The sequence below is a fragment of the Candoia aspera genome, chromosome 1 (genome assembly GCF_035149785.1).
Source record: "Candoia aspera isolate rCanAsp1 chromosome 1, rCanAsp1.hap2, whole genome shotgun sequence".
Taxonomy (NCBI): Eukaryota; Metazoa; Chordata; class Lepidosauria; order Squamata; family Boidae; genus Candoia; species Candoia aspera.
This window is the reverse complement of record NC_086153.1, coordinates 196,592,749-196,881,106: the sequence shown is the minus strand read 5'-3', so window position 1 is coordinate 196,881,106 and position 288,358 is coordinate 196,592,749. Positions and strand designations below refer to the sequence as shown.

The 288,358-nt window shown below is 41.2% G+C and overlaps 2 protein-coding genes across 7 annotated transcripts; both read right to left on the bottom strand.

Moving 5' to 3' along the window:
• Window positions 1–69,013: 69,013 nt before the first annotated feature.
• Window positions 69,014–133,270, bottom strand: GRB14 (growth factor receptor bound protein 14). The gene is given in 13 exon segments (XM_063306551.1): window positions 69,014–69,160; window positions 69,592–69,685; window positions 73,106–73,193; window positions 74,469–74,538; window positions 74,621–74,737; window positions 75,623–75,700; window positions 79,284–79,379; window positions 79,591–79,701; window positions 82,034–82,171; window positions 90,806–90,880; window positions 93,118–93,239; window positions 110,405–110,561; window positions 133,118–133,270. Coding segments are annotated over 13 exon segments (1,446 nt in total).
• Window positions 133,271–149,022: 15,752 nt separating this feature from the next.
• Window positions 149,023–268,507, bottom strand: COBLL1 (cordon-bleu WH2 repeat protein like 1). 6 transcript variants are annotated; one of them, XM_063318279.1, is made up of 15 exons: window positions 268,152–268,507; window positions 193,645–193,830; window positions 189,189–189,390; window positions 187,757–187,985; window positions 186,467–186,505; window positions 183,003–183,100; window positions 181,304–181,543; window positions 168,121–168,271; window positions 165,397–165,471; window positions 163,208–163,366; window positions 162,288–162,495; window positions 159,961–160,046; window positions 157,953–159,490; window positions 157,394–157,576; window positions 149,023–151,059 (listed from the first exon to the last, which is right to left on the bottom strand). In XM_063318279.1, the coding sequence occupies exons 1-15, from the start codon at window positions 268,196–268,198 to the stop codon at window positions 150,970–150,972; spliced, it is 3,531 nt and encodes a 1,176-aa protein (XP_063174349.1). In that variant the 5' UTR covers window positions 268,199–268,507; the 3' UTR covers window positions 149,023–150,969. The 6 variants fall into 6 exon arrangements, with proteins under 6 accessions (XP_063174349.1, XP_063174350.1, XP_063174351.1 ...); XM_063318280.1 differs by having other exon boundaries at window positions 157,394–157,573; XM_063318281.1 differs by having other exon boundaries at window positions 163,262–163,366.
• Between the last annotated feature and the right edge of the window lie 19,851 nt (window positions 268,508–288,358).

Here is a 288,358-nt window from a genome sequence, read left to right as displayed (position 1 = left end):
TCAGATTAGTGAAGATAGTCAGAATTTAGAAGGGGTTTTGTCACTGTCTTGGAAAGTGGTTCCACAAGGTCTCAGGTCAAAAACCAACAATGTAGCCTACTTATAAATATATTAGATATCTTTAGTTAGTTCCATTCCTTTCCCCAAACCTCCTTGCTTCTCCGGAGATTCGCAATGTTTTCTGGTGTAATCAGCATCTAAGGAAAAGCTGTGTATTTACCCTTCCTATTTTGAGCTCTAATTTTCTAACAAATTGTTCTTGCTCTTAGCTGTTCTCTAAAAGTGGCTAAGCTTCTGTTTGACCTCTCCATCCTCAGCCAAGAAAAAGACCCTTGAGGATGCCAATGAAATTTAGATAAAATATATGTTTGTCTCTCTCTGAACAGCATCGTTCTCAAGAGCGCCTGAGCGAATTGGTTTGCTCCATTTCTGAATTCATAACCAAAAGCTGGGAGGCCAGCATGTAATCACTGCCCAAAGTGCTTTCTCATGTCTCTCTAGCCAATCAGGAAGTGACATTCTTTGTACCTGCCTTACCCTGGAACAAAGTAATTATGTTTGGTTCCTTTTCCTCCATTCTCTCCAAAAGCCCACTCTTCTTATGAACTTTCATCCATGCTTTCTTTGCAGGTGTGTATCAGTCCCACCCATTTCCACAGCACCACCTTATTTGGGAAACTCTAACTGCTCCAGCCCATGCCTTTATGCTAGCACTATTAGAGGCAGTCTCCTGGGCTGTTCCTCAGGAACCCTCAGGTCAACCAAGCCCCTGTTCTATTTTATGAAGTCAAACTTAAGAGTTTGAATGGCTCCTTGAATGCATTATATATCCATTTTAGAACCAGCTCACCCCATTTGTTGATGCAAGGAGGATAAATTCATTCGGTACAAATCATATCTGTATCTGACTTTATTCCTGGATCTGGCTCATGGGAGCCATGTCTTCCTATATCTGCATGAACAGAGATCACACAGCAACACCTTTCATTTCCTCCCCGGCACCACCATGACCCTAATCACTTAATTCTCCTTCCATTCTCACCCTGCAGGCCTTCTATTTTCATCTTCCCCTCATTTAAAGGGATACCATGACTTTCCTACTCGTATTTCAGGTTGTTTTTAAAAACACTTGCTGTTTATTGATTTAGAAAGCACTGAAGAATGGAATTTTTGCCAGCTCCCCAAAGCGATAAGTTTTGTCTACAGTGAAACAAATACAAGTTACCAGATTTAATTCATCCTTTTCATATTAAGCAATTGTAAAACAGAGCAGGATGACAAGCTAACACTCAGCTTACTATAGGATGCACTTAGTGTTTTTGCAAACAGTCAAGGTGCTGCTGAATTTCTAGCTAACTTACACTAACCCTTCTGAGACTAAAAGAAATTCTCTTTCCAGATGAGTGCAACTTCTGGTGACTTCATGGACACGTGGGTGTCATTTTCATGGCAACAATACAAAAGAGGTTTGCCACTGTCTACCTCCAGGAGATTTTTAAGACTTCCCAGTCTAGCCTATACCCCTGGGATTTCCTGTTGATCATCCATCCAATTCTGCTTAATTTTTTGACATCAGCCAAGGCTGGCTAGGTACTGTCATCTAGCTGGACATGCTGGAGTTCTTCCATGTGATCACTGAATTTATATGAATGAGCCTTAAATACTTTTAAGTATGAGATACAATTGTGAAATTATTAGTGACCAAGTTTAAAAATGCTTTCCAGACATATTACTCTGATTATAATCTGCCTATAGTCTGTAGTATATTATATAGCATATAGTGTATTAAATAGATTATGCTGTTATATATGTTACATAAACAACATTCTACATGAATTCAGTACTTTTGGAATGATGAAGTTATGATGCTTCTGATTGTTACCAGTTTTGAATGTTCTGTTGCAGAAAGGAAGGATGTGATCTTATATCACATCAAACCATTTGTCCATTTTGAAATCAAAATTGAAAATAGTTTTGAAAAGTTCCTTCACAACCCACAGACATACAAACGTACAGTAATGCCTGTTTACAACTCTTTCAAGCAGCCACATCTCTTCCTAGGCATGTGTGGCTGCCCTCTCCAGCTGCCAAAGCACTGCACAGCCCTTGTATGTTTGGCATAATACTCATCACTCCTGACAGTACATCCCCAGGAGAGCGGCATTCCCTAACTATGCCACCTATCTTTTAACTCAGAGATGGGCCACATGAGGCCTTCTGATGTTCCTGGACTGAGTTCCCATTGTTCACTGTGGGCACTCTAGGCTAGGACTGATGGAAGTTCATCAACATTTATACAGCACATGTTGCCCATCCCTGTTTTAACAGGAGACATCTGGGATTAAACATAGAAACCTCCTGCAGCCAAAATTTGTGGACCAAAGTTGAACTTGTCCAGCATATGCATACATGCAGTGCCTCACTTCTACATCTTTCTTTGCCATGGGAAACATGCCCCCACCTGAAGCCTTGGTGCCCCTCTGGGAGCTACAGAGATAAAGATGTTCATACTAGTGGGCTGATGATCCTTGACCTCTCCCAGATTCCAAGGTTGAGCGTTACTTTGGCTTTGTGAGGTTAAGTAGGTTAAGTAGGAAGACACACAAAGCTCCCCAAGGACACTGTGCACTGTGCCTCTATCATGTGGCATGAAAAGCACCAATCCCACCAGCGACACAGCTCCGTGAGATCCACCCAATCTACTCCAAAGAAGGAAAGGTGAAAGAATCTCTTCTTGATCATTCCACAAACAAGCCATTTGGGCCCAAATGGTCCACAGATGTCTTTGTCTTCCCTTGAGATAAGAAGATGGACTCAACCAACCTGTGCACCTGGAGCATCTTGGCTCCGCTGTGCCAAAAGGAAGACTCTTCTTCCTTTCCTGCTTCAGGAATGGGGGCAGGGAGGCTTCTCTAGTGCTGGAGATTTGAATTCAGCATGAAGCCTTATTGGAGGATGTGCCCCTGAGTATACGTAGAGTTCTGAAAGAACACTGAGTAATTCAGTGGCATAACATCCCATTAAAAAGAATACAATGCTCAAAATATAGTTGTCTTGTATACTGAGCACAGGCTTAGCCCAGCTAATCAATGAACGATAGCAGACATTCATTACATTTGATATAAAAGTTAGATTTACTAAGAAATACACAGAATAGGAAAGCCTTACTTCTACCCAATGTGTATATCTTTATAGAATTGTATCTTGTACTGGTCAGTGACAGTAATAAAATTGAACTGAATTGAACTGAACTACCTAAGCTACATCTTGAAGAGGCAAAGAGATAGGAAGTTCTCTTTTATTGCTTAGCACAGAGACTTGTGTAACTAGGGACAGTAAACGAAGCCCCTTCTCCTAATCTATCTCTCACCATTTGCCCTGGGGTCAAAACAGCTCATAGGTGCAAAGAGATTATGCAATCTCCAACAGGGTGGTCTACAGAAATAGGGTGAAAAAGAGGCCAGGTAGCAGCTGCAATCGCACAAAGTTCTGCCTTTTCTACACGGATCACAACACTCATAAAAACGGGATGAGACTTTGGTAACATCATCACAGCTGCCATCTTGACTTTTTTGACCCCACTCCTGTAGACCTCTGTCTCCAACATCTAACCACTGCACTGTCAAATTGTCTGGAGCACCTTGGCTTAGGTAACACTGGTCAGTCCCACACTGGAAGAGGCAGATCACAGTGGTGTTCATTTATAGCTTAGTCATGAAATTAAGCCAGACTACGTGCAGCCTGTTGGTAAGAGGAGGATCAGTATTATCTCCATATTTATGATGGGAACGCTGAGAAATAACATCTTACCTAAAGCTGCCCCGTGAATCCATAGCAAAGGTGTGATTTGAACTGGAGGCATCAGAGATCTAAACTTGCTTCATTAGGAGTAAATTACAGTAGCTGTCATATAATCCTAGTTTTCACCCTTGTTAATAATGTGAGAATGATACAGGCAATAAGACAGTTCAGTGAAGTAAATATTTGGATACCTTGTAAATGTTAGGAATCTAATCATACGTTTCAAAGGTCAGTACAACAAGGTGTGCGTATCTGAATGTCTCTAGCGCAAGACAGTACTTCAGCAACTGACAGTAAGCAGTTCCATTTTCTGATTTGCTGAGGTCCCAACTAATCGGGTGGAATGAGAATAGATATAGGTGCAGATATAACATGGCATTCCTAACAAACCTACAAAAGTCTATGTATGCGTGAGTCTCCTTGATGTCAGTGAGTGAGCATAATCAACCCAGAAACTCTGTTCTCAAGATTCATAGCTATACGCATGAGAGAACATTTCCTTGTCTCATTAACAATCCTGCTAATTCGTCCTGGGTATGCATATACGCACATGCACACATATGCATGGAATCTTTGACCCCCGTTTTCCCCATCATCTGTCCCTTTCTGTCTTCTAATTAGGCCACTTTTTTACCACCACCAACACCCTTCTTCCTCCAGCGGTACATGCCACATCTGTCCCTGCTGTCACATTCCCGCCACACAATTCCTTTCTGAGCACAGTACCAATGCCATTTCTGCACCACCACTTCTAAACTGTGAAAGTCTTTCTCTTCTTTATCTCAGTCTAGATTTCTTACCCCCATCTAAGATTTTCCTTTCTCCTCGATTACAAGCCTTAGTCTCTGCTATATTTCAAGTCATCCCGGTTTACATAGCTTTGACGGCTGAGGTTGCGATGAAGAAGGGGGAGAGAATATATAGCAGAAGAAAAGGAAATTGATGAGAACTGACTATGGCAAAACAGTAAAACAAAAGCCTGTTGTAGTGCTATATATTATGGCGTCCCATGTTGCTAAAAGTATACTTATTCTAACTGCATAGTAATAACTTCTCTTTCAGTTATATCCCACCTTTCAATATAAGTCCAAGGGCAGCTTACTTTATTGTATGAAGGTATATTCCTCACTTATAACCACTCGGACTACCAGGGTAGAAAATGATTTTTAAAAATTAACCACATCATATAAACTCAATAAAATCCACAAACTCAAGCAAAGAAATCACAAAAGCTCCATAAATCCTACCTCACCGTCTAAGCGTATGAAAATCCAGAGACGAGATAACCTAAATCCTGGCAAAATAAAAATGGCTTCATCTGACATCTGAAAGAGATTGGAATGGATGTTGCATCTCTTCCAAAGCTGCTGTTCAAAAAATGGGACTACTGCAAAGTCTCTCTTCTAGAGAGTAGATGAAAGTAGAAGTAGGCTGTTATTTACAACAAAAGTTTCAGAATAAGGAATGGATTAAGGAATACACTGAGACCTAGTTTGGTGTAGTGGTGAAGGCACCAGGCTAGAAACTGGGAGACTGTGAGTTCTAGTCCCACCTTGGGCACAAAGCCAGCTTGGGCCAGTCCCTCTCTCAGCCCTAAGGAGGAGGCAGGGGCCAACCACTTCTGAAAAACCTGCCAAGAAAACTCCAGAGAGTCTGAGAACCAAACACGATTGAACAGATTTTAAAAAAGGAATACATTAAAAATCAGACAGCAATATTAATGGGTACAGGAGGAATCTCTTGATGGGTTTGATGATGACTCAACTGAATGAAAAATCCAGAGGAAATAAGCACCATCACTGTAGTGCCCTACACTACAGTCTTAGAGCAGGTCTGAAGTTTGTACCAAATGTTTTCCCAGTCTTTGGAAACTTCCACAAGTTTCCCCAGGCCGTTTCTGGAATGGGGCAGGAATGATCCCTCTTGAACTCCTGCTTGCCTTATGTCAAGCAATAGGTTGGGTCAGCTGGCCTTGGAAGATGATTTAAGGTAAAATACGGCTACAAGAAGTGTGACTGATACAGCAAGGTTTATATATATATATATACACACACACACACATATACATATATATATATAAATCCTGTTCAGCTCCAGGTGCTAGAAAAACTGAGATTCCAGTACCTTTTCCCATATCCTATTTGCTCATGCTTTTAAACCTCCACTGCTGAGGTCCTCTCTAGAGGTCTCTTTCGTTAAAGGTGCAGAGGGCTTTTTCAGCAGTGTTACCCCAGTACCCCACCGTCATTTCCTGATTTCTGTTACCTGCCTGCTCTTAATTAGGCTTCTTAATAAGTTTGGAATTTGTCACTTTTCCCCCCTGGCAGCAGGATACCCATGTCCCTAAATGCTATGGCTAACAGAAAAACTCTGGAGCTGTTACAATCCTGCTTTTCATACAGGTTTTAAAAATATAGGGACAAAAAAGAAAATGCTACCCTCAAGTAAGATAAACAGCTGCTGAGTTGTATATAAACTTCCCAAGAATATTGTCTTCTGCACTGTTTCAAAGCAACCAATTTGGTGGGGGAAATGTTAAAAATGTAAATTTTGCCTTAATGGGCAACGGGCATTAAGTTGAATAGCACTGTGGCAGTAGAAACCAAATCTTATTCAGCTGTAGCCATTTTAGCAGTTCCAGGAGTGTTGTTACAAGGATCTTTCATCTTGGAGGCCCAACAAGTTACAGCTCCTGATCCAAATCTCTTCTATGGTCTCTCTTTGCATTTATACGTTATGCCATCACTTTACGATAAATATTGCTGTGATCAGAGGAACAAAAATGCACTAGTAGTAGCATTTTGTTCTGGGGGGTAAAGTAGTACTGCCAAAATTACTCTTTGTTAGTGAGATTTAATTGTAACATAAAAATTAAACACCATTTACTCGATTTAAAATCAGGGCAGTATGCAAATTAAGTAAGTTTCAATTCATGTCTTCTTACTCACATCTGTTGGCAGTTTGAATAGTTTTAGTGTCATTAATTGTTATAAAAGTGCAAGATTTGCTGTATGCTTGCCACTTAGGACCAAAGGCACAAAAGTCTAATTGAACTAAGTAATTAGTAATTTGTCATTTCCTATTGTCAGCAATTACTTTCTATTGGAAATCCACAATGAAAATTCTAATTTGAAGTGAGGTTTGCATTTTACTGCTGTCCATCCAAATTAGTTTTAAATTGACAGCTACGTTTTCATTAAAATGTAAAGATATTAACTATACCTGTAGACAGTGAAATACCAAGCCTGCTGCACATGAGATCATTGGTGATTTGACAGTAAATAAATAAATTTGACAGTAAATAAATAAAGTGAGATATAAAATACGTCTTCTTTGTCCAACCCAGAAGTACCCATTTTTAGATTAATCAAGTTTTGTTTCTCCCCTTTCACATATAATTCTTCTCTTACTACACTGCTGGGACCATCCCTGCAATTTAAGACAAGGAAAGGGGATTTCATTTCATTTTTAAAAGCTACGTTGCAAAACTGAGATCCACGTGTCCTCCTTGGTTAGAGTACGTAATCATATGAGAAAGTAGGTGGGATCTGGCATCTTGAACAGCTGCACAGAAAAGGACATTTTAACAGATGTAGCTTGCAAGCAACACCTGCTTCATTTTCTCTCTTCCCACTATCAGAGATGCAGCATCCTGACCTTATTCTAGAGGCCAGGGAATTAGAGTGTGATGTGTCATGTGGTTTTCGATATTTCATTAAAATCACCAATGCTCACTATATTGATAGAATGGCCACATTCCCAAGTGACTTATCAATGATCTGGTATCAGATAGCTTCAGATCATGGCTGCCTGAATTATTTATTTATTTATATTATTATTTTTTATTTATCTAATTTATCCCCGCCCATCTCTTCCCGTCGGAGGCCTCTGGGCGGTTTACAACAAGTGATATTATATTAAGGAATAGCCGTATTTGATCTCAGCCACATCTGCAGTGGCTGGCAAGCCCTTTCCTTTTTATTTTGTTTCTTTATTTTTATGGTTGGCAAAAGGAAAACTGTTTTAAATTCATGATGGCTTAAACAGAGTTGAAGCCCCTATGAAGAAGCTAGAAGGCTGAAGGCTCTCTTCCCCTCAATTCCTCTTCCTCATACAACTATGGGGGATGGAAAGAACAAATCCCAAGAATATTTGGCTCTAAAAATAGAGACCATCACTAGATGGCAGCAAAGAGACACAAAGGTCATAACTCTTGCTGCCATCTAGTGGTCACACCTTTTTGCAGCCCACTCCTTCCAAAGAGACTGTGTACCTGGAAAAACCAGATTTGGCTGGCTTCTCTCGCCCCTCATCTCTCTGTCCAACATTTATGAGCCCATTTCTGCTTGTGTGTTGTCTGTCACTATTCTTCTATCTCCTAAACTCAGAATTTCTTCCAAAGGGTTCTCTGATTTTGGAAGGGCATAGAGAAAGAGAAAAGGGGAATCTGGTTCAGTCAGAAACATCACTTTTCAGTGGACTGACTCTTTTGAATATAATTCCACAGCTGCTAGCTTTCTAAAAGTTCTCTTTGCATGTGCATTTTATGACATTAGTTTAACAAGTTTTCAGCAGGCATGTATGGACAGAATGAAGGAGAAAGATTTTTAAAAAGAACAGACAAGAGAGAAAAGAGGGAGGGCAAAAGGGAGAAAAGTTGGCTGGCTGGCTGGCTGGCTGGCTGACCTCCTACGATATCCATGAGTTGTCCATGTTTACTCTGAAACAATCCCAATGAATCCAGTGGGATTTATTTATACATTTTATACTTCATCTTCCAATCCACCAGGAAGATCACAGCTGCTTACAAAAGTTAATCACCAAATTATTAACACATAATTTAAAAAGGACCCATGAAAAAGTCCTTTCTGAAGAGGCTAGTCTGACATCATCCAAGGATATTTAGGATGGCAATCTTGATATATGAAGCCAAGTCAAATTTACAGCATTCATATAAGTGTTTTGAGGATTATCATCAAAAAATCAGGAGCCTGACACAATCCCTGATCATGCATCTTTTTTCCCAAAATAATGATTAATTGCATTTTCTCCTGCAGTACAAAGCATCCTTCAAAGATAGGAAAAAGTTTAACTGGTAACTGGTCAAAAAAAATTAACAAATCTGGCAATAGAAATTACTGGATTAATAGTTTACAGAAACATCACTGAGAAGAGACAAGTTCTGAGCGAACTTACACTGTTATCCAACGTGGAAGAAAAAAATAATTCTGATTTGGAAAGAGCTGGCAAAGCAAGTTAGAGACATGCTCAGTTATTAACCCAGAAAATTAGAACTCTATTAGGGCTAAGATACTATATAAATGCACAATTGTGTTCCTGATAGTTCAATAATTGCTCAGTATGGCTTTGGATCTTAATTGCAGCAGTACAATATACTTATATACAGACACATATTGTTTCCAGTATAAGAGAAACTAGAATTACCTTCTTCAATGAAGACAATGGCTTTGGTTCAAACAGATCATCTCAAGCTATGTACACCAAAAGCATGTACAGAAAACCCATTCTGCTAACCATGATGTACCTGAACTCACTCTGTTAAGTGGATATTAATTAACACTACTTTACAATAGAATTCCTATGAAAGTGCACACATTATATATGCATTAAAAGCCAAAAGGCTCACCAAAGCGCTCTCTGTGATTAATATTGTAACAAAGAAAAGTGGAGAATCACCATGATTTATTGCCAATTAGTGACAGATGTTGTCGACTTTTCTTTAAACAGATGAAATAGCCTTAATATTATGCCATGGGCAAAAAAAGCCTGGGGGAGGGGGAGAGACCACGTGGTTCAGGCACGGCATTCAGTGTTCATTCTATGAAGGAATTTTTGTGGGATTCAAGTCCAAATGGAAAGGGATCTACTAGATTTCATGTAAGCTGATACGACCGGTACTGCTTTTTTCCCCCCGTTCTGGTTTTATTTCCTGCACCATTAATAATTAGATGTTTGATGTGTACTAAAATCTTCCACTTGAGGGAAACCCTCCTCCGCAAATCTTGGCTCCTACCCTCAAGTGGTTCCGGACAATATATTCAAAGTACCTGGAGCCTCAAAGCACATTCTTCCTTTTATGCAGTTGTGCTTAACTGCCAATAAGGCACTGTGTGAACCAGAGAATTAAATTAAAAGTTCAATAAACTCTGATCAATATTCGTGTAAATATTGAATCCATAAATCGATCTTCTCCTTAACTGTAGTTATACTGCAGGTGTTCGTCCATATCCTGCCTGCTGAAATGGAGCCGATTGTCTTCCAGCTTCCAGCCCAGCAAAATTCTTCCCTAATAAAAACACGCTGAAGGCCGGCGCGCTTCCAAGCCGCGCTCTGACTCGCAAACGGTTGCCGGGCGCCGAGCTCGCCCGCGGAGTAAAGAAGTCGTCTTCTGTCTAACATGTAAATAAATCATCAGCCTCACTTACTTGACCACTGGCTGCTTGTCATTCAGGGAAATAATGGTTAATCGATGGCTAATCGATGGAGATGTGTAACGTATTAGTTTGCAGTCCTTCATCATCCTATTTTCTTCAAATGCCTGGGGGGTTGTGTTCGGTAGTTACAGAATCGATGGCGGCGGCGGCGGCGGCGGCGGCGGCGGCGGCGGGGGGGGGGGGCGATCGTTCCATCGCGCGGAGAGCCCGTCGGCGGCGCTCTGCGGGAAGAGGGGACGGGGACGGGGTTTTGCCCTTGGGCTGAATGCGAGGCGCCCGCCTCGACTGCAGCGGACGAGAGCTGGGAAGCGGGGGACACCCAGAGCGGCGGGGAGAGGGAACACGGGACGCTGTGCGAGTCGCCGCAAGGCGCCGCGGCACTCGGGGGAAGACAACTTTTCCTGGCTCCGCAAGAACCAGGGAAAGAACGAAACCGCCGCGGGCCGGAGTCGGAGCACGCCCGGAGGGAAGTGACAATCCAGGCCAGGGAGGCAGAGGGGTCATTCTCCCCGTTTCTCACACCAGGGTCACACGGGATGCTGCCCTTGTTGTGTGTGGACGCGCAGGACAAGTCCTCCGTCCGAGTCACGCCCAGAAAGTTCCTTCTAACCGAACGCTTCGGGAAACGGCTTTGACGGCCGCCGAGATGCGCAACGGCGGAGGCAACGTTTCCGTCAGGCAAAATGCCTAGTTTTAATGTGTTCCTTTAAAAAAAATCCATTTATTTATTTTAAAGGAAATGTAAGCATGTTGTCACCAGCATCAGGCTGCGACAAGCTTGACTGGCTTCCCTTAAGCCTCTGCGGAGGGCCGCAACCAATGCATTAATCATGGCTTTTAGCATTTTCCTTGCAAATCCGCGCCGCTGACCGTCACCGAGCGCGCGGCTGAAACCTAAGACCTATTAAAGTCTTCAGAAAATAGTTGCAGCTATTCAACTATTTGTACGGATTCAAAGCGTAGCGCGCGTGTGTGCGTAGATATGTAAGAGATGCCCACGCGCGCAGGCCCAGGTCAGCCGCCGAGTTCGCGTGTTTATACGCAGCCATTGGGGTGCGTAAGTGTGAGCCGGCTCAGCCGCGGGAGTTCGAGTGTTAACAGCACCCTCTTGTGGACGAATGCCTCCAGGCAGTCTCCCGCCGGCACTTAAACTTGCTGCTTTGGCGGAACTTCGGTGTCAGTCCGTTTGAAACTTTCGAAATGAAAACTCGCCATCAAAATGTGGAATCGGACCAGAGGTGAAAAGGGCCGCAGCTTGCTCAAACCTAGGTCCGCCCTAACCAGGTCAAGGAAAGGCGGTTGACTATGAGGGGAGGCTGTTCTTCTATGCCAGCGGTTCTCAAGTGTGCTGGAAAGTCAAATTAATAAATATTTCAAACTTTCTCAGTTTTAATTCCTAATACAGTAAATATTGATAGATATTACCCACATAAACCAAAGCTCTTTGGGGTCCTCAATCATTTTTAAGAATGTAAAGGGGTCCTGAGGCCAAAATTCTAAGACCCCCTTTCCTCCAGAGTCTCCTCTGCTACAACCAGGGCCCAAACAGCTGAGGGGGCAACCTGTTGGAAAATTGGAAAAACCATGGCTCCATTCCTCCCCAAATTAGCAAGGCACTGATCAGGTGGTGATCACTTCTCTCCCCCTAACCCAGCTCATAGGTGGGGTGGAAGGACACCTTCTCAAATGTCTCTTAAGGAAAGGCTGGTTATATATGCAATAAATACGGCAGCTTACTAGGAGGGTCAATCGCATCTCTGGATTAACAGCCTTCTGGGCCCCAGAATGCTCTTACGGTATTTTTGTTAGGTATTTTCAACAGCTGCAGATAAACAAGAAAACTAAGTCTGCTTTTCAAGGAAGTGTTTGTTGCTTTTTAAAAGAAAGGATTCTTTGGGAAAGAGAGAAGAAAAGGCTAGTGTAAGGGTGAAATGATATTGAAAGTGAGTGTTTGCCTTTTCATTTATGTATTTATTTACAGGGCTTATATGCGTCCCCAAACTGTTGTTTATTGTAGCTACTTGGGTTTTTAAAAAACATTTTAATCAAACCTGCACTTTGAGATACTGTTCCTGGTCAAAAAGAAACTCTATCTTTTGGATTTGTTTTCAAGATTTTGGATTTGTTTTCGAGATTGGATTTGTTTTCAAGATTTTCTATTCATTCTGTTTCAGATACTGAAACAGAAAGCCAGGCTATTTGAAATAAAAGCAGATGAGCATCACACCTAAGTCAAATAACATAGACACCATGGGGTATGAAAACCATTTTTCTAATATTCAAATACTGCAAGTATTGTATATGACAAATCTGCCACTGTATTTTTTGAGGTAATGGAAAGGATGCCAAAATTAACGGAAAGTATAAAGAAAAGATACTTGCTGAGCTTCGGTCACTTCGCTGCAATGTCTGCAGGTGCTGGTTCCTTGTCCTCTGTTATGCACAGCTCAGGTTGATGAAAGCAGAGGAGGAATTGCATAAGGTGGTGGTGGTGACATAAGAGTCCTGAGGCCAGAAAGCGAGTGGTTTCAACCTGGGCCTAGCAGGAAAGGCCCTTGTGCCAATGCACTCAAAACTTTAAGGCGCCAGATGCAATTCTGTGTGTAAGCAGCCAGGTTGCTGCTTTTGCTATGCTCTCTTTTCATCTCCGAAAAAAAAGGCCATGTTCCACATTGTAGCATTAGGTTTAGTTCAATTTAATTTCTTTATATGTTGCACTTGTTGTTAGGACTATTATTTTCCTTTCCTTAATGTTATGCTAGGTTGTTACAACTTGCAGCCACAAGCACCTGATGATATCCTTGGAGAATGCCGGTCTTTGCACATTCTGAAACAAAATAACTCCATCGATACCTTCCACGTTCATCTGTAGATTGGAACCTGGGCATTCATTAGCTGTCCCAAAGAGGTCCAGCAGTTTCTGCATCAGTAGAAAATGCAGAGACTCTTTAAAATGCACACTCTGCTCTGAGGGAGACTATATTCTGAACTACAGATTTTGAGAAGAAAAAAATACACCCGTCTCCCGTAAGTGGTTTGTAGTCTACAAAAGCTTACACCCTAATAATTTGGTTAGACTTTAAGAACTATCTTAGATTTGGATTTTTAGAAAACCAAAGAAAAATCATGCATCATGAAACAGAACAGGCTTATGACTGAAAAATATGAAAGCCCCACATGTTGAATAGATGGTTTCCTCATAATTAAAAGGCAATTAACTCTGTTTGGTTAGAACAATATAAGAAGTGGATTGTGCAAAATCTTCAAAAGGAGGGCTTCTTGCAGCACATTGGCACAAGGAAAATACACCCCCCTGCCAAGCATTCCAAAGGCTGTGTCTTCCCCAAGGCTTGGGGCATCTGCTTGGAAAGCTGTTCCAGTTCCCTCCACACATGTGTGCCTGCAAAGATGCTTTGCTTTGCTGGCAATTCCAGCAGAAGAATTGTGTTGGGAAAAACCTATACAGCAGCCACACCCAGTCTCCCGAGGATGATGCAGCTACTTAAATGTGAGGCAGGATGCTTCACCCCCATCCATACGCTGTGTGATACTCTCTTCATGAAGACTTTGCCACCCTGATAGACATGACCCTGGACTAGTCTCCTCAAAACATGGTGCTCTCCATATGTTCATGTGCAACCTTCAAATTCAACATTTAGAGAGGATTACATTGGAAAATGACAGTTTCAGGAATTCTTCCAGAATGCCACCAAGGATATAAACCCTTAACGATGGACATTTTGAGTGATCTAGGCAAGGATATGTAGTCATCTTGGGTTACTCTCATTCCAAGGGCCCTTTGACACTTTCTACCTCCTCATATTCAACCTGTATCCTGGCACTCTAAGACTGGTGGGTTTAGAGCTGTACCCAGGGCAGAGGGAATGAATTCTGACAAAGATCCTGCACTCGGGCCTGGCTCAGTGTGCAGAAAATTCAGTTGGATCGCTTAATCATTCTTCTGAGGAATTATCCTCATAGGAGGCCGTGACAACCTTCATGTTAATCAGCTACCTAATGCTACCTTTTGCCATAAAGTGTTAATAAAATCTGCCATGAATGCACAATTATTTCTCTGAGATACAATGAAAGAGATATGTTTATCAGGTGAACATGCTATAGCACTGAACACATATCTGAAAATACCCTTTTCGCTATTTGTACACAATTCGTTTTGCACTACTTAACCTAACTTTGCAGTCAATATTTACAAGGAAACCAGAATACAATCAATAATACAACACTAGAGAGCACATTAACAAGTCACAGAAAGTTACTACTGTGTTTGCTCTGTAATATTGTAAAGAGCAGGATATGAACGTTTTGCAAAAATATGCCAAATACAGTATATCAGCAGAGTTTGCACATCAGGAGTTTATTGAACAAGCCATATTGGTCTGATTCACAGATGATACTAAGCAGTAATAGGTGGTGTTTTGCATCACACTAAGCCAAAACAATTAAACAAACTGCACTGTGACATTAATGTTATATGAGAACCACACTCCAGTGCCCAACTTTAGATCGTATCTTTAACATTCAAATTTAGTATTCTGACATCCATAAGAAGTGCTATTTAAATGCATCTCCAAGGGGACCACATTCATGTTTTCTCCTGTCCTAGCAAATACATCTTACCTAAATATAATTTGTTAACTCTGATGATGATCCCAAGGACACTGTGAAACCAGAGTTGAGTTTGTTGAATTAATGTGTATGAAGTGATAGCAACAATGAGACTTCTTCACTGGGCTACAAGGAGAAGCTTCAGGGACTGGGAAAGTCTTTAGCCATGATCTAATGGGTACATATTAAAATGTATCCAAGATTAATACAAAGAGTAGCCATGATATTACATCCTGGTTTTCAGCCAATCCTCAACCATGGTTTAAATATGTAGATATGTTAATTAGGAAACACTTAACTGCAATTGAGAAAAATCTATATGTTTGCTATGCATGCTATATATCTTAAGATAGCTAAGTGCTTTCTTCTTTACTTTTTTTCTGAAGATTCAGCAGTGGGACCAAAGCATAGGAAAACCAGGTATAGGAATATCTTACCTGCTCTATCATCACCACACATATGCAGTACATGTTAGCTTTTAAAATCGGATGTAAATGCTACAGTATCTGGAACACACACCCCAGTGACCATAAGATTTCTGCCTAAATTTTGAAACTTTGGCCTCAAACTTTTATTTCCAAAGACTCCAAGGACTCCACATAAATAGCCAAACAAAATTTAAAATTCAATTTATAAAGACAACTGACAAAATGAAAGTAAAGAGAATGATGATACATGTTTATTGACACAAATGATGTTAAATATCATATTTATATCATCAGCAAAACAATGACAAATGAAAGACTCAGCAAAGGTTATGGTTTGACAAAATAACATTTTTAAAAATGTGGACACCAATCAAATTGCTGGAAGCATCAATGATGCAACACTTTCTGACACTAAAGTCTTTACTTCTGCTTAAATATATATGGGATTGTTTGCTGCAATGGCCTAATGTCAACTTTTGTCCATAAACTCTTTCATAAAACAGAAACAGGAAAAATGATTTAAGCAGCTCAATTTGTCTGTTTATCTTAATCTTTAACTATTCCCATATGTCTTAGCTACATGATGTATGACTCCTTATAAAGCCATTTTTCACTGATATCCAAGACAAAAAAAAAAAAGTCAGGCTACTAACCTTTCACCCACACTACTTTCCAAAACAAGTGGCAAAACAGACTTTAGGCTGTCAGAAAAGTTATGGTTATTTTGGTCAATCTAGGCCCTTCTGGAAATTGTTTGCATGCAGTCTCTATACTCACCTTTAACCAACACATTCCAAAGAAAGCTGGAGGTGAGGCACAACTCTGGTGATAATGTCTCAGATTGAAGCCAAAGGTGGAAGATTCAGTTACAGTAGTCTTAGGATTGTACTGAAGTGTGATGATGATACAATATTGCACTTTTGAAGTCAGGCACTTTTCATAATAGCTGCAACCAGGTTGTAGGTTACCTTGTAGAGCCTCTATGTATTCACAGAGGAAGAACAAGCAGCAGCTCACTTGGCCCAGCCTCTGGGGTAGAATACGGTAAGAGTTCAATGTGTGCCACTTTCCCCATAAGCTGGGGAAATGAAGCTGGACAGGTTGTTACAGGGATCATAACACTTGCTGAAGAACAAAGATCCAGTTGTCTGCTCTCGCTTGTGAAATCTACTTGAAAACTCTGAGTTCAGTCCGCAGGAGCCAGAGTGGGAAACAGACACCCACCCACCCACCCACCCCCGCAAAAAAAGACTCTGGGGAGAGCACTGGCTAGCTACCCAAGAAGGAGGATGGTGTATGAACACGGGGTGTGGTGCCATGGCGGAAACAATGCCAGACTGACCTTTGACATGATACAAAATGCACTGAAAGTGGTGGCTAATGAACAGCTTGCCATCCAGGGACTTCTAGTAGCCAACCGAAAAGTTGAATACCATTTTTAATATTCACATCACCTTGGTGTGAATTTTCCAGAGGATTTTCTTGTGGACCTGTGTTTAGCTGCTGTGGGGAACATAAGTTGAGCCCTAAAGGTTCAAACTAAAGGCCTGTCTGGTTAAGTCTTCTGTTCCCACATGGATGCCAACAGAATGCCCACAAACGGACACAAAGTGAAAAGAGCCTTCTTGTTGTTCATGTTGTGGAACAGGAGAAGAGGACAACTGAGTAGATTTGGGAACACACAAACAAACAAACAAACCATGAACTGTGTGCAACTTTCAGAAATGTGGTTGACAAAATGGGGAGATGATTCTTTATAAAACTGTCTATAGCCAACGTGGACAAGCAGTGCTGAACAAATGTGGGGAAAGTGAGGAGTACAAATGCAGTAAGTTTTCACTTTCTCACATTGTTGCATATGCATACCATTCCCTTTACAAGAAACAACAAGATGGCGGAAGACTCCCTGTGGTTTTCCTGAAGCTTGTTTTCCACACAGAACAGAAGTAGACAGTACGTGGCTTCCAAATGTCCTTGAAGTTCAACTCCCATTACATGGACAATGCCGAGGGAGGTTGGTGGTTGCAGTTCAGCAACATCCGGAAGGAGAGCTGTTGCCTACTCCCGACAGCCTTCCCCAGGTTGGCACCTTCCAGGTTTTGGAGGTCCTGCCCAAAGGAATTCTGGGAGTTATGGGGTCTTAATTCCCCCTTCATATTTGGAGAATATTGAGAATACCTCTGTGAACATGGAACCATCATTTCAAAAGAGATTATGCTTTTATTTCAAGAGACATAAGTAATTAAAGTGCCAGTTCTCACTGAAACCTTATGTCTCTCAATTAATATTCCAAAATTCAGGGAGTATATGAATTTCTAGGGAAAGCAATTGTTTGATATAAATAGCATTTCTGTAAAAGATAATATAAAGCTGTAATTGTTTGCTCATTCACAAATTAATTAAGGCAAAACTGGTGGGAATGCTCCAGAAAGTGGACTAATTTTAGCCTGGGATCTCCTCCTTCAGTGTTGCTAGAACTAAAATAGTTATTTTAAAAACTTCTGGTGAGCTTGAGAAACTGATTGTGGATCATGTATACAACACAGGGTCGATGCTGTATTGAATTTTTAGACCATTTTCAGACTACCTTCTGGCAATGGAAGCATTTTGACCACTGACACTCCCTATGGGTATATCTGACTATCCTAGTACACTGCGCCATTCCCCATCATTGAATCTACAACAAACTGCTGTAGGTTATTCATTGATTGAGTGTTTAAGTGTATTCTTTGGGAGTAAATGGAAAGTGAATTCTGTAGACAGCCACACAAAATAAAATTCTAAAAAATCAGCAGAATTCCTGGCTTTGTGCAGCGGGACTAATGTGATGATGATGATGATGATGATGATGATGATGACGATGGTGGTGGTGGTGGTGGTGATGATGATGATTCCACTTTCCTGAATCACTTTCTATGGATAGGGTTGTTTTTGTTTGCTTTTGCTCTTCTGTACACAGGAGAGGGATACTTTGTCTGAACAATCAAAAATTAAGCCATCACCAAGATGACTACGAAGGGACCTAATACCAAGGCATATTCTTATGCTAACGTCTTTATCCAAATCAATTATAACACACAACACTCTTATTAAATAGCCCCAATCTGCAGGCAAGAAATGGTCTTAAAGAATGGCTGATGGAGGCCTGGGCAAATAGGCTCCATTTTTACAATGTCTGTGCCCTTCCATCTACTATCTCTTCTCCTGCCTGGAGGATTAAGGAAAAACACATCTTAAGGAAGGGGAAATTGAGAAAAAAAAAGCCAGAAGAGCCCTCCAGAGACAACAGAAGCAAATCATCTGATCACTTGTGGATAGAGAGAAAATGAGACTATCTAAACATCTTTTTCTGTGGGGTGAAGTGGGACTAATCCAGCCCAAGCTCCATCTGGAGGGACAGGCATGAGAGAATGGGGAAGGGAGTGAGCCACCTCATACAGGACCTGCTTTGTGTACATAACACTCCCCAGTCCTTTTCTCAGCCTCCCCAGGTAGGGTTGGAAAAGACCCCAGTTTGAAACCCTGGCCAGGCCCTGTCACCAATAGGAGAAAATCCTGGGTTAGATTACCAGTAGCCTGGCTTAGTAGAACACAATTCGCTGTCTTCCTATTTCCCTCTGGATATGAGCTTCTATCACTTATGCAGCCTTTCTTCATCAGCCCAGAGGCAAATTTGGAGGACTGGTGGGACAAAAAGAGACACTGCATTGAACTTGGCTATGTTCCTCTCAGTTTGGGACACAGCAGTTTAAGTAGGGCAAACATCCCATCCCTACTCTTAGTTTCAAAAGCAATTTGCATAAGAAGCTACCGTAGAGGAGGTCACATCTAACAGATACTGTGGACTCACTAAACTAGCTCCATGGTTTTCTTGAAAACCATGGCTTACTCTACAGTACTACTTTCTTTTAGATTTTTTTTAGATGTTTTATCCCGCCTTTATTATTTTTATAAATAACTCAAGGTGGTGAACATACCAAATACTCCTTCCTCCTCCTCTTTTCCCTACAACAACAACCCTGTGAGGTGAGTTGGGCTGAGAGAGAGTGACTGGCCCAAGATCACCCAGCCGGCTTTCATGCCTAAGGCAGGACTAGAACTCACAGGCTCCTAGTTCCTAGCCCATTGCCTTAACCACTAGACCAAACTACTTCTCTTTTTTTCTATTTCTCTTTTTCTATTTTCCAGAACCTAAGCTCAGTTATGAATTCATCCCTAGATGTATTTGATTGCTGGCCAATCCATGGCTAATTTTATCCCCAAGATGCACTATGGGGATGATTTTATGTAGAAAGCAATGTGGGTTTCTTTCTACATAAAGGACGTTACCATGAAGCCCTGCTGGGGAGTGACTGGCAGACCGGTGGGTTGGAGGTTGGGACGATCGATCTTGTGGCTTGATAGAAAGGAAGAGGTGTGTGAGTGTGATGAAGGCCAAAAGGCATAGGCAACAGGTCTGTATCCCGTATGAATGAACAGGAGGGAATGCTGGTTTACTATTTTGCCTAGGGCAGAAAAATGCTTCATGCATACCAGAGAAAAGAAAAGAGTAGAAGATCTAAGATGTTGCCATTAGCCTCCACACAGCAAAGCTCTCTTCCTGGATGAAGACGTGGATGTCATGCAACATTCAGGGCTTAGAGAGGATGTTTAAGTCTCTGGAGGCCAAGCAGCATTGAAGGGAGTATTTCTCAAGAATAAATCGTATGTACTTTAGGGCCCTTGCGTGAACAAGTATATTTTCACAGTAATCTGGCAGGTTTCCAGACAGGAACTGTTCAGGTTTGTTGAGTAAATAATACAGCTTTGAGGAACACTTTTCAAGTCTGTATACACCTGGCGCAATTCACAGACACTTCAGTCAAGTGGGCAAATAAGACTAATTGTAAGCACCAAAAGGAACATAGAGAGTGCATTAAAGAGATTTAAGAATTCATTTAACCTCGAGAGTGCTGCTTCACCCATCCAGGCTGAATGGATGCTAACAAGAAAAGAAATTGCTAAAATACTTTATAGAGTTTGTGTGAGTGTGGGTGTGTTGAACAGAAAAAGCCCTGCCAAAATCAGAATGTCAACCAGGAAGTGTGATGGTTGCCTTATTCTAATAAAACACAGACTCACTAGCCAGGCTAAGGATTTCTGGTTTATTAGGAAGAGAATGCATACACAGAGAAAGACGGGAATGAGCACATGGTGTGCGAGGTAGCCAGTAAATACCTGTGGTGTGGACCTGATCCTTCCCCACCCCCCATTGTCCCAAAGTCTTGCCCGACGGTGAACCCGGAGTCTCGATGGGCGATCAGGGGGATTAGCGCTGATTGCCTCTGTCTTCTTCCTGTGTCCGGAGCAGGTGTGTCCCCTGTGGTAATGCAGAGATGTCAGGGAGATAGGATGATGGCTTTCCGGGTCAGGGCAAAGGTATGCCCCTTTGTCCTTTATTTGTTTTTGTCTTTCAGTGCTTATAGGATTATCACTAATTCCTTCCTCTTTCTTTCCCTTCTCCGGAAAGGCATGTTCCCCGTTGTGATGCATGTATGCATTGCAACAGGGGACATGACATACTGCCTCCCCCCAAAAAACTTCAAGGTGCCGGTTTGGCAAGATATGCTTCATGGAAGCGTTTGACAAGCCGCTGCACTGAGACATCCCGAGTATGCACCCACTCAGGGTGGGGGAAATGTCTCCAGCGGACCAGGTACTGGAGGGTGCCCTGTAGCCTTCGGGAATCTAGAACCTCCTTTATTTCAAAATGCTGTTGTCCATCGATCATGATGGGAGGAGGCGGGGGGGGGGGGTTCGTTGTGCCACTTTGAGGAGGTAACCGGTTTCAGTAAGGCACAATGGAACACTGGGTGTATGCATTTCAAGTTGTGTGGCAATTCTAACTTGAAAGTTACCAGGTTGATTATTTCCACTATTGGAAAAGGGCTAATGAACTTGGGGGCTAACTTCTTTGAGGGCTGTGGAGACTTAATGAATTTAGTGGAGAGGTAGACCTTATCTCCCACTTTGAAGTCTGGCTGCGCAGCCCTGTGGTTGTCCGCATAATGCTTGTAGGTTGCTTGGGCTTCGGAGAGAGCCAGCTGAATGATTGGCCAAACATTGGTTAGCTGAGCAGCCCAGTCATCTGGGGAACAAGGCGGGGTAGCTGGCTGTGGCAACTCCGGGATCGGGATGAAGTCTCGCCAATAGACTACCCGAAAGGGGGTGTGGCCCGTGCTCTGGTGCACTGCATTGTTGTTTGCCACCTCAGCAAAGGGGAGTAAGTCTACTCAATTATCTTGCTGGTAGCTTATGAAGGAGCACAAAAATTGCTCAAGGGTGGAGTTAAGGATTTCCGTAGAGCCGTCCATGTGGGGGTGCCAAGCAGTGGACAATGCCTGCTTGGTGCCAATCAACTTCAAAAATGCTTTCCAGAATTGTGAAGTAAATGTGTACCCCTATCTGTGACCAAGCGGGAGGGGGTACCATGTAATTTGTAGATGTGATTTAAAAAGAGGCGTGCCAGCTGTTGAGCGGAGGGAATGGAGGCGCATGGGATAAAATGTGCCTGTTTCGAAAAGTAGTCCTTAACCACCCAGATTACCATTTTCCGCTGGCTGGGTGGCAAGTCTACTATGAAATCCATTGAGATTTCCTCCCAAGGGTGGGAGGGGCTTGCCACCGGCTGCAATAGCCCCTGGGGCTTCCCCACTTTTCGCTTGGCCATAGCACATGTAGGGCAAGCAGTGAAATAATCTTTTACATCCCTCCTAAGTGTAGGCCACCAGAATTGTCGCCTTACCAGATGTAACATTTTTACAAAGCCAAAGTGCCCTGCCGTTTTGTCATCGTGAGAACGTCTCAGAACCTCTGCTCGCAATTGCTCTGGCACGTACAGGCTAATTTGTTTCCAAGCCAAATCTTTTTCAAAAGAAACATTGTTTTTATTGGTTTGCAACCATGTATCCGTTTTTAAGGCTTGTACGAACTGCTGTTGCAATTGCGATGAAATTGACATGCGTCTCCCTCCCCTTGCAGGCGTTTGTGCCAGAGTACGCTGCGTTCCAGTTTGGCTGCGCGTGACAGCTTGGCAACCCAACTGTGTGTCAGTCCACACAGTACCTATAATGTCTGATGCCTGACTGTCATCCTGGGGCCGCCTAGAGAGAGCGTCAGCTAAGAAGTTCTTTCTTCCCAGTATGAACTTCAGCTTAAAATCAAAGCAGCTGAAAAATTGAGCCCAGCGAACCTGCTTGGGGCTGAGGCGTTTCGGGGTACTGAGCGCTTCCAGGTTTTTGTGGTCCGTCCAGACCTCAAAGGGGCAAGTGGCCCCTTCCAGGAGGTGTCGCCATGCCTCTAAGGCAGCTTTGACCGCAAAAGCCTCTTTCTCCCATACATGCCATCTCCGTTCTGTTTCGGAGAACTTGCAGGAGAGGTACACACAGGGCTTCAGCTGATCATTTGGATCCCGCTGAAGCAAGATCGCCCCAAGTGAGAAATCAGAGGCATCTACTTGGACTACAAAGGGCTTGGTGGGGTCGGGGTGTTGTAGAACCGGTTCGGCTGTGAACAGGCTTTTAAGATGATCAAAAGCCCTTTGGCAATCAGGTGTCCAGTTAAGTAGCGCTCCCGGGTTTCGTGCCTTGCGTGTGTCTCCCAAACCCTTGGTGCGGAGTAAATTAGTTAGGGGCAAAATGATTTCTGCTAGTCCCTTGATGAACCCCCTGTAAAAATTAGAAAATCCCAGAAAACTTTGTAGTTGCCTCCTAGTGCACGGGCGCTCCCATGCCAGGGTGGCCTGTACTTTCCCAGGGTCCATTTTGATGCCCCTCTCAGAGATTCTGTAACCCAGATAATCTAGCTGAGATTTATGAAACTCACACTTAGATAGCTTGGCAAATAGCTCGGCTTTGCGGAGTTTCCTGATCACCTGCTTAACCAAGCGTTCGTGCTCCTCTTCAGTCTCAGAATATATCAACACATCGTCTAAATACACCAGGACCCCCTTGAACAAGTGTTCGTGCAAGACTTCATTGATCAATTGCATAAATACCCCTGGTGCCCCTGCCAAACCAAACGGTAATACCTTATATTGGAATGATCCCAGTGGGCAATTGAAAGCCGTCTTCCACTCATCCCCCTCCCGTATGCGTATGCGGAAATAGGCTTCTCGCAAGTCCAGTTTAGAGAATATTTTCCCCTTTGCCAGATGTGCTAATATGTCTTTGATTAGGGGCAAGTGATATTTGTTTGATACGGACACCGAATTTAATCCGCGGTAGTCCATACAGAGTCTTAATGTCCCATCCTTTTTTTCTCTGAACAACACTGGGGCTCCAACTGGCGAGTTTGCGGGCTCGATGAAGCCTCGTGCTAAGTTCTTGTCCACAAACTCCCGCAATGCTGCCAGTTCTTTCTGGGTCATTGCGTAAATTTTCGGCTTTGGCAAGGGTGTGTTGGGGACCAGTTCTATTGCGCAGTCAGTCTTTCTGTGAGGTGGGAGTTTGTCTGCTTCTTTCTCCCCGAACACATCTGCAAACTCAGCGTATTTGTCTGGCAAGCCTTCCAGGGCTGTTGCAGCCAGATACGTGATTGTAGACGCCGCCCTCCCCACCGCAGCATGGGGAATTCGGTCCCCTGTAGGTGCTTGGTAGAAGCCGTCTGCAAAAGTGATCGTCCTGGTTTCCCAATTTATGTATGGGTTCCTTCGTACCAGCCACGGAATGCCTAAGATGATTAAAGGGTGGCCCACCGGTGCCACGACGAATTTCAGTCTCTCCCGGTGGCTGCCTAACTGCAGCGCCACTTCTCCGGTGAATTGGGTGACCGGGCCCCCTCCCGCTGCCGAACCGTCCAATTGTGTAAAAACTATGTGGTGCTGAAGTGGAAAGCATGGGAGATTTAAATCGGCAACCACGTCCGGGTGCATTAGGCACCTGGAACAGCCCGAGTCTATTAGGGCCCAAACTTCAATTGACTTCTCCTTGGACTTTAGCTTAACTTTTACATACAGGGTGGGACAGTTGGCACTCACCCAGGTGTCGCTGCGCCCATTCTCCTCCTCCACCTGCCCTCTGGCGCTTCTCAGGGCAGGTGGATGGCGTTTCCCGCTGGTTCTTCCTGATCGCTCTCCTCCTCTTCAATGGAGTAAGGTAGTTCTTTTGCTCCGATCTCTCCACTGGCCACTGGCATCTTTTTGGGCCCTACGGGTGGTTTGCCCGGCGTTTTTCCTGGCCTGTCAACTACCTTTGTTGTCGGGCATGCCGCCGCTTTGTGGTCCTCTTTCCCGCATCGAAGGCACTGCCCCTTGGCGAACTGTCACTCCCTCTCCTCTCTCCAGGGTTGGGATGTTGGCCTCACCGGTCCTGCAGCGGTTCGGGGTCCCTTTGCCATCGCCGCTTGTTGCGCCACCCTCCTGGCTTGTAGGAAGGTTTCCTGGGCATTTTCCGCCTTACCGGCCAGCAGTATCCACTCATGTAGAGTGTTTGGGTCATCTCTGCATAGAGCCCACCTCAGAACGTCCAAATTCAAGCCCTCTTTGAAACGTTCAATTAGGGTAGACTGCGACCAGTCCACCACCTTTCCAGCCAGGGCTTTAAATTCCATGGCATAATCTGATCGTTGCCCTTGGCTGATTCCCCTTAGGGATCTCTTCGCTCTCTCCTTTTCTAAGGGGTCTCTGAAGTGCAGATCTAGTGCCCAGAGGAACTCGTCGAATTCATCGAGCTCTGGTGCTTCTGCCTGGCATAGCTGCACATACCAGTCAGCCGCCCTTCCTTTAAGTTTGTTAGCAATGGCATTAATTTTGCCCTTTTCTGAGCGGAAATATGGCCCAAATTCTTCCATGTAGTTCTTTGCATTTGTTAGGAAGAAGGATAATGTTGCTGGGTCCCCGTCGAATTTGACCCTGAAGTCTTTCACCCCTGCTCCTGGTGGGCTCCAAAATACATCTGGTCGTCTGGGCGTACCTCAGGCTGCTGGGGTTCTCCGGTCTCGGTGTGGGGATTCCCCGAGCTGGACTCTGGGCAGTGTTGCCTCAGTTTCGTGCCGGCTCCAGCCTCTTCCCAGTGGTCGCGTCTCCAGGGTGGGAGGGGGGGAAGATGACCTCCTGGCGGATTCCACAAGGTGAACTCTGCCCGGCGCTGCCTCAGCCTCCTGCCATCTCCTTCCTCTCCCCAGCTGTCGCATCTCAGGGGTGGGAGGGGGGGTGACAGACTTCTGGTACCTGGTTCCACCTCACCCCTTCCTCAGGATTCCCACGCCACCGACCATCTCAGGAACAGCTGTTCAATTGACTCCAGCCTCGCCTCCATTATCCTCAGCCTCTCAGCTGTCTGTGAGCCTTCCTCGGTTCATCCGATCCGGCGCCTTCCCTCGGCTCCTGCGATCGTCGATGACAGCAGGTCCCGTGACTCCCCGAGCGTCTCTGGTAGGGATCCCAGTGTCTCGTCCAGGGTGACCCACTCACCCTGCGACTCTCTGGTGGCTTCAGGTGTCCTGCTCCTTCCGGCTTGATCCCGAACCCTCCTGGACTTCGTACCGTCTGGGAATAGGGTTCTCACTGATCGCCCGTGCCGTGGAGTCGGGTGCCCCGTCACTGGTCCTCTGGTAGCCACCTCTTCGTGGGTTGAGTCTTTCCATCACCAGCTTTGATCCCTCACAGATGAACTCTGGAATGGTGCTAGCGGAAATTTTTTTTTCGATTCCCGTCTTTATGTGATGGTTGCCTTATTCCAATAAAACACAGACTCACCAGCCAGGGCTAAGGATATCTGGTTTATTAGGAATAGAATGCAGACACAGAGAAAGACGGGAATGAGCACATGGCGTGCGAGGTAGCCGGTAAATACCCGCGGTGCGGATCCTTCCCCACCCCCCATTGTCCCGAAGTCTTGCCCGACGGTGAACCCGGAGTCTCGATGGGCGATCAGGGGGCGATTCTGGAGTCTCGATGGGCGATCAGGGGGATTAGTGCTGATTGCCTTTGTCCTCTTCCTGTGTCCGGAGCAGGTGTGTCCCCCGTGGTAATGCAGAGATGTCAGGGAGACAGGATGATGGCTTCCCGGGTCAGGGCAAAGGTATGCCCCTTTGTCCTTTATTTGTTTTTGTCTTTCAGTGCTTATAGGATTAGCACTGATTCTTTCCTTCCCCTTCCCCTTCCCCTTCATCGGAAAGGCATGTTCCCTGTTGTGATGTATGTATACATCGCAACAGGGGACATGACAGGAAGGAAAAGAGAACAGAGAAGAAATCGTGAAGTTAAACTAACATGACCAAACTTTATGATTTTAGGAAAAAATATACAGGAAAAGGATGAGCTTTGCCTTTTCTTCAGCATTACCTTTCAGTCCGTATCAATCTCAGTTATGGGAAAAAGCATTCTAGCCTAATGGCTTATCTAGGAATTCACTTCTTCCAGATGATTAGTAGGGGCAAAGCCTGGCTGTTTTTCACTGCGCACCAAACCTGCAATGCCTGCAGCCAGCGGGGAAAGAAAGGCGATGCAGAAAGGCCAAGTGGTCACCGTCTTGAGAGAAATCTTGACACAACCTCCTGGGTATGCAGTCCGTAGCAGGGAGGAGTAAACATTGCCCTTGTTCACAAATCAGAGGATAAACCTGAGCTAGGAGAGTGCAGTGTGATTCTGAAAGACACATTGACAGTAGGAAGCCCTTCAGGAAAGAGCTTCTTTGCACAGGAACAAGATTGCGGAGGCAGACCAAGTGGGAATGGTATCGGTGTGCGTGGGTGCATAGTAGAGGTAGAGGCAGAGAAAAAAGAGGGAACCACCTATTATGAGCCAGCTTTCCCATCTGAATTGGGCTTCAGATAATCTGGCCCATGGGTTGCTTCCTCCCCATTGGGATGAATTTGGGGCAACTTATTTTTGCTTTTATGCATTATGCCGTTAAATAATGAATGCAACGTATGTAGGCTAGCTGTGGCAACAGATCTAGGTATCCAGAAGCCATTTTAACAAATGAACATGAAACAAATGAGCAGTTTCCAGATAGCCCAACTGAGGCTCAAAAAAATCTCAACACATAAAAGAGAAAATATAAATAACATAAAGAAATAGGCCAGCCCCAGAGTGAGAAGTCAGAACTATAGGCAGTGTCAACAAAATGTGATGTAAGTGCCAAATTCCTAAACTAAGGGAAGAGAGGGAGACTGAACAGCTGCAACACGGAACCAATCAGAAGCAAGCGGTCTGGTCCTGATCCCCTCAATGGACACTGAGAGAAACAAGTTCATCAGCACAAGTTCTTCTCTCCTTTCCTCAGCCCCCATTTCCTTCTTTTCCTTTCCCTTCAATTTATTTATTGAAATTATTTGCCACCCATCTCACTATCTAAGCAACTGTATGTAATTAATGCTTCTTTTTCAGGAATCATGTGTCATACAAAGTGGATTGTGATCTAGGAAAGGCTACACAATTAATGTATAAAAAGTTGCCCAAAAAATCTTTTTTTTTCCTTTGGTGGGGATGAATATTGACACATCAGATACCACAGCTGTCTCCCTGATAAAGCCAAATAGTAGATCATTTGGAAGAGCTTCCATCTATGATATCAAAATAAGGGCAGGTACCCAGATCATAAGCCATGTAAAGCTTTTAAGCTACATTGCTAATATATTGTTCACATGTGTTACTGTAACTTTTGTTTTTCGTTTTTGTTTCTAGACAGGACTGTTCGTTAAATCTATTTTCTACAAGCATATTATCAATCCCTGAATGGTGGCTTTCTTTTGATGCACTGCCATCCAGCGTAAATGCTGAAGATGGAGCCAGGGTGGATAAGGAGGTGGCATGCAGTTGGGTCCAAGCAGTGGTTACTGCTTCTTTGTGGGAGGTTGTGGTACTGCCTGCCTTGAAGGAGGCAGTGGTGCACCCCGTTCTCAAGAAGCCATCCTTGGATCCAATTCTTGACAACTTTTGCACAGTCAACTTTCAGAGGGAAAGTTGTTGAGAGGGTGGTTGGCCTTAGCTACAAAGGGCCCTGGATGAAGCAGATTATCTGGACCCCTTTCAATCTGGGTTCAGGCCAGGGTACAGTACTGAGAAGGCATTGGTCGCATTCATTGATGACCTTTGAAGGACTGGGGATGGGGTGGTGCAACCGCCCTGGCCCTCCTGGATCTCAGCGGCTTTTGATACCATCAACCATGGTATCCTTCTGAGCTGGCTTAAGGGACTGGGAATGGGAGACACTGTTTTGCTCCTTTCTCTGCATCCAGTTTCAATCAGCACTGGTGGGAGGGGAGAGGTTGAGCCCTAGGCCCCTACAAAGTGGGGTGCCTCAGGGCTCTGGTCTCCCTCCTCTCCTCTTTAACATCTTCATGAAAACTCTAGGTGAGGTCATTTGCTGGCATGGGGTGCAATATCATCAGGATGCTGATGATACCCAGTTGTACATCTCCACCCCGGGATAGGCAGGTGATGGTGTCGGAGTCCTGACCAAGTACTATGATAAATGCAACTTTATCAAAATCCAAGATGGCAACCGGGAGCAGTTGCTAGTCACTGCTCTTGGGGGGAGGACCCTGGTCTCCTGAACCCTGATCCCCAGCCCTCTCTTTGTCAGTCAGGGGTCTTGGGGTTTTGCGGGGAGAGCTTTTTGGTTAATTTTATGGGTTCCCTGGCCTCAAACATCTTGGGCCGGTGTTGGAGACAGCTGGAGCCCCCCGGGTGGAGTGGCAGAGCAACAGAGCGCAGCTGACCTCACTGTCGTGGCAGATTCTGGTGGATCTCCTGTGGGCTTGGGCGAGCTTGGGCGAGCCTCTGGTGGATTTGGTGGACCTCCTGCAGGCCGTAGCGGACCCTGGTGGGACCCTGTAGACCCCGATGGACCCTGGTGGCCTTGACAAGACAGCGGAGAGTGACAGGCCTCGTGGGTGAGGCCTCCAAGCAGAGCAGTGTGGTGGAGGAGCTCAGCAGAGTGCGGAAGGCCTGGTGGCTGCGGCAGATTCTGGCAGACCTCCGGCAGGCCTCGGTGGACCTGGTGGCTTTGGGAGGTGCTCTGCAAACCCCTTGTCTGGAGACCAGTGGAGTGGTGGACTCCTGGTGAGGAGGTTTGGCAGGCAGCAAGTCCCCGTGTGGAGGATCAGCTTCTCTGATGTGGTGAGTCCCAGTGCTGAGGAGTGGGGCTCGGCTGCACAGGGGACTTTAGTGATGCGGGGGGACTGGCCTGATGGCACTAGGGACTCGGGCGGTGGAAAGGCTTTGGTACGACACCCCATGGATTTTAACAATACAAAGACCCAACAGGTGTGGCAGACCCCAGAAGTGAGGAGAAGCAAGTGTTGGAGTAGAGGACTGGTTGCTCCCCCCAATTTATCTAGAAATGGCAGAAAATTCTTAAGGTCCCCTTGGTGTGAATGTGGTACTCCCCCCTGGGTGTGAGAGATGCGGGGGGAACCCAGGATTGTATCTTGGTATGTAAGAGTATCCACCCCTAAGTGAGAGAGAGGAGGTGGGTAGGAGTGGGTGAGGTGCCCCCTGCGACCAGTGAGAGAGGTTGCAGGGAGCACAGTGAGTGTGTGGGTGGTGGTTAGGCCCTAATGGCACTGAGAGCAGGAGCTGGTGTTCTGGGGGGCCTGCCATCACCTGAGGCTGACTGTGTGTAGGAGGATGTGTGCGTGGGGGAGGGGACCCTTGTTTCAATCCAGGGTTTCTGGAGGTCCAGGATTGGAGGCAACTGGGCCTGAAATTCTGGGGGCCGCAGGTGGGTTACCCCATTCAGGTGGTGATGGGCCAGGGATGCTCTGATGGGAACCAGAGGGCAGGCCATCTCCAGGGAAGACGCCCCCAGTGTTTGTTACTGGTGGCATGTTCTGGCCCTCCAGGTTCAGACCCAGGCCCTGGACAGCAGATCCTTGAGGGCCCTGGTCTCTGGTTGCTGCTTCTTAATGCCAGGTCAGTTAACAACAAGGCCCCCCTCATATGTGATTTGATCACAGAAGAGGGGGCAGACCTGGCATGTATCACTGAGACCTGGCTGGCCCAGAAGGCGGGGTAGCCCTCTCGGAAATATGCCTGGCCGGGTTTCAGGTGTGGCACCAGCCAAGACACTGGGGCAGGGGAGGAGGGTGGCGGCTGTCATCTGAGAGTCTCTAGTGGTCCTCAGGGGTGCTGCTCCACAAGTGGCCGGTTGTGAGACCCTGTTTTTCAAGTTGGACTCCTGAGAATAGTTGGGAGTGTTTCTGCTGTACCAGCCTCCCTGCTGCATGGCTACCTCCCTGCCTGAGCTGCTGGAGACAGTCTCAGGGTTGGCGGTGGAGTTCCCCAGGCTTATGGTTCTGGGGGACTTAAACCTGCCATCCCTGGGGCATGCCTCAGAGGTGGCTCTGGAGTTCATGGCTACCATGGCAGCCATGGGCCTGTCCCAGATTATTTGGGACCCAACTCGAGCCTCATTCTGGACTTGGTTTCCTTGTCAGAGCAGTGGCAATGTGATCTGAGGGGAGAATTAGATCTGTCCCCATTGTCATGGGCAGACCATGCCCTGGTGGCCCTGAGATCCTCTTGTGCTACCCCACTCCTCAGGGAGGCAGGACCCATTTGATTGGTCTGCCCCCAGCAACTAATGGACCTGATGGGGTTTCAGAAGGAGCTGGGGGTTATACCCAAGGATCTACTGCACAGTCCAGCAGAGGTCCCAGCCACAGCCTGGAATAGGGAAGCGTCTGGGGCCTTGGACAGGATCTTGCTTGTGCGACCTCTCTTGCCCCATTCAACCCAATGCTCCCTGTGGTTTATGGAGGAGTTGAGGGTTTTGAAGAGGGTCAAGAGACGTCTAGAGTGTTACTGGAGGAAGACAAAGACTGAATTTGACTGAACACAAGCTAGAATCGCTATTAAGGCCTACCTTGTGGCAATAGGGGCGCGGTGGCGCTGCGGGTTAAACCGCTGAGCTGTCGATCGGAAGGTCGGCGGTTCGAAACCGCGCGGCGGGGTGAGCTCCCGTTGCTCGTCCCAGCTTCTGCACACCAAGCAGTTCGAAAACATGCAAATGTGAGTAGATTAATTGGTACCGCTTCGGCGGGAAGGTAACGGCGTTCCATGAGTCATGCTGGCCACATGACCCGGAAGTGTCCTATGGACAACGCCGGCTCCAAGGCTTTGAAACGGAGATGAGCACCGCCCCCTAGAGTCGGACACGACTGGACTTTACGTCAAGGGAAACCTTTACCTTTACCTTTACTGTGGCAATAAGAGTAGCGAAACGTCAATACTTCTCCACTCTTATTGCATCCACAGAATACTACCTTACAGCCCTATTTAAGATTACTGATCCCTCTTGGGTAAGGTGGACTCAGTGATCCACCTACAGGGCCATGCGGAGGAGTTTTCTGAGCATCTGCAGGATAAAATTGCTCAGATCCATTCCAAGTTGGACTCTAAGCATGAGGCACATTCTTAGGAGATGCCAAGGGAATGTACTTACCCTGTTATCTGGGAAGAGTTTGATCCTGTTGGACCTAAGGAAGTGGACAGGATCCTCCGGACTGTAAATGCCACCACATGTCATCTAGACCCATGCCCTTCCCAGCTGGTGAAGGCAGCCCAGGAGGTGACATGTGGTTGGGTCCAGGCAATGGTTAATATATCCTTGAGAGAGGGGGTGTTTCCAGTTGCATTCAAGGAGGCACTGGTACACCCCCTCCTCAAGAAACCATCACTGGACCCTACTGTGTAGGACAATTTTCATCCTGTCTCCCACCTCCCCTTTTTGGGGAAGGTGGTTGAGAAAGTGGTGGCGTTACAACTCCAGAGGATTCTGGATGAAACGGATTATCTAGACCCCTTCCAGTCAGGTTTCAGGCCAGGATATAGGACAGAGATTGCATTGGTTGCACTTATGGATAATCTCTGGTAGGAGCAAGATGGAGAGACTGCATATATCCTGGCTCTTCTTGACCTCTCAGTGGCTTGCAATACCATCGAACATAGTATTCTTTTGGGGTGGCTCAGGGAGTTGGGGGTGGGCAGCGTAGTTTTACGCTGGTTCACCTCCTTCCTCCAGGGCCGGTCCCAATCGGTGGTGATAGGAAACAAGAGATCTGACCCTCGACTCCTCTTATGTGGGGTGCCACAGGGTTCGGTTCTCTCCCCTCTCCTATTTAACATCTACATGAAACCACTGGATGAGATCATCCGTCACCACAGGATGAGGTATCATCAATATGCTGATGATACTCAATTATATATCTTCATCCCGGGTGAGGTAAGTGATGCGGTAGCTGCCCTTTTTCAGTACCTGGGGGCTGTGGGGGTCTGGATGGAGAACAACAGGCTTCAGCTGAACCCTGGTAAGACGGAGTGGCTGTGGGTTGATGGCTCTTCTGTATCCGGGAAGTTATTATCTTTAATTCTGGATGGGGTTGCACTGCCCCATTCAGACCTGGTGAGTAATCTGGAGGTCCTTCTGGACTCACGACTCCTGTTCAAAGAGCAGGTGGCAGTCGTGGCCAGAAGGGCCTTTGCACAACTTCATGTTGTGCACCAGTTATGCCCTTTCCTGGATCGAGATGCTCTCCGAACAGTCACTCATGCCCTGGTCATCTCCCATATAGACTATTGAAATGTGCTCTACATGGGGCTACCCTTGAAGAGTATCCAGAAGCTACAGCTGGTCCTGAATGCAACCATGCGGGCAGTTGTTGGTGCCCCAGGATAGGCACATGTGACACCACTGCTACGTGAGCTGCACTGAGTGCCAGTTTGCTTCTGGGTCCAATTCAAGGTGTTGGTTATGACCTTTAAAGCCCTACATGGCATGGGGCCAGGTTACCTGTGGGACCATCTCATCCCCATAACATCGACCCGTCCCACCCGTTCATGCAGAGAGGGCATGCTATGGACCCCGTCGGAAAGGGAATTCCACCTGGCAGGGTCCAGGAGGCGGGCCTTCTTTGCAGTGTCACCCGCCCTCTGGAACATTCTGCCCCTGGAGGTGAGGCAGGCCTCTTTGCTCCTGGCCTTCCAGAAGAATTTGAAGACCTGGTTCTGCTGCCTTGCCTGGGGTGGGAAGGGCAATAGTTCTTCCTGGGGGTGGCTGGCACCGTAGAGCCCTCCCCAGTGAATGAGATCTTCACTACTTGGAATTTATAACTATTTTATTCTCTATTTATATTGGTTGTTTTTATTGTAATTTATATCTTTTATGGTTTTAATTGCTGATTTTATTGTAAACTGCCCAGAGTCCCCATTTTGGGGGGAGATGGGCGGTGATAGAAATTTGAAAAATAAACAAATAAAGTGTCTGGAGGCTGTGAGGGTCTGGATGGGGAGGAACTGGCTTAAACGCATCCTGGCAAGATGGAGTGGCTTTGGGTTTTTGGTCCCTCAGGGTCTGGAGATATGTCATCTTTGACTCTGGATGGGGCTGCACTTCCCTGGATGGAGCTGGTGTGCAACTTGGGGGTCCTCCTGGACTCATGGCTATTACTTAATGAGTAGGTGGCGGCCATGGGTAGGGGATCCTTTGCACAGATTTGTCTTGTGCATCCTTTCCAGGAATGGGAGGCCTTGCTCACAGTCTCTCACACTTTGGTCACTTCCCATTACTGCAACACAGTCTACCTGGGGCTGTCCTTGAAAACCACTTGGAAGTTACAACTGGTCCAGAATGTAGTGATATGCTCAGGGTTGGGCATCTGTAGCTTTGCCCATATTACACTCCTGTTGTGTGAGCTGCACTGGCTCCCAGTTTCCTTCTGGGTGCAGTTTAAGGTGTTGGCTATTACCTTTATCACCCTACGTGGAATAGGACCAGGTTATCTGCAGGACCGCCTCTCCCTGAAGACGTCTGCCATCCCACCAGAGCAGATAGGGTGGCCATGCTCCAGGTCCTTTCCCTTAAATATTGCTATCTTGTGGTCCTTGGAAGCAAGCATTTTCTGTTGCAGTCCCTGCCCTATGGACTACCCTCCCCTCAGTGATCCGACAGGCCCAAACCCTTCTATCCTTCTATCCTTCCGGAGAGCACTTAAAATCTGTCTCTTCCCCCAGGGCTTGGGATAGGGCAAGGTCAGGGTGGGATGAGAATGTGGGTGCATCAGAGAAGGATGGCTATGGCGCCAGGTTTTTCTCTTTTTAGTTTAATTGCTGTTAGTTTTATACTGTTTTATATTCTTTTATTGATTGTAAGCTGCCCAGAGCTGTTCTTAAGATGGGCAGCTATATAAATGTTTTAACTAAATAAAAAAATAAATTCACTCCCTCCCTCCCTCTCTCACTCCAACCATTTGTATGACGTTGGGTTTACAATGTTAAAAATGCATCTGAGGAAATGAATTCTTTGGGGGTTCAACCAACAGAGAAGGAAACTTTTGTTGCCTGGCTGTCATCCTGGGCACCTTTCCCTTCTGTAGTTGAAGACGGGTGAATTATGTCGAAGTCCGGAGCTTTATGCTTAATCCAAAAAAATGGAGACCATACCTAATAAAACTAGGCATGGCTGGAGAAAGCAATTTCCTCCTGCATTAATCTTAAACACTAAGAGTTAACAGTTATCAGAGTTTTACTTCAGTGGCCATAGCTTGAATGGCTGATTTTAACAGAATACATCTGTCACGGGTCTTCACATGTTCTCAAATTGGAGGCCATGACAATTTAATAATACTGGTTTCACTAGAAGAATACTTGATAACAAAGCATTCTGGAAAGCTTTGGCCAGCAGTAGTTCCTTAAACTTTTTATGGAATTAAGTCTTTTTATCTACAGTGAGCCTTCTACCACAACTCATTGCAGAAAGAATTCTGACTTCTGGTGTTTGAAAAGAGCATGTCCCGACTATTAAGGAATATTACTCTGATGCAGTAAGGCAATAATCAAAAGATTCAAAGGACTTGATAGGTATTCCTGCACTACACTTATCTATGGATAGTGACCTCTAGCCAAACAGTAGCAGACTCCCTTTCACTGAGTGGTTGGCATATGATAAGTTGAGATAAGAAACTTCAATCTCTCTCTCTCTTTCGGTTGAGAGTATTCCAGGAATCTCTGGCCCTGTTTTTCTCTCCTTCACCCACATCATCCAGGGATGATCTTACTGCCAAAACCACTCCAGGACTCCTTTAATGGCAAGTCTGTTTCAACCACCCCCAATCTTTCTTCCTCTCTCTGCTCTGAGTCCTTTTCTGTGATTTCTATTTGAAACTATTCTTATAAGTTAACAGTAATTGCTTAGGAAAAAGTGTTTTCAGTGTAGTCAGTACATGCTGATTAAATCTGACTGAATTTATCCTTCATTGCAGGGTTTTTCAGAACATATGGTTGCTAATTTTGGGGAGCCAAAGCAACCAGCATCTGGCCATTTTGCACTGAAAAGCACATTGGAAAGTGGCAGCATGTTTTAAGTTGTTTTTCACATTTGGTTGTTTTTCACATTTCTGGGAGAGCAGAGTTAAAGGGGTTGGTTCTCAGAGTCTGCCCCAACACCTAAAAAATGTGAAAAGCAGGCTGGGGGAAAAAAGGAAAAAAACACTGCCTACTCTTCTGATGTTTTCACATACAGGATAACATCCAAAAGGTGAAGAAGCAGACCATCTCAAACACTGTCCAAACCTAGATTAGAAGGTGTCTGTAAGTAAGCTCAGGCATTTCCCCCAAGGTCTCTGAAAGAGAAATGTCTTTGTCCATGCTGTGGATCGTTTTAGCTGGGAAGTCTAGGTGATGACAAGAGGTGTGCTATTGTTAAATACCATAGATGTACTTGTCACACACTTCGGTTTGGTTTGGTTTTTAATACTAGCAAATGTTACTGCTTTTTAATTCTCCCAGGATTTTGGTATCTGCTGTTCTATGACTGGGGGTGCTGCATGTGTCTTGAGATGTGGTTTTTTTTTTTTATTGCCTGTATTTTCTAGATTTTATTTTCTTAATGTGTCTCATTTTATGCGATGACTGCCATTTGACTGAGAGTTAGTATAAAGACATTAAGTAAAAGAAACACAGGCAGAACTTAACACAAAATTAATCATATAGTGATATGTATTAAATCTAGGTTAATTGATGTGACAATAGAATTACATTATCAGAAGTTATGTCTCTTTGAAATGTAAGCATCCACTAAGCTATCTTTTCAACAGATCTGATTTTTTTTATTCTTAGAAAACCCATTCTTGTTTTTTTCCCCCCAAATGCAGAAAGTATATACCTGTCATTCTCTTGATTTAAAGTGACAGATGTATTGGAGTGTGTGGGGAGTATTAAATGAACTTACTTCATTCAGTATTTCCCCAACCTTAATTGTTGGAGACACAGCTTGTGCTATCACAATCAATTATAGTGCTTTCTTTAAATTCCCAAAGATGGGGTACTTTGGGGGTGCACAGTTATGGTGCTTCATGGGATAACCTTTCATGTGTGTGCTAATTGCAATCATTTATTGGCCGAAACATTATACTCCCAGATACACCAGGGAGAATTCTGAAACCTTTCTTGCCTTTGAAAGGTTAAAAAAAAAAGTTCCAAAAATCAAGCAGGGCTAAACCATCTGTCTCTTTAAAATCTGTTTTTGGACAATCCTTTCTCTTAGTTTCCCTGCTCTGTCCCACCCCACCCCACCCCACCCCACCCCCCTTATCTTCAAATCAGTGAATCAGGTCAAATCAGCGAATAAAAGAAGTGAATAACGTGGAAGAAAAGTGAAGTTGGCTGGCCCAAGAAAATGGACACTTTCCCAGAAAGAAATATAAATATAATAAATAAATAAGAAGTGCTAAACTAGGTTGGAGCAACAGAAAGCCTAGTTTTTGAAGGCTATATACTGGTTATCAGAAGTCTTGGCTATTATTTTAGAAAAAGGACTACAAGTCCCCTATAGAAGAGGGATGCGACCTCTACTGCCTGGGAGGAGCTGTAGTCCTTATATTGTCTTCTCCTTTAAACAGAATAATGGGGGATTCTAACAATAAGCAGAGAAAATTGGCAAAACCGTGGCATCCTCAGGTCCAGCTGATTTCAATGAGGCTATAGAAACAGAAGGAACCACTCTGGATTGTAGCCAATACAATATTTCAGGACAGGAAATAAGAATTTCTAGCTGAAACTATAGTGGAATGTCAGGCAGGCAGAAGATAGTTTTGAAAACTTGGGATTTGGCCTGATCCCAGGAAGGGATTCAAACTGCCTAATGGGGAAATTCTTCTAGTTAAATTTAGGGTCAAACAAGACTTAAGAGCCAACAGAAGATGATCTATGAGCCCGTCAGAAAAGGCACACAAGTATTCCTGCAAATGAGGTCAGACAACTGAAGCACAGGCCATTCTACTTCTGGAGTGGTTCTGAAAAATTAGTAAACCTAATTAAAACAAACGGGCAGACAATAGCTTTTGATGCCCATTCACTAAAGATCGCTTCCTTCTCTGAAATTAAGATACACCAATTCCAGGAACATAAAATCATTTTTCATCCCCCAATGTAGAGGGCAGGCGCACATGGCATAAGGAAATGTGCCCAAACTATGTCAGCAGCGCATGAGTTGATAAGAAAAAGAAGGGAAAGACGGATGATCAGGCTCTTGATAATTAATTTCTTTTTATACCCAGATCCATTCACAGCAGGAAAGCCAAGAGGGAAACAAAGCGATTGCCAATTGCTTTCTTCTTCAACAGCCACAAGGGTGTTTAACTGAGCATGACTCATCATCACAATGACTAGTCAGCCTATCTATCGGCAATAAAGAGACTTGCCTGGCTAACAAAGGTCAGCACAGAACACAAAGCCATGGATTTTACCATACAGAAAGATGACTGCAGGGCTACAACACTGGGTGGCTGCATCTATGAGAGGACCATAAGCATGCTCCATTATTTGTGTTGTAATGCGGCTGTAAGCGTGGCGAAAATATTATGCAACAGGTAAATTTTAGTAGTGGTGCCTTATATCCAAGGTGGGGTTTAAAGAAAGTTGTTCTGAATCCTCAGCTGTACACGGCAGGATTCCACACTGCTCCAGAATCAGCTTTCTGCCCCTGTGATCCCCCAGTATAATTTCTTTTCACAGCAGAACAGATTTATCTCCAGTTCAGCTGCCATGAACTTGAAACTGTAGAGCAGTGTTTCTCAACCTTGGCAACTTTAAGATGTGTGCACTTCAACTCCCAGAATTCCCCAGCCAACATGGCTGGCTGGGGAATTCTGGGAGTTGAAGTCCACACATTTTAAAATTGCCAAGGTTGAGAAACACTGCTGTAGAGGATCTAGTTGGCTGTGGCTGTGTGGACCATGGGGGCAAGGAGGCTGTTCCCCATTTGCAGAGCACTTAGACTGCTGCTGGCTGGCAGAGTCTTGAAAGGGAAAGGTCCATCTCCCCTCATTCTCCCCTCTTATACATCACAGGAGCTTGCCTGGTAGGAGATGGGAATGTTTTGCTGCCCTAGATCCAGGCCAAAGTTTCACTGGGGAGCTGCAAACATACGGGCTGGAGAACCCCCCATGAAGAGGCTGGGTTGGCTCTAGTTTTTGGTGCATCATATGGTCCTGGGAACTTCATCCTGTGGTGCTGAAAGGCTGAATTTCTACTCTGCACCCTGATGATTTGCTGATCGCTGCCTTTTGCTAAGAGGGGAGCAATGTGCCTACTGCTGCCCAAATGTAATTTTGATTTCAGAGATACTAAGCAAGCCAGAAATGCACACCTCCCAAGGATGACCCTTTTTCTCAGGTCAGATGGGGGGGAGTGGGGAGGGTTTGTAATTTAACAGAATTTTGAAGGTCTGTCAAAGCAATTCTCCAGCTCAACTTATGCCTGGAGTAATTAAGGTGGAGTTAACCTCAGTCTCTTTCTCATGTTTCCCTCTCCTCTGGATTAGGAATCTTTTCTGTAATGGTCCTCCTCTGTCCTCCATGTTCTCAGGTTCTGTGAGATATACCATCTCAGCAAGAAAATAACCTTGGTTCACATTTATGCTATGCCATAATTAACCATTATTTGTTGAATAAACAACAGTTAGCTGAGAACACACTATACGCTCAGGCAAAGCCAAGCCAAACTTACCATATCTGAAGGGAGGCCTTCTCCAACTTTGCAGAACCATACCCCTAAAATGATACATGAATTTGTGTGACCCGCCTCATGAATAAAACTAATGATTTTATTGGGGTTAGGGATGGGCAGGAAGTAACTATACATGTGTTAAAAGATATACGGTATAACTATCAGTATGTTTTGTTGCTATACAATAGGTTTACTTTCATTAGCACTATCAGTCAGCTGGTCATCTTTAGCTTTTCTCTGACCCCCCAGAACAGAAACTTTTCCCATTCTGAAAGGATAGGAATCTAAAATAATGGCTAAAAATACTGAACTTCACTATCACTTCTACAGACACTCCAAAAACTATGCCCATGCTACTAGTTGCCATTCCAGAAAACGCCAGCACAGGCCGGAAGCTTTGTGACCAGTGGATAGTTTTGACAGATGGCTAGCTCCACAGCTGCAGCAGCCTCTTCAGATTTACTCCTGAGCATAACTAGACCAACCATGGGCTTGTGCAGGGGTGAATTATTGTGCTTTTCTGCACAACCAGATCAGCTTTAAAGAAATTATAACTACCTTCTAAGGGGCTCTTGAGCCCACCGAGGATCACAGACTCAACTTGAGAATCCCTGCCTTAATGTCATGTAGGAATCCAGTCAATATGTGAGAACAGCCTTATGCTTAAGACATTGCCAAATGCGCCATCATTTATTATTACTGCAATGCCAGCCCACCTATTCTTCCTAGATTCTGCATGTCTCTTTCGGTATCTCCCCTGTCCTGTGAGAGTTGGGCCTTGTGACATGTCTTTAACAGAGGCAGAACGCTTAATGCCAGAGCTAAATTGTCTCTTTTCACTTCGACAGCATTAAACTGGAGGGTTTCCTGGGTCATTAATAGGCATGATTTGATTGTAAGGCTTGGCTAGAATCTCTCAAGAATGAACTATGCTGAGTACGCCTGTTGTGGCCTAACTAAAGTTTTCCCCCCAAGTCTGACTGATTGCCTGTTAGCGCTCCTTCCCTTGCAGCGTATGGCAAAGGGGAGCCTCTTGCTCATTACTCAAATTGTATCTCATAGTTCCAAAAGAAATAAGCCATGATGTTGGGAAAGTAACGTATGTTATTTTGCAATAATGTTTAATGCACAGAATTAGGAATAGGCTGATAATAATATGAGTAATTTACCCCTCCCTACCCTGGCATCTCTGTTTAAAGAAATACACTTAAATGATTTGTTTGAATATATTTCTCACCAATTAATGGAAAGGAGCAACACACAAACTGAGTGCAGGCGCACCATACATACAGTGTCTTGGAAAATGCAATGTGCAATATGTTCATTATTAAAACTTTAATTTGCAGCCTAAAAATTAATGTACTTTAGAAATTGTTCCTAGAAACAGCAACATTTACTAAGATTGCGGAAGAGAGTATAATTTCTGAGATTCATTAGTTATAATCATCTATAGCTCTGTATGAAATTAATTGTAGATATTTAACTCCATTTGTTGGATAAAATCGTATCAAATATTTAACTGTAGGGGTTTTTGTCATAATTAGAATTTATTATTTAATTACTTGTCTGTCTTCTTCCCAGGCCTCTGGTATAATAAGCATTTCTGCAGCCTCTGTTCTTTCCCCCGACAGAACCATGCCTTGCATCATTTTTCTGCTTTATAAATAGGGATGGGTTACGAGTTCTGCTTTGAAAATGTGCATGGGTATATTCCCCTTTTTTGTAGTTGCTTTTAGCATTAAAAGACAAAATAATAACACCAATTCCTTGCAAAGCAGTGTACCTAACTCTCTTTATTAACCCCGATTTCGCTCTCTTGCACTTACACACACACGGAGCCAGAATCTGTTAGCCAACGCCCTTTGCCAAGATGACCAAATTGAACTCACTGCCTATGCTAGCAAAAGATTTGAACCCAGGGCTTCTAAGGTGAAAAAGAGACTGAGAGGTCCCTCTCACCCCCATGCCTCACAGCATTGATCATATTTTAATACTAATTAGTCACTTACTTAGCTGATTATTCAGTCAAAATATGCTAGGTTGAAAAAAAATTATATTCTTAGCACATATTTCACACACTGGATCAAGCCTTGCAAGGGGTTCCTTTTATTATTTATAAGGTCATGTGACACTTCCGTGCTAAAAAACGAGGGTCTGCATGAGAAAAGAGGTAAAAGAAATGCACAGAAATGAAACAATCAGATATTCCCTAATGATATTTAAAAATAGAAAAAATTGCTACTGCTACATACAGCATGTTCCATCTTTTGAGATTTAATGGCTCTCTTGTGGTTTAATGGAGAATTAGTTTCAGTAATTGATTATTAAAATTTAAAATTGCTAACCATCTTCATTATTAGACGAGTGAACATGTTATCCTTGTAATTAAAAAAAAAAGCCTGAGATTCGCTTTCATCCTGTTGACAGACTGGGCAGACAGGCTCAGCGCTCCAGTGTGATGGTTTCAGGCTGGTCTCTTGTTTGACCGAAAAAAATAAGCAGCACATTATTTTATGATAAAAATGTAGAACATCCACAGAGGCTGAGCAGAGAATAATGAAGATAAAATTATAAGAGAAATGACAAAGACTAAGAAGCTAATTAAAGTATTTGGGGAGGGGCTAGTATTGCCCACTCTCATTCTGCACATTGCTTCCTTGTCTTAAATCATACCCTGCCTTTTATCAAGAAGAGAGATGTTTGGGGAAAAACCATCATACAAAGGGTACAACATACCCTTTGCATTTAGTCTGTCCTGAGGAACAAGCTTTGTGTCTTCAGATTGTAGGGTGCTACGCATGCCCACTCCACACATGCTTTAATGGCAGGATTGTTGAGGCAGGAGAGAAGCACCATCCTTGCACCCCATCCCTCCTCTGGCATCAATCCTGTCCCTGTTCACTACTGTGCCGAATCTTAAGCAGGATTGCACAGTAGTGGGAAGCCTGGTTCCCTTCAGTATGATCATGGAGAAGGAGCAGTGATCTTGGGCACAGTGGGATCCCCAACCCCACCTGTTTTCCTATTGCTGTTACATCAGTTGAGCAATGGGGAAGGGGGGAATTGGCCATGCTCCAGAAACCACAGAAGGAGCCACCAAGGGCCATCTCCCCCTGCAAGAGTTCCCTCAAATTGGAGGTAAGTGGAGGAAGATCTAACGGACTGATCTGCAAGCAGATGGAACACATGCCGTTGGATTTCACTGATTTTCACATTTACTTACTGGGATCAGTCTCAGCCCTATTCTTGGGAAATCTGATGTGTCCATCAGCCCAATAATATCTACTTGCCTAATAAGGTCAAAGAGAGTGGGCTCTCTCTCCACCTCCCCTCACTCAAGGAGTGCCATCAGCAGGGGCTGTGGAAGGATGCTTGCTCTATTGCTGTCCCCTCCTTCAGAAAAGCGTGCACACACACACACAGTCAAATGACTCCTTTCCTATTGGCATTTAGAATGTCTATAAAGACTGGTTGGACATGCTCTTGAGGCCTGAATGAGATGTTTTTCCCTATACGAATGGAAATGGTTTTAAGCGGGCAGAGTGGACCTCAACTATTTTCAGAGTCTTAAGTTGTGATTTATGCTTTTGATCAATTGATTGTATTTGCTTTCTTTTAATCCAAGTTATGGAGGGGAAATTGTATGCCTCTCAGAGTCAGTTGTGATTTGAGCAGCCTGTAAGCCCTGTAAAATAAGTAAACAAGTAAATCAAGAAATAAATAATCAGTTTGCCTTAACGTTTTTTGTCATCCACACATGGATTTGTATCATAAGCTTATTCAGTCTTCTTTCAGATTCTACATCATGTAAGAATTCAGGATATCTGATTCCAACTTACCGGAACCCTAGGGCACCTATACGGATCCTACTTAGACAAGAAAGTTGTTTACAATACACATCTTTGAAACAAGGCACATTTTCTACAAATTCAAAATTTACACACACACTCACAAATATTACGTGTCTAACAGATCTGTTCTTTGTGCAGAACCTAATGTCTGAAGCCCCCTTTTACTAGTATGGTAAAATAAAATACTAAAGATAAAACAGTCACTGCACAGCTTCCTAACACTGCAGGCTCTGCATTCTGTTTGTCTCCCGGCTTTCAATCATTTCACGGGAAACCATATTTAAAGCAAGTTCCTCTAGCCTGGCCCCAAATGTCATAATTTACTGCCTTAATTAATGGGACTGTGTGCATCACATCTGTTAGTAAATGGCAAGGTGTCAAAACCAACAGCCACTGCTGGGCAGTGACGTTGAGACTTTGTCTGCCTGAAGAATGAGCCAACTTGGAAGAGTTTCATTTGCCCGGCCAGCCCTTACCCTGCCTTCCTTTTTCCTTGTTCAACTTTAGCACAAAAAAAGAGAAACAAAGTTGGATCTGTTCACTGTTCTCTCTAGAGTCTGATAATGTTATTTGCTAAATCTTTTTTGTGTCAGCATGGATAGAAGCTATCTCGGTACAATGGAAATGGCAGATTGTGAATAATTAACATCAGGCATCAAGGCATTGACATGTCACTCACTGATAACACCATGGGATGGAATGCCAATAACGCTTTCTAAATATGCCATAGAGGGAATTCTGAGGTCCTTAATGTATCAACGGATGCCTTGATACATAATGTATAAGGAAGCATCTACCTTCCCCTGCAGAAACTGTGCCAAGAAGAGGAAAGGTAACTACATTAGCTTTCAAAGACTGAGGACATGGGCTCCAAGGAACAGACATTTTTATTTATTTTGTATGGTTAAAAACACACCCAGACATACAGACATGGATTTCAAAATAAACTTCAGCCTTTGGAATATACTGTTTATTATATAATGGCAACAGAATCCTTTCTTTCCCCTTCCCTTCCCTTCTCACTCTTGCTCTAGCTGACTTTGTTTAAGCTGCCTAAAAGTTTTATCTATTTACATCCAATATTGATACGCCACCTTGCCATTCTTAATGGGATGATTTTTTTTTAATCTGTTCAATCGTGTCCGATTTTCAGAGACTGCCTGGACAAGTCCCTACAGTTTTCTTGGCAAGGTTTTCAGAAGTGGTTTCCCACTGCCTCCTTCCTAGGGCTGAGAGAGGGAGAGACTGGCCCAAGGTCCCCCAGCTGGCTTCGTGCCTCAGGCGGGACTAGAACTCTCCGTCTCCAGTTTCCAACCTGGTGCTTTAACCACTGCACCAAACTGGCTCTTGTGATAAATATAAAGGACTACAAAAATCATGCTATTATCCTAAAGATAAAAAGTGAAATTTTGAAAGTGCTGGCAGTAGGGCTACCATGTCCAGGGGGAGGGGGGACAGACCTCCTGATCATCATGGATTGGCAGCAATTCTCTTTACTACCATCTAATGATCATCTAGACTTTTGCAGCCCAGATATAATCACAGCACAGTAATTCATAGAAAATGGATTTTAAAAGGAACTGTCATTATTAAAAGATAACTGAAGCCCCCCTCCAAAAAAATGGTTTAAGATTGTTTTAAAGCTAAGAAAGGTAGTCTTAAATGTCTTTATGGGTTCAGGAGCATGAGACAAGCCCCTAAAAATATCAGTTGCTGCCAAACATTTGCATCATCTTTCAGCCTAACAGCCTCTGGTACAAACTGGATTATGACTCTGTGTCCAGGAAGGAAAATGTTTGCTCACAGATTTAAGAGAATCCCATACATGGATTACCCTTTCCATATGTCCTTTCTATTCAGTCTGAAGAGTTTCAGCTCTTCACCTGGCTGAGGTCAATCTCCCCACCTTGTCAGGTTCTCATGGATTCCATCCCAACTGAAAACAAGATGCCCCACCATTAGTTTTGCAAAGGATGGAGAAAAACATCTGTTATGTTTAAGCACATCAAGGCAAATGCTTTAAGAAAAGAACACCAGATCTACTGACCCTTAAGGAATTTGTTCTTAATTCAAATATTTATAATTTGAAGAATTATTTAATGCACTAAGGGTGCCAATTGCTGTAAGCATCTCCTAGCTGCATGACTTATTTGGCCATATTTTTCAATAATGCTCAATCCACTCTATGAAGGATACATGTGAGCTATATTGCTAGTTCCAAAAACTTAGTTTTTAATAACTAATATCCATAGCAAGAAGAAAAGGAAGTCAATAACCAATTTTTTGAGATGTGCTCTTTTTTTTTAGCTGAATAGAAAAGTAACATGGTAAATTAAAAAATTAAAAGAAGATATTGTCTTTAATTTATTATTGCATGTTGGTTGCTTTCGTGTGAAATGTCTCATTTTACAACAAGATTTTTTAAAAAGTCAAGGGTATTCCCTGAGCTATAATCATTAGCATATAGATGATTCTTCTGAGTGAAATCTGATGCATGTTTACTCAGATGTAAGCCGTACTGCATTCAACAGGGAGTATTCTTTGATGTGAGGATAGCAGGTTAGATGAAATTCTGCTCTCATAGAATGAATTTACATTCAAGATAAGCCACATTCCAATCATTTTTAAGTGTGACTGTTTGAAAACAAGCCCAGCAAGAGAATTCCCTCATAAAGTGAGTTTAAAATGCTTCTAAATATCCATAATGAAGTGCTAAAGAAAATAAATTTCTCCATACCAGGACCAGCATCTCCATTCTAGGTGAGATACTGTGATTTTCTGGTAGGTTTAACCGTTCTCCTCCCCCCACATAGGTTTTTTTAAACAGCTCATTTGTGAAAAGGAGAAAGTCAAAACCCAGCTTGGAAGGGAAGGGAGCAGCAATTAGTTTCAGACCTACAGCAAAGTTCACTGAAGTTTCCCTTTCCACTTAAAGAAAGGGGGTGGGGGGGGGTGGGAAGCAGAATATTATAAGGCTTCCTCCAGTTGCCAGGGGAGTCAGTGTTGCTGCCATCAGTAGCTTCCAAGGGAACAGGATCAAGCACCTGCCCGGATTTTAGATTTAAAGTTCCTACACAGTAACACAGTTACACTACAGGATGCCTTGATCTCTTTGAAATCGAGCAGCCAAAGCATAAATCCTTTCAGAATTCTGTTCCTGGGATTGGCTGGGAATGTCCCTCAAGCTATTTGCATTAAGTGAGAAAAGGTGTTGGAACTGCCTTTAGCCACTTGAGGTTAATACTAGCTTCCCTGTCTTTGGGGGGAGTCAATTTGCCAGCAGCGCCTCTTAAACTCAGAGATCAGTTGAAGCCATTATTGATGGCATGAGTCTGAAAATTAATATCAGGAGTTACACCAACCAAAGGCTCTTCCCTTTGCGACATGGACACAAATCACCAGGAGGAGCACCATAGAAGAGGCAGGGGGATCAACACAGCCTCCTTCATTTCAGAAAGCATAGGACAGCCTTCCCCAAGATGGGCCCTTCCATGTGGGTTGGACTACAAATTCCACCATTCTCAGCCTGCAGACCAGCAGGGGATCACAGAAGGTGAAGGTTCAGCCCAAATGGATGGCATTTAAGGGGCAGGCTGAATCAAACAGTCATTGTGTAGGCTAAATGTGTAGACAGGAAGTTCTATAGAAAAGCAAACATGCTATATGATTAAACTATCTAAGAATATTTCCTTTTCCATCTCTCTCTCACACACACTTTCTGGCTGAGTTCACACCCATTAGGCCTGAGTAGTTCGTGGTTCATGGCACTGTGGAAACCCGGCCATTGCCTCAGCACTTCGCATGAAGCTGGCCACCATGTTAAACCATAGCTCGGCTTTGTGTGGGCAGAGCATGTTATCTGAACACAGCAATTGGGCGTTGTTAATCCAGGTTAACATAACTTCTGCCTTCCTTTCTAGGCTGAGCAAGATTCTTCCAGGTAATAAACTATTGTCAGTCCAACAAGGTAGGTCAGTCTGAGAAACCAGTGCCAAATAGGTCAGGACTATTTTTATTGTATGTATGTATGTATATATGTATGTATGTATTCATTCATTCACTGCAGTCAGGAAATCAGAAGATGCTTAATCCTTGGGAGAAGAGCAATGATAAATTTCGATAAAATAGTTAAGAGCAGAGACATCACACTGACAACAAAGGTCCGCATAGTTAAAGCAATGGTGTTCCCCGTAGTAACATATGGCTGCGAGAGCTGGACCATAAGGAAGGCTGAGAGAAGGAAGATAGATGCTTTTGAACTGTGGTGTTGGAGGAAAATTCTGAGAGGGCCTTGGACTGCAAAAAGATCAAACCAGTCCATCCTCCAGGAAATAAAGCCAGACTGCTCACTTGAGGGAATGATATTAAAGGCAAAACTGAAATACTTTGGCCACATAATGAGAAGACAGGACAACCTGGAGAAGATGCTGATGCTAGGGAGAGTGGAGGGCAAAAGGAAGAGGGGGCGACCAAGGGCAAGGTGGATGGATGATATTCTAGAGGTGCCGGACTCGTCCCTGGGGGAGCTGGGGGTGTTGACGACCGACAGGAAGCTCTGGTGTGGGCTGGTCCATGAAGTCACGAAGAGTCGGAAGCGACTAAACAAATAAACAACAATTCATTCATTTAATTTATATAGCCACCCATCTCAAACCAGTGACTCTAGGCAGCTAACAATAATAAAAACAGCTAAACAATTTAAAAGGTGCAAAAAAAATTAAATACAAATTAAATACAAATAGCAGCCAAGAGTCATTAAATATAAAGTGTTCAAATGTGATGCAATAATCCCATCCATCAGGATCTAATATGAAATTAATCTGATAGAAGAAAATGAAGTGAATGGGACATTATTTTGTTCAAACATCCAAGGTAGCAATTTGGAAACTTGAATTTAAAACTTCGATAATTCAGTTTTCAGAGTATATGGGCAGTGTCTTTTGAGTGCAGAAGTCAAGAGAATTAAATAAAGAATGATGAATGAATAAACTCAACAAAATTAAAATGGGGCTCTGTTCAACATTCTAAGTCTTTTAATCAAATGTGTTCTATTCTTTTTACCATATTTTTCCCCCAACACTTTGCAGTTATTTCATTCTTGTAGATCCTTTTTCTCATCTGTCTCATTTTCTACTTTTATTGCCTACTACAATTATAATAATTTACCTGGGAATAATGCAACAGCAGCTATACACATTTTAAGTTATTCATTTAATATTTAGTAATTCAATTTCATAAGATTAATGTTGGTCCCACCCGTGCCCTTTTTGGGGAGAGTAGCTGTCAGCAGTTTACTCAAAAACTAGAACGATGCTTCCCTGAACTAAAGCGAAATACAAAACTTCTGAAAACTGTGGAAGGTAGGGAGCTCACAGCATCAACTGGTTTTGCAAATGCTCCCAGTTAAGATTTAGGGAGAAATTTATGGTTGTGTAGATGAACCTTTTACTCTGTAAGACTCCCTTTCTCTCTTCCCCATTCTACACACCGGATTCTATACCAATATAGACCCATGGCAGGAGGGGAAATTGCCTGCTTCCAGCCTGTTTGATGGGTAATTGGATACAACCTATAAAATTCTAGTGGGTCAGACTAAGTATCACCCCAAGGAGATCTGACTATTCTGATTGGCTAAGATTTTTCCCTTTCCCTTAACTGATCTTTTTTCATAGAGATCCTTTCACACAGAGGCTGAATCCAAAAACTTCTGCATGTAGAAAGATATTGCAGAATATGATGACATAACAACTGAAGCGTTGTTCATGGGACCATTATTCCCAGTTAGGTTACACAAAGGAGAAAAGTGCATTTACTCTAAGAGCAACATTTGTTGTATTTCTCCTTAATTTTGTTTCCAGTTTCCAAATGATTTTTATAAGAAATCTACCCTGGTTTCTATTGCTTATTACTTTGATATTTCCAATTAAATGGCACACATTTTCAGACATTGCATCATACCTTCAGGCCATTATAACCACTTAATGTCATGCAGATTAGACAAATTTTTCTATTTTAGCAGTAATTAAAAAGGCTGTTTTCTAAAGAAGACCTAGCCAGTCTTCTCCTGTTTGTATCTTCAGTGTTTTCCAAGGTTTGAACATCCTTTCTTGCGGCACGATTTGTACTAAACCCACTAGGCAAAATAAATGGGAAAAATCATAGTGTTTATTATTTTTAAAGACTTAATTGTGCAGCAAGATGAATGGAAATGCATGCATTGAACTTTTTATTCATTTTTCAAATGTAAGAACAGCTTATTTCCCATTGCACACTGTAGTTATAGCCTGTGAAGTCTCCAGTTGCTAGTTATGCCTGGAGTTGATTAAAATTAGATGACTAGGAGAAGAGGTTTTATTTAGATAAAACTATCCATGTATTTGGTATTTGACAGAGAAAAGATACGAGGATGCCTAATCCCAGGGATAACTGGAGCTGAAGATGTTGAACTTGGGGCATGGGAAATCGGGGTTAACCTTCAGCATTATTTGTGGGCTAGATGACACTGGCAGAGGCATCCTCAGAAGGGTCAAAAAAGTACACAAAAAGGAGTGGCATTTCAATTGTGTGGCCATGCCTGCCACCTTGACTTCTTACTCCCTGCAGATGTCCCTTTTAAGCTCCCCCACCCACCCAGGTGAATTATTTCTTTGTGACAAAGGATTAAGTCTATAGGCTGGCTAAAGCAATAAGGGAGGGATCAGAAAAGCATTTTAGGGAGAAGTTAGGGAATAAGAAGGAAACACAAGGAGTCATTATATAGAGTGGGCGATTTGGGGTGACAATGGATGGCAGAGCTGAATGAGTGAGGGAAGGCCTGTGTCAAGGTATACGTGCACTGACATTAAAACGACAAAGCCATGTAGGCGGAGGCCCTTGAAGGCAAGGAGAACCAGCTTGTGCAGGCAACATATAGGAAGCCAGCAGAGAGGTTTAAGAAATGGAGTGACATGGTCAGAAGGCTGAGAGATATATATAATTTTGGCAGCAGAGTGGTAGATGGATGTCACTGGATTATAGTGCAATGACAGAAAACCAGGGAGAAAAAGACTGTAATTAAGGCAAACGTTACTAGGGTATAAACAAGGGTCTTACTGGAAAAAAATAACGCACAGGCTTACTTCCTGAATATAGTAAATTATGAGGCATCTGATAGAAGCCAATGTGTTTTTAGATAGTTCTTGATAAACCTATCCCTGCTTTATTAAATCATTTAGAGATTAAGTCTAAATTGTGGGTGTGTAATATCTTTAGGCCAGGTGCCACACAAGGCCTTTAACTAATGTACTTGTCCTAACAGTCAGGAATCACGCTGAGACGAGGAATAGGTCTCTAGTGTTTATTGCTGCTACATAAGACAGAATCCTAACAAACTGAAGAAGCGTGGGAAAACCCAGACAGATAAACCCCCAAAGTTAAGGCAGGTCTGATCTGTGTCTCTTTGAATGGCTGCTTAATTCCTCAGTACTACGCATGCGTTTTCCCCCCTGGATAGAGGCCCCCTCCTGCTCGCCATCAGTACTCATGACAGTACTAGGGGATTACACTCGAAGACAAAAGTTTGAGTTTATTTTATCACAGTTAATATGATTATCACTTCTCTTGCATTTAATCATTTTCTCATTCAAATGGAAACTTTTGTCAACAATTTCTGTTAAAGTTTCCCATTTACCAGTAACTTTTGGACTATTCTGGGGCAGCACCCAAATGTCATATAGCAAGTTGGGTGCACCCATGGTGTAATGACTCTCTTACAACCACTGAGCCAGGAAATTACAGAGTTTTTCCTTCCTTCCTTCCTTCCTTCCTTCCTTCCTTCCTTCCTCAGAATAGTATATATTTCTAAATGCTTCTTAGAATGTCCATTTTCATATCTAAGTTCACTGGCTATCTCCAAACAAGCACCAGCCAATCACTCATGTTTCCTGGTTTCTTCATCTGTGCTCAGGCAAAAGACACAGCTATCAGTCATTTTGGCCTGGATTGCTTGTACATTACTTAAGAATTGAATAGTCACTAAAAGGCATATTACACAGCTATGAAGACCTGTTCATCTTTGTTAGTTTTTTTTCCCCCCGCTGTGGAGCTATGCAAGCTGAGAGATGTAAAAGAAACTGAGATCATATTTTAATGCATGAGAAAATTGAAATGCCTTAGGATAACAGTATAACTATTGCCAGCTAATGTACTGGGTTCAGAAATAGAATCCATTTACCTTCCTTTTCCACAAGTTACAACCATGTTACAAAAGGAAATGAATATCTGATGGAGATCATTGCCACAATGATATTTCCTTCTGTTTGAAAGCATATGACCAATTATAGATGCAAAGAAGAACTGTTATATAAGTTGGGGAGGGGGGCTAATATCAAAAACATGTCCTCCCACGATCAACACATGGTGAGCCATCCACCCCTCTTTTACAGCAGATAGTATATATGTCAGATTAGAATAAAGGCACAGATGTGTATTATAAATGATATATAACGTCCTAGGTATTCATTTATGCATTTATTTTTTGGCCTCAACAGTTGTCAACCCTTAGCTTTCCTTAGCTGATCTTGGAAGTTAAGGTAGCATTTGGATGGGGACCTCTTGGGAATTCCAGGGCTGTTGGTTGGACATGGAAACTGAAAATTGAAAGCATTACAGAAATTGAAAGCATTATGGAGGAAGGGAATTTCTGTAATGTTGCCAAGAGAATTACATGGATGCAGTCCTTGTAAATATTATTATCTAAGGCTGAGGTAGATAACTAGCATCATACAGTTATTTGGAATTGCAGCTTCCAGCAACCCTTGCCATTAGCCAGTGAAGTCTGGGGCTGATGGGAAATGAGAGTTAAAAGCTGGAGGATAACATGTTCCAAACTTATCTCATGGGATAAGAAATGTGTAAGTATTGCCTGTAGATTGTTCTGCAAAAGAACAAGGTGTAGCTGAGAATTTATGCACAGATAGCATAATTGGACATTCCATTATTATTGATTTTAATTATTTTAGTTAGCTGCTTTGAGGACATCTTGGTAGAAAAATTGGGGTAAAATATCTTAAATAAATGAAATTATGAAAAGAAAATCATTCCCATAGGAATGTGGTCTGTTTAATAAAATTTATACTTGTCCAGTGAAATAGAGACTTCTGCGCTACTCCTACAGGTCATACAACATGAAAGTTATCCAAGTGATTGAGGTCTCTAATATATAGCCAGTTTTTTCAAAGAACTTAGAAGAAACTAACCACTGTGCATAACCCAGTCATAACAGCACAGTACGATGCTATTTTTAAAAAGCTATACCAGAATACCTATTTACAGCAAACAAAAAATCAGCTGCATCAATAGCGGAAATTTCATATTTTTGTACTATTGCTTTGAAGATGCCTTTGGATTGTCTGTCCTGGCAAGGCTTAGAATCAAGCTATGAAAATTATTGTGCACATAAGCCATGGAGAGAAGTAAAACAAAATAATAAAGACAGAAAGAATCATGGCACAGAAACTTGCCGGCAATCAATAAAAGACAGGCAATTGCAAACAGACATTCTGAAATAAAAATCAAGATAATCATCATTTGGAAATAAAGTGTTGGCCTCAGTTCAAGAGAAAAATAAAATGCAGATCTGAAACTGATGTTCATATGTCAAAATTTGTAATAAAGTATCATTTACTTGATAATAAAATTGGCAGCTATCACCAAAGGTTCTTTAGTAATAAATGACATTGTTGGAATGTGGAGGATAAGGTACTCTCAATTTGTTCATCATGAATGAATTCACTGTTCTTTTTTCCCTCTCTAAAGAATAGAAGCAGAGAATCCATATTATTGCTCAATGAAAAGGGTTTTTTTCCCAGTTGCATTTTGCTCCCACAGAATTCTTCAAGACTTCCAGGTCAGGATCTGGAGCCATCAGGTAGGATCATCAGATTAATATAAAGGCACAGATGCACATTATAAATCATACATAACGTCCTAGGTATTCATTTATGTATTTATTTTTTGGCTGTTCTAAGCCATGGGCTACTTTACTGAATAAATCACAAATTAGCAGTTTCATGTACAATGCAAAGCTATGAACTTTGGTTTAGAAGTGATCATAGCTGGTTTTATATTAAGCCAAAATCAAATGAGACACATTTAGGGCTTAGCAGGTGTCTCCAGTCTAAATGTCCCCCCCCCTTTTTTTTTTGGTGCCTTCAAGTCAGTGTTGACTCCTGGTGACTGTCTGGACAAGTCCTTGCAGTTTTCTTGGCAAGATTTAGGAAGTGGTTTGCCATTGCCTCCTTCCTAGGGCTGTGAGAGAGTGACTGGCCCAGGATCACCCATCTGGCTTCATTCCCCAGGCGGGACTGTAACTCATGATCTCCCTGTTTCTAGTCTGGTGCCTTCACCACTACACCAAACTAGCACTTGGGGATGTTGAAAACAACATGGACTTTCTTACAAAATAGCTGCTGAATGGGTAGTCACCAAACTAACCACTCTTTCTCCCCACCCCTCGATACCCCTTCCATCTGTCTTCTTTTTCTGGGCAGTGTGGTGCACTGCCAAGCAACAACTGGGATGTGTTGTTGTTGTTTATTCGTTTAGTCGCTTCCGACTCTTCATGACTTCATGGACCAGCCCACGCCAGAGCTTCCTGTCGGTCGTCAACACCCCCAGCTCCCCCAGGGACAAGTCCGTCACCTCTAGAATATAATCCATCCACCTTGCCCTTGGTCGGCCCCTCTTCCTTTTGCCTTCCACTCTCCCTAGCATCAGCATCTTCTCCAGGCTGTCCTGTCTTCTCATTATGTGGCCAAAGTATTTCAGTTTTGCCTTTAATATCATTCCCTCAAGTGAGCAGTCTGGCTTTATTTCCTGGAGGATGGACTGGTTTGGTCTTCTTGCAGTCCAAGGCACTCTCAGAATTTTCCTCCAAGACCACAGTTCAAAAGCATCGATCCTCCTTCTCTCAGCCTTCCTTATGGTCCAGCTCTCGCAGCCGTATGTTACTACAAGGAACACCATTGCTTTAACTATGCGGGCCTTTGTTGTCAGTGTGATGTCTCTGCTCTTAACTATTTGATCGAGATTTGTCATTGCTCTTCTCCCAAGGATTAAGCATCTTCTGATTTCCTGACTGCAGTCAGCATCTGCAGTAATCTTTGCACCTAGGAATACAAAGTCTTTCACTGCCTCTACATTTTCTCCCTCTATTTGCCAGTTATCAATCAAGCTGGTTGCCATAATCTTGGTTTTTTTGAGGTTTAGCTGCAAGCCAGCTTTTGCACTTTCTTCTTTCACCTTCATCATAAGGCTCCTCAGTTCCTCTTCACTTTCAGCCATCAAAGTGGTATCATCGGCATATCTGAGATTGTTAACGTTTCTTCCAGTGATTTTAACTCCAGCCTTGGATTCCTCAAGCCCAGCTTGTCACATGATGCGTTCTGCATACAAGTTGAATAGGTAGGGTGAGAGGATACAGCCCTGCCGTACTCCTTTCCCAATCTTAAACCAGTCCGTTGTTCCGTGGTCTGTTCTTACTGTTGCTACTTGGTCGTTATACAGATTCTTCAGGAGGTATACAAGATGACTTGGTATCCCCATACCACTAAGAACTTGCCACAATTTGTTATGGTCCACACAGTCAAAGGCTTTAGAATAGTCAATAAAACAGAAATAGATGTTTTTCTGAAACTCCCTGGCTTTTTCCATTATCCAGCGGATATTGGCAATTTGGTCTCTAGTTCCTCTGCCTTTTCTAAACCCAGCTTGTACATCTGGCAATTCTCGCTCCATGAACTGCTGAAGTCTACCTTGCAGGCTCTTGAGCATTACCTTACTGGCATGTGAAATGAGTGCCACTGTTCGATAGTTTGAACATTCTTTAGTGTTCCCCTTTTTTGGTATGGGGATATAAGTTGATTTTTTCCAATCTGATGGCCGTTCTTGTATTTTCCAAATTTGCTGGAATATAGCATGCATTACCTTGACAGCATCATCTTGCAAGATTTTGAACAGTTCAGCTGGGATGCCGTCGTCTCCTGCTGCCTTGTTATTAGCAATGCTTCTTAAGGCCCACTCAACCTCACTCTTCAGGATGTCTGGCTCTAGCTCACTGACCACACCGTCAAAGCTATCCCCGATATTGTTATCCTTCCTATACAGGTCTTCCGTATATTCTTGCCACCTTTTCTTGATCTCTTCTTCTTCTGTTAGGTCCTTGCTATCTTTGTTTTTGATTATACCCATTTTTGCCTGGAATTTACCTCCAATGTTTCTAATTTTCTGGAAGAGGTCTCTTGTCCTTCCTATTCTATTGTCTTCTTCCACTTCCGCGCATTGCTTGTTTAAAAATAATTCCTTATCTCTTCTGGCTAACCTCTGGAATTTTGCATTTAATTGGACATATCTCCCCCTATCACTGTTGCCTTTTGCTTTCCTTCTTTCTTGGGCTACTTCTAGTGTCTCAGCAGACAGCCATTTTGCCTTCTTGGTTTTCTCTTTCTTTGGGATGTATTTTGTTGCCACCTCCTGAACAATGCTGCGAACTTCTGTCCAGAGTTCTTCCAGGACCCTATCTACTAAGTCCAGTTCCTTAAATCTATTCTTCACCTCCACTGCATATTCCTTAGGAATATTAGTGAGCTCATATCTAGCTGATCTGTGGGTCTTCCCTAATCTCTTTAGTCTGATCCTAAATTGTGCAAGAAGAAGTTCATGATCTGAACTACAGTCAGCTCCAGGTCTTGTTTTTACCGACTGTATAGATGTTCGCCAGCTTTGGCTGCAAAGGATGTAGTCCATCTGATTTTGGTGTTGTCCATCTGGGGAAGTCCATGTATAAAGCCGTCTCTTAGGTTGTTGGAAGAGAGTGTTTGTGATGCAGAGTGAGTTGTCTTGGCAAAATTCTATCAGCCTATGTCCTGCTTCGTTTTGTTCTCCCAGGCCATGCTTACCTGTAATTCCAGGTGTCATCTGACTGCCCACCTTAGCATTCCAGTCTCCCGTGATGAAAATAACATCTCTTTTAGGTGTGTTGTCCAGTAGCTGCTGCAGATCCTCATAGAACTGCTCTACTTCAGCTTCTTCAGCATCTGTGGTTGGGGCGTATATTTGGATCACTGTGATGTTAGATGGCTTGCCCTGAATTCGAATTGAGATCTTTCTGTCGTTTTTTGGATTGTATCCAAGCACTGCTTTAGCCACTTGACTATTAATTATGAAGGCTACTTCATTTCTTCTGTGGTCCTCTTGTCCACAGTAGTAGATCTGGTGGTCATCTGATGTGAAGTGGCCCATTCCAGTCCATTTCAGTTCACTGACGCCCAAAATGTCTATCTTTAATCTTGACATCTTACCAATAACCACATCCAATTTGCCCTGGCTCATAGATCTTACATTCCAGGTTCCAATGGTGTGTTGATCCTTAGAACATCAGATTCGCCGTTCACCACCAGCACCGTCGGCTGCTAGCCGTTCTTTCGGCTTTGAGCTAGCTGCTTCATCACGTCTGGGGCTAGTTGAACTCATCCTCTGTTCCTCCCCAGTAGCATTTTGACCATCTTCCGACCTGGGGGTCTCATCTTCCGATGGTATACCGACATATCTCTGGTTGTACTGATCCATTTAGTTTTCACGGCAAGAATACTGGGGTGGGTTGCCATTACCTTCCCCAGGAATTGCATTTAGTCTGACCTCTCTGTCATGACCTTCCCGTCTTGGGTGGCCCTTCACGGTTTAGCTCATGGCATCATTGAGGTGCTCAAGCTCCAGCACCATGACAAGGTAACGATCCTTTGCTGAAGAACTGGGATGTAGTTTCCCTTTATTTTTATTTTCAAAGAATGCTTCTTTAGTCTATGTGGGACCCAGAGGTATTATTGAAAAGAAAGATGATACTGGAGGTTGTTGCTTAGCTTCCCTTTTAATACTTTTCAAATTAAAATAATTTTTAAAAATAATGTGAAGCAGAAAGCCAAATGGGTGCCAAGGGAGATGTTGCCTGGCACATTGGTGCTCAGGAGGGGATGCCAAGATGGCTTTTGCTTCCAGAAATGCCCCAGCAATCTTAATTTTTTTGAACCCCCTCCCCACCATACATACTGTATGTCACTGGCCATGGGTTCCACTCTGGTGACTTAGAAAAAGTGCATAAACCCCATCACTGATCAATATTTTCTAATTCAGCCACTAGGAAATAGAGTGCTTTAAGATCTTTCACATATTAGTGTAGACTTTAGTTAGATAAATATTCTGACAAGTATTACAATGTTGATGTACCTGGGCCTGTAATCTATGACCTTCCAAGGAATCTCGTTTGTAAAAACCAAATGCTCTTCTGGGCTAAAAATCTAAGAGCCCTGATATTTTGATCAGTACTCTGCAGCAATCCATTCATTTCCTCATATTATCTCTGAACATCTGTGTTTAATGTAAGACAGTTTGTTCTTAAATTGATTTTTTTACAAGCTATTATTTACTATGGTCTTAAGATTTGCTTCCTTATTTGTCACCAGCAATTTAAGCCCCAACAGTCCATATGAAGAATTGGGATTGTTTGTCCCAATATGCATCATTTTACACTTATTGGCTTTCTCCCACTTTAATCATTTTGCTACTTATTCATCCAGTATGGGGAAATCCCTTTGCAAGTCTTCATTATTTGCTCAGGTCTTCACCATTTGGCACTGGCTACAAATTAGCCACTTGGTTGTTCATTGTTGAACATTAGCACCAGCCCCAAAAACTCGTTGAAAGAAACATTCTTACTTCCATCTATCATTTAACCTTCCATTTCCTTCCTCTTGCTTATCCTATTATTAATTCATAAAATCAGTCTTAAAATATATGTATCTTCCACTTCTAAGTGGTAAGAAATTTCAAGGGTGCCAACTTTTATATAAGATTTCTTGGAAACAGTTCACTGGTTGGCATTAACTCTATTACTATTCCTTTTCAGATCTTTAGAAGAACTCATCATGCCATGGGATTTCTTTACCTCTACTCCTTCCACCACAGATTAACTACCTTCTACATACTTACTCCATACTCATCCCATCTTCCTTAACTCATATAGGAAAAGACACTTCACGTCCATATATTGCCTCCTTCTTGCACTATGGAAGCACATTTTCAGCTACCAATTGCCTTAGGACACCTATTTTGATACATCAAAATTTGCAAGAACAGGATATTCTCAGCCAAACTGCCAAATCCATCATAGTATCTTCATTTACGTTTTCCTATTTAATTCCAAATAAAAGATAGTATTGATGTAGCCCCAAAGACACAAAATGCAAAATTTAGTGGACTGTGAAAAGAAAAAATACTATGAAAAATTCTTCTGTATTTCATTAAACATAGACTCATAGATAAGAAATAATTGGCTTTTGAATCCTTTTTCAAAAGGGAAAAAATTCTGATGGGCAAGATGTAGAGTTCTTGTATTTAAGAAGTCTGCAAAATGCATATGAATGTTCTGCCTTTCAATATACAGCTGTCCACTCTCTCTCTGGCTCCCCCCATATTCTGTTTGAATTTCACAGAAAAACCCTCTCAAGAAACTCCATATATGGAGCTTTTTCAAAAAACGGAGGACAAATTTTGGCATAAGATTAGGAAATAAATCATTACTGAGCAAACATCTTTATTAGGGATAGCAAAAATAACATAGAAGTATGTACAAGCTTTTGAGTTCTCCAGAATTCTTCATCAAGCTCTGATACCAAAATCAAAGGAGGAGAGAAGAAATAATAATAGTTCAACAATTAGGTCAGAAGTACCTATAGAGTCTGCAGTTTAGACTCAGATTAAAGGCTGGGATTGCAGTCTAGAATAAATAAATCACTAATAATTGTAAGTATCAGATTACACTTAGTATCCTGGGTCAAAGAAACAATGGCTGAAGCTACAGTTCTGGGAATACAAAGGCCAGATTTATCTCAGGTCTATCTTGGGCAAATCACACAGACTCCTCACTGGAACAGAAAGGAAGAGAAACAATATTATTCTTGTTTTAGCAAAATCGGAGATTAAATGTTACCAATGAAAAATGTATTTTTATCAATTAGAATTAAACTCCAATCACCAGATTATGTGTCATGATTGGGGTTCAGCGAGCTCACGTGTACATGAATTTGCCAGTATCAACCCACAGCTTTACAGCAAATAGAGAAAAAATGGGAGCAGTTTCTGCCCCTGGTTTGGGCTCCAGTGCTGGAAGACGCTCAAGATGGCGATCAGTCTCTTCCTGGTGGGGGCATCCATTGCACAGACTTCAGAACAGAAACCGACCCGTGAAAACAGAAGTGATGCTGCTGGCTAGCAGCTCTTTAGTACATCACCTTCTTGAAAAGTTGATGGGGATACAAAGCAAATCTTGACATATAGTGCAAACTTTTAGCGTATGTGAGGAGGCCTTACTTTTCCATCTCTTTCTTCAGAGAGGGTAGATTTTTTCCCCCTTCTTAAAGGAATTATGACAGAAATGAGCAAGACTTTCAGAAAGATATGACTGACAGGACAAAAGCTATAAAATTTGGCACAGACACTGTTTTGAGCATACCAAGTGGTTTTCTCACCAAGAGCTAATAGAAATATCCCATTTCCTCATGACTGGATTTCAAGATACATTCTCTAACTCATTCGGAGGCTATAAGCTACAGCTGACAAGAGGGCAAATGCCTGAAACTTGTTACATCTATGACAGATATATACTCTGTGTGTGTGTGTGTGTGTAGTATTAGCTGAATCTTAACATGTTAAAACATTTTCCTTTAAGATTGCTATCCCTTGTATTATTCTGTTAGAGAAAGCTAGTATAACTAAAATCATGCCTTTTTTCAGCATGTTATAGAACTGTGACAATATAAGTAGATTTGCTCTGCTCCCCCCCAACCCCTGAAATATGTACTGGTGTAGAATTAAGCTAGCTGTCTTCAAAACAGCTAAATATACTGGAACAATGGCTGATTATCGTGAAAGCTTTAATTTTCTGGAAGGACTGCACTGAAGAACTCTCTGAATTAGGTATCTTTCCCTCCAAATTGGTATACATTTTACTAACTTTGGGGCTTTTGAGTGCACAAGGGCTGTTTTGATGCTTTCAATCACCGCCTCTGTCAATTTTATTTCCTTCCTTTTTAACATCCTGGGCATTGCTCCCTTCTCCCCTCCCCCAATGCTTTTATGAAAAATTTCAGTTCCCCCCCCTAAAAAATTAATTATAGAAATCATTAGTATTAAAAAGGTAATATAATGGTTCCAAGAACAAGCTTCAGAGAGTATCTGCATATTTAATCATCTGAGTTAATAAATATTTAATCATTCATTGAATTCAGGTTCTGTCTTGAAGCTTAACTTGATAACAAACCTTGCAACTGGTAGAACTAATTGGTACAGAAGAAGTGAATAATTTATCAGAATGAAAAGCACTGGGTTTTCAGAAGGTGTGCAGAAACCAGGAAGTCACAGCTGTTTCAGGAGCTAACAGGAAACAATGGTTTCATCTAGGGATTGCAAGCACACTGCTGCCCTCCCGAGGCTAACATTGATCACTTGCTTCTCACTTTTAAAAGAGAACTATAAGGCCGACTACAAAGTCAGATCCATTAAGTTTTAAATATTCATGCATTTCATTAAAGCTATCATAATTGGTCTACCGTACACATTGATTATGCATAGACCATCAAGTGTTTAACCTCTGAAAGCTTGCGTGCGTATTTAAATATATCTGTTATGTCCTGTCTTGGTGGCTTCAGAGAAATCTTGAGCCACATGGAGCTGAATTAGACAAACAGGAGCCTATCACCGAAGGAAACAGGGCCAAAGGAACAAAGCACGACAACAGTGGCGTTTCTATTTGCTTCTTCAGCATGACTGAAATATATATGGTTCTGAAACATTTGATGGGACAAAACAGAAGAAAATAAGAACTGTTTGAAGATTTTGGACAAACATTTGGGCTTTTTAAAGCAAGTTGCAGAATCTGAAATTGACAAGAAGAAAGCTCTGTATGTAATATTGAGACATGTAAATGCCTTGGTTTACTTTGAAGCGGGACAATTGTCTAAATGTGTTTATCAGGATGGATTCTTAAAGGTTTGGATAAATGGTTATGCCATTTTGAAAATTCTTACCTTGTTGGTAAATGCCTAGGTTATTGTTTAAATGTGGTTATCAGGAGGGTTTTTTAAGGGTTTAGATAAAAGCTTATGCCGTTTGGATAATTTTTATATTTTTGGTTAATGTTAGTTTAGTTGGCAGATCGGAGCAAATTATAGTGAAGAAGGGTAGTGTTTGTTACTCTATTAGGTTCCAAATTATGTTTGAAGGGTTCTATATGTTTTCCTTTAACTGGGAGAGTAATTTTGTTTTAGAAGGGAATGTATTCTATCTATAAAGCATTCTATAAATGCTTTATAGAAATAACGTTTACTGTAATATGAATTGGAGTAAGAGATTGACATTGATTATGACAATTTATTTATCAATTTATTTATGACAATTTATCAATTTATTGATTTATGATTGATTGATTGATTTACAGAAAGTCAGAAGTCACTTTGTAGCAGTTTGTTTTGTGTTTTTTCACTCCTTTTTAGTTCTGTTTCTTTTTCTTTGTAGGCTTCTTTGTTTCAGTCTGTTTAGTTTGTATGTATATTTTGAAAATGCTTTAATAAAGTTTTCTAAAAAAAAGAAAGAAAATAACAACTGTTTGGCATGGCTTATTGTCCTTTACAGCTATTTTCCACGCACGTTTAATTTGCAGAGTGCAGATCTTCAAAGGGTCTGTTTTAGATGCACTGCAAAACTGTGGTCCACTTAACTAAAAAGAAAAGGCAGAAGCCCCATCCTATCCAATAGCTGGTCAGACCCAGCAGTTAAACAGTAAAGGAACATTGGAATGTGAAGTGTGAAAGGTCCCCTGTGCAAACACCGAGTCATGTCTGACCGTTTGGGGGGACACTGCTTTCGCAATGTTTTCTTGGCAGACTATATATAGCGGGGTGGTTTGCCATTGCCTTCCCCAGTCAACACCTTCCCCAGTAAGCTGGGTGCCCATTTTACCAACCTCGGAAGGCTGGAAGGCTGAGTCGACCTGAGCCGGCTACCCAAGAATCCAGCTTCTGCTGGGATTGAACTCGGGTCACAGGGAGAGTTTCAGTTGCAATATTGCCGCCTACCACTCTGCGCCACACGAGGCACTGTAACACTGGAATACTTTGTATTAAAACCCTTTTCAAATGGTGTTTATAACCTGTGCTTTATAGTAGCAAACCTGGCCAAAACGAAATACCTAGCGATGGCCAAAAAAGGACCATTTCTTTCATGACCATCAAACCTATTTCAGTCGTATTCTGTTCAATAAAATCTTAAAGAAACTCACTTATTTTGGATGTGGGGGGGCATGGCGAACTGAAGACATCTCCGTAAAAGCCATGGCAAAGATCAGAGAACTGGTGATTAGACTGGTTCCTTGGAACCTCTCCAGATAAGGAGAGGATGGGAGGTCACCCACATGTGCTCTGGATGGCTGGTCCTTGAGAAGAGACAGCAGGACAGTGGTTTTCTGCAGGTTTGACTGCTGGAGCTGAACAGATCAGCCATCATGCTCACAACTGCAGTGGGGCCTTTTAAAAGACACTAACCCCACTTTCTAATCACTTTCGGAAATTGCCTATTAACCCTCTTAAAGCTATTAGAGACCTTCAGAATGACAAGTTTGAAAACTCACCAGGTGAGTTTAGTTTCATCTCTGAACAAAAGAAAAATTACTTACAAGCTTAAGAACTTAAAGAATTTGAAATAAACAGCAAAAAGCTAAATAAGATTTTGATCTAAGAAAGTTACAAATGGATTAAAGGTCCAGTTAAATTTGGAATATTGACTTTTACTGTAAGATTTTGGAATTAACCATAAAAAATAAATAGCTTCTCGTGGGAACGAGAATTATTTTGGCTATCTTGGTTCATAATAAAGATAAGTGACTTTATGATTTTAGGAGCTGGACACTAGGGTGGACTAAAGATTCTAAATGGAAGGAAAAAAAGTACAAGTCAACTTTTGGTGTCAGTTAACTGGGACTTATAAAATGATGCAAAACATCATAACATTGGAAATATTAAAGGAGATATTTGAAGAATGGAGCCAGAAATTAGTAGCTACAATATCAACAGTGTAATGATGTCTGATTCTATGGATAGATTATGTCCAAAAGATGTCAGTGAGGTAATGACAGATGTGGAGCAAATTTTGTCTGACAAGACAGAGAAAGTACCAAAAGTGGAACTACATGTCAGAACCAAGCTTACCTCTGACTCATAAAGTGAAACTATTTCTGAGTCAGAGGAGGAATTGGAAACTTACCAGGCTGGAATCAGAGAAACAAAACTCCAGCATGACTCAGCAGAGCAGGAAGAAGTTGCAACGCTGACTGGGCGAGATCTGGAGGACGATTTGAACACGCCAATCAGTGCGCACCAGAGTTGGGCGGAAAAGCATGTGAAGGAGAAGGCAGACCGATTGGTTGCAGGAGACTCCAAGTGTGCCAAAAATAAATGCACAGATTATCAGACAGCTTTCACACTACTGTGTGCTTCCCTCATTGCTGCTTTAAAGGAAGGCATTAAGACAATGGCTTGGATCACTGACATAAGTTAGCTACAATTAAGCCTAATGAATGGGATTTTCCACTCATTTCAGTAGAAGTAAAGTTTAGCTCCTACCCAGTGCGGCTTTACGTGTTGTGTTGTTGCCTCTGGTGCTCTTTCTTGTTTCCTTGCTCTTTTGTTGCACACCACTTTCTATACAATTTGCAGAGAATATTGGCATGTAAATGTTAGAAGTCAATGTAAGTAAGTAGAAGTGTATCAAACAGATAGGTATAAATTAGAGCAACCTTTCCCAATCTGATGCTTTATAGTTGTGTTTAGGACTACAATTCTCAGAAATTAATGTTAATTTCGTTAGCTGCTTTGAGTATTCTTTGGAACAGAAAACTGGGTAGACAGGGTATAAATGAAATAGTATTTTTTTAAAAATAGATTCCCATAGCTGGTTTCCTTGTATTTTTAAGGTAAGTAGAAGTTGAAGTATTTGGACCATTTTCATAACTACTGCAACATCACTCTCAATTGCTTTGAAATGTATTATGATTGTTTCTTTACACATTAGGGACATAGGAGCAGTGCAATTAAAACTAAAGATTGATTTTACAGCTAGTTCACTTAGAACATAGGCATCTCAAGGAATTTCTATGCTGCAGTCACTTTTGAAAGTGTAAAAAAATGCAAGTTGGGAATCTCTTCTTAGATATTTTGTCTTGCTTGACAAATACTTTTCTCAGAAATACTCACTTTTTTCCTAATATCCTTTGCTCGTCAGCTGAAGATTTTGCATTTTCATGGAAAACAATCTATTATATCTATCTATCTATCAATCAATCATCTTCTAATAGTAAGAACGATATAAAAGAAGGATAGAATCAAGAAACTCACTTAAGACATCTGACTTTGGTCATCCATCTGCTGCACATCATCTTCCCCAAGATCCCAGATCAGAGCCAGCCAGCCAGCCTAGTTGTGGGATGCGTGTAAGTTTGTATGTGTGAAGGGAGGGAGGGATAACTGATTATAGAAATTACTTAAAACAAAATTCTGTTGCTGCTTGATTTTCTATGGTCTCAGGTCTACTGTGGTACAGGAGCTGCATAGAGTGATTTGATGTCAGGCGGCATCAAATCAAATCAAATAATAAACCTAAACCTCTCTGCATTGGGTCCTGAGTGCAGCTGCCCCTCCATTTTGGTATAGAAGGCAAAGGCACTCAGGGAGACTCCTAAAATTGTGTAACAGTGCCCCAAATGTCTAAGTTTTAGTTTCTTATTAGTTCTTCCAGTGAAGAGTTTTTTTTTCCTTCATCAAGTAATGAATGATTTATTCTTCTTATGGTCCACAGTGTTCTCAACAGTCTTTTCCAGCATGAGAATTCAAAGGCATCCACTGTTCTTGATTCAATCTTTCTGATGGTCCAGCTTTCATAGCCCCATGTTACAACTCAAAAAGCTATGGCCTTGTCCTGTTCAGATTATGAGACGGCCATGCAGAGTTACTAATAGAATTCTTTATTGAGTAAACTATCTACAATAGCAAGTTCTTGCAATAGAGCATGCAATTCAATCAAGTCCACCCAGGTGGCAAAGGACACCCAGGTGACACTGCAGGGTCAGACTGTGGCAAGGCAGCAAGGAAGAACTTGGCCAATTCTCAGATCGAAGCTGCAAGGCTGGAAGGAGCTAGGGTGCATGGCAAAGGAGAGGCTGAATCCTTGGATTGGTGTCCTGGCACACAGGCTGGATCAGGCTGGCACACAGAGGCTAGACAAGGCTGGGCTGGAGTATCTGGGCAGGGCTTGATTCTGGAGACAAGGCTGGACTTGGCTGGAGCATCTAGGCAAGGCTGGGTTCTGCAGGCAGGACTGGACTTGGCTGGGACACCTAGGCAAGGCTCGAAGCTGGAGACAAGGCTTGAACCTGGAGACAAGCCTAGACTGGGCTGGAGCACTTAGACAAGACTGGGATCTGGAGGCAAGGCTGGACTGGAGCGTTCAGGCAAGGCTGGGATCTGCAGGCAAGGCTGGACTTGACTGGAATGTTTAGGCAAGGCACCCCCAGATCGCATTGAAGCAAAGCAACAAGGCTTGGAGCTGGACGCGAGACTGTGCTCAGTAGGAATAGTAGAGAGAGGCTCTACTGGAGCAACCTGAGCAGAAGGCTGTTCCGCAAAGGCAGAAAGCACTGGCACTGGTTCCATGCTGGCTACAGGCAAGGCTTCCAATGCTGCTAAGGATTCTTCTCCAGGTGCTGTGAGCTCAAAGGAGCAGTTGTCTCCGGCAACTAGCTCTTGGTGCGCCTACCTTTTTATTTGCTCCTTTTTGTGCTGTTTTCCCTTACCAGCCAATTGCGCTTCTTTGTCTTTCGTGTGCTTCTCTGCTCTCCTCTCTTGAGCACTGATTGGAGGCTTCAAATCCCCCTCCAGAGTTTGTCCAATCATCTCCTGCAATTTCTCCCGCCCTGCTGATTCACTTCCTGGTTTAGATTCTCCAAGACCTTGCTGATAGGTTTTATTTTCCCCTTCTGACTCACAGGCCTTGACAATATATACCCTTGTTGTCAGTGTGATCTCTGCACACTAATATATATTACAGTTTTTCTCCCATATAGCAGACAGCTCTCTATTTGATGGCTACAATCACTATCCATGTAAATTGTTGAGCCTACGATGATAAAGATGTTACTACAGCTTTTCTCTTCCTCTTTGCATTGGGCTGGCATTGCCTGCTGACACAATCTTAGTTTGTTTTAATATTGAGCAGCAGACTGGCTTTTGTACTCTCTTCTTTCACCTTCAATAAGAGATTTCTTGAGTCTCCCTCCCTTCCAGCCATCTTTGTCTTCTCCTTTACTGTGCCTACCTTTGCATAAAAGTTTCCTTTGGTTTCTGTAATTTTAATAAATCTTGTTTCCATTTGATTGTTATCCTCAATTTCTTTGCATTTCTGATTTAGATATAATTCCTTGCACTTTTTGCTCTTCTCTGAAATTCAGTGCTTAATTGGACAGTTTTTTCTTGTTTTCTGTTGCTTTCTGCCTTCCTTCAGCTGTTTTCAGCAGCAGATAGCCATTCCACCTTCTTTTGCTTTCTGCATTTTGAGTTATGTTTGTTTACTTCCTCTTTAAAGTTGTCACAGATTTCCGTCCAGAGTCCTTAGGCAGTCTATTCATCAAAGCTGAATCTAAAGAGTAGATTCATAAAATCTACTCTTTACCTTCACTACATAATCACTGAGGTCCTAATCTTGTTGATGTGATTTTGTTTTCTTTAGTTTAAGATGTAATTTTTTATGAAATTATTTGTGATTTGAACTACATTCAGCACTATGGGGGGTTTTGTTGTTGTTGTTGGCTGAATAGAGCTTCTCCACCTTTTGCTTATAGAGTATATTGTTAGTTTGATTTCAGTATTGCCCATCTGAAGATGACCATATGTAGAGTCATCTTCTAGGTTGGTAGAAGGTATTTGCTATAAACATTGAATCTTTGTCGCAGAACCTTAGTAATGATGTTTCGTACATCAGTGCCAATGTTTTTCTGTTCTTGCAGATTCTGCTTTACTTACAGCTTTGACCTTTCAGTCTCTTATAATTTTTTGTTTTGTTTTGTTGACAAGCAGTTGCAGGTTTTGATAGATCTATTCACCTTCCACTTCCTTGGCATCTACAGTTGGAGTAGAGACTTTGATTGTGATACTGATTGGCTTTCCTTGGATTCAGATTTAAAGTAAAATAAGGATTATCTGCTCTCAACGGTTGTTTTCTACCTCCTAAGTTTTGAAAGCTTCCTTAAAGCATCACTTTTCTCCCTCCATTCCATTCTATTGTCTGGAACCCAGAAGGGGATACTCAGGAATATCCTCTTTAAAAGTTTATTCAATTTTTTTTTCATTGAATTCTTTCATAAAGATAAGATAAAGATCTCCTTAAGAGAAAGAATATCAACAGAATAAATTACAACCAGAATTTTAAATTTATTGATGGCATTTTTAAAAAAACATTTGCCTATGGTAATCAGTGGTTAAGGACTTTTTAAAATTATATCTTGTTTTTGCTTATTGTATTATAAATGAATGTTGTGGCTAGTTTTATACAATCTCTTGTCATTCAAATTATATAATTTATTCTATGAAAAATCATAAGTAAATAAGAACTATAAGTAAGGCACATGGAAACCTCACTGAAAGTCAGTCTTAAAACCTAGTTCTGCCCCCAGGCCTGGGGTTAACGTTTTTGTGGTGGGCCTGTCATGTTTTTATTGTTGCGGTTGCTTTTAGTCTGGCCTGTCTTATTTTGTTTTATGTTTTTTACCATTTTAACTGCGTATTGGATTTTATAAGCCACACAGAATCTACTGGAGTGGGCGGCCATAACAAATTTAATAAATAAATGTTGTTTTGATAACAATTAAAGTACTGAATGGGAAGGTAACATATTAATGCCATTATTAGGGGCAGAAGTCAGATGTCCTTTAGCTATTTTGAACCACATTCAATCTATACAATGAGTTCTGTTAAATGGGATAAAGGGATTTGTCGTTTATGATTACCTGAAAGGTTACAGGCTGCCTATTTGTTCTCTATAGATTTAATGGGTAGACACGAACTTTTATTGTAAATATGTACTATTATCAAAATGTGAGCTAGCTATAGCTATTTGCCCAAAATCTTCTTTATCCAAGATCTTGATATTTACCTTGCAAACAGATAACATTTTTCACTCTGATTAAACTCTGAAACCATGATCTGGAACACAACACATGAAACCATGTCTGGATCATCTTTGTACATCTTGACTGAGGTAAAGGGAAAGAAAAATTGCTTAAATGGCATCATATGCAAAAATCAATGAAAGGTGTAGCAAACAAAGGTACAAATGGGTAAGTGTTGCATTTCTACACTGCACTCAGATGCAGTCCTAGGAGACTAACAGTAATTGTGAGAAGAAAACAAAGGAGACATTTGACAAAAGAATAGTGAAAAAGACATTTATTGATATTTTGAAAAATACTCCCTAGGATTCCAGCACTGCACAGTTACACAATTTCAGCTTGAAGTTCATATTTGGATGATTAACCATTGATTAATCAACCCTAACACAAAAGTACCGCATTTTATTTTTCTGTAGGGAATAGAAGCTCTTCTCTGTAAGCTGGAATTTACATTCAGTTACTTGTTTTTAAACTTCATTCACATAGCAAAGTGCTTTTTCAAAAGTAATGTTCTGTCTTGATTTGTTATTCTAGTGGGCTTGGGTGACATGTTGATATTTTAGCTAAAGTGCAATTCAGGCACAATAATGTTTTAACTTGCAAGGAAGGATGCCTTTATTGAGTTGGTAGAACTCCACAAGTTGAATAAGATCAGAGAATCTGGTGTGACCATCATCCAGTGTATAAAAGAGTTTGCCTTCCTCTTCTAACTGCAAAGGGAGAGAGACAGAAAAACCCCATAATATGTACTGTATTCACATATTTTTCAATAGGCAATTAACTAGGAGTAGACTGCTATTATTCATATGTATGGCAACAGGATCTTGGGTTTTATTTAATAAAATATTCCTCTTTCCTATATGAATTTTATTTAACCTTCATCTCTCAAGAAACAAGTTCTGTGAAATATGGACTGTTATCTTGGAAGATTCAAAGCACACAGGAAAAATAAGCTAGAATGATAGTCCCGTATAGGCTTATTGGGATATCTGCCAAGCTGATACCAAAGTCATAATGAGAAGTTGATACCCCATATAAGAATGAAACTTCTCTTTCATAGAAAAGTGCAAAACAATGGGATTGGGTTCTTATAAACAGAACATCAAAAGGTTTGATTCAGCATCTTTATGGCTATACTTACTGGCACAATTTGGAAGTGCTTTATTTTTAATCCATGGCTTAATGACAACACAAAAGTTTTGGGATTGCTTTGACTATCCCGCACCAAGAAAACTCTATGGAAGAAAGAAAAATACAATCAAGTATATTTAGTTCTGGTAGCAAAATATGTCCATAAATGATGGCATTTTGGTGCTAGCACAGAAATTATAAATATTTCTGCATCACAGACACCTTATTTTATCTGTTTATTTTTTCAAAGATAACACAGTTAACATTGCTTTAATTGCTATATACTGGGCATGGCCTGGAGTCATGTGTCACAGCATCCAGGATGAAGTTAAGCAGGTCTGGATTAGCAAATGGGAGAGCTGCCAAGTGAGTTTAAGGTCTGGAGTTTTGAATTACATTATAGACAAAGAGGGAATAAAAATGTGAAAAATACATCTTCTATATTATTGTATCCACAAAAAGCTCAAGATGGATAACAAACATAAAAGGTCCCCAAATGAACGTAATAAACCCCTTCAAAAACTACCAATATTATCAAAAGCAAACAGCAAAAATGTCTCTACAAATTTTCTAATGAACAAAGGGTGCCCACTTGCTCCCTTACTATTTGTAATCACTTTAGAAATCTGGGGAACACAAATTGGACATATCTGGGATTAAAATTCATGGACAGGAATAACATTTGAAATGCTATGTATATGATGTAGTACTAAGCACTATTAAAACACAGAGCTCTGTAAGACAGCTGATGAAAACAATCAAAGACTTTGGTGAATTCTCTGGAGACAAACTTGAAAAGAAAACAAAATAATAAGATATTTAACCCCAGAAGAAGAAGACCTTGTAAAAAATAAATAAATGAGTCTGGTTGTGAGATAACAAAAAAATCCAGTGGAATACTTGGGATTTTATCTGAAAGGATGCAATAAAGACTTATTTCAGAACAATTACAATAAATTATGGGAAAAATATCTTGAAAGGTAGTAAAACCTAAAACTTTCTTGGCTAGGTCTTATCATGACAATCAAAATGAGCATACTACCCAAGATGAACTTTTTATTTCAAATGGCACCAATTCCAATCTCAGTCAAAATCTTGCAGGATTGGCAGAGAGGAATACGAAGTAGGGAAAAAAAACGGGAGTAGGATTTAAAATTTTGCAGGATTCAGAAGAAAGATGTGACCTTGCACTTCCTAACTTTAAATTATATAACCATGCTAGCTGCTTATCACGCATAACATAATGGATAAAATCCCCAAATAGAGTATCAATCATAGGAGGAGCCAACTTAGCCAATGGACTTCATAGGTACTTATATAAGGAAACAAAAGAAGAAAATAATTTGAAAGGACATATCATAAGACGAGGTTTGATAAAAGTACGGAATCTTTTAAAAACAAGAATAAGTCTGGCAACTTCACCATTAGCTTCACTGTCAAATGCCTTTTACCAGAAGGACAATAATAGTAAGAAAGATTTAATCATATATGCCAATATGGTGCATCCAGACTCAGGAAACAGACTAAAGGCACTGTAAGACCTGCTCAGTACATGTATGAATTTACCATGGCTGGTGAACTTACAAATTGCTGGATAATAAAAAGTGATCTCAGAAAAGGCGGAGGGACTTTTATATAAGGGTTTCAAATTCGGTCATCTTAAAACCAAGATCACCTATTAGCCCATATATACTGTGTATGTGTGTGTGTGTATATATAGTTTTAGTTATAGTTACTGAAACATGACACAGAGACCGAACAAATTAAAAATGGTATGATAAAGTGGATGCAAAACTTCAAAGAAATAATCACAGTGCAATAATGGGAAGAGTAATGGAAAATAATTAATAACATTTCCTCCAAGTTATAATTTAAAGGAAAATTGGGATGTTTTATGGATGGTATATAACTCCATCAGTAATTACCAAGATAGATAAATCATATAACAATAAATGTTGGAAATGCCCTAAAAAAGAAGGAACATTTTATCATATGTGGTGGTTATAGCAAAAAAAAAAAAAAAAAATCAAAGGTAATGGAAAAAAATACATCAAAATATTCAGAAAATCCTAAAAATAAAATTTGAACTGATGCCACAAATATTCTTATTAGGTAAAATTCCAGAAAACACAAATGAAAAATATCACAATTAACTAAGATACATGCTGACATCTGCAAGAACAAATATGGCACAATGTTGGAAAAGAGGAATTTTGCCGACAATATCAGACTGGGAAACCATCACTGGAGAATATGCAGTAATGGCAAAATTGACAGTATATATCCATAATAGAAGTCTAACCAAATTTAAGCAAAAATGGTTCCCATGTATGCTACACAGCAGGCCAAATTTAGATATTTGGAATATGGCTTTAGGAAGAAAGTTATAAGACTGATTAAAAGTAATAGATTAAAGAATTCAAATAGATACTAGCAATAATCTTTAATGTTTAATGTAAAGTATATAAATCTAGGTTATGGTCAGTGGCTGGAAAATAAACAGAAGGAAAGGGGAGAATGTTTTACTAGAAAGTTTTCCCAAAATGTTTTTATTTATATTTTATTCAAGCGTAGAAGTTGTTACTTTTTGTGTCATTCAACTGTTATTATCCAATATAGATCTTTCCTTTTCTTCGCAGAAAAGAGAAAAGCAGCAATATTTAAAAATGTGCAGCTACAAATCAACTATATCGCTGATAAACATATAGAGATAGAGATATATTAGTTCTCCAATCCCAACAATGTTAAATCACTTCTGGCATTTCTTTATAAAAGCAGAATGAAGTGCCCATTTCAGGAAGCAGATGCTGGAGAAGAGGCAGGAAGCCACAGGGAACTCTTCGAAGGAGAGAACTCTGTGCGTTACGAGATAAAAGGGTGGGACCCTGTAAATTTAGTTCTATCCTGACATGGTGGATTTCCAGCAGATTAGATAACAACTTAAAGCAGATTTGAAACTCTCAGCTGAGGCCTGCATTCAAACGGGGACAATCCACTAAGGAATGTTTGATTATCATGGTTGGAATAGATGGTCATCCCCATTCTCTCTTTTGCCCTCTTCTTCCTCTCCTCCTGCTGGTCTACTGTCAGGGGCTTGAACTGATTCTCCATGGAGAGCTTCTGAAGTTAGGCCAAAGCCTGCTGAAAATAAGCTAAGAGGTGCTTCAGATACAGGTAGCAACCCTTACTGAACTACCATTACTTCACGTTTGTTTGTTTGTTTAATTTAATTGATTTTTAAGGCTGCCCACTCATTGGTGACTTTGGGCTTACAACAACTACCACCATCATTAAAAAATCAAGGATGCTGGGAGGAATAAATCAATCTGTGACACTGCTGCTGGTGTTTAGTGGGAGCACATATAAAACTAACTCACAATCTGCTGGAAGAGTCAGGGCTTAAGTTCCTGCCCAAAGACCAGCAGGGCCATATGGACCTTGGGGGAGATACTATTTTATAGGGTAGGTGAGGCAAAACATAAGCAATCAGTCACTAAATATGAACTTCAAGGAAAAAAACTTACCCATCCACCAATCCTTGCCTCAGAATCAGTTGGTGTGCATCTTCTCTAGAAATCTTATGATGAAACCATGGCTGTGAACTGTGTATGGCTAAAAACATAGTTGTAGATCAAGTCTGTCTCATACGATTTTAGGGTAAAGTAATGCACCTTTACATTCTGCTTCAAATATCTGGGGATTATTTTCTACAGTTCTGGCTCCTGCAAAGAGTGAGCCAAATTCCTAGCCCGAAGTGCCCAACAATGTTGCAGTAATCCTGGGCTTTTTTCATGCCAGAGATATCCATTTTATTCCAGCAGCCTAAAAGCTTTTTGATTCCAAAGCCCTAGCACATATCTTATATGAATTTACCTTGGGTCACACCCCCAATCCAAATTAATCCAGTCAAAATCCTTAAAAGTTCTTAAATTACTAATTGTATTCCCAATGTTATTTTGCAACTTGAGGCTGGATTTTTGAACCAGAGTTGAAGATCTAAACCAAATCATGACCTATTGGCCAAACTTCAAATTTACCCCTTTGGGTTTGGCTCCTTTTATACTGATAGAGACTTATCATTCTTCTTGGAATTGCTTTCTGGAAGCCCGGTCCCCATCATTCATTTTTCTCTGGGTTAGAGAGCGCCGGAAAACCAGTGTGCCAGTGGTTCCAAGTTACTATCACTTGAATAGCTTCAGTTGTTCTCTGAAGCTAGCAGATGATCTACTTCATGTATCAATTCCCAATTTTAAAAAAGCCTTCATGTTATCCTCCTTAGTGGTTCTATTTGAGAAATACAGGACATTCCATATTGTCTAAGGAGCCTGAATCTATAGAATGCATCCCCCTAACCCAAGGTTCCCTAAAGGGGTCAATATTGACCCCCAAAGGTTGATGGGACTATCTATTATTGTTACTATTAGTAGTCGTAATAGTATTGAAGTAGGATTTATTAAATTGTCATATAATAAATGTTTGGGGGTCAATGAACTATCTGAAACTTCATGAAGAGGTCAATGAGCTGAAGGGTTTGGGGACCCCTACACTAAACAATGTATTTTATAAAGATATACAACATTCTCTCATTGCCTTGTTTCTTTGGTCTTCCCAAGAATTTTTTTGCTTGCCCAGAAACAGAGGTATCTGCAGAATCTTAAATAGCAAAAGCAACATTGCACTATAAGTTCCACACCATGACACATATACAGAGGGGCAGAATTTGCATGCAGGTAAATCTCCCTTGATAGGCACAAAGCAATCTCCATAATTTCTTTTAACAACGAAACTGAGATAAACCTGTTTCATGATTTCATTTTGTGAATGTATGTATCAATGATCAATGACTTCATGACTTCATATGCTACAAGATCCATCAGTGGTGCATACCTGCAGCGGAGGGGACACTTTGCAAAGTGGTAGGACTGCTGTGTGTACCAAGACGTAAGCTCCCTTTTTTCTACATAAAAATAAAGAAAAAGTACTAAATTGTTAAACAAGAAACATAAAATTAAGAATGGCTTTAAATGAAGTTTTCATACCCGCCATGCTAAGCCTTCTTCGACTGCAACCGATAGGGCTTCTGTGGGATTTTCAATAATTCTGGATTTATTCCCTGTGAAGTCCATAGCCACAAGAGAATTCTCTGAAACACTTCTCTACAGGATAAAAAATGTGTTAAATGCATCTAAACAAAATATTTTACAGTATACCCTTGATTATTCTCAGACAATATCAACATAGGATCTATTGCTTAACCAGCAGAAAAGTAAAAATAAAGGGATCTTTTCAGGAGAAGGTGGTTCATAAGCAATATATGGCCACCTTGGAGCCATTTTTTTTGAAGGGTATGCCTGGAAGATCAGCAAATAATATTTCATTTTTAAGAATTATAATCTGCACTCATAACAATTCTGTTTAGTTAGTTAAAGGCAGGGTTTAATTAATTATTTAAGTTGAATGGATTTTTGTTAGATTTATACTTCACCCTTTAAATATACCTTTTAAACAGAGGTAGAAAACTTTCTCCCCTTTGGATATGGTGGACTTTGACTCAGCCAATGGTCCCAGCCAATGGTCTGGGATGATGGGGGGTGGGATATCATCCAATAACCTTTAGAGAGTCATATGCTTCTCTCTCCTACCTCAAAGAAACTTCCATGCATATCCTGCTCTAACATAAAAACAACCCAAATATTATCAACTGAAAAGCAAAACGGGTGGGGAGGAAAGAAGAAACTGCAGAAATTATATAAAGGGTACCAAACTAGTGACAGGAGGGCTAGACTTGGGCCATGAGATTCTATTGCGTAGTGGGGCATCGAATTCATTTATAAATTCATTCATTCATTCATTCTCTCAGCCAATAAGTCATTGTGGGGAAATCATCTTTTGGCAATCAAAAACATGACAAAAAACAAATGAAACAATTTCCTCCTGTTCCATGATCTCCAAAATCAGCTGCCTAAGGAGGCCACATAATGCAACCATCAGGATTTTGTGTTTCAATTTTAGTTTAAGTAATTGTTATTAAATATACCTACCATGGGTGTGCTAAGAAAAGTGCCCCAACTTCTACCTTGATAGGGCTGTGTATAATTCTGGTACAACTGCATTCCATACTATAAACAAGGAACAAAGAACTATTTCAATTTTATGTATATACATTCAACCACCTGAGAATATTCTGCCATTAAAATAGAAACACAGACATGGCATGGAGCCAGGTTATTTGAGGGACCACCTCTCCCTGATTATGTCTACCCATCCCATTAGGTCCAGAAAGAGAGGCATGTTCTGGGTCCTGTCTATTAGGAAGTGCCATCTGGCAGAGCCCAGGAAGAGAGCCTTTTCTGTCAGGGTACCCACCCCCCAGAGATTAGATTGGCCCCAATCCTGCTGGCCTTTTGTAAGGCCTTAAACACATGGTTGCATCACTGAGCTTGGAAATCTGGATGTGTAGCAGAGAGCCTGTGCAATGATTATATTGATTTGTGTTCGTTTTTTTTTTTTTTTTAAAGACTTTGCTGCTGATTATGTGTGCATTCTTTTTATTGTTATGTGTTTCATGGTGTTTTTAATTGTTGTTAGCTGCCCAGAGTCATGAATTTTTGATGGGCAACCATATAAATTGAGATAGACAGACAGACAGACAGGCAGGCAGACATTCAAAAGTGAATTCTACCACTAGGCCATATGGTTGATGATGATTGGTAGTTGCAGATCAATATCTCTACAGGACCCAAGTTGGAGAAGGTTGATTTAGAAAACTCAGCGTGATGGCTACTCCTTTCACTTAATATTATCATAGTCACAATGATAAGCCAAATTATTATCCCATTTCATTTAAAATAGACTGTGTGATGGTTCTGCTACATACTAAAAACAATATAGAATGCCTCTGTTACAGACTTCGCAGGCATTCTCATAATGATGAAATAACAAGTTTCCATGTTTTTTTAAAGTAACTGAATGGGTCTCTCTCTCAAAAACTAAGATGAGAAGGAGAATGTCTGCCTAGATTTGCTCTTATCCTTTGACAAGTAGATTGTAGGGAAAGAAACAGGGCCACCTGGTGACCCAAAAAACTTCAGTGTACCTGAAAGAATGTCCCTAAGGAAACCTACAGCTTGCCAATAACAATAGTAATACAAAAACCCTGTAATACACTGGAACAGTTTTTCATTGATTCCAAAACTAACAACAAAAGGCCAACAAGCTTTTGTATTTTATAGGCAGCTGTAATTAGGCTCCCTTTTTGTTTCCAGATCCCATCCAGAAATACCCTAGAAAAATCTAAATCTACTGGCAATTTTAAATATCTCCTCTCATGCTGCTCTAAGACAGATCTTGGATGTATGATCAAGTAGTGATTAAATATCAACATACAAAAGCAATTACTTAAACACCCTCTTTGTGTACAATATAGTTTTGTGCTGTTAGGTGACTGGCTTGACAAAAGCATTAACAAAAGGCATTTTTAAACAATCGATTGTATTTTGTACAATGAGCTTTTGGGAAGCTAGCTGAAGGATGTACTTTAAGACCCCAATACACATGATCAGATGATTCTGCTCAGGACAGGAATAACAACTATGGAAATAAATATTTTGGATCAGCAAAACTTTATGTTACTTGGAAGAAGCTACCCTTATAGCCACTTCTCCTTTAAAAGACATTAAATCTTTCTAGGCAGTTACTCAGGGAATTAAGCCAAATCGCATCGAACTCTTTGACTGCATTAAGTTATTATATCCCAATTAAACTACTACATCCCATTTACTGTGGTTTATGGCTTCATGTGATGAGTGAACCCAACCAACTGTGATTTATTCAACAAGCTCTAGTTAAGCAAACCATGAGTTAGTGTAACATATAAAAAGGTTTTTATCTAGGCCAGTATTCTAGCTACAAGAGTGATCACCCCTTCAGCAAATGGAATATTCACAGAATAAGCTTTTCCTATCTCACTTTTTTTTTTTCTGTAGTCATCTACAACCCCTGAAACTTTGTCCTAGCAGACGCCTTCAAATTATGCATGATACAGCCAGGAGAGGGTTTTACAATCACACTTATATTCTTCCATAAATTGAGGAACAATCTACGATCCAAGCCAACGGCCTGGGTTCACATATCATGCTAAGCCATAAAATGCTTTCTTTGATTTAGGCCTAATTCCATATACAAACCAATCCATTATGACAACCCAATCACTAGAATTTGTTCAAAAAAGCATTCAGTCCAACAAACTGAATCTGAGTTCCCTTCTGAAATATTATTGTAAATACTGTATATAATGGGACAAAATGTGTGTCCAATTTTACTTTTTCTAAATAGAAAATACTTTTTCTAAAAGAAATATTCTCCTTACCCCAACAGAAATTTTAATGGAATGTATCAATATTTCAAAAATGAATGAATAAAGAGCAAATAAACATATTAACAAAGAAATCACATCTAGTCTAAGGCAAAAATATGTAGGCTGCTTTTACATATTGCCTTAATCATGATTTATTCAAGTTTGGTGATCAAGCCATAATTGATTGTCTTCAGACAACATGCCAAATCAATACCAAAGAAACCACAATATGGCTTAGTGTATTGCGTGAATCAACATTGGTATAATAACTACTGAATGACTGATGGATTTGTGGTAAGATTTCTGTGTTAGTTCAACTGTAAGCAATGACCCTTACTTCATTCAAGGAAAAATATATGTTTTATAGACTATTTAACTTCACTGGCATCTGCTGTAATTTCTATTATTTTCTAATCTATGCTGCATATTTTAGATTTTAAAAAATCCATCTAAACTGCCTGAAGCAATGTAGTCCTCTTAATTGAATTTTAACGTTCACTTTTATTGGAGTGGAATAGTCCCAGATGGAAAGTTCCTATCACTACCGGTTAAAAGATGTAATAGAGCTCTGCTGCCTTCCCATCCTTAGAACACTGATTATGATAGAACAAAGCAAAATACAAGGAATGGGAAAGTAGTGGCAAAATACAGGAGAGTTATAAATGGAGCACCATCCTTACGGAATAAATACTCCTGAACTAGTTCTTTGAAATAGCAGGACAATCACTTCCCCGCTAATCCAAAACCAGTGACAGTGCTTTTGTGCGTAAATCGCTTGCGCATCCTCTGCTGCCCCTTTTATTTTCAGGCTTTGACCTCTGCAAGGGTCCTTTTGAGTGACTCGCTTCTCCCGCAGCTTCCTTCCACTTACTTCTTCAAGGAATGCCTCTTCCAAGCATTGCTGCTCACGTGGTCTGGTCATCCTTCCAAGATTAAGTGGACTGCTCTTCTAGGCCGCTTTTCCAGGCACGGTGCTTTTTCAGTTGTGGTTCTCCCTCACAGGATGCTCTCCCTGGGGGGCACACCTGGCACCCACTTTAGTGACTTCAGCTTCCTCTTTTCCCAGCTCACTCATTTTTAGTGAGCTTTGACTCCATATTTCTATAAGTGGTTTGTATATGTTTGTATTACAGTCTTGTGGTGCTACTTCCTAATCGGTTTTCATGTTTTAAGTAAACATCATTTACTTAAATAATTGTGCAGATGAGAAGCATACACATGCAACACTGAGCTTCAGAAGGCTAAAAATACCATTTTACCCAGAGGCTAAAGAGAAGAGTGAAATGTATTGTATACAGTAACTATAGAAACAATTGAAGACAATGAACAGAAGAGAAGACATTTACCTTCAGCAACCGGATTGCTGTCATCCAACAGGTCCTACTTTGCTCACTGTCTGCATAAAGCTGTTTCAGGTCTCTGGTTCCTCCTGCTTTATAAGGCTAGAAGGCCACAGCATATTGTTTAGCATTAATGCATATCTTGAAGACTATACCTGTTGAAATAAAAGCCACTAATTCTCCTATTTCACAAATAAAATCTCTTTTTTTTCTTAGTTTTTTTTTCCCCGCATCAAAAAAGTGCGTTAGCATGCAGAAAATAATCTAATCCTCTGAAACATGTTTGGCTCTTATTGAAATGCTAAATTCTTACCTTGAAGCAGAACCCAAAAGTGACTGGTACTCCAGATATCTTTTTGCCTCTCAAAGACATATATACGTCCCCACTGCCGAATTCACTGAAAAGCTGCAGGTGCCGTGGTTCCTAAAAGGAAAAACATAAAACTGTTACATACCTCTTTTAAATTATTACTCTAAGAGTGTGTGCGTGGGTGAGAGAGGGAGAGGAAGGGAAAGAGCCTATAGCGGAACACACTGAATTTTCAAAGAATTATGGAAAGTTCTGCCAAGTTGTGTGAAGCATCTTACAGCCACTCAGTATCTTCTACATTAGGCAAATTTCCATCAATACTACTCAAATATCCTTACACACTGAAGAGAAATAATAGACATTTCCTAAAGGAAAAGAATGTGAAGTACTGACCACAGGAGCTGGGTTTAGACATTCTGCTAAGCCATGATGTGGCTTATCTGATTTTGCAGTTTTGTGTTTGTGGCACAGGATGATGTATAAGCCTAGTCACTGTGGTTTATTCAACAGATCACAGTAAAAGCAAACTATGGCCCAGTAGGAAGTGTGATCCTCACATGATTTTCATATATTAGTTTCATCCAGGAGCAATTGTGGATCTCGTATTGGAGAACTGATCAAAATGTAGATTGAACAAAGCTGTTGGAAACTACCAACAAAACCATCATTGTCAAAAGTACGGGATGTACTAGATATCACTGTTTATTGTAATGCAGTGACCCAGCAACTTTCACCAAAAGCAAAGCCTAGGCCAGCATGCATCAGAGGCAGGGGCATCCAGTCCACAGGGAGCATCAAAAAGCCCAGATGGCAGACCCACCCTAGTAATGGAAGCCCTGTACCTTTGTACGTGCAGCAATGTTGTTGTCCATACAAAGGGGTGGGGCTCTGATCATGTAGTCATGCCTGCCATTGTGACTTTTTGGCCCACACCCTGCAGATAGCCCAGTAGATGTTTTCTCCCTCATCATGATATCTTCTCTTTGCTTCAATTCCAAGGGAGGGAAAACTAACTGCTATAGCTCCAGAACCAGTGAATCACCACCATTTCCAAGACCATTAGGGGAAGAAGAGTGCTTTGGATCTGTTCAACAGTTCTCTTCCAGAGTGTGGCTGGAAGATTTAAAGAGACGGTATTTTAATACTCCAATAAAAAGGTTTCTGAGAGCAGACCAATTTCACTTCTGATGTATAGGACATCACTTCTTCCACAGGCAGAGACCATCAACATAATAGTGTAGCTCTTTTCATGCCCTCTCAGGGAGTATAGGATTAATCACAACGTATCTTTTTTAAAAAAAGAATTTCATGTTTGAAGAGCAACATTGGGGGTCCTCTTGGATTCACTCCTCCTCCTCGAAGGGCAGGTGACAGTCGTGGCCAGAAGGGCCTTTGCACAACTTCATGTTGTGCGCCAGTTACGCCCCTTCCTGGAGTGAGAGGCCCTTCAGTCACTCGTGGTCCTCTGGTCATCTCCCATATAGACTATTGCAATGCGCTTTATATGGGGCTACCCTTGAACAGTATCTGGAAGCTTCAGCTGATACAGAATGTGGCCGCACGGGGGATTTTAGGTACTTCAAGATCAGCACATATAACTTTGCTGCTCTGTGAGCTGCACTTGATGCCAGTTTGCTTCCGGGTCCAATTCAAGGTGTTGGTTATCACCTTTAAAGCCCTACATGGCATGGGGCCAGGTTACCTAAGGGACCGTCTCATCCCTGTTACATCAACCCGTCCCACCCAGTCATGCAGAGAGGGCATGCTGAGGACCCCGTCTGCAAGAGAATTCCATCTGGCGGGGTCCAGGAGGCGGGCCTTCTCTGCAGCAGCTCCCGCCCTTTGGAACGTCCTTCCCCCGGAAGTGAGGTTAGCCCCCTCCCTCCTGGACTTCAGAAAACAATTGAAGACCTGGTTTTGCCACCATGCTTGGAGTGGGGAGAGGAAGAGCCATTCTTGGGGCTGGTTGGTTCCCTAGTCCTGCCCAGGACCGGTCTTATCACCTTATGGGCTGAATTAGATCTGCCATTACTTGGATTTGACTGTAGTTTATATATTTATTGATTACTGGTATTATTTATGATTTTACCAAATTTTAAATTGTTTTTATTGTGAACCGCCCAGTATCCCCTGTGTGGGGGAGACGGGCGGTGATAAAAATATGATAAATAAAATAAATAAACATCATTAATCCTTTAATGTGGGAAGTTAGCGATAGAGTTTTTCATAAATAAATTTCATTTATTCTAATTTCAAATCATAGCTCATTCCATGCCTATATCATAAGGACTGGATTATCCACCTTTTCACATCTCTTCTGCAACAAGAACAAAACTGAGGGGAAATTGTTCTAAATCACTGCAGATTTAAAAGGAAAAAAAAACTATTGCATAAAAATAAAATGTGCACCAATTTCTAACACTTCTTTTGTATTTGCCAATCTTACCTTTGACGTCCCCTTAGTGGAAAAATACAGACCAGATCTTCGCAACAAAAAGTACATCTTTTTCCAGGTTTTCTTCCCTTGCTCTTTAAAATGCAAATAACCATGAATTTCAGGATATGCAGTGGAACTTAAAAACATCTGAAAGAGAGAGAGAAAGGAGCAAAGAAGGAGAGAAATCCCATTCTTCCAATTCCATTGGAATGTTTTCTTTATCTTGCAGGTCCTTGTGCATGATGAAGAATTCTAGCATCGCTCACTGAAAGTGCATTTACTTAGAACATTATACAATGAGCTTCTACATGGTATATATTTTTGTTGAAAGATCTATAACCTTCTTAAAACTATGCTATAAATGCTAACGGTGTTAAACAGCAGTATTCTTCCATAGTGAGCTCACCTCATTCTACAACCTACATTCCTGTTTGTGTATTTCAGAAGAGCAATAAATAAGACCCAGAGCCACCAACTTTTCCTGAGCCATTGCAGAGAAAGTCCCTCTGCCTCCATGAAAGTGCTTATAATTAGCACATGATTTTTCACAGCTGGGACTGGAATTCTGATCAGTTGTCTCCTCCAATATTATTCACAAGTCAACCAACCAGCTATAATTTCTTCAATACCTTTTTGCAGATGGCAGGCTATTATTACATATAACATCATCTAATAGCACAGTTAGGTGAGAAGGCCACTCTTTTTCTCCTGGCTCACTTTTTCTCTGCTACATAAACGCATACACACACATAGCTCAGTGACTTCATTAAAAGGAAGAGATGGTTATAAACCTGACACCTTAAAAATAAATAAATCCTAAGCCAGATGGTACCCACCTGAGGGTTTCCAAGAACCCAACATGAAATTGCTGACCTGCTGATAAAAATACACAACCTCTATATAAAATTGCCATCTATTCCCAAGGACTGGAAAAATTATCAGTGTGACTCCAGTTTCGAAGAGAGAAACTGAGAGGAGATATAGGCAATTATAGGACAATTAGCTGAATGTCTATTCCAGGTCAAATTATCGTATTATTAAAGAAAAATAATAAAATATAGAAAAATAGTCCTTGGTGAAAGGGAACCAACATGACTTCTTCATGGATAAGTCTTGGCTAAATTTCTAGACTGTGTTATGGTGTCAACAAGCATGTAGACAGGGATGACTGGACTGATCCTGAAGATCTAGACTATTCAAACAACTTTTGTCAAAGGCTCCTAAGCAGTCTCAGCAGAGAGGATGACCGGTGATCTTAAGGACAGTGTAATGAATGCCTATTCTAAAACACTCTCAGACTCATGAGCAGGAATTCAAAGATATCTGATTTATTAAAGAATAGTATGCAGGATCACAAAGAAAGCTGAGAATGATAAAAGCGCGCCAAATGCAAACTAAAAACCCTCAGTGCAAATGAGATCCCTCCCCCCGTAGAATCTTCCCAAGTTCACAATCCCAGGTGCTCCTAACGGCTTCTGATGGTCTGCGGGAAAAGGCCTTGAACAGAGCACATAACCCAAACACATTCCATTGTAATGAACATAGATACAGAGCTTGGTACAAGGTTTCACAGCAGCTCCCTCCCAAACAGAAACATGCGTCAGCACCATGGCATGTGAAACATTACGATGTACGGTGCACATTGAAACAGTGAACATGACATACTGCCCCCCCAAAAGAAAGAAAACACTAAGCAACAGGCTTCAAAGGGTAAGCCAAGTGGAAACAGCAAATTAAATCAGGAGCATTAACATGGCGAGCAGACACCCATTCAGGATGAGGAAAGTGTTTCCATCGGACCAGATACTGGAGGGTGCCACGAAGCTTGCGAGAATCAACGACCTCCTTGACCTCAAAGTGCTGTTGGCCGTCAATCATGATCGGAGCAGGAGGAGGAGGTTGGGGATGCCAGCGGGAGGAGTGGTGGACAGGCTTGAGCAGGCTGCAATGGAAAACAGGGTGCAAGTGTTTCAAATTGTGAGGCAGGTCCGACTTAACAGTAACTGGATTGATAAGACCAACAATAGGGAAAGGACCAATGAACTTGGGAGCAAGTTTTTTAGAAGGTTGTGGTGACTTGATGAATTTGGTAGATAGATACACCTGATCCCCAATCTTGAAGTCGTGTTGCAAGGAACGATACTTATCAGCTTGAAACTTGTAAGCAGCCTGTGCATCAGCCAAAGCCTGTTGAATCACCGGCCAGGAATCAGCAAGCTTAACAGCCCAGTCAGAGGCAGAACATGTTTGGGAAGGGGGTTGTGGCAGTTCAGGGATGGGAACAAAGTCGTGACCAGAAACCACACGAAAAGGGGTTTGCCCGGTACTCTGATGGACAGCATTGTTGTAAGCCACTTCAGCAAAAGGCAGTAACTCCACCCAATTGTCCTGATGGTAGTTAATGTATGCTCTAAGAAATTGTTCAAGGGTGGAGTTTAAAATCTCAGTAGATCTGTCAGTCTCAGGATGGGACGAGGTGGACAGCGCCAGTTTGGTGCCAATCAATTTTAAAAATGATTTCCAAAACTGGGAAGTAAACTGTGTCCCGCGGTCACTGACCAAACGGGAGGGGCTACCGTGGAGACGGTAGATGTGGATGACAAATAGGCGCGCCAATTGCAGGGCCGATGGGATGGACGCACATGGAATGAAATGGGCCTGTTTGGAAAAAAAATCTTTTACGACCCAAATGACAGTTCTCTTCTGACTGGAAGATCCACAATAAAATCCATAGAAATCTCATCCCAGGGACGGGACGGGCTGGCCACGGGCTGCAGAAGCCCCTGCGGTTTCCCCCCTTTTCATTTTGACATTGCACAAACAGGACAGGAAGCCACATAGTCTTTTACATCGCATCTCAAGGTAGGCCACCAGAATTGACGACAAACCAAATGCAATGTTTTAACAAAACCAAAATGCCCAACAAGTTTATCATCATGGGAACACTGTAAAATGTCAGGTCTTAAAGTTTCGGGTACATAAAGGCGGTGTTGCACCCATGCCAGACCGTTTTCAAAAGAAACTGTCTTTATTAGCTAGCAACCAAGTGTCAGATTTCAACGCCTGGAGAAAGTCTTTCTGTAACTGGCAAGGAACTTGCACTTTCTGCTTCCCAGACTGGGCTGGGGGCGGGGATGCCTGTGCACGGGTCTGGCTCCGGGTGACAGCAACTAAGCCCAGTTGTGGTTCAGTGAGAACAGTCCCAACCACATCTGCCACGTGGTCAAGGTCCTGAGGTAAACATGACAAAGCATTGGCCAGAAAGTTTTTCTTTCCCGGAATAAATTTTAACTGGAAGTTAAAGCGACTGAAAAATTGAGCCCAGCGAATTTGTTTAGGACTGAGATGCCGGGGGGCTGCGGAGGGCTTCCAAATTCCTGTGATCCGTCCAAACCTCGAAAGGGCATTTAGAGCCTTCCAGGAGGTGACGCCAGGCTTCCAAAGCAGCTTTTACAGCAAAAGCCTCCTTTTCCCAAACATGCCACCGGTGTTCGGTTTCAGAAAATTTTCTGGACAGATAAGCACAGGGTTTTAAGTGATTTTCAGAATCTCTCTGTAAAAATATAGCCCCAACTGAGGAATCAGAAGCATCAACTTGGACCACAAAGGGGCGTTCAGGATCAGGGTGCTGTAGAATAGGCTCAGCAGTGAAGAGGGTTTTTAACTTCTCAAATGCTGCCTGGCATTCAGGCGTCCAATTCAGCACTGCCCCAGGGTTTTTTACTTTGCGTGTCTCCCCCAAGCCCTTGGTATGGAGTAAATCAGTGAGGGGCAAAGCAATCTCAGCGAACCCCTGGATAAATTGGCAATGGTAATTACTGAACCCGAGGAAACTTTGCAATTGCCTCCGGGTGCGGGGACATTCCCAACTTAAAATCGCCTGAATTTTTGCAGGGTCCATTTCAATGCTCTTATCAGACACCCTATAGCCCAGATAGTCAAGTTGGGTTTTGTGAAACTCACATTTGGAAAGTTTGGCATAAAGTTTGGCATCTCTAAGCTTGCTTAACACCTGTTTGAGGAGGCGTTCGTGTTCCTCCTCAGTTTCAGTGTAAATGAGAACATCATCTAAATAAACCAGGACCCCTTTAAACAAATGATCATGTAATACTTCATTAATCAATTGCATGAAGACTCCAGGTGCCCCTGCCAACCCAAAAGGGAGGACTTTGTACTGAAACGATCCTAGTGGGCAATTAAAAGCAGTTTTCCACTCATCCCCAGCTTTTATGCGACTGCGGAAATAGGCTTCACGAAGATAGAGCTTGGAGAAAATCTTGCCCTTAGACAAGTGAGCTAACGTGTCCTTCATGAGCAGAAGAGGGTACTTGTTGCAAATTGAGATGGAATTTAACCCCTGATAGTCCGTACAGAGTCGAAGCGTGCCATCTTTCTTTTCCCGGAATAGTACAGGGGCCCCAACTGGGGAATTTGCAGGTTCAATAAACCCCCTTGACAGATTTTTGTCAATAAAGTCCCGTAATGCCTCAAGCTCCTTCTGAGTCATTGGATAAATTGTTGGCTTGGGCAATTGAGCATTGGGAACCAACTCTATTGCACAGTCAGTTTTCCGATGGGGGGGGGGGGGGGTAGCTGATCTGCTTCCATTTCCCCAAAGACGTCTGCAAAGTCTTGGTATCAATCAGGCAAGCCTTCTAAATGTGCCAAGTTAGGGCGCGGCGTGGCAATTGCAGCCCTTCCAACCCCCGCACGTGAAGCTCTCTGCTGTAGGAGCTTGGTAAAACCCATCTTTAAAAGTCACAGATCTGTGTTCCCAGTTTATATATGAGCTTCGATAGGTCAACCAGGGGATCCCCAGAATTACCAAGGGATTGCCAACAGGTGCTACTACGAATTTTAAAGTCTCACTGCCCATTTGCATTGCAACAGTTCCAGTGAAATGGGTTGCCGCTGCCCCCGCCCCCCCCCCCCCCGCCATTGAACCATCCAACTGTGTGAAGATCAAAGGCTGCTGGAGGGGGAAGCTAGGCAGGTCCAAAGCAGCAACCAGATCAGGGTGAATTAGACACCTGGAACACCCAGAGTCAACTAAAGCCCAGACCTCTGTAGTCTTTGTGCAGGAGCCCAATTTCACTTTTACTGCTAAAGTGGGACAGTCAGCACTCACCATAGCATCCTCGCGCCCATCCTCCTCCACCTGCCCGCGGGTGCTCTTCATGGCAGGTGGCTGGCGTTTCCCACCGGTTCCTTAGAGTCATCTTCAGCCTCTCCCGAGAAGAATACTTCCTCAGCGTCGGCTGCGCCCTTGGCTGCTGTCATCCGCCGCGAGGGGGGTGGCAATTTGGCCAGCAGCTTGCCCGCTTGATCTCCAGCCTTGGCTTTTGGGCAATCAGCTGCTCGATGCCCTTCCTTTCTGCATCGGAGACACTGACCCCTCGCATAGCGCTGATCTCTCTCCTCTTCCCAGGCTCTGTAGCCTGGCCGGGCAGCAGTTGCAGCACTTCAGGGTCCCCTCATGGTGGCTGGTGGTTTTTCAGGTCATCTGGCTTGCATGAAGGTAGGCTGGGCACGCTCAGCCTTGCCTGCCAGACAGATCCATTCATACAACGACTCTGGGTCGTCTCTACACAATGCCCACTGTAGGACGTCCCGGTTGAGTCCCTCTTTAAACCGTTCTATTAAGGTTGACTGAGACCAGTCAGGGATTTTCCCAGCTAAGGCCTTAAACTCCAGGGCGTAATCAGCTACAGACAGCTGGCCCTGGGTAAGATCCTTCAGCGCCTTCTTAGCTCTTGCCTAGGCCAGGGGATCCTCAAAATGCAGCTTTAACGCCCCCATGAAGTCCTCGAAATACTCAAGTTCAGGGGAGTCAGCCTCACTTAACTGAACATACCAGTCAGCCGCTCGACCCTTCAACTTGGTGGCAATGGCAGTTATCTTAGCCTCTTCGGAAGGGAAGTATGCTCCAAACTGCCTCATGTAACTTTTAGCATTGGTTAGAAAGAAAGATAACTTGGTTGGATCCCCATCAAACTTGACAGAAAAGTCTCTCACCCCCACTCCTGTTGGAGCGGAATCGGCGGCTGCTTGAGTGGTTGGGCCCCAGGTTACAGTAGTTCTCCCTCTTCGGGGTGGGGACACTGGTGGTTGAGCTCTGCAGGCTGGAGATTCATCCTGGAGCTGTCTCCGGCCCTGCTCCGCCGGCGGTCCAGGTGGGAGGATGGGGGATGGTTGCGTGAAGCTGGGACCTCCGTCGTTCCTTCCCTGCCCCCCCCAATGATAGAGACAGATTTCTTAACATGTACTCCATCGATTCTATTTTGGCCTCCACCACTCTTAGCCTTTCAGGGGTTTGAGATTCCTCTCTCCCTCGCGTGTTAGGCTGTCTCTCCGTTGATACCGTGGTAGATTCTACGTCTGGGGTCAGCAGGAACCGATATTTCCAGGACGCCTGGGACGTCCCTGGCTGGGGTTCTCCCATTTCATCCCAGGTGATCAACTCTGCGGGCAATTTGCTGGGTGCCGGTTGCTCTGGTTCTCCCCCATCGTCAGGTTCCTCTACCTCAGGGCTGGAACTCAAATCCTGCCGGAAATCTGAAGGTTCTGGGGTGACGCTCAGTTCTCCGCTCTTGACCGTTGACTTGGGCATCAAGCTAGCTGGCTCCTCAAGTCCCCCGGTCGTGAGTTTGGACTCGGCCATCGTTAACTATTTTCCCTCACAAGAAACTGATCTTGGTAGGAGCTAACGGTACAACTTTGGTGATTCTCAGCTTTATGTAATGAATGCCTATTCTAAAACACTCTCAGACTCATGAGCAGGAATTCAAAGATATCTGATTTATTAAAGAATAGTATGCAGGATCACAAAGAAAGCTGAGAATGATAAAAGCGCACCAAATGCAAACTAAAAACCCTCGGTGCAAATGAGATCCCTCCCCCTGTAGAATCTTCCCAAGTTCACAATCCCAGGTGCTCCTAACGGCTTCTGATGGTCTGCGGGAAACGTCCTTGAACAGAGCACATAACCCAAACACATTCCATTGAAATGGACATAGATACAGAGCTTGGTACAAGGTTTCACAGCAGCTCCCTCCCAAGTAGAAACACGCATCAGCACCATGGGCATGTGAAACGTTACAATGTACAGTGCACATTGAAACAGTGAACATGACAGACAGGCAGTTGGCTAGAGAATAGAAATACATGGATAACTTTCAGTTTGAAGTAATATTCAGAATTGAATCATCAGGAAGTGCTGTTGGAATCGGTATTTTCTAATCTGTTTATAAACGATCGGAAGGGTGAGCAAAAAAATGGTCAAATTTACTAATTGGATCAACCTGTTCAGGATAGTAACACCAAAAATGAAAGGCAGAGGATTTCAACAGCATCTCTTTAAACTGGGTAACTAGATTCAAAATAGCAAATGCAATACAACTTAAGCAAGTGCAAAAGTATGCACAGTAGCACACCAAAAACAAAAGTTCAAATATAAATTTGAACTGCTAGTAATAAATTTGAACTTCTAGTAAGAAGTTCTGGAACATGATGGATAGTTCAATGAAGACACCCATGCAATATGAAGCTGCTCAAATGGGGGGAATGAACTACATGTTAAAAAAAAAATTAGGAAGGAAATTGAAAATAAAACAGCTCTTGCATAAATGTATGGTCAGTCTGCACCTGGAGTATTGTGCATATTTGAAAAAGGATACTTTAAAGCAGCATTTCTTAATCTTTTTACCCGGGGGGAACCCTGGAAATACTTTTCAGGTCTCAGGGAACCCCTGCATAATTTTTTTATATCTACCGCTCATGGTACATTAGCATGATCAGTAAGTTATAGATATAATAATCCAATAATAATAAAATATAAAACAGAATGGCATAAGAAGTAACTAAATGAGAAAATCATAAAAAATATGAACATTTCACCCTACAATTCACTTCTGACCTACACAATCCATATTTTACAACTTTTACAACAGGAAAGGGCTGAATCATGCCACAAGGAAGTTCCCACTACTGAGAGTGCTGGCACTGCATGGCCTGCAAAGTTAAAAAACGATGCTTGATTTTTCCAACAATGATCTCCCACAGAACCCCAAGCAACCTCTCCAGGAACCCTCGGGTTCCAGGAAACCCCGGTTGAGAAAGGCTGCTTTCGAGTGTGGAAAATTACAAACTATGAAACTGAAGATACAAATAAAGGAACCGTAGGAGAATTTGCTCCCATATCTTCACCATCTCTCCCCTGTCAACACACATACACAACACACATACAAAAAAGGAAAGCACCCACGTAGGAAAACATAAAGTTTAGCATTCCGAATATTGCAAGAAAAATACTGAATTGTGCAAACCCTGTCATTTTTTAAAAGAGGTAATGCTTAACAGTCTTCATACAGCCTTAAGTCGCTTTAAGGAAGACACCAGTGGTTATGTCTTTTTAAAAACACACAAACCTTAACCTAAAAGTGAAGAATCCAAAGGAATCTGGAACCCTAGGATGAGTAGAGTAAGAGCAAATTCAGCTTCATGGCTCCACTGCAGTCCTCACTGAGGTCAGCTTCCCTCCACCCTTATTTACTTGCCCAAAAACCCCACAATTGTTTTATTGAGACATGTGGATTGCTTTAGGGCACCGTAAAAGTCAGGCACAAGGGATTCAATCTCAACTAGGGCTGCTTCAGAGAGAAAAATTAAGTTGGCTCCCCAGTGCTTACTTCACACAGAGGACAGAATCCCCTTAACATTGTTTACTGCGATTTGTAGTTTGATCCATAAGTGAATGATTTCATTTCAAAACCAGGACCTTACCTGCAGTATCTGTGTATGGTTCATTGTGCCATTGCTCTCATTTGAGAGGGATACCAAATGATCCGGGAAAAAAGTCTGCAAAATAAAAAGTTAACAGAAGGCACCAAACGTTTCATAGGCTTGAGCTGGACACAGGCTACATTGTGGGCTTCATGAGGACTGTCAGATCTAGACTGCAAAAATCCAGGCAGCTACTAGATGGCAAGAAAGCAATACAGAAAACTCCAAGAACTCTAACAGCTCCAGTGATCAACTGGAATTGAGCAGCTTCACACTAGATTTATTTGTGAATGTGGATTAAAAGAATGCCCGACCCCAACAAATCTGGGCACTTGATAGTTACGCCCTTTCCTGGATCAGGAGACGCTTCAAACAGTCACTCATGCCCTGGTCAACCCCCATATAGACTATTGCAATGCGCTCTACATGGGGCTTCCCTTGAAAAGTATCCGGAAGCTTCAGCTGGTAAAGAATGCTGCCGCACAGGCAATCCTAGGTGCCCCAAGATCAGCACATGTAACAGCTCTGCTGTGGGAGCTGCATTGGGTGCCAGATTGCTTCCGGATCCAATTCAAGGTGTCGGTTATGACCTTTAAAGCCCTACATGGCATGGGTCCAGGCAACCTGAGGGACCGTCTGATCCCCATTACATCAACCCGTCCCACCCAGTCAAGCAGAGAGGGCATGCTACAGGCCCCATCTGCAAGAGAATTCCATCTGGCAGGGTCCAGGAAGCTGGCCTTCTCTGCAGTGGCTCCTGCCCTTTGGAACATTCCTTACCCGGAGGTGAGGCAGCCCCCCTCTCCCCTGACCTTCCGTAAAAAACTGAAGACCTGGCTCTGCCATCTCGCTTGGGGCAGGAAGGGAAGTAGTCATTCTTGGGGATGGCTAGTGCCCTAAAATGGCCTTCATATACTCACGAACCAAATTAGAACTTTCATTGCCATCTGGATTTTATTTTATATTTTTATCTTGTATTTATATTTTATGTATTATTTATGGTTTTATTGTATTTTAAATCTTTTACCCATATTGTAAAATGCCCAGAGTCCCTCCTCCCATCTCCTCCAGAGATGGGCAATGGCAAAATTTGACCAATCAATCAATCAATCAGCAAGCCAGCATAATAAAATCAAACAACAGGGACTAGTTTTGAGGGAACGAGGAGGCTTTCCTTACAAGAAATACTTCAGCAGCCATTGTGTCTGAAAAGAAGGTCTTTTAGAATCAGTGTTCAACAGAAGAGCATTTGCTTGGTGTGCAGAAGGTCCAGGTTGATGTTTCTTATTAAAAGGATTAGGAAGTAGAAAAGAGGAAAGCATTTCTGCTGCCAGTCAGAATACTCAGACCATAGGAAATTTTCTATGGATTTAAAATGCATGTAGTCCTTGCTTAACGACCATAATTGGGACCAGCACCCTAATGGTAAGTGTCGCAGTCATTAAGCAAAACATGTGACTGCAATGGGCTTCCAACTGCAATGGTCATAAACACCCACCAGTTATAAAGACCCAAATCTCGATCCACGTGATCATGGGGACGCTGCGATAGTTGTAAGTGCAAGGATCAGTTGCAAAGTTACTTTTTCAGCGCTGTTGTAACCTCAAACGGTCCCTAAACAAGGCAGTCATTAAGTGAGGACAACTTGTAGTACAGCTGAGTCTTCTTCAGATGTGTTCCAGCACAATTGGAAAGTACCGTGTTGCAGAAGACTCTTATAATGTACACAGCTCACAGCTCATAATAATTGAAAGAAACTTAGAAAGAAAACCATTTGTCACTTTTGTGTGTATATAAAACAATATGCAGTCAAGTGTCTCTCAGCAAGAGATTTCTGACTGCCACCATAACCTTCAAGCTCTGTTCATACATAGGAAGTAGCTGAGGGATTTGGGGCAAGCAAGGCTTTGCAAATCTATTTCCAAAGCTGTATTTTTCAGAAGATGGGCACAAGAATGAAGAAAATGCAATACCAATTCTTCAACTGGGTGGGGGCGTGAGGAACCTGTGGCACTTTAGGAAGTCTGGACAGTACTGAAGGACATGTAATTCAGCACCATGTGGAAGGCCATGGATTCCCCACTCTGCTCTACCATTTTAACTTGCTGGACTCTAGGTTAAAAAAAGAAAAAAATCATGGGGCTCACCTGTTTGTTGAATCAAAGGGACAATGGAGTATGCTTGGAAGATTTTTTGGCACTAGACCTGGTATAGCTGATGAGTTCCTGTAACTAACTATGAATAATTATGCTGAATATTAAATGTGAGGTAGATTACTCATATTATTAAAGTATTATGCAATTAGGACTTACCTCAGGGTTTTTAAAGAACTCATATTTGGCATAATTTTTTCGGAAATAAAATCTATTGCCTTCTTCAATTCCCCACTTTGAATGGACTTCAACAATCATTTCATGGTCTTCCACTATTCTCTCTGTGAAGTAAAGAGAAATGCAAATCCTAGTTCTCTCTCCAAAGGACCTGGGAGGAAATGGATTATCTGAATCCTTTCAGTTGGGGTTCAGCCCAGGTTGAGCTACTGAGATAGCATTGATTGTGTTTGTGGATGACCTCTGGAGGGCTCGGGGTGGGGATGGTGCATCCATCCTAGCCCTCCGGGATCTCTTGGCAGCTTTTTATACCATTGACCATGATATCCTCCTGGACTCGTTTAGGGGGTTGGGGGCACTGTTTTCCAGTGATTCTCCTCCTTCAACTGTAGGCCAGTTCCACTCAGTGTTGAGTGTGTGTGTGAGATCAATCTCTAGGCCCCTCTTACGTGGAGTACCTCAGGCCTCAGTTGTCTCACCTGTCCTGTTTAAAATCTACACGAAGCCCCTGGGTGAAGTCATCCAGCAGCATGGGTACACTGATAATACTCAGCTGTACACCTCTGCCCCAGGCCAGACAGGTGATGTCATTCAGGTGCTTACCCAGTAACTGGAGGCTGTAAGGTCTATGGGGAGGAACTATGACTCAACCCTAGCAAGACAGAGTGTCTGCTCTGTGTTTCTAGGTCCCTTGAATCAGGAGAGTTACAATCTTTAACTCTTGATGGTGTAGTGCTCCCATGAACAGAGTTGGCACACAATTTGGTGGTCCTTCTGGACTCATGACTCTTACCTTTGCACAAGTTCATCTTGTGCACCAATTACACCCAATCCTGGACTGTGAGACCCTGCCTATGGTTGCTCATGCTCTGGTCACTTCCTTCTGGACTACTGAAATGCACTCTACGTAGGGCTGCCCTTAAAGACTACCCAGATACTTCAACTGGTCCAAAATGTGGCAGCACGTGCAGTTCTGGGCTCCCTGCGGTTTGCCTGTGTTACACTGCTGCTGTGTGTGCTACACTAGCTCCCAGTTCCTTTCTAAGTGCAATTCAAGGTGCTGGTTATCACCTTTAAAGCCCTATATGACATGGGGCCCCGTTATCTGCAGGACTGTCTCTGCTTGAGGATATCTACCCATCCTACTAGATTGGAAAGGTTGGCTTGTTCCAGGTCCCCTCCATTAAATGCTGTCATCTGGTGGGTCCTGGAAAGCGAGACTTTTCTGTAGCTGCACCTACCTTGTAGAACAGCCTCCCCACTGAGGAACAGAAGACCCCTACTCTGCTTGCTTCCCAGAACACCATTACAACCTGGCTTTTCCCCCAGGCGGTGGGTCAGGAGGGGAGGGGAGCCCAGCATTTGTAGGTTTCTGATGGGATTGTTACAGCGTTTGGTGGCATGAGAGAGTTTTTAATTTTCTATATTGTTACTGATTTATCTATCGTTAGCTGGCCAGAGTTATTTTATATAATATGGGCAGCCATATAAATCTTTAAAATAAATAAATAAATGCCATTTCTGTGATTATGAGAACTGTCAGAAGTCTGGACAATTGAGACAGTTTACAAATATTGTAAATAAATAAAATAAATTTGCACAAGCCCCTCAAAATAACGCTGCTGCTATTCTGCACATTTTGAAAGTCTCAGAAGACAATTAAACTGGCCTGCTCAGGAGAAGGAAGAATTTTGAAAACTATTAGCGCAGACACACAAATTATCATCATCTGTAGTTTAGGATGTAAACTAAAGGCAGAGGATGCATAACCATATTGGAGATCAGCCATTCTGAGTCTAGCCAGTGACTTCATGGAAAACTGCCCTGGAAACCTTTGAATTCCATGGAAGAAAAGCAAAGTTCATAAACAAACATAGTCAGCACTGCCACACCGTCGCAAGGGTTTCCTTCCGGCCTGTAATACTCAGAAGTCATCAGTATATGGAGCTTGGCCCTTCACATAAAGTGGCTTCTGGTAGATGTTAGACAAAACATAGATGTTCACACGATGAGAGTGTCTAAATACTATAAACTATGCAGGAAGCATATGCCGCACTCCATTTCTTCACAGACTTATCAGTGCTGCTACTAAGAGATCAAACATTGGCTTTGTGTTGCTTTGACGTAATGCACAGGTGGGGACATGGCTAGGGGTTGTAGTTTACCAATACCTGGGAAGGACATAGGCTCCCCACCTTGGCCCTTACACATTCCACTTCCAAGTCTGCCAAAAGAGTTTATATCTTGGAAATAACTGAAAGCGACAAATATATGCCCAATAAAACTTCCCTTATGATAAAAACAGTCAACCTTTTGATGTCTGGGACAACACATGAAGTTTTGGGAGGAACTGAGAGGTACAATGGGTGGGGTTAATGACACAAATGGGAAAGGTTATGCCACGTCATTGAGCAGGGCTGGTATTTTTTTCTGTCAATTTTGGGGAGTTTGGGTTTTTATTTATTATTATTTTTAATGGGCTGACTTTTTAGAGAGAATTCTATCATTTCCTTGTTTTCCCATATCCAACAGATAGAAGACCACACTACTGATGTTCAGCTATCCCGACACTGAAAATCAGCATCATGATCAGTGAGGATTCCAGGGCTTCAATAAAAAATGTTGGCTGGGGACTGAGGGCTATCCAATCCTGCCCTATGGTTGTATCATAGGGCAGGATATGCCTGGGCCTGGGGCCTCGAGCATGTGGATGGTCCCATCTCTTGGCTGTATTAACATCCATACATTGCTCACTTGGCAGCCGTGTATATTTATTTTGTATTTATTTTACATTTTAACTGTTTTAATTGTAATTATTTTAACTGTTTTATAGTTTGATTGTTGTAAGCTGCCCAGAGTCACTTGCTGAGATGGGTGGCTATAGAAATCAAATAAATCAAATAAAACAAAACAAAACATTAAATAAAATAAATAAAATAAAATAAATCAGCTGAGCCAAAAATTGATTTTAGCTCAGTCAAAGCTCTCAACTGTTTTGTGGGTTTATTTACTCATGTATTTATTAAAATAATTAATTTGCTGACCCCTCCAACGATTCTAGTTGACTCACAATAAAATCATCAATAAACAAACATGAAACATGCACATTAAAATTCACAAATAAAACACATCATGTGGCCCAAAACTAGAAGTGGTTTCCTCCCTAGGTTGGCTGCTTCCAAATAAGTTTGCGCCCTCCAGCCCAAAAGGCTGTTGGAAAAGGGCATGGTCTTGTTGGCTCTCCCAAAAGACAAGAGGGGAAAGCCCATCCTAATTTGGAGGGTCAGTCTGTTCCAAAACACCAAGAAGGCCTTTTTCCTGACTCCCTCACAGAGGAAAGATCCTCAGCCAGTCCTCTCCAATAATATGCAGCTACCACTACACTCTCTTCGCTGGCCTGTGAAGCCAGCCTCCCTTAAGTTCTAAAAAGAATACGTTCCAGATCTTGGAATAAGACAAGTGAGTGTTCAGGAAACGCAATGCACTGACATCCTGTCCTTCACGCTTGTTGTTTATTCGTTCAGTCGCTTCCGACTCTTGGTGACTTCATGGACCAGCCCATGCCAGAGCTTCCTGTCGGTCATCAACACCCCCAGCTCCCCCAGGGATGAGTCCGTCACCTCTAGAATATCATCCATCCACCTTGCCCTTGGTCGGCTCCTCTTCCTTTTGCCTTTCACTCTCCCTAGCATCAGCATCTTCTCCAGGGTGTCCTTCACGCTAACTTCCATAAATTCATACAGTCTGACCTGGACACAAGATGGCAACTTTTCTCCAGAAGATACCTTGAATTTCCATGCCAGCAGAAGGACTGAAAAATTCTCCTGAAAACAGCTGTCTCAGAATGTGCTTCCTTTGCTAACTATGAAGGAAGCTTTCAAAACTAGTCTGACATTTAAGTGTAGCTACACAGATGTCACTGTGGCATTTATGGAAATGCCACCTTGTATAGGAGGGGAAAGGTATTTTTTAAAAAAATTGTGTAACCCTCTTCAATAGAATATATTAACACTTTTATCAACTGCGCCGATTATTATTAGTTAGATGAATAATCAGCATTTGACAACAACATTATTGCCTAATCAGAGCCAAACTCTGCAATATTCTTTATTCCATCTGATGTAAGTTCAAGCAATTTTTCATCTTCTGGGATAAACAAAAGCTACATAAAATGTATGAATTTATTACAGTGATTTTAATAATCTGATACGTTAAAATGCTTTTCAAATGTATAAACATGCAAGACAAGGAACAGGGGCGGAACACAAAACAGAACTCATTCCAAGCAGGTCTCTTGATCAATCAAGCCAAGCACAGATGCTTATGATGGCCCAACAGGCATTAATCAGAGCTTAATTTTAATTCAACTTTCATGAGACTATGAAAAATAGAAAGTTATGAAGGACCCAGCACGCCCCAGACATGGGGAACTGGGAACTGGCCACCAGAGTTTCTCAGAGCAGACGTGTCAGTTGAACTGTTTCAAGATCAAGAAGCACAAGGCAAAAGCCCATTAAACAATGGGAGAAGAGGGAGAAAGAAATGCCAGAATGCAACTGCAAAAGTGGAATTGCACTTTCAAGCTGGCAGAAGGCGCTTGTCTGTTTCAGTGGCTTTTTCCTACTGAACAATAAAGACTAGCCATGTCACAGGAGTTTTAAACCAAGTACAAGTCTGGAGTCTAGTCAAACCACACCGAGTCAAGTAGCCAAGAAATTCTGCCAAGGTCTTGCCAGTAAGCCTGGCAGTGGGTGAGCTATTCAGTTTGCTGAATATAAGTTTTTGAAAGCCTGCTCTAGGTTTTTAAATCCTGGTGCTTTTGAAATTGGGATTAAAGCTCCCAGAGTTCCCAGGAAGGATACCATTAACTGCTTACAACATCAGCACACCATATGAGCATCTTTCCAACTGCTAGTAGCAATAGGCAGCTAACATCCAGACACTCGCTGTAGTGACCAGCCTTCAACACTGTGGAAAATGCCAGAATCCAGTGCCTCCTCCATCTGGCTGTCCCCAGTTACTGGTTCCCCTCATGCACAACTTTCAGTAGGCAGGTGGTGCTGCTCTTTTACCAGAGGTGCAAGGAGGAAGAGATGGAACTGCTATGAGCAGCAGGTTGTGACTTTTATATCCACTTCACCTTAGACATTTGGACCAGAGGGACTCAAACAGGCCCATTCCCTTTGGGCAACCACTGCCAGTGCTGAACGGATTTGGCAATGGTTCTCCATCAGAGTGTCTCTTGCCCGCCAACTAGTGTCAAAAGCAAGAGGGTACACTCTACAGCAGATGACATGCCTGTATACTGACTTAACGGAGCAACAGTCTGCCTTAAGATAAGCCTTCCCTTGCTAGGTTTTCCAACTTCCCACTGGAAGTAGACTGAAGGGTTAATCTCCAAACTGCCTGCCCACTGCCTAGATAGATGGTGATGTCTAGATAGGGTCACCCTTTGAGCCAGGCACTGGCCTGCACACCTCTGAATAGTTCCTGTGTCCATACAGACCGCAACTTTATCTTCTTTTCTCCCTGTAATTGCAAACTTGGGAAAGAGGAAAGAGTGAGGAAGAGGAGGAGTGGATTCATCTGACTGACGTATCTGCCTTCTAATTGAAAAGAAGGATTTTCTGGCTGTTTTCAAATCACGGTGCTCTGGAGGAATCCTTTGCCTACAGCAAATGGGGTGTACTAAAAAAAATTACAAGAGTACCTGTTTGCAATGCATTAGTACATTCCGAAAGCCTTAAGGAACCATGGGAAACTGGGGATCCATCCCCAAATCAACACATTTGCCTAAATAGGTGCCTTGTCAGCAAATGTTAATCAGTTCCCGAAGACTGTATTCTCTGGTATTGAATCCACAGTCACAACAGGCACTGCCCAATAATAGGAGCATATTTATTTATTTATTTTTACAACCCAACCCTTTTCATATTTGTGAAATATTTAACTGGATTTTTCCCCTCAAAAGAGGCAAGTATGCCTGCAATTATCATCGAATTCTGTTCAAAACCAACTATTTCCCTGGCAACTTTTTCCAAAACTAAATCTTTGAATGAGCATGCTGCAAAATTCCTCAACTTATATAATCCAGCAGAGAAGAGTTATGGAAGTGCCCCCCGTTTTCCTCTTCTTTTACTCCGCTGGGTATAATTTTAGGGTCATAGGGGCACACTGGAGGAATATAGAGCATAGGTCTTTGTGTATATCCATGGCATCTTCTGACACATTCTTGAAATATCCTTTTCCTGCCCTCATGATCAACCAAACACTATAGGTAAGAACTGCAGTACCAAAGTTTTTCATCACTCCACAGAGAGACATCTGCTAATGGACCTTCCTCTCCAGCAACAATTCTTCAGTTGCTTCGTTCCCAAATGTTGTTTTATACATCTTTCCCTTCCAATACAGTAAGTTTTCAGACACTCATCTTCTCTATTTCTTTCTTTCCCCATTCAACTGATGCTCCTAGAATTCTACTGGCCCTGGGATTTGCTCTGAAGCACAGAATTTAATTGGGCTGGATTTATATTTACAGTATATATTCATTTTACAGTTTGTGAATTAACACACTGCTGGATCCCCAGAGAGCTCCTCAAGTGTGCATAAACCATTACCTTGCTGTTTGCTTCCACACTGCTAGCTATCCAATTTCATTATTAGATGAACAAGGACTTTAGGCTTTGCCAATCACAGAGCCCTCCATATATGTGAACTTTAACTCCCCAAGTTCCCCAGGGAATTTTCAGAGTTGAAGTCCACATAACTTGGGTGCACCAAAGTTTGGAAAGCTGGAATATCTCTACTTTGCAACAAGAGTGCCCCTATCCAGGGTTTCAGCCACCCACACCATGTTCTTTTTAGGCTATATGCAGGTAGAACTCAAATACAGCTTCTGTCTCCCCACCAATAGCATCACCTTTTCTCCATTTTTCTTTTCCAACTGACATTTAATACTCCATGGTTACTAAGCATGTTGTGATCTTTTGGGGCAAGGAATTGCCCACTTTTTGTTTCCTTTTAGCTTAATTTTTTCCCCAAACCTTGGGTTTCCCATGAACATATCATTACTTCCTTTACCTTCCACTGTTCCTGTGGCACTCACCAGCAGAACTCAGTGATGATGACCAGCTCCAAACCAAAATGGAGACATGGTCAACTTTAAAGTTCTCAATTTTCCTTTGAATGATAGGCTTTAATTAGAAAAATTAGAATAAGGTGACTTCTCTAAGTGTTCAACCTTATGTTAAACAGATACTGGGGGGGGAAAGAGAGAGAGAACTCATCAAAGCATGCAAGCTATGGATTGATCTTGTTGAATTTCTCTCCTTGGAAGCTACTCGCATGTAGGGTGACCAGATCTAGGCTGCAAAACTGGGCAACTGGGCAACCATCAGTTAAGAGTAAAGAATTAGAGGTTTTTGTATTTCTTTGCTGCATTTTTTGCAGCTGAGATATGGTACCCTATTCCCATTTACCAAAACCCACTCTTTGGTGAAACTTGCTTCCTCCTCATTCTGATTCCAGAGATCTCTTCCCCCAACCCCCCAAAATGAGCTGCTCAGATATATTCCATTAAAGTTCCCTGTCACTTTAGTCAGCTAACCATAGATGTTAACGTTTTTTACAAGAAGCAATTGATTGTATCTGACTCATCTCTGATTTATTAAAGAATTGATGTACTGAATCAGAAATGGAAATGGATTTCGTCTCTTTCCCCAGCCTGGAAAGAGATTGTTCCATGTACCAGACTGCCAAATAAATACACACATCTGACTCTTGAAGAGATTCAGAGAAAGGTCCAAGAAAGGAGCCAGTCTTCTCTAAGTGCAAGCCATAAGCCTGGATTCTCATAAATTCAGGCTGATGTAATTCTTTCATTAGTGTGAAGTTCTTGGTACTCATCAGTGATAATGTTACCTAGCTGGGTAATGAAACATCTGCAAGAACAACCAAGCTCAGAGAGCACCAAGAACTCCACAGTTCAACCCTGAGCTACAGATATTCTCTTCTTTCATTAGTGATAAAAGTGCATCTACCTCTGAAATATATGACAAGGAGGGACACTAGCAACCTGTCCTACTTCGCAAGGCTGCAAGGGCTCTTTTGTCACCCTCCTCTGTCCCATGAAGTCGCTGGGAGCTGAGCTCAGTTCAAAGGAGATTTTACTGTAGGCTAAGAAAAATGAATTACTGAAATTCTGTGTTGAGTCTTTTGCTAAAGGTTAATATATATATATATATATATATTTGAAAGTAAGAAACAACAGTGACACCCAGTGGACATTTCAAAACTATACACATCTCTCAGTTTAAAACCTGCCATTACAGTAATGTGTACAATTATCACTCTTTATAAAATACCTTCAGCGTTTTCCTATACTGTGCAATTTTAACCTCTTAAGATTTAAAGAATAAATCAGTGATACTTACTGTGCTTCCTTACTAAATTCAAAATTCAGAAGCTATTTGTATTCCCATTACTGGAAAAGATCTGTCTAGATGATAAAACCTACCTTATGTCTTGACTTTCTGTATAGCTTACTGAACAGTTAGCTACCACCATTTCTTTTGCATTACCCTTGAATCTGACCCTGAAGAAATAAAGCCTGCTAAATCCTGCCTATTAATTCCATTTAGTAGATTGGATTAGAGTCTTGACCAAAACTGTCTTCTGCTAGAGCACAGTGATTTCCTGTGAGGCAGCGATTTTAAACCCCATATTCTGGCGGGACAGCAAAACTATTTCCATTGACATAAGTGTAGGGCCCCAGATGTCTTTAATATTCCCAGGTATGTCAGAGGATATGATCCTGATCAGATACCTCTGCACAGATAAATCAAGTCAAAGAGGCAGGGTAAATGTGCCTGGCAAAGCGGCATCAGGATTTCAGAGCCAAAACTTTAATCTCCCATCTTGTTCAGCACTTTTCGAACTGAATTTACATTTGATCTTATAGAAGAAGAGGATGATGAAAAGTAAGTTCAGCAAAGTCTGAATACTTGAAGCGTTAGATTATGAACATGCCAACTGATAACGGATGGAGGGGTGGATGGATGGGAGGGAGGGAGGGAGGGAAGGGGTAAAACACTGAAAGTGGCAAATTGAAAACTCACTCAGAATTCAGTTTACATTTCAGACTCTTATTCTGGTATTTTGCTTTCAAGAGTTCAGATCCATCCACAAGCAAGCCAAATGCTGCAGAAAACGTAACGCAGAAGAGTACTAAGTTGGTAGAGAGGGAAACACACAGTTGTTCGACCCAACTGTGTGGCCTCTCCAGGAAATTCATACGCCTTACAGCCAATGCCTTCTAAAGCCACTTCTGACCAATTTTAATGCTTGCCAGTGGGGAACACCACAGGTGGTAAATCAGTGGGCATAGGCCTCCAGGTCGAGTTCATTCCAAGTGGATTTCCTGTATGCCAGCGGAGAGGGGCTTCCAACCCACCTAATCCCTCCTAAGATACAGATCCAAGGAAGAAAACAGCTTTTTTGCCCAAAGCATTTAGAAACAAAAATAATCAACCAGAAGGATTTTAAAAGACTGGTGCTGGGCACATTACAGCTGCACAAATCAGGGTTAAAAGCAGCTGGCAATACACAGCAAAGCTTATGCCCAGAGAAGAGAGTGATGTTCTAATAATTAACATGGTGTGTAAACACTTAACACACACACTCATTATGAAATATGACACGTGATTATTCTTGCAGATAGAAACCCGGTATTCCGTTTACTACGATTCACAGGTTTAGACCTCTACCCACAAGCCCCCGGAGCAGCTGCCGAGTGTTAGTGAAAGAATTTGAAACTGCTATATTATCATGAATTATTTATTCCCAAACTAGAAAAACCGGAGCACACTTTTCACCATTTTCTACTGGGAAGCAACGTTATATATTTGATAAGATTCACACAATGACAAAAGCAAAGATCAATCCTTTTGAATCACCCCCCGCCTTGCTTATTGTACAGGGGTCTTCAAGAGAGATTTCATATGTAATTGAGAGGAAAAGGGACAGTATTATTATTACAAACATACAGTATTATTTTCTCGGTTGTGATAGCAACTGAGAAAATTAGAGACAAATATTTCAAGCGTACTTCTCTACCTGCCAAGGTGACTACTTAGCAGAGCTCAAGATATGTTAGGCATCATGGGCCTGTTGTGCTAAATCCCAGCTGTGAATTCTTTTCCCGTGTTTAATCTTCTTTTGGTGCACGCCTGTGTGTGTCTGTGCGCCTCTGCAATACCTTTGACTTTAGTAAATAAAGCATGGGATTATTTGAAGAAAAAGCATTCTCCTCTATGCTACTTACTTCCCAAAAAGAGCTCTATATTTGCTTCATCTGGAACATACTTAACTTTTCTTTCCCCAGAACTTTCCAAACAGGGCAGAACATACTTTTGGTCCTTTGGAAGCAGAAATAGGGGAGGGGGGATGTCATTTAAAACCATTAATAGAATTAAGAGGAATGTTCCAGCCCCGTGTCATAGGTATTTGAGCCCTGGCAAAGTACAGCTGTGCTTGGCTCTGGGTTTCTATAGTCAAGCAACAGCAGGTGTCTTTATCCACTGGTTTATACAGATGCCCAGAACTTTCAGTAACTTACTTCTGTGAAGACAGGCAATATTTTCTAGCTTGATGCTCTCTACATCTTTCAGAACTGCAATTTCCATGAATTTATTTATTTATTTATTTATTTGCTTATTGCTTGCTTGCTTATTAAATCTGTATGCTGGCCGACTCCCAACAACCCTAGATTTGAACCCTAATCTAGATCAGCAGTCTCACAATACTTTGGAGAGGATCGGATTGAGGGTGGCTTTTTAAAACTGCTGTCGGGGAAGAGTTCTGTCCTGCCCAACAACTGGTTTCTTGCAGATATAGGTTCTCGAGAGAAAAGGTCTTTTGGCTGCGAAAACACAAAGGAATACCGAGGACTGTATTCCAATGGAAAATATCACCAAACGTGACCAATGTGAATCCTGCCTCTTACAGAAGGAATGGTGGAATCACTGACCCATCCAAAAGAGGGGTTGCATCTCTATAACAGAAACCAGTTCAGAAAGTTTAAAAGCCTAATGGAAGAAAAGAGAGATCAATTTGGTATAAAGATATGGATTGAGGAAATCTGCTGTCGCACTAATGTAACACAAATAATTAAGGGTAGTTTTTAATCAGACACTGCGGTTACAGCTCTCATCAGTTCTTTTTCTTTTTTGCTGTTTCTGATTGTTATTTTTAACTTAATTGTATTTCAGATGCCAATGACTGAAGATAATTTAGTATCAACAGGCAGAGAGGATGAACACAAGTTGTAAAATAATTGTAACTAATGTTTATACTGGGGAAAGAGAGGCTACCAGAAGAAGCTTTATCATATTTCTTAGGTCTTGTCTGCATACAGCAAAATAATCCCCCAGTTTACAGAGGAGCTAGAATGCTATACAACTTCAGATTGCTGGTGTTGATGGGTTTTTAAAATGAACCCCTAAGTGAGTGTTTCTCAACCTCAAAAACTTTGAGACATGTGGACTTCAACTTCCAGAATTCCCCAGCCAGCATGCTGGCTGGGGAATTCTGGGAGTTGAAGTCCACATGTCTCAAAGTTCCTGAGGTTGAGAAACACTGACCTAAGTTATGCAAATTGTAAACCAGCACATGGTAAGCAAATGGCTTGGCTAAATCCTCTCCAGATCCATCTGTTATTTATTTGCAGGAAATATTATGCTTTCAAAATCCTGGAACACTTAAATGTGATCCTTCCACTCACTGTCTGAAGTGGTAAAGTCCATTCTAGTAGATAAGACTTCTACTGCTTCATCCTGGTGCACATGTAGACTGAAGCTATAGCTAACTTCACATCATGGCTGAAAAGAATCCAGAGAAAGATCTCTTTGTGCTAAGAAAGCATTCCCAGACATGATGAGAACTGTAGTAAAATAAATGAAGGCCACTGGATTGCAGAGAGCTATTCTATGTCCTTTCAGTAACTGCTATTTCCCCTCATTTAGTTTAAATTGCTTGTCTTCTTGAAAGTTGTTCATGGAAGGTATTGAAAGCATTTGTTAAAAAAAAACACCAAAACTGATTCTAGATTTGAGGCATACTTCACAATTAAAAGGTAAAGGTTTCCCTTGACATTAAGTCCAGTCGTGTCCGACTCTAGGGGGCGGTGCTCATCTCCGTCTCAAAGCCGAAGAGCCGGCATTTGTCTGTAGACACTTCCGTGGTCATGTGGCCAGCATGACTACACGGAACGCCGTTACCTGCCCACCAAAGTAGTACCTATTAATCTACTCACATTTGCATGTTTTCGAACTGCTAGGTTGGCAGGAGCTGGGACTAGCAACGGGAGCTCACTCCGTCACGCAGATTCGAACCGCCGACCTTCCAATCGGCAAGCTCTTATCACACTAGACATAAACTATTATATCCCCCTAAAGCGCTTGCTCCCATAAGCCTAGGAAAGCATTACTAATGTAGGCCAAGATTTAAACGTGTACCTCTCAACACCAGTTTCTTATTCAACATCAGCTTCTGAACTATGGCTAAAATGCAGCCAAAATAGTATAGTTTGATCTAGGCTTTCAGAAGTTCGACAGCTGTAGCTCTGAATTCCTCTATTATGTTAGCAGACTTTAAATCAAATTGCACTGGGATAATTTATGACCCTGTAAGAGGATGCTGACAGGTCTCCTTCAGTAGAACAAAATGTAATTTAGAAGACAGCATCTACTATCCGCACAGAAATATGCAGTCGGATAACACTTCTGTAAACTCAGGATAGTCAACAATGCCCTTGCAGCAATATTTTGACTGGCTATGTTGAGTTGACCCTAAGGTCAAGGTATGTGAAAGTACATATAAATTATGGAATTGTTCTCACCCTCCCCAGTATATACACTTTTTTTCAAACTTCTGGAAACTTTGGATGAGTTGTACAGCTATATCCTAATAGCCCGCTGTGAAAGGTAGAAAGCAGGCATGATAGATCACAAGCCACCATGCCACAGTGGCATGCGCAGGAAGTAAGGATAATGAAAAATGCATCTTGCAAAGCCTGAGAGTAGCAGAAATGGAATATATGGCAGCAGAAAGGAAGCACCAACTGTAACCTTATTGCATTTCCAAGAGCAGGAAACCCTCTCTGAATCAGGTTACTCTTTATTATGCCACCACCACCACCACCAAAAACTACTTTTGATGGCTCACACAGAAAAATACTATATAAAACAAACTCCATATAAAAATTAAAAATGCAACAACACTACCGGAATAGAGAGTGAATAAAGAGGGCAACAAAAGCTCCAATCAGGGAAAGGCTTGTGAAAAACCAACGAAGAGAAATGCAGCCTGATCTCTACAGGGACCCCTGATCCACAATATCAGGGCTGCTATAGAAAATAAGCACCTCTAGCCTCCACGACTGAACCTTCTGGAAGTGGGGGACTCGGAGCAGCTCTCCCTCCTAGATCTTATTGGCCAAGCCAAAGTTGGCTAAAGAAGGCAATTCTGAAGGTATCTGGGTGCCAAACCATTAAGGGATTTATAGGCCAAAACCAGTACCTTAAATTGGGCCCCAAAACTAATTGGCAACCAATGCAGGGTTCGCAAAACTGGTGCTATGTGTTCCCAATGTCTGGAGCCTGAAAGTATGCAAGCTCCTGCATTAGGAACCGATGGCAGTTTCCAAATATCCTTTAAGGGAAACCCCAAATACAGCACATCACAGTAGTCCAGATAGGGAGGGATAAGAGCATGAGTTGCTTCTGTCAAGTCCTCCTGCTCTAGGTAAGGCTTCAAGTGGTGCACCACCTGAAGTTGATGCAGCAGGAGCAGGAGTCCAGCAGTACTCCCAAGTCACAAACCTGCTCCCTGATGGGTAGTACTTGCCTATCAAGGAGTAACTCTGGCAGCGACAGAGGAGCCTGATGTATCAACAACTCCAACTTGCTAGGGTTCAACTTCAGTCAGTTTTCTTCCATCCAGATCCCGAGAGCCTCCAGGTACTGGGAAAGGGAGTTGACAGCACCTCCCTCCAGCTGGGATGCTGATGTACAGTTGGGTATCATCAGCATATTGATGATTTTTTTTTTAATCCATTCAGTTGTGTCCAATTCTTGGAGACTGCCTGGACAAGTCCCTGCAGTTTTCTTGGCAAGGTTTTTCAGAAGTGATTCGCCTTTGCTTCCTTCCTACGGCTGTGTGTGTGACTGGCTCAAGGTCACCGCTGGCTTTGTGCCTAAGGAGGGACTAGAACCCGCGGTCTTCTGGTTTCTAGCCTGATGCCTTAACCTCTATGCCAAACTGGCTCTCCATATTGATGATGCTGTACCCAAACCATCAAATGACACATACACCTCCGTAGCTTCATACAGATGTTAAGAAGCAGAGGAGATAAAACTGACCTCTGCATACCCCACAAGGAAGGAGCGGAACCACTGAAAGATGTCTCCAGCCCCCAAACCTTGCAGGCAGTCCAAAAAGACACCAATGCCATCTCCATCCCAAAACTGCGCTGAACCCTGACTGAAAAGGGTCCAAATAATCTGCTTCTTCTAGGGTGCTAAAAAGTTGATCCATCACCACCATCTTAACAACCTTTTCCCCAAAATATAGTTGTCTAACACCACTAGTCCAGGGATGGCTTCATCAGGAGGGAGAATTGACAATTCCCAGGACCCAAATGGTGACCATCCCCTTGCTTCCTGTACAAGCCGGGAGGCAACTGACATGTGGCACAGAGCAACTGAGACAGCACCCTATCAACTTCCTCAGAAGTCACAGACCAGAGGGAGTCCCAGATAACAGGACAAGACATTGCCCCAGTCACCACTGAAGATTCTGTCCACATGGAGTCAAGACTACAATGAATCTGAGTGACTTTATCAGCAAAATGCTGCACACAGCAGCTGGGTGGGAGAACACAAAAATTTTTCCACCCCAGATGGGAATTCATCACCCTATACAGGGCCACTGGACAGCAGCCTCTGATGCAGTAAGGAGGAGAAAATAAGCACAGTTCGCCTCCCTTATTGCTACAGTGTAGGCCTGAACATGGGCATGTAACTGTGTTCAGTCAGGTTCACTTCTAGACTTCCTCCACCAGTGGTCCAGGCATCCTTGCTGGCCAGTTCAGTAATACAACCGCAAAACTCTAGAATTCACATGCATGTGTGCGTGCGCGCACGCACACACACACATGCTGTCAGCCACAATATGGATGGACTCCAACAAATGCAGCCAGCTACAACCAGGAGCAAGTACTGATCAACAGTAGAAATAATTATCAGAGATGGGAACCATAATACACTTCACACATTGGGATTAAGAGCCAACTGTATCTATTGAGAGCACAGCTGAGTGAATTTGGTCTTACTGGGGCCAACAGTTCATTCTGCAATACTATGACTGCTTTCCACAAACTGTTAGGACATTTTAGAAACAAAGAATGATACAATTTCAGGCTAACATATTTTAAAGTAAGCTTTACATTGGTGAAAGTTTATGCCCAACCCCTGCACCTTGGCTTCTCAACAAATCCAGAGTATAAATTATAGCTGGATTCTATCAGCGCCTTCTCTCTTCCTCCACCTTCTCCAGAACACCTGAACTTTGTCTCTTTCATTACTGGTTCTTCATCAGAACACATTTCTAAACAATTGAATGGATCAGTCAGCCAAACACAATGCAGGTCATGTGGAAAGAAACAGTATGTAAATAAAGTAGATAAATGAATAAGCTCCTAGGAGTGAGCTTGGAATGTCCCGCTAGGTAAACTTAATTCTGCTTTTCAGAAATTCAACCTATTTTCCAGGCGGATAACTATGATGAAAGATTTGGAAGAGGAGCATTGTGGGATTACGTAATTGTCCTCCAGCTCAAATTAAAATCTCAATCCAGCTTGCTACCCCTGATGAACCCCATCTTTCTTTTACCTTTGAAGCCAGAAATGGGAAAATGTTTGGTGGCTGGGGAACAACTAACATTTGAGGCTATGGACAGGGACTGAAGTGGACGGGGCAAGGAGGCAAGGTATGTGTGGCTTCCTCATGCGCATAAGCAGGGCCAAAATTGTCCAGCTTCCCCCAGATATTGGAAGGAGGAGGGCTTTTCTCCCCATTTTTAAAACTATATTAAATCGATTTTAAGCTTACAGTAGAGTTTTGTGAGTTTTCCATCTCAAAACATCAGGAAATATTGTTATTCATTTCCATCAATCACAGTCAAAGAATGCTGCAGGTTTCCCACTATTAAATTAACTAATATTTAGGGATAGTACCCATGAGTAAGAGAAAAAGCAATTTTCTTACTAAACAGAAGGACAAGGATTAAAGAGTAGCTGAATTCAGATAACCTTGGTAATACAGAAAGCTATTTGGCTTTTTGGGTGGGTGTCCACACTACAGTATAACTAATGAAGTCAAATGACATAACTTGATTCCCAGAATTTTTTCCAAAAAATCCAAGCAGAAGGGTAAACACATACATAAATAATGGTGCTTTGACTATTCCTTGCTAGGAAAAAAAAGCATCTAAAGGCTGCAGCTGGTCTGTCCTCAGCTGGCAACTGGCAACAATTACTAGCAGAAAACAAGCCAGCTGGGCAGGTGGGCCCTGTTTTTTGCCAGCAGGCAAGGAACAAGATATGCAGTGTCTGAGCATAGCCTATTACTATGGAAGCTCTGTCCTGATATAGGCATGTAAAAGAGGGGCTTGTGCAGTGACATTACTACAGGATGGGACTTAACATAACTTGTCCTGATTTGCTACGGACATGCTGCCAGGGGAGGATTTAACTCATTCTTCTACAATCTGGGCATCTGAGGATGTGAATCCTCAGCAATGACTGAGGTTGAGAAATCTGGCTTAACTTATTCTATAAGCAATCCAATAGTAGCTTTGGACAGGGAAAACAATATTCCTAATTTCTGCTAACCACTGAAAGGCCACTAAATGTGACGTAACCTCATGGCCCTCAGTTAATGAGTTGTTCTAATTTCCTAGCTTGGTTTTCTCTTTGGCACATTAAGGTACTGGGTCAGAATACGTGCATTTAGAAGTAAATCCAACTACAGTCAGTGGGACTTGTTCCCAACTGATATAAATTTATTTATTTATTTATTTGTCAAATTTCTCTGCCGCCCGTCTCATATAGAAATGCCTCTAACGTTGTAGACTTACTCTCTGCCTCCTCAATTTCTAACCCATTAGAGATACTCAACAAACACTGCTGCTTTTAAAAGCAAGTAATACTTACCCAAACCCAAATAAGTGAGACGTTCAAAGAGTGTCCAGCTATGATCATCAACGTAATGATTCTTTAGTATTAGCAGCTGGCACAAATCCCTGGCTGTTATATCACTTGGTACTTCAAAAGCTCTGCTAGTTTCATCCTCACTATATACTTTAATTACCTATTAAAAAGAAAAAAAAAGCAATTGACATAGCATCAGTACGTAATACTATTTGTTACCAACATTACCATTATTATGTTATTTGTTTTATGCTGGTCTGAAAGCAAACAAAGTAGTATTATTTATTTATTTAATTTATATCCCAACTTCCCTTTAGACGGTCAAGACAGCGGACATAATGCTCTCTTCTCCTTTTTCCTCCACAATAAATAACACCGTGGTGTGGCAGGCTGGGCTGACAGAAGGTGACTGGCCCAACATTACCCAGGGAGCCCTCATGGCTGATGGTAAACTTGAACTTGGGTCTCCCTACTCTGGTCTAACAGCTTTACTATTACTTTACTAACAGACACAGAGGTTCAGATGCGCAATCTTTGCTGGACTGAGGATATGGATTTTGCTGAATGTGCTGGGAGACCATATATAAGTGGGCCAAGGGAAAATGGTCATTGTAAAACACACAGACATAGAATTAAAAAGCATTCATTTCTTATAGCCTAGTTTTTTTATCTATCAGTCTATCTGATTTTATCATATCCCCACTTCTGCTTTATCCATGCTTAAAGCCATCAAGCTTAATTTAAATCTAATTAAAATGAATTGTAATTTAATTTCCCCCAAATTAGCAGCAGCTGAGGAGGCTGCACTTTTTTGATTATATGGAGTTTAGTCACAAGACCAGCACTTGTGTGTGTGTGTATTCATACCCACGATTAAAATATTAGTTTCATTAGTAGGTGACAGTTTCAGGCCATAAGAAAAAACCTTTATCCACAATAAGAATTGTGCTGTATATGATCCTCAATATAATTACCATACATCTAGTAACTGTTTAGGGTGAGGCCATAGCTCAGTGGCAAAATACTTGCTTTGTATACAAAGGATCCAAGATTCAGTCCTGGGCATCTCTACTAAAAGGGCTCTGGGTAGACTGCAACCCTAGAGGGATGTTTCTCACCAGAGTAAATGCTACTGAATCCTAGATGGGGTCTCAACAGTCTGATTCAGGACAGAGCAGCTCGATATGATTGAACCACAAGGATTTAGAGTTTTAGGAGAAGTGGGAGCTTTATACAACTAAGCTTTTGGGACTGTTCCTTTTCTTTTCTTTCTTTTCTTTAACTACTGTGATATTAACAACAAGGACAGCAAGAAGATGTCATATTCATACCGATCTATTCTTCTCTGTTTTGGGATGTTGCCAATACATGGTGCTGAGGAACCTATGACACACTATGGTCCAGTGTTTGGGTCCACATTAAGCAATGCTAAGTAGCACTTACTATTGTTTTTGTTGTCTTTTTAATCAATAAAATAAAAGAAGTGCATTGGCCCAATCAGGATAAAAACCACTGTTTACTAAGTGGCAGAAGGGAAACACTCTCTCTTCACACTTTTTGCCCCCCAATTCAACTTGTGTATATGGAGTGCAAGAATTGCAAACAGTATAGTTTTGGGCTAAAACTACCATGGCTGTGCTGCAAACATCAGATGCCCACTAGAAGGCAGCAAAGGGTTTTCCTATATCTCCTTGCTGCCACCTAATGGTAGTCTATGTTTTTGCAGCCCATATTAGATAGCTCTACCTTATCATGATGTATAAATGCCCCCATTATATATAGGTTCATGAACCAGTAATGAATTGTCAATGAAACTTACATTCTGTGAAGTCATTCTTTCCTTAACCATAAATCACAATTACCTGGGTTCACACAATATTTTAGGCCATAAACTAGGATTTACAAATTGCAGTAGTTAGGTTCATGTAACATGTTAAATCAAAGCCCAACAACCACATTATGATTTAGTACCATGTTTGACCCAGCCCATACTGGGTATGCTGGCATAGCATTACGTGTAAACCAAGTCACTTTGAAATATGTAAAATATGGAACAGGAGATAACTGATCTCCCATTTAGACATGATTTTTAAAAGATATATGATATGATTTGGAAAACATTAAATAGTAGATTCAAAAGCAGGGTTGAATTATCACAAATGAGCTGCCTAGAACACTGTAAGTACTTTTTAAGTAAAAAAGGAAAGTGGGATAAAATATGAAATTTACATTTGTGGTATTTCACAGGGAAAAAGCCCCACAGAATTCACAAGTATGCACAATTCATTGAAGTCATTTTAGTAGTATCTTCAGAGAAATGTCTCAGGAAAGGTGAGAACCAATTTACTACCAAAGGTGAGACCAATTTCTCTCATGCAATTTCTATGCTGTACCACTCTGCAGTATGCCTCTACAAAGAATCCAAATGTCCACAGAGGAAAGACTTACTGCTTGCTAAAGTAACAGTTCAGTAGGCTACCCAAGATCTGACAGCCCAAAATCAGATTCTGATTTCTGGAGGCTGAATTTATTTGAAAGAGGGTTCAGCTGAAGAAATGGAGTAGCAGTTTTCTCAGCCACACTGATCCTTCTGTCCCTGCATCCCAGGGATGTGTCTCAAGAAAAAGTGTTTTTCTGAACACTGGAAAGTTGGCAAATGAAGTAAGAAGCCCTTGGTCCCTATAAGAAACATATTTCAAAGAAATGGGTATTGAAGTGGAAAGAAATCAAGAATTCAAGGGGGAAGTATGTTCTATTGAGAATCATCAAGCCATGAAGTTGTATAAATATTTTCACTGATAGCATTTGTGCAACTGTGTGGTCAGATACTCTAATATATCTCATAGACCAACTTTATCATGAAATGTGGGGAAGGTCATCGAAAGCATTGCCTTGACAATACAGAAAGCAAAGGTATTAAAATAGCTACATGCTGTTGCATCTTCGCTTTTGAAGAAGGAATTTAATTCTGCAAAGGGGTGTGACAGAAAAGATTACAGAATAGAGATCAGTCATGCAAAAAAATAAAAGTACATGAATATATCACAGGATAAGCTGAGGTTAGTAAAGGGATCTAAGTATTATTTGAACCCTAAAGCATTTTGTTCTGTGCAATATTATTTTTAGGTGTATGTACCCAGTAGCTATTTAGGACAAATCTGCACACCTCTTCATAATTGTAAAGCAGTGCATAGACATGTTATTGTTTTCCAAATATGCTTTTCAGATGTATTTACAAGTTCTTCCAGCCTGTACCCAACATTAAAAGCCAATCTATAATAGATATATGCAACAATTACCTGTATACATACAGAACAGACATAATCAACAATGGCAGAGTAGTTGTCTTAGTCCTGATTTTTCTTTTAAAGTTAGGCTGTCTTCCCTTGTCTAGAGCTCTTCCTGTCTTCCCCTTTGGACTGACTTCATCCCATTCCTATCTAACCTTGTTTTGCTTGCTCCCACTTATTGTGATGTTCTAACTCATCTCTCCCCAACCTAGGTACTCTCCAGATGTGAGAACTTCAACTACCAGAATTCTCAGCAATGGCCATGATGGCTGGGAAGTTCTGAGAGCTGAAGTCCACACACCTGAAGGTGCCCAGCTTGGAAAAGGCTGACCTAGTAGTTCAGCTTCTCCTTGTAAATTTGCTGCTGGAAGATGGGACATGAACTTCAAGCTCCACTTTTTTCTGAAACGATATTTGACAGATTATTGATGTCTGTGAAAGTACTTGGAGAAGCATTTGAAAATTGCCTCCACAAATTTGTTAAGGAGCAAATTCTATTCCATTCATATAATGGGCGTGGTATTCACCAAAGGGTACTTTCATGAATCATTTCATGAAGCGTCTTCCCTCTATTGCCTTATCTGTCCATCCTCAAATCAATTCCTGAGATTAGGATGCTTGATCAGGACTACATATTTCTCACTATCAGTTCCGTTACATTGGCTTAGATAAGCCACAACACGTGTGCACAGCTCTTTGCATACATTGTTTCCTTATCTACCTTTCATGATTTTGAGGTAACAGCTGTAATCACTATCTTCTTATCTGGGAATCATCATGGTTTTTTGAGTAAACCATGGTATTTTGGTTTGTATACAACACTAAATCATGTTGGGTGGGTTCACTAAGCCAAATATAAACCACATTATGATTTATTATTATGCATGACCCAGGAGATAAATGATGTTTACTTTTGAATAGACATATAACAGACTGTGCCACAAATCAATGAAGCATTCTAACTATTCTACAAAACCATATGTGCATATTTTCATATGCCAAATACTATTGGAAAAATAGCTCCAAAAACCCACACCTGACTGAATACCAGTTTTAAATGAATTATATTCTACTATTCACTTATTCTTATTTAAATTAATAGAATTAGCATACAGCAAAATGAAAGGGATGTTGCACGTTCAGTTGAAAAGGATAACACTTATATTCAAAGTTACAAAATCTTACACATTCCAGTAACATGACCACATTCAGCTGATTAAAACACACACACACACACTGGATTATGTTGCAACCTTTAAAAATGTATCATTTCTCTATCTCAATAATATTTTACTAATGTATTGACCCCATGATTTGGAAGCCTTTTGGCATAGCAGTCTCAGTGGGCCATCCAAAGTGGAAAAGGCTGAATATACTAACTGGATATGCTTTTAGGTAGCACATGGTATTCTCTGTGCAAAGTACAAATAGTAGTACTCTTCAGGTAGTAGAATCCTCACTGATTTGGAGACCTAGGCAAACATTTAACCTTGCCACCTTTATAAGCCAGCCCTAATTCTAACAACCTATGCATTGTTTTGAAGTCCTCAGCACTTGGAAGTAAGCAGTAGGACACATTTTACAAGAACTTAAATTGCTTTCAGCAAGTCAGACAGATTAAAATATTTATTTCATATGACTTTATTCAACCAATCTCATTATATATTGAAGACTCATTGCCACCCTAGAAATAACATTTTTTATACTTCAGCACTTCTGAACAGTCATGAACAGAGTTTGATAGCCAGAATTTATAAGGTTACTTCAAATTTATGTTGGAAATATGGGCAATATGAAGGGTTATTTTATCATGCCTGGGGGACTTGTAAAAAAGCCTGAAAATTTTGGGTACAAATACATACACTGATACAAAGGATTTTAAATACTAAGATTCAACTGAAACCAGAACTTTTCTTGTTGGGATTACTGGACAGACAACTAGAAAAGAGCCATGCAAGACTATTTTTATATATGATCACTGCTGCAAGACTATTATATGCACAAAAATGGAAAGACTCTGATATACCCACAATGGAGGGATTGTTGATGAAGATGATGGAACTAGCAGAGATGGCAAAATTAACTTGTTTGCTTAGAGAAAGATAAACTATTACATCTATTAGTGACACCCATATGGACTTTTTACTGAAAAAAGAAGAAAATGAACTTGTGATTTATGGGTTTGACGATTAGAAAGGGGAGCTTATGTAAGAAGGAAAGTACAATGAAACCTTAGAGAGAGAAGGTAAAATATAAATACATTTACATCCGCTGTCAAAATGACTGGAAGCCACTTCTTTATAATCTTTCCTTTCCATTTTCTATTTTCTCTCTTATTTACTATTCTTTATTTTATTTGTTTCTTTTCTAATATTTGTATTGCTTTTATCTTGTTAAACATTTCTTCAATAAAAATTATATTTAAAAAAATGAACAGTTTGATAAAAGATAAGGTTATCAACAACTAACAATAATACACATAACCTCAGGATCTGACAGTATATATCCAAATATTAGATCCTAGGGATCATGAACAGATGGGTGCTCTTGTCCTCATGTTCTGCATGATCTTCCTAAATGAACCTGGTTGGTCACAAGGAGACTGATGGCTGAATTAGATAGGCCTCTGGTCTGATTCAACATAGTTTTCTAACGGCTGTAAAAGTAACAGGAAGGCCTTCAACCATGTTCCTATTGGCCTTCTTCAGCTTAATTATAGACACAAATTCAGCAGATGTTTTTCTCTAGTAGGTGCTAAAATGGAAGAAGCCATGTCTTTAAGGTATAAAAGCTTTTCAAGGCCCAAAGATTATGTTGGAGGAACGAGAATAGAAAACTTACATCAGACTCACACTTCGTCATGTTGGTCCCCCCTGCACGTTTTGGACCACCTTTCCCCCATACTGGCTGGGAATATGTACACTATAGTCCAAAGTAACTGGAGGGTGTCATGTTAGATGAACAGAAGACAATATGAATCATTTGCTTTCAGTGTTAGGCCTGAAGGCATTACGTATACACAAAATACTTCTCTAAATATATAACAGTTTTTAATGTTTTCAGTGTTTTTTGTGGCAGAGTGCTGGAAAGCGTTTGGCCCGAGAGATCAGAAAAAACACACACCAGGCATTTCTATAAAAATAAGTGTATTTACAAAAAGCATAAAACATAAGCAGTTTCCATATCCATAGCTGGATAGGCTCAAAAAAGCTTCTTACATAAAAATATTTACAAGCTCATACACACGCACACATGCTCTGAGTAGAAACTAGGAGCTGCTGCTGGGCTTAAACAGCAACTAAAAACTTTCTGGTGGCAAGCTTCCCCCCAAGCAAATCAGCAGCTTTACCTTATATGGTCATCTTTTCACACCCCAACCTGAGGACAATTAAGTCTGACCTTCTCACCCTGCCAGAGTGATTTGTTACCATAGTAACTTAATTCCTCTATAGCCAAATTTCTCACAGAAAAAACAATACCAACATTTTTTCCTACTCAAATTGGTATGTATGTTTGTATGTAAATGATATGCATGTACAAAGTATGTATAATTATAATTTATATGTAAATTATAGCTGCATTATAAATCATAGTTGCAGTATGAGTGGTTCAGTTTTAACGTCTTAAGGAATAGCCAAACAAATGGAGCAGATTTACAGGCAAAAAAAGGTCAAATCTGATTTACCAATTGCAAACTGGCCTTCCAACTATCCCCTCCAATGAAAATATGTAAACACAAACAGTATAAGAAATTTCATCTGACAGCATTACATGCACCTATTTTTAAACTTCACATAGAACCTAGCTGAATATTTTGCCATTTCAAATATAAAGATCTGCTGCAATCGTAACCTAGGCTATAGAGCAAACACAGCATTTTAAAAAAAAAGTAATGCTACACTGGGACTTATAAATACCTTCAGTGACAAAGGCCATCTTATAAAAGTTGTACAAGCATAAAAATAAATTTCAAGAAGATTCTAAAAAAATTCATGTCCTCCATTAACATTAGGACACTCCCACCTCCTCACTCTACATCCAACTTGGTCACTTCTGGGAAGCAACTGCTCCCCCCAAGTCTGTGCCACTGAGTTTTCCTTCCTACCTGCCGCTTCAACTCTTTCACATGCAGTAGGTCCACATATTTTGTTACATCTAAAGTATAAACTTTGTGACAGCACCTGTTGTCATGGCATACGCGTTTCCTTCCTCACTCCACACTTTACAAAGTCACCTACCTGTCTTGGCAGAACTGCTGGAGAAATCACAGGCAAGGTTGCTCTTCTTCCATACAAGTTCATCTCTGTGGTTGACAGCTAAACAAAAGTCCCTTGTTCAAATCACTGGCAAAAGAAAGATTAATCCCCAAAGAATCAGTTCGCAGACACCCACACTGTCAGGGTCAGTCTCGCTTCGCAATAAGACACAGACTCACTTAATGGGTATTAAGGATTTCTGGTTTATTGGAATGATGGCTGACAGAACGAAAAACGGGAACGGGGGGTGTGGTGTGGAGGTGCCCCTTTTATACCCTCTCGTAGGGCCCCGGGCTCCTCCACCCTTCATTGTCCCAATCCCTCTTGATGGGATCCTTGATGGCTGCATGGGCGTTTTCCCGGTGTCATCCTTTGTCCCCTTGAATCGGGAGTGTCCTCCAGGGCACCAGGTGCGGCTTATCTCTGCTCGTCCGATGTCCTCCTTTTCAGCCGTCTATGGGTCCATGGGTGTGGGTGCTTTGGGTGCTTGTTTTAATCCCTGGTTTAATTATCTTCTTCCTCTATTCTTTAATGATCATGATCTACGTTGTGAGGCTCTTTTGTGCCTTGCAACGAGGTCATGGCATGCTGCCCCCCAAAGATGTCTTTATGGTGCTGGTTTCTCTGGGTATGCCTCGTGGAAACATCTGGTTAGTTGTCTTGCCCTGACATGTGCCTGGACCCACTCTGGGTGTGGGAAATGTTTCCACTTGACGAGGTATTGCAGCTTGCCTCTTTGCTTTCTTGAGTCCAGTATCTCTTGTACTTCAAAATGTTGTTGGTTGTCTATCATGGTGGGTGGGGGCGGGGGTTCCTCCGTATGCCATTTGGATGTGTTTGTCGGTTTCAGTAGAGCGCAGTGGAATACCAGGTGGACCCGTCGCAAGTTGTGAGGCAGTTCCAGTTTGAATGTAACTGGATTGATTACCTCTGTGATTTTAAAGGGTCCGATGAATTTAGGTGCCAGCTTCTTCGAGGGTTGCGAGGTTTTTATGAACTTAGTGGAGAGGTAGACCCTATCTCCCACTTTGTAGTTCGGTGCCTCCGCCCTGTGGTTGTCCGCATATTTTTTGTACGTAGTTTGTGCGTCTGCTAGGGCCATTTGGATGATTGGCCAGGTTGTTGCTAGCTGTGCCGCCCAGTCGTCTGGTGAGCAGGGCGGGGTTTCAGGTTGCGGCAGTTCTGGTATCGGTACAAAGTCCCTTCCGTAGACCACCTTAAATGGGGTGTGGCCAGTGCTTTGGTGTACTGCATTATTATAGGCTACCTCTGCGAAAGGTAGTAGGTCTACCCAGTTGTCCTGTTGGTAATTTATGAATGCCCTCAGGAACTGTTCCAATGTTGAGTTTAGGATCTCTGTAGATCTGTCCGTGTGTGGATGCCACGCAGTGGACAGTGCTTGCTTGGTCCCGATTAGTTTTAAAAATTCTCGCCAAAACTTTGACGTGAACTGTGTGCCTCTGTCGATCACCAACCTGTAGGGGGCGCCGTGAATCCTGTATATATGTGTTAGGAACAAGCGTGCCAGTTGTTGTGCGGAGGGAATGGTTGCGCACGGGATGAAGTGTGCCTGCTTTGAGAAATAGTCTTTTACCACCCATATCACTGTTTTCCTTTGGCTGGGTGGGAGGTCCACAATAAAATCCATGGAAATTTCTTCCCATGGGCGGGAGGGGCTGGCTACTGGCTGCAGCAGCCCTTGGGGTTTTCCCCCTTTCCGTTTGGTGGTGGCACATGTAGGGCAGTTGGCCACGTAGTCTTTCACGTCTTTTCTTAGGTTTGGCCACCAAAATTGCCTCCTCGTTAGGTGAAGGGTTTTTACGAACCCAAAATGTCACGCAGTCTTGTCCCCGTGCGATCTGTGTAAGATTTCCCCCCGCAATGATTCTGGCACGTACAAGGCTTTCTCTTTCCAGGCGATGCTGTCCTTGATAGATACATGGTGTCGGTTGTTTTGCAACCATGTATCTGTTTGTAGTGCTTGTGTGAGTCTTTGTTGCCAGTTCGGTGAAATTGAACGGCGGCTCCGATCGTTCCCTGTCGTTCGTGCTGGCGTGCACTGATTCGTTGTCTGGCTGCACGTGACAGCTGGGCAGCCCAGCTGTTTCTCGGTCCATACTGTCCCCACGATGTCGGAGGCTTGCGTGTCGTCCTGTGGCCGTCGGGAGAGGGCATCCGCCAGGAAGTTGTTCTTGCCCGGTATGAATTTCAGCGTGAAATTGAACCGGCTGAAGAACTGAGCCCAACACACCTGCTTAGGGCTGAGCCGTTTTGGCGTGCTGAGTGCCTCCAGGTTCTTGTGGTCCATCCAAACTTCGAAGGGGCAAGTGGCCCCTTCCAGCAAGTGCCTCCACGTTTCCAGAGCTGTCTTTACTGCGAACGCCTCCTTTTCCCATACATGCCATCTCCGCTCTGTTTCGGAGAATTTGCGGGAAAGGTAGGCGCAGGGTTTTAGGTGGTTGTCGGAGTCCCTTTGGAGCAGGATGGCTCCGATGGAAAAGTCGGAGGCATCTGCCTGCACCACAAAAGGCTTGGTGGGGTCGGGGTGTTGTAGCACTGGCTCAGCTGTAAAGAGGTTTTTTAGTCTCTCGAATGCCGTTTGACAATCAGCTGTCCAGTTTAGTAGCGCCCCCGGGTTTCTTGATTTGCACGTGTCCCCCAAGCCTTTAGTCTTGAGTAGGTTAGTTAGGGGTAAAATAGTCTCTGCCAGCTTTGGCGTGAACCCCCTGTAGAAGTTAGTGAATCTAAGGAGGCTTTGAAGTTGTCTCCTCGTGCGTGGGCACTCCCACGCCAGTATGGCTTGGACCTTGCTTGGGTCCATTTCTATTCCTTTAGCTGAAATCCTATACCCTAGATAATCAATTTGTTTCTTGTGAAACTCGCACTTGGAGAGCTTGACAAACAGCTCTGCCTTGCGGAGTTTCCTGAGCACTTCTTTTACCAAGCGTTTGTGCTCACGTTCCATTTCTGTGTAGATTAATACATCGTCGAGGTAAACCAAAACCCCCTTAAAAAGGTGGTCGCGCAGGACCTCATTAACTGCATAAATACCCCCGGTGCTCCTGCCAGTCCGAATGGGAGCACCTTATATTGAAACGCCCCCAATGGGCAGTTGAAAGCAGTTTTCCACTCATCCCCCTCCCGTATCCATATGCGGTAATAGGCTTCCCTTATGTCTAGTTTAGAGAATACCTTACCCTTTGCCAGTTGGGACAAGATGTCCTTTATTAAGGGTAGGGGGTATTTATTTGAAATGCTTGCTGCGTTTAATCCGCGGTAATCTGTACAGAGCCACAGTGACCCATCCTTTTTCTCACGAAAGAGGACTGGCGCTCCTACTGGAGAGTTTGCAGGCTCGATAAAACCTCTTGCCAAGTTTTTGTCCACAAAGTCCCTTAATGCTGCCAGCTCCCGCTCGGTCATGGCATATATTTTGGGTTTGGGTAGGGGTACCCCCGAGACCAGTTCAATGGTACAGTCCGTTTTCCTGTGGGGGGGGAGTTTGTCCGCCTCTTTCTCGCCAAAAACATCGGCAAAGTCCGCGTATTTGGTTGGCAGTCCCTCTGGCAGTGCCGTCTCTCTGTGCTCTGCAGTCGTCATTGCCCCCCCCATGGCCGCTCGGGGGACCCTGTTCCCTGAAGGTGCTTGATAACGCCCGTCAGCAAACTTAATCTCTCTGGTTTTCCAGTTGATGACTGGGTTTTGCTGCACGAGCCATGAGATCCCCAGTATGAGTAGGGGTTGCCCCACCGGTGCCACGATGAAAGCCAATTTTTCCTCGTGGCTGCTGAGCCTTAGCGCGGTTTCTCCAGTGTATTGAGTGACCGGGCCCCCTCCCACTGCGGATCCATCGAGCTGCGTGAACACCAATTGGTGCTGAAGTGGATAGCAGCAGAGGTTAAGCGCGGCTACCAGGTCTGGGTGCATTAGGCTTTCAGTCTTATCCCCATGGATGAGGGTGACACGGACGTAGAGGGTGGGGCATTCCTCACTCACCCCTTTGTTGTTGCGCCTGTCACTGTCCTCCACCTGTCCTTCGGCGCCCCTTAGGCCAGGTGGTTGTCATTTCCCATAGGCTCGTCGGGATTGCTTCCCTCCTCCTCTGAGCTGTAGGGGAAGTGTCTGCGTCGGTACTCCCCCTTCGCTGGTCGCTTTCTTGGTGCTGGGGTTGGTGCGGTTTGTGCCCTCCTCGTGCTCTCTCTGGGTGTCGATTTGGGGCATGCTGCTGTCTTATGGTCTTCCTTGCCGCATGTGAAGCACTGCCCTTTGGCGAAGCGCCGGTCCCGTTCCTCCTTCCATGGTTGGGGTCTCACCTTCCCCTGCCTTGCAGCTGTGCGTGGGGGTCTCGCTGCCTCCGTCTGCTGCGTTTCCCTCTTGGCGTGGAGGAACGTGTCGTGGGCGTCCTCTGCTTCCCCCACCAGCCGGATCCATTCCGTCAGGGAGTTGGGATTGTCGCGGCAGAGTGCCCACCGGAGAACGTTTAAGTTGAGCCCTTGTTTGAATTTCTCAATCAGAGTCAATTGAGACCAGGTGTCCACTTTTCCGGCTAGGGCTTGAAACTCCATGGCATACTCTGCCACGGAGTGCTGGCTTTGTCTGAGTGTTTTCAGCGCCCTTTTCGCTTTTTCTTGCTCCAGGGGGTCCCTGAAGTGTAGCTCCAGCGCCTGCAGGAATTCTGTGCTGTCCTGCAGCGCCCGGGCGCCTGATTGGCACAGCTGGGCGTACCAATCAGCGGCCCGACCTTTTAGCTTTATGGCCAGGGCACTTTGCCCCTTTCAGTTCTGAAACAGGGACCCCATTCCTCGAGGTAGTACCTTGCGTTCGTCAGGAAAAAGGAGAGTTTAGAGGGGTCCCCGTCAAACTTTATGCCAAAGTCCTTGGCAGCTGTTCTGGTTTTGGCTCCTGGTGCCCTCTGGGTCGTGCAGCAGGCTCCACGGGGGCTGATGCGGGTCGGACTGTCTCCAGTCCTCTTGCGGTGTTTGTGTCTCTCTCTGGGTCTCCTCGCAAATCCGTCGACCCATCGCCCGGGGGGGGCGGGAACGTTCTCCCTCGGGTGGGCTCCTGGAGCCAGGCTCCGCTGTCGCCGCCGCCGTACGCCGGGTCATCCCTCCGCCTCTCGTCCGGGTGTGCCTCCAGTCGTCCGGTGGGTTCCTGGGACCAGGCTCCGCCGCGGTCGTCCCGCCGCCTCTCGTTCGGGCATGCCTCCGATTGGTGAGTGGGCTCCTGGGGTTGGGCTCCGCCGTAGTCGCCACCGTCCGCTGGGTATCCGCTCCGTCTCTCGTCCCGGTGCGCCTCCGGTCGTCGGGTGGGCTCCTTGGGCCAGGCTCCGCCGCCGCGCTCGCCCCGCCGCCTCTCATCCGGGGGTGCCTCCGCGCTGCCGCCACCGCGGGATCCCTGCGCTGCCGTCAGCTGTTGTAGCATCAGCCGTATCGCCTGCACCCCTTCCTCCAGCGCGTCGAGCCTTGCTGCCATCTGCGGACTCCTGCTGGGGTGCTCGCCATTCTGCTCACCCTCGCTGTTGGCCGTCGTGGAGGACGGACCTTCCCTTGGACCCTCCGTGGTGTCAGGCGCTCCCTCGCCTCCGTGCGCCCTGGGTGGCGGTTCGTCTTGCGCTTCCTCCGGGGTTGCCTGCGAGCCTGGAGAGGGTCCCCTCATCTCGCCCCCGGTGGCCTGCGGGCTCCGGGGTGCCGGGGTGGTTCCCTCCCCCTCCGCTTCCCCTGAGCTGGATCCCATACTTACTGGGGCGTTACACCGCCCGGACCTCAGTCACATCCCGCCCGGGGGGAGTGGGGCTTCGTCGCCGGGTGCCGAAGGGTTGCGCTGCCTCGCTCTGTGGGTTTCCATACCTAGCTGGGTCCCTCACACGCTTGTTGGATAGGTGCTAGGCAAAAAAATTTTTGGGGTTCCCGTTTTTATGTCAGGGTCAGTCTCGCTTCGCAGTAAGACACAGACTCACTTAATGGGTATTAAGGATTTCTGGTTTATTGGAATGATGGCTGACAGAACGAAAAACGGGAACGGGGGGTGTGGTGTGGAGGTGCCCCTTTTATACCCTCTCATAGGGCCCCGGGCTCCTCCACCCTTCATTGTCCCAATCCCTCTTGATGGGATCCTTGATGGCTGCATGGGCGTTTTCCCGGTGTCGTCCCTTGTCCCCTCGAATCGGGAGTGTCCTCCAGGGCACCAGGTGTGGCTTATCTCTGCTCGTCCGATGTCCTCCTTTTCAGCCGTCTATGGGTCCATGGGTGTGGGTGCTTTGGGTGCTTGTTTTAATCCCTGGTTTAATTATCTTCTTCCTCTATTCTTTAATGATCATGATCTACGTTGTGAGGCTCTTTTGTGCCTTGCAATGAGCACACACCTCATGAAGAGCCACCGGAGAGAGATAACTTGGAGGGCAATCAAAGGCATGCTGTTTATTGGAATCTACTCCTTCAGAAAGCCAATTAAAGACAAGTCCCAGATAGAACTAACCAATGGCAGGCTAATCAGGAGTTGCAGGTGGGACAAGGGAAAGCTTCATCTCTGCCTTTGGAAACACATTATGACACTTCTGTTTATTATATTCAAAGAAACAAGTTTAAACACAGGGAGATAGTTCAGTCAAAACCCTTTTCTTTCAGCAGTGCTTTCGTCCATCAAGCAAGGAACTGCATCTGACTTCTCTTTTCCTCCTCTCCCGAAAAGATAGATCTCTTTCCCTTGTTTGAAAGGAAAGACATCTATTTTAAATCTAATGTTATTACAAGCAGCAGCATTTAAGCAAGATGTAAAACCAAAACTTGCTTTTTAGTCAAGCCATGAAATATTCAAAATAAAGACTTCTATACACTGCAAAATTGTAACTAGAATGGTCCACTGAAGCCAATGCCACCTTCAAAACAAATGTCACATTACTTTCTGACTAGGTTACAAGAAGTAGCTGCAAAAAGACTCCGCCTTGTTCTTAGGGTCAACTGAGGATAATTTCTTGTCATGTGAAATAGCAGAAGGCTAAACTGCTTTTTTTAAAAGATTTTTTAATCCCACCTTTATTATTTTTATAAATATCTCATGGCGGTGAACATACCTAATTCTCCTTCCTCCTCCTCCTTTCCCCACAACCACCACCCTGAGAGAGAGGGACTGGCCCAAGGTCATCCAGCCGGCTTTCTTGCCTCTGGCGGGACTAGAACTCTCACTCTCCCAGTTTCTAGCCCAGCACCTTAACCACTAGACCAAACTGTTGACAGCTACTACACAGTTCATGTAAATATTTAAGTGTGAAGCATGTTTGTGTGTGTATACCCATACCCATAAACACACACACACTTATATATACTTACACATCTCTCTTCCCTGAATTTCTCAAAGCTCCTTCAGCACATAGGTCCCAGTAATCAATGCCAGAACTACCTTATTTTCTTGAAATAGCTGGATGACAGCCAGCTGAATGCAGTTCAAAGACCACGAATGATAGACAAAAGAGAACAATGTGAATCTGGGATACATTAGTTAGCAAAATTAAAGAATTAACTCCTAATCAGTTACCAAAAAAAATGGCAACAGGTCTAATAGTTTACTTCTTAATGCAGGAGCCTTAACATGCCAGAGCATGTCTGGCTAATGCGATTGCCGCTTATCCTTTCTCTGTGGCAAACCTTCAGGAAATCAAGGTTCTCAGCTTTTCAAGGGGACCAGACAAAAGCATTAAAGCACCGTCATACAATTCTCATTCAACAAAGACAATCCAAGAGATGATTTCCCATATGAAACTTTAACAAAGTCAGCAAACAAAAGGTTGCACAAATTCTTCCAAAAATGCAGAGGAAATTCAGTTTTCCTCAACTTTTTGCACTGTTGCCCAATATTTGCACACAGCCTCTGGTATCTTATAGCTCAGGGACCAAGACAAAACTGCATTTCCTTTCCTTTCCATTTATTATATAGTTCATATAACTAACGTATTTAATAATTTTTCCTTTCCATCACATTATAAATTGCTGTACAATAACAACTTTTGGAGGCTGAGGGGAGGAGCACTTGTAGTCCTGGAGTTTTAGTTGTTCATTTCTCATCCAGCTAATTGCTTATCTTTAATGAACATCCCTGAAGCTTTTGGACATTGGTTTAATAATGTTCAATAATGAACATCCCAGCTCCCTAAACTGAAACCAGAGCTCTGCCAACTTTGACTTTTTGATTTCAGTGACATCACAGCAGCTCAATCACTATCACCAGCTAGGGAAACATGCAGTATTTTTACCTTATGATTCATTATGCAGGTTCCTGTGGTCAGCCAGAAAGGCTGTTTTTTTCCCCACAAATCAACATGCTTTATGCTATAATATGATGCTTCTTTCATGGCAATGCAATATATATAGAATATGTAGCCTGTAGATAAAAAAATATAGGTAATTTGCTGATAAAAATAAATAAAAATATAGGAAGGCAACCTGGTATGATTACGACTTCCTCTCTCACAAGCTTCCCTGTTACTTTCACTTTGGACTAAAGATCTGTGTTTCTTAAAACAAATTTGCTCCCTTCACTGAACAAACAATCCATATGCCACAGTTGTGGTTGTGTGACAGAGCATCTGCAAAGCTCTTGACCGTGGTTATTATGGTGTAATTATTTCTTTAAGACCATTTTTTTCATACCCTTTCAATCTCTATCACTTTTGATCACAAAAGAGGTGGAATTCCCAAAAAGCTGAAGAGAAGTTGTTATGAGATCTAGCTGAGGTCACACCCTTGCTCCTTATCTAGTTACTTTTAAATTGAGGGCTTCTAAAGAAAGCTATAAAGCATAGAGCCAAATACAACCCAGCCATACCTGCCACCAAAGCTTGGCTTTTATTCCCACTCTCATAAAAGCCATAGTAACAACGCAATCAACTCAGCATTAAATACATAGCCATTTCTTTATTGCCTTTAGGTATCTGCAAGCGGTACACAGTACCATCTCTCCTCTACAGCATCTATAGCCCTCTTCTCCTACAATAGGAATTCAGTCTATTTGTGTTTCAAATCGTATTTACTGAGAAGTACATCCCACATTTTCCAAGAGGCTCAGGCAAGCCTTTTTCTTACATCATATCAGGCTGTGCTGTTAAAAAACAGGCCCAGGGTCAGGAGGCCCCTTTTGGGCAGGCACAGGATCCAGCAGGGTCTGACAGGAGTCAGGCAATTAACTAGGTAGAATTTGCAGCTGGCAGCTGAATGTAAGAGGCCCCGTTTTAATTTTCCATAATGCCCTTGAGGTAGCTTTGCTTTAGGGTCCATTGTGGAGGTAGCATTTTCATGTGTCCTAATGCTCCAGGCCAATGCTGCACCAAGGGCATTGTGGGAAACTAACCCATCCAATGTTCATCACAGTACTCCTACTTCCTGCTAACAGACTCCATCATTGCCAAAAAAACCCTCTCATTCAGTATACCTCCTAAGGGAATTTTGTTCTGGGTGTCTTCAAGTGTGGTGTTTGTCAGCCCCTCAAAATAGACCAGGTCAGGAAACAGGCAATGCATGAACCCCTGGAATTGTACTTTGTTGTTGTAGAGCAGTGTTTTTCAACCTTGGCAACTTTAAGATGTGTGGACTTCAACTCCCAGAATTCCCAGCTGCTGGCTAGGGAATTCTGGGAGTGGAAGTCCACGCATCTTAAAGTTGCCAAGGTTAAAAAACACTGTTAGGATATAATTACGGAATCTTGAAAATCTGACAGAGATTCTCTCTCTCCTGGGGCAATCTTGGTTCTTTTCCTCAACCCCTCTTGTGTATCTGAGCTAAAGTGATCTTCACATAACAGAAGTTGCATTCCTTCTTCAAGGCATCTCCATACTCCTCTATCCAAAAATATTTTCCTCAAATCATCCTTTACTTCCTTAAAGGAAGTCCCCTCACGTTCCTGTTTTCTCTAAGAAGTAAAATGACCATTTAAAGTGTTTGCAGCAAAAAAGACATTTCTCCCATTGGACTTGCAACCTCATAAAGAATCATATTTGACTCCAGATGGCAGGATTATTTTTTCTTTATTGGCCACAAAACAGAGCAGATGGTCGCAAAACAGAGTAGGAGTCTTTGGGCTTACTTTAAAAGGTTTCCCTAACCAGGATCATCTGGATCTGTGGGATCCATAATGCCCAACATTTCCAGTCAATGTGGCCACCTTCATTCTGTGGGTTGGAATCCCAACATCCCTAGAGAGCCTCACGCTGAAGACAGAGAGGTCTCACTCATTTTGCATTTGGCATAGCCTAGTACAGTGTTTCTTAAACATTTTTCTCTCAGGACCCCTCACTTTTAAAAATTATGGAGGACCCCAAAAGAGCTTGTAATTGTATGGGTTATATTTATCAATATTTGCCATATTAAAAGTTAAAATTGACACATTTGTAGCGACTACCACTTCTCATGATTGTTTGATGGGATCTTAATATTGTATTATTTTTGGGATCTTAATACTGTATTATTTTTCAACATAGGCTGGCAAATAATTTTGATTCCACAGATCCTTGAGAGGGCCTTGGGGGACCCCCAGAAGTCCCAGGACCACACTTTAAGAAACACTGGCCTAGTATAATCTTCACTCTCAAATTTATGGAATGAAATAAGAAAAAGGGAGCCATGAATAAAGGGATTACTGCTTTATTCAGTCCTCCAGCCCATAATTTTCTGAGACTGAGTAAAAAATAATTTTAAAAAATGAAAAAGACATGTCTTTACTGTGCTGACATTTTTAAAAATGCATTTATTTTTGCACTGAACTTCTAGGGTGAAGGAAGGAAAGCTGGTTTTCATTGATTTTGAAAGTGATTGGCCTTTGGCTTTTAGAAGTGTGGAAGACTAGTGGTTTTGGGTTACAAGTCAAAGAAATCTGCATATGTTTAAACATACATAGCTTTCAAATTCCAATTCAGTGGTAACAGAAACATATACCATGTATGTCCAACAACATTCTTGTTTGGTTTCTGTAGTATATATGAATAGCAAGGTTGCTTTACCAATATGGGTCATAAATTGGCAGAATGGAGCAGCAACAGTCTTTGGAAAACCCCAAGAGTGGCAGAAGCAGATTAAAATCTTGGAGGGGGTGCTGAAGGGACTTAGGCAAATCCCAAAGAAAACCCATCATGCTCAGAGAAATGGAAAACTGGTCAGAAAGAGAATGAAATGGAAGAGCCTGTAAAAAGGCAAAACCGATTGATGAGCCATGAAGAGCATAGAAAGAGATTTTCTAAGGTTGCAGGATGCAACTTGTCCTGGTTAATATTTTTGCTTAATTCACCAGTTGTTATTGGAATTGTGGTTTCACCTACTAAAAATGGACCAGACATATCCTAAACTGAATCAATTCAATCCAGTGTATATTATATGCATTTGACTTGTCTTTGTAGCATGACCTTTGAGTTCCTGTTGTGGGTGGGTTGGTTTGGCAGGTTTGTTGACTTGGGAATCATCTGTAGTGACCTCACTATTGAGGTGACCCCACCGTCACTCCCTCCTTTCTTGAAATAAATGGCCCTATTTTAATTTCTGAAGCTCTGGAAGGTATACTCACAATAATCTAATAGCAAAAACAGCTACTGACAAGGTGGTCTGGTAGAATCTTTCTATTAAAAAGATAACACATAAATATGTAAAGAATGACTATATATACTCAACCATATAGAAACAAGAATATAAATTATTTACTACATTTACTTAAATGAAAACAGGACTCTGTAGGAGCCTTCTGAGTACAAAAAACTTGAACAAGAACATCCCCTTTTCAGGCATTCTCTTTGTGACTACAACGTTAAGGAAGAAAGTAAAACCATACATACATTACAGACATTGTGTCTTCACCACCTCTGCCTCACATATATTTGGAATAATATATGAAAAATGCTGCCTGACTTATATGCATAGGTATTTCCTATCATGTAGAATCCTAAGTATCCATACAGGACATTAAATCACAGTGGAATTCCACATGCGTATAGTACATGCGAAGTAAACATGCATTCTCTTCCTTCAACACCCCCACCTAATGGTACAGCCAAAACACAACTGCCTGGTCCCCACAATGTATTAAGCCACAATTTGCTAAACTATGGCTTGTGATATAAACTACAGCTGAGTGGATTCATATGATACGTTTGTGATACAAACCATGGTTTCTCAACCAAATTGTGGGGTTCACATAACACATTAATCTTAGTGAAAAGTGTGAACCCGGCCACAATTTCTCCTTCCACATTGCAATGATTATAAAACCAAAGGAAAAAGAGTTTGATAAGTATAGATGTGAAACCTTAACCTTAACAAAGTAGGATATCACCATACTCTGAAAACTAAAATTCTATGGCAAGCAGTGGGATAATCTGGATGTTATTGGAAGCTCTTGTCCTAAACACACTTTCCAAAACTTAATATGAATTTGTATGATTCTTTAATTATTCCCAATTTCAGAATTAGGTATTTCCTACTTCTTTAACGCAGAGTAGATGAATTGTGTGCTTACCACAGCACAGGAAAAAAATAACTTGTACTTTGCATAATATTGCTTAAACCCAGTGATGGCATTTAAGCTTTTCTTTCTTCCAGTCTGCATATATTCAGTGATAGCAAGCCTCTTGCTGAAGTTCTAAGGCAACACAAAAAAAACAAAGATGCACTAACCTAGCCATTAACATAATAATTTTCAAGATTCCTCTATTACAGTTGTATTATTTTGAAACATGCAGATATGAAGTAACACGCAACAATCAGCATTACCTAGTTTACGTATGATACAGAGATTAAGACTACTGGATTGGGGTGTCTACGTGCAACTAAATCCTACTAATAACATATGGTAATGTTACTGTCTCTCTCTACTTGCAGGTAACAAGGTGACAGTAATGCTAAGCCTCAACTACATTCAAATTAAGCAAATCAAGGCTCAGCTAAATATCACTTTCCCATGACAAAGGACAATTTCTTGGCAATGTTATAGAAGTCCTTTTCCATTAATTTCAGGTTAAAAAAAGAAACAGTCTACCTCAAAATAAAATCTTCAGTAAAATGTCTGTTATATGGTTCCATTCCAATTCTCAATTAGTAAAAATTAGTGAAGTTTGCATACCAATGTTCCTACAAGAAACAGATTTATTTTGCCTAGTGCAGTCAAGTTATTTACAAACTGTGACTATCTAGAGTCAGATAAATACAGAAAAATGTAGCAAAAGAATAAAATGTCCCTGGGTTTTAAATACCCTTGAGTTTTGTTTTGCCCCTTCCAGTCATGTTCAAGGAAGCCAACAGACTTGATTTCCCTTGAACTATTTGTGTAGAGAAGTAATTTCTAGCTTATCTTTGACCAAAACAAGATTCATCACTCCAGTGTACATTTTCCTTCCATTTATTCACTTATTTATTTAAATTTCTTGCGGTCCCCAAATAACCGACATTCTACCACAAATATAATCCTTTCTTTTATTAACATGGTTTTTTATCTCAAACCCCATAACATCTTAATGTAAATATTATCCATCAAACAGTAATTTATATTTTTAAACTCCATGATAAAACTAAACAATTAGTGTTCATACATGAAACACAGCCATGGGAATCACTGCTAAACTAATACTTCTGTTCCTGAAGACCATGTAAGTCTAGGAGGATCTTAGGAGCAGGCTACTCTCTCCTATGTATCTCCAGTGATCCAAAGCTTCTAGTTTGTATGTCAGATTCTATGTATGTGGATGTGTGCAAGCTGGAGTCCCCTCCATGTGTCCTACACAGTTTAGTTAGGGAACTATTGTCTGAATAAGCAAAAGATATCACAATTCCCATGGCTGTATTTATGTATATGGTGCTAGGAATGCCAGAAGACAAGTGTAGCTTCCCAGCTGTCATTGCTCAACTCAAAGTTGCATAGACTATTTCTTTCCTAGTTTTGTGACTATACAAAGCAGAATCACAAACTTGCATCTGGATCCATGGTAGCCAGTTTATACAGAACACTCCACTAAGTCAATGCAGTCACTGGAGACCCATACATTGCATTTTTATAAGAGATGAACAAAGTCTTAGATACTTGGTTCTAGTATTCCAGGTAAACACACATAGGATTATGCTACAGATGCAATTATCTTACAAAGACTTTATCCTTAAATTTATCCTGAACATTATTTTCATATACATTAATGGACATCTTACATACATTAACATTTGGTATAATTTCCCATATCTAGCAATATCAACTTTTGTCCAGTCTTCTCATTCCTTGGGGTTGGGCACCTAACTGCTCACTCTCAGCTCCATCAATTATGAGCAAATAAAAAAGCACAAGTCCCTAAATTCAAATCTCAGGTAGATTTTACTCCTTACATCCCTCCCTGTAGGATAGGCCACTTATTCCTACTCTCTCTCATTTTTTAAACCATGTCCCAGCACTTAAGAGGATCTGAAACGTAGGAGATCCCAATCAGACCACTTACTCATTTAGCCCCATACTGCCAAAACTGACTGGCAACACACTCAACAGGAGTCTTTCCATCCCAAATTGGAAATGTCAGGGATTGAACCTGGTTTTGCATGCAGTGTGGGGCTTCACCACTAATCTACAGCTCCTTTTTCCTCTTTTATCCCATGGTTGTTACATTTAGTCAAGAACTGTTCATAAGAGGCTTTCAGAAAAAAATATTTTAAAAGTCCAGGTCCAGAATTAATATCTGCCGGTCACTCTTCTTCACCTGCAAATTGATATTGTTATGGTAGACTGATTTCAATTGCCCTTGCATCACATATGTAATTACATTTTCGATCATTTCAACATGCCTTGTATTCACATACTTTATTAATGGTTAGCACAAACACATGGGGTGGAACACAGCTGTATCTCTAGTTTTCCAGGTGTGAAAATCCCAGGCCTTGAGCATCTACTTTGAATACTTTGGTGAAGCAGGATGGACCTCTGCTTGGGTGTTCATGTTTATGATAAACAACATGTCTGGCTACAGAATTAACATTTCTAGATCACAAACATAAAGGATTCTGTCTTGAAATAGCTGACAATAAAAGGAATCAGGGAAAAATCCTGGATTTAATTGCAAGTAATATTGTTGAAAAGTTTTGAGATGTACACACTGAATCTGTTGGGAACTGCAAAGAAGAAATATATTTCTCTTCATAGTTTGGCTGTCAGAATTGGAAAATGCTTACTTGTTTTATCCTGGGATTTGCCTTAGGCAACAGGCTGGCTGACAAAACTGATGCAAATGGAGAAACACAAAGTTCAGGAAAAGGATTTGGTATGGATGGGATTTCTGGCATATTAAAGTCTGTCTTTTTTGTCCTGTATTGAAGAGAGATCATATGTTGTCCATATAAACATAATTATCTACATTCAGTTCAAAATTACAAGAAGTAGTTATGCATGCAAAAATACAACATGGAGAGATGCACAGACTTTATTAGGAAAACTTGAGGATAGATATTCTTAAACTAAACCAATCCAGCTGCTCCATTTCCCCAATTATCAAAGGGGGGGGGAGGAGTGTGCTGACAATTCAAGTTTTGCACTGGAATGATTTCTAGCAAAGTTCTTTGATTTTGTGGGAATTTTTGATCTTGTCTTGTAGCCATATTCCTCAACTTTTAAAAAAATTACATAGTAAATTGGATGAAAGCAATTGTCCTTACTTCCAGATAACTGACTTAAGATCATAACCATGCTGCTTGTTCTCATGAATTCTTACTTAGAAGTGAACCACACCATGGTTCACCTAAAGCCTTCAACTGCAATCCTTTCTAGGTTCACTTGAGTAAATCCCATTTAAATTCAGTGGGATTTAAAGCCATATGAGTGTGTATTAAATCCAAAGCCAATCCTAACATGAAAGATCAACAGTGTTGACACAATTCAAACTGTAGGATCAACTTACATATCAAAAAGTCATTTTCAGTAATCTAAACTGCATTGTTCTAGATTTCTTTGCATTAAAGATTTTAGAAAAATATAAATTATCTACGCATAGCAGCATTGGGTACCATCAATACTATAAATACTGACTTGATTCTACTTCATGGTCATTAATTAGCTTTACTTATATGTACAGTACAGTGTTTATGGATAATAAGGTATGTTTTGCACTATCCAAAGAAATTGCTTGAATGCCCTGAATAAGAAATTTTCTATAAAGGAAAATTTAGGCAGCAGAAATTTTCAAGCTGTTTTTCCATATTTGGGTATTAATTAATAATCCTAACATTTTGTACAAATATGCATTCTTTTGAGTATTTTTTAAAAAAGCTTTTACAATCCGTTAGCAGTACTTATAAGCCTCATTCTAATAAATCATAATAAAGTTATACATGGAACAGTGGCATTTAAGTTCACTCCAAACATTCTCATTTACAAAATCTGCCAATTATTTCTTGTACATAAAGTATTTTTGTTATAGTAAACAGAACCCCCTATTATGTAAAATTAATTTTTCTTCTAGAGACCATGGCACTAACATGTCCATATCCTACCTTCAATGTGTAAAATGGTTTTTTAAAAAATTATTTCTAGGTCCTTGAAACACCTATAATTAAAAAAAAATTCTCTCTTTTGTATAATCTTCTACCAACTGCACAGAAGCACTAAAGTCTTTTACAGTGTTACATTCCCATCATCTGCTTTAGCTTTTCCTAGCTGGCACCTTCCAGGTGTATCTGATTTCAGCTCCCAGCATTCACAGCCAAGTTGGGACAGGATGGTTTGGTTATAATGTGGCAATAATGGAGACAACCTGGGTATATTGGGGCCACCTAGAAAACCTCTGTTTGAAACAAACTGCCCTGATGGGTTTCCTTTCAGACTTGGATTCCTGCTGTAGGGGTGAAAGGGAGGAGGGGGGGGGCAGGGCATGTGTGAAGTTTTCTCTGCTGTTGAGAGCGAGAGATGCTTCTCCTCAGAACTGGTCTGCTTGATCAGGCGCATCAGGCTTTAAGCCTCTGCAAGCCCAGGGGGCAAAATGCTCGTTCAAGCCTCCTCCCGCTTCCTTTTCATTGCATCCCAAGTCAATGTAATTCTCTCTCCTTTCACTCAGGAAATCAGTTGCCAGAGTCTGTGGGCAAACCCAAAGTACTGAACTAACTCTTAGGATAGTTTTTGCTGCCTTGATTAAAAAGCAACAAAAAAAACCCACCTCTGATCATTTCCAATCCTGAGCTACCCGTTGGACGGTCCCCCTTCCACACGTTTGGCCCAGAACTAAGGCCTCTTTGAACTGGCCCGCCCCGGCAACCTCTAATACAGCAATATCGTCTTCAGGAAGCTTGGACCCTGCAGGGTTTCCCGTTCCCTCCACAATTCTGTTCGGAGGTACACTCTTTCTGAACATGGAGGATTCATTTGATTATCCGGCTCTCCTCCGGCATCCTTGGTAGTCCCCGGCCTTCTTCCTTCCCTCCTCTTCCTCCCCCCCCCCCCCCCGCCTTCCAACGGAAAGGCTTACCTGTCCTCTCGTGCGAGCTGGGCCGAGATCCCCGGAGCCGGAGGACTCACCCAGGCGATTTCTCCCACGCTGCTCCCTCCCTCGCTCCTCGCAGAGGAGAGTCTTCGACGCTCGGCTGCCACCCTTCCCGCCTGGCTCTGCAAACCGGGCAGAGAAGCAGCCATCCTCGTCCGCGCCGACTGCGGGGCTAAAGGCACATCCTCCGCAGCCGGCAGCGATCGTGGGGCCGCAAATCCACAGCCGGCCAGGCACACCTTCCCTTCGCCCGGCTTGCCCGGCCCCACGTGCGGCGTTTAGCGAGAAGGGGAGGAGCCGAAGGGAAAGCCGTCAAGGTAACTCCGGGCGGGCATTCCCCCGGAGGACGGGCGTTGCAAAGGGGGAGCCGGCCGAGGCGGATAAAAGAGGGCTCGGCCGGCTCTCTTGGCGGGGGCTGCCGGAGCAGTTTTCATACCACCCTCTCCCTCCGCTCAGTTCGCTAGCAGATGCTGATCGGTGAGAGGTGGCCTTCTCGGGGAAGCTGAGAGCCACTGCTCATTTCCCTGGGAGTAGCTCCCTGAACACGGCGGGGCTTGTTCCCGAGGAAGCCCGCTTCGGCTTTCCTCAGAGGTCTTGCCTTAGGCGCCCTCTTGAAGACCATAAGTCGTACGGAGGGGCGCCCACCGTCTTCTTGCCTTTACAGTACTTTGATCTTGTCGGTATTGTTTTAATGCTGCGTCTTAAGGGGGGGGCATGATCCTGTGTGCAGAGCGAGGTCGTGATTTACCCTGAGATGGGGAAACCCCGGTTCACCTCCTCAGTGGGGGTAAGGAGAAAATGACGGGGGGACCTTGTGCCTTCCTCTGAGCTCTTAGAAGAAAGGCAGAGCATAAGCATAAAAATATTTAAGAATATAAATAACTTGCATAAATTTTAAAAAACCTAATGCCACAGCAATGCATAATAAAGTTACTTTTAGTAGATGGAACTTTTAAATAATGCCCAGTTTTTGAAATCGGCAGAACTCATCAGGCAAGATGGAAAAAAAAAGGGGGGAGGGTTTTGTTTTTATTTTTTAAAGTTAAATCTCTTTTGGTCAAGTTTTTCACACAGCCTTGCAGTTTACTTGTGGCTATGTGGAAGTGGTTTCCCATTGCTTTCATAAAAGTTTTTTTAAAAAATAAAGCTTCTAGTATCTATAGCCCCTGGGATTTCCTGGTAATTTCCCATCTAAGTAGTAGCCAAGTCTGGTCCTACTGAGCTTCTTGAGATTAGCCACAGTTTGCTTTAAATTCCTCCCTCAATTTGTTGTAAAGTGCTATAGTATTAGATGACTTGTTATTTTTAAAACTGGTTCTCACCTTTTCTTGGTATTCAGTGACAATCAGTGAAAACATGCTTGTGCTACAGACTGGGTGGTTACTTCCTATAAAGCCACGGCTTACTTAAGCAGAATTTATTAAATGAGCGAGGTTAGCACAAGTAAACTCAGCCAAACAACATTATAGCTCAGTGATTTGGAAGTGTGAATCTAGCCAAGGATGGGCTAGATTCTACAGAAGCTGCTAAAATTCAGGAAGAAGCTAAGTTTGAGGATCCCAGTGAACTTTCAATCTTAGTTTAGGGCAGTGTTTTTCAAACTGGCAACTTGAAGCATGCTGGCTGGGGAATTTTGGGAGTTGAAGTCCACACATCTTAAAGTTGCCAAGTTTGAAAAACACTGGTTTAGGGTGAAGGGAGTAGGGATTGGCCTGTGGTATGACTTTTAGTCCAGGCAGAGAATGAAATCTTTATTGGGAATCCCTGTGTGCGGTGGAAGAGTTGCTAAAAACAGCCATCAAAAGGACCAGCCATGATTTTAACCACTTTCTTTTGTTGCCATAACTGCATTGTTGTAGTTCTGACTTGAATACAGTACTGTCATAATTCAAACCTATTCAAAACTCACCAGCTGTATTTGTACAACATGATATGCCAAAGTCTGCTTAACTATCATTTGCAAACTTTATTTTGGGCTTGCACATCCTGTTAAACCATGGTTAACCCACAAGAAGGGCTGGGTTTACAGAAGATACTAAGGCGAACTGTTATGTCATAGAATGCTGTGTGCATTATGCTAAGTGATTCATTTCACTCAGGATTGTTGACTAAAACACTTGACTAGGTTCACATACTAAACCACAAATAATAGTTTGTAGACCATCACACCATGAGTTAAACAGCCATTTTACAGCTTAGTACAATGTGTGAGCCCCTTTTCTGAGTCAGGCCACTGGTCCATTTAGCCCAGTATTTTTACCATTTCCAATTCAGCAAGGTTTCATGACTAACTGGAGATGCCTGGGATATGGTTTATGGAAAATCAAGCTCTGGGCTCTGCCCTCTGCTAGTTCTATGTTAATTTAACATTCAGTAGTCAAGAAACATCTTTTCCAGCAGTTCTAATTAAATTTAATCAGACAAACCTTTGTATTTAATTATTTTTCATGAAATAGTCCAAATTCTCAGCCATGAATACTGCAGGCCTTAGATAGGGTTGTTACAAGAAGATTAAAATAGGGTTTCTCTATCAAATGTAAAGTTATTACTACTGTTTGCCTGTACAACACAGGAATGAGTTAATTGTAGGATTTAAGCTACTCAGGGTTAGGCAGTATAGTAGTTTCCAGATGTTTTCTACATTAACTGTCAGGAGGCACAGCCATCCTAGCCATGGGGCAAGAATGTCAAAAGCTTTTAATGTTGGAAAGCATCCCATGACTTGAAATTCCCGTTTTCTGTGAACTGCATCATTCCAAATTCAGGTTCCACGTGGTCTGACAAATAAGCACTGTCTCTTGACTTCTGAATGAGACTTTATAGTTGCTGGCTTTGCCCTACACACCAAGGCCCACTTTCCACAAGGAAGCAGGGCCAGGTTTTTAGGGTTCTAGAGACTGAAATGAAGATCTTGGTCCTTGGCTCTCCTCATTAAAGTTAGAAAATGGAGGACTGAGGAGGACTGAGGGGAGGCACAGAAGAGATCTTAACAGGCCCTCTGGCTGTACATTTTACATTTTCAGGATCAACAGATTTTTTATATGTTGCTTCCTAATGTGCCCTCACTTACATATAGTAGTATTTAGACATTCTTGGTGCTGAATCTCTGATGGGAAGAAGGTTTGCATTAGAATAGGTGAAAAGTGAAAGAACACACATGTAGTCAAGTATGGACCTGAGATGCAGAAGGTCTACAATTGGTTAGGAACTTCAGTAGCTTTGTCTATACAAGATCTCACCTCTATTTGGAGAAGAGAATCGAAATAATCAGAAAGATTCTGGCAGCGATTTTGAAAAGATTAACAACATCAAGGTAGTTTATGTGTCTTTCTTTTTCATGGACCTGGGAGCTCCCTACAAACCTCACAGTCATCTTTTGGCAGAATAGTTGCTAAAAACTGGCAGCACAGCTTCCTATGACATTGGGCTTCTGTGGGGATGAGGTTAAGAAAGTCAAGATGGCAGCTGTGAACATGTAATTCAGCCGTGCCTTATTATGTGCAGCGATGGCCACCATCTTGACACTTCTGACACACATACCCTGATGAGACCTGTAGTGTGAACCTTGGCATGGAGTGAAAAGCAACACAAACCCTCCAACCTCCCCAATAAAAAGCCTGGGGAACCCTCTCCAGAACTCCTGCTTTTTCCCATCTGGGTGCTGAGACTTTGCCTACTTTCCACCCTAGCCCATGTATTGCAGCAGCTGCCCCAAAGCTGGGGTGGTATAGAAGATGTTGACACAGAAAGGTGTGGGAGATGTGCATTCCTCCCATTTATTTTTGTAGGACAGCATGGCTGTGAAAAGGCGAGAAGAACATCCCCTTCCCCTCTTTGGTCCTGGGTTGATAGCTTTGTTTGTTTTGGAAGCTAAACCCAAAGTTTGAGTCCTTCCTTCCCCTTCAGATAGCCACACAGACTTTCTAGAAGAACCACGAGTGAGTCTCCACTCTTCCTCTGCCTGCCTGCCAGCTGAGTAATGAAAGGCGCTCTGATGGAAATAGGGTACAGCTGAGGAATGGACCATGAAGATGGTAGACCTTGCAGAAATGGCTAAATTGACTTGTTTGATTAGGAACAACAACTACGTTTATAAAAGATTGAAAACCCTTGATGAAAATGGATAAAGATGAACTAGCGATTTCTGGACTTAGCAATCAAAAAGGGCTGTATATGGGGAGAAGGGAACTGTGTGATATAATTGTGAAGGGGGGAAGTGGTATCAAGTATGTCTGTAACTCCTATAAAGAAGGTCAGAAGTCGCTTCTTTAAGTATCTTTTTTCTTCTTTCCTTTTTTCGCTTTCTATTGTTTTCAACACTTTTTTCTTTATCTTTCTTCCTTACCCACTTTTCTTCTAAATTTACCTTTTAACTTTGTAAAAAAAGTTTAATAAAAATTATTTTTTTAAAAAAGAAATGGGTGGTACTGGCCCTCATGTGTTGATTTGGAGGCTTCTCTTTGGGTTTTTGATGGAAGTAAGAAAGAAGGCTTGCATCCCTGGGAAAAAGATGGTGAGACAAAACTAGGAGCAGCTGGAGGAAGACCAAGAGGAGGGCTAGGAAGAAAAGAAGAGGCAGCTACAAGCAGACGGATGAAAGGGGGAAAAAAAGTTGCAACAGCAAAGCCAAGGATTGAAAAGCCGCAGTGGGGCAGAGTGACTCATCCAGCAGACGCAGCCACAAAAGAAAGCTGCAGGTACAGCAGCAGATCGATGGCAACCCACTGGTAGTTGAAGAGGCTGTGGGAAAAAGGCAGGTCTGAAATGGAAGTTAATGGAGAGGCTGAAGTGAACTCAGCAGCCTTTAAAGAGACAGTCACCAATTTGGCAGAGACTCTGCAACAGTTGGTTTTATAGGCATCTGATTGGGTTTCCCAGCTGAAAGCTGGAAAAGGGGAAAAAAAGGTGACCGCCTCGGTACCCAGGGCTAAAGAAACTCTACTGTGAATAAGCGATTAGGGTAGTAGAACTTTATTGAATAGATTTGTACTAATCAGTAGTACAGATTATACTATTGCAATCATACAAAAGGCATGGGGATTAGGGAGTGGGAATGGCATAGACCAGTGTCTAAGAGGAATTCTGGGAATTGAAGTCCACACATCTTGAAGTTGCCAAGATTGGGAAACACTGCCATAGACATAGGTGTAGGGCAGAGTTGGAGGAAAGATTTTTGTAAGAACAAGCTTTACTGTGCCTTTGAAACGGTTCAGCAATAAAGACACTCATACATGGGTTGAGCACAACCCTGCTTGCGTCTGTGTCATCCAGGAACAGCTGTGAGACAAGCAGGTGCTGATCATGCACCCTCCTAGATCAATTAACTGACTCAATACAGTAGTGAAAGGTGGTGTCTTGCAAGGACAGATGTGTACACATGCCTAAAGAGATTTACTTGAGATATCCCTTTTTCCTTTCTCAGTCTATTGGTCCAGCAGAACTGATGAGTACCAATATTTCCAAGATTTTTGTTTTTGCAGAATGTTTATCTGCTTTGGAGAGCTGCATACAATGCTATAATAACCTGTGCAAAAGCCTTATTTATGACCTTTACCTTTATTCGGAAGGTAAGTATGGAGCTGGAAATACATTCAGGTCCATACAATTACAGAGCTCCATGCAAATGAGATTCAGTACCAGACCTCCTGCTGCCCCTTCTGTTCTTTTCCCCTTAAGCATGGTCCCATCGGGTACGTGCACAGGCACACCTTAAGAGAAGTTCAGTTTCAGAGTGCACTAGAGCTGCTCTGGTTGGTATGCTCCTGTTTAAAAAAATGCTCCTAAAACTACATGCTGCAGTGTCTCACTTAATTTGCTTTCTATCCTGGTAGTTGGAGACAATTAGTGCTCAGTGGCAGGACAATGCTTTGAATGCAAAAGGTCCCAGCTTCACCCTTGGCTCCAAAGGAACAAGCAGGGGAAGCTGCCATGTTTGAGGTCCTTCAGACCAGCTGCTGTTGAAAACATGGAGCTGGATGGAAATCCAAATCATCTAAGCAAAGCAGGGCTACTTGTTGTGATCCTAGGCATGCTGTGCAAAATTAGAACAAGGGTCCTTGCATGGTGGACTCTTTACTACAGCTTTAGCAACTGTCCCTTTTATTGGATAGCCAGGTATGAAAAGGATAGAAAGTACATTTGTTTGCTTTTGTTATTATTCCAAAACATATTTGTTGAATTTATACTGGTACCTTTCCTCCAGGAATTCAAAATGGTGTAAATAGCATTTTCCCTTCCAAGTCTACCCATACAACAATTTTGTTAGGTAGATTGTACTGAAAGTGATGAGCCTGAAGTATGGATTAGGGCAGATTTTAATTTGGGTTTCCTTGGTCCTTAATCAGGGTCTACCTGATCCAAGTGGCCAAAATTCAGACAACTGAGCTCATTTTCTGGATTTTTTTGCTGCCATCTTGTGGTATGGATTTTTGCAGACCATATCCGGTAGCCCTCTTGTAACCACTCATTACACTGCACATGCTTTCCCTTTCTCACAAATGCAAACTGCTTTTTCTGTTTAAACAGCATTTTTATCAATATGACTAGAGAACCATGCAACCTGTTGCTAAATTTTTATTCCCAACTAACATTCTAGGGCATTTTAGATTATTTTGTTCCATTTACAGATGCTTATCTGGAGTGTATGTCAGTACACTGCATATGCCTCTTAACTTGGGGTGTGCAGAGAGCAGTAAAGGAATGGTAGGGTCCAAGAAAAAAAAATGATGACAAAGAAGTCATGAATGTTGTAAGGTTGTTGAAAAATGGTAAGGCTGCAGGTATAGATGGTAAACCTGGAGTAATTTTAAAAATAGGTGTGGCTTAGGGAATGGCCTGGCAAATTGTTTAAGTGTTGAGATTTCCTCTGGGCCTGATACCTGGATGGAAGATGGTTATGGCTTCCCAATAGAAAGGAAAAGATGGCAACAGTGAATGAAAACTACAGGGGGATTAGTTTTTTAAGTGTGCTCGGGAATGTAGCTAGCCCAATTCTGATCAAAAGCATACAAGAGATGGCAGTGAGCAAAATTCCAGAAATACGGTGTGGTCGTATGCTGGGGAGGGAGTGTACAGACCAGAGTTTCACTCTTCAGGAGGTGATTGAGAAGTATATGAATGTGAGAAAAAAACTTTATTTGTATATGTATTGATTTAGAGCACTCTTCCTCACCCTTGGCAACTTTAAAAGAAATGTGGACTTCAGTCCACAGAATTTCCCAGCCAGGATGCTGACAAAGGAATTTCTGGGAGTTGAAATCCACACATCTTAAAGTTGCCAAATTTGAAAAACACTGATTCAGAACACTGTTTCTTAAACATTTTGCTCTCAGGACTCCTTCCCACTTTAAAAAATTATGGAGGACCCCAAAAGAGCTGTTATTTGTATGGGTTATATTTATCAGTATTTACCTTATTAAAATTAAAATTGATACTTTCATATTTATTGAATCATGTAAAAATAACAATATTAAACCCATTAGATATTAACATATTTTTCATGAAAAAACCTATATTTTTAACAAGTAAAAATATTAATGAGAAGAGTGACATTGTTTTAAATTTTTGCAAATATCTTCAATATCTGGCAATTAATTTTGATTTTGCAGACCCCTGAGAGGGTTTTGGGGGACCCCCAGGGTCCTCAGACCACAGATTAAGAAACACTGATTTAGAGGAAGCATACGATAAAATGAATAGGCTTGAATTATGGAATGTTTTGCATGACTATGGAGTTGAAGGGTAATGCACTAAAGTCAAGATTTGATGAGCTGCAGCACACCTACAAATAAATTAAATGCTTCAACATTGATCAGGAAGACAATAATATGTGATGGCACTTTTTTTTTTTAATAGGGATAAAGGTGTAAGGTATGTTTGTGATGATGTGAGAGGTATGTTAATTATTTACAGCATATGTTAGATTGTATGATGCAAATGCTGGTAGAAAAGTAGGGGATAATATGCAGTTGGTTGCAAGGAATGAAAGTTTATAGAAAAGTTAAAATGGTTATGTGTAAGAACCCACTTTGTTATATGAAAGTGAGAGTTGGCTGTCAGGTGATGAGTAAAATTAAGTGGAAATGGTGTACTTAAGTAGCATGTGTAGTAAAACAAGAAGAGATAGGGTTAATACTGAATAGGTATTGAATGAAGGTGGACTGAACAAGAAAGTGAGTGACCAGTAGAGAAGATGTAGGTTGAGGTGATTTGGTCATAAGGAGAAAAATGAACAAGGAACAAATTGCAAAACAAATGAAGGAAGGAACAGTCAACCAATGGAGTGGAAATGAAAGGCTGAGAAACTCATGGGTGATGGAGTTGCTGAGATCTTCAAAAAGAGTGAGGTGAGAAGTTTAAGAAACAAAAGACAATGTGATTAGTGGCTTATGGTAGAAGCAAGGATGTTTCATAGTTTGTAAGAATAGAAAGGTAGAAGTACAGTGAATGATGTTGCGGTAAATTGGTTTCAGCTATGTCTTTAATTTGTGCAGCTTACTACTACTTACACCTTTTCTGTGCTCTTCATAATGTTGCTTACCCTGAAAGGGAATAGCCTGATGTAAGTTTGTATGTTTACAAATGCTATATTTCTCACTTTCTCATGGTCAATGTTTCCTTAATGAATAAATGCAATTTGATAGGATGTCTGTGATTAGAAACTATAAACTATTGGGGGGAACTTCACACATCTGTGTGATTCACATCCTTGAATGTGTCCTCAGTGTTAAGCATTTAATTTCGTGTGAGATAAAACTATGAAAAGAAAATCCAAATTTAGGTTTGGTGAATTGAGTTATTCTCCCTGCTACGTTTCTTTCAGAAATGTGTCAAAAATGCAAAAGCAAGTTCCTGTCCTATTTTGGTCTTTGTGTTGACAACAAGAAATTTTATTGTGCTCTTGTCAGTTCACTTTGTTCCCATCCACATCTTAAGAACCCCGCTATAACATTTGTCTGAAATGAGGTACCCGTAAGGCAGTCTCAGGGCTTTAAGAGCCAGCCCCACCCAGCTTGCTGTCTGAGGCCAAGAGCAAGATGACATTCTCCCACTTGAGAGATGTTAAATCTGCCAAATGATCTTTTGATATTGATGATGGGCCAACCTCTTTCACTGTACCTGAGACATGCAGGCTAAGTCATCCTGCACCGCTCTGCCCCAAAGCCTAATACCATTTTCCTCCCCAGCATCAGCCACCCAATATGGCTGCTTCACTCTATCTAAGGTAAGGGCAGCTGGGGTCAGCCCTATTGTAAGAGGGCATGAAGCAACCATTTCATATGGCAGATGCCCTCAGGACAAGACTGAATAGTTGGTGAACGCAAAAGTTAAAAGTTTACATTTGTTTGATGTCTTTTCAGAGATGTGTATCTGCATGTTGCGTATTTCTTCAGCAAATGAACTAGAAGCGTTTTTAAAACATAATTTACATTTTGCATCAATGTTTTGCTGTATCTATTTGAGAAGAAAAATATTAATTCATGCTAGTGTCTGTGAACCACACTGAGATTAAGACATATTGCTACTAGAAACAACTAAATCATCTCATGCAATGAATTATCAAAACATTTCAGGAGCTCTTAAAATTTTGAAACATAAAAGTATTCCACCTCAAGTGATTATGTTGAATATTGTAAATGAAAGCAGGCCAGCTTTGAAGGAAGAGACATTTAAAAAAAAGCATCACTTGCCTAAATTAAACAGCTAATAACTTAGGACAAAACAACTGTCTTAGTTTGATGCTAAAGGAAATTCATACAACCAGTATAATATTCATAGACTATTATATATTAGCCACATCTGGACTAGCAGATCAGTCGTGGTTTCATTGCCTTCAGATTTATGGTTCCAGAAAACTTCAGTCTCTGCAAGGGCCTTCTGAGGCTAAAAATACACCAAATTTCATGGTCAGATCTAAGCTAGCCAATTGTTCTTGCCAAAGAGCCTGTAGCTCATAATGTTACAACAGGTTTTCCAGTACAGCACAACCACTTTTTGAAATCAATTATCTTTCCTCTTTAGATCAGTTTTCCATTTGTTTTATTAGTGCATGTAAACACTCACCACAAAACACAACCCAAACTCTCCCTTCTTTTCCCACCAAGGTGAGCAACTGCAGAAGTCTCCATTTTATTTCACCATTCAGAAATGAAATGAAACCCCACAGGAATCATGCCACAAGAAGGTCAAGCAATCCAGTATCTCTGTGGGCAATTAAATTATAGCCGAGAACTTCAGAACCATTTGGCAAAGTGGCAGTCCTTCGCAGAATGCTGAAATTGTAGAAGTCAAAGGCATACAGTCCAAGGAGAATCTCTGGCATGACTTTTGTCTGCAGACATTTTTTTTTTTTCATGGAAAAAGTGATCTCACAGTCCCGTGTTTGGCAGGGAGACCACTACCACTTACACTTGTGGTTCTTTCTGCCCAAAGTCAGTGCAGCTAATTTCTGATTGAACAGGCTGGGGTCAGGCTCTAAATTACATGGTGTAATTAGAGCTTGGCTTTGTAAGTTCATGAGTTACAACAACTGGAGTAAAAAGCTCCAAGCTCACCCCTCACCCTCCTCCCAGCATTTTCAATAAGAGAAAGCGCATTCCAAAAAAACAAAATGCCATAGCAATGGCTGGTTCACATAAAACTCTTCTTTCATCAAGTCAGACAATTACACTCGTTTTGTCTACTCTGGCCAGCATCATTTCGCCAGGGTCCTTGACAGGACAGGTCTTTTCCATCACCTGAAAGAGTTTTTACTGAGGGTGATAAATACGTATATAATAAATGGGATATCTTGATTCACTTGTATTGTTTCCAACCCAGTGGGGTGTTGGAGAGAAATTATGGAAAGGAACACAGGGCTCCGTCCATCTACCCATCAATAGGATCTCTCTCTGAAAATAGAATGGAATGGGACCAAATTTGGTGTGGGAAGAGAAGCCAGGAAAAAAGTTTTGGAAATAGGCTGGATCAGGCTGGGGGCTCTGGAGGGGGAACCCCCCCCCCAAAAAAAATGTCCTCCAGTGCATTCCTATGGGAGAGGCAGCTCAGAATGGTGCTGACTTCTCCATTCTAAGCTTTCTCCCTCCTGGTCATGTGACCCAGAGTCGAGCCTATAACAGAGACCACCCTGGGTTTCCCAGTGCATGCACGTGCACCAGAGGAGGGGAGAGCAGAAATAGTCCCAGGGGGTGGGGGGATTTGAATATAAAGAAATAAATGCACATATTAGTTCCTACAAAGAAAGATCAAATGTCTCGTATGGCCACTGCTGGTAAAGGTATTGGAAACAATTCCAGATGCCATGCTCTATTTTCTCTCTGTTTCTTAAAAAAATATTTTCATTCTCCATTTTCTACAATGATCTAGGGAAACAATACATTTGGTAACAAATGCCTATCCAGTTGTATTTTCTTCAGTATATACTTTTTTCACTGAATTGCAGTAGTGTATTGATGTAGCATAATAACGTAACTGCAGTTTTTCATTTAGCTAGTAAATGGCCCCCTTGGATGCTATGACTTTCCTCCATTCTTCCTCCACCATCCCATCTTTCCAGGAATATCTAAGATCCATTACAAAGTGTCCCCCATCTCTTGACCAGGGATCAAGAGGGTCATGGCAGAAGGTGGAGCAGTTTGTTCTGCAGCTAGATTCTGCTTCATCAGAAATGACCACTGGATACCTCTTCAAACCTAGTTCTTTATTTCTAAGATTATTCTTGAATTTTCTGTGACCTTGCCCTAGATTTGTCTTAAAGGTAGGAAGAAAAGTTTTATTTCCTTCTCATTCTTGAAATGCCACACCAGGACATATGAAGACTTACCTGAAAGGTGTCTCCCCCATCACATCGAGACTTCTGAGAAAGATGAGATAGAATTTGCCCCCTTCCCTGTATGTCTTCTTTCTGTTCCTTAGAGGCAATACTAGCGTCACACTCTGGCTTTGAACAAATCACAACCTGAATCAGGAGGACTCAGATAAATCCAAGAGATGCCCAAGCTAAAGCAGATCAAATCGTAACCCCCTTGAAACTCCTTTAGAACTGGAGAACTCAGAAGACACAGATTCCAGTCGATATAATTGCAAAAACTGATACATTTCATTCAAGCTGTGTAAGAAAATCATCTGATGTGTTATGTTTAAAATCACAGTGGTTTTACCAAAGCTCTGTAGTCAGTGTTTTGGGGAAAGGCTGTGCCAGTGTTCAATGCTCTTTGCTAGTTCTCTCGGGAGCAAGAGAGATGGGATCTATAGATTATTTTTCATTATCTCTAACTCCTGCATTTGTCTTTATGAAATTTTGCAGCCTTTGTTTTCCAGTAACTTTCATCTAATTATAAAATTTGCTTTCCAAAGAGGTGGTTCTACCACCAAATTGCTTGGCATTTCCATGACAATGAAAGCCTTTTTAATACTGTGGCATCTTAAAATTCTGTTGGCAATTGGTTTTCATTGTTTTATGTTTCTTCTGAATTGTTTGGCTGTGTTTTCATGGCATCCATTTTAAATACTTATTTAAACTCTGTGTTCATATTCTAAAGCTTTGTAATTGTATTCCTTTACTTTTCTTGGAAAAACAGGTAGGTAAGATAGACAGCAGGGCAGGGTTTAGTGTGCATCATACAGCAGATGGATGGATGGAATCTGCATCTATTTGATGTGTTTACATGCTCTATAGAACTGGGTTATTTCTTCCATGTTATTTTAGGCCCGTACCCTCAGTAGATTGGGTAAAACCAATTCCAAACTACTTCCTTTCCATAGCTGCTCAGACACCATGGCAGAAGACAGTGAAAACACTGGCCTAATACCTTCGGATCCCTGGATAGAGCTTCGGAAGTGTCTATGACAACGCCGGCTCCAAGGCTTAGAAACGGAGATGAGCACCGCCCCCTAGAGTCGGATTCGACTGGACTTTACGTCAAGGGAAACCTTTACCTTTTACTAGTCCCATGGCAATCTGGGTATATGTAAAGAGCACTGGTCATATAATTTTATTTTCTGGCATGGTGACATGGTTACTGTATACAAATCTATATGTAGGCAGAAATCATTATATATATTCAGACTAGCATAAAAGCAGCTATGTCAGTAAAGATATATTATGGCACCTTCACAATTTTGCATTATATAATTTCTGTGACAGCATTCACTTCCCCATGCAGATCAATACATGTTGCAATTCACTGTTGTTGTTTATTCAGTCGCTTCGGACTCTTCGTGACTTCATGGACCAGCCCACGCCAGAGCTTCCTGTCGGTCGTCAACACCCCAGCTCCCCCAGGGACAAGTCCATCACCACTAGAATATCATCCATCCATCTTGCCCTTGGTCGGCCCCTCTTCCTTTTGCCTTCCACTCTCCCCAGCATCAGCATCTTCTCCAGGGTGCTCTGTCTTCTCATTATGTGGCCAGAGTATTTCAGTTTTGCCTTTAATATCATTCCCTCAAGTGAGCAGCCTGGCTTTATTTCCTGCAATTCACCGCACAGAATATTTTGAAAATATTTGAAAGTCTTTGCTAAAAACTAATCTGACTAGACCTTTTTTAAAATTATCAAAAGTTGATGAATTTCAAAATTAAAGATAGTTCAACATAATGATTCAAGAATAAAACTAAATAGCATTGCTTTTATTTGAAAACACCATGAACTATTAAATTGAAAATATTCCATTATTTGCAATGTATATCTACAATTTATTGCTTGATCAGAACTAGGGTCACAAACAGATTTCCAACACAGAAATGCAACATTAGTTTGTCAAGACTGGAAGGAAAAGATGGATAGACACAGACAAAGCAAAACATCTGTTACTGAAGGTTTGGTTTTCTGCTCAAGATAACACGTCTGTTCCACAGGTGATTCTTAAATTCTACAATGGTGGAAATACACACACACAAAACTAGTCTGTTGACATTGTGTTGCTAAAATGTTTCTAAAACAAATTTGAATTGGAGAAATCACCACCACCACCACTTTCCTCAGGAGAAAATTAAGCTCATTTCCCCACCCCATCTTATGTTGAATTTCCTGAATGTCAAAGAAATATTTTAAAAATTAACTGACATAAAAATAGTTTGCTTTTATGAACATTGAAGAAAAAACTGTGCACAAGAGTCTGCATTCATCTACAGTTTATCTATTTTCAAATGCCTTATGCCTCTATGCCACTGCAACTTTCCCTTGAGAATGCCTCAAGCTAAACCTGATCCACAGCTCAGTGTCTTTATTGAAAATTTATATCCACTGCCAAATAAGTATCCAGAATCTTCAGTACAGCCCAGAGCTGGGTTCTGAATACTTCCTGTCAGCTCAGATTTCCAAATATTTGAGCTATAGGTCCTATGATTCCGTCTTTGCCAAAAAAATCTGTTTCCAACATGTGCTTTGCTATTAAACTTACAAAAAGATGTGGATAGAAGTTACTGAAGCTTAGCAGTGGAGAGTCAAATCTATGCAGGACTCTGAATGATAGGAACCCTGAAATCACACACCTATTTTTGAGATGTACAGTTCAGCCTACACGAACCTGCCCTTTGGTATCCCCCTAGAGCAGGATGGGACACCTGTGCCCCTCCAGATGTTCCTGCACTGCCCAATTCTTAGTATCCATCCTCATTGGCCATACTAGCTGAGGTTTCAGGGACCTACCCATCAGGAGCATCATGAGGAGTTCACTCTAGAAGCCTTCACAGGTTACTATTTTTCAGCATAACTTGGGATATGGGTTTGGCAGCTGCTTTTGAAAAACAGCTGTGATTTTACTGGCGATATTGTTGCAACACATCACAGATATAAGCACTCTATAGCACTGAGACTAAAAATGTTTTAAATAAGGAAATCCACATATAGTGTTAAAAAGTAGGTGCCAAGGAATTTCTGTTTTATTTTTTTCACTTTGATACTAGAAACAAACTAACAATCAACCTAAACAGGCATGATCCAGCCAAAGTTAAGCACCTTTAAGTCCTACTGATTTAAGTGAGAACAATAAGCAGTCAAACTGATTTAGAAGTGTATAACTTTAGATGTATCTCATCTACATTTTTGTTTGACTAGAAAATCTGCCCAACAGAGTTTCTAGATAATAATTAGCTAAGTGCAGTAATTAATTGCAAATTTAACATTCAAGGCAACAGGTGAGAAGAACTACATTTAAATTCAAATATGTCTGAACACAATTATTAAGCAGTTACAAAAATTAAGATGAATCTTAGCATTATACAGCATATTGCCACACATCATTTATTATGGATGAAGTGGAATTAACTTATCTGATTATTACAACAGCAAAGACCTGCAACTCTTCTGCGCCATGGAATATGTTCTGAAGCAGCATTTTTAGTTTTAAAGAGAAAGGGCAAAAAAGCCATAAATTATATATTTTAAGAATTCTTTGAGGCATCCATTAAGTTTCTATGCTTCACTTTTGACAATATATACCCACATAATCCTGCATTTACACAGTCTTTGTAATATGCAGTTAACTGTGAAGTGGGTTTATGCAGTAGGTTTATGCAATGGTGATTAAAGTGCAAAATATTTGGTACAAAGTCTTAATGACTACTGTATCTTGTTTCAATGGACACTGAGGAACTGAGACTGGATCTTCCATTGATGGCAACAGTGTTTGATGGAGGTGCAACCTGGAAAAGAAGAGTATTGTCAGGATCACAGAAGAAAACTAGGCCCGGATATCATCCATCAACCATTTCAACATGCAACTGTCTGAAAAGCTATTGCTGAGCAACATCTAATTATCAGGATTAGGTGTCTACTACAACTATATTCAGTGAAGATGTGTACATGTGTTTGATAGAGGGAGCAATGTGATGTGGTGAACTAAGGCTGAGAAGATTTGCGTTCAAATCCTAATCAGCCTTAAAATTCAGTGGGTGTCTCTGGGCAGACACTCTGTTTTACCAAACTTAGTGCAAATTGGTAGAAGGACGAAATGAGATGGAAGAAGCATATCTCCCTGCTTCTCAAAGAGAGTGCAATAAAAGCAAGCAAGCAAATAAGCTACCTGCAGACTGCGTAAGTCTGAAACAGCTTTCATACTAATTAATATTATGTTAATTTAAAGATCATATTATTGGAAGAAAACTCTTTATCGGCATCTAGGGATATTTCACTGATTTGGAACTTATCTTCCTGCTGTTAGAAATCTGTCCAGTGTATCAGAGAGATACATGATTATTTTATTAAAAAGAAAAAAAGACTGTGGTAGCTCCTTAAGAACCACTGCCTTCTGAATTAGCCCCACATTCCCTAGGAAATAGAAGTGGGTCAGAAGTATGGACCCTGTGGTCCTCCAGTTTTTTTTTTTTAAAAGTAAAGCTTCCAGTAGGCCCACCGATATGAGCAATGGTGAAAGATGCTGGGAGCTGGTCAGCCACATCAGAAAGACCACAGGTTGGCCCTGCTGCAGAACCCTGACTATAATTTTAAATCTTAAATCTCTTTTTCCAATTAACTAGGAAGTTTAATTCTAAGCATTCATTGCATGCTTCTGTCTTAAATCCCATTTTATTGTCACTTTCACTTTTGATTGGTTTAATGATATTAATGCACTGCTAAAAGAAAATTTACTTTTAACATCATTGTAAGAAGCAGTTCAGTTACAAAGGGGAGCTGGTGCTAGCCCAAGACAATCTGCAGCCCAAGACAATCTCCTCCTTAGTCAAGGTCCATTGTCCTCATGGAATTCTGGCACCTGAGACACAAAATTCCACAACAGCATATCCCATTCCCTAGCAGCAAAAATGTAACAGTAATGCGCCCCTTGGACCAGTGGTCGTTTGTCTCAGGACCCAGGGCAGCAGAGATGTCCAGCAGCATCCAGGCGACTGGGCAGCCCTTCTAGGATAGCACTGCCCACCCTCACACGAGGGAGGGGGTTAGAAAAGGTATCCTAAACATGGCCTGCCCAACAACATCTGGCTAGCTAACCACAGCTGACAGATCATCTCCTTAGCAGTTGAGCATCAAGAAAAACAAATCAAAGAAAACTCATTTTCAGAGTCTGGAATGTCCATACATTGCTGGATAGGGACAAGGTGTCAAGGCCTGAAAGACAAACAGCACTCACAGCAGCCAAACTTCGCCATTATAGCATTGACACTGCTGCACTCAGTGAGACCAGGCTGGCAGACGAGGGTTCGTTACAGGAAGCAGAGAGTGGATATATGTTCTTTTGGAAAGGGAAACCACAGATTGACAGGACTCAATTTGTTTTTGCAATCAAAACTGCTCTGCTGAAGAACATCTCTACCCACTGGAATAAATGAATGCATTATGAAGTTCTGCTTTCCTCTCAGCAAGTCCTGGCACAGTGCATTCGAAAAGTATTCAGACCCCCTTCACTTTTTTCAATTTTGTTATGTTGCAGCCTGATACTACAATCGTTCAAATTCTTTTTTTTTTCTCATTAATCGACACTCAGTACCCCATAATGACGAAGTGAAAACAGAATTTTAGAAATGTCTGTAAATTCATTAAAAAGGAAAAACTGAAATATCACATGTACGTAAGTATTCAGACTCTTTGCAACAACACTTGAAATTTAGCTCAGGTGCCTCCCATTTCTCTTGATCATTGCTGAGCTGTTTCTACACCTTGATTGGAGTCCACCTGTGGTAAATTAAATTGATTGGACATGATTTGGAAAGGCACGCACCTCTCTATAGAAGGCCTCACAGCTGACAATGCATACTGTATCAGAGCAAAAGCCATGAGGTCAGAGGAACTGCCTGCAGAGCTCAGAGACAGGATTATTGCAAGGCACAGATCTGGGGAAGGCTACAAAAAAATTTCTGCTGCACTGAAGGTTCCCAAGAGCACAGTGGCCTCCATAATTCTCAAATGGAAGAAGTTTGGCACAACCAGGATTCTTCCAAGAGCTGGTCGCCTGGCCAAATGGAGCAATCAGGGGAGAAGAGCTGTAGTAAGAGAGGTGACCAAGAACCTGATGGTGACTCTGACTGAGCTCCAGAGATCCTGTGTGGAGATGGGACAAAGTTCCAGAAGGACAACCATCACTGCAGCCCTCCACCGATCTGGGCTTCATGGCAGAGTGGCTAGACGGAAGCCTCTCCTCAGTGCAAAACACATGAAAGCCCACTTGGAGTTTGCAAAAAAGCACCTGAAGGACTCTCAGACTGTGAGGAACAAGATTCTCTGGTCTGATGAAACCAAGATTGAACTGTTTGGCCTCAATTCTAAATGTTATGTCTGGAGGACACCAGGCACCGCTCATCACCTGCCCAATACCATCCCAACAGCGAAGCGTGGTGGCAGCATCATGCTGTGGGGGTGTTTTTCAGCAGCAGGTACTGGGAGACTGGTCAGGGTTGAGGGAAAGCTGAATGGAGCAAAGTACAGAGATATCCTCAATGAAAACCTGTTCCATGGTGCTCAGGACCTCAGACTGGGCTGAAGGTTCACCTTCCAACATGACAATGATCCTAAGCACACAGCCAAGACAATACAGGGATGGCTTAGGGACAACTCTGTGAATGTCCTAGAGTGGCCCAGCCAGAGCCCTGACTTGAACCCTATTGAACATCTCTGGAGAGACCTGAAAATGACTGTCCACCAATGGTCCCCATCCATCCTGATTGAGCTTGAGAGGATTTGCAAAGAAGAATGGCAGAAAATCCCCCAATCCAGGTGTGCAAAGCTTGTTGTGTCATATGGAAAAAGTCTCGAGGCTGTAATTGCTGCCAAAGGTGCTTCAGCAAAGTACTGAGTAAAGGGTATGAATACATGTGATATTTCAGTTTTTCCTTTTTAATAAATTTACAGACATTTCTAAAATTGTTTTCACTTTGTCATTATGGGGTACTGAGTGTCGATTAATGAGAAAAAAATGAATTTGAATGATTGTAGTATCAGGCTGCAACATAACAAAATTGAAAAAAGTGAAGGGGGTCTGAATACTTTCCAAATGCATTGTATATCACCATTGTCAGAGCCTACACACCAACTCTCTCAAGTCCAGACGAAGACAAGGAAAATTTCTATGAGGACCTGGACCAGATTATTCAAACAACCCCCACCACAACAAACGCGTCATTCTGGGCAACTTTAATGCTCGGGTGGGGACAGACAGCGACAGCTGGGACAGAGTCCTTGGGAGACATGGGGTGGGAAAACTAAATAGCAATGGCCTGCTTCTTCTAAGCAAATGTGCTGAGCACAACTGTGCATCACTGACACAATGTTCAGACTTGCAAACAAGTACAGAACTACCTGGATGCATCCCAGGTCCAAACACTGGCACCTATCTGACTATGTCATAGCACGTCAGCACAACCTTAAAAGACGTCACCATCGCCCACGCCATGTGAGGTGATGAGTGCCGGACAGATCACAGGCTGGTCTGGTTGGTCCTCAACCTGCGCATAGCCCCTTTATATGGTAAGCTACCAAGGACTGTCAGAAAGTCATTCAACATCAGCAGACTGCAAGACCTGGGTCAAGAATGGTTCCAACATGTACTTAATGAAAAATTCTCCGGCAATTTACCGCTTGTAGGAACATGTTCCGAAAAGTGGATGCAGTTTGAAGATGTCATCATGCAGACTGCAACAACTGTACTCAGACTGAAAACCTGGGTACATCAAGACTGGTTTGATGAAAACCATGAGACCATGTCAGCAGCCCTCCAGGCCAAGAACAAGGCCTATGCAGACTGGCAGAATGAGCCACCATCTGTCTCAAAGAAAGACAAGCTTAACATGCCTAAGGGAGGGTTAGAACTCACTCATGGTTCCTAGCCCAGCTCCTTAGCCACTATGCCAAGCTGCTATATGCTAGTCTGTGGCTCATCTCAGGCCAAAGATAAGTGGATTCTGCCCACTGTGCAACTATTTTGCTTCTATCCTTCCCCAAGACCCTGTTTTGACTCATCTGAAGGTGGCAGACCTCAGAGTTTAGGAAAAAAATAAACCAGCCCTGCAAGCCTGAAATCAGTGAGTGAAATCAACAAGCGTATGGAAGAGGCATATACATTTTGCTTTTAAAAAAGAAGGGTGTATCTTCAGATTTTTAAATAAAGTATCTTAATGGGGAGAGAGTAGTCATATGATGGAAACATTTTGGAGAGAGAAATAGCTTCAAGCCCTACCCTCATTTGACCCATTTGATTAGGAATTACTGTAGGCTTAATTCAGCAGGAATAAAACTGCAGCACAAAAGGCCACAGAGTTTGGCTCTGCACCCAAACAAGTTATTAAAGGGGGGAAAATGTTTGGCTGACAGCAGAAGCAGTTTTTGCCTCATTTCTTAAATACTTGGCAGGTACCAAGAGCACCTGACAGAACTTTTACCCGATTTATTAGAGCAAAGCACTCACCCAACATCCTTTCTCTTTGCTCTCCATACACAAGGAAATCAAGCAGCCTGCCAGCCTGCTGACATTAAGGGTTTAATTCTCCCACATGTAACATGCCTTGTTTTAAAAAGCTAAAGTGACATTTTGCAGCCACAGCCTGACATCATCTTCACAAGAGGCATAAAAATAAATCTGATACCGCAGTTTTCTCATCCAAGCTTCACTTCCTCATATTGTTAGATAGTGCAAAAGTATCATCAACGGGCTACTCTCTTCTTTGGGGGGTGGGGGCAGGGGGTTGACTTTCTTAAATGGAGCAGAACAACTGAGGAAAATCTGAAACAACTTCTTAAAATAAATCAATCTGGATAGGTCCATCCTGGCCATATTAGTTAATCTTAGAGCTCAGGCAAAACAGCTTTTTTAGTTTCTCTTTTCCATGCACAATTTCCAACAAGAATGGATGCATGTATTAGTTGCTCTTCATATTTCACTATTCATTTACTAATTTACTCAGACCTGTAGGCTACCTCACAGCAATCATAAAGAAAAACAAGTGACAATGGAATTAATAAATACCCATATTGGGCAGAACATCACAGCTGATAACAAGAACAGTAGAAAACATGCAGGGAGCCAGCTCACAAGTCATTCTCCCACAGGACCTGTTGGAAAACCCAGCTCTTCAACGCTTTGGGGTCATACAGACATCAGAAGGAATGCTGTTCCAGAGGGCATGTCTGGCTACCGAAAAGGCCCTACAAGATGGCACTGCATTACCACGAGGAGTGAGTCAGCCTTTCCAGCTCTTATCAGATGGGCAAAAACAACAAAAGAGAGGCCATCCCAAAGGTATCCAAGCCCCAAGCCATGAAGTGACAACCACCCCTTGAATTGCAGCTGGAAGCTAATTGGTAAAGCAGTAGAAGGGTACAAAGTGTTACACAGGCAAAATGAGATATGACCATAATTACTTCCGTTACTGCATTTTGGACCAATGTAGCTTCTGAGCCGACTTCAAAGCAGCCACATATAGAGGGCATTGCAATAACCCAAACAGGTGGTGATTAAGGCCTCCCAATCCAGAATCCAGGTTGTAATTGGAGTACCAAATGAATCTTTGCAAAGGCCCTTCTGGCCATGGCTGCCAATTGTTTGCTGAGAAAGAACCTAGAGTCCAGATGGACCTCCAAATAGCACACAAGCTCAAGCTGTGAGAAGGGCAACCCCACTGAGAACTGAAGTTGAAAAGTCCTTGAAGCCAAAGCCACTGAGTCTTTCTAAGGTTGAGCCTGAGCCTGCTCTTCTCCATCCAGACCTTGACAGCTGCCAGGCAGTGGAATTGGACCTTAATGTACATAACAACCTGGTAACCTCTAAAAGGTGTTAGCTGATTGTTGTTTCCATAGCAAAGGAGTAAGGAAATATACTATATACGTTTATAAGTTCCTTGAACAAGATCATGGTCAGAAATGAGAGTTTTGAACTCAGATCTATTTCCCATTGGCATGACTAAAAAAACCCCACACATTCACAAAATTCGCTCATTGTATTGTGATTGCTACACTGACTTTGAAAGAAGCACTGTAAATCCACTACTGTTGGTTTAATGATGAGCGGGAGAAGGGAGGACAGCGACTCACCCGTCTCAATTTGGCAGCAGCCTCTCCAGAGCGGATTGCAGCCAGCAAGCTCTGGTGGATCTGTTCTGGGTCAGAGCGTTGGACTGCTGCAGCAATGCTTCTCTCACAGTGAGCGGTGGTTGGATGGTTGAATAAAGGGGGAGCCTGCCTGTTTTGCTCATAACTTGCATCGTTATTCTTCTGCTGGATTAAAACATTGCCCAAGTAAGGTTATCTGAGTGTGTTACCATCATTCTGAGCACATGTTCAAAGAACTACAGATTTCTAACAACACAGCACTGTAGCACCCAACACATTTATTATGCTTTCATGGATCCAGAATAATAAATCACTAATTTATTATTATTAGCGGGGGAGGGATTAAAAGTGCTACGAAATTGTTGGTTCTTTTTACTGCAGTTGGATAACACAGCTGTCTTTTGGAAGTTGTACAGGACTGTCTTATTTTGCAAGTAATGTTGGGTAAATAACTTACTCAAATATTCCAGTGTGAAGGGATAGAACTGGGGGTGGGGGAGACGCAATGCTGCTATGCATGTATGTTAAATGCAAGTTTTACCTTGTCTGTCAGGCTCTGCTGTGTCTGAGCTGTTGGACTCAGTACAGGCGAATGACCCTTTATCTCAGTGCTGGATACCGATGAGCTCAGGTCAAGAGAAGATTGTTCTTTTAATGGTCTGGTTGTACTGGAGCATGTTTTACTGAATGACTGCGATCTTTTAACTGCTGATGATACAGCAAGAGCAAAAGGTGAAGGTTTAGGACAAGAATATGGTTGTGGCAAAACAAAAGTCCTCAGAGTTTTCAAATTTAACGGAGAAGACTGGGATGAAGGAGGATTCAGCGGCTGAGACGCTTTTACAGGAGAAGTGGTGACTTTTCTTTCTTCTTCATTACATCCATTTTCAGTAGTTTCCTCTGCTAATTGCGAAGGAACAGTAATTGTTCTAGGAAATGGAAAACAAGTTTGATCTGGTGATGCCAGCTTTTTCTCTGTCTCTATAGCCTTAGCTTCATTCTGAGTAGGGCTGCTCAGAGAACCACTTCTGGCAATTGCTGAAGTTACATAATGATCTGAGGTCCTCCTCTGTATCTGAAAATAGAAATTGCTTGGTCTTACTGGAGGACTTAAGATTTTTGGTTTTTCTTGCACTGCAGGCGGAGAACTTTTGTTTCCTGGTTTTAGAATTAAAGGGGGAATTGGATGGTCTTGATTAGGCCTGGAATGTTCTACCTCCATTTTCTGGCCTTTGGCATTAGAGCAGGAAACTGGGCTATGATCAGCAATAGTATATGTTTCAGCCAGCAGATCCTTCCTTACCCCATGTAACGTAACTTCATTTTTAAAATCAGGTTCTGTTTCATTCAGCCTTTTTGAGATATTAGCAGTTTCTGTTTGTGTACCAAATTCTTGGGAATTCTCATTCTTGGGAGATAGGGCTACTCCTTGGCTTTCTACAGTATCAAATTCCCAACTCTTCACTGTTTCCAAAAATTTGGGAGGTACTATTTTGTAAGTAGTCATTCCAACTTTGGGTATGTAGTCTCTGGTAATTTCATTGGAAGGCTTAGGTTTAGGCTTTGAATCTTGTCGGTAAAGCGGGTAACTTTTTGTAGGAGAACTAACTGGGCTTCCGACAACTGTCTCTGGTAGAACTTGGTTATCATTTACCAAAGCATTATCATGGGCACCATTAGGTTTCACGCTGTTTTCGGCTGCTTGTCCTGTGGTCTTATTCATCCTATTCAGGGCTCCTGAGGGATGATTTTCCTGCACTGGCTTGTGTACATGGGTTGAATTTTTGTAAGTGCTCAGTCTGTGACCCTGATGATCACTATTTTCACTTAATGCAGTCCGACCAAAATTATCTTCAGACGTTGTCTGAATTGCAGCATCCTGAGTCTTTACTACATCTACGTTGACCTGATCATGTTTTTGACCATGCACACTCAGAGATTCTTGAAGAGTGTGTTCCCCATTTAGAGTGGTGTCATGTTTGTAGGCTTCAAAATCCAGTGTTTCAAACTTGTTACTTTTGCTTAGTTCTACCTTACTGAGTTTGGTAGAAGGCAGAGGAAATGTTGGTTCACTGCAGCCTTTTTAAAAAGGGAAACATAATTTTGATATTAGCACTGAGAAGAAAAATTATTTGAATCACACATCGCTCTTTTTCATTTGAAGTAGTCCTAAACATAAACATTCCTTAGTATAAATTTCATTGACTGTACTGCCATTTGTTGCACTGATTTCACAATCTATGCCTGGCAGATCTAATTACCAGGGTTTTTTTTTTAATTACTCAAAATAGCTATGTAGAATCATATATAGGTAACTCCAGGCAGGAGTTTATAATCGCTGGTTCCCATGGCTTGAGAACAACCACAAGGACAATCAAAAGAACCCCTCAGTGCCAGTAAGCTTAATTAGCATTCCCAGAAAGTTTGAGGGAAAATTCCCTTGCATGAGCAATTCACATAGAATCATCAGAAAAACTGCAGAGGTTATCCTCTGATTTTCAAGAAACTGCATGAATGAGTAATCATAATTCTGATGAAGAGAAACTCACCGTTATTTGTATTTGGCTGCAACGTTCCAGGCGCAATGCCATTGGGAATGCTAACTTTTTCTCTCAGTATTTCACTACCTTGGGCTCTGCAAAACAAGACAAATACTGGGGAGAGGACTATTGATAAACAATGAAAAGAAGACCCACAAACAAAAGATAATTTGTTTTGATAGAAAAAGAGCCAGTTTGGTGCAGTGGTGAAGGTGCTAGCCTAGAAACCAGGAGACTGAGAGTTTTAGTCTCTCTTTTCATGCCTTAGGCATGAAAGCCAGCTGGGTGACCTTGGGCCAGTCACTCTCTCTCAGCCCAACCCACCTCACAGGGTTGCTGTTGTGGGAAAATAGGAGGAGGAAGGAGTGTTAGGTATGTTCGCCACCTTGAGTTATTTATATTTTCAGGCAGAATAAAATACAACAACAACAATAATGTGGCCCACATACTAAAATGTAGACATAAATCCAATATAAAAGTTTATGGTATAAAGTCCAAAGAAAACAATGAAAAAGGAAGGACTTTAAAGACTAACACATTTTTATAGCTTAGGTTTATTAGGGTTGGAGCTATTCTAGCTAGCAGGTATACAAGGATATTGAACAGACAAATATAGCTAGAGGAAATCAAGAAATGAAAAAAAAATGGATCACAATAATTACATTAATGTAAAATTTTAAATGTACGTAAAATAAGCACTAATAAGTAGTGCTCGTGGAAGCCCTGGCATTAGTAAGCTCACTAATCATCCGTGGTGTGATAAAAACTTGTCATTTTGATTCAGGACACAGGTGACAGAATCAAACTTCTGGCAAGCTTCGTTTTGCGTCTCCCTTGACCAATTCTTTAGGTGGCGGTTGTGACCATCCATGGCCTGTGGGAAGTGTTGGGAAAGACCTTCTCTGCAGTCGTTCAAGCCGTATGTGCCCAGAGGGAGGAGAAAATTAGAAAATGCCCAGTCCTGAAACCCTGTGCTTTCAGCTCCTGGAGGTACCACTTAAATACACTTCTTTCAGGATCTTAAAAATATAAACTGCATTGGGTGACTTGGCAGAAACAAAGTATATATATATGTAAAAGTATGTAATCTTAAAATTTATTGAGTTTTTAGAAAGAAAATAAGATTTGTATATACTGGGGGCCACTACCATTTTGTTGCCAGGAGCTCCAGGTATGTTTTTTTAAATTTTTATGGGTTTGGGTCTCAGCAGGCCACAGGAGATATGATAAAGGAGGTACACCTGAGATTTCTGGCATGTTTTAGATTAGAAGGAGGGGCTCTATTTTCTTATAAAGGTAATCTGCGATGTATGACCATTCTTTCAGCAACTGTTCGAAGTTATGGCGAATGGTGGTTTCGACTAGTCCTTGGAGTTCCAGTCATCCCAGCACCTCCACAGTCATGTGATTGCGATCTGGGCGCTTGGTAACTGGTTTGCACTTATGACCTTGCTGCACCTCCCTCGCACACTTACACACCCCCTTGCACCCTTCCTGATCCGTGCCACACCCTCACCAACCCTCCGTGACCCTCCTGATCCATGCCATGCCTCCCATGCACCCCTCACATCCTTGTGCACCTCTCACACCCCCCCTCACACCCTCCCCAACCCTCCCATACACCCCTGCACACCCCCTTGCTCCCTTCCCCACCTGGCAGCAGCCACTTACCTGCCTGCTGGCCTGGGACTTGCAATCTCCTGCCAGCTTCCCCACTGAATTTGGTTGTGGGAAGCCAGCAGCAAGTTGCCTCGCCTAACGAACATGGGATTTGGTTAATGATAGCAACTGAGACTGCAGGGATTGCCATCGGTAAGTGATGCGGTTGTGCTTTATAACTGCATCGCTTAGTGATGGAAATTCTGGTTCCAATTGCCATTGTAAGTTGAGGACTACCTATAGCAAAATAGGTAAAATGAGTCTCATGGAGGCTTAACCATACAGTTTAGTGTTTAAATTTCAGGGGAAAAAAGTGAAAAAACAAAAACATTATAATGCCATCAAAGCTCAGATTTGCTACCAAGCCTCAGTAGTGCAAAGTTGGGGGCTCCAGGGCCAAAAAAAATGAGCTGGGAAACTGAATTAGGCTGCCAATCTTTGGTATATTCACCAGCTGTGACATTTTTCTTTTTTTTAGAGAAGCACTGATTAACCCTTATTTTACTACATGGGGCATTAACAGTAATACACAGCCCAACTTTTTAGCCCTAGCTTTACAACTCCCATTCCAACATACTGTAATGTGAGATGATGTACCCAGGTTGAGTAAGTTACTCAGCTCTTTACCCCCACAACACATACACGCATAAGATCACACTAAACTTAACTGTACTTACTTATCACCTGCACTCGTATTTTCTGTTTTATCTTCATTTGACTCTTGCGCATTGTCTCCAATACCAAAACTTGGATGGGAAGCAGGTTCATGCTTCTGAACATCTAGTGGAACTTCTAAAGAAGCTTCTAGTGGAGCACTAAGGGACTCATCGTGCATTTCTTCCTTCTCATCTATCTCCTCTAGGCTATATTCAGAGCCTATATCAGCTGTGCAAAAAAAAGCAGAAGAAGTAATCTTTGGAGAGGATCAGTATACAAAAGTATATATTTTTTTTAAAAGTTTGAAAGCTTGCTTACTGATGAGTTTGCTACGTTGGGGGAGGAGTTTTGTCCTGTTATTTAAAATCACTATAAATCAGGTAGACAGAACATAATGCATCATGAAACACTTATATATTAATAGAAGATGACAGTTTAGCAAATGTACTTGAAAATACCATAAAAGCAATGTCGTCTTTTCTTTAACTGACAGGAATATAGGAAGCTGCTTTATATAGAATATAATATATTTAGAAATTTCATGGAAGAAAATAGAAAATTATCTAATAATATTACCACAATCAGAGGAAAAGTCTGCTGCATACCTCAGCTTCCTCTTGGCTTCATTAATAAACTAATATTATCATATGACTTCAGCATAAATGTGCTGTATCATGAACAGGGGTTATGCTAAGACAAATACAACAATGGAGCGCTTAAAATCATCAGTAAGGGAAAGCATTGAATGAACTGGCCTTAAGTTAACTAGGCCACACTCTCATAGCAAGGACATGAAGCTGAACAGAATGGAAGATCCTACTTTCCTCCAAAAACGTGTATTAAAAAGCATTTATTACTCTCAGAGAAGCTCACGTTAAATGAGACTAGTATGTGTAATTTAGTAAATTAGTCCCAAAGAGAAAACATGACAGTCACCTACATTTAAGCGACACTTCAGATTCATCTGGAGTATCAGCGTTAAGCAAAACTCTACCTTCCTCTGAGACTTGCTGGACATTGTTTTGATCATGATTGGTTGGATCAAAGCTGCATGAGGTACCTGCTGCCACTGTAGTCCTGGTTAGATCAACTATATTGCCTAAGAAGCAGGTTAGGAAACAATGCGTGAATTAACTTGATTAACATGAGAATAAAACAAAGAAACATGGGAAGGAAAAAAGCAGAGGGAACGATGTTAGTTAGAATGTTTTCGCTCATATTTTGGTCACATTAATAGGGCCGCAGCACTTAGGTAACAGACACATAATTAACAGAAGTTCCCCCAATGAATCAGATAGCACTGAAAAAAGTTGTAAATGTCTTTGAACATCAAGGTGTTACTTCACAAGAGGCTTACCTTCTTCCCTCTGATACAAACTGAACTACTACCTCTTCCAAAATGGCGCCTACTGAAGTTGCATGTGCGTTATTTAAAAACAAAACAAGGGCACTTATTTTTCCTTTGAAATTATAACTTACTTATAACCAAACAGATGCAAATGTAATCCATTAATCAATGAAATCAGTGTGATTAAGCAATTACAAATTCTTCTTCTAGAACAATTAATTGTATGTTAAATTGTAGGGCTGTGCGCAAAGCCAGTAAAGACCTCCTCTGAACCCCCTGTTCAACGGCCCCCTCTCTCCAAGACTCAGTGAGGCTGCCTTCTCCCACTAGAGCAACCCTCTTTCCACTAGGACTGCTGCCAAAACGAAGCCAGCTCTCTTCTATGCATGCACACACATGCTCAGATTAACTGGGAAAGAACCTCAGAGCTAGTGCCAAACCTTGAAAAAACATAGCCACCTTGACACTCTGAGGAGTGGAGATCTAGGGGGGTACACTGGTCACTTGGCAAAGCATCCTCCAAGTACTTTGCCCAGCCCTATTAAACTGGGAAGTGGAATTATGAATATTATTTAATTTGCAGAGATGCAAAAAACAGTCATCAAGGATACCTTTAACTTGGCTATGGAGAGGGAAATGGAAAGAGAGAAAGAAAACACGACTCCACTGAAAACAAAGGAGGAAGCCAACAAGCTGAGTTGCAGAGACTAGCTGTGGCTGTAGGAGGAGCTGCATGCAAAGCAGTTCCAAGTTACTGCTCTTATTATTTGTAAATAAAGAGTTCCCACAACAGATTGTTTTTGCTTCAGCAGTCATCAGTTTCCTCCCACATCACTGTCAACTGCTTAAGCTCTTTCCATCCTTCGTAAGGGAAACAGGACATGTGACTGGGACTTCACTTCCCCTGCACTTCAGAGCTGTCCCTCCTATAGTAGGTGGGGATTATGCAGACTATTATTCAATCACATGCTATTTTAACCTAACATATTGAAAGAGGATCTAAAATAGACCAGGACCACGGCATAATGGGAACAAATCATGTTCCCCTTCCCTCCCATCCCAAACAAGGTAGCAAACTAGTACTTGAACATTATTTCCAAGAGGAAACTAGCACAGAATATAAGGCTTTAGTCCCCTTTTTTTCAAGTCCTGATCTAAATGAATGCTTCACCATGGCTGCATTTCTTTGCTTTTTAAAAAAGGATATAAGAAAAAGCAGTGGATTCAAAGATGTTTCAATATTTACTTTGTCTCTAAATCAATGTTACTGCTTAAAAATGATCAACAGAAAAAATAGTCTCCTAACGATAGGCTTGTGTGTATGTACCTTCAAGTCAGTGTTAAAACCTGGGGACTGCCTGGACTAGCCCCAGCAGTTCTCTTGGCAAGGTTTTTCAGAAGTGGTTTGCCCTTGCCTCCTTCCTAGGGCTGAGAGAGAGTGACTGGCCAAGGTTCCCCAGCTGGCCTCATGCCTCAGGCAGGATTAGAACTCATGATCTTCTGGTTTCTAGCTTGGTGACTTAACCACTACACCAAACTGCCCTCAAGATAGGCTTGGGGAAGGGAAAAATGTTAAGATAATTTGATAATGCTTGATTTTATAAATTTTGCAGTCCAATTCAAGTAAATTAAAATGAAAGCCATTGGTTTGGGTTAATTTAGAATAATATAGTAACAAGGGCAGAGACAAGAATGAGAAAGGGGCAGAAAGAATGTTGTGGCAATTCTGGCAGATGTAGCTGAGCCTTTTTTTTTTACACTAAATGTTGCATTAAAAATACCTGTTGGAGATTGTACGTCTGAGTATCTTCCTCTGCCAATGCCTTCTACATGAATTGATTCTGCAGATTCTGATCCTGAAAAGTGGATGGAATTTTGATAGCAAAACTGCAACAATACTCAAATATATTTTATCAAAGGTAAACTGCTATGCAACTGTCAGATAATTATTGTTCTTGTGATACTATTTATCTAGCACCAGAGCAGTCATCCCCCAGGCCACATGAAATCTGCATGTACATAATTTTCTCTAGCCCTTCCATAATTTCTCAACAAATTTCAATGGTAAGAACAATAAGCTGTTATTTTACAGTTGCAATCGAAATTGTTCAACCCCCATTGTAAATCAGGTTGATTGTCAAAATGTACAGACTTCCAGCTGTTTGCAATGATCAAATCAAACAAAAGCAATTGAAATACAATGAATGCTTCAAGTGGTGTCCCCAAAATCAACTCAAAATGCAACTCATAATGACTTCTCCAGTCTCAAAATTATTCAACCCCTTCATGGCAAGCATCTTCAGTACTTAGTAGAGCACCCTTTTGCTGTTGTGACCTTCTGCAAACGACATGCATAGCCAGACGCCAGCTTCTGGCAGCATTCCTGAGGAACCTTAGCCCATTCCTCATGAGCAATGGCCTCCAGTTCAGTAATATCCTTGGGCTTGCGTGCTGCAGCCACCTTCTTCAAATCCCACCAGAGATTTTCTATGGGGTTCAAGTCAGGTGACTGTGATGGCCACTGTAACATCTTCCAGGACTACTACTGCATCTAAGCCTTAGTGGAATTTGAGGTATGCTTGGGATCATAGTCCTGTTGGAAGGTCCAATGACGCCCAAGCTTCAGCTTCCTTACAGACGGCTTGACATTGTCTCCTAGGATTTCCTGATATTTCAATGAATCCATCTTGCTGTCCACACGCTGCAGGTTTCCAGTGCCAGAGGATGCAAAGCAGCCCCAGAGCATCACCGAGCCACCGCCATGCTTAACTGGAGGCAGAGTGTTCTTTTCAGCTTATGCTTCATTCTTCTTCCTCCAGACATACCGCTGATCCATTGGGCTGAAAAGTTCCAGTTTTGTTTCATTGCTCCACAGAACAGAATCCCAAAACTTCTGTGGCTTATTTATATGATTTTGAGCATATTGGAGCCAACTCTTCTTGTGCTTTTGGGTCAGCAGTGGTGTACGTCTTGGAGTTCTGGCGTGGAAACCTTCCGTGTTTAGTACGCCTTACTGTGCTCACTGAAACCTCAGTGCCTGTTGCCACCAAGTCTTGCTGCAGGTCTTTTGCAGTCACTCGAGGGTTTCTCTCCACCTGCCTTCTCAGAAATCTGGTTGCAGCCATTGACAGCTTCCTTTTTTGCCCCGTCCAGGTAGTGTAACCACTGTTCCTTCAACTCTGATCTTGCAACTATGCTTCCAATGGTGTCTCTAGGAACATTCAGTGCCTTCGCTATCTTTTTGTATCCTGTTCCTTGTTTGTGAAGGGCGATTATCTCTTCTCTTACCTTTTGGACCATTCTTTTGACTTAGCCATACTGTATCTCTAACATGCCATCAAATGACACTCAACAGACCCCTAGCCACTTCAGGTATTTCATGTGTTCCAGCTTGAGCACACCTGGTGCAACTGATGAAGCCCTTGATTAGTTGCATCAGGTGTGCTTGAGACAACACCTGTTTTGCATACTGTATGTGTGCCGTTGTGACGGATTCTATTCAGGGGGTTGAATAACTTTGAGACTGGAGAAGTCATTATAAGTTGCATTTTGAGTTGACTTTGGGGACACCACTTGAAGCATTCGTTGTGTTGAGCTATTTCAATTGCTTTTGTTTGATTTGTTCATTGCAAACCGCTGAAAGTCTTTACATTTTGACAATCAACCTGATTTGCAGTGGGGTTTGAATAATTTCGATTACAACTGTATATATAAACTGAATAATAATAATAATAATAATAATAATAATAATAATAGAATGTGCAACATCTTTTTATCCTTTTTTTTTGCAAGTTTTTCAAAGGATTGCTAACATTTATTCCACAAGCCTCCACCAGCTCTTCTCCCCTGGCCTCACATACTTTTCTCAGCACGGGGACAGCATGCCACGTGAGGACCGAGTGCAACCCTCCTGTCCTGACTTAAGCAAAAAACCATGCTGAGGCAAGAATTTCAGTCTCTAGTGTTTATTAACCACTATAATAGACATAAAATCCTACCAAACTGAAGGAGCATGGGAAACTCAGACAGATAAACCCCAAAACTCAAGGCGGGTCTGCTCTGGGTTTCTTTGAAGTTCAAAGCCTCTAAACTACGCATGCGTTTTCCCCCCTGGATAGGGGCCCCCTCGTGCTCACCATCCGTACTCATGACACCTCCACTCCAAAAGAGGGGCCATGTTTGCTGATGGCCATCATCTTTCTACAGATGACCCCCACCCCCAGGCATGAAAGCTGGCTGGTGACTTTGGGCCACTCACTCTCTCTCAGCTCAACCCACGTCACAGGGTTGTTGTTGTGGGGAAAATAGGAGGCAGGAGCATTAGGTATGTTCGCCACCTTGAGTTATATATATAAAAAAGGCTGGATAAAAATATTGTTATTATGATTATTATGATCATTATTATTCAATGAGCCAATTCTGACTGTAAGTTAAAAAAAAATACTTTCCATGAGGGCAGAGCTGCTTCACGTTTAGGGTATAGAATTCTGAGATACTATGTTTACCTGTGTCAATGCTGGGGTCACTTTGGCCTTGCAGTTTCCTGGGAGGTGGAGAAGGTGCTTTGCGCTTTGCCCGCCTTAAAGAAGAATTAACTGAGGACGTGCCACTGAGGTGAAGAGAACCTGTCCTCACTATTCCTACTCCTGAGAGTCCCTGGGGAAAAGGTCAGGACGGAAATGAAAAAAAAAAAAAAAACGTTCAAGAATGTAGCCAGAGAGAAATCATTAACTGTTAAATGCAAAAACTCTTTCAACATACTGAAGAAATAAATTCAGCAGCACTAATACCTCCAGAAAATACATTGGTATTTTGTCCTACCTGAATCAATTGCTTGTTTCAGATGTAACACCAACCAAAGACTGAACATTCATTTCGGGTTATGAAAATATGGATATATTTTCCCCATGAATATATATAACAAACAAATAAATAAATAAATGCTAAAAATACATTTAAGTAACCCTAACTTAATCTGTGAAATCTGTAGACATTGACATCTGCCTGGGTTCATAAACCTTCACATTCCAGACATAGCGGAAAAATTACTAGCATTTGCCATGAGAAAATGAAAAATGGCAACCTATATTTTATTCATCCTAGATTCTATTCTGTTGTTGTTTATTCGTTTAGTCGCTTCCGACTCTTCGTGACTTCATGGACCAGCCCACGCCAGAGCTTCCTGTCGGTCGTCAACACCCCCAGCTCCCCCAGGGACGAGTCCGTCACCTCTAGAATATCATCCATCCACCTTGCCCTTGGTCGGCCCCTCTTCCTTTTGCCTTCCACTCTCCCTAGCATCAGCATCTTCTCCAGGCTGTCCTGTCTTCTCATTATGTGGCCAAAGTATTTCAGTTTTGCCTTTAATATCATTCCCTCAAGTGAGTAGTCTGGCTTTATTTCCTGGAGGATGGACTGGTTGGATCTTCTTGCAGTCCAAGGCACTCTCAGAATTTTCCTCCAACACCACAGTTCAAAAGCATCGATCTTCCTTCGCTCAGCCTTCCTTATGGTCCAGCTCTCGCAGCCATATGTTACTACAGGGAACACCATTGCTTTAACTATGCGGGCCTTTGTTGTCAGTGTGATGTCTCTGCTCTTAACTATTTTATCGAGATTTGTCATTGCTCTTCTTCCAAGGATTAAGCGTCTTCTGATTTCCTGACTGCAGTCAGCATCTGCAGTAATCTTTGCACCTAGGAATACAAAGTCTTTCACTGCTTCTACATTTTCTCCCTCTATTTGCCAGTTATCAATCAAGCTGGTTGCCATAATCTTGGTTTTTTTGAGGTTTAGCTGCAAACCAGCTTTTGCACTTTCTTCTTTCACCTTCATCATAAGGCTCCTCAGTTCCTCTTCATTTTCAGCCATCAAAGTGGTATCATCTGCATATCTGAGATTGTTAATGTTTCTTCCAGAGATTTTAACTCCAGCCTTGGATTCCTCAAGGCCAGCTTGTCGCATGATGTGTTCTGCATACAAGTTGAATAGGTAGGGTGAGAGTATACAGCCCTGCCGTACTCCTTTCCCAATCTTAAACCAGTCTGTTGTTCCGTGGTCTGTTCTTACTGTTGCTACTTGGTCGTTATACAGATTCCTCAGGAGGCATACAAGATGACTTGGTATCCCCATACCACTAAGAACTTGCCACAATTTGTTATGGTCCACACAGTCAAAGGCTTTAGAATAGTCAATAAAACAGAAATAGATGTTTTTCTGAAACTCCCTGGCTTTTTCCATTATCCAGCGGATATTGGCAATTTGGTCTCTAGTTCCTCTGCCTTTTCTAAACCCAGCTTGTACATCTGGCAATTCTCACTCCATGAATTGCTGAAGTCTACCTTGCAGGATCTTGAGCATTACCTTACTGGCATGTGAAATGAGTGCCACTGTTCGATAGTTTGAACATTCTTTAGTGTTCCCCTTTTTTGGTATGGGGATATAAGTTGATTTTTTCCAGTCTGATGGCCATTCTTGTGTTTTCCAAATTTGCTGGCATATAGCATGCATTACCTTGACAGCATCATCTTGCAAGATTTTGAACAGTTCAGCTGGGATGCCGTCGTCTCCTGTTGCCTTGTTATTAGCAATGCTTCTTAAGGCCCACTAAACTTCACTCTTCAGGATGTCTGGCTCTAGCTCACCGACCACACCGTCAAAGCTATCCCCGATATTGTTATCCTTCCTATACAGGTTTTCTGTATATTCCTGCCACCTTTTCTTGATCTCTTCTTCTTCTGTTAGGTCCTTGCCATCTTTGTTTTTGATCATACCCATTTTTGCCTGGAATTTACCTCCAATGTTTCTAATTTTCTGGAAGAGGTCTCTTGTCCTTCCTATTCTATTGTCTTCTTCCACTTCCGCGCATTGCTTGTTTAAAAATAATTCCTTATCTCTTCTGGCTAACCTCTGGAATTTTGCATTTAATTGGGCATATCTCCCCCTATCACTGTTGCCTTTTGCTTTCCTTCTTTCTTGGGCTACTTCTAGTGTCTCAGCAGACAGCCATTTTGCCTTCTTGGTTTTCTCTTTCTTTGGGATGTATTTTGTTGCCGCCTCCTGAACAATGCTGCCAACTTCTGTCCAGAGTTCTTCCGGGACCCTATCTACTAAGTCCAGTCCCTTAAATCGATTCTTCACCTCCACTGCATATTCCTTAGGAATATTAGTGAGCTCATATCTAGTTGATCTGTGGGTCTTCCCTAATCTCTTTAGTCTGATCCTAAATTGTGCAAGAAGAAGTTCGTGATCTGAACTACAGTCAGCTCCAGGCCTTGTTTTTACCGACTGTACAGATGTCCGCCACCTTTGGCTGCAAAGGATGTAATCAATCTGATTTCGGTGTTGTCCATCTGGTGAAGTCCATGTATAAAGCCGTCTCTTAGGTTGTTGGAAGAGAGTGTTTGTTATGCAGAGTGAATTGCCTTGGCAAAATTCTATCAGCCTGTGTCCTGCTTCGTTTTGTTCTCCCAGGCCATACTTACCTGTAATTGGAGGTGTCATTTGACTGCCCACCTTAGCATTCCAGTCTCCTGTGATGAAAATAACATCTCTTTTAGGCGTGTTGTCCAGTAGGTGCTGCAGATCCTCATAGAACTGCTCTACTTCAGCTTCTTCAGCGTTTGTGGTTGGGGCGTATATTTGGATCACTGTGATGTTAGATGGCTTGCCCTGAATTCGAATTGAGATCATTCTGTCATTTTTTGGGTTGTATCCAAGCACTGCTTTAGCCACTTTACTATTAATTATGAAGGCTACTCCATTTCTTCTGTGGTCCTCTTGTCCGCAGTAGTAGATCTGGTGGTCATTTGATGTGAAGTGGCCCATTCCAGTCCATTTCAGTTCACTGACGCCCAGAATGTCTATCTTTAATCTTGACATCTCCCCAATAACCACATCCAATTTGCCCTGGCTCATAGATCTTACATTCCAGGTTCCGATGGTGTGTTGATCCTTAGAACATTGGATTCGCCGTTCACCACCAGCACCGTCGGCCGCTAGCCGTCCTTTCGGCTTTGAGCTAGCTGCGTCATCACGTCTGGGGCTAGTTGAGCTCATCCTCTGTTCCTCCCCAGTAGCATTTTGACCATCTTCCGACCTGGGGGTCTCATCTTCCGATGGTATACCGACATATCTCTGGTTGTACTGATCCATTTAGTTTTCACGGCAAGAATACTGAGGTGGGTTGCCATTACCTTCCCCAGGGATCGCATTTAGTCTGACCTCTCTGTCATGACCTTCCCGTCTTGGGTGGCCCTTCACGGTTTAGCTCATGGCATCATTGAGGTGCTCAAGCTCCAGCACCACGACAAGGTAACGATCCTTTGCTGAAGAGATTCTATTCTACAGAGCTATATTTAGCTGAGGGAAAATCTACTTGCATGTCATTTAGAAAAAATAAACCTTTAAATGTTACAGTGAGCTAAAGCTTTAAAATCTATCTGCAAGTGCAGATCTCGCTCATTATTTAACAGCGAAGTGGCAGCACTTAGCAGACCTTGGTTGATCTTGAAAAAGCTTGTTTAGTACTCAGATGGGAAAGCACCAGGAAATTCCAGGGTTTGTAGGTTAGCCTGAAAAGCCAAAAAGCATCCCTGAAGCCAGCAGGGGCAAACAACTTCTATGCTGTTACCAAGGAAACAACATGGACATGCCCATATCACCACCAGATGTTGACTTAAGGGAGACTTCATCTTCAAATTTCTGATTAGCCAGTAACTTCCTAAGCTAAGAAGCAACATTAGATGTTAAAACTGAATAACCAATTAACAGTATCACACACAAGGAAAAAACAATTTCTTGTCCGCAGTGCCATGCAACAATTTTATTCTGTTATCTGAGACCCAGAAGATGGGATTCCAACAAACTCCTTCATAACAAAACAGAACAAAACAAAATTTCCTGCATAAAGAAAAGCAGCATGTCAGTGAGCATCCCCACTTCCAAGTTGAAGAGGCAATCCAAAATTACCTCTGGTTGTTCTTTGTTACACTTGGAAAAAAAGCAGTATGTAGTTCTGAAACTGTCTAAAACTTTCAATATCATAAAGCAGCCTTCTAGATGTATTGGATTACAGCTCCCCACATGTCTGCCAAACTGGCTGGGAATTCTGGAAAGTGTAGTCCAACACATCTGGAGGGCTATAGCTGGGAAAGGCTGATGCAGAGCAATTTTACTTTACATGTCTCATGTACTTCTCAAATAAGATGAGAAAATTAAAAAAAGATGACCAAACTCATATTTTCCATTTAAAACCAAGAAAGCAGACTATAATAAGTAAAACTGTGGAGACAGTGATCCTTTTAGCTAGCTTTTCATGCCACTGTCTGATATCACCTCTTTGGCATGGATAAAGCTTCACTTTATCAAAGCTGAACAAACTGTTCAGCTGGGACAAAGGTGCTTCAGTTTACTCTAGTACAAAGGCAATACAGCAAGTAACTTTTTATTCTCCTTTGAAGCTATATTCAGCAGTTATGAGGCAGAGCACAGCCTCAAAACTGCCTGAAAAACAGAACATAAGGACGGGGGTGGTCAGATAATAAATCCACTGAATTAGTTTATTAGTCCCCCCACTTGGGGGGAAATGGGGAAGAATGCTGAACTTTCATGAACAAGAGAAGAGATGATGTAGCTAGAAAAATGTTGCAGGGAAGTCTGGTCACTGATGATGCTGGTGCTGAAAGAGAACTTCCACATTTTACAAAGATATATACAGTTAGAAGATGGAATGTGAGAAATGTGGACCAAAAAATGAAGCACAGTAAATTGCAAGTTTTAGGCAAAGGTGAACTTAGGTGAATGGGAATGGGCAATTTTACACCAGATGATTACATGTATTTTTCAGGATATGAAACCACATACTGGGCAAGGATTTATTGTTGGATTTGCAAAAGAGGGTTTCTAAAGCCCTGAAGAAATCTCTGAGAGGGAGAAAGTAAGTTTGAAAGGAGATTCAATCCTACACAAGTAACTTGAGGAATTAAAGATCAAGAGTGTCAGAAGCAAAAGAAAGGAATATAAAATTGACATGTTTTGATCAGGTTAACATACAAAATATTTCTATAAATTCTGGAAACCTTTATGGACTTTTTGCCAATACTTGGACAGATACAACAATGCATTTTGGATTTGTGAATGGATGGGGTGGGGGTATGGGAAGAAGTGAATTATGCATGCAATCTTGGGGCGGGGGGAGGAATATTAAATTTGCCTGCACTTCTTGCAAGGAAGATTGGGAATCACTTCTTTAATTTTTTTTTTCCTTTTCTCTTCCTTTATCCACTTTGCATTTCTTTTCTATTTTCTTTTTTCTTTCTGATTTCATTTTGTATTATCTTTTAGTATTGTTAAACTCTTCAATAAAAAGCATTTTAAAAAAGGGATATGAAACCATGTGAAGGAAAGGAATGGTATAATACTCAAGGAGGTGTATGTGCTCCGCAACCCTAAACAATAGAATCATATTTATTAAAATTAGTGGATATTCAGTTAATGTTATAGGATGTACAATGTTGTACTGCACAGAAAATGGACAAATGTTTTGGCAAATTATAAAGTGTTTTTAAAGGAAACATCTAACAAGGGCATAATAGTATAAGTAAGTTATTAGAACACCAAAGCCCGAATTACTTGGACAGTGTCATGTCCCCCGTTGCGATGTATACATGCATCACAACGGGGAACATGCCTTTCCGGTGAAGGGGAAGGAAAGAATCAGTGCTAATCCCATAAGCACTGAAAGACAAAACAAATAAAGGACAAAGGGGCATACCTTTGCCCTGACCCGGGAAGCCATCATCCTATCTCCCTGACATCTCTGCATTACCACGGGGGACACACCTGCTCCGGACACAGGAAGAGGACAGAGGTAATCAGCGCTAATCCCCGATCGCCCATCGAGACTCCGGAATCGCCCCCTGATCACCCATCGAGACTCCGGGTTCACCGTCGGTCAAGACTTCGGGACAATGGGGGGTGGGGAAGGATCAGGTCCGCACCGCGGGTATTTACTGGCTACCTCGCACGCCATGTGCTCATTCCCGTCTTTCTCTGTGTCTGCATTCTATTCTCAATAAACCAGATATCCTTAGCCCTGGCTGGTGAGTCTGTGTTTTTTTGGACTAAGGCAACCATCACAGACAGGGTAGGTCAGTAATGCAGGAGATAAGTTAGTAGAGTTTTAGGAAGAGAATTTTTTTATCCTTGCAACATCTACTGCAAGGAATATAAAGACAAACATAAATATTGAACATCAGTGGAATTAAACTGGCTACATTGGAATTACATTAACTACATAGTAAGAAATAGAATTAGAGAAGTGTAATCCAGTCTTCAGCAAAGGATTGTTACCTTGTCGTGGTGCTGGTGCTTGAGCACCTCAATGATGCCATGAGCTAAACCGTGAAGGGCCACCCAAGACGGGAAGGTCATGACAGAGAGGTCAGATTAAATGCGATCCCTGGGGAAGGTAATGGCAACCCACCCCAGTATTCTTGCCGTGAAAACTAAATGGATCAGTACAACCAGAGATATGTCGCTATACCATCGGAAGATGAGACCCCCGGGTCGGAAGGTGGTCAAAATGCTACTGGGGAGGAACAGAGGATGAGTTCAACTAGCCCCAGACGTGATGATGCAGCTAGCTCAAAGCCGAAAGGACGGCTAGCGGCCGACGGTGCTGGTGGTGAACGGCGAATCCGATGTTCTAAGGATCAACACAGCATTGGAACCTCGAATGTAAGATCTATGAGCCAGGGCAAATTGGATGTGGTTATTGGTGAGATGTCAAGATTAAAGATAGACATCTTGGGCGTCGGTGAACTGAAATGGACTGGAATGGGCCACTTCACATCAAATGACCACCAGATCTACTACTGTGGACAAGAGGACCACAGAAGAAATGGAGTAGCCTTCATAATTAATAGTAAAGTGGCGAAAGCAGTGCTTAGATACAATCCAAAAAACGATAGAATGATCTCAGTTCGAATTCAGGGCAAGCCATCTAACATCACAGTGATCCAAATATACTCCCCAACCACAGATGCTGAAGAAGCTGAAGTAGAGCAGTTCTATGAGGATCTGCAGCACCTACTGGACAACACACCTAAAAGAGATGTTATTTTCATCACGGGAGACTGGAATGCTAAGGTGGGCAGTCAAATGACACCTGGAATTACAGGTAAGCATGGCCTGGGAGAACAAAACGAAGCAGGACATAGGCTGATAGAATTTTGCCAAGACAACTCACTCTGCATCACAAACACTCTCTTCCAACAACCTAAGAGACGGCTTTATACATGGACTTCACCAGATGGACAACACCGAAATCAGATTGACTACATCCTTTGCAGCCAAAGGTGGCGGACATCTGTACAGTCGGTAAAAACAAGACCTGGAGCTGACTGTAGTTCAGATCACGAACTTCTTCTTGCACAATTTAGGATCAGACTAAAGAGATTAGGGAAGACCCACAAATCAGCTAGATATGAGCTCACTAATATTCCTAAGGAATATGCAGTGGAGGTGAAGAATAGATTTAAGGGACTGGACTTAGTAGATAGGGTCCCGGAAGAACTATGGACAGAGGTTCGCAACATTGTTCAGGAGGCGGCAACAAAATACATCCCAAAGAGAAAACCAAGAAGGCAAAATGGCTGTCTGCTGAGACACTAGAAGTAGCCCAAGAAAGAAGGAAAGCAAAAGGCAACAGTGATAGGGGGAGATATGCCCAATTAAATGCAAAATTCCAGAGGTTAGCCAGAAGAGATAAGGAATTATTTTTAAACAAGCAATGCGCGGAAGTGGAAGAAGACAATAGAATAGGAAGGACAAGAGACCTCTTCCAGAAAATTAGAAACATCGGAGGTAAAGTCCAGGCCAAAATGGGTATGATCAAAAACAAAGATGGCAAGGACCTAACAGAAGAAAAAGAGATCAAGAAGAGGTGGCAAGAATATACAGAAGAGCTGTATAGGGAGGATAACAATATCGGGGATAGCTTTGACGGTGTGGTCAGTGAGCTAGAGCCAGACATCCTGAAGAGTGAGGTTGAATGGGCCTTAAGAAGCATTGCTAATAACAAGGCAGCAGGAGACGACGGCATCCCAGCTGAACTGTTCAAAATCTTGCAAGATGATGCTGTCAAGGTAATGCATGCTATATGCCAGCAAATTTGGAAAACACAAGAATGGCCATCAGACTGGAAAAAATCAACTTATATCCCCATACCAAAAAAGGGGAACACTAAAGAATGTTCAAACTATCGAACAGTGGCACTCATTTCACATGCCAGTAAGGTAATGCTCAAGATCCTGCAAGGTAGACTTCAGCAGTTCATGGAGCGAGAATTGCCAGATGTACAGGCTGGGTTTAGAAAAGGCAGAGGAACTAGGGACCAAATTGCCAATATCCGCTGGATAATGGAAAAAGCCAGGGAGTTTCAGAAAAACATCTATTTCTGTTTTATTGACTATTCTAAAGCCTTTGACCGTGTGGACCATAACAAATTGTGGCAAGTTCTTAGTGGTATGAGGATACCAAGTCATCTTGTATGCCTCCTGAAGAATCTGTATAACGACCAAGTAGCAACAGTAAGAACAGACCATGGAACAACGGACTGGTTTAAGATTGGGAAAGGAGTACGGCAGGGCTGTATACTCTCACCCTACCTATTCAACTTGTATGCAGAACACATCATGCAACAAGCTGGGCTTGAGGAATCCAAGGCTGGAGTTAAAATCGCTGGAAGAAACATTAACAATCTCAGATATGCAGATGATACCACTTTGATGGCTGAAAGCCAAGAGGAACTGAGGAGCCTTATGATGAAGGTGAAAGAAGAAAGTGCAAAAGCTGGCTTGCAGCTAAACCTCAAAAAAACCAAGATTATGGCAACCAGCTTGATTGATAACTGGCAAATAGAGGGAGAAAATGTAGAAGCAGTGAAAGACTTTGTATTCCTAGGTGCAAAGATTACTGCAGATGCTGACTGCAGTCAGGAAATCAGGAGACGCTTAATCCTTGGGAGAAGAGCAATGACAAATCTCGATCAAATAGTTAAGAGCAGAGACATCACACTGACAACAAAGGCCCGCATAGTTAAAGCAATGGTATTCCCTGTAGTACCATATGGCTGCGAGAGCTGGACCATAAGGAAGGCTGAGAGAAGGAAGATCGATGCTTTTGAACTGTGGTGTTGGAGGAAAATTCTGAGAGTGCCTTGGACTGCAAGAAGATCAAACCAGTCCATACTCCAGGAAATAAAGCCAGACTGCTCACTTGAGGGAATGATATTAAAGGCAAAACTGAAATACTTTGGCCACATAATGAGAAGACAGGACACCCTGGAGAAGATGCTGATGCTAGGGAGAGTGGAGGGCAAAAGGAAGAGGGGCGACCAAGGGCAAGGTGGATGGATGATATTCTAGAGGTGACGGACCCGTCCCTGCGGGAGCTGGGGGTGTTGACAACCAACAGGAAGCTCTGGCGTGGGCTGGTCCATGAAGTCACGAAGAGTTGGAAGCGACTGAATGAATAAGCAACAACAATCCAGTCAGCCTGGAACAGCAATGACCAGTATAAATAACATCTGGAAGAATAAAGATATCAGCCTCCCAACCAAATGCAGACTAGTTAATACAATCTTATTTCCAATAGCTACATGTGGTTGTAAAACTTGGACTTTGAGGAAGGTAGATAGGAGAAAGGTAGATGCATTTGAATTGTGCTGCTGGCGACGACTACTATGCATCTCATGGACAATGAAGATTAACAACAAGGAAATCCTAGACGGAGTCAAACCAAAAATATCCCTGGAAGCCAAGATCACCAAACAAAACCTGTCATACTTTGGTCATGTTATGCAGCCGGCTCACTCAAAAAGACAATTATGCTTGGATTGGTCAGTGGTAAAAGTAGAAGTGGCCGCCCTAGGACTCACTGGCTTGACACCATCAGAAGGGACACTGGAATGACTTTGATGGAACTAAAGGAAGCTGTAAGAGATAGAAAGGCATGGAGAGCATTGATCCACAAAGCGACTTAGAGTTGAACACAACTGAACGGATAGACAACAACAACAATCCAGTCAACCAGGCCATTTCCAGGTGCACATTGTGGAAGAGACCATGAATTACTGCCATTAATTACTGACATCATATATTTAGGAAAGCAGGTTAAAATAGAGAAAGTAGCAAGATTTGATCTGGTAGACAGACAGAATGTAAGATCACAAAAGAGTCAGTGACCACAAAACAGCAGCTGAGGAGCTAAAAAGGGGATAAGAGACATTATAAAAACCAAAATAGAAAAGCTATTGCAAATACTTCACAGAAAAACCAAAATGGAAAAACTATTGCAAACATTTCACAGAAGAAAAATTCCAAGTGGCTTTCAGAACAAACTATCATGATTTTATTTTCCACTATGGTGACGGAGCAGACAAACAGCATTTTGAATGTGGCCTATCAGCAACCCTTATCTTGAGGGTTGAGTGGAGACTTGACTTGAAGGCCCTAGCAGGCTGCTAGTGCTGTGGGCCAGTGGCTGACTCCAGATTCCAGCAGCAAGCAGTGAAGCGAAGAAGAGGGATAGGAATCTTGCGTATGATGGAAAGCAGATCTGGAAGAAGAAAAGCCAATTTACTATTGAATTTGTTGTGGAGAAATATACAAAGGAACAACTAGAAAATCGGGGAGAAGTGTAATGGATTTTGCGAATGATAGAAAGGAGGAGAAAGCGGACAGCAATGGAAGACAAAGTGCAGAAATATGTGTGCAAATGAAAGGGTGATGGCAGTGGGAACAAGGAGGACCAGAAAATAGAAGAAAGGGGAGAAATGGGCAAATTAACCAGCTGGAATGGTGGAAACAGATATAAAGATGACAAATAAAAAGAGTATAGACTGTTGAGAGGTTTTGGATTAATTGATGAGGTTGAAGTCTTGACCCGGTGTCTGGAGGCTGTGAGGGACTGGGTAGAGCAAAACAAATTGAGAATGAATCCCAGCAAGATGGAGTTGCTGTAGGTGCAAATACTCTCTGGTTCTATGAACACTTCATCTGTTGTTCTAGAGCTGGTGCATTTCCCAGGATACAGCTGGTGCCAGGAGTTTGGGGAAGTGCAGTCCAAAACATCTAGACAGCATCAATTTACACAGTCTACCCCTGCTTCACACAGCCGCTTACAGATTATTTTTAAAGGAGCGGAACCAGTTTAATTCGATATTATTTGGAGAATGCACTGAGATGACCAATAACTTTTCCCAAAGTAAGACTTTTTTTAGTTAAAGATACAGATTTCCAAACCTCTATTAAACAGCGCACTCTTGTGGTTAAGGCTTAATAAAAAAAGAAGTAACTGTTATACTTTAGGTGAACAAAAATAATATTCTGATTGCACTTATGTTCCATTCATCTACTGGGCCTGGTTTTTCCTTCTTCTACTTTCTCTTCATCTGTAGAGCATGCTCATATATTCTAGGATATTAGAAAAATGCCTTTCATTCTAGATTCAAAGTGTTGTCTCAATACACAGTACTCCCATTTACACTGATACACTTAGCTTTGAACTTTAATTGGAATTCACAACTGACAATTTATGCTTCACCAAGATATTACTAACTGCATTAATTTCTCCCCTCAAACTACTCTGGAATAAATGCAGCATACACTGGGATTTATATAGATAGATTTGACCTGGCAGCCTCCTTTATAACTTCATTAAAATGCTTTATTATAGAAGCAGGCAAGGTTGTTAAGATAAAAACATTAGTTTTAAACATCCATGTTCTTCCAGTAAGTAAAATTTGATTTTCTTAAGGACTGAACACGTTTCTAATAATGCAAAGATTTGAACTGCTTGGGAAACCTTTTCCCAGTAATATATTTAACTGTATTTTTCATAAAGGGATAAGACAATCTGGAAAAGACAGAAATGTCAAATCTTTCTCCATTTTATACTTAAACTATACTTTTTCATATTTAATGAAAATACAGAAACTACCTATTTGATAGGGAAAGCTGGATTCCAATTGCAATTTGGTATTGCTTTAAAGTACAATTTTTCAACAACCAAAGCAACTAGCTAGACTTATGATTATTGAACTATCTTGATCACATTAAGCCTTTCCAGCATTTAATATTATTAATATCCAACTTTCACCTAAAAATTAAAGGTTAATTTCTAATGCCATTGCTTTAGAAGTCTGATAGTAAGTGCTAGCTGTGAAGGAACTTATGAATAATGAAATCTTCCCTAAGCACAGTATTAGATGTTCCACATATTTCATTTGAAAGTATAAGAATAAATACTTTCATTTGAAAGTTTCTCCAAGGATTCCAATAGCAGCAAAGTTTTAGCATGTCCCCCCATGCCTTATTCCCATATTAAAGTGAAAAAAAAACTGAAACAGAAGGGTACATCCCAAACCCACAGAATATATTCCTTATGATCTGACCTGTCTACATGTTTGATGTGTTTATTCTCAACTTGAAATCTGAACATAAAGAAATAATTTTGTGGCCACGGTGAGTCCAGAAACATCATCTAAATTTGGCTCAAGTAAACTTGCAATTTATTTGGAAGGTATGATGGTGATTGTTCTCACTGAACTGTTTCATAGCTACTCAGAAATTATTCTAAAATTATTCTCAGAGTGAAAGAAAGGATAAGAGATTAATGACCAACCTTATCAGTTTCATCCATGCTACTGGATTTCAGCATACAAATCTTAGGTTTATCCTGGGTTTGGGCAAGATCCTGGGGCACACTTTGAGAAGCAGGCATTGGAGGCAAGGGTGCTCGTCGCTTTTTGGGCATTTCAGAGGGCAGAGTATTTGAGTCATACTGTTTGGAGATTGAACTGGATCTCACAGCAAAGGCTGGCCTTGGCTTGTTCATGAGCGGTGTTGCAGGAGCACTGGCCGTCTTATTGGGGGTGGGGTGGGGATAGAAAAAAACTGTCATTAGATTTTAGCCAGCCGACTTCTTTAAACTAGGAATTATTCGCATTTATTACAAGGCCTCATTCAAATTTGGCATAAGCAGCACAGGAATTGTTTTCTTGCAGGAAGTTCCCAGAGAAACTCAATACAGGAACCATGGGGAGATGGGGTGATGAATTGATTGTTTCTGTTTGATCATTGACAGAAACAATGCTTTAGCTATTCTGGGTTGACCAAAAAAGAATTGGAATGAATGGGGCAAGGCTGGTGTGCCTTTCTTCCTTCCCACCTCCCCTAGGCCTCCATCAATGTTGCTATGTTGTACAGTATATTCCAGCAGTCTACCTCCCATCTTCCCAGCATCTTATCTTCTCTTCCTCCTCTCAGCTGCCAATGTTCTTGGCTGCCCACACATACCACTTCAGCATGGACCAAAATAGCCCTACTTCAGTCTATGCATGGATAAAACAGCCTCATTTCACTCCACCCTTGGACCAAAAGCCCAGAACATGTGTGCTTAGATTTGCACACCAAACGTTCCATACATGGGACATTTCATGCACAGAACATTTGATTATCCCTCATTCCCATGCTGCTAATATGTAAGGGTCAAGTCCCCTAATAATAACCTGAAAATCTAGATTTTCATTAGTTCATTGAAATAAAAATGGGATTAGGTTACAAAGTCTTGAAAACAAGATATGTACGTTCTTTAGCCTCTTTTATCAGCTCAAGCATCAAGACAAGAAAGTCATCCTTGATGCCTTTGACCTTCTTTCCACCTCTCAGTTGATTTAAGGGGAACTAGTTAGCCATTTACAAGATACAAACTGAATGTCCATCTGTTCTTCTCTGTTTATAATTTAAATTTCCACTTATCAACAATTCCACTGCTTCCACTTGTCAATGATTCTGTTCTATTCTGGTTCTGCAATGTTTTGCAAACATTCTCATTCCCAAGTTCAGAGAATCCATTACACTGAGCAGGAAGAGTGGGTCGAGACCACAGCCAGTCTTAATCTATAGGCAAGGGGGAGGTGGTGAGAGTATTAAGGTGGTGAGAGTATTGCACTTCAGGAAAATCCAAGTAAACAGGTCAAAAATAGCTCTTCAAAGCATGGAATAGTTTCCTTGCAATCTTAGGGTATCAAGGAAGAGCTGGGAATGATATTGTGAGGAGGCATGCAGAGGTGTTAAGTGTGTAAGAAAGTTAGTAATTCCTGGAAGCAAAGAAATAGGGATACTCCATGACTTTTTTATCAGGAAAGAGAGGCCATTAGCTTTGTGAGAGAAACTGAAAGAAGTTACAGGGCTAAACAATAATCGTTTGTTAAACACTCCAGTTGACTTCAACAGGACAAACTGTCCAGGCCAGCCAAAAATGACCAGCTCATGCTTACATTCTATCCCACCATAGTTACAAACATTAATGTGTTTCTTACTTGTTGTCGTTTCTTTTTGCTTCGTTGAAATATGCCAAAGAATCCTTTATTTTCTTTCTCCTTCAAATTCTCTGAATTTTGTACATTCTGAAAAGAGTCTAAAAAGAAAGTACCTTCATGTCACAGCTTCTAGCTCCTATTCATATTTTCTTCACTGCACCTCTTTCTATTCCATAATAGATCTTTGAAAATCAGTAAGATGTTCAGTAGTAACAATGGGAAACTATTTCATTTTGCAATGTAGATAATAATAAATCTTGCACAGGACATTTAGTCTGACACATTTCCTGCAGTTTCAGATTAAAATTATTATCTGTATCAAAGCAACTTGTAATCTGCATATCTTTTTCTGATTAATGTATAAAACAAAAGCTGCTTAAAACTCAGAGTTGATTCTTTCTATTCATAATTCTCAAAGAATTGTCCTTAACAAGATTTGTTGAAAAGAAATGGATGGGGTTACACGAATTCAGGCAACTTAATTAGTTTGCATTTAAAGTCAATGCATCGGGGAAGAGGAGTTTTATTTTTCTTCTAATAGCCTTCCTGTGAGATGGTGGACATCTGCACTGATAACAGAAAAATGTGCAACGACCTGTTTACATAACAAGTCTCCTCAACTGTCATCAGTCTGGGAACCAACTATTCTACGTACACCATAATTCCATCTAAAAGCTAATCAGCTTCTAAAAACTGACTACTGGATATTTTTTCAGTTGGATTATTTTTTCAAATAGGACTAATTCAAAAAAATTGAATAAGTCAATTCAGGCACTTTGGAATAAAGAGGCAACCCCTATTGAATAAATGATCTAGCACAGTGAAAGTTACTTCTCAGCTCAAACAGTATTGGATAGATAACATTGCCCTAACTTGACAAACAGTCATGCTGCATTTACATTAAAGGGAGGTGACCCTGAATGAAAGCCATCCCAACAAAAGAAAGAAAACACAAAGTCTGTAGTTCCCAGGATCCCCATTTTCTCATGTCAGGGTTACCAATGGCAACTGAAACCAATCCTGAAGATCCCATTTCCCTGCATCCAAGTAAATGTGTGTGAATTTATGTGTGCACATAACTATACGTATCCATGTAACAGAAGCCACACATCCCAAAACTAAATAAATAAAAAGGCCAGAGCCTAAGCCCCCACATTAAAGTAATAAATACTAATTGCAATTAATTGCCTGCAAAATAAAGTACCCTATTTACAAACTTAATTGATTCCTATCTGCACACGCCAACCATTCCGTCATCTATGCAAACTATTCTCACACATTCCTTTTCCTCCCCTACTTCAAGCAAAAGAGCAAAAAAGAAGAAAAAGACCTCAGAATGGAAATAAAGTAAGAGGAAGGTGTAATGGTATGGGGGGGAGGGGGGAGGGAAGGAAGGAAGGAGGGAGGGAGGAATAAGACAATGTAGGTAAGAAGGAAGAAGAGGTACTAGGCTGTGAAGGCAAGTTAAGAGAGTCCTCTTTAGGGCTTCTAAAAAGGCATTATGTTCACCAGGAAAACAGTTCTTTCCAAGCAGAAGTTGATTAACAAAGATATCCATCCTTTACAGCAGTGACATTCTCAACCATTTCTACCTCATGCTAATTCTTTGATTTTCAACAGCTTCTTCTAAACCTTTTGTCAGCAATGGCAGCCATCCCGCAATTAGAGTTAATTCGAAAAAAAATTCTCATCCTCCTATCCTATAAATATGGTAGGTAAAGGTAAAGGTTTCCCTTGACATTAAGTCCAGTCGTGTCCGACTCTAGGGGGCAGCACTCATCTCCGTTTCAAAGCCGAAGAGCCGGCGTTTGTCCGTAGACACTTCCATGGTCATGTGGCCGGCATGACCACACAGAACGCCGTTACCTGCCTGCCGAAGTGGTACCTATTAATCTACTCACATTTGCATGTTTTCAAACTGCTAGATTGGCAGGAGCTGGGACTAGCAACGGGAGCTCACCCCATCACGCGGATTCGAACCGCCAACCTTCTGATCGGCAAGCTCAGCGGTTTAACCCGCAGCGCCACCACGTCCCTAAATATGGTAGTTAAACTAAAATTGTAAAGATATACTATGGTGAGCACAATCCAGTATGATTTTACTACTTTAACCATTTTTAAAATAGAAAGTATTTTTTGGTCTATTTGCTTAATAAAGTATCTTTCAATAAATATATTCAAGAGCCAGTTCACTTAAAAGGTGTATTCAATTTTTTTCTTAAATAAAGCTAGAAACTTCACAGGAAAATGGTCTGAAATTGTAACTGCCTCCTTGTCACAAATTTTAAACTTGAATATCATGGAATGAAATATTGGGTAATAATCTAACCAGAAACAAACAAACAAAATAATATACATACATATATACATACATATGCATACACACACACATATACACACACACACACACACACACATATTTTATTTATTAAACAAATTTATATGGCTGCCCAACTCACAGACGGTGACTCCAGGCAGCTTACAAAATTAAAATCCACAATACAAAAAACCCATCGACCCATTCTTCTATACTGTACATTCATTTCTACATATAGAAAGAAGGAAAGCATATGACAGTTGGGAAGGATGAACAGAATGTCAAATAGCCACTAAATTAAAATCAAACATAATTGTGGAAAATGTTATAAATACAAGAATATAATTTGGGTGGTGGGGTTCTGCAATCTAAAAAGGGATCTGAAGTTTGATTCAAATAACTGATCTATAAGCTTATTATACAGATATTGAAAACAATTATGCATTTGTTCTGGAGGATCTGTGGTCAGGCCATATAAATTCAGGAGTACTAGACACTGATCATTAGGGGTTCCCTGGGAGATCATGATTTATTTAAAAAGTTATTTCAAAATCGGGCAACTTCCCATGAAAGAAGTAAGTTTTGTTCTTTATTTTTAGTTTAAGAACACTGTTAATGCATATATACAGGCCTACGCAGGAAACAATATAATAATTTTGTAACTTCTGGCCTATATTTGAGCCTGAATGTGCAGGGGTTCCCTGAGGCCTGAAAAATATTTCAAGGGTTCCTCCAGGGTCAAAAGGTTGAGAAAGGCTGCATGGTACAAAGGAGACTCCATTATTATTAATATTAAAAAATAGTAAAAGTAAGATTATATCACATCCATCCATGTCCTACTTGGGTTCTACTGAAGCATGAAACAGAAAAAAGGGGGGAGGGGGAATGAAATAAAAAAAACTTTCAGGGAATCGTATTGGGGAAAGGGAGAAAAGTCGACTAAGATATATTGTACTATTTTAGAAAATATATACAGATTCCAGATCTATTAACCAACAATGTTATTCAAAATTTACAGATCCAATTCCTTTCATCAATACTATCTGAGATTTATTATTTGGCTATATCCCTAGAATCTAGACTCTATCAAAGCAGCACGAATCAAGGACTGTTTAAGCATGGAGACTAGTGAGACAAGATGACTTACCTTGTAATGATGACAAGCTGTATTCAGCAGCTGATGTGCCTAGAGAGACAAAGAGATACAAATTTAATTGTAATTGAGAATGCTTCTTTAAAAAAGTTTCAACAGAACAGCTGAAGGCTACACAGGCAAGATTAAAATAATAATAATAATTAAAATAATCTGTTTGATCGTATCTAGAAAGAAAGGACATACTATAAATTAGTGGACAGTACAGCTGGTGTACTATAAACTGCCCCAGCAGCTTATATTGCTTATATCACTCATGGAAGCCTTAGGAAATAAAAGCTAAGTTTCTCAAAGATTCTCATATACAACATTCTCTCCAATATATGCCTTAAAAACAACCAAGAGGAGTAGATTGTACTGAGATAGTATGACTGGCCTAAAGTCACCCACTGAGTTTCTTTGGCCAAGGATGGAGTTGAATCTGGTTCTCCCAAGTCCTATTCCAGTACTTAATTATTAGACTATTGTGTGATATTCCTATTTTACAGCTTATCTGACGTTTGCATCTGTTTCCCATGCCATGCATTTTCAGCAATCCCAGGGAGGGGATTGTATCTGAGAGCTGAAAAGGGGGAAATAGAATCAACTTAGCTGGTGCATGAGAGCTAGGGAAAAGTGGTTGTGAACCAATTGTCTGATTTGGATTCCAGAATTAGCAAATGTGAAATATGAAATATATTTTATTTAACATGATATTATGAAGATAATCTAGCATGCATGAAAGAATAGAGGATTTCATGGGAGGGGCTAGATCAAGAAATACCACTAGGATCAGAATAGTCATGTTAAGGAGTACCATAGTCCATGCTGCATGGAATGACCAAGAAATGAGGTGCTGATTTTATGTCTGAAGGCAATTTTAGACTAAAATGTTAAAAGGGAAATTTCTGCTTGATATCCATGGGGCACATATGTACCCTGTGTGCACATATTCGTTGTCAGGTAAAAGGCAGAGAAAAGAAAAGGATACCAGGGTTGCCTGGCATAGGTGATCAGATCATGAGAGGAATGTGCCACAATAAAGGGTGCGACCAGAGGCCTTGGACAGAGCAATTAGGGAGGGGTAACTTAATATGGATGTGAGAAGTCAAATGGTTAGCATTCTTTATATGTTATTTATGGTATTTTTTAAATCAACCATGTATTGTCTTTTATTTTAGAACCATCAATAATGAGAATGCAGAAACAGAATTAAAACTAAAAGCAAAAAATTGTGCTTTACAATATATTTACAGCATTTCTTTCAGCAACAACTCTGAAGACAGACAAGTCCATAAGTCTTACCTCTGCTGACATCCATTGCATATAATTCTCTGAGTCCAAGGTCATTAAGGGATTTTGTCAAGTCAAGAGTCTCCCGAGATTGATAGGTCTTTAGCAAAATAGTGTGTAAAGGATCAAAATCACATTTGTTGCTGATAAGTTGCACAATTTCTTGAAGTGGTGCATAAGGACTAACTCGGATAATTGTCTTCTGTGTCTTCTTGTAATTTACCACAACTCTCACAGTTTGCTAAAACAAGATAAGTTTTTAAAGAGTTCAACACATCTGCAGACTCCATTATTACCAATATGTTTTGCAACACTCAACATAAGAAAAAATACTACAGAATACTAATTAATTCCCATATTTCTTCAACTCTTCTAAGAATACAAGAAAATTCCATTACGCTTTACAGCTCCCTAAAAGATATGAAGCTAGGCCTCCCTCATTCAAACATGTGAAAGGTCCCCTGTGCAAGTACCAAGTCATGTCTGACCCTTTTGCAGGGGGGACGCTGCTTTCGCAATGTTTTCTTGGCAGACTATATATAGCGGGGTGGTTTGCCATTGCCTTCCCCAGTCATCACCTTCCCCAGCGAGCTGGGTGCTCATTCAAACATACTATCCTAAAAATGTTAAGTTGTAGAATGAATTGGAGCAGTGTTGTTTTTAGCTGTTGTTCTTTCCCTTCAAGAAAAGGACAAACAGTCAAAAGTGCGACATCAAGAGCAATCTGCTCTTACTAAAGGGAAGGCCTATCAGGTTAAAGTTTTACGAGATCATAGTGGTGCAAGCAAATGGAAGAAGCATCCCATCCTCTCCTAGGCAAGAAGCAAATAAATTCAGCATGAATAGATGCATCTAAAATATGGGTCAGCAGTGGATTTTTTATGTGCCAAGTGATAGGACTTTTAATTTTGTTAGCTGCCTTGATGATTTGCTTGAGAAATATAAACGTTACAAACAAACAAACACATTCATGACAAAAATATTCTATTTTTTAAAATTGCATAAAATATTCCAAGACTGTTATTCTTGTAAAATTTTACAACTGAATCTCAGCACTTTGCACTGGGATACTAACATCTTACAAGATTAGAGGACTCTCATCTCAAAAGTCATGAAATTTCAGTTCATCTAAACTTTAAAAATTCAATTTTGTGGAACCACAAATGCTATCTGGGCAGTATCACAGGTACCTTGGTATCTGTGAGCACTGTGTAGTTGACATGTGGCCTAAGGCAGTGTATTACTGCTTTATTATTAATATATATATTAACCAAGGCAGAAGCCATAACAACTATGTATTAAATTTCAGCGATTTTCAAAGAAAATTTAATGAACAGTTCTGATTCTGTCTCCATAGTATTCAGAATAAAACCCACTGAAGTGTTAAATAAATGAAATATATGGGAGACAGAGGAATGATAATGGTAAGACTTTACTCTCTCACCTCTGGGATGATAGGAATAGGCTTTTTCTTATCTATCTGTTTTGGCTTTAAAATCACTTGGTCAACTTCAAGCATCCCAATAGGTGTATTAGGTTTGAATTTGATTGGTTTCTTTTCAGCTGACATCAGGTCGATAGTATGGCTTGCGGGATTTAAATGGTATTGTGCACAAAGGTATACCAATAAGTCCATCATTGGTTTGCTAGAAGAAAAAGTGATAGAATATAATATGGGGATATTCAATGCACTACATCTTTCATGTCAGACAAGCTTAAAGATCAGAATATAAATGCCATAAAATACAATCCATAGAACTTTGAGGATTTAATTCACTCCCTTGAAACTTCTCCCAAACTTTCCCATTTTCCTGTTTTCTGGCCTTTTCTATTTCACTTACTTTGGAAATTGAGTTTTAGAATGTTATAGTTTAACCATTTTAAGATTTAAATTTGAAAGTGGCAATTATACTTAAAATAAAAGAGTTACATGCTAACAGATAATCTTTTGCCTCATTTATCTTTCAAAAAGTGTCACATCATCATGTAAATACCATAATTTACATACTTGCATCAGACATCTGGATACAAATACATTATGACAGCATTTGTGTGAAGACATCAGCATGTGCATCACTCTGGCATCACTGCCATTTGCTCTGGATGCCACTGCATACAAGTATGCAACTTTGACTAGAAAGAACTATATTCTCATGCATGAAGGAACTCCTAAGGAGAGAACACCACCTCCACCAACACAGGCAAGATAAACCACGGTATATAAACTGAGAGCAAGGCCCACTCCCTCTTTGCACTGAAGATGTTGCCTAGTCTGGCAATGAAACGTCTGCAAGAAAATAACAGGGCTCAGAGAGCACCAAGGACTCCACATTCCTAAATCTTTGAAGCATTTGGAAAAAATTGATTGCATTATTCATAAAAGCATTCCTGCTATGTAATCTCCACCCATATTAACAATGCTTACAAATTACTACAGTCCCTGTTTCCCAGAAAAGTAACTAGCATTATTTTGGATTGGTTTTGGTGTCATCTGTAACTTAAGCTCTTCTATCAGAAGTACAGCCTTTATAAGAAATTAGTCATTCTTTTCCTTTTAATCTGTTCAGGTATTTGTTTTATCAAAGAGATTATTTATTTCCAGCAGCTGGGGTACTTTCAGACACTACGTTGATGTCATAAAATGCAGTTGCACAGAGATACCTGAACAACTGGGCACAAGAAGAAAAAAACTTTTGTAGAAATGTCAGGGACTATTTTTTTTTTTTTAAAGAAAACCTTTCTGAGTTTAATTTTCCATATACAGTACTGATGTTCAGCACAGATGTTTTACACCATAATCTGTACTTTGAAGTAGTGCTTGGCCCAATCCTGATAATTTTATTTGTTTAGCATGTGGCATACAATGCCAGGGAGTCTACAATGTTTTCACACACGGTAGATGTTCTGGCACCGACAGGTGCTAGTTCTTTCCTGAACTGGTGCACCAAAGAGGGTGAGCTAGCTTCGCACCAGCTGGCCAGCAGCGTTCATGGGGAAGTCAGCTCATCCGGGGCTTTTTTCTCCACCGATCCTCCGCTGATCACGTCCAGGCAGATCCAGTGCTGGTTCCTGCTCCCCGCTCAGAGTACCACCAGCATTTCCCCCTGCCAAATGGGGGTGCCTATTTATCTACTCACAGATGGTATGCTTTCGAACTGCTAGATGGGCAGGAGCTAGGGACTAAGTGACGGGAGCTCCTTCTGTCACACAGAGCTGGGCTCGAACCGTTGGAGTGTCGACCATTTCTGGCCGGCAAACTCCAGTGTCATTAAGCCGCTGTGCTACCGCGTCCCCTAATCCCAGTAATGAATAGCAGAGATGGTGATGATGATGATGGTGATGGTGATGGTGAAATCATTTTCCTTCCTCCTAATAAAAGCTTTTACTATGCCTCGCAGAATGATAAGAAGTGCCTTGCTTTTTTTTTCTTTTAATAATCTGATTAGTCTGGCTTTGCATGCTAGCTAGTTGTAAACAGCAGAACTGGTATTCCTGAATATTTTACTCACAAAATAAGCATTCATTAGTAGCCCTTATTTTTTAACACTGATATACAGAAGAGCAAAGAATATTTAGCAAATTAAAGGATTTGCCTAATAAAATAGCTTCAAGAAGCCAGAAAAAAAAAGACAGATAATTCATTTAGCGATCAGGAATATTTTCAAAATTTACAAATCTTACAACTTTTAAATACTGAAAAACTGATTGCTTGTAATTCTTTGGCAATCTGTGCGGTCACTCATGCAGATTTGTGCTGGGCAAAACAATACCCTAGAACATTCTCTAGCTCCAGTCACACTGAATTCTCCCAGTTCCAAACAATAATTGAGCCGCCAGTAAGAAAAGGTGAGGAGTATGAATATGGTGAAAGGCACAAATAATCATCTAAAGAATTAATATTGTCCTCTGTTTTCTGTGTATTTGGTTTCTTCTGTGAACTCACCATCTTGGATGTGTGAGTAATAAGAATACAGGAAAAGTGTAAATGGTGAATGGTAGGTTATTGTCTTGGTTCTTTTGATCCTTCAGCTATAAGAACTATTTGACAGGAACAAAAGATGACATCTGACAGAGTCCAAGCAATGATCAAAGAGCCTGAGGAACCAGTATGGATGGGCTCACATCTGAAGACTTGAGAAGGCCTCCACAGCCACAATTGAGGCTCTGAGGCTGAGAAAACATTCCGTCTGATTTGCTCAGACCCGGCTGCAACATGAAAGGAATGCAGCAAATGTCTACTCAATCCTTGGTTAGAGACATGGCAAGAAACCGAATCCATTATCTCTCCTGTGAAAGGAGGTACCATGCATGGGACAGAAGTTTAACTTGTTCCAGTCTATGCAAGAACCAAAGGTTGGAAAGAAGTGTTGCTATGTACAATAATGCCTGTAAATTTTCCTTTGGATGCCAAATTTTTTAGAAGGGAGAAAATCAAAGTCAATGGCATATCCCTCGTCAAGTATCCAGCAATTTGATATAACAGCTTTGCAAGTTTCTCTGAAGTGAGTCAGTGTGCCTCCAAACATGAGGTTATGACCTTGGAAAGGGAAGGGGCGATAGTCAAAAATAAAGTTTAGATTTGACCTCAACATCTCTAGGGGAAAAGAACAGTTCGTGGAAGAATGAAAAGTCATCTAGGTCTGTCTCATAGTTTGGGATGAACAGTAAGGCTGGAAGCATTGCTTAGAACTGGATTTGTGGTTCCTGCAACAATGCCTAGAAAAGGAGGGATTCTGGTTAGTTGATGGCATAGAGTATAGTGATGCTCTCTAACGTATTCTCTCTTCAAAGTGTCTCCAATATGGTTTCAAGCTTCTCTAATTGACCAGAAGCATGACTTTTCAATGCCAATGTCTTTACAGCAATCAATATTTTGGAAACCATGATCTGTTTCTTGGAGAGACAGCATGGTAATCTGTAACACTGAAAAACTGTGTATGCGATGCATCTTACCCCATGAACTATCTAAAGCCATTCAGTTTCTGACCCTCCTTGTCACTGGAAACGATCAGTACCCCAGTGCAAACTTGAACTCTGACGGGTGGCCACCAGTACTAAGTATCACTGTGTATTAATGTTAATATTGGATCATTTCAAAAGATAGGTGGCTGATTTATATCTATTCCAAGTACTGAGCCATGCACAGTTAATCGTTCACATAAAGGCAGATGTCTTCAGTAGGAGAAAAGGGAGATTGATCTATTACCACTCAATCAGATGAAGATGCAAAAGGCAGAAAAATGAGGTAGACTCGAATTCCAGCTACAGTCATCTAGATCTTAAAAAGTGAACCAGTCCATTACTGCAACCTGAAGATCCACAGCTATGAAGTCTAAGTGGATTACAGTAATCAAGGACTGGTAAGAAGTACTGATGGAAGGATAACAAGCAGTCCAATTATGAAGGAGAAAGGAGATCAAAAGATGATGTAACTATAGCAGGCTGGTGTACAACTAAGCTCTGTGCTGGTATACCTAAAGGCAGCTCAGGAGTAGTCGGTACTGTAGAGGCTGAAATAGATTTTATCAGGAGGATTAAGGGAGTTGGTTTCAAAGGCATTAAAGGAGCTTTCATCAGCAATGAAGATTCTCTAGGCATATACAGTTGTGAGAAAAAGAAAGTACACCCTTCTTTGAGTTCTATGGTTTTGCTATCAGGACATAATGAAAATCGTCTGGTCCTGAGCAGGTCTTAAAATTCGGTAAATACAACCTCAGATGAACAACAACACATGACATATTACACCGGGTCATTATTTATTTTACAAAAATGAAATAAAAAATGAAGCCAAAATGGAAATAAATCATTTAAATAAATAAATTGTAAGTGTGTATACACACATACACATAAATCCAGAGGCCTTCACCTGCAAAACAGCTTCAAAATTTCATTCAACATACCTGCCATTAACATTAGTAGTCTTGATCACCTCTCCAGGAAGAACCACAGACAGCTCAATGTCTCTGTCAATAATATTTTCTTTTTGCTCCATAGTGTAGTTAGCTAGTTCCAGATCATCAAAAGACGAGCAATCAGTAGCTTTTGTTTCCAGTGGAGGAAGGGGAGCTTTTGGCTTGGCTTTCCGCCTGTAATGAAACAAAAATAGGGGGGGGGGGAACAAAAAAAACTAAACAAAGTAAATTCAATGGAAAATCTTGGATACTAGAAGCCCCCCTATCCCCAATGGATTTTCAAAACTAAAAGAAACTATGTAATCCTTAAGCATTGAAAGGAAAGCAAGGACATAATCAGTAAACTTTACCAAAGCTCAGAGTAAGCTCTCGATCAAAATGAGTTATAGACCAGCAGGACAAAGTCGCCAAATTAAGATGGTGTACAAATTTCATAAATAAATAGCCTAAAAAAAGACTTTTATTTGATTATACAGTGCAAGCATGGGTTCCCCATCCCCATATCTGGTATGTTGTTTAACTAAATGCTCTAATTTCTAAAATATTTGATGAAAACATATAATGGTTTAAATAGTTTGCTGCTGTTGTGGTTCTAAATTTAATCTGAATATGTTTATTCAAACATTGCTGCACAACTTTTTGTGGTTCTGCAGTCCACAAACCCATTTTTTGCAACTCCAGGAACCCTCCCTCCCTGCCATTGACAAAATTAATATGTAGCACGATTTCCCACTATTCTGAGCTCTGAAATATACAGAAACTTTTAGTGTAAGCCTTCTAGATAGAGAAAACTATCTCAGGCTTAACAGAGGGTTAGAGTGGGGGAAATCCCATTTTAGATTTTCCTCGAAGCTTGTGTTCTGCAAAAAGCCCCTCTACGCTTCTACAACCACCACCCAAGCCCTGGATCACAATGCACCTTCTGGTGCTTCATGGCCTGCGGCTTATATGGTTTACATATAAACTGGCTGCATCTGCCTCCTCTTCCGTTGACAACACCCAGACAAGAATGCTTCTTCCCTGACTCCTACATGATACATTTATTTATTTATTTATTTATTTATTCATTCATTCATTCATTCATTCATTCATTCATTCATTCATTCGTTTGTTCGTTCATTTATTTGTTTATTTGATAAATTTATATAGCTGCCCAACTCACACATGGTGACTCCGGGTGGCTTCCTAACAAGATACTTCCTAACAAGGGAGGAGGAGGAGGAGATTCTTCCCACTCAGCCTGCAAGAAAGAAGAGAAGAAGAGCACTGCTGGATCTGGTCCAAAGCCCATCTAGTCCAGCATTTTGTTCCCAGAGTGGCAGATGTGATGCCTATAACCTCCAAGTGAGAGGCAGGTACAGCAACACACTCTCACTTGTGTTTCCTAGTAATGGGTAATCAGAACACAATGCCACTGATGGGAGAAGCAATAGGTAGCTGTGGTGACTAGTAGCCATTGACAGTCTTCCACAAATTGGTTTTATCTCCATATAAAATGGTCAAATAAACAGCCATTGCTGTATTTGAGAGAAGCAAATTCCACACTAAGTTATACCTATGCCCTACATGAAATACTTTTGCTCTGTCCTCCCTCTCCCACCAGTGAACTTTATATGTTGATCCTGAATTCTAGCATCCAACTACATCATGCATATTTTACACATATCCCTCATGTCTGCCCCACCTCTCTCAGCCTTCTTATTTAAAGCTAAAAATCCTCAAATGTTGTAATCTTTCCTCACAGGACAGTTGCTGCAACCTCTCAACCATTTCTAATGCTCTTTTCTGTGCAATTTCCAGCTCTACAATACTCTTCTTGATGTGCATCAGCCAAAACTCAGTGGAGCTTACCAAGTCTGTTCACGCCATAAATTTTATAGCATTATGATGCCAGCATGTAACTTTGCCTTTTACTCTTTCCTACTAATTTTAAATATGGAATTTGCTTTTCTGACATTCCTTCACAGTCAACACTCTATCATAAGCCTAACTTGCCCTCTAAAAGAGGGGTCCCATGCTCCATCACCCTCATCAAATGAAATTTTAAGTAATGAATGGCAACATAAGTGAAGCCAAAAAGGGGGCTCTGATAGTCAAAAGAAAAGTATTTACTCTATTTACATTTACAACCTGCTGAATCGGCCACAGGGAAAAAAAACAGGACATTAAAGTGTCCACAATAAAAGTAAAATTATATTTAAAATAATCCAACTCTAACAGAGCCATCAGTGCACATTATGATCCAGACTAAAATAATATCAGTGCATAAAAACAGCAGCACTTTGAACTGCACCTAGAAACCTACAGACAGCCAATTTAGGCTATGCAACAGGTGTTATATACTTCTGGCAGCTAGCACATGGCAGTAAGCAGGCCACCTTACTTAATTTATTTTAAGAAAACTTCGTTTGTTTATTAAGGGACCCATATCTAGGAGTACATGTTAGACTAACCCTGTTAGTCCACTCTGGTAGTTATAATCCCTTGAGTTGCTATCCTTCCCAATGTGTAGTCATGTATTACTATCAGTTTTGTAACCTTTACTGCTTTTATTACTGTTTTAACACTTTATGTAAGATGCCTAGCAAAGGTGTCCATGGAAAGGGTGTCAAAAAAATCAAGATGGTGGCCACCACCATGCTTTCGAAACCCTACTGCCCTTTTTTATGTATGTGTCAGGCTACGACTAGAGCCCTAGTCAGGTTTTATTAACAGTGAGTTGAGCAGAGTCCCTCCAGCAATCCTTCCTGCAGTAGGTGAATGCCTGAAGAAAGGGCTAGGCAACATCACCAACATAAGGAACTGGAGCTACATAGTGTAACAACACCTGTATTGCAATTCCCCTTTGCAAGCTGCAGCTTTCTGCGCCGATAAACCTACTGACCATTAGGGGGCAACAGACACAGAGATAGTCAGCATATGATTCTGCACTTTTATCTCCTTTCCTTGTCTAAAAGACTTACTTTGCATATCTCTGGTAACATGCCCCTTATTAGTTAGACGGCTATTCACAGGACTGTTATCGCTTCCTTCCTCTTTCATTTCAGCTTTCTTTCTCAGAAGAGAAAGAGACTCTGACCTGTGCAGTTCAGGTTCTCCCCCATTTCCCTCATTTTCACTAGATTTAAATACCTCAGGCTTCCCATGTTAATTTCTAAACAGAACAAAAGCTCCAGACTCAAGAATAATTTTTTATAAGATGCACGTCTAACTTTAGTGCTTCTCTTTCCACATAGTCTGTCCCATGTATAGAGCTCTCTGACATCCAACAATCTATATATTGCAGAAATCCTTTTCAAGAAGCCTTGGATATGGTTTTTGGTCTGTGGCTATAGACAGGAGGAAAAGGCAGTGACAGCTATTTAAACAAAGGCCAGCTATGATGGAGATACTATGCTCCCCCCACTTCTAAAAGGAAGTGCATTGTAACTACCAACCGCGCCACAAAAAACTGAAAAATGGCAGTGCTGTTTTTTTTTTAAGGCTTTGATGAATATTTGGAGGGGAATATAATTCCTTTGTTCTTTCATCAGACACTTCTAAAAAATGCTAAATATGTAAATACTTGTAGAAACATCCCTGAACCCTAAGATATGAAAGCAGAGGAAGAGCTACAAGGAAATATATATATATATATATATATATATATATATATATAAATAAATAAATAAAGTGAAAACCACGCAATCAAAGACTTTGCAATGCCTCAAGGGAATATAAGTCTGGAATGTAACAGCACTTAACAGTATAATTTTTTGAAAAAAAATTAAAAAAAACAACTAAGTGGTTCCTGGGATTAACGAGCTATATTATACGACATGGCCTAGTACAAATTATGAGAAATCTGTTTCCACAAAAATATTTTTTGCTGCGATAACTCTGACAATAATGGATTGCTCCTGGTCGTGGGTGGACCTTCAACAGATGTCATTAAGAATGTTAACATTTCATAGCTTGAGTCAGACATATCAAAACTACCACATTTGAGGTGAATTCACTACCTGTGGCAAGACTAATATGAATGTCTTGCCGCTTAAATCACATAGGTCATCTGAATTATCTAAATTCTGGTCCCAGTAATTTAATCTCTGCAAGTGAAACAGGAACTGTTGTAGCAAAATAACACATACACACAATCCCCCCTCTGCATCTGTGCTTACTTGGATCTCAAAACTAAATACGGGAACTGGGGTGAGGCAACCTTCATTTCTAAGACAATTAGAAGAAAAGCAAGAATCTCAAGACATAAAGTTTCTCAGTGTCTTGTAAATTTTGAAATTCATCCATGATTTGTAAAATCATTATTTGTTTAAAAAAGGCAAGTTTTGTTTACTTTCTGCCACCACAGTCTATTCCTGCCAATAAAATTAGATATTCTGAAAAATTAATTACGCACACAAAGTTTTAAAAAGGGATTAAGGGAGCTTTGGCACAGACGGTCTACATTCTCCAGAAGTTCCAACCTTCATTAAATACATTTACAGTAATGGAGTTCATTTATTTATTTTTATACTGTCAGATTCTTGCAAGACTCCCAGTAGTTAACAGCACATATTAAAATAAGCAAAAGCATAACAAATTGACTAAAAAATCATCTGCAATATGAAAGAAATGTTGTTCACCCCCCTTCTAGCAACCATCTACAGTATGTAGTAAAAGCCCTATGAAACAGCTCAATTTTCACCCTCTTCCTGAATGTCAAGAGACAGAATGCCATCTGGGGTCATAACTGAGGAGCACTGACCTCCTGCCTCCCCATACCTCATGTACTCAGGTGGGAGGTCCAAATCACATGTATAGGTTCTATCTGAAGCGGGTAGACATATAGGTACCTAAGAACCAAGCCATGTAGGGCTTTATAGATCAAAACCATGCAGAGAATTCCATACACATTTACAGGTTGCATGGAATATATAGTACTTCTTAAAAAAATAATCTAGATATCTGTTCTACAAGAAATATTTTTGTGTATTCTTTTTTTTTTTTTTACTTGTTGAAGCAACAGTAAGGCTTTGGGCTACCCTTACAATCTCATTTTGGGCTTGTGGTGAGTCACAGATGTGGCAGCACTCAATAAACTTTTCTTTCTTTTCTTTTTTGCACTTTCTATTTCTTCTTTTCTACTTTCTTTTTCTTCTGATTTCAGTTTGTATTATCTTTTAGCATTGTAAAACTCATTTTTTTTTAAAAAAAGATAAGACATGAAATGCTGGGGTGAGAGAGGAAGGAACTGGTACAAGGTAGTATTTCCTGCTCGTGCAAAATCATTGGACATAAACCTCTTATGTTCCTAGCAATCTGTACTTGGTGGGTGATACTGTACTTCCTGGTCTTGCAAGCACAAAGATAAATGTTTCATAAATTGTGCAGTAGCCCTGCATAGCAACAACTAAAGGACTGCACTAATCCTCTCTTGAAAAGGTCCAAGAAGTTCCATCTACTTGGGAATAATGCATGATTTTTAAGGTGTAGCCACTAGACTGAAAATATTTCTCTTTAATCCTGAAGGTTTGAATTATGTATTCCCTTTAAGGAGCTGTACACATTTGAAGGGAAGAGTGGTTAGTTCCATCTATATAGATGTCAATCCCATAATGGACTGTTTACTACCGGATTTAAACAGAGTTTACCAAAGTCCTGGAACACATTTTTGTACCCTTCTGGAACGTGAATACTTTCTCTTGAGACAACTGGCTCTGAGTCTTTTTTAGATCTGATAAACTGACCTTTGGACAGTGGCAGTCTTGGAAACCGAAAAGCCTTTCAGCCAGCTGACATTTTCTTACTGTAAAAGGCCAAAAACCATACTCTGAACTGTAGTTTATAGCCAAATCTGCTACAGATATTTATGCTTTGAGCCAGGGTTGTTACAGCATTTCAGGAAAGCAGGTCAGTCAGCAGTAACTCTATGAGTCGTCGTTATCTTATCTCATTGCTGAAGAAAGCTCCAGCTGATTTATCTTGGTAATTTGACCCAAACATTTTTTAAAAACACTTCAGCATAACTTTGCAATGCTGTATCAATATAGCTCTGTTTACTAGTAGCAAATTGGTTTTGCAAATGCCAATCCTTATATAGTCATAACAGCATCATCCACAGACAAAAGAGAAACTTTAAGGTTTACAGGAATGGGATGGGGGAGGCAGACCTGAAGGGGGGGAAAATAGAAGAACAGCAAAATAAGCCAGAAGTGACTTGGAAAAGGAGGGAGAAAAAACCATGGAGTGGAATATTATAGGAAAGGGTAATGTTGGCTCATACCCGAACACGGCTGTACTTTGTTGCAAGTCCCATCTGCATCACATCATTACCAATAAAGAAGCGCATTTCAAGGATTCACCTTTATTTCTTCTCAACAGTTAATCCCAAGGGAAGGGGAAAAAAGGGCTACAACATCTTATGAAAGAATGATTCCTCCATATATTAATGCCGATGCATAAACTTTCAGTGACCTCCAGCCTATTGGTGACAACAGGCCCTGATGAACTGTCAATATTTGAGGATCCAAGTGAGAATCAACTGGACACAAAACTACTTTTCTATTTTTATTGATGTCCAAATGGTTATAGCTGTTTATTGGAAAGATAAAAATGGATACATAATTAGAATGTGGTATGCAAGTTGTAACAAAACTCGCAGTTGGAGAATGGTTAACTAATAGAGTAAAAGCTGGAAGGCTGTAGATGGTTTTGCCATTAAAATGGTCAGAGTTGTGAGCTGAGCAGCTTTATGTGATTTATAAATAAATGAATTGTATACATAGTAAATTGGACTCCATTCAACCCCTTTCTCAAATTGTACCTGACCAGTTTTTTTTGGGGGGGGGGTTGTTTATCAGTTTCACCAGGGACTCCCTTGAAGCTTTCAGGGGAGAAGACCACTTTTCAAAATAAAAAATCAGGCAGTAAATGTCAAACCTATTACTAGCCTATGAAAGACACAGAGGCCTCTTCTCAGAAAAAGCACATTAAATAAATAAGCATTCATTCTTTGTGGGAAATCAATGAAATAGAAAGATGTTTTATTCTGAGGAATTGCCACTGATTGGATTGAAGTGGTCTATCACCTTGTGGCTCCCCCCCCCCTTTTTTTTTTTGCAAGACATATGGGAGAAAGCTTCAGCTGGAGAAGCCTAAAAAATCTACTTCTGGAAAATTGACAAGAAATGCAAACTAAAAGCACAGTCTTGGGCACATTTACTCAGAAGTAAAGCTTACTGACTTCAGCTAGGTTTACTCCCACATGTACAAAGTCCCACAGCCTAAGAGCTGAACTAAATGTGATCCTGCTGCCTTGTTTAACTGCACAATTCACCTTTGAAATTCACAGCAGCTGCAGGTTCCCAAGCCAAGACTGCAGACAAACATTTTCCTTAATGCCTTTTTTCCTAAAGGTTTTTTTTCCTCTCTAAAATTCGCCCTGGTCCCCAAACCTGTAGCTTCAAGAACAAATGGTAAATGTGGAGATAACTTATGCAAGAAAGCCAGAATAAAGACATTTCCATGTCTCAAAGCATCTTCCATTGCATCTGAAAGCAGGATGTGAACTGAGGCCACGTGCTTCCTTAGACGTTGCCTCCCACCATCTGCTGCTTCACAGTAGAACCAGCCCTGCATCCAGGGGGTCATGCTGCATCTAGGAAACGGCCATGTTGTTTCCACTCTGAGGTTACTACACTCATGCATACTGTCCTGAGGACACTCCATGCCCCCTCATATCAACAAGGTAAAGAATTAATGGCATGAGACCATTATGGGATGAGGGACTGCACAGCTGACTTGCCAAGAAATATCAGGAATAATTTTGGATTGTGTAAGAAAAGCTAACTCTTCACTCTCAGAAATTAAAAGGTGAGTACCGTATGGCAAATGGATTATTAACAAATGCAACAAGGAATGTAACTCATAGCAGGACACAAAGTAAGGGTAGAAGGTATTTGTGATACATCACAGGGGTAATTTTTTTTTAAAGGAAGCTTACACAAGCTAGTAAGTATCATTTTACACAATCCAAAAAGTACCCATTTTACACATTCCTTTAGCATCCTGGTCAGAAACTGATTTTGCCAGGACAGCATTTTACTGTAGCTGTAACATTTACTGTATATAAACTGTATCCCTCCCCACCCACACACACTAAAGAAGGACTGTGCTTCTGACAAGTAACACTGCACAAAGCAATATGTATAGTAAGAAAACTATTAAGGGGTATGGTTGTTAATATAATACAGTCAAGCTAAGCATCAGAGTTACTTTCCTGAGCTTTACAAACAAACAAAGCATAAAATGATGCTACAGACACCCATTTGATCTTAGCCAAAAGGCTGAGAAGTGATGCTAAGTTGTGAGGTGCAAGGTGCAATAACTATCAAAGAAGGGAAACACTTTTGATCTTAAAATTTCCATCACAGACGGCAAACTGTGTTCTTACTCTGAGTTAGTGGCTAACCTAAGTAGTATAGCCTAGTTAACATCAGCCCTCCCACGTGATGTTCCCACAGACTCCAACTCTCCTAATTTTATTCTGCAAAAGGTTGAATTCATGGTGCAGGGATATTCTCCCTCTCTCTCCCCCTCTCTCTGGCAAGTGATGTAGTGGTCAGGGAGTTAGACTAGGACCTGGAGATTTGGGTTTACAATCATTCTCAAGCATGGATGCTTACTGAGAAACTTTGGGCCAATTACTGTTTTTCAGTCCATCCTTCCTCACAGGGTTGTTGCTATGGGAAAAAAAATGGGTGGGAAGGAGTACTAAGCACACAACTCTGGGCTCCTGGAGGAAAGGCGAAATATAAATCTAATGGAAGCATTAATAGATGCAGCATTATAATCCTTACATTAGGGCTGTGCTGCAGGGAGCCTTCCAAGGCAGATGCACAACCTTGAAAGGAGACACACCTGCTTTAATGAGGGAGCCAACAGCTGCTGCATTCATACTCTAGCACATTCCAGAGCACCACCTACGAACTGAATCTGAAGCTCTGCACAGCCCCATCATACACGACAGGACAAAAGACACAAGTGCTAGAATGATGCCCATAGAACACAGGAGTTTTTCCATATTGGTCGACTCTGAAACAATCAATTCACTGTTAGTACACAGAACTGGTACACGCACAGTGTGGGTCCATCTATGCAAAAAGCAAACAATGAATCATTGATTAAATATCTACTCAGGAAACATACATCTGGGGAATGCCATAATATACACAGTACATTTTTGCCACCTTCACTGCAAAAGATGGTACATGTTTTTGTCTTGTGGTTATTCAGAGCTAGGATTGAGGGTTTTCTTGCAGGTCACCCTATGGAAAAGATACTGGATGGTAGAGCAATGGGAGTAAGTCTGTGTTACAATTCACTGCCTATAAATTTCAAGAGTGAAAAGAGATATGATTAACACTTTGCTTCATTCTCTTCTCCCATGCTGCTGTATGTGAGAACTGGCAGAACAAGGCAAAGGAAACAAGTGAGTATACAAAGTTGAAAAGAATACCATATGAAGCCAAAAATGTAGGTTTCCAGGTCACCCAATAATGCAACAGAACAGGTACTGTCAATATCAACCAATTTAAAGACATTTACAGCCTGAGCCGAAGAACGTTCCTTCACAATCCAATTGTGGAGCTCACCCCAAATGAGTGCAATGGGTGTGATCTAGTTCACAGGAATACAGCTGTTTCTGGGCTGAGGGCCACACTTGAACTTTGAGTGATGTGCAGCAGGAAGACATGTACAAACACAATGATGGGGAGAGGCAAGATAAAAATGAAATTTGACCCAATTAACTTACATTTAATTAAAATGGAAGTTGATGTTATTACACTCCAGTCAAACACTTAATCATGTCCTCTTTCCGTCACTTTCAAGCTTATGACTTGGTAACAACTGCTGGAGATTGCTGGGGCTGCCTCCAAAGTTTTCCAAGGCACATTCCAGGTTGTGCTTCTCTGCTCTAATTCATAGAATGATTGGTCTGATCATTGTTATGCATACTGTGTGAAACAGAAAGTCCCTCTGTGCTTTAAGTTCACAGTAACTGGAACTTAACTGCATAACTTTTAATGGAAGTGCACCTTTACCAAATGGTACAAACTGATGTTGAAAATGTTCAAGGATTATCAGTTGTTTGCAGACTGATAGCTTGGCTGGAGCAAAGTAATTCAGAGCATTTACTGTATCTGCTAGCCTTGTGTACACAGGCAGAGAACAGCCTTTCAAGGGCATCTGTGTTGCTTCTGGTGTGTTTTACACAGTGTAATGATGACATAGGAATCCCACTTCATTCCATGGTGCTGCTATAACGTTAAAAGTCCCAGAACTACCTATGGGAAAGAAACCTTTCCTTTACATCTGGCCAGCTGTCATCTCGGTCTTGGCCAGGAAACTATCACAGGATCTAGGGCAGGAGAGGCAGGAGAAGTAGAAAAGCAGTTTCTGGTTTGATCATTACTGAAACATACAGTGATCACTTATAAAACTACACACATGTATACAAAACCATTCAGCTTATCAAAAGTAATTTTAAAGACAACAATAACAAATCCCTGTCTCGAATGGCTCCCTACTGTTTGCCAAAAAAAAAAAAAGCCATCAGATTTGTTCACATTAATATAACCTGAAATGATACATGCCAAAACAAACAATTTCAGTAGGTGTAATGATTGCCTTATCCCAACAGACTCAGTCTCACCAGTGGTTACTGAATAAAACTGATTTATTGAAACGATAGTATGTATATACGAAGAAAGCTGAGAATAAGCAAAAGCGCGCCAAATACAAACTAAAAACCCGCGCCTCTAACCTGATCCCACCCCTCACCCCAGCATCGCAACCACCTGCTCCCGGGTGTTGGCAAGCGTCACACATCGGCCTGGGAAAGCAACCTTGAATACATGTCATAACCCAAACACACATTCCTTCAGGGCAGCACAGAGATAACACCCTGGCAGGGCTGAAATTCCCCACCCCGCAGATGATAGACACGGATCAGAAACATGACATGCGAAACGTTACGATGTATGCAAACCATTGGAATGATGAACATGACAGTAGGGTTTGAGCCATGGCATATACAATTCAGAGTCTGCAGAATGAGGCAACTGCTTCAAAACAAAGAGGTAATGGGTCAGAAATTTTAAAAGCATCTCACCTTACTAAAAGCATTTATTTAGATCTGTCCAGCTGTGCCCCAGATTAATAAAAAGACTGCGTTATTTTTATCTTTAATTCCTGCAAACTAAATTTTATTGAGTGTCCACTGCCATAATCCAGTCACCATTACTGTTTTCCCAAGACAGATAAATCTGTGGAAGTTTTCACAGATGAGTAATACACAGAAAATGGTACAGATTTTTAAAACTTATTTATTATTAAATTTATAGTCAAAAACCAAGGAAAGAAGATGGTACAGATTTTGACCTTAGTTATTCTTGTTACTATTTTGCTCATACAAATTTCAGCTAAGAGAACTTTGCCAGCTCTTAAACTAAAAGCCCCAAAAGATACTATAGGAAGTAAACCATACAAGTTTTGATGTGCAAGTAGTGTCATCTACTTTTTGTGCTTCTTAACCCATACAACACTATCCATGAACATATTTCAACACACCTTTCTAACGATGCTTAGTGAATTGCTAGGTTATATATCAAAGTTCTGGGGTGGCATTTAGATAACATCTGGATAACATGTGAAAAACAAGCTTTCTCAATATTCATGGATATGAGAGTCGTTTCATATCTTAAGTTAATCTAACTTGCTTCTTAAAGAAATAGGACCAGTCTTGTTATCTTTTAAAATGTAATGAATACAGTTCTATAATTAAGGTACTTTAAGAAAAATACTTTTCCACAAAGGCTATATGCTGGAGATAACTGTTTTTCTCTGATATGCTGGTTTTCTGAACTCAAGGAAGAAATACATCTGAAATCTGAAATGGCCAGTTCAGTGCAGTACAGTAGTTAAGCTATTGTACTTGAACCAGAGAGACCAAAGTTCAAGCCTGCACTCAACCATGGAGCTCACTGGCTACTTTACCTCAGTCTACCTACTTTATAGGCTAGTTCTTGTAGGAATAAAATGTATACCCCCATGTGTTCTCAAGAAGAAAGGAAGGATACAAATGCACTATTAAAATTAATACCTGTGGAAACTGGTATCATCCCTAATGCCATAATGGAGCACCGCAAACACAGTGATCTGCCAAGGCTATCATTTTCCATGACTGATGATATGATGTTATTGGCAGCATGTCTATGACACTATAATCCCAAAGAGGGCCTTAAAGATATATCTACTGTGTTTTCTAGGCTGCTACTGTTAAACACTCAGAAGTGAACAAAAAAACTTTCTACTAACTGATCTTACTTAATATTACATGTTAAATAACTTGTTGTTCAACTGCAGCATTAATTCTATGAAACCTATAATTATTAGTAATGGAATATGTTCCAACTATTATTCATCCCTTGTTGGCAGATGTTCTAGCTCTAACTGCTGCTATATATTGGTTAGTTGACCATTTTTATCCTTCATTTAGTTCCACAGTAAGAAATGTCCACTATTTCATACGAAACCAATAGGATGTAAAATATTAAATATTTAAAATGAAAATAAATATTTAAAAAGTGGTATTGATTGAGCATGCCAATATGGACTTCTAAAAATGTATTTATAAATCAAAGCCATTTTAATATACCCAAACTAGATACATATGTAATATATCTAAAAAACAAAAATATACTCCTGTCTTACCCACAATAGGACAGAGTCAGAGAAGTAAGAAAGAGCACAGAATGAAGAGACAGCTAAAAGGAAATGTGGTCACATGCAAGCAAAGAAATGATAAAATTAAACTTATGACACTGAGAGAAAGCACAAACACTTCACACTTACAGCCCAATTTTATACTTGGAAATCAGTTTCTTCCTGATATGCTTATTTCCACATGAGCTTGAATGCCACAAGCCAACCCTAACTTCAAGTAAGATTTCTTTGTTACTGATCTCAAATAGATAAGAGCTGTATACCTCTTACAACACTTATAAAACCTACCATTTTATTTGTGATTTTTTACCTTAGGCAATAATAAAAGAGTGAAGCACTTAAAACACATACACTGACACATACAATGAAAAGCCACAGAAATATAGGTGTACCTACCTTTATATTTTTAATATCTGCATATCTAGTCCGACCACAGGTATTTTCCAAAAATAGGTGTTGCACTAACACTCCTGATGTATGGCTTTAGAAATGAATTTTACTGTTACTTAGCACATGGTTCAGAGCACAGTTCAAAGTCCTATTTAAATAAAACTCTACAGGCTGTTTTCTGAATTGTTTTTTTGCCTTTATGCCAGTTGCCCTCCTTTTTGCTGTAACCCTTGCAAGACAATTAGAAAATGCCTATGAAAGGGGCACAGTCCTCTTTTATTTATGGCCTGTCTTGCTTGATAAGAGAGGAAAAAGTTTTTCTCTGTCTACTATATTCAAGCACAGGGGTAGGCACCCGGTATTTATTCCCTGCTTCTGACTAGACACTTCCACACCACTCCCACCCTCTGCAGAGTTCCTGTTGAAAAAAGGCAGCCCCCCCCCCCAATATGATTCTTCAATCTTACAAACCAACACCCTTAGCAGACCTTGGAAACTATGAAGGTGTCAAAAGCCTATCCCGTTCAGGCAAGAAACCCTCCCAGCTATTTGTAAAACTTGTCTCATAGCTGAGCTAAGATTTAAGGAGAAAAAAATAGACCATAAGAATTTGAGGATAAGACAAGCACCATAACCAAAATCTGCCTTGACATATACAGTAGTTGGCTAATTCTCCAACCAAAACTGAAATGTTGTTTTAACAGAGAGATGCAATATATCAATAGGATAGGATAAACATATTCCCCAAATGATGCTAGACATTTTGGGGAAGAAGAATTTGATCAAAAAGTTAGCATTCATATTATAAAATAATCCATTTTGCAGCTGTTGATCAATGTCATAACATTTTATCATGTTTAGCACTGATATAAACTTTTTTCCTCATCTTTAAAGGTTTAATTTATCTAAATCATCACAGTGTTAATCATTGCTAGTTTTTATTGTATATATACCACTGAATTCAGTTAGTATGTTACAGGTAGTCCTCGCTTAACAACTATTTGTTCAGCAACCATTCACAATTATGACAGCACTGAACAAATGGTACTTACACCCAGTCCTTGAAGTTATAGCCGTTGCAGTGCCCCTGAAGTTACATGATCAAAATTCAGGCACTTGGCAGCCTGCCTGTATTTACAACCACTTCAACTTTTTCCCACCCAACTACCTCTCCCTCCTATGCCCTTTTGGCTGCCCTGCACTCTGTCGCCCCTGCCACCCTGCTGTCCCTTCACCCTGCACTCTACTGCCCCTGCCGATCTTCACCATCTTCTTCCTCCCACTGCTGACAAGGCAAGCCCAACCTGGCCCTTCACAAGGCAGCTGCTGGCCACACAGGGCCTTCTTCCTGAGGCCACATGGAACCTCACACGACTTCGGGAAGAACTCATGAAGGGCCAGATGCACCTTGTCAGCAGGAGAAAGACAACAGTGAAGGTCAGGTCAGGGTGGGAGGGGTGGCAGATGGCAGTGTGGCTTGAGCGCCCTCCTGCCTCTGGCTGTAGCCACCCCCAACCTGGCTGCACTCATGACAGGGCTGCAACAGCCACTTATACACCCACTGGTCTGCTTGTGAGCCGCCCGGGACTCGTGATCTCCTGCCGGCTTCCCCATTGACTTTGCTTGTTGGAAATCAGCAGGAAGTCACAAGGAGGTTCTTGTTTAATGACCTGCAATCCTCGCTTAACAACGACAACAGGGACTGCTGGGATTGCTGTTGCTAAATGATGTGGTCATGTAATTTCGCACTCTACTACTACATCATTTAGCGATGGAAATTCCAGCCCCAATTACCATTGTTAACTGAGGACTACCTGTATTCTATATTATTCACATTTTATAACACAATAAAACAATTAACTTGGAAGAAGAAAAAAGGTAGCAGTCTTTCAGAATGAGCATCATCTTGATTTAGAGAAGATGGAAACATCAAAAATCGTAACACAATTTCATAAATTCAAGTCTGAAACTTTTCAGTTCTGTGTACAAGGCAAACAATTGGGGGCCTCCTACCAAAAGGGTTTCTACTCATGGCTGTAGCCATCATGGAACAAAAGCCCTGCGGTCCTATTTGAGGTTTGCAGAGTAGGGAAGATTTACTATTCCTCTCCCACACTCTTAAAAGCTTTTCCCCAATGTTATATAGAAACAATAGTGGATGAGCAATCTGCTTCCACATGTGGTCCTCTGCTGAATTTCAGAAGTTCTCTGACAACAAGCAACTTAGCCTGCTGATAGCACAATTTGTCTGTTTCCAGGCATATTACTGAGTTGGAAAGAAAGAAAAAAAGGATATTAAAAAGCCACAGAGAGAGAGATGAGAGATTAGAAAGGGAGAGAAAAAGCAGTGCTACATACTTTGGGCTCTGGTCCCACCAACTGCTATCTTCAGCGCCATCTCCATCACTAGCAAGTGAGGCTGAAACAACCATTAACTTCAAGGTTCAGGTTTGATGTCAATGCCAAATGTGACTCTTTATTTCTATAGGAAATTAAGAGTGAAAATGTGGTGCCCCTTTCCCTTTCTTTCTCAAAACTCCTCTGTACAGCCTAGGAAGAGGAATTTTTAATCATACAACACCTATCTATCTTACCCTAATTGTGTAAGTGTGAGCTGATCACGCTCTTTCTCCAGGTCACCCTATTTTCACCTTTCACTACCATGTTATGGCTCAGTTGCCCTCCCTATCCATATGTTGCAGTAGGCACTAATCTTCATAGGGTTTTGTGTGTTACTATTAGGTTTCCTTTAGAAAAAGTTACAAATGAATATGTCTCTATATCTGTGGAGTTTCCCAAGTCTGTATAAAGAGTGGTACTTCTTTCACTTCTGAACAAATAGGTGCTAGATCACCCAAATTTAATTTGAGAAGGAAAGATAATACATAATGCATACATTTATTTTTGAGATCAATACGGTATATGAATCTACTTCGTTCCTGTTAATATTCTGTTCATTAAGGAAAAGGAGAGCCACCTCTGCATTAGTGGGCCTCCAGACAGCAGCCCAGTCCAACTGAATATACAATAAAACTCCTCCATCTAACATTTTAACATGGCATTCTGACTAAGCAACAAATAGCATGTAAGTCAGCAGCACAAAAAAACAGAACATTACTTTTAAATTAAAGTGTCAGTAACGTATGTAAATTCAAAATAAATGAGAAAATGAACTAATCTGAAGTACTGGGGCAGTCCCACATACTATTCAAAATTAGAGGTTCAATTTATATTGTTGGGCTTCCCTCCACCTTTTCTTTTTGCCTTTTTATCAGTAGAAGGGAGTGGTTTGAAATGTGCACTGCCATTACACCAAATACTATTATCCCTGGGGGAATATATCGACTCTGAAACAAAAGATGCTTGCGTTACATTGAAGTAATCTGATTGTATAGCATTCTGCATCCAGTGTTATTTTAAGAACAAGCTTTTGTTTAAATTGGGTGTTTCTTTGGCAAAGTCACTTTTTGTTATTATGGTGAGATTCTTGATAAAATATGGCATTAGTTTGCAATGCTTTGAAAAATTACACTATTTGAAATGTTACAATGCTGAGCATGTATATTTAGATGGAGGGAAATCATACAGTTAATCAGTCATCCCAGTCCAGGCATTATTTATTTATTTATCTATCTATCTGCCTAATTTGTATAGCCACCCATCTCACAAAGCAAGCCACTCTGGGTGGCATAAAACAAAGCTAAAAAAAATTAAATATCTAAAAGCCACTGCCATTTAATATTAAAAACATTAAAAACTACAGAAACCGAACTAAAAAAAGTAGACGAAGGGGTATTAATAATAATGGAGCCACCTCACTAGTTCGCCTATCCTCTGCGGTCCCCAGGCCTGCTGGCATAACCAGGTCTTGAGGGACCTTTGGAAGCTCAGAAGTGATGAGGCCGATCTCATCTCAAGGGCAAATATTCTTTGCATATCTTTAAAAGTACACGGTCTCCATAAACTGGCTGCAGTAGTATGGAATCTTGGGGGCTTGTATGGTATACAAGCTAGGGAAGGTTGATATAAAAAACTAAAATTCTCATGGTAAGTCTGCAACTGAAAGCTTATATAACCTAATTAGAGGTTTTGCTGTAACTAAACATGAATTTAAGTTTGCCAGGTTTATCTTTTTGTTTCTATGTCATAAAACCAATTAACAGAATCAGTAGTGTATAATCAACAGCATCTTTCAAGCTAACTAAAAAGATGAAAGAATGTTAAATTGAAAAGTCACCTTGCAATGGAGGGAAATAATTTTTGCAATTCATGGTTTTAGTGCTGCCTACAGTTATTTACCTCTCTGTTGGATCCTTTCCTTTCCTTTCCTTTCCTTTCCTTTCCTTTCCTTTCCTTTCCTTTCCTTCAGGAACTTATGACAGTATACGAAGCATCCCCCCTTCTTCTGTTTTCCCCATTATGACAACCCTGTGAGATAGATTGGGCTGAGAGAGTGACTGGCCTAAAAACACCCAGCTAGCTTCCACAGCTGAGGATAGAGTTTCAGCCTGGATTCCCTGGATACCAATCCAGCAGTTTAACCACTATACCACAATGGTTCCCCATGACTATTTAAATCCACTGATACATCATGGGCTGGGCTGTAGTCAGAACTTTAATATCTGTTCCCAATAACAAATACATAAAATTCTGCGCTTTCAAAAGAGCTTCAAAGTATCATAAGTTATGGATATGTAAACTGTAAATTAGAATACTTATTTTCTTTCATCATATAAGCGTAAACTTCAAAGGACTAAAGTTAGCATTAAGCCACTGAAAAGCAAAAGTTCAAGTACATGTGCTCACACAACCACCATACCTAGGTACTATACAACTAAAAGTCTGCTGTAGTATCAGCCCTCTTCAGCTATTAGATAAAAACTGCCTTCACTATTAATATGAATGCACTGCTTAAAATACTAATATTCCTAATCACAGCATGTCTTCTGCTTACCCAAGTGATGAGCCACAGAATGCTTTCTCTCTACTGCAACAATTTAAACTTTGTGGATTCTTCCCTCTACAGCACACGCATAGACAAGTTCTACATTGTAGCTGCTCCATTTCTCTTCAGATAATGCTATCATTTAAGCCTTTCTATTTATAATTTCACTGCCAGGCCAGGAAACATGTGCACAGATCTATATCACTGTCTTAGCTTGTTCTAAATAAGGGCTTTTTGGGTCTTTATTCTGTAATTGTATTATATAGCTGTATAGGGTCCCCCCCGCCCCATTGTGCATCCCTTTGAAGGGTCCTGCTTGACAAAGCAACTTATAGTTTCAATAAATATATCAACTGTTGGTAATCCTGACATATCAACTTCAGCTAATTCGAGAACCAACATTAAGCAGCTTTACGATTTTTAAAATAACCTAATTCAGTAATGGAACAATCTGTTCTACATAATGGAAGTCTGCATTCACATCAATTTAATTGCAGCATTGGGTATCTCAATAATAGCAACAAGCACCAACAAGAGATACTGGTTTTTCAATGGTGTCCTGCAGTTTATACAACTCTAATTCCATTTCATTGGCTTTTAAATGGGCTTTGAAAAGCTTTCCAGCTGCTTTTAACTAATGTACTGGGCTGAGTATTCAACATTTTAACTCCTGTTGCACATGATTTGTAAACTGTTTTATCTGTGCTGCTAATGTGTAAACACATCCTTCCAAATCAAAGGAATGTGGGGTTGCATTGCATTGCTACCATAACTGATTTTTCTTGGAATGAACAGGTACTAGAATACAATAAGTGGCAGCATGAATAAAGCTGTGGTAAGAAGAGAAAACATCTGGGTTGTCTAGAAGATTAACAGGCCAGGAATGACTTTGCAAAGATTACTTCTGAATGAATCCTAACACAGAGTAGCAGAGTTCATCCATTTGGACACAAAAGGCCACAGCCCACTTCAGGGTAAATTTATCACTTTTTGCAATGGAAATGCTTTTGTATTCAGACAGCATGAATAATAATATTCTTGTTATTGTTATTAATAATAATAATAATAGACATGACAAGGCAAAGTATTACATGGCTAGTACATAAAAAGCATAGCAGGCAAAGCAGATAACAGCAAGACCTGGCAATGGCTAAGAGCAGGAAAGTTGAAGTAAGAGGCAGAAGGGCTAATTCTGGCTGCACAAGACCAAGCCTTAAGAACAAATGCACGTAAAGCCAGAACTGAGAAGACAGCAGCAGACAACAAATGCCGCCTCTGCAAACAAGCTAAAGAAACAGTGGACCACCTAGTTAGCTGCTGCAAGAAGATCGTACAGACTGATCACGAACAACAGCATGACAAAGTAGCAACAATGGTGCACTGGAATATCTGCAAGAAATACCAGTTGCCTGCAAGCAAGAACTGGTGGGACCACAAAATGGACAAAGTAATAGAAAATGAAGATATTAAAGTGCTCTGGGACTTTAGACTTCACACAGACAAGCATCTGCCACACGACACCCCAGACTTAACAACTGTTGATAAGAAAGACAAAAAAGTCTGGATAGTGGACATTGCAATACCTGGAAACAGCAGAAGAGAAGAGAAAGAACTAGAGAAAATCACAAAATACAAAGACCTGCAAATATTAATAATAATAATTATTATTATTATTAAAAAAAACAAGTAGAATGACTTTGGCAAAAGGAAGCAAGGATAGTACCAATAGCAATAGGCGCCTTGGGTGCAATTCCAAAACATCTGGAGCACCACTTGAACACCATCAGCACTGACAAAATCACCATCAGTCAATTGCAAAAGGCAGTTTGACTTGGAACAGCTTACATCCTGTGATGATACCTTTAACACCATCAAACAACATTTGCCTATCCTAGGTCCTTGGGAAGGACTCGATAGGTGGATTAAAATGCCAAATCCAGTCTAAACATCTGGCTAATAATAATAATAATAATAATCTGGCTGTGGTATATGTTCTAGTCCAAAACCTCTGGAAGTCATCAACTTAGGGAAGGATGAAATACTGGAATTATTTCTATTAAAAGAATAACACTCCAAGCAAAATTAAGGAAGCATAGTTCCTTATGATCAATATACCATCTCAACCAGAGAATGTCTGCATCAGCCCTTACACAATTGGAAGCCTAGGCAGGGGTCTAGCCAAAGGAATTTGAAAGAGGGTAGAGGAACTGGCCTGATGGATGCAGAGAAGGAAGCTGTTCCAAGCTTAAGGAGCAAAATGCTGGAAATCAGAAGAGGAAATAAAACAAAAAAGCAACCAGCATTAGATAAGTCTAAACAGAAATTGAGCACAAGACTGGTAAGAGAGGAAAGAGGATGAAATATGAAACAGCAGGAAGCAATAGCTCTATAGCAGGTTAAGGGCCAAAGAGAAAGAGTAAAGGGAAGAAGATATGCTTATTTTTTTTAAAAAAGGCATTTTTAACTGAGGCAGGGGATGGCACAAAATTTTACAGGTAGTCCTTGCTTAACAACCAACCATTTGTTTAGTGACAATTCAGACTTAATTGTGCTGGAAAAACCGACTTATGACGAGTCCTCACACCTACGACCGTCGCAGCATCCCCACAGTCACGTGATCATAACTGGTTTGCATTTATGACCATCGCAGCATCCCGTGGACAAGTGATCACCATTTTTGACCTTTCCAGCCAGCTTCTGGCAAGCAAAATCAATGGGGGACTACATGATTTGCTTAATGACCACGGCAATTCACTTAATGTAAGAAAGGCCGTAAAATCAGGTCAGATTTGCTTAATGACCACTTTGCTTAGCAACCAAAATTCCAGTCCAATTGTGGTTGTTAAGGGAGGACTACCCGTACGTCAGCCATCCCCAGCTGGTGCACTCCAGATGTCTTGGATTATAATTGCTAGCTAACATGGCCAATAATTATGTTGGTAGAGAATTTTGGGAGTGATAGTCTAGTGATTCTGGAAGGCACCAAGGAAGGTTAATCCTAAATGATAAAACACAGACATAGGAGTGAAACAAGGCAGTAGAGCAAGCTCTAAAAGTTTTATCTCCTTTGCATAACTTCTGGGGTGCAATGCATCCAACACAGGAAGTTGATCACTCAGCATCAATACCTGTTAATTTGAGATGGAGCTGATAGTTTTTAGATCTTCATGAGATCCTTTACTTCAAACAAAATTGCAGCTATTAATTTTTTTTGAGGATACTATGAACAAGAGATTGGCTGGGTAAGGAATAATATATTGGTAGAACTAATCTTGTATCACAACAGTTCTCCCAGTGTAATAACACATGTCTGCAGAAAATAAGATAATTGCTAATTAGCTCATTTCATAAAAACCTGGAAAAGAGCCAAGGCAAGTCCCTGCTGAATGGGAGGGTTTTTTTTTAACTGAATGCTCTTTCAGAAAAAAATTAAAAGATCAACCCATGTGTATACAGCACATACATCATAGTTGATTCCCAATGAACATGAAAGGACTTATTTCTAAATAAAGATGTATATCCTTCACAGATACTTTCAGATCAAAAATTTAAATCACATCTGACTCCACCAAATTTAGATGACACATGACTGTTGTTTTTCAAACTTTCCTCTACCATTTTACTTAGAACTCTGTATTCTCATATCTCTGGTCCTCATCAACCTTAGTCTTCTATAACCTAATGTACCCCCGGATTGTAGAAACTACAGTTCCCAGAACTCAGAACTCACATCCAGATGAAGGGCAGCAAGACGAAGAGCATTCCCCTATCCTTACTCCTCTCTACAGTTTATTTCACACATAGGTGGGTCTGACCACCATCTTCCTCCCAGAAGATGGCAACAACAAACCATTTCCTTATTATTGACAAGAAAAGCATTCAGAGAGCGCAGCATTCAACTGCTAGTACAATTAATCTATTGATTAATTAAAAAGAACCATGGATATGTTCATTAAGTCATTAGGAATCAAACTCCATTCAATGCAGACTTTAATTTTTTTACATTTTCTAGCCTGTACATGAGCCCTTATTCCATCAAAAAAAACCCTCCACTGCTAATGTTGTTCTTTTAGATCTTCTTCTTGCATTGACATTAATCTTTTCTTCCATTACTTCTTTATTTCCATTCTTATGAATTATTTCTGCCCTTTTACATGCTATCATATATATATAAAACTGCTAGCATTCTATAGACATTCTTTTATTGTGTTAACTTTTATTGCTCTTTTTCTTCCTTTATCTCTCCCTTTTTCTAAACACACAAACGTTATCATTTTTTCGGCATACGTATAAAACAGGCAGAAATATGAAAAATCCTAAATTCTTAGGAAAAGAGTATGGGGGGGAGGGTGACTAGAAAGTAGCTGTCTGTTCTTCTACCAATTCTGCAACAGCTATAAAAGTGGTAGCAAGAGTTTTTCAAATGTATACACTTGAAAAACCAAGTTGTACTGCTCCCACATTCTAATGTTCGGACAAACTTCTCCCATCCATTGGATATATATATTTTAAAAAATATTAAAGATTATAATTGTAATAGTAAAAACTAATACAAACTAAAAGAAAGAAAGAAGAGTAGAAAGTAAAAAGTGCAAAGGAAAAAAAGAAAAAAGAAAAAACAGCAGAGCAGAGCAAGAAAGAATATTATAAAGAAAAAAATTTATAAAGAAGTAATTTCCAATCTTCATCACAAGTATAAACAATTTTAGTAACTTTTCACCTCCTCTTAATTTACAACCAATGATCTCTTTACCCCATGTCCCATCGCTTATCTATAAACAAATCCATAAAGCATCATCATTTTGATCCTAATGTCAGCAAAAGTCCATTAAGGATTACCAGAGATAACAACATATCTATTTTAACCTTGATCAAATAAATGGACTTTATATTCCTTCCTTTTACTTCTAACAATCTTGATCTTTAGTCCCTTCAAATAATGTTGTAGAGTTTGATTTCTTTTCATTTCTTCTTTGTCCCTTCTCACGAGATGCTTCAGAGCTTTAACAAGTCTCTTTTGTAAGTCCAATATAGAAAAATTATCCAGGTCACTCTCTTGGTTTATTGTTTCTATATCCCTTTTAATTATTAAGACATCAGCTGGTTTCTTTCATCAGCTGTATGCCCAGTGTAACGTTTTTTTCCATGTCATTTTTGTAGCCTGTCATTTGTAAACCCACTTTCAACTCAGTCTCTGTCTTGTCAGGTAAACTTGTTCCTCTTCTGCCATTTCTTCCAAAACATCTTTTGGACACAGTCTATCCATAGAAGCAAACATCACTATTGACACTGCTGATATTAACTTCTGATTCCATTGTTCAAAAATATCCTTCAATATTTCCAAACAGACCCTTAATCCGTATATAACTTCCTAAAATCAAGGTCTTAATTAGGTTTTTGCTGTTTATTTCAAAATTTTTAAAGTTCTTAAGCTAGTAGTTAAGATTTTCTTTCATTAAGGACTGAAGGCAGACTCATCCGGTGTTTTGAGACTTCTTGATCCAAAGGTTTCTAATAGCTAAAAAGTAGTTAATGAGCAGTTTCCAAATGTGTTTAGAAAAGGAAGTATGAGAACTTGGTGTCCTTTTAAAGACACTGATTGCAGTTTGAGCAAGATGACTATTCTCTCATCTCCCAGTGTTCAAAACCCACTGGAGACTGCTGTCTTGTGGGCTTCTTGTGAGGAGCAACTATGCGGAGCACTTGTGGGCAATCTCCCGTCCTCTTTGTCCAGAGAGGTTCAAAGAGCTGGTCTACTCACTGATTCTTGTTTTTTGCCATGGTCATCAGCTCCACTTTTCACGGAACCATCTTCAGTCTGCCATTTCTTCCTCCATAAGTCTCATTTGAAAATAGCACATGGGGTTTGCTGTATGCATACATAATGTCACAATGTGGTCTGTTTCTTTCAGGTGTGCCATATGTAACCAATTCCATTGTGGACAGTAAGCTAGATAGGTTTCAACATATATATGTCAAAAAACAAACCATAATATGGCTTAATGTTAAGTAGGGACCAGAGTTGACTATCACTTGGACAAAAGGAATTTGTTGATAGAAAGGGAAGTTTATATCACTTTATTCACAATTCTAAGAGGGTTTTTTTTTATCCACTCATACAATTGGCTGGATCATAATGGAAACATCAGAGGATTCAGGACAAGGTGCAGATGTTGATAAAAAAAATTAAGCTTTGATCAGGAACAGTCAAAGAGGTTCATTTACTTCCCACCAGTCCTTTTGAAGATTGCACTAAAATACATATAATTGGACAGATTTAAAAATAGCTGTTTTAGCTCAAGACTGCAAGCATGCAAAGAGATACCAATTGCACAAACTCCCATTCAGAATTACATTATGGAATGTACGTATGGATCTGGTCTCACCATTACAGTGAACAGCAATGCTTTTCCAGCTTATTCACACAGGAGCAATGCAAGCCTTCTTGCTTAGTCAAATGACTGCATGGTATTTATTTTTTATTTGATTTATATAGCTGCTCATCTCACACAAGTGACTCTGGGGGGCTTACAGAAAACCCACCACATCTCATGCTATCTCATGTTAGGCTCATTTTAGGAAACACAGAATCTATGCAGCTATAAATCGATAGGTTTAGGTTGATATGTAAGGGATCTAATTCTCCTTTCTTTCAACGGGCAAGCAAGCTCCAAGGTGATCTGTACAAGCTCAATTGTAAATGTCAAAATTCTTGGGAACAAAAAGTGACAGCTTTGCCCAGAACTGGCACTTACAGATCAGGACTGCCACAAAGAATGTTGCAACGAAGTATGGAAGAAAACATGCAATCTGCCACAATGTTCTGTGAAGTTTTTGAAGGGAACTGGACTCTGGAATTTTCCAGTTTAGAAAACTGCATTTTTTGTAATCTATATAATCGTTTGTTTCAAGCTTTTATTATATAAAATTAATAATTTAAAACAGCAGTAATCCTTCACTCCCATCTCATACATTCACTCACACTCCTACACTACAAGCACATTCTTAACATTCCACTGGAGAAAACTATCATCCTGGGTAAAATAGAGTATGCAGGAATACTCCTGGGGGGACTGGCTAAAAAGATCTTTTTGAAATTATGGAAAGGAAGAGACACAAAACTAACTGAAGATCTCTAACTTCAACACAGTAAATGGTGGCAAATCTACACAATTATCTTCAGAGGTAAAAACCAGCTCATTACTAAACGTAATTGTACAGAGCACCTGGTCAGAACCACCCGATCAATCAGAATAATCACGAACCTTACAAACCAGTAGACCTGTGATTCATGCAAGGTAACCTGGTTATGCTGATCTGAAGTCTGAGTATTTGATCTTTTATTTCCCATTAGCATTTGGTTAAATTGCAGTAATGGCAGAGTATGCTCTGACCATAACACTTCAGTATGTCATAATGACAGAGTAGAAGGGCATGGCAATGAATTTTTGTCTTGCATTCCAATCCTTACAATTGTCCATGTCTATAAAGATCAACTTCCCACATACAAATTTATTAATAAGACACAAAATGACACCTGCTTGTAAATTCAATGCTAGAAAATTAAACCTAGAAGGCTTTGGGCAAGTCTTTCTTTTTCTAGTCCCCAGAATAGGTGAAAACCAAAAATAAGTTAAAGAACTTAGCAAAGACTTATATAATTGTCATTATCTGAAAGTTCAGGAATGTGGTACCAATATAGCAGCGTAACATAACATGGCACCAGTACAGAATTCTAGATACTACAAACAATGGGCATTATGCAGTGACCTTCCGCTTCTGCAGTGGGGACTTCTCTTTGATCTTCTCTCAAACTCCACATGTACAAGCCAAATCAGTCCTGGGGGGTTCAAGAGGAAACCTGAGGACTGTGCAGGAATAGAGGAGAGAGAAAGAACCTGTACTACGGGCAGAGGCCGTTCTGCCAGCAGAATGACCCGTTAGATGCAATTCATGAGTAGGAGGGGGGATTCTGGACTTTGCCCTCTTCTTTTTGAAACTAAACATGTTGCTGCAAATGTAATGCTAACCCAGAGTGAATTTCAAAATAGGGTTTGTAATTAGAGCCAGAAACTGATTTGCTAATCATAATTAGGCCTAATGCTCACAAATTCTTAACACTGGTATGATATTGCACCATGGTTATCTCAGAAAAGGAAACAAAAAGGGAATCTGAACTTGAAACATGTGAGCCTTAAGGCAAATTAATACCAAGAAAATAATTCAAAGCAACAAATATTGTTGGAGAGGGGCATATCCTATGGAATTCAGAATGCCAATCGTAACACTTAGACACTGGAATCTCCGCCTTTAACCTGCCGCCTCAAGGAAGCTGGAACTTCAACGAAAAGCATTCTGTTTCAGAAATTAATGGTACCACCTGCTAACAATTTTTCCTCCCCTAAATAGATCCTGCAACTCTTCCAGATTTACAGAATCAGTTACCAACAGATTCAGTGACTTTTACTATAAGGTCTGTAACCTAATACCTAATTTAACTGAACTTTGCTACAATGCAATCTATTTTTCCATTTCCTTTATGTCAGTTCTGCTGTTATGATTCTTAAACCTACCTATTGTTTCTTTATTTAACAATATTTGTAACCTACCTCTGGGCAGAGAACAAGTATAAGGTCAAAAAATACAAACACAAAACACAAAAGCAATACAGGTAGTCCTCATTTAGTGAATGCCTCGGACAGCAACCGTTTGCAGTTATGACGGTGATGAAAAAGCAACTTTGCCACCAATTCCTGCATTTATGACCTTTGCAGCGTCTCTCTCTCTCTCTCTGTCATGAGTTCACCATTATAGTTAGTTAGTATGCATTGTCCTGTGCCTGACCATTTTTCCCCCTTCACAGAGCAGTGTTGTTTATTCGTTTAGTCGCTTCCGACTCTTTGTGACTTCATGGTCCAGCCCACGCCAGAGCTTCCTGTCGGTCGACACCCCCAGCTCCCCCAGGTACAAGTCCGTCACCTCTAGAATATCATCCATCCATCTTGCCTTTGGTCGGCCCCTCTTCCTTTTGCCTTCCACTCTCCCTAGCATCAGCATCTTCTCCAGGGTGTCCTGTCTTCTCATTATGTGGCCAAAGTATTTCAGTTTTGCCTTGAATATCATTCCCTCAAGTGAGCAGTCTGGCTTGATTTCCTGGAGGATGGACTGGTTTGATCTTCTTGCAGTCCAAGGCACTCTCAGAATTTTCCTCCAACACCACAGTTCAAAAGCATCGATCTTCCTTCTCTCAGCCTTCCTTATGGTCCAGCTCTTGCAGCCATATGTTACTACGGGGAACACCATTGCTTTAACTATGCGGGCCTTTGTTGTCAGTGTGATGTCTCTGCTCTTAACTATTTGATCGAGATTTGTCATTGCTCTTCTCCCAAGGATTAAGCGTCTTCTGATTTCCTGACTGCAGTCAGCATCTGTAGTAATCTTTGCACCTAAGAATACAAAGTCTTTCACTGCTTCTACATTTTCTCCCTCTACTTGCCAGTTATCAATCAAGCTGGTTGCCATAATCTTGGTTTTTTTCAGGTTTAGCTGCAAGCCAGCTTTTGCACTTTCTTCTTTCACCTTCATCATAAGGCTCCTCAGTTCCTCCTCGCTTTCAGCCATCAAAGTGGTATCATCTGCATATCTGAGATTGTTAATGTTTCTTCCAGAGATTTTAACTCCAGCCTTGGATTCCTCAAGCCCAGCTTGTCGCATGATGTGTTCTGCATACAAGTTGAATAGGTAGGGTGAGAGTATACAGCCCTGCCGTACTCCTTTCCCAATCTTAAACCAGTCCGTTGTTCCGTGGTCTGTTCTTACTGTTGCTACTTGGTCGTTATACAGATTCTTCAGGAGGCATACAAGATGACTTGGTATCCCCATACCACTAAGAACTTGCCACAATTTGTTATGGTCCACACAGTCAAAGGCTTTAGAATAGTCAATAAAACAGAAATAGATGTTTTTCTGAAACTCCCTGGCTTTTTCCATTATCCAGCGGATATTGGCAATTTGGTCCCTAGTTCCTCTGCCTTTTCTAAACCCAGCTTGTACATCTGGCAATTCTCGCTCCATGAATTGCTGAAGTCTACCTTGAAGGATCTTGAGCATTACCTTACTGGCATGTGAAATGAGTGCCACTGTTCGATAGTTAGAACATTCTTTAGTGTTTCCCTTTTTTGGTAAGAGGATATAAGTTGATTTTTTCCAATCTGATGGCCATTCTTGTGTTTTCCAAATTTGCTGGCATATAGCATGCATTACCTTGACAGCATCATATTCTTGCCACCTTTTCTTGATCTCTTCTTCTTCTGTTAGGTCCTTGTCATCTTTGTTTTTGATCATACCCATTTTGGCCTGGAATTTACCTCCAATGTTTCTAATTTTCTGGAAGAGGTCTCTTGTCCTTCCTATTCTATTGCCTTCTTCCACTTCCGCGCATTGCTTGTTTAAAAATAATTCCTTATCTCTTCTGGCTAACCTCTGGAATTTTGCATTTAATTGGGCATATCTCCCCCTATCACTGTTGCCTTTTGCTTTCCTTCTTTCTTGGGCTACTTCTAGTGTCTCAGCAGACAGCCATTTTGCCTTCTTGGTTTTCTCTTTCTTTGGGATGTATTTTGTTGCCGCCTCCTGAACAATGCTGCGAACTTCTGTCCATAGTTCTTCCGGGACCCTATCTACTAAGTCCAGTCCCTTAAATCGATTCTTCACCTCCACTGCATATTCCTTAGGAATATTAGTGAGCTCATATCTAGCTGATCTGGGGGTCTTCCCTAATCTCTTTAGTCTGATCCTAAATTGTGCAAGAAGAAGTTCGTGATCTGAACTACAGTCAGCTCCAGGTCTTGTTTTTACCGACTGTACAGATGTCCGCCACCTTTGGCTGCAAAGGATGTAGTCAATCTGATTTCGGTGTTGTCCATCTGGTGAAGTCCATGTATAAAGCCGTCTCTTAGGTTGTTGGAAGAGAGTGTTTGTTATGCAGAGTGAATTGTCTTGGCAAAATTCTATCAGCCTATGTCCTGCTTCGTTTTGTTCTCCCAGGCCATACTTACCTGTAATTCCAGGTGTCATTTGACTGCCCACCTTAGCATTCCAGTCTCCTGTGATGAAAATAATATCTCTTTTAGGTGTGTTGTCCAGTAGGTGCTGCAGATCCTCATAGAACTGCTCTACTTCAGCTTCTTCAGCATTTGTGGTTGGGGCGTATATTTGGATCACTGTGATGTTAGATGGCTTGCCCTGAATTCGAATTGAGATCATTCTGTCGTTTTTTGGATTGTATCCAAGCACTGCTTTAGCCACTTTACTATTAATTATGAGGGCTACTCCATTTCTTCTGTCACAAGCCACTTAGGCTTGTCCACAGTAGTAGATCTGGTGGTCATTTGATGTGAAATGGCCCATTCCAGTCCATTTCAGTTCACTGACGCCCAGAATGTCTATCTTTAATCTTGACATCTCACCAATAACCACATCCAATTTGCCCTGGCTCATAGATCTTACATTCCAGGTTCCAATGGTGTGTTGATCCTTAGAACATCGGATTCGCCGTTCACCACCAGCACCGTCGGCCGCTAGCCATCCTTTCGGCTTTGAGCTAGCTGCGTCATCACGTCTGGGGCTAGTTGAACTCATCCTCTGTTCCTCCCCAGTAGCATTTTGACCATCTTCCGACCTGGGGGTCTCATCTTCCGATGGTATACCGACATATCTCTGGTTGTACTGATCCATTTAGTTTTCACGGCAAGAATACTGGGGTGGATTGCCATTACCTTCCCCAGGGATCGCATTTAGTCTGACCCCTCTGTCATGACCTTCCCGTCTTGGGTGGCCCTTCACGGTTTAGCTCATGGCATCATTGAGGTGCTCAAGCTCCAGCACCATGACAAGGTAACAATCCTTTGCTGAAGTCACAGAGCAGAGAGATTGCTTAAACAAGTTATCTCCTTCTGAGCTGCTTTTCTTCCCAGCACTTCCCTAAAAAGTGCTAACTGTAAGTTAACAAACTCAGCTCTATGGCCTTAATTAGTTGCCAGCTCCAGCTGCTGCCTGAAATTGAAAAGACCCTGATCAGGTTCTCACCGAAGTTTTTCTTTGGCCTCCTAAGTGGCTTGTGGCAAGTGCTAGGTTGCTGGTACTACAGCATTCCTTTTGATGTGTATTCCCTATTGTGTGCTTGCTTACTCTCTTGTAATCCCTTCCTCTCCAGTGAATGTAAATACAAATGTCATTAGCAATACCTTCTTGCTAACTATCCCAGCACTGGGGTGAGCATTCCAAAGGACGAAGGAGTAGGGAGAAAGGCCTATAAGATTTGCCCTTTTACCCGGCTTCCTCATGAGTTGAGTTCCGCAAACCTTCCTTGCCATTTGGGTTCACCTGGCTGGTTGAGGTTGTGTTCTTCTAACGCTGTAAAGCGAAGGAAAGCTGAAGTAAAATAGTAAGCACAGCCGCAGTGACATGATTTTTCACTTAGCAACCTCTTTGCTTAACGACCAAGTTGCAGGTCCCAATTGCAGTTGCTAAACTAGGACTACCTGTACAACTGTTCATGGAAGGAAAAAGGCCTATGATGGACCCTCACAATCTGCTATGGCTGAAGTCTCATCAGAATAGATTTTGTTTGCAAAATGCAAGAAAGATACATGAACCTCCAGGAGAAGTGTTCAGAGAATGGAGGCTACCCCCGAGAAGGTCTGGTGCCCATGCCCTGTGTCCCTCAGGGGGTGGTGTGGTGACAACTTTACTGTTCATATCACCATGTGTCTGACTAAGGAACAAAGTATTTTTCAGAAGCAGGTTTCTAGAATGGAAGTAATGTGACTTATTTCCCTCTTGGGCATCTAACCGGCCATTTTATGTCTCAGCCCAAGGAAGCAGTTGAGGTTATTTAATGCCCCAACCAACTGCACCACTAACACGTAAGTGCACAGAGAGGAGCAACACTGATGAATCAGTGCTTAATCCTCCAGTCTGCTAGAAAGTGGGGATAATGTAAAAAAGGCAGTTGATAATCTAATTCACTGAAATAAGCTCAAACAACTTCTTAAACAGATATTTCATAAGTTGTGGGAGAATGCAAACATAATAAAATAACTCAAAGTACCTATGTTTCAAGATACAACCTTTAATTTCAAACTACAACCCACTCATCCCAACAACGCAGTTTTCTTGAACTCTTGATATGATCTTTGTTATTTCAGGAATTACTTTATTACTTATCACAGAAAGAGTTCTTGGAAATGGTGACACAGCAGTTTCATAGAGCCAAATGCCTGCAGTTTTAGAAATCTAAAGAATAATCCACTGCATTTATTGTGAATGGATGACATGCAGCACTGAAGCACACATTTCAAACTAGACAAATGCCTTTTCTTTCTCCTATTAAATTGCTTCAGGTATGGGAAGACATTCAATTTCTCTCTTATTTGGCATACTCTTGGCATGGTAAAAGGACAAATTAAACAAATATTTTAAAGGCAAGCTCTGATTAACATGGTTTTCCTAATCTCATTTCTCATGAGCCGCACTGCTTGTATTCACCATGAAAAAGAACAGATCCTTACAGATTTTCCCCACAAGCTCAGAGAAGCATAATGATGACTGTTCCATTTTTCAAGCCTGCACTGGACTGTATATTTTCCACACACCATGGCAAAGGAGATTCTGGTTATTCTGCCTCTGTATTCCTTCCAATCCACAGAAATCTAATATGTGGACAGATAAATACATGGTTATTTTTCCTATCCTTCCCCGCAAATACCTCAGGGCTGAAAAGATGGCTCCCATTCTTGCCCTTTATTTATCCTCAGAACAACCTTGAAAGACTGGGTATGTTGAGAGAGGGAGAGAGATCTCAGTTGGTACAGTCTCAGGTGGTTACATCATGGGTAGGTAGCCTTGAGCCCATCAGATGTTTTAGACTACAGCTTCCAAAGAAGAATGAGATGAACTGCACTTTGCAACCTAACCAAGAATCAAGGTTTTATCTATCTATCTATCTATCTATCTATCTATCTATCTATCTATCTATCTATCTATCTATCTATCTATCTATCACATTTACATGGCTGCTCATCTCACACGAAGTGACTCTGGGCAGCATACAATAAAACAGGCAATTAAAACATTTTATAAAACCAGTTTAAAACAGTGAACATAAAGATCATGAGAGGGAAGATATTACATATAATACAGCCAGCACACTGGCTCCCTATTACCAGGGGATCCCCAGGCTTGCTGGAAAAAACCCAACTTTTAAGGATACCGAGAACTCTAGTCCCAAACATCTAGGATACATTAGATTGTCTTCCCTATACCCGACCATATAGTGTAATCATAGAGCTCATCATAAGCTGCACACTTTATAAGTAAGACTCAAGCCATGGGAGACCATGGATCAATTCAGACTGTAAAGGAATGTATCAACAACTGGTTTCAGAATGATTTTAAGAGCAGGTGTTGTTTTTTCCCATATTAGTCCCTTTCAAATTGAATAAAACAGCTCTTAAAACGTTGATTGATATGAAAGAAAACGAACATTTTCAGCAAGATCTAGCTATCCTGACACCTGATGGATTCCACTAGCATAGTTCTACAGACCTGTTAAAGGCAGCCATACACACACATACACACTATGTGTGCGTTGTATACAGATGTATACATCCACATCCAGATACAAAAACTTATATCTAAACTCTCCATACTATATGTCACTATGGCCTGGGTTTCCATTTTCACAGTCTGTACCTTTAAGTCATGCGCAGAAAGGTGGTTTTCACCAAGGGCTATTACTTCCTTCTCAACCGTACTAGAATGTAAGTATTCAGTTAGCTGTAGCTCTTTCTGTCTATGCAATTTTTAAAATTACAGCCACTCTCTTAGTGAAGCCTGAAAGATGAGTAAGAGACACAAATCATTCTACACAGAGGCATCTTCATGGCAGAGCAAGTGAGGAAGGCGGGGTTACGCCACTGTGATGTAAATGCCATGCCTTTTGTACATGCAACATAACAATGTTCATACAAAAGGACTGGAACTTCCATTGTGCTATCTTAACACTTTTTTTCTCATTTTGATGAAAGCACCAGATACTGAGGACACCTCTGATTCCACAATCGATCCTATCCCACTACAGGAATAATTTTGCGTTAAGCCAGGCCAACTTCTTTTCTACAGCATGAGAACTCATTATTGTGGTTGGTGAACCAGCTTCCTTTTACCTCCCTTCTGCGAAGTAGCAGCGCAGCTCTGCAAGGCATGGATATTGGTAAAATAAAGAGGCCTGACCTTGGCCTCATCTCAATTTCTTTTCTTCTATCCAACCTACTGTTCACAAAGGAGTTGAAAATGTGTTAAGCCTTAAATTTAATTATGAGTCTGGACTGAATACTTATAACTCATGTTATCAAAAGGTACAGTGCGCACAATCACCCTAAAGAAGAAGGCATAACCCGTAATTCACTAAGACAGAAAAAAAGCTACAATTAAAATCAACTCAAAAAATTGTTCCAACTCCCCCTATTAAGGAATTACCTAAATATGTAACAACATTCTTTCAAAATAAGCTATAGTTGTATGTTTGTAAGATTTTTTTAATGCTTTTTTTTACTTGTCTTGCCAAAATGATTAAATAATATAGAGAAATTGATCTGATTCCAAAATATACACACAACATGCTCTTGCTTTAACTTATTACTTAAACTTTCAAAGTTTCATAAAATGATGTAATTGAGCTAATATGTATCAGGACATTAGCTAAACTGCGTACTTCTTCTAATTCCTCCTATCCCAAGGGGCAGTCATTCTGAGAAGCAGAATTTCCTTGCTCAAACAAAAAATTCCAAAGGTCAGCGCTGATCATACTGACTGCCAGCAAACAGCTTTTTTTTCTCTTTTTAAGAAAAAAGTCTGTCAAAAAAAAAATCGTGAAAAATGAGATCCTAAGCTGGACAAACTCACAAACCCACACCCTTTTAGATTGCTTTGCAATCAGAAAGCTCAGCAAAGTATTAATTGAGAGTTATTTGAAAGAAATCTCAAGAAAGGTGAGAGCATCTGGTAAATTAATAACATGAGCTCCTGACCACCAGTTCAAAGGGCTGATTTGTTCAATAAGAAGAAATCCAACTAACTTCTAGCATACTTTATCAGATCAAATGTCACATGCACAAATGCTAAAGAAAATATTATATTCAATCAAGGAAAACTTAGGCATACTGTCTCATGTTCCTAACAATAGTAGGGGTTCCACTGTGCAAAACTGGTACAGTGCTTACTGGTTTATTTATTTAAAGATATATACAGCCACACATCTTACAGTATGTGAGCCTACAACAATAACAATAAAAAGTATAAAACCAACACAAAAAATTCCTGAAACAACACACCCCTCCCATCCAACAGACAGCTTTCCTGGGCTCCAGCCACATACTACCCCAGTGCTTGTAGGAAGAGCCAAGTCTTCAGGGGTTTTCAGAAGGCCAGGAGGGTAGGGGCCTGCCAGATCTCAGGGGGTTGTTTCAAAGGGAGAAGTATGGAGAAGGCATACTGACTAGGTCCCGCTAGATGGCAACATTTAAGGGAAGGGGCCTGGAGCATGCCCACCCTATTGGACCTGGTAGAGTGGGTAGATATCCTCAGAGAGACAATCCCACAAATAACCTGGTCCTGTGCCATTCAGGGATTTAAAGGTGGTAACCAGCTCCTTGAATTGCCTCCAGAAAAGAACTGGAAGATGGTACAGCTCCTGCAACAGCAGTAAACACAGGCAAACCATGAGATGCCCAAAACCGCATGCGCCACCGCATTCTGGACCAGTTGTAATTTCTCGATGGTCTTCAAGGGCAGCCCCACACAGAACACATTGCAGTAATCCAACTGGGAAGTGACTACGGTGTGAGTGCCTGTGAGCAAGGCCTCCCAGTCCAGGAATGGGTACCACTGAGGCACAAGATAAATCTGTGCAAAGGCTCCCCTAGCTACAGCTGCCACCTGCTCCTTGAGCAAGAGCTGTGAGTCTTATTTAAAATAGATACAGAAGGGTTCCGCAAGTCATTTCGAGAAAATAGTATTGAACTGGCTCTCTCAAAATGAAGTTTAAAAATATTCCACCAAATTCAGTTAGAGGCAGATCAGAGGGGCACGTTGATTCTGTACTGATACGGAGCTTAAATACTATTTCACAGAAATGATTTGCTGCAACTAGAGAGAAATATTATTCTTCCACTACTTTCTCCAGCACGGCATGAAGATGATTAGTTCCATCTTTCCAAACTACTTAATGTGGGTCATGTTGATTTTTTTAATAAAGGGATGATTAAACTCCTGCACACAAGGGTTATAATTCATGAATTTCAACTATTCAATTCCCTTGCCTCATTTTATTACTTATATGACGAACTAGTGGTCAGCAACACTTGGTGCTGTCTAGACACGGATCCGCATACCTGTATGAACGGCAGAGATGGTTTGGGGAGGAGAAAAGTAAACCAAGCAAATCCTCTTTTCTAATTCTGTGCTTTGCTGATCAGGAGCCACAAAAAGAAAATAGTTTTGCTTCTCACAGGACACTACGTACGCAGTAGAAGGAGGGGCAGATATGAGGCTGGCATGAAGGAGGGGAAGCCTTAAAACTTCCAGGTGTCATGTCAAGATCAGAGAGGATTCCAGGGAAAAGAATTTGGGCAATGGAGGATCGGACTGGCATTGTATAGTACAGTGGCTAAACTGGATTAGACAGCTCTAGACTGTTTCTTTTGGTTTCTATCCAGATTAAGGATGGCTGGTAAATCTAAAATGGGCTGGGTAACTGACTCTATTTAGGATTTAGGAGATGCTGGGAGAGACCAGGAGAGGCGTTCAAGGGCATAAACCTGGACAGAAGAATGCTGAAGGGAAAAAGTGTCATGGGGACATGCAGCTAGGTTCAGCTAGGGTTGAACATGACAGAAGATAAGAAGAAACAAGATCAAAGGTTTGCCCATCAAAGAATTAACCAGCCAGTCACCTATCATCTCCTCAGGTTAAAAGCAGATGGTACAATGCCAACAATTAGAGTAAATAAGCCCTTTCCTTAGACCTAGAGAGGTAAATAGGTATACTGTAGTATCAGTCTGGAGGTGGGAAAACGCAAGCAAGTAATAGAAGCTAGTGAAAAGTGAAACTAGTTGTACATTCTGATGATCCTTGGCTTATATCCAAATGCATATTTCTCTGTTTCTGAATAACAGAACAATCTGGAAGCCATGTGCTCTTGCTCTGCACCCGTCAGATCTTAAACTTATCTCTGTGTAACTCTGGTAATGATTTACTTTAATGAACGAATTCAGAGCATGCAACAAGAGCTTTATCTCCAGCTTTATCACTTTCACGTACCACATATGGAAAAGGAACAGAAATCATGCCTTACCCATTGTTCAAAAGCAAAGCTGATTCTACAGTTTTAAGTGAGTTGTTCCATGTGACACTATACAGTACACACAAACAGTCCACAAATTGTTGTGAAATCTACACAGAAACACCCAACCAAATATAATGAATACATTTCAACTCTCCACCATCCCAGACCAAAAGTAAAGTTTAATATTTGAGACCCTTCCATAATAAAGTGGTATACACTGTACTGCAATATAAGCTCCTATTTCCTTCAGCTTGCAGGCTGCTCTATGTACCAAAAGAAAAACAAAAACAAAAAATCCCAACCCTCCCTTTAATTGCTACTATTTATTTTCTTCTGCTTGTTCTGAACAGAGAAATTAATCTGTATGTATGGTTTACTGGGTTAACCTTGTTGTAAGTTTCATTTTTTCCTAGAGGCAGGAAATACTACCTGAAGTTTAGGGCATTTAAAGCTACTATGTGACAGTCTCTGGTCTACATGGATAGGTTCAAGAGCACTGAGGACAGTCCTTTATCACAGCTTCTGAGATGATATTCAGTAACCACTGCTGGGATTGGCAACTCCATCACGAAGCGCCACAGTCACTAAGTGGAAAATCACATGACCATGACAGGCTTATGACATCGCTTCCCCTTCAGTCATTAAGCGGAACGTCAATAACTGCGACTTACAATTTTACTTCCACCTTCTCTATTAACTCTGCTTGTTGCAAGCTGGTTGTGAAACACACAAATGGTGATAACAAGACTGTGGGATGCTGTGATGGTCATAAATGCGTGGCAGTTGCGGACTTCCAGTGGGGACATGGTGGACTGAACAGTTGTGCCTGCGGGCCCAGTGGGCAGAGTTGACAATGTGGCAGTTTTTTCAGGCTCATGCAGGATTTCCTGAAGCCCAGGAGTGTTTTCCAGAAAAAGGAAAACACCAGGAATCACCCCATCTGCCCTCCGGACAGCTGCTTGTAGCTAGAAGATCGCAAACAGCATTTCACATTCAACTGGTAAGAGCTTAGCTGGGAGGCAGGGATGTCACCATTTTCCAAGCTGTGCTGTAGCCTTAAAGGGACACCAAGCCCAGCCACCCCATTTCTAAATCACCTAATTTATATTTCTTTTAAGTGTGCGTACCCTGAGAGGCTTTCTACAGCAAGGAGAAGCTGGTTCTCTTGGTGTTTATCTTTATTTTTGGGATTACTTTTTTAAAATTCTAGGTTTTGGACTTTGTTTTCCTTCCAAATATAAAGGAAGATTGAGAATAAACATCTATCTTCCTGTTATTATTTTTGTATTAAATTTGAAGATCTTAGCATTTTCCTACACGCTGAATTGGCTGATTTGAACCTTCAGCTTTCTGCTTCTACTTTCCCTTGAGAACTGTCTGCATATCTCACTTTTGCTTGTGTAAACACATTCCAGAACTCTTCCATATCTTTTGCTGGTTAAGCTCCTAGGGGGCGCCATAATCTATTGCGTGAGACATGGAGGATTTTAAACAGATTTTCTCTGACTTCCACCAAGATTTTAAACAGATTCTTTCTGATTCCTACCAAGTTTTTATGCAAGACATTCAGGGCATTGTGGAATATATGAGGTCTAAAATGTGTCATCTGGTTGGGGATGTCATGGATGGAACCGAGGAATTTAGCAGCAATAGAAATGGTTTTTTCTAAGAGTGAGATCGGGATTTCTATTGAAATGCTGGATGAAGATCGGATAGTCAAGTTGGAGAAATTTAAGGGAGAGAGCGAGTTACAAGCCACAAGTGAAATTGAGCTTATTATGTATGGGAGGTTTCCTGAAGAGAAGTTGGAGTTTTTGAGGGGGCAGTTGGGCTGTTCAATTTTTTTAAGAAAAAAGCTCTATGCGCATTGTGGGGATATGTAAATGTTCTGGTTTATTTTGAAGTGGAATAAGAGTTTAAGAATATTTATCTGGATTGCTTTTAGGGTTTGGCTGATTTCATTTATCTTTAACAATTTGGATTAAGAGTATTAAGGTATAATAAAAAATAAATGTCTATTTGGATGGTTTTAGGTTCAATATGATTAAGATTATTATTATCGTATAATGGCAGACAATTTATACGTTTTTTAGTTTGATTTTTATTATAGTAGACAGAAATATTATGTACTCATCTTCCCTTACGCTTCCCTTTATGATATTCTCTGCCCAGCCACAACTAAGCAACTTTTCATGCCCTCTCACATCTACCGTTTAATAACTGAGGTAACACACAAATAAATAAATATCAGAATAAAATTTTAGCATAAAGATATTACATTTCAGTACAGAATTGATTTTTTTTATAATTACATAATTAAATTTATTAATATTTTTTTTCTTCCTCTACAATTAAAAAAGCAGTCTAACTGTGATAAAATTTGCAACAGTCATCTTCTTATGTCCCAGGGACCTTCAAACTAAATATTCAGCCGAACAGATTTACAGCAGAATTGAAATATTGGATTGTACACAAAATTTGTTTTCATCGCATGCAGACACAGAAAAAATCATGGATATTAATGTTTCTTGAGTCACATGATTACTTAGCTATACATCTGCTCTCTGTTTATTAGTTCCAGGACAGAAAAATCTTCCTTTAAATTAATACTGTGTACAAGATCCACTTAAAAACAAACAGAATATTTGGAATGCTATTACTACTTGGTATCTCTGAAATACAATTGTTTACAGGTATCTGCATATTTCCTAAAGAAGGAAGAGGGCCCCATGAGATACCTTCAAGTACAAACAGGCCTGAAAACGATACAATTAAGATTTAACCTGGATTATGAGGAAAAATCCTAAAAACAAAACAAAACAAAAACAACGGCACAGAAAAGGTATACAAAGGCAGGGATAAGAGAACAATCTCTTGGAAATTTTTCTAGGATCAATTTTCAGCCCCATCTAGTATACAGAGCACTAGACAATTCCCTCATTATATCTGTAAGTATAAAAGCTGGTGTTTCAGTTTTTAGTAAGGAAGTTTTCTGCCTTCTGTCCTGCACTCAGCCAATATGTTTGCACTCTGAAACAGAACCAAAATTCTTATGAGAATGAAATGTCTCATGCAGGACTCCAGATCATTACTGTTGGATCTCCTTTATTTTGTTCCTAAACCTGCCATTTAAGAATGGACACCCACTCCCCAGATTGAACTGAAAGCCCACATTTGACTACTTGCCATTCCAAGTTGCCACTGACCAATTGAGGCACTTTTCTGCATTAGACAGACCATCTGAAATGCCAGACAATTAAATGATCTTACATCATTGTACTAAATATACAAACAATACAAAAAGGTCAACATTTTTTCTGTTCTATTATTGCCACACTAAAGTGTCTCTAACTTCTCCAAGATCTATGGTACCTTTCTTTTAAACTGGGGACAATTTCTCTTCAAAACAAAACCCAGAATTGCAGGCAAAGGAAGATGTAAGATGGGTGTCAAATTCCCTTAGCAATCACGTGGCGTTTCCAGCAGGCACTAATGCTCCATGTGGATACAACACAAAGAATTTCCTTGTAAATTTTCCTATTGGTTTTGGAAGAAGAAACGAGAAATTTAGGATTAGTTAATGACTAAAAAGAATAGTTCTTCCTACAGTTACTGAGCTGACGACATGTGAAGGTGGAAGATGAAAGGTCCCCTGTCTAACCCTTTGGGGGGACGCCGCTTTCGCAACCTTTTCTTGGCAGACTATATATAGCGGGGTGGTTTGCCATTGCTTTCCCCAGTCATCACCTTCCCCAGCGAGCTGGGTGCTCATTTTACCAACCTCAGTACTGACCTTGGTACCGACTACATGTACAACACAGCAAAAGACTATGAAAGCAAGACCAGAGTAAACTGATCCATGTAACAGTCAGAACTTTTTTGCCCTGATACATTAAAAGTACAGTATAAATTGAACAAAGTATTCACCAAATATTGGTCCAGATTTTTCTGGAATGTCTGTACATTAAAACAGAATACACTTTGTATCTCCCCTATGCTAGGCATGTGATATTAAATGCAGATGTAAATATTTCCATTTCAGAAGGTTATGTGGCTTTTGAACTTTGGTGTTGGATAAGTCTCTTGAGAATACCATGAACAGCCAAGAAAACAAACACATGGATCATAGAACAAATCAATCCCGAGTTCTCAAAGCACAAATGACCAGGCTCCAATTATCACATTTTGGACCCATTCTGCAAAGACCCAGATTCCATGAGAAGTCCATAATGCTGGGAAAGATGGAAGCAAAGAGAAGAAGAGGATGAGCAGCAACAAGGTGGATGGACTTAATTACAGCAATGTGGATACACTGTTGGTGGACCTGAAGAACAAGGCTGGGGACTGATCATCCTGGAGAAGGTCAATCTATGTGAGTTACTAAGTGTCAACACCTACTCGAGGACATATAATCCATCAATCAAAGCTGTTCAGAAACTAGATTGGGATCAGGAAAAGACACACGTATACAGAAGGAATCCAATATTGTATTATAACAAAACTATTCATATGTACCTTCACTTCCTCTTCATCATGCTGCCCTCCTCAAATCTGCTTTTAAAGTTGCCCCAATCCATAGAGATGGTTTGGTGCGTTCCTGTGATGTTGCAGAGAACAAGAAGAAATTGCTTCCTTCCTATTCTTCTGAGAGAAACAGTTCTGTCAGTTAGAGGAACATTATTAATGTATCATAACTAAACAAAATTTCAAATTCTCTTTTTACAAGTTGATTCTGAATGTCATTTTAAAGAGGCATATGGTTTCATTAAAAACAAAATACCATGATGGAGCATTATTCAAGCTACATTTATCTAGAAGCTTCATATATGATATGCTACTGTTCTGCTCAGTCTGCATTCTATGGCAGACAATTTTTTTTGAAAATGAACAGTAAATAAACTTAAAAGTCTAACAAGTAACTGCTTCCAATTAGCGAACTGTAACGTGATCATAAGATGAATAAGAATGCCTCCCAATGCCTACTATATAAAGCCAACTTGAGCAGATGCTTCAGATGGAAAACTCTGTCCACTGCACGTTTATGCCAACGGGATGTTTACAACTTATCTGCCTGCAGCACTTCGATTTCAAAAACTAAAAGAGACAAAGAACAATATTACATTTGCAACTAGTACTTCTGATTTCAAGACTCTTTAATCAAAATGCCTTCCTAACAATCTGGTTCACTTGCACATGGTTATTTTAACTGAACACTATTCCATAGTTTCTGTGCCCTTAACACTTAAACAACATTCATTTTCAAATACTGTACCTACCACGCTGAACATACAACTGGGAAGAGCATGATCTTGTTTAGCCCAGGCAGCAAAATCATTTGGCTATCTCTACCTGATAAGAAGGGGAAATAAGCATAGAGCAGCTTTAAATTTCTACTACAGCTGCTCATATGAACACTTTCTATCTAGCTTGACACTGAAATGAAGACCTTATGTTAAGGGAACAGAAAGTAATACTCTTATACAGCTGCAGAACAGTGGACCTTGGGATCCAAAACAATAGCGGTTTTCTTAGCAGGATGAAGTCGCCAATAACAAAGGAAGTAGGTCAAGCCCAGTAGAGAAGTATATTCTAAGCAGCAGACGCTCAGCATGGTCCCACCTTTCTCATCACCTGCTTCCTGCTATTTCTAATTAAAGATTCCAGGAATTGAACCTGGAATCAATACAATGCATGAGGAATGACTATAAAGAAAAAGCACAGATGTATATCCTGAGATCTAATAAGGCACTTTGAGAAATAATAAGCAGGCATTCAAAGCCTTGTATGGGTTATTCAGAGCAATGTACCTTAAATGGTAATTACACAACTGCTTTTTATTCAATATTTTCAACCTAGCTGAAACTTGCAGAAATTTCTTCCTGTTTTATTTGTGGTTGGCAAAATTCTAAGACATATTTTGGACTGGAAGAGAGAATTTTTCATAACAGGAAAAATGTATTAGTAAGAGCATCTATATAAGCAGCCTCAGCTTAAAGCCTGAATAAATGATGTGACTGATAACTAATTGCCATCAAACATCTCTAAATTGGGAGTGGGGGGAATGTGGCAAAGTGAGTAGAAAGATCTGAACTGGAGATATCTGGTGGGAATCTGGATTAACCTTTTATCCTATGAAAACAGTGATAGTCACTCCGCCCAAAACTGTCATCTTATGGTTTAAAGACGTGTCTGTAATAATTATATATAAACATTAGGATATAAAGCTGTAGAGTTTTAACATTGGTAGCATTGGTGGCAGATTGTTATACCATTAAAGCATTAAAATTAGTTGGACAATAAATGGAATACAATTTCCGTTTTGTTTTTGGATTCTGCTAGCTAGACTGCTCCTCTTCCTTTTATGTATAAATCATTTGGGCAAATAGGCATACAGTACAAAACATTTTAAGACTTTAAAAGGAAACATAAGATTTAGCCTTTATAACCAAGAAGGCTCCCACGGTTTAAAAGAGCATTTTGTAAATCCTGTGCTTGAGGAAGATCTTGTCATTTGTACTTTATAAGAATTTCCACTCATTATGGATGTGAGAATCTTTTTTTTTAATCAAATCTCTATATTAGACAGATTTATCAAAGCATACTTGAAAAAAAGGAGCAGCTAATCCTTGCAAAGCATGGAAACTACTATTACTCAGCTGAATTTAGTAAACTAAAGAAAACTAACACATCCTTCTATAAATAGAAGCATATCCTTTCATTTATACTGTAATTTTTTTACAGAACAACTAGCATCCTGTTTTCTCTAAGTAAATGCAGCTATGTAATTAGTATGCAAGGTTTGTATAACAGTTTCCACATATTCCTTATAATTTATACCTTTCAATTTTGCAAGTATTTTATTTTGGGGAGCATTTGTTGTTGAACTGCTAATTCCTGTTTTATGAATATGGGCTGAACTTCTTTCTCTTAGCCTTACCTTAGAAGAAAATGTGCTTGTCCTCATCATTCAACTATCACAAAACCTATAGAACAGGTATACATCACACCACATCCTATAATATGTGTGTTCCTTTTTAAACACACACAAAAGTGTTCAGAACCTTTAAAATACTGCAAATATTCCTTTGAAAAATTCAAACAAATAGCTTGCGGTATTTCTCTTTTCAAACCCTTTCCTTTCAGCACACTCTTTTTTTAAATATTGGGAAGTGGGGTGATTACAACCACCTCACACTTCAATTAACCATCATCTCATTAATCTATTCGTCTAATTTTATATGGGAGGATAGGGAGTATCATTTCTAACATTATTTACCCTTGTCATTATTTAATCTCATACAGTATTTCAGTCCTATATCCTCACTTTCACTGGGGCAGAAAGTAAGCTATGCCCACAATAAAAAGAGGAACAAGCAGTAGTATACAGAAAATGCATGTATTTGTGTGTATGCACAAACACAGAAACACATAAAAACCCAAATTTAAGCATTAAAATGAAAATGGAGAAATAGAAATTCCAAATATTTAATTTCAAACATTAACATCTCTACGGGCCAAAGTGTGTGCCACATACAGTAGACTCTCAGTTAACCAGAACTCAAGCAACTGTCACTCTCAAGCAACCAGCAAAAAAATTCGAATAAATAATACAGTAGACTCTCAGTTAACCGGCACTCACTCTCAAGCAACCAGAACTCACTCTCAAGCAACAGGCAGAAAAAAAAGAATAAATAATACTTTAAATAAAATGTAATAGTAACTCTCAAGCAACCAGAAACTACATTTATCCGGCATCAACCAATCCCCATGGGTGTCATGTTCGCCGTTTCAATGTCTTTGATACATCGTAACGTTTCGCATGTCATTAGCAAGTTGCGTGTTTCATCTTTCTCCGGAGGATGGGAGTACTTATGTTTTGGCTTCACTCTGGAATGTATTTGCGTTATCTACTGCGCTCAAGGTTACTTTCCCAGGCTAGCAACTCTGACGATTGCTTGCACCTGTGCCGGGCGGGGCTGTTACGAGGGAGGCGGGATACGTTTGTACCAAGGGTTTAAGTTTGTATTTGGCGCGCTTTTGCTCATTCTCAGCTTTCTCTGTATTTGCTTTTAGTTCCTTAATAAATCAGATTTCATATAGCAGCCTCTTGTGAGTCTGAGTATTTGGGCTAGGGCAATCATTACATAAAGCTGAGAATCTAAGATCCTAACTCCGCTGGCCCCTGTCCAGGAAAAGACAAGTTGTCTACCCCTGTGAGGGAGAGTGCCAGCGATGACCGAACCTAACATCGTGATGATGGAAGAAGGGGAACCGGACTCGACCGTGAGGCGGCCCGACCGACCGTCCCAGGGGGGGGAGCTGTCAGCCATCCTAGAAGAGGCGAGCTCCGAGTCGGAGGATGAAGGCGAGGGTCTGAAAACCGCCCCGGAGACTACCGTAAATTCTCCGGGTGAGATGGTCACCTGGGATGAGACCCAAGGGGATGCCACGGTGGCGGGGGGCCCCTCCTGGAGGCAGAGATACCCATTATCCCCCAACGTGGTGCAGGTGCAGCCCACGGAGGGCTCTCCCACCCCGGATCGGATCCGAGTGTTGGAGTCGAAAATGGACTCCAATCGCTTCTGATACTGAAACAGCTGAGCTTAGATGTGACCTCGTTGCGGGAGGTCCGGGAAGAATCAAGCCAGCGGTATTCAACCCCTTCGTCCCATGTGCAGTCCCCGGAGCATCGACGGGCGGTGCGGAGGCACGAAGGGGACCAGTCGGTCCAGATGGAGATCGCGGCATCGCCAGGGCGACCGCCCCGGGGCCCCGCGCCGCTGCGAGGCAGGGAAGTACAAACCCCTGCAGCACCGGCGGTGGGGCGCAGCCCAGCGGGAGGCGGGATGAGAGACTTCCCGGTCAAGTTTGATGGGGACCCGACCAAACTCTCATTTTTCCTGACGAATGCTAAAGCCTACATGGAGGAATGGGGGTCGCTTTTCCAGTCGGAAAAGGCAAAGATCATCACCATTGCCACCAAACTGAAGGGGAAGGCGGCAGACTGGTATGTCCAGATGTGCCAGTCGGAAGCGCCTGAACTGGAAAAATTCGATGAGTTCCTATGGGCATTGAAACAACACTTCGAGGATCCTTTGGCGAAAGAGAGGGCGAAGCGAGCCCTGAAGGAACTTAAGCAGGGGTTCAGATCCGTGGCGGATTATGCTTTAGAGTTTAAAGCGCTGGCTGGGAAGGTGGATGACTGGTCCCAAGCCACCATTATCGAGCTATTCAAGGATGGCCTGAATACCGAGGTGCTGCGCTAGTCCTTGGGGAGGGACGACCCATATACGCTGTATGAATGGATCCTGCTGGCAGGGAGGGCTGAACATGCCCATGAGATCTTCGCCCATCGAAAGACCGCCAAGTCAGGGCGGGAGGTGAAGCCCAGCCGCCCAGCAAGCACCGGGGGGAAACCAGGACAAAGACCCTGGGATGAGGAGCGAGAGAAGCGGTATGCAAAAGGCCTGTGCCTGAGATGTGGTAAAGAAGGGCATCGAGTGGCGGCGTGCCCGAAGGCAAAGGGAGAGGAACGGCTCGGCAAGCCGCCGACGAAGTCCCCTGCCCTGCCGAGGAAGCAGAAAGCTGCGGTGAGCCCGAAATCCTGCAGCCGGCGGGAAACGCCAGCCACCTGCTTTAACAGGCGCCGCAGGGCAGGTGGTGGAAGAAGGGCGCGAGCCTTCATCGGTGAGTGGCAGTTACCGCATTCTCACGGTGAAGTTGAAGTTGGGCTCCCAATCCAAGACTGTAGAAGTATGGGCCATGATTGATTCGGGGTGTTCCCGGTGTCTAATGCACCCTGATGTGGTAGCGGCTCTGGAACTACCCACTTTCCCTTTACAGCGACCCATCGCCTTTACACAGCTGGATGGGTCCATGGCAGGGGGCAAACCGGTCACCCATTTCACCGGGCGGGTATCCTTGCAGCTGGGCAGCCATCAGGAAGGTTTGTCTTTTGTCGTGGCTCCAGTAGGGGGTCCCTTGGTGGTGTTGGGGGTGCCTTGGTTGGTTCAGCAAAATCCCCAAATAAACTGGGTTTACCGGACTATCACGTTTAGGGATGGGTTCTACCAAGCGACTGAGGGGAGGGGTGTCCCAGAGGAGATGGTGGGGATTGCAGCAGCTGCGACTCCGCATGTCCCGGCCCCTCCTCTGGAAGGCTTGCCGGCAGAGTACAGGACGTTTGCTGATGTGTTTGGCGAAAAGGAAGCCGACCAATTACCCCCCCATCGAAAAACGGACTGTGCCATTGAACTGCTGCCCAACACCCAATTGCCCAAGCCAAAGATTTATTCCATGACCCAAAAGGAACTGACTCTGTTACGAGACTTTGTGGACAAAAATTTGGCGCGCGGATTCATCGAGCCGGCGAATTCACCGGTGGGGGCGCCGGTTCTCTTTCGCCCAAAAAAGGATGGGACATTGAGACTTTGTACCGATTTCCGCGGATTAAACGCCGTCTCAATTTCCAATAAATATCCCTTGCCATTGATCAAGGACATGTTGTCACATCTGGCCAAGGGAAAGATCTTCTCTAAACTTGATTTAAGAGAAGCCTACTATCGTGTACGCATCAAGGAGGGCGATGAGTGGAAAACCGCCTTCAATTGCCCGTTGGGAGCTTTCCAGTATAAGGTTTTACCTTTTGGTTTGGCTGGGGCCCCTGGGGTATTTATGCAATTGATCAATGAAGTACTGCATGAACATCTGTTTAAAGGGGTATTGGTGTATTTGGATGATGTATTGATTTATACTGAAACCATGGAAGAGCATGTGTCTCTGGTCAAAAAAGTGCTGAGTAAACTCAGATCAGCAGAATTGTATGCCAAACTGTCTAAATGTGCATTTCACCAGACGCAAATTGACTATTTGGGGTATAGAATTTCAGATAAGGGCATAGAAATGGACCCTGCCAAGGTGCAGGCTATCATGGATTGGGAAAGCCCCCGCACCCGCAGGCAACTTCAAAGTTTCCTGGGGTTCAGCAATTACTACAGATTGTTCATAAGGGGATTTGCTGAAATTGCCTTGCCATTAACAGAACTGCTCCGAACCAAGGGTGTGGGAGATACTCGGAGAGTAAAGAATCCAGGGGCGTTGTTGCGCTGGATGCCTGCTTGTCAAACGGCGTTCGAGCGGCTGAAAGCAGCTTTTATCAAAGAGCCCATTTTGCAACATCCTGATCCCTCCAAACCGTTTGTGGTGCAGGCGGATGCCTCCGATTTTTCCATTGGGGCGTTGTTGACGCAACACGACGGGAAAGGGTGCCTCAAGCCTTGTGCCTACTTGTCCCGCAAGTTCTCGGAGACTGAGCGACGTTGGCATGTATGGGAAAAGGAGGCATTTGCAGTAAAAGCCGCGTTGGAAGCTTGGCGGCATCTGTTAGAAGGGGCGAATCACCCCTTTGAGGTGTGGACTGATCATAAAAATTTGGAGGCTCTTAGCACCCCTCGAAAACTGAGCCCGAAACAAGTTCGTTGGGCTCAATTTTTTAATCGGTTCAATTTTCATTTGAAGTTTATTCCGGGGAAAAAGAATTTCCTGGCTGATGCGTTGTCAAGGCAACCTCAGGACTCGGGGGCAGCGCCAGATGTGGTTAGCACCCTGTGGACAGCGCCCCAATTGGGTATGCAGGCTGTGACACGTAGCCAAACGCGCGCGCAGCAGCCACCCGCTGCGGACACCGCCCAGCCGAGCGCTTTGTCAATTCCTTCCCAGTTGCAACAAAAGTTTCTAAAAGAACTGAAAACAGATACTTGGTTGCTGGCAAATAAAAACAATGTTACTTTTGACCGAGGCTTCGCTTGGAAATCCGATCGCCTCTACGTCCCTGAAAGCCTCAGAAAAGAGGTTTTACTCCGTTCACACGATGACAAACTGGCAGGTCATTTCGGTTTTGTAAAAACCTTGCACCTTGTTAGGAGGCAGTTCTGGTGGCCCACATTGCGTAAGGATGTCAAAGACTATATTGCCTCCTGCACTGTTTGTGCGATGTCTAAGCGCAAGGTGGGGAAGCCCCAAGGACTGCTGCAGCCGGTGGCTGCCCCTTCGTGCCCCTGGGATGAAATCTCTATGGACTTTATTGTTGAATTACCACCCAGTCAACGCAAAACTGTCATTTGGGTGGTCAAAGACTATTTCTCAAAACAAGCTCACTTCATCCCTTGCGTGTCCATTCCGTCGGCACGTCAGTTGGCCCGCCTGTTTCTAGTACACGTGTACAGGCTACACGGATGTCCTTCCCGCTTAATTTCGGACAGGGGCACGCAATTTACTTCACAATTTTGGCGGGCGTTCCTCAAATTGTTGGGAACGAAACAAGCCCTGTCCACGGCTTGGCACCCCCAGACGGATGGGGCCACAGAGGCTCTGAATTCTACTCTAGAGCAATACCTTCAAGCTTTTGTGAATTACCAGCAGGACAATTGGGTAGACCTCCTCCCTTTTGCCGAAGTGGCTTACAACAATGCAGTGCATCAAAGCACCGGCCAAACCCCATTTCGGGTGGCTCAAGGTAAAGACTTTGTACCTATCCCTGACCTACCGCAGCCTTCGGGTGGATCGGCCACTCCGGGTGATTGGGCGTCGCAACTGGCAGACTCCTGGCCAATGATTCAAAAGGCGCTAGCTGAGGCACAATTGGATTACAAACAGTATGCTGATCGGAAGCGCGCTCCTCAGCCGCCGTTTCAAGTAGGGGACTCGGTTTACCTTTCCACCAAGTTCATAAAGTCCTCACAACCTTCCAAGAAGCTGGCGCCCAAATTTGTGGGTCCTTTCCCAATTACTGCTCAAATTAACCCGGTGACTTTTAAACTTGATTTGCCTCATAACCTCAAACGCTTACACCCTGTTTTTCATTGCAGTTTGCTCAAACCGACTATTCCTTCTGATCGCTGGCATCGCCAACCTCCACCTCCAACCCCCATCATGATTGATGGTCAGCAACACTTTGAAGTTAAAGAAATTTTGGACTCTAGATGCCTTCGCAATACGTTGCAATACCTAGTTCGTTGGAAACATTTCCCTCATCCGGAGTGGGTCGCTGCACCAGATGTGGCTTCCCCTGTCCTAGTGGCCCGTTTCCATTCTGCTTATCCCACTAAGCCGGGTCCCTAGGAGTATTTTTAGGGGGGCGGTATGTCATGTTCGCCGTTTCAATGTCTTTGATACATCGTAATGTTTCGCATGTCATTAGCAAGTTGCGTGTTTCATCTTTCTCCGGAGGATGGGAGTACTTATGTTTTGGCTTCACTCTGGAATGTATTTGCGTTATCTACTGCGCTCAAGGTTACTTTCCCAGGCTAGCAACTCTGACGATTGCTTGCACCTGTGCCGGGCGGGGCTGTTACGAGGGAGGCGGGATACGTTTGTACCAAGGGTTTAAGTTTGTATTTGGCGCGCTTTTGCTCATTCTCAGCTTTCTCTGTATTTGCTTTTAGTTCCTTAATAAATCAGATTTCATATAGCAGCCTCTTGTGAGTCTGAGTATTTGGGCTAGGGCAATCATTACAATGGGTGCCGGTTAACTGAGAGTCTACTGTATATGAATTTGTGCTTTCCAAAGAATGCTCTAAATGTTGAGCTTCAGTTTCCACAGTCTCCCAGCCAGCATGGTCACGGGTCCAATGTTTCTGGGAGGCACCAAATTAGGGAAGGCTAGACTATATAACCTGGAGCACGCCACTCTCAGTTACTGTAAGAATATGCCATATAAAAGACAAATAAAACTCTATAATGTATTTATATCAATATATTGGTGACTTCCTCTCCCTTGACATTTGTTTATTTGCTGCATCTTTGTGCCACCACAATTCCAGGCAGTTCCTGGCAATCTACATAATACAGTCCTATAAAGTTGCCTACAAACATTAGTACATAATTAGGCAATACAGATACATATTTATTCACAACTGATACAGAATGTTAATTTCAATATATCAACACTGTTCCATACAAAAGTTAAAGGACAATTTAGTAATAAAAACAAACACTTTATTGAGAATTCTGTTCCAAATGTATGCAGAGAACATTCATACTCCTCCTTCTCCCCATCAGCCCCATTCTGTAAATATGCTATATTTTATATACACACACACACACAGCCAAAACATAGCTCAAATATGCATTATATTGAACAATTACACCTCTGAAGTTATAAAGGCATAACCCAAGTCTTGATTTTTATTTATTTTTTTAGAGCAAACTATGGTTCCAGCAGTGACTTGGCAATTGGTTTAATCAGCCCAGTAGGAATCAGAAGCCAATCAAGAGAGGCTTCTCCGAAACTCTAGCTATGCCTCATAGTTGGCGCTGATATACAACAATGGAACATATAAAACAACCTTCTCTATGACAGATCTTTTCCTAAACTGGTTTAGCAACATTGTTTTCTTGACCGCACCATAGAACAGAATCATGAGGGATTATTATTGGTAAACCCAATGTAGTACTGGTATCAATAGTAAGTACATTCCAGAAGGCTCTCTCTCTAGTCACTGCATATAGAATCTATTGCAAGCTCAATATTTCACAATATAGATATAATAATCAATATATTTTGCATCAATTTGTTTTGAAACTGCTCCTAATGGTTTATATGCACAAAGATGCTTGAGGTCAACATCAATCCCACCTGCTCAAATATGGAAGTTCATTGGATTGTTTGTTTTTAATATAAAGATTTAAAATTCAAGTCCACACCATAAGGATATTTCTGAATCTGCTTTGTGGAGACCTTTCAATAAGATATTTTCACACTTATGTGAATCGTCTGAAAAGCTATCCAGAAGCACTTTACTTTAAATAATTTAGTGTTAAAGCTTTTCTACAACCCCTAAGTTACACCAGTTTACTACTGAAAAGCACACTGCACTGTTGGGAGACCTGAAAGAACCGATTAGGGATAGACCGCCATGGAGAAAATCTATCTATGTGGGTGCTAGGAGTCAAAAATGACTTGATGGCACGTAATCAATTAAAAAAACTTGAAAGATGGGTTGTGCTAACCTTCAGCAAAGTTTTCAAGTTTCATGACCAGGCAATGGCATTATCTTGGAAACATCTGGATCTTATCTTCATTCTTTTGCAATAAATAGCAGACTGTTAATAAAGCCAGTGTGACAATGTCAAAATAAAGCCATATGTTACACATCAGAAATTCAGATGTATCCATTTTAAAAGGTAAAAAGCGCCCGCTATACAAACATATTTTTAAGCATGCACTCATGTATGATACAGTGGTTCCAGCAGTGCTGGAAAACTCCTATTCTGCTCATTGGCTAAAGCCCTCAATGGTCTCCCACCTAAGTACTAAGGCCAAATTCTGCTTAGCTCCCAAGTCCAAATGAAGTTGGCCAGGTGCTGCCACCTAATTTAAAGGCATTAAACCTTAAATATAAGTAAAATTATTACAGTGAGATTCACGAACTAACACTGCTGTCTTGCTACTGATAGCTTCATTAATAGCGGTAAGGCGTTAAATCCCATGTTATGTTTCAAGTCATAAGGTGAAATAATTTAAATGTCAGTTTCATGCCAGAATATTCCTTAAGAAGATCACCTTCAAATCAAGTAATAGGGAAGAGCAAAATCCCATTTTACTTGTTTCTGAATATCACACATTCTGAGGTCAGAGTTTTATATATGTATGTATTATGTATTTACAAACTGGATAAAAGGCTGTACTATCTACACCAAAGAAAGAGGGAGAGAGGGAAACATCTCCACAAAGCCAGACTGGAACCCAGGAACAATTCACTGTATAACAGACATATCTGAGAAAAGAACATTTTATGTTGTCACCTATTGCACCCCCCGCTATTACAGGACCTAAAGATGTCACACAAAACATTAAAGATTCAGCTAGTTGCTTGTTTTCCACTGTGATACCTCATCATCCATCACCACCCTTCATTATTCTACACAGAATAAATAGATAGAATCCTATCCACACAGTGATGAGACAAGAGAAGGCCCACCTCCTGGACCCCACCAAACAAAACTCCCTTACCGACGGGGTCCGCAGCATGCCCTCTCTGCATGATTGGGTGGGATGGGTTGATGTAATGGGGAAGAGGTGGTCCCTCAGGTAGCCTGGACCCATGCCATGTAAGGTTTTAAAGGTGATAACTAACACCTTGAATTGGACCCGGAAGCAAACTGGTACCAAATGCAGTTCACACAGCAAAGGTGTTATATGCACCCTTCTAGGGGTGCCAAAAATAGCCAGCGTGGCTGCATTCTGGACCAGCTGTAGCTTCCGGATACTCTTCAAGGGTAGCTCCATGTAGAGCGCATTGCAATAGTCGATATGGGAGATGACCAGGGCATGAGTGACTGTTCGAAGGGCTTCTCGATCCAGGAAATGGTGTAACTGGTGCACAACACGAAGCTGTGCAAAGGCCCTTCTGGCCACGGCTGCCACCTGCTCTTTGAGCAGGAGCCATGAGTCCAAGAGGACCCCCAAGTTACACACTGGGTCTATCTGGGGCAGTGCAACCCCATCCGGAACCAAAGATGACAAAGTCCCAGATATGGAAGAGCCATTAACCCACAGCCACTCCGTCTTACCAGGGTTCAGCTAAAGCTGGTTGTTTCCCATCCAGACCCCTATAGCACCCAGGCACTGAAAAAGGGCAGCTACCGCATCACTTACCTCACCCGGGATGGAGATGTATAATTGAGTATCATCAGCATATTGATGATACCTCATCCCATGGTGACGGATGATCTCACCCAGCAATTTCATGTAAATGTTGAATAGGAGAGGAGAGAGAACCAAACCCTGCGGCACCCCACAACGGAGGGGTTGAGGGTCAGATCTCTCACTCCCCATCACCACCAATTGGGACTGGCCCTGGAGGAAGGAGGTGAACCAGCGCAAGAGCACGCTGCCCACCCCCAACTTCCTGAGCCGCCCCAAAAGGATACCATGGTCGATGGTATTGAAAGCCACTGAGAGGTCAAGAACAGCAAGGATGGATAAACTGCCACCATCCCACTCCAGCCAGAGATCATCCATAAGTTCAACCAATGCCATTTCCATCCTATATCCGGGCCTGAAACCTGACTGAAAGGGGTACAGATAATCCATTTCATCCAGAACCCTCTGGAGCTGCAATGCCACCACGTTCTCAACCACTTTCCCCAAAAAGGGGAGATGGAGAACTGGACAAAAATTGTCCAGTACAGTAGGGTCCAGCAATGGTTTCTTGAGGAGGGGCTGTACTAGCACCTCCTTAAAGGCAGTTGGAAACACCCCCTCCGTCAAGGATGTATTAACCATCGCCTGGACCCAGCCACATGTCCCCTCCCGAGCTGCTTTCACCAGCCAGGAGGGACATGGGTCTAGATGACAAGTGGTGGCAGAGTGTCGGGTTCGATGGGACAAGAGAGGTCACACAGGCAAGATCCTGTCCAAGGCCCCGGCCACCTTCCTATTCCAGGCAGCAGCCAGGGCCTCCACTGGACTGTGCAGCAGATCCTCAGGTATAACCCCCAGCTCCCTCTGAAATCCCATTGGGTCCATCAGTCACCGGGGGCAGACCAATCTAATGGGTCCTGCCTCCCTGCGGAGGGGGGTAGCGTAAGAGAATCTCAGGGCCACCAGGGCATGATCTGACCATGACAATGGGGACAGCTGTAACTCTCCCCTCAGATCACATTGCCACTGCTCTGACAAGAAAATCAAGTCTGGGGTGAGGCCACTGTCCCGAGTCGAGTCCTGAATAATCTGGGACAGGTCCATGGCTGCCATGGTAGCCATGAACTCCCAAGCCGCCTCCGAGGCACACCCCAGGGACAGCGGGTTGAAGTCCCCCAGAACCATATGTCTGGGAAACTCCACCGCCAACCCTGAGACGGCCTCCGTCTTTACAATGCAAAATCCCAGCTACTTACCTCCCAAAAATAAGCAAGAGTTTTCCCATGCATCAAGCTGCATCTACTTGGATAATGAAAAAGGGGAGGGAAAAAGAAGCTTAAGAACTATCCCAACAAAAATACTCTTTCATCACGAACCCCAGAGGGGAGATGTTGAGTAAACTTTTCAAGCTGTACCCATTCACCAAACAACGCCTGTCTATTGCTAACCTGCAATGTTGCAAAGGCTGAAGTTTCAGCTGTTGCTTGAGGTGATGTGATTTCTAAATACGTATAACTATGCCATAAATAAATTTGCTCTGGATTGAATTTTGGCAAGCTGAGCAGCTTCCACCACCACCACCTCCTATGATTTTGTTGGCTGATTTTCAGGGTAAGAAACTACAGAAAGAAGAGCTATCTGTTCAGAGGACGTAAAAGGATTAAGAACATAAGGACCACACTGCTATCAATGCAGAGAGCAGAGGCCAGGTGTTTTTCTAGGCCAAGTAATTCTTAGGTGTGTTCCTTTTTATCCGAAGCAAAAGAGTCTTGTTTCTCAAGCCTACAATGCTCTTATGATTCACAAGATGCATTCATAGTTACAATACCAGAACTGGAAAAGGCTGGAAGAGCAGGATCAGGGCAATGCTTGCTCAATTATGCAGGAACAAAAGGATTTCTTAACATGCTGATAAGCATCACAACTTCATATAATGTTCAGCCATTCAGATAAGCAAAGAGCAGAATTCAAAAAGAGAAAAATAGACTTAGGAAAAGTGATCCTACAAAGTAATTTTCTTAGAACAATAATGAATAGCAGGAAATGCTTAAAAGTTAGATTGGTGATTCAAGGCAGTTCTCTTAAGAAGACCAGAAAGAGAATCACAGCCACAGTAAAGGTTAATGAGGTAGGAAGTAAAAAGAAGTTTCTGCAAATATAAAAATGACGGTTCTCTCTATTTTGTTCAATGTGTATTTTGGTATGAAACAGTGTAACCATACATCTGACATTCCATAAGAACCTAAAGGTTCTTAAGTGTGGTTTCTATTCCTGTCATTCTGTGTGGCTTCAATCATCTCTCCTCTTTGAGAAAACCAAAATATTTAGCAAGAATTTTGAATTGTACACTTCCTTGTTTTTATATTTACTTGTCACAGAGTATTACCACCATATTTGTATAAGTGTCTCAATCTAGGAACTAAAACCAGTGCTGTGCTGAGAGCCAATTCTAATGTTCTTGATTCATCATCACAATAGCAACAATGAAAAAGACGTTTTGCTAACATGACAATAACAGATGAAGATGGATTGCAATGCCACCCACTTTGCCCATTATCTGTACTCCTGCACTACACTATATGGCCAATGTTTGTAATTGTGAGTTGCAACACAAATCACAGAAAGGAGCACACAAAAGTTTCCGTTCCTCCTCTTCTCAAATTGTCCAGTTGAGATTATTTACACTGGGAGCTTTTACCAGGATCTCTGAACTACCTCAGGGGAGAAGATAACTGCAGAAATTGAGCAGTGGCTTTTAGTTCAGTTGTCTGGGGTAGAAAATGAGCAAGGACCAACCAGCGGAACTAAGCAACTGCTATAAGCCACCTGTTGTTGCCTGTTCCTTCTTTACAGAAGACCAGTGACTTAAAAAATATGAAGTTTTTAAAAAAAGTTCTTTTACCAAAAATCTATTAGCAGAAACCTTGAACACGTTCACCCACTCACAAGACTAGAAACATTGACCTACCTAACCTTTTATTCAGAGAGAGCATGAGCAAATAACCTGATGAAGATGGAACAATTATATTAAGCATATGGGACAGGAGCATCAAACATTCTTCTCCTTAATATTTCTGAGCTAACTCGGCATTTGAAAAACATCTGTAGTTAAATGGAATTAGAATTCATGAAATCAACGCACTGACCACCGGGGGAAAATATTTACACTCTACTGACTTTAAAGGGAGATACTGTTGCAAGTTTCCCATAACATTTCTGATAAGATGTGAATAACTGAACCTGAAATGGCAAATTATTACCCAACCTTGCTTCATTGCCTGTGCTTACTTCATATTGACTTGCATAATAGCTCAACAAGCAGGAACTGTGCTTTCCATGGTTTTATGGTATTTTCCAAAAGGGACTGAATTTCTATGATGGAAAAAGAGCATATTGTGGCAAGCCTAACCTCTTACAATGGAGCATCATCTCTGTTTTCAAAGTATCTGTTGTCATGTGAGGCAACATACATGCTTTTTCCTATGCATATAAGCAACTGGCATACAAGGAATCCTGCTAACGTAATGAACAGTGCTGTAAAGGCATGGCAGAAGAGGCTACTCCACATCCTTTGGACAACACAGCATTTTTTGCTGAATTAACTGCATTTACAGTAAAAAAACCTATCCTCTATACATTCACAGTAGAAGTCTACCCAAATTCAAGCAGGAATGGCTCCCTCATATACAACATATCACACACCAAAGCAAGCTTAGATTATTTAGAATAGGTTTTTTGAAGGAAAGGGAGAAATTATTTAAAAATAATTTAAAACTATTTTAAATATAAATGAGCAATAATTGCAGATGTCCAAAACACAGAATAAAAATTTTATGTAACAATTAAAGGTTGAGGAGAAAAGAGGGGAGGCTACTAGAATGCTTTTTCCTGTTTTTTCTTTTGTTTTGCCTTTTAAATATTTCTATAATCATATTTGTACTTTAACCTTCGTTCTAGTGTAGTTTAATTTATGCATATATATTCCTTTTCCTCTTCTTTGTTTTTGCTTTCTTTGTTCTTTTGCTTAATCAATAAAATAAAGATGTCGTCTCTTATTTTGTTCTTAATGCCATACCAAAAACATCTGGGTGCTTTTCAAAACTACAAGCCTTATTTATGAATTCCTTCTGAATTTACTATAACTTACATACATAAATATATGAATATATACAAGGGTTGCATAAAAATAATGCCTCCAATGTTGAAAGTCACCAACAGATGGCAGTACTGACACGCTAGAAACTCTGACATGTTCTTTAGCATCTGTTCATTTCAGTGGGTGGGAAGTTGCTATAATTCATGAAATGCCTGCAGCAAGTCAGTGCACTTCAAGCAACTTGCCTTAATTGAATTTCTGATTGCTGAAGAGGCCCTCCAATTGAAAATCACCCCTGAATGAAGGTTGCTGGGCTAAAAAATGTAACAGTGGTGAACCAAAACAGCTGATTTGTGTGATCAAGAGCAAAGTGGACAACCTGTGACAGCAACTGACAAGTTTCACAGGAAAAAGTCTGATGACCTTACTAAAGGCAATTGTGGATTGCTCAAAGAGAATTAGCTGTCAAGCTCAGCACTTCACAGGAATTTGTGGGTCATGTTATTGATGTTGTTCAATATCAGAAAGTTTGTGCAAGATGGGTTGCTTACATGCTGACCACAGAGGTGAAAGCTTCAAGAGTTGAAGTTTCCCAGCAATTGTTGTCATGCTGACAGAATGAAGGTAAGGCATTTCTTTACAGCACTGTTCCAGCCAATGAAACATGGACTCATCATTATGACTCAGAAACAAAGCGTCAGTCTATGTAGTATCATAATAAACATTCACCTGCAGGGAAAAAAATAAAAACCCAGGTTTCTGCAGGAAAATTCTTGGTTACAGTTTTTGAGGATCCAGAAGGTATTGTTCACATGAATTTCCTTGAACCTGACACCACTATCAACTCAGAGCCCTATACTGTAGCACTCAAAACTTTGAAACAATGATTAAGAGAGTTCAGAAGCACAAGGAGGACATTTTGCTGCAATGCTAGGCCTCACATCTCATGAGCCACCCAATAGGCAATTCCAGTGCTGGATCTCACCATCTTACCCCATTCACCACACAGTCCAGACTTGGTGTCATACAGTTTCCACTTTTTCCCAAAATTGTAGGAATACCTTTGTGGGCATGAGTTTGACTCAAACGAAGAGGTGGAAAAGACTGTCAGAACCTGATTGAAAAGACAACGTGTGGAGTTCTTTCATGCTGGCTTTAAGAATTTTGTCCATAGTTGGTAGGAGTGTACAGTGAATGATAGCGATTATGCAAAGAAGTAATTACAGGTAACAAAGAGCTCATTTCAAGGATTATTTTCCTTTATCATTTATTAAAATATCCCTAAAGTTATGGAGGCAGAGACATTACTTTTCACTCAACCCTCAAATATCACATTCTTCACTCTGCTTCATGTAACTCAGCCCACAAATCGGATGACAATGAGTAATATGGTATGTTGGGTGGCATTTTCAAGCACATCATTAGTTCAGTGTCTTGGACATATGAGATTACCTACAGGAAAATGCAATTTCTTCTACCCTGTAAGCATCCCTTTTTTTTCATTAAACTCCTTTCAAAGAAATAGCTAAAAAACAGCAGCTTACCAAAAATCTATATGAACAGAGTTACGCAAATGAAATTGATTAACTGAGAAGAACTCAAAATAGTACAAGGATCAGTAAACCTGGTAGATTCTCCCCAGCACCTTCACCTGCTGATTAGGTAAGGGAATAATAGAGAAGTAATGGGGGAGAGAAAATGTGTAGTTTTTTCCTTAACTCTTCCTTTCCTTCCTTCACATCTCTAGCCTGAAGCTCACACTCCTGAATTATCTTCAAGATAATTACAAATGCTTACTAGTTAGGTGTGAAAAAAATGCTGATCTTCCGGCTCTATCTGTAGTTGATCAACAAAGATTCCTGACTCCAAATTATTTAACAAGATTGTTCCTATTTTAAACTAGTCTAGAACCAGAAAATGTACCTGTAAGGAAGATGTCTAAACTGCATTTGAGTTCCAAAAATTCACAATCTTTCCACACACTGAAGTCTGAATTATAGATCTCAGAATTATTGAATTCTGAGCATCTAAGCTTTGAATTGTAATATCAGGATCAAAAAATGGGTGGATTCTGGTGGATCACAGAGTTCTATGTTATGTACAAGCTTGACATTTGTTCTCTCCACCCTGAAGGCAAAAAAAGAAATGGATGTCTACTTCATAAGATAGTCCCTTTGCATGATGATGTCAGATATCAAATGTATTGACAAAAATAGACTGTAGTGCATCTATTTTGCCCTATATGAAGTCAACACCCTTTTCCAAACTGCATTCTGAAGGAAAAACATAAATTCAATCCATCACACTGCCAAAAGCACTTTTCTAATATAGGAACAAAAGATCAACTGGATTATATTTCATTCTAAATACATACTATAGGATACATCTATCTGATTTCTAATACATTTGTATGAAAGTCTTCTCCTGAGCCTGTCTCATTTTGTGTTTTGGGTTATACCAGGCCTAGGCAAGAGAGGATTTTGAAGCTGCTGCTCTAAATGAAGGCTGTTGTCATGGTTAACTGGTACAATAACAGGAGAATTCAAGAAACAGCACTACATATTATAAATGCTGATGGGAGCCTTACTCTTAAAGCAAGGCAACACACCTAGTCTTTTATAGTGAATAATATTCAAGACCCTGCACCCGCTGGGAAAAACACTAGGAAGAAAAAAAAAATCAACGATTTATGTAATGCAAGCCGCATCCCGAAGTGCACAATGTTTTGATAAACCACCAGGCAGTGTCAGATTAGGTTTATTTTACTATTCTGTACATATTTTATTAGAATGCATAAGCTAGAATTGTTTCTCATATATGTTCCTAACAATGAATTTAAGAGATTTTTTTTCCTGTATTTTTCAGTAAATCTGGGAAATTAGGCTTGTTGCACACAATAGCTTTATGTAATTAAAAACATAACGGCTACAGCTCCCCAGCAAGTGTTTTTATTTGCCAGCATGTCATATCTACTGCTCTGTTTCAAGAACTTTATGCATGATGTGGTTTATATAAATCAAGGCCTGTGTGCCACCATTGTAGAAAACTTAGAGTTGTCAGCCAGATTTGTAGCAAGGAGATCTCCCTTGGGATATTGGTTATTTAAATAAAGTCTCCTTCTAGTCAGGTTTGACTCCTAGTGATTTTATGAACCCGCCTATGTACTTCTCCTGGCAAGAATACAGAACTATTTTGCTACTGCTTTGGTGGGATGGTTTATTTTCCCATCCAAGTAGTGATCAGAACAAACTTGCTTAGCTTTTTGAGATCATCCAGGTCAGCTAGATGCTGCCACCTATTGTGAGACACTGACAACATACCATTGTATAAAGTGCAAGTTGTATTTTTCAAAGCCTGGTTGGGCAAAGACTTTGTTATTAATGTTTAATAGCACCCTGGTTAACATTAAAGTTCACTTTTATGCAAAACTTAATAGCCCTGTTTTAAATACTGTGCCACTTTGGCCCCTCTGTCATCTGTACAGGTTGCTTCAATTGGCCCCATCAACTACTTAGCTTCCTGAAAGTTTCAGTTATTTACTGTAGAAGTGGGCTCTGTTTTCAGACTCAACAGCCCAAGATGTTCGCTCTCTTGAGCTAGTATTTCATTCAACCTGGTGAAGGGGAAGGAGAATTAAGAAGCAGATTAACTTGTGTTTAGAAGTAAAAATCACAGTGAACACCTGAGTAAGATTTGAGTATTTTCTGCTCTCTTGTTATTACCAATGCATTTTAAAATGCAGCAGTTGCAAAAAAAAAAAAAAGTAATGAACTTGATCATATAAATATATTAATAAAATAGGACTGGATCTTAAAAGTAACACTGATCAGGATCCTAATTTAATTAAGCAGAAAGTTAAATCGTTTGGCTAGAGCAGAAGTTTTTTAATCACTGGAATTTTAAGAAATGTCAAAGCATGATTACTCTTAGACTAACACAGAACAAGCATTGTTCATACTGTTCTGAAGCTGTTCAAAGAAACCTTTAAACTACGACTGAGACACATTTCCCATAATAACATGAAGTAATTATATTCTGGCATTACAATGGCAAACATTATTTGCTCTCTCGTTTTATCTATCAAATCATTTGCCAAATATCATCTTATCTTACCAACTATTAGGCATACATATGTGCTAATCGTTATTATATTGCAATGTATATTAGGTGGGTTTTTTCAGGGCCTATTGGAAAATACTCTAGGAAAAAAGCACTTTGAAAATGCTCTGGTAATGAGGAAGTAACTTTCTCTGTGGTTAGTCTTATTGATCTTTTGTATAATTATGCTTGAGGTATTGGACTAGATTATCCAGTAATTTGATATTCATGTGTTATTCCAAATAGTTTGGAATAACTACTGCGGGGTAATCTCTATTTAATAAATAGAGAGCCAATTTGGTGTAGTGGTTAAAGCACCAGGTTAGAAACCAGGAGACCGTGAGTTCTAGTCCTACCTTAGGGACAAAGCCAGCTGGGTGTCCTTGGGTCAGTCACACTCCCTCAGCCGTAGGAAGGATGCAAGGGTAAATGAAAGCTTGCCAAGAAAACTGTAGGGACATGTCCAGGCACTTGCCAGGAGTCAACACTGATTTGAAGGCATCAGAAATATTTCTTTTAATAGCTGAAGATTATTTCTGAATTGTAATTGATATAAGCCTAGACCCGTCATTGCAGCTTTGCACTGTTCCAGGTAAGTCTTAGAACCTCATTACTTCCCATTGCTAGCTTCCAGCTGAATGTCAAGAGAGGATTTGCAGGCACATGGCCTGAAGGTAACACCGAAAGAAATAGAAAAAGATTAAAGTTTATTTTTTTCATAATGTTAATTATAGTATTTGTTAAAAGAAATGCATACCCATAATTTTATGAATGCTTGGATCTTTTCAAGTGGGCCTTGGGGTTCCAAAGTCCCAGAACTTCTGATCTAAACTGTCTTAAGCCTAATATCTAGGAAAGTAATACAATAACACTGAGAGTAATACAATAACAGTCAATAACACTGACCTTGAGTGTGCCATCCTCAGGATGGAAGAATAGGACGACAAACTGCAAGGGCCACATTGCTTGTAATGCAGGGCTCCATTTAAAAGTCTTTCTCCTGATTTCACCCTCTTCCAAATTCTGCTCCAAAAAGCCATACATACCTTATCATTATTTACTACTGTTTTAGTGCATCTTAGTTATGCTTACTGGAGAGAAATAAGATAGCACTTAGCAATCTTTTGAAAGTCTTAAGAATGTGCCAAAGAGAGTGAAATGCATCCTTGAGATTTTTGCTTATCCTCAACTAAGTCAACAAAGTAAACTGTTTATCATATTCAGTTGCTGACATTCACATTCCTGGGGTAACACCTCTCAAATAGATGGCAGTTCTTCCCTTAATCTGTGAAGACATTTAGATTGCTGACAGAGAAAAAAAAAGCATATAGTAAAACATTTGGTATGTACAATATATAATTGTTCTCTTAAGCATAGCATACAATTACTTATTTTAAATACTGCATTTCATAGGCATGCTTCAATGTAAGTTTTTTTACCTTTGTTAAAAATCCAGGCATACTCATACTTTACAGAAAGCACCAACCTCCAAGCTACAGATATATGGAACAGATACCCAGAATCATGCTAGATTTCAACACATGCATAAGGAAAATCACCAGTGTATCTTTCATGTGAAAGATCTGAGACCAATAGTGATAGTGGTTCTTGAACGGCTTCAGAAGCTCTGAGAGCCAGCTCAAAACAATTCTTCTTCTCCATGTGTCTACTATTTCCTGTCTTACAGTGACAGAGGATCTCTCTCTTTTATATTAACACTACAGATGGGAATCCTAAAACTCTAGAGCAATTCACTATGTTTGGACTTTGCTTTGACACCATATAAAGATTCCTAAATAATCTTTGTTAACCTGTATGTAACAGCAACAACATCTAAATGAAGAAAGAATATTTCAGGACTTGTCAATAAAACCTGATGTGCAATTTGTTAAGTACTACAAAGCGACATAGAATAGCTATAGTGAATACAGATATGTGTGGAAGGGGACAATAAAAGAACTAGGAATTAATTATACATCCATTGGATCTCACTGAACCCATCTTATTGCAGAAAGCTCACTTTCAAAATTGTTTTGTAGATTATATTGTTTCAAAAAATGGCGGGACCTGACCAGCTTTATCAGTATTTGGAAATTAAGTAGGGTGAGATGTGTCTGGTATTTGGATGAGACACTTCCAAGGAATACCAAGGCTAGACAAGAAAAAAAATCATGGTAGAAGTCAATGGCAACCATGTCCATACTGTTGCCAAGAAAATTGCATACTGTAGTTATTTCAAGGCAGCTTTTACCTTTCTTATATAGCATTCATTTTCTTACTGTCAGTGTTTGTGTTAGTGTTCCTTTTCTTATATTAATTACACTGCTTTGCTTTAATTTTTTAAAGTCCTTTAACTTTTTTCTTACAGTTACTACAAAAAGCTTTAAGTTTAAAAACAGTTCTTTACAATACTTTATCTAATTGTATTCATATTTAAAAGCAATTCACCAAGTATTAAAATACCAACACACTAAGAATTAAAATAGTTTTTCAAATATAAAAGGCCTAATCATGAACTGGTTGAACTCCAAGGAAGAACAGCACTCCTTGTTTACCAACCATTCGTTTAGCGACCATACAAAGTTATGACGGTGCTGAAAAAGGAGATTTACGGCCAGTTCTCAAACTTGCAGCTGTTGCAGCATCCCCACAGTCACATGATCGCAATTTGCGTGCTTGGCAACTGGCACGCATTTACAGTGGTCACAGTGTCCCGCAGCCACGTGATTGCCATTTGCAACCTTCACAGCTGGCTTCTTACAAGAAAAGCCAAGTCAATGGGAAGCTGGCAAAAAAACATGTTCCTGTGATGTTGCGCTTAACAACTGCAGGGATTCGCTTAATGATCACAGCCAGAAGGTAATGTTGTAACTTGGGACAGTCACATGCATCACTTAGCAATGGAGTTGCCGGTCCCAACTGCAGTCAGGAAGTGAGGGCTACTTGTATTAAAGACTCCTCTGAGTCAAGCTCAAGTTTTGGTGACTTCATGGACACATCCCTGTAGTTTTCCTGGTAACTATATAGAAATAGTTTGCCATTTCCTTATTCTAAGATGGGGTTTTTTTTATTTCTCAGTTTAACATATAGCCTTGGTTTCTCCCTGCTGGCCTCTCATCAAAATACTACCCATGACCTGATCTTGCTCAAAAATATCAGAGTCTACAGGTAGTCCTCGGTTAATGACAGGAATTGGGACTGGAATTTCCACCCCTAAGCAATGTGGTCATAATGCATGTCACATGACCACACCACTCAGTGATGGAAATTTCCAGCATTTCTGGTTGCCATCATTAAGCAAATCACCAGAAGTCATTAAGCAAGAACATCATGAGTTCGCTATTTGAGACCTCCTGCAGGCATCCCATTGACTTTACTTGTAGGAAGTAGCAAAAAAGGTCACATATGGTGATCACATAAGTGCAGGACATTGTAAGTGAGAGCTGGGCATCCAGATCATGATCACGTGACCATGGGGACACTACAACCAACGTAAGAATGAAGACCAGTTGTAATCTACCACTCAGTCGGCACCGTCATAAGTTCAGTTGCTGAATAAGTAGCCATTAAAGAGGACCACCTGTATTAAAGAGGTTACCAGGGGGACCACCTGAGTCCCCCTGGTGGGAGGAGATGGGCAGTGACAAATCTGATAAATAAATAAATAAATCAGCTTTGTGCTGCCACCTAACTGGCCACGCTGTAATATTAGAGCATGTGGGTGGGTGTGTATTAGCGTATTTAAAAAATCTTCAAATCTATCATCTTTAAGATATACTTATCCATAACCCCTATCGTTCGGTTCAAATTATTTATTTATTTAAAAGACTTAGATGGCTGCTCATCTTATGTGCTATAATTCTGAGCAGTTTACAAAACAGCAGTAAAGGTTATAAGAAGGGAGTATTCAACTCAGGAAAAAATTTGTATTACCCATTCTTCTCTGTACATATCCACATGTTTATTATTCCCAACATATTTATGTTGATGTTACCTTCCAGGGCCTGCTAAAACCCTCTTGATCCACCTCCCACAACAACATTCTCCAAGTATGAAAGCCTACATCAGCAACCCTAATGATATTTCAAGCTTGGAATGATGGCTTATACCAAGAATTCCTAGGAATTAGACCAATTCTCATAAATAGGATTAGAAGCAGTACAGTACTGTATTGCTTTACATGATTATTTGGTGTTAGCTTATTTATTTTACTTATTTAGTCAAATCTATAATCCACCTCAGTTACAGTCACAACTCCAGGCACCTAACAAAAAGTAAAATATTAGAACAATTATAAAGAAGGATTACTGGAACCACATTACAGAAAAAAACAAAAGCAATTAGAGCACCATAGAAGACATATATCAAAGAGCAGGATCAGAACCCAGGGCCTACTGAAACAGCAAGATCTTCAAGGCTTTGCACAAACTACACCATGTCAGGATGACAGACTTCCAGTTGCACCCACAGAGAAGGCCCATCTCTGAGATCTTGCAAGATGACATTGCTTTACCAATAGGGCACAGCGCAAGCCTACCCTACCAGACTTTACTGACCTTGCAGAAACAACAGCAGAGAGAAAATCTAGTAAATATCTGGACCTTAAGCCAGTTTGGTGTAGTGTAGACCTTAAGCTAGTGTAGTGCAGACCTTAAGCTAGGTAGTGTAGACCTTAAGCTAGAAACCAGGAGACTCTTAAGTTCTAGTCCCATCTTAGGCACAAAGCCAGCTTAGTGACTTGGGGCCAGTCACCCCCTCTCAGCCCTAGGAAGAAGGCAAGGGCAAACCACTTACAGAAAACTTGCCAAGAAAACTGCAGGAATTTGTCCAGGTAGTCACCAGGGGTCAACATTGATTCAAAGGCAGAAAAAGCCAGTTTGGTCTAGTGGTTAAGGCAACGGGCTAGAAACCGGGAGACTGAGAGTTCTAGTCCTGCCTTAGGCATGAAAGCCGGCTGGGTGACCTTGGGCCAGTCACTCTCTCTTAGCCCAACTTACCTCACAGGTCTGTTGTTGTGGGGAAAATAGAAGGAGGAAGGAGTATTAGGTATGTTCGCTGCCTTGAGTTACTTATAAAAATAATAAAGGCGGGATAAAAAGAAAAGAAAAGAAAAAAAAGCCATATAGGGTTTTATAGATGACAACCAGCACCTTGAATTGTAGCCAGAAGCCAACTAGTACCCAGAAGCCAGTGGCAGCCAGTGAAGCGCATGAAATTTTGGTGTTACATAGGTGAAATGAGATACACACATAACTACTGATGCCACTGCATTCTGGACCAAAGCAAGGACCTTAAGTTTGATCTCAACAACAACATTGATTGAAACCAACCCCGAGAAAGCAGTAAAACTACTGTAACACAGGGCTCCCAAACCCTGGATTAGTCTAGAAGGAATAGTTTGGCAGGTACTATCAGAACTACTTCCTCCATAGTTATCATGCAGTCATGAGCTTACCACACTCAGCAATAACTACAGCAGTCCTGGATTCCGAAATGGCACATTTGGAATAATTAGATTTCTTTAAAAAAACATATTGTTCTAAGAAATATGTACATAGTGTATATTTAGTTCTCAGTTTTAACAAGCAGCCATGGATAATAATTTTTAAGGAGCCAGGAAATAGTTTAAGATACCAAACTTAGTTATTTTTAAGATTTGTAAGGAAACTTTGAAAACCAACTTTTACCAACTCAGATTATGCAGTGATTTTAGAGCATTTTCAGTTAAGACAAGTGTTTTTAGTTTGCATTGCTTTACTCCTCAGCCCCTTTTAGCCAGACCACTTTTTCTTCTGAATAGTTTCAAAGCTGTTTGAAGACAAAAGGCCTAGTACATTAATTACAGAAGAAGGGATCTACTTACCAGCCAAATAAGTCTGCTTAAGTCACTATATTATACATGTTTCTGCATTCCTTTCTAGAAATACTTCAACTACTACATCTTTATCTTGCTTCCCTTCACAAACTTTCTAGGAACATTGTTCTTTTATTCCCACATGACAAACTTCTAAGGTGGTTGGGATAAGAAATAATAAAGTAAACCTATAACCTACAAGATAACTTACTGAGGATTTTGACTCAGGGTTCTGCTCTGACATTTTCATAATTACACTGCCTCTTAGTGTCAGGCAGGGAAAAACCTCTGAACAACATTTTAATTTAAACAAAAAGGGCACTTAAAAACATTTTCATAAGGTACATCTATATGGTATGGGGACAGGCCTTTAGACAGGCCACAACTCAAGGAAATTTGATTTCTTTACAAAAAAATAATTTTTTTTTAAATTTTAAATTTTTTAGCTGGATTCACCTCTTATGGTCATGGTTATAGAGAGCAATTACTTGTTTTAAGTAAAACATTTTTTAAAAAAAAGCTTAGATACATGTTGGAATTTCATTGTTTGTCTATGTATGAAAGGTTACTCTAAAGCAGCTTTCATCAGGCTCATGTCTTCCAGATGTGGTGCTTTGTAATTTATTCAGTCTGTGTTCTGGCTTTCCGCCCAGAGGACACTCACATCATTAGAACAAATGCTGCCATAATTCCCAGCCACCATGGTTTGTGCCCATGCAATCTGGGCATTCTGGGAGTAGTCTGAGTACCTCTGCAAAGCACCAGCTTATGGAAGGATGCTCTAATTGAGGAGTTGTCGCATCGTCTTGATGGGTTCCATGAAAGACCCAGGGAAAATAAAAAGGTCAAACACTGCCACTTTTTGAACACTAGTGCTTTGCCTCTTAATTATAACCTGTTTTAAACTGACAGGTTCAGCGGCCTGACAAAGTTTGAAAAACCCGCTCCAAATTACTATTTTTTTTGTTTTAAAAAAAGGCTATCATTAAAAACCTCCTACTTTAAATTGAAATAACTCTGAGATTCTCTGACAAATTACATGTTTCTCACATGAAACTATCTGGGCTTTAACTTGCTCGAGAATAGGCCTTCTTTCTATCCTACCAACACTGGGACTACGTTTGGCAAGAGCGTAAAGTGGGGCCTTCTCAGTGACTGGCCAGAGACTGTATTAGCCCTGCCAAAGAAGGCCAGGCTAATTTTCTCTTTGTTGTCCTTCCAACAACCATAGGTGCTCTTATTCAGATAAGCTTTGAGGCTGTTAAGCTGTGAAAATAAATTCTAATTAGTAGCTACTATTTATGACCTTACTGATGTCCTTTTGTTTATTTTTAAATGACGAAATGTTGGAATATAAATTTAATACTGCTTCATGGTGGGATGTATGAACCGTTAGCAAGCGTGCAATCAAATCCTCACCAACAGACCAGTAAATTAGATGGAAATGTCACTGTTGCCATTAGAGTACCAAATCTGGTGTATTTCCTCTTTTCTCAAAAGCATCCAATGATTTATTTTTTAAACTTTTTAAACCACCTAACAGCTGATGCTCATTTAACCATGTAACACAGTTTTTCCACACACCAACTTTCTTTCACCTGACCATCTCTCTGTAACCAAAACTAAGAAACGAACTGAACTGTACCAGGCAATGACGCTGTCCTGCATTAGGGTTCACTCTACAAGACGACAGGGCAGCCAGAAACGGAGCAGACGAATAGCTGCTGCTTTTGTTGAAACCCTGTGGTCTCCATAATTGCTAATTCTAGCTTCAGTAGAGGCTTACCATCACTGCATTTAAATATAATTGTAATTTATTATTAAAATAACTCAAGGATACAGTAAAGAGTAGAGGTTCTGCTCAGACTGCTTTACAACAATGTCCTATGCAATAAAAAAAAACTACAAAACATATTTGAAGTACAAAGGATTTAAAATCATCATCAGTTTAAAAACAATCTGTACATTAAAACATAGATGGGACTTCACTATGTTTCTTAGACATCCATTCAGAGGGAACTGCTGTTACAAACGCTGCCTCTTTTTGTGATTACACAGTTTTTCCAATAACCTTATTCATTGACAGAGGCGTGGGAATCTTGTGCTACAGTAAACCATTTCAAGAAAACACATTTACTAGTTAAATTCTTATAACCAAACTATTTTTTAAAAAACAAAGTGGACACTGGTTTAGAATAAACTGGGGTTAATATAAATATGAGTAGATAGACACAATTCTTAGAAAATGCATATGTTGCTCCATTATGACTTTAGAAGATAGTGCTGAGTCACTTGATCTGACAGGTCAATGCGTCTCCCTTCTCTATACGCACAATATTTTTATAGTAGCTATGACAGCTACAAACAAACAGCACTAAACTGGAGCAATACTAAACTGAAATATTTCTCTTTCAACATTTTATCTGAAAAGAATGAAGGGAATCATCATGACTCTTAAAGCTATTCAGGACATTTGGTGATTTTAGTCAGTGCAGGCCTCCTTAAAGAAACAGTCCTAAAAGCTTATTTAGGAGATAGGTGCGCAGCATGTGGACTCACAACAGGTAAAGGGACTATGCTCACTGTACCTGTTCATGATTCCTTAAAGAAGCCATATACTTTTCCAGGCTCCCAAGGCAGCTGCAGGGTTCCAGGAAAACACACGTCTGAGTCAAGGAGGTGAAATATTACCATACGCACACAAAACTACTCACACTCTTTCCTGCCCCCATACAAAGAGCTGGGAGTCACTGGCATGGAGCAAGGGTTAATTTTGCAGGCTAGATGTACAATCATGATTCCTAACCATCCTTTTCTGAACCCCTATCCTCTATTCAATATGTTTCCTACACATGAAATTGTTTTATATAGTTCAGCTTCTGCATGCAAAAAATGTGACTCCGTCACATGCTGAGCCAAAGAAAACTATACTTCAGTTTCATCCAAAATATACCTGTGGCTATCTAGGATATGGTAAAATAGGATGCAAATGTTTTAAATAAACAAATAAATCTAATTACATTGCCCGATTACATCAGCCCATCCCACTAGATCAAGCAGGGAAGGTGTGTTACGGGTTCCACCTGCCAGGGACTTGCATTTAGTGGGTCCCAGGAGGCGGCGCTTCTCTGCTGTGGCTCCCTCCTTGTGGAACGTTCTTCCCCCAGAAATTAGGCTTGCCCCTTCCCTGCTTTCATCTAGGAAGCCCCTCAAGACCCGGTTATATTGTCGGCCCTGGGGGTCTTTGGGAACGGGAAACATTCTTTGATGGCTCCACTAAGACTGGCATTCTCGCTCTCTCTGCAAGGTTGGTATATTTTAAAATTTTGTGATAATATTCTTTTAATAATCATTTTATCATGATTTTTTTTATCTCGTTGTACATCGCCTTGTATGAAATGGTCAGCCATATGAATGTGAATAAATAAATAAATGATCTAATGAATAACAAAGGTCATTTGTCTTGCAATTGGCTTTTCTTCCATAATCCAATCTCTTATCAAAAATGAAGGACTTGATCATTCAGCATTCCCAATCAAGATAAACAAATGGAGGAAGAGGCGTAGGCTACATAGAAGACAGGCATCCATATACCTGAATATCAAAGCTGAGCAGCAACTTAAATTCACTACATAATAAATAAACCATGTGTATGTTTTGTTCATTAGGGCTACGCAGTGCTTCAGAAAATACAGGAATGTGGTATACAGCACCTGCTTGCAACTCTTTAAAGCAGAGGCACCTTTTTCCTGGGTTCATGAAGCATCTACTTTAAAAAGTTGCAGATAGGTGCTACATTTACAGTCCTATATGCTCTTAAGTACTTTTTTGGAACAGAATCCAAAGTACTGCACAGTCGTAGTATTTATACTAGCATTAGGCAAATTATTTTACAAGGCTCTGAGCACCCCTCTAGATCTAGTCAATGAAGCAACTGTTCAAAAGCACTCCCTTCTCCCAATGCTTTGCAATTCCACCAAATGATTTACACAGGCCTAATTTATACTTTCTTCTATGGAGATCAGAGTGGCTTTAGTATGGCTCACAGGTGGTTTTTTCCCAAGTACTTGCAGGCCCAGATTCCCTTTCCCAGGTTCCAGCTTTAGCTTCCCTGAACAATGTAACGTATCTTCAAGTCATTCAAATATACTCACTGACCCTGATCCTGAAATCATATAACATGCTTTCTGCATTACTATCATATTGAACTTAATCATTATTGTTAAAAACCAGGCAGCATTTAGAATCTAATTTTCCTTTTTCCATTAGTTTGTAATAGAACACAGACAATAAACAAGAAGTCGATTCATTTCCCCCCTCCCATTTTAGCTTCTTTCTGTCTTACATGCATTACTAATATTTTCCTGCAATACTGTACTTCAGATAACCCAGACTGAGAAAGAGTTCTTCTACATAATGAGACTTTTAAAATAGGTTTGGTGTCCAACAGATTTCCTGCTTATTAATATGAATGAACAGGTTCTGGCCTGTTGCTTAAAAAAATAAATTCATACCATAATCTACAGGAAAATGAAGTCTGTAAGTACAGTTTCTTTTGTGCTACTGGCTACACTGCACACAAGCACCATACAAAAGGCCAGTAAGATTATTTGCAGAACAGTGTACTCTCTCACACATGCCTTTGTTGTTTAAGCCACTTTGTACTGTATAATGAGCAACACGTTGTGTTCCCCTAGAGGGGGAACACTTAGCTTGACTACCCAAGATCTCAGGCTCAGAACTGTGTGCACCAGGAACAATACCTGTTTCTTACACAGCATTTTCAGATTGACCGGCTGTCATGTGCTGACCTACCTGTTCTTTATTTTGTGTACACAAAGTATAGCCGGTGCAACTGTTAACTCTTCATGTATAATCTCCGAGGACGTCAAAGGGAGAGAAAACGCAGGACTTCCCCATTCTGTCACAGCATGTCCCAACTGCATTTCAGCTTCTGCAGCATCTCCACCACCCTCAAAATCCAGGGCCAGTAAGTTACATTCCAATCCTACATAATAGAAACAAGCCCACACACACACTTGCTGTGAAGAAATGGCCACTTCTTTGAAGACAGTTCCAGCACCTGCCCCTGTATAAAGAGAGGCTTAGGGACAGATCACCAACTTCTCATTGGATTTGGAAGTACTCAGAAGTAGCAAAAGATCTCACTACTTTCTAGGGTCTCAAAAGTCCACCATAAAGATGGGATTCCATCCTTCTGCTCCTGAGCCCAGAAATCCCTAATACTTTTCAGTAGATTTCAAGAGCCGCACCTGGAAGCAGAAACAGCTAAGGTGAATCCCCAGGGTGGTCACTACTCTTATAAGGAGGTTTCTGTACTGCTGTCAACTACTTTAAAGCTATCAGTCTATGCAGTGTAAGCAGGAGTACGCCTCTGAGTAAACACGAACGGGATTTTGCTTATGGCATTTGTACTTCAGTGGAACAAGCAAGCACTCGCCCTCCAAATAAGTTAGACATTCGTAATATTACAACTTGATAGGTGTTCTCAACATGCAATTCATAATAGCATCACACATACATTCCAAAAATACTTATGATATTGGCACCACCACGTGCTTTGCAGTACTTGTCTTTGTAACTGATGGGAGAATGAAACTGACAGTCATATGTCCCCATTTAAAAAAAAACAGTACAGTGGAGTACTGAAAAACCCAGCCAAGTGGGAAATTGCAACAAAAAAAATATTGGACTCCATGCAAAGGAGTAACAACTGTATATTAACTATGCACAACGTGTGCATTAAATTATTTTATTTAAATTATGATTGCTAGGCAATTGATAACAGTTTCATTACAATATTATTCTAAGACGTTTGCCTCCAACACCCTATTCCTAGATGTCCACTTTTTTTTTCCTGGAAGATTTAAGGACATGTCAGGCAGGTAACAGTTTTAGATGAAATTCGCATGATATGAAACTTCTCTCCTTTGAAATAAATGTTTGGGCTTAAATTCTAGAATGAACCAAAGGGAATGTTTACATTTCCTTGTTATACAGCATTTGTTTTGGCTTTCCATAGCTCTCCCCCCAAAAAACAAGGAAGATAAACTACAGAAATGTAATACTCCTGTGCACTGCTTTGCACTAAGTTATTTGCATAACAAGCCAAAAATTTGTTTAAGATTATAATTGGCCCACCTGTTCCCTCCATTAACATGCAATACATTTTCCTGTTCAGAGACTGCCAGAGATTTCCCAGTCACTTTAACAGATCACATTAAATCCACATAACTACTCAAGTTTGTTTTCAGTACAGGCAAGGAAGGAGCAGGCACTATCTTTCAACACTTAAAAGTCTAACAATACTCTTTTTATCAAGTCAAGCTGACGTGCCCTTTCCAGAGCTAAGGTGTATTGTTTTACCATAGCTAACAAGAACGCTTTGTAAGGTGAATTATTCCACCAGCACAGCATACCCACATTCCTCTGCGGAGTGTTAACTAGTTTATCTTTGCTTTTAAATTGAGCTTCTCCTCTTCCCCCTATCTTAAAAAAATAATAATTACTCTCTCCTCTCCCCCACCCAAAAAAAAAGTGGAGAACCACAGCATAGGCACAGATTTCAGGGCATTCACAGTAATTCTTCTTCCCAGCTTCCAGTTCTCACAGAACAAAGCTGAATCCTACTAAGGAGTAAGGAATAATCCAATTGAATTTACAACCAAGGTTCGGGGCTTTACATTTTGTACTTTTCAAGTAAACTGCACAGTACAACTGTAAGCATGTTTACACAGAAGTAATCCTTCCAAGTTCCAAAGAGCTTCTCTGCCAGCCACAAGTAAGTTTGCACAGCAGCCTCCCGCAGTCTGGATCCCCTGTCCCAGCTGTGCTGGACTACAACTCGCATCATCCCCTGTCACACTCGGTGTGTGTGTTGCATTCCAATAGAATTCTTCTCAGCGTGTTTACTCAGATACTCTCCCCCCTAAAGTTCAGCCAGACTTGCAATTCCCAGTCAAAACACCGCAAACAAAGGCAAAGGGACTGCTCCTCGCCCTCCGGGGGACAGCTGGTCACCGTCTCCATCAGGTCAATCATCCCCAAAGCTGCCCTCGGCGAAGCGCCAACTGCCAGGTAACTTTTTTCCTTTCTTCGAAAAGAAAAGCAAAAAGTGAAGGAGGTAGTAAGAACAGAGGAACAGGAGGGCCACTTACCCCTGGACCAAGCCCGTTGAACTTCGCGGATCTGCTAAACGGGGCGCCACGCTCGCTTTTTGCCCCTCGGCGAACTAAACAACCCCGCGGAAAAGGATGAACGAGAGTGGGTGCTTACCCGGAGAGAGGCACGTTGCTCGAGACTGCGCAGATCTGACGGTCCATTTCTCTTTTAAGACGGCTGTAAGCTCCAGGTGGAAGTCCAGCGGAGGGCGGAATGCAAACTGCGCCTACTCCCAGCAGGGCGCGAAGGGAACCGCCTGGGTCTCAGCTCCCGGGCGGCCGCCTGCCTGCCTGCCCGCCTCACCTGTCTGAAGCCCCTGGTGGCGGCCGAAAGCTTAGAGGGTGCTGGTGCTGGTGCTCTCCCGCCGCCTCTGCGTCCCGGGAAGGAGACTCCGCATTCTCCTTCCGTCACTCCCCAAAGCTGCGGGGCGCTTCTTAGCTCCGGTTGCCCAGCTGGCACGCCCGCCCACACGCCCCCACCCCAAACGCTCTTCTCCTTCCCGGACCTCAGCGGGAGCCGGGCACGGCGCGCCACAGGGAGGGGAGGCAGCTTTGAAACCACACCTTGGAAAACTTCGCCGGGAAGGGAGGCGGGGAGAGGAAAAAGAAAAATAATCCTGGCAATGCGGAGCTTTCCCAGCTGCAAACGCCAGAGGGAAGCCGAGCTTCCCTGCAGAGCGAAAGCAGCGCTCCTGTTGGTGCGCCGTCCGCCCCTTCTTCCAAGGCTCGTGTGTGGGGACGGGGGTGGGGGTGGAACGGATCGATGGCTTCTTCTCCGTTTTCCAGCCAGCGAGCAGTCCGCCTTCCTCGAGCGGGCTTTTGCCCGGCAAAGTGCGCTGTTTCCGCGAGGGGCTGGAAGCTGCAGTTGCCCATTCCCGCCGCCGCGGTGTGAGTGCGAGCCAGACTGAGGAGAGCCTTACAGGTGGGGAGGAGAAACAGGGATAGCTTAGGGCATCGGAAGAAGTTAATCCTGCTACGTTTTGTCCGGCCCTTCCAAATCAGCCTCAGTGCGCAGGAACTCGTGTTTATCTCTCCCTCTGCTGTCCGGGAAGAAGCGGCCTGTAGTCGTCGGAAGTGGATGTCGTAGTGAATAGACCCGGTGTGAAGGTGACGCGTGTGCTTTCCGCTGGTTTGGCGGCAACGAATATACCCCCTCTTCAAATCGGCTGTTTTTGCTGCAAATCGTAGCTCTTTTCTCTAGTAGCCGGTTCCCTTGGCTTGGTGGTTTTGTCTGAGAGAACGAAAGGCGAAAAGCAGGTTTCCTTTTCTTCCTTCAACCCTCAAAGCGAATCTTGGGGCGTCTAAAAATTGGTAATTCTGTCTTGTTCTGACCTTACTTTTTCAGGATTAGAAAAAAAACGTTTATTTATTTATCGTATGGCAGCACGAAATTAGGCATACAAAAAGGTATATAGAAAATATACTTTGGTCATAGGGCAATTATAACTAAAAACAAACATTAAGATTACAAATATAGTCTTTTGCAGCATTAGCTGCCATCAGGAAATCAGCAAAGTTCCCGTCATAGGCTTACATTCTTGCATTGTGTGTTTAACAGTTTGCCTGTCAGTCCTGCAGTCACACCTTGGTGATAGTGTCTTACCCCATTGATACAGGGAATCTGCACACCTGCCATGATTAGTGCACACCCTTTTGATAGCTGACCATATTCTGTGTGGCTGATCAAAAATAGGAGGTTTTGTTGTAATACAGGGTAGGCTTTGACAATGCTGGGGGCAGGCTTTTTGCCAAGATTGCCCCCAGGAATTGAGGAGATGAAAAATTGTTATAGCCAATTCCCTGGCAGTAGCCATAGGTGGATGCCTAGATCGCAATCTGTTTATTCCTAATTCTGCTATATCTCTATGTATGGGGAGTTCGGAGTTATCAGCTATCCTTTTATATTCTCAGAGAAGAGCATTCTTCCACCAGAGGTCTGAAGGAGGAATATGGCTCAAGATGGGCCGCCATTGGGCAGGAGTGGACCTGATGGTTCCACTAATAATCCGCATCGTACTGTTGAGCTGTATGTCTAACTTCTTTGTGTGTGCACTATTGAGTCACACCGGAGCGCAATATGAGTTGAATAGACCAGCTTTAGAGCCGAAGTGCGCAGCGTGTCAGCAGAAGAACCCCATGTAGTACCACATAGCTTATGAAGAATGTTAATTCTAGTTCTCAGTTTAGCTGTGGTATTTTCTAAGTGCTTCTTATAAGTAAGCGTCCTGTCTAGGGTTACCCCAAGATATTTTGGGTGTGTATTATGTTGGAGTCTAGTGCCTTCAAACTGAACATTAAGTTGTCTATTCGCCAACCTGTTACATAGATGGAAGCACACTATTTCTGTCTTCGCAGGGTTTGGTTGCAATCTCCATTTGTGGAAGTATGTTCCCAGGGCAGCTACATCGGATGTTAAGATGGCTTCCATTGTCTCAAAGGTTTGATGTCTTATGCCTATAGCCCAGTCATCCGCAGATCCAAACTTTCTGGAGATGGTATCGGGCATATCAGAAATATACAGATTAAATAAAAGGGGATAAGACAGAATGTTGTGGTAAGCCATCATTAAGGACTTTTTGAGTGCTCATGCTGTGTCCTCTCATCACCTGGAAGGTCCTGTTTGCAATCGTATTATTAATAAGTCGGGTAGTTTTCTTACACATTGTAACTTGTACAAGTTTGTAGAGTAGTCCATGTCTCCAAACTGTGTCATATGCTGCAGACAGGTCTAGGAAAGCAACTGATGTCTTAAGTTTTTTCTGGAATCCTGCTTCTATGTAGGTAGTCAGTGATAAGACCTGATCAGTGCAGCTTCGTTTAGGGTGAAAACCAGCTTGCTCCATGGGAACCCATACATATATCTGAACAGATTGTCTCTGGAGAAGCAGACTGAATGCGCAGGTTGAAAAGGCAGTATAAAAATATTAAAAATACTTTAAAGGGCCTTGGGCCAACCACTCGCTCTCTCAGCCCTAGGAAGGAGGCAATGGCAAACCACTTTGGAAAAATCTTGCCAAGAAAACTGCAGGGACTGTATATATGTCGCCAGGAGTCCAACACTGACTTGAAGGCAACCCCCACAAAAAAAGGGGGGGCAAAGAACCGATTGGCTCTCAGGACATAATGGTGGGAATAAAATAAAAGGGTGCACCAGGGAGGGACAGGTTGTCAGGGACAACCATTCACTAGACTCTTCCGTTCCTGTCCTCCCATCCCAGCTCGCCGCCACCTTAAGCCCTCCTGCAACCTCTCCGCCCAACATCACCCCTGCACCAGCCTCTCTGAACCCAACCATTGCCGCACCTCCCCCTCCTGCACCTTCCCAGCTTACTGTCGATAACTTTTTTTATTGTCATTTTCATGAATACGAAATATTATATAAGTTTAACCCCATCCCGTTTTGCCATCTCAATGTCCTGTTTTTGTCTCAAGGAAATATGGTCTGCCTATATAATATGCACACTGAATATCATAGTAGGGAAAATCTTTTAAAGTCTCAATATCTGACTTAGGGCCTTTCCCCCTGTTACTCCTGATCATGGGACAAACATACCTTGGCAACATCTTTGTTTCTCCCACGGCCTCCTGAAATTGCTGTTAGCTCATCCCCAGCCCTTGAGACAGGCTTAAGTCATCATTATCTATACTTACGCTAGAGTAGTGTTTGGGGACTTACTCTGACCCTCAGAGAGTGCAATGACTGTGAAGTGTTGTCTCCCATTTCCTTGACTGCCCTGACAAGAACCACAGACGAGAGGCAGAACAGGGACCACAGATTTCCTGTTTACTGCTAAGTGAAGGATGGATGAAGAGTTGACTTCACTGGACTATTCACATAAGCACAGCAGGATCTATAAACCAGCATTCCCAGTGGCAAAATATTAAATAGTGAATTGAGTATACACAAAATACAAAAAACTGAAAATATTAAAGCACACAGAAGCCCTGCCTATGCAGAATGGCACAGGCCAGTCCCAAGAGATTCTGAAGGTCACTTAATCAGGCCCACGGCTAGTAAACTTTCCAAAAGCATCTGGTGCACCTTGGAACTGATTTTTGGATTATAGCCTATCATTAATACACAAGCAACATTCTACCACATAGTTGATTTTTATTAAACAAATGAATATTGCTAAAAATTACGATCAGCTTTGCATTTAGTTAGTTGAAATTTGATTGTATAAGATAAAATGGCTAATTGTCGGTATTGCATAACTCCTTTAAAAAAATAAAAACTCAACCTAATCTCACATTAAAAGTTCAGTGCATTACTTTTAGAATAAGTAAGTCTTTGTTCAAATTATATTTACAGTATGAATTGCATAATAAAAGGAAACGGGCAAGCAATGATTTTTATGAAGCTTGCTGGTATTTCAGCCTGTTCTTTGGTAAGAGACATGTGCACACAGTGGAATTTTCCACTATGCAGGATAAATCAAAATAAGGAAAATCTATGCATTGTTAAATGTTCCCTTTATAAATTGGTGTATATTCTCTGGAGTTCTCAGTTAAGACATCATCCCCCACTCCCCTGGACCTTAGATTATGACCCTGCCAGCCTTTAGGAAGGCCCTGAAGACACAGCTCTGCCACCTTGCTTGGGGGTCCAGCAATGGTAGGGAGCTTTTGCAACAGCTTTGTTGAGTTTGATGCAAGGATGGACTTTGGCTGCTGAGCATGGTTATTTTCCTTTTCTAGGTGGTTTCTGATGTTTTATATGTTTCTATATTGGTCTTTAACTTTTTTATTGGATTGCTGTTTTTAACTGTTGTAAGTCCCACAGAGTCACATAGGTGAGATGGACAGTCCTACCAATCAAATCAATTAATAAATACCTTATTCAATATAAGTGTTCCCTATTTTCTTTTTTCTTACTCATAGGTGCTGGGAAGTTACATTCTGATCACAAGTTACTTCTGGACTCTCAGTTGAACAGTCCCAGTGCCCAGACCAAGATGAAAACAGAATCTGAATTTCCATTGGAATTTTGTTTCCTGATGGCGTAAAAAGAGAGGGGGTTATACAGCTGGGTGAGGTGAACAGTCCTGGAAATAACAAATGGGAAGAGTGGGAATGAAAGCTAGCTATATTGATGACCAATAGCTGCACTGAAACTGAGTATTTCACATTGAGCAAAAATATATTAAAGTTGCTTATATGGATTCCTCTGAGCACGGTAAAACAGCAAGCCAGACTTAGTGTGGCGATTACATTTGGTAACCATTGTCCTTCGGTTTGACTGGGAAAATTGCTTTATTTTTTTGTCCCAAAGAGAAGAATATTTTAATTAAAATCTCACATGTATGGGGTTCTTGCTCACCTTAGCGATGAAGTGGCTGAAGAGAATATATGAGTATCCCGTCTTTCATTGTACAGTCTGCTACAGCTTCCTTAAGCTTTCATGAAATCCCATGGGAAATTATCAGGATTCCTTCTGTGGAACTTTTACAGATCAGGAAGCTAGGCCATCCATAGGAGATCCAGAGAGACTGAGAGATGTGTAAAATGTGTAAGAAGTAAGAAGTGTAAGAGAGCCAGTTTGGTCTAGTGGTTAAGGCACCAGGCTAGAAAGCAGGAGACTGGGAGTTCTAGTCCCACTGAGGCATGAAAGCCGGCTGGGTGACCTTGGGCCAGTTACTCTCAGCCCAACTCACCTCACAGGGTGGTGGTTGTGGGGAAAATAGGAGGAGGAAGGAGTATTACATATGTTGCCCGCCTTGAGTTATTTACAACAATAATAAAGGTGGGATAAAAAAATTAAAAAATAAAAGAGCATCACTCACCACCTTACAAAAATAAATGGTCAAAGTCTCTTTCCCAAGAAATTCTCAACCACCCTGAGAGTTAAATAGCATATTGGAAGCCCCCTTGTCATGAGCAAGAACATGATGCTGGCATTGTACAGGATATTATACAAGTATAATACAGAGAAGAAAAGCCAATAGAAAATGTCTAGTATGATTAGTGATCCTCTCCTGCTTCATATGCTGCTCTAAAACTCCCACAGGACAAGGTACATTAGCATTGTTTCTTTTAATCACATAATGATGGAGCATTGTCCATATTCCCAGCTGTGAGGAAATTTGAAATATATACAGGCTACATATAAACAGGAGAATATCCTTGTCAGCTATGAGAAGTGAAAGTTCATTGTACAATATATACATGACTTTTTCTTTCCCAGAGCCACAAATAGGAAGGCTTCTGGATTACAGGCACAATGGATTTCAGTTTTCCTTAAAGTTTTTTAAAAATAATTTGCATTTTTCTAGAATTTCAGGAAATACAGGACATGTATGATCAATTTGAAAAGTGATCCAGTGGCAAGGTAAGTATGCAGTCCAGCCATTTTCAAATGACAAATATAGGTAATTCGCTGCCATGAGTTATTTATAAAAATAATAAAGGTGGGATAAAAATCAAACAAATAAATAATTGTACAACGTAATTACTGTGTATTCCTAAGCTGGTCAATATGGACAGCAGAATTATTCTCTGTATGAGAACAGATTTTAAATGTAGAGCAGTGGTAGTATTTCCAATGTGTTTGAAGTGTTTGTTGATTTGTGTTTCTACCTGTGTATGAGGAATGAAGCTGACAAGACAGGAACAAGTGATTCCCAGGCTTGAGAGAACTATTATGTTAACCCAGCTGCCTCCTATGGTCCAACTGAGGTGTGTGAGGCAGAGTCATCTAGAGTGAAATTGAGGCTTTGACTCCTAAGGAAATGGATAGGGTCCTCCAGACTGAGCTCAGCCATCTGTTTCTTAGATCCAAGTCCCTCCTGGTTGATGAAGGTGCAGGCGGTCCTATCAACTTCAAGAAAGCGGGTCACTCCCTTGGCCTTGAAGGAACAGGTGGTGTGCCCCCTCCTTAAGAAGTCATTGCTGGACCCAACGATTCTGGATAATTTTTGTCCAATCTCCAACCTTTCCTTGTTGAGAAGGTGGTTGAGCTTCAGCTCCAGAGGATTCTGGAGGAGACGGATTGTCTGGACCTTCCAAGATCCATTTCATCTGAACTTCCATACACATTACAGTATGGAGACAGCATTGATCATGCTTGTTGATGACTATGGCACTGCTGGGATGCGGGTAGTGCATCTATACTATACTAGTGTTCCTTGATTTCTCAGCAGCTTTTGATACCATCAATCACAGCATCCTGGTCTAGCTGCAAGGTTTGGGAGTTGGGGGGGTACCACTTTGCAGGGGTTCTCCTCCTTTGTGACTGGTTTCAGTTAGTGTTATTGTGATGAGATGCTGCAGGGCTCAATTCTGTTGCCCCTTTTAATGAAACTGCTGGGTGAGGTCATCCAATGGTTTGGGTCAGATATCATCAGTACGATAATCAGATGATACCCAGTTATACAGCTGGCGTAAAATGCAGTGGAGCAGGCAGTGATGGACATGCCTCTTTATGTCCATGTGACCCCACTGCTCTGCAAGCTGCACTGGCTGCAGGCTGGCTTCTGAGTGCAATTCAAGCTGCTGGTTATCACCTATAAAGCCCTTCATGGTATAGGGCCTGATTATTTAAGGGACCACCTGTTTCCAGTTGTTTTTGTCCATCCAATGAGATTGGGCAGAGCTGGTGTACTTCAAGTCCCATCTGAAATAAGCAGTTCATACTAAATGAGCCAGTGTAATGGTTAAGGCACTGGCCTAGAAAGCAGGAGACTATGAGTTCTAGGCCTCCCACAGGCATGGAAGCCGGCTGGGTGACTTTGGGCCAGTCGTTCTCTCTCATTCCAAGGGTGGTGGTTTTGGGGTATACAGGAGGCAAGAGTATTAGGTATGTTTACCACCTTGAATTATATATTAAAAAGGTGGGATAAAAATCGAACAATAATAGTAACAAATTCTGAAATGCTACTGAGTTGAAGAAATGGGCCACAATGCCTACCCAGGGAGGTGAGAGACTGATCCCTATTTACAAGAAGTATTTGGTTGAAGTTATTGCAGCTAAAGGTGATGCAACCAGTTACTGAATGTAAGGGGTACTTACTTTTCCATACTGAAGCATCACATTGGAGGACTTTGTTGATGAAATAAGTAAAGCCATCACTGATCTTTGAAGTTATTTGTCTCCTGGAGCTCTGCTGACTTTGCCAATTTAGTGGCAAAGATATGCAATAATTCAGGAAATCCAAAAGGAGCAAATACCTTTTCCCAGAACCAGATAGAAATCCAACCATTGTGGCTTATTCTGAGGAAACAGTATGGTGTAATGCAGTGTTTTTTAAACTTGGCAATTTCAAGATACTGGCTGGGGAGTTCTGGGAGTTGAAGTCTATACACCTTAAAGTTGCCAAGTTTGAAAAATGCTGATAATGCATCATGTCATTTCAGTTTATGAAATCTAGTCCTTCTAGGATTAATTCACTAAAGAAGAGGTACTTATTTAAATTGCATTTATTTATTCTTCAAATTTAGTTACCGCCCGTCTTACTCAAAGAGCGACTCTGGGCAGTTTATAATAAAAACAAGAATAAAAAATCATTAAAATATAATAAAACAATATTCTTACATAAAAGCATAATGCAAGACAGAGGTGTTCAGAAGATCTTAATTTACAGGACCACCTCCAGGGTTGGTTGCTCCTCCTCATAACTCACGTGAGATGGCAGAGGCAGGTCTTCACTCCTTTCCAGAAAGTGGGAGTGTCTCTCACCTCGGGGGGAAGAGTGTTCCATAGGGCAAGGGCAACGGCAGAGAAGGCTCTCTTCCTGGGCCCTGCCAAACGACATTCTTTAATGGACAGGGTCCGTAACATGCCTTCTTTGCCTGACAGCGTTGCATCATACATAGCCAAACCTTTGCCCAAATTTTAATTTAAAATAAATGCTTGAGGGACATCTGTTATTACACCTTTATCCCATGATCTGTACCGTAGCAGTAAACCACCAGATTTTAGGAGAACAGGAACTTCCTGTCTCACTCATTTTTGCGTAGAAGCAGTTTGCCTCCCACAGCACTGCCAGCAGTAGGCTGGTGTTCCAGGCTGGTTCAGAACTGGATTTGCTGCCATCTGCTGAGTCATTTATTAATTTCAACTATGTGTGACTCAGGCCTAAAGAGATAAAATGTAGATTTTGAAAACTCTTTGGAAAGCTAACTATTTTACTCTTGTGAGTAGCCAATATATAAATTATTCTTCAAGCAACCCAATTGGATTTTGTGATATCCCCGTATGTGGGAGATGGGCGGTGATAAAAATATGATAAATAAAATAAAATATATAATGAGCTGTCTTATGGTTTCTTTACCCACACTTTAGCAGCATTCCACGTGTCTTTAAAATAATATAGATATTTGAAAAGCATTATTCAAAGTAGGTGTGGATTATGAAAGAAAAAAGTTTTCCTTATTAAATTTGCATTACAACTCATTCATCTAATAAGAAGGAAGGTACAGGTGCCTATATCTAGTGGTAAAGTACAGAAGGACATTATTAGTTTGATATTCCATCACAGTGATGAAAGAAACAAAAACCATGTGCTCGTCTAGGATACGTCTATGCCAAATAGGTTCATTTTTTTCCAAGAGGCTGCATTTGTCTCCCAGTATCTCTCTGATGAACATGTAGAGGCACGAACATGCCACAGAAAGTAGTGCCATGAGCCAATAGTTGCTTTTAATGATGTACTTCTTTCATTTTAATCATTTGCCCATTGTAATGTACCCATTTAATTAGGCTTCAGAAATATTTCATGATGATGAGGCATCTCTACTTTTTACTTCATGTCTTCCTACTCAAACTGATTTGCAAAGGAATGGGTGGTGGAAATTAGCAAGCCACACCAAGGAGACAGTTTCATATTGCTCTCCTGCAGCAGTTAATCCTGTTTAGTCAGTGGCAAGGCTCAGTGGGTAGATCAGTGTTTCTCAACCTTGGCAACTTTAAGACTTCAACTCCCAGAATTCCCCAGCCAGCCTTGCCACACGTCTTAAAGTTGCTAAGGTTAAGAAACACTGGAGTAGATGGTTGCTATCCTAGAGAGCAACCGAACCTAAAGTCCACAGGGATGGCTGCCTGTTACGTATTTTAGTTTTTACAAAATGAAATATTCATTGCATGGAATCAAATTCTGCTGATACTAGTGGAACTTTAGAGGTGCTGTGCAAATCATCTTGCCATGGACTTACCACCAAACTCATATGTCCTTGTAGAAGTCTGTGCAAACACACAGGGGCAACTAGTATGACTTTGTGATCAAGATAGGCAGCTCTTTTGAAGAGTGTACCTTGTGGTTGTTGGAGTTATTATTTATTTAGCCTCTGGGGGCTGCCACAAGCCTGGTGTTGATGCAGTAACATCTCCAGATGGAGCAGGACTGAGAACACCCTGTTTCTGTTGCTTTTATTTACAGTATTTGAAGATTTTATTTTTATTTTAGTTTAGTTTAAAATAATTGTGTTTAGCCCAGAAGCAGCATAGTAGGTCAGTTTGATTTTCAGTTTGGTTTTCATCACAAATGTAAAAATGGTTCTGCTAAAAATAAACAGTTTGCAACTGAAGTTTGTAGTGCAGTCATGAAGGACATCAAGCGGGGTTGGAGGCTACAGATTGCCCCTGATCTATATGAACTGGTGTTAATAGCTTCTCTCTGTGGGGAATTATTGTCATTACTGTTACTTCTAAAGAATATGGAACAGGAGCATGACCACTTGCAGCATGGCATGGTCAATCCACTAACTACAAATATCTAAAAACTTCTGGCAGGGGGTGTGATGTTTCTGTAATAATGTCATTTTTGTAGCTCCTTCCCCCTTAGCAGGATACTAGGTATTGCTGCTTCAGCTTTCAAATAAGTGTGTTTTTTACTGATGAGCTAATGTAATGTCTTTCCCTTTATTATTAATAGTAGTCAAAATTGAACAAAAGTTTATTAGAATCAAAGAATATGTTGGCATGCATGGCCAGGATCAGTGTCAATTCCATGATGATTCATGGAGATTTTGATAACCATTCCATAATTGCTACCATTGAAGATCACACAGTTTAAAAAAAAGCTGAGGAAGCAGTACTATACTTCGGCTACAGTAATTTTAAGTGCTGACTGATTTATATGTCATCTAGTGTTCATAAATAATCAACTCCATCAATAATTACTTTTTTTGTGTTCTAAATCTGCTTCAAAAAATAGCATGTGTAGAAAAATCCAACAGCTTCCTATACATATACTGCTGCTGTGTTCTACCAGCGTTTTTAAAGATAAGCCTTTATGAAAGTTTCAGTTCTAGAAGCAAAGTTATACTGAGCCATAGATCCAAACACAAGTAGAAATGTTTGCATGGCCTCTCCTTTATTTCTTTCAGATGTAAGTCAAGCATATCTTAAAATGCTTGAAGGGAAAAAAAAACTGGTTTTCTCCTGGGTTACACAGTGCCCAATTCTATTAGGCAAAGCCTGAAATTACACACAGTTTTGCTCTTCCTATCTGGTTATAATGAGTCCTAGTCATATGATAAACCTTATTCTGGGAAGAATTTCTACCTCATGGGAATTATTCCTCAAAACATGGTTGTTCTGGTACTCTTTCCTCTGCAGCAGAAAAGCATATTTGTAGACTTCCATGGACCCCTGACTATGCAAAGTCTACAGAATTTGGGGGGTGGGGGGGTTGTTCCTTTAAGGGTTGTCATCCATATAAAACTATGTGAAGTCAGGCAGAGAAGCAGCCCCTTTCTATAGGCTATGTCCCTTCATAACAGTAATGCTTGACTCTAGTTTTCTATAAAGCAAAACTTCATAATTTGGTGCTTACTTTCAAGTTATTTCACTAGCTCTGTTAATGCAGAAACAACTTTGTTTTGGTTCCATTATCCTGTTTTTTGTGGTCTGGATGGCTTCTTCACAGTTACCTAGAAGCTGAATTAAAACATGACTCTGAACAGAGAGGTATAATATCCAGCAATGTTCTTCCCCATGTCCAAGATCCCTCAGTAATTTTTACTTGTATTTATTTTTCAGCAAAGATCTCTTATTATGTTCATTAAAAGTTTCCTGTTTGCAAGTCATAGTGGAGAGTTATACTCTCCTACTCAGGAGTAAGGTCCACAGATGAAGGACTGCAGATTGCTTCATTGTCTAAAGACTGCATCTAATTTTTCTTTGCAAAATCCCATCATTTGCTTTTCATTACTGATTAATCTTTTCCTTTTCATAACCACTGTTTTATGCACATCTTCTCTCTCTTTCTCTCTCACTGTATGTATGAGAGGAAAATATCTAAAAAGGCTGTAGTCTTATAGACATTTATCTGAGAAGAGATTTTATTGAACTAGTTTAATAGGAATTATACTTTGGAATAGGATTATACTAGACAGTCTATCCCCATTACAATAGAAACTAGCAATAAAGGGCAATTAAGAGACTGTTCATCACTAATTCTTTAAACCTCAAATAAGAGTGAGCCATAATACTTTATATAAATTTAAAGATGCAATAGCCCAGAAAAGTATTAGGAGCAGTCTGGTGCTGCAAATGTATTTTACTCCAGACGTCTCTTCTTCATAAAATAAAATCACACATGACGACTTAGAACACCAAAGAGGGAATATAGACTACATCCATTTCAATAAATAAATAGAAGATGGCAATTCCACAGAGAGGGTTATCGTTTGGAAACTACCCAAAACTTTGAAAGAAAATCCACCATAGAATTGCTGGTATTTGTTGGAATTCTTAATTGCAATCTTACAAAATTGTTTTCTATAAAATATGCAAATTGCCAACTTTATTTTTCTCTCCGAAAACCGTGTAGATGTATTGTTTCTGTTAAAAGAAGTGAGAGTGGTGTTTCTCCTATATTGCTGCCAAAACTTGCTGGATTAGAAAGTGCTGCACCCAAATCAGCTTTAGTCCAAAGCAGCTTGTTCATGTTTGCAAATTTAATTTCAATTCTTTTAGTGGTCATCAAATCTATAAATGGCAAGGAGGGTTTTGTTGCTTTTCTCTTTTCTAATCTGGTTGGTTTCTTTTTATTTTGCAATAAACAGCACTAGTTTATTCACCTCCTCTGACATCTGAATTTTCACTTTTTAATTGCTATTCCAATTATTAAATTAATAATGTAAAAATATTCTATCATGCAGAAGTAATAATATAAACAGGTGATTTATCAATGCCATAAATAATCCAAGGGAAAGACATGCTATATAACCCCACTACCTCTTGCTCTATTTTACTATGATACAACAAAAACAACCTTTAACAAAGTAACAGGGGAAAAAAATAACATTTCCTGTGAAGTCCTTAGTGCTCTCTGAGCTTGGTTGTTTGCTTGCAGACATTTCATTACACAACTAGGTAACCTGATGCTACCTACTTGGGTAATGAAATGTCTGCAAGCAAACAACCAAGCTCAGAGAGCACCAAGGATTCCACAGTTCAGCCCCAAGCTACAAATATTCTCTTCTATTGGAATAACATTTCCTTTATGTCAAGGTCAACTCTTGGTGACTTCATGGACATGTCCATGTCTTGGCAACAGTACAGAGGTAGTTTGCTATTGCCTCCTTCTGGGATGTTTCCAACTTTCCAGTTTAGTCTATAGCTCTGGGATTCCCTGTAGATCTCCCATCCAAGTCCTACCCATATCTGAGCCAAGACAAGGGAATTCAGGCCCTGCCACCTGCTCAGAATTGAGGCAGCAGATACTCTCACTAACCTGGACATTATTCTTCCTGCTATTATATTCAATTGTGTATCCATTATTAGATAATATACACTAATTCCGAGATAAATATTTATATTGAATTATTAACTAGTAAACATACAAGATGCTATGAGTTGCAATGTGTCTTATTTAATGCTGTTCAGGTGTGTTGAGAATTCTCAGCCACCTGAGAGTTCAATTCCCCCATAAAATAAATCTGGCTACCTGCATCTGGCAATTCCCAATAAGGATGAGTCATGCAGTGCCTCCCGGTGGTCAATGTGACTGAAAAATATCACATAGGATAGATTGATTGATTGATTATGTGCTGTCAAGTTGTCAACTCTTAGTGACCACATAGATAGATTTCCTTCATAATGATCTGTCCCTAACTTGGTCTTTCACATCTTCCAAGTGTACACCCATCACTGCTGCAACTGAGTCCATCCACCTTGCTGCTGGTCATCCTGTTCTCTTCCCTTCCACCTTTCCCAGCATTAGAGCCTTCTCCAGAGAGCTTGGTCTTCCCATAATGTGTCCAAAGTAGGATAATTTGAATCTGGACATTTGTGCCTCGAGTGAGAACTCTTGATCTGTTTGATGATGCATTTGTTTGTTTTCTTGGCTGTCCATGGTATTCTAAGGAGTCTTCAACAACACAGGATATGCCCTGTGTAAAAATAGAGAAATAGAGGTCATATAAAACCCTGTACTGGGGGGACATGATATAACATCTGTTGTCTCCCTACTCTGAGAACTTAAGAAAAAATCTGAGAGTGCCTTGGACTGCAAGAAGATCAAACCAGTCCATCCTCCAGGAAATCAAGCCAGACTGCTCACTTGAGGGAATGATATTAAAGGCAAAACTGAAATACTTTGGCCACATAATGAGAAGACAGGACACCCTGGAGAAGATGCTGATGCTAGGGAGAGTGGAAGGCAAAAGGAAGAGGGGCCGACCAAGGGCAAGATGGATAGATGATATTCTAGAGGTGACAGACTCGTCCCTGAGGGAGCTGGGGGTGTTGACGACCAACAGGAAGCTCTGGCATGGGCTGGTCCATGAAGTCACGAGTCAGAAGCAACTGAACGAATAAACAACAACATACCATTCTGAGAGCCTTGGGAAGCACCAGGTTAGAGAAGGTTGCTGATGAGCCCCAACTGTTACATCTGAGAAGTCAGCCTTGCTCCAACTGATCACGGAGCTTTCAGCTTCTGCTCCAAACTCCTGCCCTCACGGCATCACTGCCTGACTTGTGATCCTCCAAATCAAAATTAGCATACCAAGGATACGTCATGATGCATTACTTGAGCTTAACCATAAGGATCCTTATTTTGCTGCCCAATAAATGCCCCCAGGCTATTGCAGAACTTTAAAATCCTCTTTTGCAGTCCTTGGTATTTATTTACTTATTGAAAGCATTTATATGGCCCATCCTACCACAAATATTAAAAATTGGTGGCATGGTTTCTTGCCATTTTGAGATGGGGAATGCATAGAAAAGTAGTGTGAGTCTTGAAATAACTCTGAATAGATAAATAAATAAACCCACCTCCTGAAACATAGGAAGAAGCCTTTAAAAACCTTGGTCTTGCCAGCTGCAGCTTCTGCCATCAAACATTGTCCCTCTGAACTAAGCAATTCTACACATGTTTACTCAGAGGTAACCTTCCGTTTACTTAAACTGGGTTTAAGAAGCAGAGAGAGCTCTGCTTTGGCCTTGGGTAGGAAACCACAAGGGAATGCCCAGGCTGTAGGTTAGATTGGAAAGTCACATTAAAAAAAAAAAACTTGGAGGAAGATAATACAAAATTGCTACCATATTGTTGCCAAGAAAATTACATGGATGTGTCCCTGAAGTTGAGCTCAGCTCAAAAGAGCTGTTACTTTTCAATATGTATAGGATTTCACATTCGTTGTTACTGATTTCATCAATCCTGTAATCGAAGCATGCTATGTTAGAATTTTAAGAACTTTAATCTAACTTTTCTGGATGCTACCAGGTTGTTCTAGCAATTCTGACTCAAGGCATTTATTTCATTTCCAGCTTTGCCTTGCATGTTGTTAAAAATACAGGGAAACCTTCTTCGAACAGCTTTTGGCAGGCAGAGGATATAGAGTGGTGATAATAATTTTAGGCGAAGATGCCAAGTGACTCTGGTTTTCTCATTCCAATCTTTTCCACAGTAAAATGATTTAAATTATTCTGTTAGGACTGGCAGAATCCAGACTTAAAAACCCTCACCTTAGGCATCTCTCGTAGGTGATGCAGGGACAGTAAGACACAGCTGGAAGATTGTGTATTTCCATTTCAATTTTTTTGAGGAAAGAGAGAATATCCACTAAATAAACAAGTAAATTAATTTAACTGCCAACGGATTTCACAAGAATTGGTCACATAACAAATCAATGCTCAACATTTGGGTCAAAGGCCTTTTCTCCTCCAAAGTAAATTGGAAGGGACAGTCATTTTACAAAATTGGCTGCTTAGATGACTGGTGGATTTTGAATCATTTCTTTTCTTGATGGTGTAAATTGCTAAAACAAGAAATGAGGAATAAAGCAAATAATCTTAACACAATATGTAACAGCTGTGAAACCATAATCCATGCCAATCCTGCCCTTCACTTATTTAATGACTACATTGGCAATGTTTTCTTCTCTGTGAGCACAGGCATTCTCCCTGAAGTTTATTCTTCTGTCAGAAACGGGATTGAGAACACGCAGCCTTGCATCCGCAGCAGATCCATTCACGGCAAGAAGCTCTGCAAGAGTAATTCAGTGTATCTCTAACTCATGTTACTTTGATTGGAATCTCATGTTGATAGAGATGAAAACAGCTGCTCTGATCAAAAGCCATTGTATTGATCTGTTTAGGAGTTCAACATCTGCCTTTCCTGACTTGCTGTTACTTATGCATCAATGTAGCATGTTGTTTGAGATTGCCTAACAACAGAATACAAGATTTCTGCTCATCTTCAGTGCAGGGGGGAAAAAAAGGTTGAGTGTTTCTGTGGAATCTGGAAAAGTTGACCAAATGTCTGAGGCTGTGATTTCCTCTTTTCCATCTACAACAACCAAATACATGGAAGAGCAGCTGATGTCTCTTAAGCCAAATGTCTCTTAAGGAACACTTTAAAAATAAAATTGGAGCAATTGGGGGTAGGGGTGAGGTTTAATGACAATTTTTTTAAAAAAAAATCCAGTATCTTTCAGAGGTAGGATAAAATTGATTAATTTTCCGGCGGGTAAGGGAAGTAATGATACAGCTACTTTTTTTTTCTTTCTCAAGCAGTTTTCCTGGCTGTTTCTCCCCCACACTCCCCCCATGATATGGCATCATTTTGTGAGGCATTTTTGATGCCTCTAGGCTGCCAACTCTTGGAGTGGAGGGACAGCTCTGTGGAAAAGTCTAATATCATACCCACACACATCACCCCAGCATGTTAGGCTCGCACATCATGATAAGTCATGGTTGGTTTCAGTCAAGGATTGTTAAATAAGCCACAATGGCTTGATTCCATGCCACATCTAAAATTGGCTTATTTGGTGGTGGTTCACTTCATTCAGTTGCTTCACACTCTGTGATCTGATGGAGATTGTCTGACAGTCACTGTTTTTTTGAGTTTTTATAAGCTTGGGCTAGAGGTATTGGTGAAAGTGTCTAACCATTTTCTGCATCTTCTATTGCCTTCAGTTTTTCCCAACATCACGGTCTTTTCAAAAGACTCATGCTGCTATATTGCGTTTCCAACATAACATTTAAGCTTTAGCTTCATTAGTAGTGGTTGCAGTAAACTAAAGTAACAAATTCTTGATCAAACTAGCCCTGCTATTTCCTGCTCTCCTGACCTTTGGTTGAGAAGTAGCCAAAACACCATAAACCAGGGTTTGTCAACCAGGGTTCTGTGGACCCCTAGGGTTCTGCAAGAGGTCACTAGGGGTTTCCTGGGAGATCACAATTTATTTAAAAAATGATTTCAAATTCAGGCAACTTCACATTAAAGAGGTAAGTCTCATTCTTTATTTTTAGTTTAAGAACACTGTTAATGCATATATACAGGCCTACGCATGAAACAAATATAATAATTTGTAACTTGTGGCCTATATTTGAGCCTGAATATGCAGAGGTTCCTTGAGGCCTGAAAAATATTTCAAGGGTCCCTCCAGGGTTAGAACGCTGAGAAATGGTGCCATTAACACTAACCCTACTTGGACAGCTGCTGGACCTTTAGAGTCTCAGTGGGTTCCAACAGCAGGGCCTTTCCTCAGGTTTTGTTTTTTGTTTTAACATTTCCCCATACTCACACACATCATCTCAGCATCAGGTAGTCATCGTTTTTAATTGTTGGATTTTATACACATTGTGTTAAGCCATTATTTACAGAATGAGCTCCTTTCATATAGAATATTGTCAGCCATATAACATGATTAATGGACCATAACGTCTGGGTTTATATGACATGATAATCCAAGCAAACCACAGTATGGCTTATTGTGAACCAGCCAACGCCTTTGACGTGGTGTATATAACAGGAAATTAAAATGTAGGTTCCTAGGTCCTCACAGAAGCAAAGCCAGTGATTATTTGAGAATGCAGTTGTACCTCCAGCATCAGGATATCCTGGTAATGCCAAGAAAGACCAAGACATTTCAAGACACTAAGGAAATCCTCTCCACATACTCCGATCAAAGTCTGTGATATCTCTGGTAACCGAAACAGAGCAGGGCATTTAAACTGTATTTTGCAGGTTAATAATTAGTTCTTAAACTACAGTAGGTGTAGCATTGACTACCCCTGGTTAAGACTTACAAGATCTCCTGCTCAATCTGTTTGAGGATTGTTTTGGATTCCTCCTCTTTGGGGTAGTTAGCATTGAGTTATCACATACTGTAGCTCCTTCTCAGCTTCAGGCTTGTTGAAGAAAGACCTTCATCCTGAAGAACTTCACCCAAGGACCTTCAGTAAAGGATTGAAGAACTTGAGCTCACAGAATCCCTGTAGCCATGAATCAGTTGAAACCAGTTTTCTTGTAATCCTTTCTTTACCCACCCTTTCCAGGATCTGGTGTTTCTTCCTACTATCTACTCTCCATGCTTTACCCTCAAGATATATGAGACCAGAATAATATCTGTAGCAACCAATGTTATCTCAGCACATTACAGTGACCCATTTTTCACTGTCTGTGGCAATAAACATACCAACATTAACCACTTTCTGCCTTTTGGTCCTGCATTCATTTTGGAGTATGGCCCTTGATATACAGTTGAAAGGCCCTTTGCCCCAAAAAGTTAATGTATCCCACAGGTACAGCATTGCTGAGTTAATATTTTCAATATGAATAGGATTTCTGACTAGGATTTGCTTGGCATAGTTACGTACTTCTTGCAGAGCTGGGTGACAGAACTGCAGGTTAGATGTCATCTTCATTGTGCCTAACTGATTAGATGTGGTCTTCCATACCAGACCAGAATGTTGGCGGGTTTGGATATTCCTTTTTGTAGATTTGTAAATAATCCTATATAATGTACCAGCCTATGCTTCAGTTGCCCATGAGAACAATAACAAACCACAAAGAGAGCAAAAAGGACTTGAGTTCACATTGATCTCTGTTATGAATAACCTATGGCAGGACCAAATTGGGGAAGTACAACCCTCCAGGTCCTGCTTAATCTTTGACTGGCCTTCGATACTATTGATCATGGGATCCATCTGGATTACTTGGAAGGATTGGGTCCAAGGCACTGTGTTGGGGGAAGGTCAAGCCTATGGCCCTCCATTATGGAGTGTCATGGAGTTCAAAGTTTTCTTCCCTGTTCAACATCTACATGAAGCCATGGGGTGAGGTCATCTGCCAGCACAGACAGATATCCTTAGAATTCTGTTGATGCTCAGTTTTACATCTCCAATGCAGGCTGTACAGGAGATGCTATGAAGGCCTTGTCCTGGTGCTTAGAGGTTGTTATGGTCTGGAAAGGGATAAACAGGCTTAAACGTAAGTGCATTGTCAGAAAGTCCAGCCACTGCCTCTCCCCTCCCAGATAGAGTGGAAAATGTAATAATAGGATAATAAATTAACCAGTCAAGCTACTCTTTCATGGCACCCAAAACTAGCTGCCTCAGTCAAACCAGTGGCAGAGCTGTCTCCATTCGGTATGCTGGGAAGGAGACAATCACAAATACACATTGATGATGAAATGCAGGCTAGATTTCACAGGCTAGCCACCCCTGCCATAAACAAACTGTAGTGAGTGAATACATTTAGTGTGCTAAGCCACAACCAAATTAACTACATTATGGTTTAGTAACATGCAACCGCAGGGATAATTTGCCTTCTAGTTACATCACGAACAATGTATGTGGTCCAAAGAGTTGAAGCAGGCTATAGAAAACATTCTATGTATGATTGATTAATAATTACATGGCCATTGCCATACTATTTAAAATGTTATCAGGACACATAATTAAAATGGAAGTACTGATGAAATACCCTGTCTCATAGCCTGCTACTAAGTATCTGTGAGCTGTATTTTGCAAAATGAAATCATTTGTATGTGTTTTCTCAAGTGTTAGTAAAGTGTAATCCCAAAATGGGGGTATGCCCAGTAGAATATAACAGTGACAAAGCTATTAGAACAGAATTCAGATATACA

Bases quoted from the DNA above. Each gene is read 5' to 3' on its own strand.
- COBLL1 (XM_063318279.1), bottom strand. From the start codon at position 268,198: ATGGACCGTCAGATCTGCGCAGTCTCGAGCAACGTGCCTCTCTCCGG. The intron at 189,391-193,644 runs GTATGTTGAATG...TTTTTCTTCTAG, and splicing joins ACTACTAATGTTAATGGCAG to CAAACCAATGATGGACTTAT. The intron at 151,060-157,393 runs GTGAGTCGCTGT...CTTCTTTTCCAG, and splicing joins CTGCTGCCAAATTGAGACGG to GTTGCACCTCCATCAAACAC.